We start from the raw sequence: 266,659 nt of genomic DNA on the forward strand, positions 1-266,659 counted from the left end.
GGACAAAGCCTCTCATGTCGTCCACCTTGGATGCTGAACTCGTCCTTAAAATGACGGTTTGTTTAGTCAGTTCCTCTTTTTGTGCAGTGACTGATCTGCAGCCTCTGCACAGCCCCCGTTTCCTGAGATAATATTCATGATTATTATCAAAGTTACCCGCCTACGTCTTATCCTCTTGCTCCATTGTTTCCTCTCTGTGCATGAGTTTTAGTATATCACAGTATTAATTCTATGAATACATGTTTATTGATGTTTAAAAGGAGCTTTTGCACAAACTAGCCACTCTGTCTCACCATCAGTGATGAAATGAGTAGCTCTAAAGAGTGTGAATAAAATGAGCATTTTAATCAGCCTCATTTTGTTACAGGAAGCAACTTATAAGCAACACTATCAGCTATCTCCAGCTCTGTGTTTAGGAAATGAAGTCACCACATGTTTGTGTTATTTCCGTCTGTAGAGAACTTTTTAGATGTGAGATACAAACAATCAGATTTTGTTAAATCAAGTAAAGGATGATGACAAACTCGCTGCAAAGGTGAAACTTCTTTAATGTCACCACAGAACAAATTTATTTATCTCATACTTTATAGAAAAGGACTTAAAAAGAGACTAAATGTACAAGTGCATTGTTTATTTTTCAACATGCAAGAAACATAAAATTAAAACAGTTGCATGCTGTATAAAGCCTGATAAATAACATCATCAGTCTGAGGCTGATCTTAACAATTTAGAGTAAGAATCTTCTTAAACCCAGCTGCAACTTGTTGAAAAATGCACAGAGCAAACGCTGCAGTTCCTCTCGTGTCCACTGGAGGCTGTCTCCAAAAGAGAGTCAGCCTCCATAGCGCCTCATACTGAGAGTGCAAACTTTACTGCAGAAATAAACATGTTTACAGACTGGGACCAAACAACTTTTTTGGTTTCTGTTGCTCATTTCTCTATGCATGTCAACTGCACAGGGATAAATCATTATGTAGCTCACCTGCTGTAATTATATTAAGCCTTAAGTTATGTGGGCGTGGCCTCATGAGTCTCGGTGGGAACATGCACAGGAGAGGTCGTCGCCCTGATCGTGCTTTACCCTCATACCAAATTAGTATCCAGTTAAAAGTTTGAAGTTTACAGTTAACTCCCAGAAAACAGAGAGTTAGACTCACAGCCTACGGAAGAGGATAAGGTCAGATGAAAAAAAAACTTCTCTGGTGGGTGGGTGAGAATTTTTTTTTATTTTTTATTTTTCGGGCATTATCACCTTTATTGACAGGACAGGTGAAGAGTGGGGGATAGAGGGATAGTGGGGAGAATAGAGAATGGGGGAAGACATGCAGTCGAACCGCTGTACATGGGGCGTACACTGTGTATATATATTTATACAAGGATGTGTCCTGAGCCCCCTGCTGTACATGCTCCTCACATATGATTGCTCTGCAAGGTACCCGAACAATCCCATAGTGAAGTTTGCAGATGACACGGCTGTGGTTGGACTGATCTCCAACAACAACCCGTCTTTGTACAGGCAGGAGGTGAAAGATCTTAAGGACTGGTGCAAATTTAACAATCTCTGCATCAATGTGGAGAAGACTAAGGAGATGGTGGTGGATTTTAGGAAGAGAGGCCGCACCCCTCGTCATCCCCTCTACATGGGAGGTGCAGCTGTGGAGATGGTGTCCACCTTCAAATACCTGGGCCTGCACATCTCCAATGACCTAACGTGGTCCACCGACACAGCCATCACCATAAAGAAGGCCCACCAACGCCTGTACTTTCTGAGGAGGCTGAAGTGGGCTGGCCTCAGCTCAACTGCAGGTCATCGAGTGTCCACTAGAGGCTGGCTCCGGAAGTACCGGAATCGGCATACACACAAATAAAAAAAAGCCTACCTTTACGGCAGAAATAAACATGTTTACAGCCTGAAACAAAAAAATGAGTGTAATCTGGATAGCTAATATCTATTAAGAAAAAAAGATATTAAGATTACGAGTTTTCCATTATGAGAGGCACAGCTGACTTGATTGACAGGTGGGAACACTGTAGCTGTTGGCGAGGAGGCTCAAAGCCCGCCTCTTTACCTCACACTAGCTCGACAGAAGTTAGGTTGACTTCAGCATTTCCAATATGGCTCCAACCGACGATTGGCTTCAAAACAGCGCTTCAGAAACAGATGAGTGACGTCACGGATACTACGTCCATTATTTATAGTCTATGATATATATATATATATATATATATATATATATATATATATATATAGGTTTTTCTTTTTTTAGTCTGAGCTTAAAGTCATAATTCTTTTTTTCTCCACCCTTCGCATCAGGGTCTTGTCTCACCCTGCCGAGATTTATTTCCCATAAGCACCCGCTAACCATACATCATCCCTTACATAAAACACATTTTCTCGCAGACTACCTTGTTAATAATCCAAACACATAACTTTATTCACAAACTCCATGCGCAACATCACTTAAGCCACACATTAAACTACATCTGTGACGAGGTGAGATCCTCCAGAAAAATATCTCTCAAAGAATTTTAAAGCTTTTAGACAAAGTAAATACAATAAAATCCACATGTGCATTTTTAAACATTCTAAAGAACTTTCATAAACTTAATATTTACAATATTTTATAATAAAATCTGTATTTCATACACTTTCAAAACCTTTGTTGAACTATATCTATTGATCAATCATTTTAATATATTCACATTTGTCACTGGGCTACATACAGTGACAGTTTAACATGTTTTATATGTAAGGATGATTTTAATGTTAAAGCAGATTTGATGAGTGAAGATAAACAGCTGTTCACTCCTGTGTGTGTGTGTGTGTGTGTGTGTGTGTGTGTGTGTGTGTGTGTGTGTGTGTGTGTGTGTGTGTGTGTGTGTGTGTGCACAAAATGTCATGCCACCCCTGCATAAGTCAGCGGTTTTCATTTTGTCACGTTAGCACAGAGTTCATGGCTGTAGCAGTCGTGCGTTCCTCTCTTGAATAAACCAGTGACGATACTTTAAAACTGAATCTCACATTAAACAAAGTGAAAGAGGACTGAACTGAGAACTGTCTGAACTTCCCTCACTGCTGCTGTGGGCTGCTGAGAGTCGAATATAAAGGATCCTTAGATGGTCCGGATGTTTGATGGAGAGTTAGGTAGGAGAGAGATTGGTCGGTGTCTCTCACGGTAGAATACGTGTCACCGTTAATGTCGCCGGAGCTGTTTGTAAAGCTGCTGTTGGAGTACTCCTGTGGGGATTGTGGGAAGGTTGGCAGTGGCATAGACGGTACGAAGAGCACTTCCTGGGTCTGGATTCTGGGGGCGCTCCTGGATCTCATCGTAGGCTCGATCCTTCCGAACACAATAAAAACAAAGGATGCAGAGTTTGTATGTACCTTAACACAAGCACTAAAAGTTACGGTCACAAAGAGGTATTTGTCTACCTCTTTGGGGTTTTCTGCTTCCTCATTAGTTGTTTGTTTTGAACGCCCAAACCCTGGTGGAAAAAAGAAGAGAAAGAAGAAGTTAACCCGCACAGAGAGAGAGAGAGAGAGAGAGAGAGAGAGAGAGAGAGAGAGAGAGAGAGAGAGAGAGAGAGAGAGAGAGAGAGAGAGAGAGAGAGAGAGAGAGAGACAAACCCCACAAACATAACAAATATAACATTAAAGCTGAACAAACCTGAACTTTCTAGTATGGAAAATCAGTGCACACGCTTTTGTTGTGTGCCTTCATGTTTGTGTGTTATAGTTTGTTAAAGTGTGTTCATGTTGTGCAAACTTCTGCAGAAATCTCTTACATTTGTAGAAGAGAACCAAAAGAAGCAAGAGCAACACCGCGGCTGCACAGACGACCACAGGAATGATTACTGGTGACTGAGAGACATCTGCAGGACACACACACACACACACACACACACACACACACACACACACACACACACACACACACACACACACACACACACACACACACAGAACATGAACAAATGTATTTTACGAAGGTGAAGGACAACTCACATTTGTCTCTTTGAGCGACACAACATTCACAAAAACATTGATTAAAAGATTAATTAGTGGATTTACAGTTTTAAAAAATAGTCCCAGTGATTGCAAATAAACCGAATAAACGAGGCAAATGTCACAACTTTGAACCCTGCTGCTGTCATCACCACCGAGCATGGTTTAAGTTTCTTTGTAGAGACTGGTAAATTCAAGTTTCACTCACCTGCTCCACTGCTGTTACTAATATTGCTGGACAGGATCCAATATATGAAAATGTCCGTAGCCTGCTGATTTAGCATGCTAACTGAAACTAACGTTCCAGCCACATTGTTTACCAATATGATGCTAACAGAAGCTAACGGTTTTACCTCACCTTACGGTCTATGGTGTCAACAAGCAGAAACTAAACGTGTGGGGACTCTTTTCCGCGGATTGTTTTGACATGATGTGTGATCAGTTTGCCTCAGGCGTTGCTCATGTTAGTGAATGTTAATAACTGTCGTCAAGGGGTTTTGACCAATCAGAATCAAGCATCTCACACAGCCAGATGACTGATGTTTTTACTTTAACTAAACAAATAAATGTAATTTAGAGCTAGGGTTGGTAGTCACAGAAACTCTCATATGCACGAGTGCCGCTGCTTCGTGACCATATGGTGGTGACTGATTCAAAACCGGTCCTCAGCACATCGTTTGTGTTTTGCACTACTCATGTCTCGCTTGGTGTTTTCCCAGGTTTACTCCGGCTGTAGATAGCAGCTTTTTTTTTGCTCTTTTTTAAAGAACACATTATGTATTGATTGCCATCGGGACATAAAGATCATTTTAACCAGTATAACAAAAAGTGTATCTAAATCTGATTACCAACCCCAACTTTAAGTCAGTGTTTAGGTTTTTTGAGTGAGGGCTGTAAAACGACCAACTCACTGAGTGTGGGTTTCCTTTGGTTCGACAAAGAAAGCAGAAAAAAATCTAATTTAAAATCATCACATCTGAAAGACTCAACTTCAACAGTCAGATGAATTAAACTTTTCGCACATGTAAAGTAAAATGTTTCAGTGCTTACTAATGGAACTGATTGATTTGGTTTTTTTTGGTATAACTATTTCTTCTTTTTTACTTGTATGTTTTTTTTTTCTATTTTAATTTTACATGTTTGGAATAAAGACATCAAATCAAATAAAAAATCACATCAGAAAGGCTCACTTTCCACAATCAGATTGATTTTTCTGACTCCAGCTCGATAATCTCCTCTGTCAGATTTCAGTCCGCACCAGTAGACGCCTTTATGCTGTGAGGACACGTTACTGATGGACACGCTGAACCCTCTGTCGGTCTCTGTGAGAGTGAACGTCTCGTTTGACCTCACGGAGGATCCTGTAGATAAAATATCCTCACAGAAAGGACCGATCTCTTTGCAGAAGAACTTGACATCCGAGTCGTCTTCATGGTTTGGGTATTCACATGTGATGTTGGTTTCAGCTGTTCTGTGTGCTGTTTGACTGAAAGGTTCCTGACACAATTCTTTATCTGCAAACAAACAGGAGAAAGTCAAACTTGTAATCTCTCTGACCGTTACAGCATGTATCACCTCACTTTACATTTCTTCATGAGTTTATGTTCTTAACCTAAGATTTGTCTTCTTCAACACAGCATGATGCTCTTTAGTAATGTCTGTTTTCTTTTAGAGTCAAATAGACCAAAGAGCAAGAAAATCTATGAACCAAGGCCACCTGTGACTAAGAGGAGAGAGTTAACCAGTGCTCACACACTCTGCCATTAAATAATCAATCACTGTTGGTTTCAAAGGAAGATACTAAACCCAAAGCTTTAGAAGATAATCTATCAACTGAATGGTGACCTCACGTTGGCCATCATCTCTGCATCTCGACTTACACTGATAATGCACTCCATCCAACGAGGTCTCTACGTTCCTGTACAGTCAATATTAGGGATGGGACATGATTTACGAATGCTCGAATATTCGTTCACTTAATAAAAATCAAAGAGTTAATGTGAATATTATCTTATTTTAAAAGTACAATTTCTCATAGTTTTCACAGCCTGGTGCCTGGTTGTAATACGGTATTCCTGCCAGATGGTGGCTATAGAGTGTCTTAAAGCTGTTGACTAACTACGGAGAAGAAACATGCTAACTGCATTAGAACAGCAAAAGAAGAAGAAAACATTTGCTACAGTCTCTGATTATGAGAGTGTAGGGGTGTGAGGTTCAGACACGGAGCACACTGCAGAGACTGAGCATGGCTGTAAAATGTAAACGTACATGCCACGCTGCTGAGTCACAGAAACACCAACATAAAGGTTGAGACAGAGGCTGATAGTCGGCGCTACTAGCAGGCCAATTACCATTAATTGCCAAATAGATGCCAGTGATTGTGGAATAGTATTTTGGCTTGAAGTGCCCATCCCTAGTATATGTGTTTGTCTCTCATACCTTCTTTGACTGTACTGTACAAAAGAACGACGACATGACAGCAAAGACTGAAACATTCTGAGCTCCCTCGACTGGCAGGTCACAGTGTAGATCAGAAAGCTTGTCCATGTTAACCATAGACTGTATAAATAATGGATGTATTATCTATGACATCATCAATCTGTTTCTGAAGCGCTGTTTTGAAGCTGATCGTCGGCGGGAGCCATATTGGAAATGCTGAAGTCAACCTAACTTCTGAGGTAAAGAGGCGGGCTTTGAGCCTCCTTGCCAACAGCTACACTGTTCCCTCCTGACAGTCAAGTCAGTCATGTCCTTAAATGGGCAAAACTCGTATAGTGTACTGTATAGTGTGTGCAGATAGAAAAGTTAGCTATTCAGACTGAAGCCGTTTTTTAACCAGGCTGTGAACATGTTTATTAATGCTGCAAAGATCGTCTTTTTTTGATTGGTGCATATGCGGTTTCTAGTGTTTGTGCAGCCAGCCTCAAGCAGATGCTTGATGAATTGCAGTTTATAACACTTCCACATAGGCTTCATATGTTGAGACCGGAGGTTGCCGCTTGAACACAACATGTCAGCGTCTGTTGGAGGTATTTTGGCTTCACTTTTATACAACAGGAGGAGGTGGAGACGCTCCTCACATCTTTATACAGTTGATAATTAGATGATCGCATTCCTGTTTAGCGCAGCTACATAGTACTCATACAAGTGATGTGTGGGAAAAGAATGAAAGAAACGTTTCTTACCAAGAGTCAAATTCACGCTCTGTTCGTGTTTGACAGAGTTTTGTTGTTGATGAAATCTACACTCATTCAGCCCATTTTCTTCCTATTGAAGGCCTCTGATGATCACCCTGAGACTCTTACCTGTCACATTGTGGTACAGAGAAACTCTTTCCTCGTTTACCCAATCATTTTTCAGGTTGCTTTTTTATAACTTTATATAACGAGGATTAAATCTACAGCTTGATAACTTTTCCTTGGTTTTGGGTATGTGCAGATGAAGTCAACCCATCCGCCACTACAACCCCTCACTCCAAGCTCTTTAGGGGAAGCCTTGCAGCCTGTGGATCAGAGAGAAAAGATCAAATTAGAGACTAAAAGAAGTCAGAGCTGTGTCCTGAAAATAATCTGATTATCATCACATTGAGGAAAATAATGTGAGTACAGGTCGTTGTGGTTGTTTGACTTACTTTTGAGGCAAAGATGTTTAAAAGGTAGTAAACTCAACAGATGATAACAGGGCAGGTGGAATATATATTCAGCCACTCAGGTATACTGTCTGAACACTTAACATTATGAAATATGAATATAGGGTAATGTATCTTTGTATTATAATTAGGGTTTTAAATGTTGTGTTGTGTTAATCGAGGTGCAATTAAGGTCCAAAATTAACACTATGATTTTTTAACCCCCGTTAAGTCATGGCTCTCCCTGCTCCTGCTGCTTCCGTAGTGGAAAAACGACACTGCAGTGCTTTTGAACGACACATTTCATGTAAAAATTGCAAGAGAAGTCAAAAGTAATATTCACTTTGTGTCAAACAGATTTAGAATACCACCACTGTACTTGAAGTCTAAGCTAACACCTACAGATGAGCTAAGCAAACAGATGCAGCTAATCAGTATGATGTCGGCGGGTAACTGTGTCACAATAATCAACAGAGCACTACTTTGGAGTTTGAGAATCACTACAGACCTGAGGATGCGACTAAATCAAAGACGTTCTCTTAAACTTTAATGCAGGTCAGTCAACATTGTGTAAGATGTTTGGTCGAAGGGATGTCCTCAAGTTGGCATGCTGTGATACGTCTTCAGCCTGGTCTGTGCAGCTGTGTCAACACGGTTGATGGTTGTAACCACTACATACTTGTGCATCGTTGTGTCTGAATCACTCTGAGGTACACCACCTAAACACTTGTAGGCAGTGTGATTTCTATACTGGTCAGATCGCCTGTTTCCAGTCCCGCTACATTTTCTGCTTGCTTGCCACAATGAACTATAGAGACTTTGAGTAGAGCTGGGCCATATTGAAAAAGATGTCATCACAATAAAATTTTTCAATCAGTCGATATAGATAATTTTCACAATAAATATCAAATCATTATTTAATGTAAATGTAAAGGCAGATTTTTGGTCCCGAGTGAAAGTTGAAGAAACCAGACAGTTTGTTAGCTTGTAACTGGATTTAGTTTTCTGATAAACTTCTTGAATCAATCATTTTTAACAGTGCTAACAGGAAGCAGGTCTTCTATGTAAGATGAGATTTTTGCAGTGAATGCATTATGTTTACTCATTGTTCAGTTGTTCTACGCTCGTGGTGGACATTAAATGTGTTTGAAATGCACAGCAGAAGTTGTCTCTGTGCTCTTCCTTTACCCACATCCATAGGCAGCACCAGGGAGGGGCTTGCGTGTGCTGAAGCTCCCCTAAAATGGTCATAGCACCCTCACAGCACCCCCTAGAAATTTCAGAGGTTTCATAAAAAAAAAATTTTATTATGATTTTCTTCAAATTTGAGTCCTGTATATTTCAATTAAAGTAAGGACATCAAATAAAACTTTTTTTCAGATAAATAAAAAGCTGTATCAGACGATTCTTTTCAGCCAATGACGCAGCACACATTAAACCATTGACCTTACATACACCTAGCGTTAGTGCGGTTAGAGCGGGTTAGAGCGCCAGTTTTCAAAATTTTACATCACAGACGGGGTTCCATGATAGATCGTTTTGTGTTTCATAAACGTCCACGTCTCGAAACAGAGAAAAAAGCAGCACAGGAGGACGATATAGTCAGCCAAGCAAGGCTCATTCAAGTGCTGTCTGTGGGGCCGAAGGAGGTCCAGAAAGGTCAAACCGAGACCAAGAAATGTCCGAGGATGGGGAGGCGGAAGGGGACCTGCCCGCGTTTTCTGCTGAAGATTTGGACACCGTGGAAGACATTAGCGGTCACCCCTGTGAGGGGCCAAGGCAGCCTATTCTTCACAAATATCCCCAAAAGTCATTCGGTAACCAGCAAAGAAGCTTTCACAAAAGCTGGATGGATCAGTATGTATGCCTGGAATACAGTGTGTCCAAAGATTTCGCGTTTTGCTTGGGATGTCGGCATTTTTTGAAACCTTGACAAGGATTTCATCTGGAGCCAGCTTTCACCAGCAAAGGCTTTAACAACAGGCAAAAAGTATCTACATCACTTAAGAATCAACACGAAAGTGCAGGACATAAATTTGCAATGGAGACATGGAGCGAGTTTAAGGAAACACAGACAAGTGGCTCCAAAATAGCTAACATGTTAGACAAGGGACATTCAGCATTGGTTTTGGAGAACCGACAATACATGAAGGCTGTGGTGGAAAGCCTTCGCTTTACAGCTTGCCAGGGGATCGTACAGTGAGGTCACAGTGAAGGTGAGGAGTCAACTAATAGGGGAAATTTTCGCAAGCTTCTGGACGTCATTGGATTATTTGATCCTGTAGTCAAAAAGAAATTAGCCAGCAATCCATTAAATGCCAAGTACATTCACCATGACATTCAAAATGAGATATTTTCTGTGATGGCTGATATGATACGGAAAGACATTAGCGATGGTAGTGAGGGAGGCTGAGCACTTTGCCGTTTTGGTGGATGAAAGTAAAGATATTAGTAAAAAAGAACAAATTTCAGTGATCGTGTGGTATTTGAAGCCGGACACTAAGAAAGTGGAGGAATTTTTGCATTTCACCGCAGCTGATGGATTAGACGCAGACCCATTACTCGCCAGCATCAAAGCCACACTCAGCCATTGTAATATCAACCCGCAATTTTGTGTAGGCCAGTGCTACAACGGAGTATCTGTAATGTCGGGATGTAACAATGGAGTGCAAGAAAAGTTGAGAAAGGAGGTACCGCAGGCAATTTATATCCATTGCTACGGACACAAGCTCAACTTGGTTTTAGTTGACTGTGTGCATAACGTCTGCGCTGCAGCAGAGTTTTTTGACACACTTCAAATGCTATACAAGTTTTTCTCAAGCTCGGTGGTGCACGATCTCTTTATTAAAAAACAAAAAGAGCTTGAGCCAACAGCGCAGCGCATAGAGCTAAAGAGACTATGTGACACTAGATGGGCATGTCGGTATAATGCTATCTGGGCTGTCAAAAAAACTCTTCCAGCAATCCAGGCAACCTTGCGCGACATTGTTGCCCAGTCAAACCCGCAAAGACGGACAGAGACAAGAGCATTGAATGCAATCATAGATGAGCAGTTTGTTTTGCATCTCATTCTTTTTGAGGATGTTTTTAGGACAACCAAGTTCATGTGGGATCAGCTACAGTGCCCACATTTTGACCTTGTAGCAGCTGATGATCTGGCACAGTCTGTAATTGCTGCCATTTCACGAAAACGCACAGAGGAGAAATGGAAAGAAATACACAAACAAGCGGACAGCCTGTGTGGAAATACAGGAATTTCTCCTCGGACTTCACGTTAGAGAAGGCCAACCCAAACAGCGCGACACCTGGAGGGGTTTGTTGTGGATGCCCCGCTAGAAAGAGCGCGGGTGGACAGTTTGGACGACCTGAAAACACAGTCTTTCTATCCTGTTTTAGACAGGTTGTTGATGGAGATGAAAAGGCGCTTCTCCACAGAGACAAATAATGTTCTGAGAGGCGCACCAGCCCTGAGCCCTAAACACTCATCTTTTCTTAACAAAGAACGCATATTACCCATGGCCCGTCATTATGGAGTCGGGGAGGAAAATCTGCGTGCAGAACTTTATCAAGTTCGCCGGCTACTTCAAAGGAAAGCAGAACAAGGACACTGTATCAACACCACACAGGAGTTCTTATCCCTCATGAGGCCATACAAGGATGCTTTTATGGATCTTGTTTAAACTCATATGTATATCTCTGACACTTCCTGTCACATCGGTGAGTTGTGAGCGCAGTTTTTCTTGCCTGCGTCGTCTGAAGACATACTTGAGGAACAGCAGCGGGGACTGTCGAACCAGTAACCTGGCACTGTTGGCGATCAACACAGACAGAACAAGGGCCCTTGACAGGGAAAACATCATCAATGCCTTTGCCCTTATCCATAAAAACAGGCGGATCGTTTTGTTATGAAGACATCACATGGTAAGTGCGTGTGTTTTCCTGGCTGCTGAGCATATATTTTGAATTCCTGTACTTATTCCTATTGCTCATGTATATAATTAATGTGGCATGGAATACAGTTGATTTTGTGTGATCACAGTCTCTGAACAAAAAAAAGGATATATAGCTTGCTGCGTGTGTGCAGACCACGTTTCTGGCTCAGTTGCACAGGATGTAATTTCATGTTCAGAGTTGTCTTTTTAGGCAGGCTTGTGCGTTCACCTTCCGCTGAAAAATTCCACCCTTTGTTTTTGCTTAAAATAAAACATTTGATTTGAAGGACATGTGTTTACTATCTATGTCCACATAGGTGCTTGTGTGTTGATAGGTGCGTGCGCATGAGGTGTTTAAAGCACATTTATGAAATATCTTTTTTTGAGAGCACCATCACTGTTAAGATGAGCACCCCATAGCACCAGCAAAAATATCTCTGTCCACATCCTGAAAGTTTATTTAATGAAATGTATTAAGTTAATAATTAACGCAGAGTCAACACAGTGTCAGACTAACGATTCTGCTTTGAAATGGTAGGTTTTGAGTTTGAGTTGGTTTGAGCTGTGTTTACATTCCACTCCAAACGTCTTTAAGCCCTGCCTACCTCTCGCCCTGCGACATGATTGGCTGTTCAATGCTGTCTTCTTCTTCTGTTAACATTGGGTGGCAACCAGTATTTAAGGCCCATTAGCGCCCCCCCTTTCCAGGGGTTGGGTGTGTAACTACAGGCGTAAATATATTAAAAATGTTATCGCACATTTGTTATAGTTATATCGACAAAAATCATATCACGATAATTATTGTTTTCGAATTATCGCCAAGCCCTGACACTGAGCGTGTTATGTTAAACTAGAGCTCATAAACGTTGCTAAAGATTGCTAAATGATTATACAGCAATCATTGCAAAGATAAATAGAAAGGAGACGTTGGAGGAGATGGACTATATGGCTGATTTACGATGAATCCAGAAATGTAAATGCATGAAAAACGATACTGCCCAGCGGACCAATCACAGGGCTTGTGGTCTCCTTCGTTTCAAAGAGTATTTACAATTTGAAGGGGGTGCATGTCAGGCTACGTTTGTAGGTGACTGCTTTGTATCAGGGCTACGGCGTAGGCTATGTTATTGCTTCAACGCAAAAGTATAAACCAGGCTTTACTGTCATACACACATAGTTAAATTCATATCAGACATGTATGGAACAGAGAAAGGAACCAAACTGGAACTCCTGAAAAGTGCAGAAGCTGTCACATTAACCAGGGATCCCTGGACATCAGTAAGAAATCAGAGTTATCTCAGAGTAACCACATACCATACTGACACTCTACATATTTCTTATTGTGAAACAGTGTTATCCTTTAATTATGATAAAAAGAAACACTGTAATTCACAGAATAAGCTCCCTGAAGCTGTCTCCTCCCTCTTAGTCATGGTTTCAGACCTTACTGATTCAGCAGAGAAGCATTTATTTAATAATAAATCCAAAAGTCAAGGTCATAAACCTCATTTTATTCATTTATTAGGTTCCCAAATCCAGACTCTGTTAAGAATTGCTTTACATTGTAAATATAAAATCAATAAACTCCTCTGAAGTACAAATAATGGAATTTTAAACACGTGATTAATCATGATTTTAAAAATGTATCTTTTAACCGCCCAAATTTATCACAAATCAGAAAAAAAGCTTGTAAAAGTTTGATTTCAAAACATTAATCAAATACATTTCAGCTATCTTTACATTAACTGGGTTTCTTAAGTTTTCAGAAAAATATAAGAAGTCTGAAAAATATTTCATTTTGAAAAACGAGAAATGTGCAGGACCCTGATTAAATGTTAATAAATGTTAAAAATATAATTTTTAAACAAATCAGCTTTTCTGAACTATTACTAAACATACACATACATAAATGAGTACATACACCTGTAAAAGTAGCAGACACTTGGTTTAGCCTTTGTTTCTCAGAGTTTGTGAACCTGAGTTTATATTTGCTGCAGCTGCTGGAATATTAAAGTTTGTCGAACATTTCTGCAGCAACGTGTTCTGCTTGTTTTACACAAACTGACAGCTGAAGTATCGCACTTTGACTCAACTCAATAGGTTTTAAATATGCTGTTTTTAAATTGGTTCATAATGAAATGTTCAATGAATAGCTTTACCTGTCATCAGTGTGAGGATGAGGAGGAGAAAGGTCTTCGTCATGTTGGTTTTGGACGCTCTTTTACTTCAGCCCTCTCAACAGTTGTTGTTGTTGTCTCTTGATTGTCTGTTGAATGTCCCCTAAAAAGTTTTCACCGCACTCTTATGAAGCCTACCCCTTTTGTTCTGCAACCATGACTTCTTCCTCACATTTTAAGGAAATAAAGAATTAGGACATTTACTGTCTGAAAAAACCCACCAAAGTCTTACAGGAAGGAGAGGACGACCACAACAAGTCAGAGAGAGCAGACAAGCTGGAAGAGTTTGATCAAAGAGGGGACACAGAGCTTCATCACTGTGGATTATCAGTCTTTGATAAAGTTATCAAATAATGTTTTAATGTCTAAATATTCACAGGCTGTACATATAGGAACAACACAAACTGAGGAACAACACATGAAAAACGGTAGCTTTGGTGTCAATGGTCCGTGAAGTTCCATGTTCGCTGGAGGAAGTTTCAAATCACAGATAAAGTCTCAACACTTTGACGAGACAAAACAGGAAATTACACCGACAGTGGTGACTGTGGAAATGCCTGTGACGAAAATACAGCATGAACCCACCTTCTGATGAAAAGTCCACACGTTATAATAGTTGCAATATGTCTACAAACATGGAACAGTATAAAGGCTGCAGCCCACATGAGGCTTGGTGCACACTTATATTCTTAAAAACAGATACTGATCTTAAAATACAAACACATTGGTAGAAAACATTGATTAAAAGATTAATTTATTGATTTAAATGGATTTATGTATCAATTTTTTTTTTTATTCTTATCTGCCTGTTGCGGCCAATTTAACATTAAACTGTCCTCATGAGGCGCTGGAGGCCTAGTGGTATATAGCACCGTTTCCACCAAGCGGTTCAGTTCGTCTCGGTACAGCACACATTTTGTGGCATTTCCATTGACTAAAACTGGGACAGGTCCCCAAATTACCGAGCCATACCGTCCCACTTTTTGGTACCCTTCTGTTGGGGTGCCAGACATACCGATCTGACCCCAGAAGGTGGAGCTAGAAACACTGAAGTCCGTTGATTGGTCAAAAGAATCGTCACTTCCCGTGCGACGGCGTTAATAAAGAACAACACACAACCCCACCATGTTTAAATCTCCAGTGGACTTCGGGAAGATAATTTTTTTGTTTGGAAAATGGCGTCAAGAAACAGCGTTCCATGGTTGACCATGGAGGTGCCGTCTTTCCTCGCAATTTTTCTTCTTCGTTACATTTATTAGTGGGGTACACTGAGTTGCGCTGCCATGATGTCACGCTATTACGCAGCTGACGCACCTATCGGCATCTGGCTTACACGCCACCCACCAAGTAGGGCACTGTTGGCTGTGGAAACGCAAACAGGATCAGGACTGATCGTACCTGTACGAAACTGTACTGATCCATACTAGACTGCTTGGTGGAAACAAGCCATAAGCGTCCCACGTATAGAGGCTACAGTCCTTGTTGCAGAGGTTGCCGGTTCAATTCCCAGCCGGACGACCATTGACTGCATGTCTTCCCCCACTCTCTACTCCCCACTATTCCTGTCTCTCTCCAGCTGTCCTATTCAATAAAGGCAAAAAAGCCCAAAAATATAACTTTAAAAATGAAAAACTGTCCTCATCGAGCTGTCCTTCTTCTCTGAGCTCTGCGGTTCACAAAACTTTAAAAATAATTGAGGCAAATGTCTAAACTTTGAACCATGCTGCTATCAGCACCACCGCTCATGGTTTAAATTTCTTTGTAGCGACTGGCAACCTAAAGTTTCTCTCACCTGCTCTGCTGCTTTTACTGTTATGTATTATGTACTATTATACTTTTACAGGATCCGATATGTAAATGTCCGTAGCCTGCCGATTTAGCATGCAAACAGAAGCTCACGTTTAATCCACATTGTTTGAAGCTAACAGTTTTACCTCACCTTACGGTCTATGGTGTCTACAAGCAGAAGCAAAATGTGCTGGAACTCCATCCTTCGGATTGATTTGACATGACGTGTGATCAGTTTGCCTCTGGCGTTGCTCATGTTAGTGAAAGTTAATAACTGTCATCAAGAGGTTTTGACCAATCAGAATCAAGCATCCTACACAACCGGAAGATCAGTAAGAGAGCTGGGAAATAAAAACAATTACGTAGCTGTTCTCCTTTTGATGCCTGTCCCAAATAGAGGCCGGTTGAGTTTACAGATTGAATCAAATAAAAGACCAGGCTACTAATTAAAGTTCATGGTACATTAAACACCTGCAGTGATCCCACTGCAACATGAAAAATGTCAGGATCAGTCAGATACTAACATTAATCTAGTCTAAGGTTTTCCACACATCCAAAAAGTCCCATGCCGTCAGACAGGGTCCATACTGTCAACAGTTTGGAGTGAGACAGCGCTCCTCCTCAGAAATCCTCAGTTAATGGGGACATGACTTTGATTTGGACCCAGATTATGGGTCCTCGACTCAGCTAACTTTTTCCCTATGAGTTTATGTACTTAGTCTGTAGTTTCACGTCTTCTTCAATACAGCATGATGTTCGTTTTGGAAGTGATGGTCCCATTTAGAGTCGAATAAAGCAGAGTTTGCTTTCTGCCATGGCCCCCCTTGTGCTTGAGAAGTCACTACCATGGGAACCTGTCAGCTAGAGTGGAGATGTAACAACACGAGGCCACTGGATCCTCAAACTAAGGTCACTTCTGGCTCCGAAAAGATGCGACGATGATGGGGAAAAAGCAGACTGTGTCAGGCAGAGATTCCAAAAATAACACTTAGGACCCAGTGTGTGAATCATGATATCTCTGTTCACCTGCAGAGCGAGTGAATGTGTGAAGTAGGGCGTCACTGGAGGAGAACAAGTGTATGATAATCAAAACATGATGTTAAAAGTTGCAGGAGAAACCATCAGATTGTGTTGATTGTGTTGAAACACACAGTTTAAAGCCATCTCTCGCAGCTAATAGCACAGATCATTTCCCTGACAGCCCTCTGTGGGTATGTTGGCCGTGTGCACTGGGAGGGACACCCACATTATTTCACTCAGCTCTGATGGTTTTTGGCCCTGATGTGGGCTTGGACTCTGATAACGTTTGTGGTCTGCTCCAAGTGAAACATGAAACAATGGCCGAGTGTGTGTTTGTGATTGGGACTGCCAGCCAATCAGGAAAGAAAACACAGATAAGATAGAGATTTTTATACTGGCAGGGGTCTGCAGAGCACAAACACGCATGCAGAGCTGATTGGTGTGTGTAAAGACCCTGGCTGTGATTTGTTGTGATTTATTGGTTATTTACGACGTTCTGGTGGGAACAACATTTACAAGAAGGATTGTGTAAAGGCTGCAGATCGAGTGATGGACTGCAGAGTCTCTCAAGGAAAATAAACTGGTACGTGCAGAAATGTTTGTTTTTGTTGAATTTAGTCAGTTTTTAAAAGTGTTTGTGGCCATGAAGATATCTTATAACCTGTTATCAGTGCCTGGAGGTTAAAACCGTCTAATCAGGGTAAGAATAATTTGGAAAACCACTTTTTTATCTGTCCAGGATCAGGTCATTCAGCTTACCTTTGTCCCACTTTTAAAAGGAAATCTGGATCTGATTAACCTAATTTAAATATTGTCAACAAGTCCATATTTTCAGAGCTGTAAACAAACAAAAAAAAGTGTCCACAGGGGGCGCCAAAATCCTTGCAACCTGAAAGATCCTCACAGCTGTTTTTACTTTAATAATTTACCTGTGATATGGATGATATTTGGGGAAATACTTTATGGGAACATAATTCGCTGGTTTTCACAACCTTAATGTCATCTTTAGGTGCTTTTCGAGGGAAGTAAATAACTTCTGTGTCCGATTATTGTCTGTATTTCCAACGAGGCCTGAAATCCTGTGGCGATTATGCTAGTCTTCTTGCTTTAAGTCGAGCCTTTCAGATGTTTTGAATCCTCTTTGTCTCTAGAGCTCGTCTCCTTCAGAGTGTTGATTCAGGGAATCCATCTGTAATGAAGCACGATCAAAAACAGCACAAGAGGAATCTCCTCCATGCTAACAGGCTTACTGTGGTGTCACACATGACGATGCCGGCCTGTTTGTCTCCCTCTATGCCATCATCTTTGTTGTATGGCCTTTGTCTCTTTCTTACTGCCCTCAACTGGTCTGGTGGTGTAGTGCAATTACTTTTATTGTTTCTCTGTATGTCACTGGCCTGATTTACATAATCTTCATGGGACATCCGGTTGCAGTGGGACCACAGATAACAATGAAACCATTTAGTTCCTTGAAGAGAAGTTCCTGGACCTAGAAGTTCCTGTAGCCTGTTGCACCAGCTCTGCACAAGTCATGTCCTAAGTCAGGGTGTAAAGTCCTTACTAAACAATACATAGTTAGTGTGTAGTGTAGTGTAGTGTAGTGTAGTGTAGTGTGTAACTTAAGTTGTGTCACTGTTTGGTTTCACCACAGGGACGTAAGCTTCATCTTAACTAGTAGACCGTAACGTCAAAACTAATCAAAATATTGTCGCAGATATGACGTTTTCACTCGGTTTGGCTAATCAGTGAACAGCTATTTTCGCCTTATGTCAATATAGAGATACAGCAGCAATTCAAGAGTAATTCAAGCCCACCACATTGTTGTTTAGCTCATCAAATATAGCTTTATTAATCGTTGTGGTGTTCCCTGCTGATAGTGAGCATGATTGTTTATTTTGGTTCATCACAGGCATACCTGAGGAAGCGACTAAAGCGTTGTTCGCTCCCAATAAAGTAAAGTAATTTTAGTGTGCTGCTGTCAATTTATTATTTTCTATATGTTTGCTCCTACAACCGACCTACCCGACAGTTTATCAAAATGTGATTTTATTTCTTCTTCCTCATTATGAGATCAAGTTTTTGCTTCATGCCTCTGTGATGACCCTACTGGTGGCTGGTTTGCTGGTTGTTGTTGTTGTGTGTGTGCTTTGTTTGCAGGAGCCGGTGGGTGTGGTCTGGCAGGCGCTAGGATCAGCGTGCGGATTGGGAACACCTGGGCCCGGTGTTCTCATGATGATAAAATCAGGCTCATCAGTGTCTTCGGGGGGAAGTGAGGAAGGAGAGGCTGAGGGATCCTGCTCACCATTGACCCCGCTTTGCCATCTTAATTATTCTCTTTTGTTAGGTTGCTTTGACAACGCTGGGTTTTTGTTTAATGTAATCATCCTATTTAATTATTAGCTGTAATAAATGTACGTTTGGTGTTCAACCTACTCCGTCCTTTCTCCGTTTCTTGTCAACGGCTAAGAGCCGGCCGTGACACCTCATCCAAAGTGACTCATGAAAAAAGAGTTTGTGGTGTGTAGTTTCAGGAGAATCTGACTGTGTGGATGTGAACCTGTTGTGTCAGAGTGTGTGGGTGTTACTGAGAAGTTTGATGGATGAGGGTTAATGTTTCCCCGCAGCCCGAGGAGCTGAATGTGTTTATTTAAGGATTAAAAAGCCTGTCAGGGTTTCTCCTCCTCCTCCTAAACCAAGCCGCTGATTCCCCCTCAACACCGCCTGACAAAGTGTCGATGCGATCTATCTTTTTTAAAAAGATGATCCTGTAATGTGATACTTCACGTCTGTAACGCCTCTAAAGTAGGTGGATAAACCTGCTCTGAGGTTTTAACAGTGTGATGTATTGTTTACTCTCGTAGTGACCTTGTTAATCTTCATAGTTTCTCTTATCAAGTTTTAAATGACTTCAGTGATACAGTCAGAGCCAAGCAGATAATAAAATATAAACATCGTCGTCACTAATGGTGGGAAACCTCCTTCCTCTTATGCTGAGCTTCTATGTGAAGATACGACTAAAGAAAATTCCCTTTTTTAAAGTAATGACATATTTTGACTCCCTTCCTGAAAGCATTCCTGTCTCCTTCTCTTTGTCCGGGACAGAAACACTTGATAAGACGATGACTTAAAATGCTACTGTGTGTAAACTATCAGACTGTTTGATTAATGAAGACATAAGAAAATCTTAATGCTGCAGAAGAAAGTCTAATTTCATGATATCATGCACTAAAAGAGTTTTTCACAAGGCACCACAGTGCTTAATGGATAAAATCACCATTAACCATTAGCTATTTTCTGACAGCCCCTGAGAACAATGGCCACCTTCAGGCTGTGCAGCCAGGGGTTAGCAGGAAACAACCTCCAGCCAAGCTTTTACTTGTCAGTGAGCAACTGGAGAAGCTACCATGTTTGGATCAGCTCGAACAGCCGTTGTTGAAAAATGAAGGCATTGCTGAAGTGCAAAAAAACCTGTAGTTCCTGGAGTGTCCAATTGAGGCCGGGGACCGGGAATCACCTTTAAAACCCATGTTAAAATATACAAGCAAAAAACATGTTTGAAGCCTGGAACGAAAACAGGTTTTAGTCTGAATGGCTAATTTCTTTGTCCATACACGCTCGACAGGGCCTAAACATTTGTATAATTTATCTGTTTTGATAATATTAAGGCTAAGAGTTATACATTAATTTGTGTGGCTTAAGCCTGGTTTATAGTTCTGCGTCGACCCTAGGCAGCAGTGGTTGAAGCAGACGTGAGCACTACATACTGTAATTGTGCGGCGATGGGTCCGTGACACGCAGAAATACTCTGCCGAAACACTTGAGGGCAGTGTGGTCTCTCTGATAGTCAGGTCATCTGTGTCTTGCCCCGCTACGATCTCTGTTTACTTTTTCACAGCAATTCAGAGCGTATTTTGTTAATTTACAGCTGATACATGTTGCTGTTTATCATACAGCAATTATAACAGGGAAGAATAGAGAAGACACGTTGAAGGAGATTAAGTACACGGCCAATGTTCAGGGATCCCAGAAGAGCGGTAAATGCAGGAAATAAAATGACGCAGAGCGGACCAATCACAGGGCTTGCAGTCCATGTTGTTTTGACACGTAGTTACATTTTGGAGGAGGCGCATGTCGGTTATAGGCCTGTAGGCCTCTGCATAGGTAAGGGAGCTACGCATAGCTAGGGCGTAGGTTACGCCGTCGATTCGACGCAGAAGTATAAATCAGGCTTTAGTGTTGCTGTTTTGGCTGACAGGCCAGTAGGTGTGTTTTTTGCCTGTTTCTAGGTTGATAGAAAGTTAGTTGTCGTCAGAATTCCCATCATGGATGGCACCATCGTTGGGCTTCATGACGCCAAAAACCAAATGACATCACAAGACATCATCCATGTTTTATACATGCCATGGTTCAGATCAAAAGACAAGTAAGAAATAGGACACCCAGCTACAATTTCTTGGTTCAATGCTCATTCATCAGTTTGTGTTAAGTGTTGAGTCTCAGCTTCACTGTAAACAGTAAGTTTCACTATGGCTTCACTATGGCTTCTTTCAGCGGTATGAACCTGAAACAGAAACTGATGTTCTTGTGATGTTTTGTAATTAATGGGTCTTAAGTTTGCTGAAATAACAACATCATGATGCAGATTAGTCAAAAGTCAAAAGTCAAGCTTTGTCAGGTCTGTCCTCAAGAGGAGAAGAAAACTACTTTTACAATGTTTGTTTGTTGAATGGAGGTCTGTGAAAGAGGATTAGAGACACTGATGATTTTAGGTCTGACCTTCTTTACGGAATGTTCAGTTTATTTCTCAGAGTTCTAGAACACCTGCTGTTGCTCTCCATACAGACTGTCACACACTCGTCTGTCCGCTCTTCCATATGTGTGAGCCCCTCCCTCTGTTTTTATGAATGAGAGCAGCTCCTCAGGTTACTCTCCTTCATGTTTGTGCAGGTGTTGAGAATTACAAAGTGAGAGGAGGGCCGAGACCTTGTCCGTCACTCTGAGCTACACTATCAGGTTCAGACATTATTTCACTTCCTGGAGGAGACGTGTGCCGCACAGTGACCATGTTTACATATGCAACAGAAAATGAAGAGGGAGAAGCTTCAGAACAGAAAACCATGAGTTGATGAGTTTTTAGAAATCAGATAAATGTATAGTGAAGGGGTGGTTATGCTGATTTCTAACATGAAGCATCATGTTGGCGAACATTAACCCCCATTAATAAAAGCCTCTTTTATCTCTTGGTCTTACACACACACACACACACACACACACACACACACGCACACACACACACACACACACACACACACACACACACACACACACACACACACACACACACACAGATACACAGAGCTTTGTACCAGCAGCCCTGATGAGAAAAACACAGTTTATTGTTACAGCAAAGCAAACATGAAATATAATAAAATGTTTGTGGTCCTCTTTGTTGTGTAATGATTGATTCTGCAGATTGAGTCAGACTTTTATGAGAGTCAAGTCAGCTGTTTTCTCGTAGGGACTTGGAGCTGAAACACGAGGACAGGAAATCTCTGTCCCTCAAAATCTCTTTGTCTTCTTCAGAGCCTCTAACTTTTATGTCCATGTCTTGTCACTCAATTTGAAGTCATATTTTGCACACATTATCACATAATATTTTTTGGTATTTAAGGACATTACATCATAGAGACAGCAAAGTAAAATCAAAGCACAGACTCAGTTTTTGGTCATGTTTTGTGTGATACCAACTAGATTTTGTGTACAGAGACCGTTAAAACAAAAGTATGACTGCATCATTTTCAGGTAAGATTTCTTTCAACCATCCATATTACAAAACACTGCTTCATGTAACCTAACTCTTTTAATGCCAAAATGTTAACGTTAAAACAAATGAACAGAAGTTAAAGGTTTGATAAATGATTTTCAAATGAATGTCCTCTATTAAAACTAATTTTAAAAAGTAACAGTAAAGTAAAAGCAATTAACAGTTCATGTATTGTTGAACGTGTGACAATGGCTATTTTCGGACTGCTCTATACTAGCAGTAAGTACTGATTTGGCCAAAATTCAGTATGTAGTGTGTGAACAAGTTCAAAATCTGCAGTATGCCAAAACTACCCGGATGTTGTACTGATACTACTCAGGAACATTTCTCAGTATGCATCGGACCAGTCTCCCTCGTGCACTGTTTCCCATAATGCACAGTGCTAACATTCTCGTTCTTTTTTTACCTATAGGACGGTAAGCACTCAGTTTTTAGGTGCTGTGAAAATGATTACATTTCATATAAACTACTTCTTAACTTTTTTAATCATTAATGATGCTAAAGAAGCAGTTTCGCTATCAACCTGGCCGTTGTTCACTTCCACCCTCCTAAACCGGAAATCCAGCGACCCATGACCCAGCATCCTGCAGAACAGATCCAACAGAACAGTCACACTACATATTACCTTCAAACGCAGTAGATAGTATGCAGTACGTATTGCATACTTCATTCATTGGTAGCATGTAGCAGGCAGTTTCGAAAGCAGCCCGAGTCTGGTTATTGGCTCACGTAATGCTAAATGCCTCCAGAGCAGGGGTCCAATCAGGGCCCCCTGCTGGTCTGGAGTACTCCTCGATCTGAAGCGTTTCTTCCTCATGTGTTTTCTGGGTTTGTGTTGTTGACTCAGCATGGTTCATGATGTGTTTTTACTTTTTGCAACATGCTATTTTAAGTTTTACCAAGTTTCCATCGTATTTGTTTCAGACTTTTGCATGTGTTTTTAAATTTCTATCACTTCTTAATTTGCAGCACGGTTCTCCTAAGGTGAGTTGTTTGTGCCTTTGTAGCATGTTTGAACTTGTCACCATATTTCTTCCTTCAACATAGACAAACTGCACTGAACTCTTCTTAGACACCACCGCTCAGTCTCTACTCAAGCTGACACTTGTAGCAAAAGAATCAGTGGTTTTTGACCAGATGGCCAAACTTCTGAATCCTGAAGTGGTTAATGTCCAAAGAAAAGATGGGAAAAACCAGAGACACAAAAAGAGAGGGGCATGGGATTTAGAAAGGGATAAGAAAAGACAGGAGCAGAAATAGCTGAAATCAAATCCTGGAATAAATAAAACACATCCTCATCCGTCCGTCCACCCGTCGTTCCCACAGAGGGAAGGTGAAAGGACTGGATCATGACTCATGTGCCTTCTGTTATTCCTGATATCAGTCTGGATATAAGAGAGGTCAGACGTGACGGGAAAAGCACAGAAATACCTTACAGCATGTGTTCCTTTTTTCTCTGGCATCCTGTGGGCGCAGTACGGATTGCGTTAGGCACCAAAGAGGGCGTTTCTTTGGCATACTGAGACTCAAAGATGGGACAGGGTCTGATACCAACCGGTTCAACCAGTCAAAAAGTAACACAAGTTTGGTCTTGGTTCGGACATATTTGGATACGTATGCACAGAGCTTTAAATGGGTTGATGGGCTCTGGTACGTGGTATCGACACTTTTAAATTTAAACCCTTGACATACAGGGACTTTTTGGCGTGCTGGGACTTCTTACCAGCTGCCAGTACCCTTTCCTCTCATAATAGCATCCAAAATACATTACCCATGGTGCACTATGAGACACTTGTCTGTTTTCACCGAAAATTCACGTCAAATCAATGCAAACTCAGAAGTCTTCTCTTCACAGTGCTGGATCAATGAGAAAAATCTGTGAAGGCCTCCAGTCCACACACTAAAGCTGCTGTATACAGTTAGAGCGTCTGATGGACAACTGGATAGGAGGCAGATATGCAACGGGTTCTTTATCTGTGTAAACAACACACAACATCAGCTGATTTTTACATCCCACCTCCACTTCAGCTCCTCCTTTCTGCTGGTCTGATTTTACCAGTGTCGTATGTATTGTCACTGATGCTCGCTCTGTTCTGTACCCTGGGGGTGTTTGCTGCTGCTCTCCCTGCCTTGGTTTTTCATGTATGCACATGAAGGAGAGGGGAGGTGTGCTCCTCCCACCTTAGGCTTCGGAATTCCATGTAAGCACATGGAAGGGCAGGGAGCTCCCAGAACAGAGCCTTACCACCAAATATATCTTACTGCATGAAAAAATTGATTATTTTGACGAGAGTGGTCCTGACTGAAGTGTATCTTTCAGAGCAGTAAAGAACAAAATACTGTTGGGACCAGAGGCAGGGCAACTAATGCCTTTTATAATACAGGAGCTCAGTCACTGTCAGTTTTTGATAGTAGTAAGTAGTGACTGTCACTTATTACTAATTTTCAGTAACTTTCCCAACAATAATTGGAAGATGTAATTTGAGCAACTTTAAAGTTTGTACACATTTCACTAACTTGTAACTTGGATTGCGCTTTTCTGCTACACTTGTATTGTAGCTTGTAATATTCTAAAGTCAAACAGGTACAAACATCTAGTTACAAACTAAATCATGTCAGACTAGAAGGGTATGCACACATTTTCACTCCAGACTTCTCAAATAAATGTTGCATGCTTGCTTTACAATTCAAAGTTACATGATGTCGGTACCGTATTAGCGTCAATCCTGCACGAGCAGTAATGGAAGGTATGCAACATCTGATTGGACTTAGAAATAAGACTTAGGAAGAAACATTTTCTGAATTTAAGAAGTGAAACAATAATAAGCTCAGAGTAAATGCTGCAGAACAATGTGGTAAGGTTTAAATAAGAATTCAAATACTCAAACTAGTTAAATAACAAATGCATTATATTTAAAGTAACAAAGAGTTCCTAAGTAAACTTGAGAGCTGTCACTTTTTGAAATACAATTAAAAATGTATTTTTGTTTCTCTTGGTATTAAATCCAGAATCTGTTTACCCCGTCTATTACTCTCTGAAGACCTTCAAAGAGGATGTCAGTGCTGAGCAAATTGCGTCACCTGACATTAACGACACATTAAAGCAATAAACCAGAGGACAGCGTGCTCTGATGCATTTTCAGAGTTACGACTACAAAATGATGTGGTTTGAAATTCAAAGGAACAATAGTTTGAATTTACTCCAAACCTCTTTATTTCATTGCCTTAATCACTGTTACACAATTTAGCATGGTTGCCATATATTTTAAAACGTGCCTAATCATGCTTAGTAACATTTTTCCCATCAGCTGTTGGAGTTTTGTGTGGTGCTGTGTGGGCCAGAAATTATTAAGACATCATCACTGACGCATAAATGAAAGCAGGTCGTAGATAGATGAGAAGATAATCAAAAGCTGCTGCTCTCTCTGGTTAAAGAAATAAAATCTCCATTAAAAATCACATATTTTGGCTCATGTATCTGTCAGAGCGGGGATGAAGAAATGAGCATCAGATGTAAAACAACTTTTAAATAACTTTTCTGATGCAAGAAGAGGAATTCAAGCAGTGGCAGCAGCTCTATGTTCCACAGATCTATGTCCGTCCAACCCTGTTCCCATGAGAATGATCTCTGTTTGGGGCAGAAGCCACTCGCTGTGTGACCCCCTGCCCTCCCCCAGAGGAGCAACTGGCCAACATTAAGCAACCCGCCAAAATAAAGATGTGCTGAAGCAAGGCAGTGACTTCAGACCGAGGTCAAACTGGGATGAAAATAATAAATAAATATGTCAGAATGAGAAGTGAGTGGTGGTGAGCCAGAGCGAGAGAGCAGCTTTTTATCTCTATGTGATCAACAGAAGATGGTGCATCATCACATACTTTTATTCCTCTCTGCATTCATCTTTAACATTTCATTTTCAAACACATTTGTTAGAGATTTTACAAACTTTTCCTCTCTTTAAACAATCCCAAAAACTACATATTAATGTAATTTGTAGTGAAACCAAGCATCCACCTCCAGGACTAATAAAACTGAGCGTGATCAAAAAGAGCAGTTCCTCAAATGGCCACAAGAGGCTGGCACCTAAAGTGAGTCAATCCCCTTTGGGCCCCACATTAAAACGCCAAAGCTTAATGCAGAATGAAAAGTGTTGGCTTATTTCTGTGTTCATGATAACTAAAGTGTAAATTTGCTATCTGTTAAAATCATATTTAGGTTTAATGTTTTACAAATGACCAGTGTGGCCTCTTTGAGCGACGGGGGGAGCTGCTAAGTGTCCTCTGCTAACAGCTAACAGAAACAGAACCAAGTCAAGCAAACAGAAGCAGAACCAAACTCAAGCAAACAGAACCAGAATCAAACTCAAGCAAAGAGAAGCAGAACCAAACTCAAGCTAACAGAACCAGAACCAAACTCAAGTTAACAGAACCAGAACCAAACTCAAGCAAACAGAACCAGAACCAAACTCTAGCCAACAGAACCAGAACCAAACTCAAGAAAACAGAACCAACTCAAGTTAACAGAACCAGAATCAAACTCAAGCAAACAGAACCAACTCAAGCTAACACAACCAGAACCAAGTCAAGCAAACAGAACCAGAACCAAACTCAAGCAAACAGAAACAAGAACCAAACTCAAGCAAACAGAACCAGATCCAACTCAAGCAAACAGAAACAAGAACCAAACTCAAGCAAACAGAACTAGAACCAAACTCAAGTAAACTGAAACAAGAACAAACTCAAGCAAACAGAACCAGAACCAAACTGGAGCAAACATTATTAATGACCTCAGTGCAGGTTGGCATTGAGAAAAATCAGATGCCTCAGTTTGGATGGGCTGATCCAATTTCTCCTCTCAGTAAATATTTGCCCTGTCTTCGAGAAGACTCTCAGAAGGAACAGGTGTAGCCACGATACACAGCCTCCCCTCCATCACCTGTATCCTATCCTCACATGTGATTGGCCTTATGGCCGCCATACTGACCAATCAAAACAAAGTTCTGCTGTGAGCAGAGCTGGGGCTGAGCACTGTGAGAGCTAAGCAGCGAAAGGAAAAAACTGGGAGCTGGCTCTCTCGATGCGAGCCGGCTCTTCTGATTCACTATAAAGCATCGGCTCTCAGGGCCGCAGCTTTTGATCATGACACATCACTAGTTTACAGTGTACGTCTCTAGCTGTGTAGTGGTCGCTTCTGTTGCATTTCATCACAACTAGCTAACAAAACTAACATCGCATAGCTTAACCTTTTCATTGAATGTTTCGTCTTTCGTTTTTAACTTTTGTTTCCCTCCGTTGCATAGGGGTTAAACCATACGAGCATCTAAAGCATTTGGCCACAAAAGATGCACTGGGCCCATTTGAAGGATCCTCAGAATATGATGCCCTACGATGCATTATCGTGTCCCAATCAGTCTTACGGCCAAATTCCACTGGATCCATGGTCGGTCCATCTCCGATCCATCACAGCACCGGATCTGATAGGTTTCTATTCTAGTCAATGTGTTAACTTCCACTAAATCCGCTCAGTTGCATTCTGGCTGCGGATCTGATCAGGCAGGTCAGAGCCCTCCGGATCAGATACACAAGATTTAAAATTTGCCGGATGCCAGAGCACGACGCATCAATCTCAACAGAGCAGATGGAGAGGGACAGGAAGTCAAGCACCAAAACAAAATGAAAACATCTGGTTGATTTTCAGAATAAAACACACTGCGTTATCACCAGATCGTATTTCACTTAACTACAACAACAAACCGTCATGATGAGCGGAGCCAGGCGTTTTCAGAGGACAATAGAGACAACATGGATGAGGAGAAGAGGAGGAGAATCCTTGATTCAGTAATTACCGCGGGAAAACCTCGGTCACATGACTCCAACTGTCTGGCAGTCCTGCTCCGTGCTGCATTCTGAAAACTAAGCAGGTGAGTGTTAACTGATGAAAGAGCATAGACCTGGACTGGGCATGGGTCTAGTGGAAGTCCCGGGTTAAAATGCGCCCTTCGAAGGATGCAGCCTCTCATTGTTTACTTACTTGAATCTTGTCAAGCGCCAGTGCCGATCCTGAAACGATCACCAGAAAACCAAGATGGTGCAAGAGCCAAAACTGGTGCTTCCAAATGACAGTCCTTAAACCCGTGATAGACTTTAGGATAGTGGTGTGCATCATTTATAATGTATGACTGAAACAACCTGATTTTATGTGATCTGATTTTTTGCATGTTTGCACTCAGTACCATACTTGAGGCTTCATCTCTGTAACTAAAAACTTCAGCTACGTCTATAATCACTCTGCTTTTATCAGAGAACTCTATCTGCATTCATATCTGTCAACTTCTGCAGAACAGTTTATCACTGTGCAAATAAACTCAGTAACTGTTAACTCACATTGTCCCCCCACATGTAGAGCTTATGTTTCATAAGCCTGGGACCAAGCCATCTGTCTGGAACTAATCTCTGTGTTTCCATGTGGAGCGAAGAGCAGCAGGACGACAAGAGCAGGAGAGGAGGCACATCCTGTGACAGAGGGCAGACTGAATGTTCTAGAGCTGTGTGGTTTGCCCTCACGCCCTCTGGACTCCCATGATGCCCCAGAGCACGGCTGTGTTTGGAGGACTCACTCAAACTTGCTGATTCAGTCTGAGTGACCAAACAAGGCATCTGGATTCACTGCAGAGAGAGGAGATTACAGCAGCCTGCAGACTCAGATATCTCCCTTCTCTCTCTCTCTCTCTCTCTCTCTCTCTCTCTCTCTCTCTCTCTTAATCTTCTGCTTTTTCAGGCTGCTTCTCATTCTTCCTCCCTCCTTTCTTTCCCTCTCAGCCCTCAAATAGAGAGGGCACTCTCCTAGACCTCCCTCAGGTCTCCTGTCCCTCAATTCCTCCCTCTCCTCCACTCCCCTCCCTCCTCTTTTTCTCAGCTAGTCCCAGATAAGAAGGGGGCCGAAGTATTTCTCTCTGGCCACTTCTAGAAGTGGAGCCAACAGAGGAGGAGGATGGTTTACATGCAACTTTAAATCCTTCCTTTTTCTGACCTTTCTCTCGAATCATACTATCCTCTGTCATTTGTAAAGTCACAATCCGTCATCTTTGTTTCACTGTGGATTAAATCTCTCTGCATTTGCATCTCCGCTTCTTCTGTATATATTTTTCTTGGAGCCAACCTCCAGGAATCATGATGGGCTTGTCCAGGATGAAGATGATGGACCCATCCTGAAAGATCTTCAGCTAAAACACAGAGAAGGCAGATATTTAAAGAAACGAGAGAAGGAGAAGAAGAAGAAGAAGAAGAAGAAGAAGAAGAAGAAGAAGAAGAAGAAGAAGAAGAAGAAGAAGAAGAAGAAGAAGAAGAAGAAGAAGAAGAAGAAGAAGAAGAAGAAGAAGAAGAAGAAGGAAAGATGATGGATCAGACGTGTTCATCTGATGTTGACTTTTCCTGCAGGTGAGGAGGAACAGGAGACGATTCAGGGTGATTCAACAGATCAGGTGTTTTCCTCCAGAAGAGTTCAACAAAGAAGCTTGTGGACTGACCGTTAGGTGCAGAATCACCTGCACTCACATGTTTTCATAAAGTGAATCAGAGTCACGAGTGTCTCTTGACCCTCTTCAAACTGAGAGAAACACTTGAACTCATCTGAAGAGAGCGTCATGAAAGTCTTAAACCTCAGTCGGGGGTTTCTGCTGCTCCTGCTGCTCTGGACCTTCTCAGCCGTCCTGGAAGCTGCGGGTGTTTCCACCACAGAGCGAGAAAGAACAGGAAGGAGCCAGAGGAGAGGAGGAAGAGGCGGTGGCGCTGGTGGTGCAGAAAGGAGAAGGAAGTATCACCGCATCCAACACGGTCAGTGCAGCTACACCTTCATCCTGCCAGAGCTGGAGGGATGTCAGGGCGGAGGATCGCCAGCTCAGAGTGAGCAGTATGGAAGCTCTCGCAGCGGGGGGAGCGTGGTGCAGAGAGACTCCCCACCGATAGATGGAGAACTGTCGACTCAGAAACTGCAGCAGCTGGAGAGCACGATGGAGAACAACACGCAGTGGCTGCAGAAGGTAAGAACCAAACTAGAAGTCCTTTTTCTGACAGGAAGCGTTGGAGTATGAATAAGAATAAGTGCGCTTTCACCTGCTGCTGATGGATGCTCTGTCCTGCACCATTTAACCCCTTGATCCACATAGAGAAACCAAACAGTTGTTCCGTATCTGGACTCAGGATCCCTCCTGCACAAACGTCCTTTCTCCCGGCAGCTGTGTCCTTGGTGAAGTCGTGATAAGTTATTTCAGGCTGTGAAAACATAAAGGTTTTCCTGCTCCGTGATTTGCAGGAGAGGGATCAAAGTTTCAGGTTGTGACTCTGGATGAGTGGCAGCTGGTTTCAATCAGGAGCGAACAGAGAGCTTTCGCTGCTGTTGTCTTAACAAACTGTAATTCTTCCATCTGGGGAGAGAAGAGTGGAGCTCTGGCTGCATGGTGCACCATGAAAACCATCTCTCGTTGTCCCATCACTGCTGCCTTTATTATACTTCTGTAAAACCTATAGACTCAGGACATGAAGCTTGAGACTTGATCCATTAAAACTTGATATATTAGTGTCTGGTGAAGGTCTGAGTTACAGTTTGTAGTTGCAGAGTCTTCCTCAAAGAGTTCACTCTCTATCTGGTTGTTTGACTTTTCATTCATTCTTCATCCTTTTTTTAGGGTGCTTAACCCATCCCAACTTCTATACCCCGTTAATTTCATGTTGGCTGTGGTGCACGTGGCGTCGTTTGCTTCACTTCTGCAAGAGTACAGATCAACCAGTCATTTCTTAAGTGCAGGTTAAAGTGTGTGAGGCGAAGAGCTGGTGTGCTCAACTAAAAAAAGATCAAGGTGCTGACCAAGGAACGCGATGTAAACAAACTATTAACAAAAAGTCTTCACAATAGATTTATCCTGAATACATTTTGTTATTAATTATATCTTTGTCACATGGCTTGTCGGTGAAATGCTTATAAAAACAGGGTTAAAGCATGTTTGTTTCTTTAAGCTGCTTCCTGTTATTAAAATGTATGAATTTATGATAAGTGCTAACGTCTTTTGCTCATATTTACATGTGAACCTTGAGAAATACACTTCCTCAAAGTCAATGCACTATTTATGCACTTTTTGGGCGAGGTGCATTGAATCACAGCAGCTTCTCCCTCGAACATCATTAAGAATAACGGAAAGTCAACTTGACTGTATTTGAAGATCCTTTCTGTGCAATTCATAACTAGTTTTACATTCTCCCATAAAAACGCAAATTGTGGACATGTCATTGCGACATTATTGTATCTTCAGATAAATCCATCGTATCAAACTGTACGTTCCATTATCTCTATCCCTCTTTCCAACCCCAACTTGATCTCAGCAGATGTGTCTAACATGATTCTGGTCCTGCTGGAGGTTTCTACCTGTTAAAGGAAGTTTGTCCTTGTCACTGTAACTTGCTAAATACTTCAAAGTGCTCTGCTCATGGTGGATTAAGATGAGATCAGACTGAGTCCTGTCTGTAAGATGGGACTGGATCTTATCCTGTCTTGATGTTGGGTCTTTGTTAATAATAGAACATAGAGTACGGTCTAGACCTGCTCTGTTTGTAAAGAGTCTACAGATAACATTTGTTGTGATTTGGCGATATATAAATAAAGATTGATTTCTTGCTTATGATTTACAGTAAATGCATATTAGGACAACAGTAGCTTAATCACACTGTATTCAGACCACACAGTCTCCCTCAGTTCTCTGCTGAGCAGCCACTCCGTCTCCTCCCGACAGGTTGTCAGACTCCTGCAGATGTGCAGGCTGAAGTGATTTAAGTGCAGCAGGTGATGTTGATCCACAGAATCAGATTAGTGAGGGCAAACAGTTTGGAGAGTGTGTGTGTATGCGGGGAGTCTCCATTCATCATCGTTAGAGTCATTTAGATGAGAGAAGAATGAGGACCGCCCCAGCATGAATGATGCTCTAGTGTCTGGGCTCAGGGTTCCTATGAATCATGACTCTAACAGGAGGAATGCAGATTTACGGCAGAGTTATTTAGCTTTCTAAATATTGTTCGGATCCATCATGGCCTTCTGAAACTTGTAATGTGGAGGGTATTTGGAAAAGACAAAACTACAGGGTGGTATTTCAAAGCTCAAAAATATTCAAAAAGCTCTTTTTTTTTGTCAAACTGTAGAACCAGAGGACTTTAAAGAACCGAGGCACTGAGATTAGAAAAATCAAACCCACGGAGGATTGAAGAACGCTTTGCACGTGTTAACTGTGGCCTGTTCAGTTTCATGAGTTTAATTCAATACATTTTCAAAAATGAGGCTTTGATTCAACATGTCCTAAACTCTGTCCTCTATTATTTACAGGTTTACTTTCATGGTTCCCTTAAAGGTTCTTGGTTCTCCAAGAAAGTTCCCTCATGGTAACAGGTGGTCTCTTTCTTTAAACATTGATCTTTACGGTTAAGTGTAACTACAAGCATATATAACAAATACAATTCACAAGTGTGATTTGATTAGTGTATAATCCAAGGAAAAAACTGCACTGACGCAGTTTGGTGAATGTATTCCTCCAGAAAGATCCCTGTATAAATATAAATCTTTAGTTACTTCCCTGGCTGATTTTAGCCTTTATTTGATAGCACATCTAAGGAGAGACAGAAAACTTTCAGAAAATAGGGAATGAAGTACAGCAGAGTAAAACACACGGCTGCTGCAGCAAGTACAGCTCTGTATATGGGGCACCTGCTACACTAGAGCCCAGAAACAAATCTTTTTGCACAAACATTGTGCAAACACACTGTGTGTGTGAAGAAAGATGTTTTCACGCCCTTCTAATTTCTAAAACTCAACCAAAGCCTTCTTACATATTGTGCTTTAATTTTACAAAGTAGGAACTTTGGAGGCAAAAAAAAAGAGCGGGGTGGTGACATTGCCTTCCAAACAACATTATTACCAGGTTGTGTTAAATACTCTATTCTGATTGGTCCAAAGTTAATAATCACAATGCTTAGTCCAGGACAGCAAAAGTGACGCCAGGGACAACCTGATCACGTCATATCAAATCACTCCACAGAAAGTAGTCCATCATATTCCCCCTCTGCCTGTTGACACTGTGGTAAAATGTTAATGTGGTCTCAGGCTGTGGGGACATAATGACAGTTAGCGGGCACAGATGTGAGAGCAGCCTGAGGAGCTACTGGACCCCAACCATCTCTGAGAGGGAAAAGAGGAGCAACATCCTGTCCTGTGATCCGGGTAACAGCAGCAGAGCTCGAGAGAAGAGCATCTCTAAGCTGCTGATCTCTACAAAGTCACTGAAACCAGGAGAGGTAGAGATAACAGACACAATGTTCAAAGATATGATATTTGACTCATCTATGTTTAAAGGTGAGTCAATGTCAAAGAGAGGAAGGAGAGCTGAATGAGGACAGACATGTCAACTTCAATATTCCTGCAGAAGTCCTGTTCACCTCATCTAAAGTTACCTTCGAGTGAATTCCTTCTCCTGCCCTCCAGAGCTTCTGTCTTTTGTCTGCTGTTTCTGGAGGAGGATTGAGTTTCTTTACGACAAAGATTTTAATCTGCAGAGTTTACATTCAGAGTGGAGCTCTACTGGATTAATCCTCAGGGGTTTCCGGGGGTTTTCAACAAGCTAACGTGTGTTTGTGGGTGAGTGTGTGTGTGAGATTAATGCATATCTTATATAAGCGCCTGCATGTACGTGTGTATGTTCTTACCACCCAGACTGTTAAACCTCAGAGGAGATGTGGGTCAAGGCCAGAGCTGAGATATACTGCACCCTGACAGGAGTCAGACAGCTGACCTTTGACCTTCAGGGTTCAGACAGGGTCAGCTGTCAGTACCTTATCCCTGTCTGAAACATCAGCCCGCTGGTTCGTCAGCGTCCTCTCATCACAGCTTTGATTCAGTTCAGATGGACGATAACTGCATTTCCGCTGTCTCTCCTCTCAGTCTCTCTTACACCTCAGTCCCTCTGAGAGTTTCATTCACAAAGCTTCAGAGACGTTAAAGCTCTTTCAGTCTTCATTCAATAAAATAACTCGTCAAATCATCTCAGTGCAGTGAAATATCTGATCTCAGATCTTTTCAGCTGCGCTTCACGAAATGTCAACTCATTTTTTTTTTCCTTTTTCGTAGCCTTTGTATTCTTTAGAGAGGATGGAGGATAGACCAGAAATATGGGAGAAAGACTAGAGATGATGCCACATCGAGGACTGAGTGTCTCTGAATGAGGCATGTACTTAGACAAAGTTATACCTCTAAATCCCTTAACGTCAATAAAGTTATTACTAAACAAGAATAAAAGGCCTACATTTACAAGAATATAGATGTAAATTAAGACAAAGTCATGGATTAAAAATAATAGTCACAAATGAACAAGAATAAAGCTCTTAATCAACAATTTCTAAGAAATAAATTACAAGAAAAGGGATCAATATTACAAGAATAAAGTAATTTATGAGAATATAGTCCCAAATAACGAAATTAAAGTCATTTGTTTTCAAGAATAAAGTAAAAACTTCAAAGAAAATTGTCATAAATATACAAGAAAGTTGTAAATTTACAGGAGTAGAGTCTAAATGAAAACAAGGATGTCTTAAATTAAGTAGAAAGCTGTTATACAATTTACAAGAATAATCTCAGTATTACAAGAATATTGTTATAAATGAATAAGGACGAAGTCATGAACTGACAAGAGTAAACTTGTTAATTCAAACAAATAAAATCGGAAACTAACAATTCAAATCTTTAATTGACGACAAGGTTATGTTTTTTTAAGATAAAGTCATCAATTAACAAGAATAAAATATATAGTTTACAACAATACGGTAGTCAAGTTATTTAAAAATGAGGTCAATAATTTACAAGAATAAAGTAGTTATTATTGAAAAGTAGAGTTATAAATATAAAAAATTATTAGGAAATTAAGAAAAGAGTCTGAATTCAAGAATAATGTGCCAAAACATTTATTATTAAAAACATGAACTGCATTAACTGTCTTACATAATAATAACAGCTTCTTAAGCATTTGATTCAAGATTAACTATTTACAGTAAGAATGGCATCTCTTCATTCTCAGTGCTGCCTCAAAGTTTATTATCACTGTTAATAAACTGTGCAGTCATTACAGAATCTGTTTTCTCTCTCACATAATCACACTTCAAAGTGTCAGGATGTTTAGCTGAACTCAAAGTCACAGTTTGGTTTCGATGGGCGGAGCAGCTTTGAAGTCGTTTGGAGCGAGTGTGTCCGTAAACAGCAGAGTGAGGTAGTTAACAGGAGGCTTGTTTAGTTTTCTGCCAAATGACTGACTTCAAATGGAGAGAGAGAGAGGGAGAGAGAGAGAGAGAGAGGGGGGGGGGGGGGGGGGGGGGGGGGGGGGGGAGCTGTGGTCAGCTATCAACCACTGCTGCAGTTTCATCCTTTGATGTCTTTAAAGGTTATTTCCATGATAATGTTCTGCAGAGAGACAAAGATAAGTCAGAGCAGTCTGATGAGACAGAGAAGATCTCAGTTTTAAAGAGGAGGAAGCTTTGAATACATGTTTTAATATCTGAAGGATGTTAGGGGGGGAGATAATATTTAATTATGGTAATATATCACAGTCCTGACTCGTGTAAATACTCCGCCCATCACAGTTTGTACAGTAATACATGATTCTGCTCTCAGTGTGTGGAAACGCCTGGTTTGGTCTCAGCTCTGTGCTCCATCATCCTCTGCAGCCTCACATCAAACAGCTCAGACCGAGCTCCCTAAAAGCGCTAATAACAGGCTAATGACGACCATTACCTGACTCATGCAGTCCAAACATGACTGCAGACCACTCAGCTCTTAATCCTCTGCAACTGGTCCTTAAATGTAACGTTAAAGTACAACAAAGAGCAAACACCAGGAGAACTGAATCTGTCTGAGCTGAAGAGACTTTGTAGAGATCAGCAGCTTAGAGATGCTCTCTCCAGCTCTGCTGCTGTTGTCTGGATCACAGGACAGGATGTTGCACCTCTTTTCTCTATCAGAGATTGTTGGGGTCCAGTAGCTCCTCAGGCTGCTCTCACATCTGTGCCCACTGACTGTCATTATTTCCCCACTCTGAAGACCAGCCTGAGACCACACCAACGTTTTTACCACAGTGTCAATAGGCAGAGGGGGAATGAAATCTGATGGACTACTTTCTGTGCAGTTGCTTCTACATTCAACCAGCAGCCGGTACCCTTCCCTGTCCTCTCCATATCACAGTTTCTCTTGATGATTTATGGAAGCACTTAAAATACATTATCCATGGTGCACTACGTGAAGCTTACGTTCTCTTGAGGGTATTACATGACGCTCACTTGTCTATAACGCGGCAATTTTGAAGATATTAAGATTACGAGTTTTCCTTACTGAGAGGCACAGCTGAATAGATTGACAAGCGGGAACACTGTAGCTGTTGGCTAGGAGGCTCAAAGACGCCTCTTCGTCTCACACTAGCTCGACAGTAGTTAGGCTGAGCTCAGCATTTCAAATATGGCGCCAGCTGATGATTGGCCTCAAAAAAGTGCTTCAGAAACAGATGGGTGACGTCACGGATACTACGTCCATTATTTATGCAGTCTATGGACAAACCATCCCAATAGCCAATCAAAACTAGCCCTAAAACCAGCCCAACGCCAAAATAATTATAGTTTAAATGGAAAATAACCCTCAAAATGGCAGCCACACCATATATACTGCTAGTGAAGCACAAAATAACAGCACAAATGTTCAGTATAAAAGCAGATTTCCCAACTCAGCTTTTTAATCTACTTCCAAAATTGCTTAAATTATTAAAAGCTCTGTGTAGCATCGCACATGCTAAGAATTTATTTGATTCTTTGTGCTTTCTTTTACCTTTTCCTCCTTACTGAAACACCTTACAATGTTGCAACACTACATTTTTAAACTTGTACATAAAATGCTTCCACTAGCTCTGCTGCATCGCGTTTCTGCTCCGTCTCAGCTCCGGCAATCCGCTGCCCTCCACGGCAGACCACAACACTTCTATTGTTGCAGGATGCCAGATCACAACGAATCATTCAACGCATAGAAGATCGAGCAGGACAGGACATGCTGCGCTCTGAAAACTCTGGAGATGGACCGAACACAGATCTGGTGAGAGTTGGGCATCACACAGTCTACGGATTAAAACTAACACTGTGGCCTCGCTTAAACGTTAGCAGGGATTGCCATTTCTGACTTATTTCTTCTATTCTGAGAAATATTTACCACTGCATATTCACTGTTCCCTAAAGTATGAATTAACGGTTAATAGGTTTTCATTGTCGGGTCCATTGCACTTTGAGTTTCTCTCTCTGCTGGGAATGTTTGCGGATGGTTTTAGAGGATTGGAGGCAGTGCTGGGAATGCTGGGGAATGGTTTTACAGCAGCAGACAGTTTTATTGTGTTTCATGGAGATCTGCAGTGGAGGGTTTGGAGTGTATACGGCTGTTTTACATGTCTCATAAAAAGCTCTGACCGTTGTGTGTTGGCTGAGGAGCTGCTGGTTAATGATCTGATAAAATAAAGCTCAGAGGCTCTGTTACATACGGCAGTGTGGCCAAACGTGTCAAAACCAAAACCTTCAAAACAAAAGACGTCATACGAGTATTTAGCACTTCATTATTGTTGTTCTGTGGCTTCATTAAACTGGATCTTATAAAATAAAACTAAAAACGACACACAGAGCTTCTCGGATTAACAGCAGAGCCGTAAAATGACGATGAAGCTGTAAAAGTAGATATTAAAAACACAAAAAGCAGCACTGCAGCAGGAAATGGACTCACAGGGGAAGTGTCTGTGGTCATGAGTGGGAGAGTGTGTGTTTCTGAGTGTGTGTTTTGGGTTTTTCTATTCGTGTCTGTGGTTACTGAAAATAAATGTGACTAATACCGACATTATGAGAAAATCATACACATCTGCAGCCTGATTGTTTTTATCTGGTATCCTCAAAGACACATCAAGGAACGGACTGAAGTGAATATGAAACTTTTGGGAAAGCAAATTTTTAAAGGTGCAGTGTGTAGTACTTTGAAATAGTAGTGTTTAATATTAAAGATTCAGTGTGTGGTATTTAAAGGTACAGTGTGTAGTAAATAAAGTTACAGGGTATACTATTTAAGGTAGTGTATAGCATTTAAAGGAACAGTGTGTAGTATTATAGGTGCAGTGTGTAGTGTTTAAATGTTCAATGTCTTGTGTTAAAAGGTATAGTGTGTGGTATTTAAAGCTACAGTGCGTGTATTTAAAGGTGCAGTATGTAGTGTTTAAATGTACAGGGTCTTGTGTTAAAAGGTACAGTGCGTAGCATTTAAAGGCACAGTGTGTAGCATGTAAAGGTACAGTATGTAGTATTTAAAGGTACAATGTGTAGCATTTAAAGTTACAGTATGTAGTGTTTAAAGGTATAGTGTGTAGCATTTAAAGGTACAGTGAATAGTATTTAAAACCTCTTAATTTAAAAAGCATTGTTCACTAAGTAAGTCCTCAGATTTGGGTGCAGCTCTCATGTGAGTCTGTTTGCTGCTGTACTCTCCTCCTGCTGTGATATCACAGCAGCTGCTCTCTAGCCACATGTGGCTCTGTTTCAGGCCCAGTTACTGAATGATTGAGCCCTCCTGTAGAGAGGAAAAGGATTTAAAAGAAAGAGTTTACGGGAGTTTCTTTTTAGTGAAAGCCAGGTTAGCTCTCTGTATCTCTGCAGCTGATAACTGAACTGATATCAACCCTGAGAGTCAGACAGAGACCCACTTCAAACAGGCTGACAGAGAGTCAGAGGGAAGAAAGGAAGACAGAAAGAAAGCTTTAAATCTCTGAGCAGAAAGAGTCCCATTCTGTTCAGAAGATCGTTCTAATACAAGTTTTTAAATCAACAAGAGACACACAAAGAAACATCTTCAACAATCTATTCCTGTAGCTCCATACCTGCAACTTTTCCACTCCTCTTTGTCTTCATTTAAAACAACAACCAGAGATCTGTGTAAAGTTACATGTGGTCACCAGACGGTGAGCTGTCTGTGTAAACACTATGGATGAGACCTCGCAGGAGAGCGTGCTTCCTCTGACACACTGTGTTTTGTTTCTCATACATTTTTTCATAAACTGGTCTTCTGTTTTTACTCTTGAAGCATTAAGACGCTTATGTAATGTGTATTTCAGTAGCCAGTTCAGTAAAATGCCTCCATGGAGAACCTTCACCTTCATTGTTTCCCCATATCCTGGCTCTGCTGCCTGCTCTGTTCAGCCTGTTCAGCCTTCTTCGTCTTTACGCTGTAACATGAGCTGTAGTTCCACGTGACCTGACGTGGTCCCTGTGATGTCACCCATCTGTTTCTGAAGCCCTGTTTTGAAGCCAATCGTTGACGGGTGCCACATCGGAAATAATGAACTCAACCACACTTTGTCCGAGCTAGTGTGAGGCGGGCCTTTAGCCTTTTCGCTAGCAGCTACAGTGTTCCCGCTTGTCAATCAAGTCAGAGACGCCCTTATTTAGGCAAAACTTGTACGTTTAATATCTTCAAACATAACGACTTGTAAAAAAAATCACCCTCCATTCAGTGTGCGCTGATAGAGCAATCAGCTACTCAGCCATCAACCATTTTTTGAACCAGGCTGTAAACATGTTTATTTCTGCTGTAAAGATCGTCTTTTTTGAATATTTGTGCTAGAAATGACGTGTCAAAGTGGTGCTGTCCATAGAGAGAGAGAGAGAGAGAGAGAGAGAGAGAGAGAGAGAGAGAGAGAGAGAGAGAGAGAGAGAGCACCATAAACAGATTCTGATTCTAGGCGTTTCTCTTCAGTTAATTTTGAGCTATTGCTGCTCTTTGAAAAGAAGAAGCAGATGTTGAAAGACACAGACACTCTTTCAACTTTTGGCTTTGCTTTAAAATCAACCAACATGTTGAGGGTGACGGAAAATCAACATTTTTACAAATACAGCAAAAAAAGGAGGAACCGGACGATGATGATGATGATTATATAGAAGAGGACGTAAGAGAACCTGCAGAATACAATGAAGCTGTATAAAATCTCTTTAGTAAAGTTTCTCTTCTTAGACGTCATGTCACAGTCTACCTTTAGTTCAGACTTTAATGAGATTGAATGCAACAGTGAGAGTAAGGAGAGAGAGTGTGAGAGAAACAGAAACAAAGAGGAGTGCAGTGTGTGAGGATGGAGGGACAGGCCACAAAGAGGAGGATGGGATGAGACAGAGAGGAAGACAAAGTTCAGACTCGTCGCCTGGTAACCCATAAATCAGAGAGAGAGAGACGGAGAGGAACAAAGAGGACGAGAGAGATAAAGTGAGTGCAGATCAAAAAGAGGGGAGGAGGTGAGAGGACATATGAGACAGAAACAAAGAGAGGCTGAGAATAAAGAGCTAGATCTATGTGTTTTTGATACCATAAAAAGAGTTCACAGCACGAGTATAAATACTGAAAACTGGATGAAAAAGATGACAGGAAAAACCTGAAGAGCTTTGAAGTTCTGAATCGTTGATGCTTTGAAACTCAGCAACTCTGTCCCTTAAAAGTTCCACATTAAGATGTTAACTAACTTCTTCTCACAGCAAGTCAGGAAACAATCATTAAATAATGCATATACTAGTTATGATACATTGGATTGTAAAAATTGAATTTGAATCATCAGTATATTTCTTACCTGCAGTCACTGACTATACTGACACCTATACTGACACTGGTGCCTGGTTGTAATACGGCGCAGATGGTGGCTAAAGAGCGTCTTACAGCTGTTAGCTAACCACATTAAGTAACAGGAGAAGAAGAATGCTAACTGCAGTCTGGCTGTAAAATGTTAACATATACGGCACGCTGCTGCGTCACAGAAACATAGACATAAAGGTGGAGTCAGATGCTGCCAGATGATGCCTGCTACTAGCAGCACCTCATCCCGGTGCTGTTTAACGCGACTGCCACACAAACAGCCGTTAAAGGGACAGTTGCACCTTCAGTGCAACAAGTGTGTTAGTCGCTGTTGTCTCAATTTAACCTTTCAAACCTGCTGTCTGAGGGCTGGACTCAACAAAAACTCGATAACGAATAATCGCCAAATAGATCCCAGTGATTATCGAATAGTATTTTGGCTTGAAATGCCCATCCCTAGTGAATTATGTCGATATCTCAGAGCTGCTGTTTTATCATAGTGTATTAGTATTTCAACCAACAGCAAAACCATATTTGCTTTTATTCAAGTGTCTCCAACGTAGCTGCAGTTTAAAACATCTCAGAAATAAAACATAATTACTTAATCCTCATGTCTTGAGTGCTGCAGGTCTTTCCTTACATTGTTATGCACCCTGTGAGCACATTATCCCTCTATAATCCAGCTGCTCTGGATGTCTAGATTCACTGGGCTCATGTGTCCATTATCCTTTCCCAGAGAAACGCTGCTGTCAGCAGAACAGCTGGAACAGAAACAAACCCACAGTCAGCCACTTTCCCATTGCTGTCCTGAGAGCTGGCTCTGCTCTGTGAGTGTGTGTGGAGTGTTTGTGTTTGTGTGTGTACATGAGGGAATGTTTGAATGGATAAATAAGAGTTATGTGGTTTAGAAGAGAACAAATGTAAGAAGTATAGAAAAGAGAAGACAGTATGTTTGTTTAGAACATATACGAGTGTATCATCTGTAAATGAGAGATTACAGCCATGAAGAAAATAGAGATTATTCTGAGTAAACAACAATTATTACACCAACAACTAATGAGACTATGAGACTTTTTATTTGATTCTTGACCCTTTTTGATTCTTGACATAATTTTAAAAGACAGTAAGACTAAAGGCTGATTTAAACTTCCGCGTCGAATCGACGGCATAGCCTACTGCGGGGGTCCGGGTAGCTCCCGTACCTACGCAGAGGCCTACGCACGTAGCTGACGCGCACCTCCTCTAAATTGTAACTACGCGTAGAGCCGTCGCAGACCGCAAGCCCTGTGATTGGTCCGCTCGGCGGCATTGTGTTTCCCGCATTTATATCACTTCTGGGATCCCAGACATCGGCCGTGTATTTCATCTACTCCTCTCTATTCTTTACGTAATCATGTCTGTATGATAAACAGCAACTTGTATCAGCTGTAGATTAACATAACACGCTCTGAATCACTGTGGAAAAGTAAACAGAGATCATAGCGGGGCCGGAAGGAGGCAACCGGCCATCAGAGAGACCACACTGCCCTCAAGCATTTCGGCAGAGAATCGCTGCGCCTCACGGATGCCTCAACGCACAAGTATGTGGTGCTCATGTCCGCATCAGCCCCTGCTGCGTAGGGGAGACGCAGAAGTATAAATCAGCCTTAAGCGTTACAAATATGTAACTGTCAATTGATTTAGGGCTCAAAGAAGGCCTTGTGACTTGTCCAGTTTACAGTATTAAACAAAAAGCTACATTTGTCCCTTTTCCAAAATAACTGCTTGTTTTTTCTGCATTTTCCCACTTCCTGTGTTCCAACTTCAGTCCAAAAACTACGAATACATAATTGTGTTGACAACTGTTTACATGGTGCAGTTACTGAGATATGGCTCAGCCACTTATTAAACTTGCACTAAGCAGGACCTTTCCATGATGAAAAACTTTGAAACAAGCCAACATGGAAATACCAAAGGCTGCAGTACCTCCAGTGTCCACTAGATGCTAATTTTTAAAGGCGATATCAGCATTATTAAAAATGGTTAATATCAATACCGGTTGTGATAGCCCTTGTGTTAGTTGCTTGGCTCAATTTGTAAATAACACTATTAAAAAATATCTATCAAGGCTCAAAGTTCTGTTTAATGAGGGGCGTGGCCTCTTTGAGCGACAGGTGAGAGCTGGTAGCTGTTTTTAGATGTTTCGTATGCATAACTGCATTGGGGCGACTGTGGCTCAGTGGGTCGAGTTGGTCGTCTATCAATCGGAAGGTTGGCGGTTTGATCCCAGCTCTATCAGTCACATGCAGAAGTGTCCTTGAGCAAGACACAGCAGTGTGTGAATGTGTATGAACTATATAGCACTATACGCTCCCTCACTATATAGCACTATACGCTCCCTCACTATATAGCACTATACGCTCCCTCACTATATAGCAGCCCCTACTTCCAGTGAGTGAATGTGGTGTGAATGGGTGAATGTGACGAGTCGTGTAAAAGCGCTTTGAGTGGTCAGAAAGACTAGAAAAGAGATATAGAAGTCCATTTACCAGTTACCATTTACCATAACATGCGCAGTGGGACATTTTTCTTCTGGTTCTTCTTCAAGATCAATATCATGATCTTATCGTGTCATTCCCTGTGAGTTTTTTAGAAGTAGTCTGATTTAAATGTGGATGTGGAGACTTTCTGCAGTTTGAGCCAAGGTTCTCTATACAAAGCCCCTGCAGTCCTCGATGTCAAAGTTTCATATTTCTTTTCTTTTCTGTAAAGACGAACGGCCAAGGACTGAAACAGATCACACTCAGCATCATAATATGATAAGAACAGCTCTTAGCAAAACCCTGCAGAACCCCCCTCCACATTTAACTGTGACCAATTTGATCTGATTTAAATTGTTCAATTTGTTACAAACTCAGCTCAGCTCTGTTTCTGACGAGGAGTCTTTCTGCTGCCAAGACAGGTGGCCAAGCCAAACAAGTGTTATGTTCGTTAACAATCAGTGAGGGCAGTGCGAAGGTCCAGAGTGAGTTTATGTGAGACCGCAGGCCAAATATGTTCTTAACTTGTGACAATTAATCACAACTTGTTACAGAAAAAAATAAAGGACACACTATCAAACACACCCATGTACAAACAGAAACACACACACACACACACACACACACACACACACACACACACACACACACACACACACACACACACACACACGCTGCCAGCTCCTCAGATGGACGCTGATACTTCGTCCCTGACGTGTTTTGCAGAGAGCTTGTGTTCTGGTTGTAATACAGTACGTGCTCTTTGTGTTTATAATGATCATTCAGTCTGTCAGCGAGCACTTTGGACCGCTGCTATCACTCAGTCCACTTAGTGCTACGTGCTATATCACAGCAGCAGCAGAAGCAGCAATAATTAGTTTTGATTAGGCTCAATCATGTGAAATGTAGATAATGATATAAATAAAAACCCCATAAAACTAATTTTCATCTTTCCCAAGAGGAAAACTGGGAGATGACAGCAAAGTGAAGGCTGGTGAATTAAGAGAAACACTTATTACTGGTCATTAGATCTAATAAAAATAAAAGAAAACATGTAGTAGAGCTGGCTTCATAACCACAGACATAAATACATTTTTCTTCAAGAAAATATTTTCCCAGTAAACCTTAGAGAGAGACAGAGCGGTGAACCACGCCGAGCCAGATATAATACTGACAGATTTTAAGAGACTGTAACGCTTCAAAGTCCAAAGTTTGAAATATGAACTGATCCTGGTCTTTATTTGGATATAAAGATTCAAATACACTTATTTGAAATATGGGAAGACATTTTGCATTTGCACAAATGTTCTCAAACATGTTGGATTTTATAGAGTTAGATTATGGATTGTCTGATTGACTTCTCATGTCTGATATCAAACAAAATAAACCATACACTTTGTGGCACATGTGTAAACAAACAATACGTGTTTAATATTTAACGAACAAAAGATCAAAGAGCTGACGTCTAATAAAAGTCCAAGAAAAATAAATCCAAGATGGAAACACAAGAGAAACACAGAGAACACAAGAACACAGAAGGCACAAAAGACTCAATGATCCAAAGACACAAGAGACGAAACACAGAGATTTACTCCCAATTAATACAGGGACTGTGTGCACCACAGGTTTGCGCCATCTTAAGGGGCGCGCCCTGCTACAAAGGACGCGTGTGTGCCTATCGAGATTCAGACCAAACTTTTGTACCAGGCTGTAAACATGTTTTTTTCTGCTGTAAAGATTGGCTTTTTTCAATTTGTGTGTTTGTGGTTTCTGGTAGTTTTGGAACCAGCCTCAAGCGGACACTCAAGAAACAGCAGTTTTTAACACTTCTGCATTGGCTTCAATTCCTGCAGTCGGAACTTGCCGCATGGTTTTTACCTGGCTATCTTAAAGACTTGAATCTGATTGGTCCATACCCTGTAGAAGCGATGAATTATTCTCAATAAAAAAAGTAACACCAGAGACAACCTGATGACACACGTCATATCAAATCAATCCACAGAAAGTAGTCCATCACATTCCCCTTCTGCCTGGTGACACTGTGGTAAAAACTTTAGTGTGGTCTCAGGCTGGTCTTGAGAGTGGGGAAATAATGATAGTTTGTGGGCACAGATGTGAGAGCAGCCGGAGGAGCTACTGGACCCCAACCATCTCTGATAGGGAAAAGTGGAGCAACATCCTGTCCTGCAATCCAGGTAACATCTCTAAGCTGCTGATCTCTACAAAACCAGAAGAGGTAGAGATAACAGCAACAATGTTCAAAGCTGAGACATGTTTCAACGTCAAAGCACTTGCAGAGGTGAAATGTGACAGACTCCCTCCTGTGACATTGATTTGAAATTACGTGTGTGATCAGGTGTCCCTGGCATTGCTTTGTTAACCGACCTTTCTCATGGGATTTTGACCAATCAAACTCAAGTATCTGAAAACAAGCACCGGACAGGATTAGTGATTTATTTTCTCTCCGATATCAAACATTATCACAGACCAGGATCAGTTACGTGTTGCAGGATTATTGTCCTAAACTTGTCTGAGACTTCTTGGCTGAACATGTCGGATCCTGTTACTGTCATGGTTGAACAAGCCAAATTGTCACTTTGGCCCACTTTAAGGTGTAAATTATATTAAGATAAAACAAGGTCTGGCTGTGTTAGCTTTAGCTGCTAAATAAAGCAGGGGAAGACAAAGAATTCCAGCTAAGAAGTAGTGAGTCAAAATTATCACTAGTTTATCACAAGTTTATATTTGAACTGCAAAGATAGACTTTGAGCAAAAGTAGCTAGATTGTCTTAGGGTTGTTTTCTTGTTGTCAAAATTCAAACTAAAGGCCTGTACTTGTTGGGCAGGCTGTTTTCTTTATGAATTAATCCATGGAAGGTAAGGATCTCCTGTTAATGTACAGGTTAAAAGTGTCTCCTGTCTAGTTGCGGGTGGCTGTTGATTATAAAGCAGTTGTTCTTGTGTCTGAAAAACAGCTGATAGCCGAGTACAGCACAGTTGAAATCAGCACAGACTGCACATCGTCAGCTCTCACATGTTTGTTTTTACAGTTTAACACACTCAGACCTTTTTCAGCATCATAAATAAACTCTGTGACACCCAACAACTGAGCAGAGCCCAGGATCACACTGAGTCCACTGTTTCTGTTCAGGCTATGATCACACAGCTGATCCACACTCACGTAACTTTTTATCAAAAGAAATAAATAAGAAACTTACTGGGATTTATGGCACATTTTTTAAATCATGTTCAACTGTAAGAAACTCTATTATCAAAGTCTGTTTTGTCTCTGTGAACAGATTGTTTAAGCTCAGGCGTTTAGTTAAACAGACAGACTTTTACCCAGGAGACCAGAAGCCTGAGAAGCAGGCTCAGCATAGCTCAGGTATCGTTTGGTTATCTGGCTTCAAACTGATATCAACCCAGGGTTTCTGTGAACACGTAACATGAACAAGGAGTTGGTAATTAAGGGAAAATGAAAAAACCCTGGATATCAATAGCCAAAATAAGGCATACTTTTGCAACAGTCATGCAGTTAAATCTGACTATAATAATTATGATTTATTCCCTTCAACTGATTCTGCTGATTTATCCTTATGGCATGTATGGCGATGGCGAATTATCAGCAGTCCTGACGGTATCAAACAGAGCGATATGGATTTATCTGATTGACGTCTCATGTTTGATATCACACAAATAAACCATAAACTTTGTGGCACCGTGTGTAAACAATGGAGGAGGACTTAGGTGATTAATATTTAATGAACAAAAGAAATTGTCTGTAGGTGTGAGTGTGTGCATGAATGGTTGTGTGTGTCCGTGTGTCAGGACCAAGCGTCAACCTCCGGTCTTAAAATATGAAGCCCATGCAGAAGTTCTACAAACTGCTGTTCATCAAGTCTCCGCTTGAGGCTGGCTGCAGAAACACCAGAAACCACAAACACACTCATTCAAAAAAGATTTTGAAGATATTAAACTTTCAAGTTTTGCCTAAATAAGGGCATGGCTGAGTTGATTGACACACGTGCAACCTGTAGCTGTGAGCGAAAAGGCTAATGGCCCACCCCTTTACTCTCACTAGCTGACAGAAGTTAGGTTGTGTTCAGCATTTCCAAAATGGCAGCCACTACCAATCAGCTTTAAAACAGCGTTTAAGGAACAGATAGGTGACGTCAGGGATATTACATCCGTTTTTTACACAGTCTCTGGTCAGGACTGGTGACTTGTCCTCGCCTCTCAATGACAGCAGGGATAGGCTCCAGTTCTTCGCGACCTAAATAGGACAAGGGGAATAAATTATGGATGGATCAAAACTTTCATCTATCACATCATACTCAAAGTGTCCTGCCCTCACTCTATCCTCTCACAGAGCTCAAGCAGATCTGATTGGTCAGTAGTTCAAATCCTGCTCTGTAACAGAGTTTATTGTGTTAATCCAACTTATAGAAAATTACTTACTATATTTTACATACATGACTGAAGAACCTACATGTAATTTCACCCACATCTAACTGAATCATTATCTTTTCCTGAACACAACTAAGTTATTTTAGTGCGTAAACCTAAACCATGTTTGATTTATTTAATCCAAGTGTTTATACTATTGTTACTGCTTCAACAAAGGCCATTTGAATATTGCTACCACGACTACAAAGGTCACCAGACTTTTGTCCGTTAGACATCCAATCCTCATACAGTGTGGCAGAATTGCAGAAACCTTACAATGCAACTCCCTGACAGGGATAATGTCCCTCTGAGTTGCACTCTATTTATACCCCACCCCCTGAGATCTCTTTGTACTCCTCACTTCAGAGTATTTTCAGTCCGTCGCTCCTCTCTATGTTTGTTTATTTGAGCCTGAGAGAGGAATCTCTCCTTTTGGCCCGGCGCTGCTCCTTCCCTCTGAGCAGCCGGGTCAAAGCTCTCAGGCACAGTTTGGGGGAAGCCAGCACCATCTGAACTGCAAAGAAAACACTAAATCCACTCCAGGCTCCGTCCGAACTTTATGATAACACCGAATTAATCGGCTGGAATCTGCTGGCGCAATCAAATGTAGCCTTAACCCTGCACCTCCGTGTAATTGCACGTTGAGGACAGAGAATATGAAGTGTGTTTGGGGGAAATTGTTGCTCCACATGAACAAACAACAGAGAGGAAGTGTTTACAGCACGTCTGGGCAGAAAGTGCTGACATGTTTTGTGTGTTGGATTTTTGTCGCGTTTGGCAGGATGCAGAGTTTGTTGCTTTGCTTGTGGCACTGTCTGTAATGAAAGAGTTTGTGTGGAGGGCAAACAAACGCTGAGCAGAGGTTTGGTGTCTGAGGTTGTCTCTCAGGGGAGGTCGAGTCTGGACAGTAAGTGTCAGCATCAGGTGGAAGTTCAGCCTGCAGTTCAGCCTCCTGAAAACACTGAAGTACATATCTTCTCTTTAACCTCGTCATGAAAAACAGACAGCTTGACTTACGCCAGGGCACACTGGCCATGAGGACAAAGTCCAGTCAAGGTGATGTTGAAGTGGGAAAAAAATCATAAACGTAACGTCACCCGTTTTGCAACATTTTCAAATTTTGATGTTCATGAATTCAGAGTCTGTATCAGTGATCAGCTGGTCGAACTGGAGTATTGCGGCCCCGCCCCTTCCTCCACCTAAAACACACATTAAACAGTACGATAAGGCATCATGGCTCCCTCAGGTAGGTCCAGTCCACAGCGTCACAGATTTTTGTGTGGGTTTGAAGCAGACTCTCGGGATTATGGAAAGTTCAATGATTTTTGTGTTAGTTTTTGTTACGTCTACTCTGATAATCTGGTTCACACAGCGCTGCAGGAGCCTCATTGGTCAACAGAGCTGTCAACCAGTGTAAGAAAATCCTGCCTCTGAGATCAAAGACAGAATTCAAAGATAAAAGGCAGAGTTCTAGAGTTCTGGTTCTGATAAAAGTCAAAATTCTGAAGAAAAGTTGGATCAAACCAGGAATTAAATTTTCCCATACCCTCTTTCCAACTTTATACCTCTTTTTATAACATCAAATAAGTAATACAAACTAAAATTCTCAGTTAAATGAACACTGACATAAATCAGCATAAGAACTAACTGTAATGACAGAAACCATGTTTGACAAACATTTATTTGACCCATTCATTCATTTATAGTCTGACCAATATCCCATCTATTAATATGGAGGAGGCAAGGTTTCCGACCTATACTGCAGCCAGTCTGTAGCAAGGTTATTATAGTTAACGAAAACTAACGAAATAACGAAAACGAGAGGTGAAAAAACATTTTCGTTAACTGAAATAAAAATAAAAACGAGGCTTCACAAAAAAACGAAAACTAACTGAAACTGTATTGTGAGTTTACAAAACTAACTAAAATAAACTAAAATGATAGAGAACATTTCTTTAGTTTTCGTCTTAAACTCAGTATTTTGAGTGGATATGTAATAAAGTCAGAGATTGATCGGATGGACGTCTCTGCTTTCTGCTCTCGGCATCTGCGCGGGAGCGCGCCAAACGGAGCCTGCAGCTGACGGCCGCGCGCACTCACAGCGAGGCAGAACTGCAGGAGGATTAGAGACGAACTCTCTCGCTCCGACTACCTGCCCTGTTTATAACCGTTCCTGTGTGAATGCCCAACAAGTAAGTATAATGAGACGGAGAACTGACTTTTCCTGTCCATAGGCATTCACGTGTGTTAAAACTCCCAAAAGAGAAAATAGACGCCATGAGGGCATGCGTCATCTCATATTATGAATCACCCATATGATCCTGTTCTGTTCATTTATCATTATAAGTGTTAATGGTTCATTGGTGGCAGTGGTATTAGAATGATATGATTATTAGTATACTTGTAGTGGTAGCATCTGAATAATTATCTCTGTATCAATGATTATTGTTTATTGCTGATTTTATTGTTAAGGATGTATCAGTGAGTCACCATATTATTTAACACTATAGAGGGTCAGTAATGCTAGCTTAAGTGTCCATATTGTGACCATCACCCTTATGTTTGTGTATTTATTTGATGTGTTTCCGACCACACTCATACCTATTCCTCTGTGGCCTCATTGGGTCTGCTGTACTGTTGTGCTGTAAGGAGAATATTCACTAAACGGTTAAAGCTCCCTCCTGTCTCCTGTCCAGTGTGTTCTGACCGACACCCCAGGGAGAGTACTATCTTTCAGAGTATCTACCAGTATTCCCTATTTTTTAGGATATGAATTTTTTGTTTGTTTTCTGCCAGTTTCACTTCAGTTGGCTCATTCGCACAAGCAGGCACACGTCCACACTTTGCCTGCAGAGCGTTAATGGCAGCAAAAGTCAGGAGAAAGCGGCAGAGCCCTATTTGGGATTACTTTGAATATGACTGTCTCTGATAGGAGTAAGTGCCTTGCAATGGAAGGTGATAAAATATGTGGACCATTTCTCAAGGGGGAAAATCCCACTAATCTTAAAGTCCATTTGAAAAGCTCACACAAGACGGCTAACCTAGCATACCTTGTCAAGGCAAGAGAGAGCGCCCAGCCCCCTCCCCCTAAAACAGAAGCTAACCCCCGGCCAGGCACACAGGCAAAAAAGACTAAAACTAATACTGAAACTAATAAAAACTAAACTAAAACTAAGCATTTTCAAAAAATAGAAACTAAACTAAACTAGCAAACCCGCTTCAAAAACTAATTAAAACTAAACTGAAATTGAAAACAAAAAGTCAAAACGAAATAAAAATAAAAACTAATGAAAAATGCAAAACTATAATAACCTTGGTCTGTAGGGGGAGCTCTGACATGGGAACAGTCTGCTGCAGTTTGATTTGATTGAGATTTGATGAAATAATTGAATAAAATGCGCTCATATTACCCACAAGGCCAGTCTGTTATGACTCTCGTATGAGGACCAAAGAGAGAGACGAGTGATTAGATCAGACTTTTCTGGACTCCGCTACACTCTCTGCTGCTCAGGAACGTTAAGATTAAATTTTGATTTTATTAGTAATATTTTCCCGGGGTTAAAAGATGTGTTCTAAGCTGACTCTGGCGATCAACTTTGTAGAATCAGGTGTACTTCCCGCAAGTCTCTCTTCCTGCAGATTTAATGAAGTTTAAGAAATGTAAGAGTGCTCAGATCTCATGTTTCACTTGTTGTTTGATGTTATCAGCATCCTCAGACCGGGAGAGGGTTCAGGAGTGCCGTTCATTCATTGGTCATGGTCCTAACTCAGAGTTTTCTCTGTGACCAACGGACCACCAACAAGGAACAAGGAGGTAAACAAGGAACAAACAAGAGGCTTCAGAATAAACAACAACACAGTGATAAGAGCCACAAAGGAGTGCACAGTTATTAAGATGTTAAACTGAAACCTTCATCTAACAGAGCATGTTTTTATTCTTCTACACATGGCTTTGAGAGACTTGTTACTACTTCTGAATCACGGAGCCATTTTCATAACAATACTTGTACTGGGTTTGAACAAAGTTAGAGTTCCAGAGTTGTGAGTTTTGTAAATATAGTCACTTAAATCTATAAATATTGTTGATGAGCATGAAGTTATATTAATTAATCTGCTCATTGTTATGAACCAATCAGGAATCAGACAGTGTAAATAATATGGTCTCCCTCTTTAAACCAGGAATACACATTTAGAAATTCGAGATTTAAAGGGATTTTTAAGTGTGGTGGCATGAGGTACTTGTCAATTGTAAGTGTTTAACCCACAGGGGATCTCAGCCAGCTTGGCCCCTTTATTCAGAAACCAGGCGGAGAACCAGAACAGAAGCTAGACTCTCAACCTCTGCAGACAAGGTCAGCTTTACCACATAATCCAGATCATCAAAGCAAGTCTGGCTCTGTGAGTGGATTCAACTCAGACGTGTTCATCCACAAGGCAGCGCATTGAGGTTCAGGTCTATAATGTACCAGTCAACATGACTTCTGCCCAGTTCAGTGATAAATTGGGAATTTTTATACTTATGCGTCTCAGTTTGGCATTATTTGAAGCACCGAAGTCTGAACACGAATGTGCCATCACAGTAATGTGTGTAGAGTTTGTTACCTCAGCTCAGTCTTCCCCGTCAGCAGCTAACACAGTGTGTTTTGATAAGGTTAACACAGCGTGGGGACCATGGGTTGTGTCATTATTTAATAAAAAACAGTGAGAACTGAAAACTTTCTCTGAAGACGCACTGACATTCAGCTTTTCTGATTTCACTTCTAAAAATTGAAGAAAGTGGGTAAAACAGTGACGCTCAGTGAGGCAGGAACTCTGGATGGTGAGTGATGCAGACTGCAGCCGTATGTGAGCCGCTGGTGTCCTCTGATTCTGAAAGGCCCTGAAGTACTATTGTTACCAAGTCCCACTCCTGACAGCAGCAGCTGTCTGGGTTGATCTGTGATCTAAACTCCTGCATCATCATCTTCAGCTGTGAATCCCAAAACAAGCATTTCTGTTTCACATCCAAAGAGGATCAGCATGTGTCCGAAAGAATGTAAGCATTTCCAAACAAACAGCAGCTCCCTCGCTGTGTGTAAATCTACTGCTATTTCACAACCTTTTAATGTCCATCAGTCTCACTCAGCTGACAGCTCACATTAAACAAATATTTAACTTACACACATTAAACTCTGAGGAATGTAGATCGAAGGCCACGATGTCGGACCTCACATGATCACATGTACAGAGATCATTAAGATCAGGACATAAATATGAAATGTAGAGCAATCTCTCACACAACATGAAGATGAGGATCCTTTCTGATACCTGAGGATCAGAGTTTCTGTGATTCTCCCCTGATGGTTTAGTTTGGCAGCTTACATGCAAAAATAAAGAGTCAGGGATGATTTTTCAGAAGGTAGTTTAAAGTTCTGTTTTTATCAGGAGGAGAGTTGGTAAAGTGAGCAGATGGTTATCTGAAATAGAATGTTGAGAATGTGAGCAGCACCTCATCATGAAACAGGAAGATCTTACTGCTGCAAGTTCTTGTGCTTCCCTAAGCTCTGTGACTCTACCTGCTTTTATATGATCAGGAATAAACAGGAGGTCACTGTGAGGAAAGTGAGTGAGGAGGTCGGATTATCTGGTAAATTGTGAAAACCTTGATTCTAGCGATCGGTTGTACTAGCAAGTTAGCACTGCCCCTATAAAGCCTCTGGTAACCCAAATAACACTAGGTTAAAGTGGGCGGGGATATTTATTACAATATAAATATCTAGCCAATTATAAAGAAGACACCATTTCACGCCCACACATGTTTAACAAAACTACTCCTCTCCTACCCAGACTGTCTCCTGAAGTCAGAGTGAACTCCTCTCTGCATCACCTTTGCTGTGTTAGCTTTTTTGCGTGTACTGCCTGTAATCTGTCTGTATAGCTGTCTCTCTGCTCTTTGCATCACTGTGATAGTGTGTGCCGTCCCTGGCTGCATATCCACCGGTGAAGATGACAGCTCGTTGTTATTCTTCTATTTTCCTAACTGCGGTGGATTTGAGTAAACCGTGGCCGACTGGCTAGAGCAGTCCCACATATGCTCCGCTCATTTCCCCAGGACGAGTTTACTAATGTATGCATGCAAATTATGAGACCGTTCTGATTGGTGTGAATGACATAAGGCTCTTCATTGACCCTCTCCTTGTGACATACCAGACCTCTTGGTCAGTTATCACTTGACAACACTTCACTGAACCCAGATCCGATCTAACAAACAGTGACACCTTTCATCCAATCAGAGCCCCCCTCACATGCATCAGAGTTACTGACAGCATCAAAATCGCTATATCCTGCTGAAATAAATTTTGTTCATGGACAGGGTTTATTGGTACGCTAGTTGTGCACAAGTGTGGATAAAAACATGGATTAACTGGCAAAAATAAAAGTCTTTAAAGCTACAACAACCTGTCAGCAGTGACTCAGCAACTTTATGTGCATCATGCTGTCAGTTGTGTTTTTCAATTGGCCGTGACGGTGAGCAGGACATGACACAGCATGCTGCTGGAGAGATGCACAAGAAGGCCACGCTAGGAAACAGTGAAGCTATCATGGTGCAGCTTTTGTCACAAAGACTGACGGAAGGTGTTCAGAGCAGTGAGAAATATCTATGGGGAAAGTGAACTGGGTGTGTCTCGCCTCTCTTTTGGATTTTAAATCTCAGTTTTTATGTTATTTCATCATTTATGTTTGTCTAAAACTTGTAAGAGAGGTTCTCAAAGTGGAGTCCAGAGACTGTCAGAGTTTAGCTACCTGTCAGAAGACAGCTGCACACTCATGTCACAACTCAAGGTTTGACCTTTTTTCCAAATGCGTCATCGGTTAAAGTTGACGTCCCTGTTCAGTTTATCTACGAGCCACTTTTGGGGCCTCCAGATAGAGTTTGAGTCCCGACACAACAGACGACAAATATCTGAAAAGAGGTCAGAGACAGCGAGAGCGATTTATCCTCTGTTCAAAAGGCCACTGGATTAGTCAGCAGAGCAGACGGGCTGTTATCAGCTGAATGAAAGCCTCCCCCTCAGTGTTTGTGAGTGTGTGTGTGATTGGAGGTTCATTTTGATTTCAGATCCCAGGTTAGAGAGACGTTCATCCCTCTGCAGCGTTGAGGTAGCTTGGTTAGATTGTAAGAGTTAAATAGATGAGGACAGACTGAAGGGGGGGGGGAGAAGAAGATGAAGGGAGACAAGAGGAGGAAGAGAAGAAGAAGGAGAAGGACTTTAAAGAGCATGGGTGGAAAAAAGTAGAAGACATTAGACTGAGATAAAAAAGATGGGAGGAAAGATATAAATGAGTAACAGAGGAAAGTGAGGAGAGGAAGAAGGGATGGGGGAGGAGGAGAGGGAGAGATTCCCAGTGAGTCGTGGCCAAGAGCCAAACTGAGCACAACCACGCAGAGCTTCTTGGAAACCCTCTTTTTATCTGTATTTCTGTTCTCCACTTATGTTTAGCAAACACACACACACACACACACACACACACACACACACACACACACACAAACACACACACACACACACACACACACACACACACACACACAAGTGACTCACACACACTGGCCATGCACCACAGCCTCTAAGGAGCTCAAACATTCCCTTTTTAAACCTCTCTCTCTCAGCTCTCGTCTGTCCTCTGAGCCGCTCTGAGGAGACGACAGGTGTTCACGACCAAACCACCTGATCACAACCCGACATGTGAGAGTAGCTCTTTAAGAATAGTTTAAATAGAAGGAGAAAGGATAGAAAAAGAGAGGCCCTCAGATTCATATCCGTGCTGTAAACTTACTCTGAAGACCCTTTTCTGATTTAACTTCTGAAAATTGAAGAAAGTGAGTGAATCAGCTGCATTCCGGGAGGCAGAAGTTTCTCCCCTCTCTTCTTCGGTCTGATGAGTCTCATCTTCTTCTGTAAACTCTGGTTCATAAAGCTGTTCTCTTGTTTCTTATTTGTGTCTCTTTTAAAGAAAGCAGTTCCAAACAGCTGATCAGTAAACGGAAGGCGCAAGAACCAAGCAGCAACCTCCGGCTGCGAGAATTGAAACCTATGCACAAGTGTGTTTCTCGAGTGTCCACTTGAGGCTGGCTCCAGAAGTACAGGAAACCACATACACACCAATTCAAAAAAACAGATCTTTAAAGCAGAAATAAACATGTTTACAGCCTGGTACAAAAAACGAGTGTAGTCTGGATAGCTCATTTCTCTATCGGTACACACTGTAAGGGGGTGAATTTTTCATAACGTCGTAGTTTCAAAGGTGTTCAAAAGATTACGAGTTTTCCATTATGAGCGGCACAGCTGAGCTTTCATTTTGGTTCTCCGTACGGTTTTTCGACAAAGGGGCCTAGCTGACCGGGATCCCTGTCGGTGAAACACTATGACAGGAACCTCATTCAACCAACATAACATAAGTAACATAAGTAAATAAGTTTTAGTAGTTCAGAGTGTGCTCATAAAACCCTGAGAACCAAGTTTATGTTTCACAAGAAATGTGAAATATTCAGCTATGCTCTTTTTTTCCTAAAACTACGAACATTATGGTTGAGCAGTGAAAGCAGCAGCATTACAATGATGTACATACACCAGTCCACTCACACTGTAGAACACACACTCAAACACACACTACCATGTTGACTTAGTCCATCTGGTTCTGATTGTGGTGAGATGATTGAGATGTTTGTCGCAGCTGAAGTGGTGACCCAGAAGTCTGACACACACACACTTACAAACACACACACTTTGACACATAAACATTGTATATATCACCGTTTACCGACACTCACTTGCTCCTTCACTGACACAGAGCTGTGACCCAGACTGTGGGCGTTAAACAGACGGCTGGAGGGTCGTTAGACGGAGAGAGGAAAACATTTGAAGATGAAGATGTATGAGCAGAATCAGGAACTGTTCTACTTTTCTTCTCTCATTATTTATGTTCAATGTGTGTGTTTATTTTGAGGCCGGTGATCCTGCTTAAATTCGACAGTTGTCCTGGTTTTGATTTGATTTTCAAAAAGAGCAGCTCAGTGTGACTCATGGTATTACAAAAAAGGTCCTAGGACATGAAAAGTTTACATGTTCTTAGAAAAGGTTTGAAAGTTTGGAAACAGCTGGGTTTATTTAAACTGAATAACTACACGGACCTTGTTTAAGTGGTCTGATTTCAACAAAACACAACGGGAAACAGGATGACATCTCAAAACTCTAAACAACACTTCACTCAAAATCAGCAAAAACAGATGACATTTCAGAAAAGACTTTTCAACAAATTCAGAGGAAATTTCACCGAACACATCTACAGAAATCAGATTATATTTCACAAAAACTCAACAGAAACATGTTTCACGACACAAATGTGACTGAAGATCTGTTTGAGGGGAGAGCAGCAGCTTCATACGAATCAGATGGACTAATGTGAAAGGTAGTCATTTGGTCAAGCTTAGCCTCAAAACAACTTTGTTAGATTTAGCAATAATATGTGTAGAATAAGTAACAAAGAGGTTGAGCCATACTAAGAGAGGCACTCTTTAAACGCATTCATGAAACCTAAAAAGCAGGCTGCAGCCGGTGAACCAGTTTAAAATGCAGCCGGAGAAAGATGGGTGTGCTGCTAAAGTAATGCACATGCATCACCATCACGTGATTACATGACTGAAAATGAGCCCCAATTCTTTGTGATTGCAAGTGACTGCTTCACTTTGCAAAGCATTCTGGGATTGTGATGAACAGTGAGATGGACCAGCTTTTCAACTAAATAATAATAATCTCCTAATTTATTCCAATGAATAATGATTTTTGTGATGTCTTTATTGCAAAAGCTCATGCCAGGATATCGATATATTTGCAATTTAAGGTGCAGCCCTGCAGCCCACTCACTACACATTATCATCTACATATAACACAAATTTATCATTATGCATTCTGCAAACAGCTCTTTCAAACAGGGTATAAAAGAAGACAAGTCATTTTTTTGCACTTGTTTACAAGACTTATGTATACTGAAGCCAAACAAGATCTTAACAACACCAGATGTACCTCTTTTGTCCACAGGGGGTGCCAAATAAACACAAAGTATTAACTTCTAAAAGGTGATCTGAGTATAACTAATGGTCACTTAAGATAATTGGCTGAAGAACCTATTAGAGATTACAAATACAAATGTGTTGATGGACTCAGTTTAATCTGTCTGGGAACCAAAGCAGGTCCAACTTTTGCTTTCACAACAGTCACATGCTCAGTGTGAGTCAATCCTCCTCTCTGCTGACAGTAAATAAAGGAACACACAGTAACAGAGAAAGATTTGATTTAAAAACTTTAATTGGATGAATTTTATTTGAGTTTGGCCCGTTTCTGAAGCAGAGCCCTCAAGCTGCCGTCCTGTGGGAACAAGATTCAGTGTAATTCCACTAACTAGATTCTTGAGCAATGACGTGTTAGGGCCTGTCTCCACTAACAACGTTTTTTAAACTGGCATTGCCTGTGTCCACTGTAGAGTGCTTAGCGTCCTCAACGTGAAAACACGTCAGCTTTTTGGTTTTGCTGTGCTCTAAAATTAAAATAGTTCAACTTTTGGAACAACAGTGCACTTGTCAGTGTCACTTTGAGTCTTTAAGCCTGAAATAAGACTTGAGATGGGCGTCATGAAGACAAGACTCCCGCACTTAACGGTGGTATACTCCTCCCGGTAGCAGCCTAATAGTCGCTACCAGGGGAAACTGGAGTATAGTGGAATACATTTTGTACCATAGCAAGAGTAGCTGAAGGTGAGGAAGCCTCTGAAATTGTGGGCATGGATGCTACCAGCTCAAAAAACGCTGTTAGTGGAGACAGGCCCTTATGTGTTATGTAATGTCAAGTAGTACAAAGTCATTCCCACTTCAGTGCAAATGAAGGGTGACACTGATGAATCAAATTCAATATGGGAATATATTCAGAAGCTTTTAGTAATCTCAGCATGTACTGTACATAACTCCACTCATATCAAACATATTCATAGACTTGTTGCTCAGACACACGTCCTCTATGTGGGCTTTGAAGACGTGCCAGTTTTTGCAGGCAACCAAACGTAAACACATTTAGTTGTTTTTTTTAAAGAGGACCAAAATGTACGTTGTGCAGATTTTTCCACTGAACTCCTCAAAACAAGATACTGTTCTAGAACCCTAGAACTGACTGACACCGCTGCAGAGTGAGTCCTCTACCCAGCCCCCTCATCACCTAACCTGCTTCACTGAGTTGCCAAATGTTAAAGTCACATGTAGGCATATTAGCGCTGAAACGTAAAAGTCGGCTTTAAACTGTCAGCCTTGTTGAAAGTGTCCAGATGAGGATCATGTCTAGTGTCTCAAATATAGATTGTATAATAAATGGACGTGGGCGGCAGTTGCTCAGTCCATAGGGACTTGGCTTGGGAATCAAAGGGTCCCTGGTTCTAGTCCCAGAGACAGAGTGGACAAAGTTTAGAAAATGGACTGGTGGCTGGAGAGGTGCTGGTCCATTTGGGTTTGGTGCCCTTGAGCACCAAAACCGAACCACCAACTGCTCGGGTGGTGTTGGTTGATGGCAGCCTCCACACTCTAACATCTCTCGTAAGTGCATGTCCATAGCATGTTTGTGCATTATTGTATGTATTTCAAACTATGTGTGTATGTAGCATGATCAAAAAAGAACACGAGTGAAAATTTGAATTTCCCCGATGGGGAATTGGCTTCAATTCTTGATTCTCTATCAGGGATTCAAAGACACAATTTGTGCTATATTTCTACAAGAGAAACTTATTTTCAAAATGTTTTCTTGTCTTCTGACATCAGTTATAATCTGACTTACTTGACTCTCTCTCCTGACCTAAATATAAAGCATATACAGTGGGTATGGAAAGGATTCAGACCCCTTCACTTTTTCTACATTTTGTTATGTTACAGCCTTATTCCAAAATGGATTAAATTCATTTTTTCCCCCAACATTCTCCACACAATACCCCATAATGACAAAGTGAAAAATGTTTTGTAGAAATTTTTGCAAATTAATTAAAAATAAAACACTCAAATATCGCATGTGCATAAGTATTCAGACCCTTTACTAAATACTCTGTTGAAGCACCTTTGGGGTTAGAGCCTCCAGTCTTTTCAGGAATGATGCTACAAGCTTAGCACACCTGGATGAGGGGAGTTTCTCCCATTCTTCCTTGCACATCCTCTCAAGCTTGATGAGGTTGGATGGGGAGCGTCAGTGCACAGCTATTCTCAGGGCTTTCCAGAGATGTTCAATCAGGTTCAAGTCCGGGCCATTGCTGAGTCACTCTGGGACATTCAGAGACTTGTCCTGAGGCCCCTCCTTTATTATCTTGGATGTGTGCTGAGGATCGTTGACTTGTTGGAAGGTGAACCTTCACTGCAGTCTGAGGTCCAGAGCGCCCTGGAGCAGGTTTTTGTCAAGAATCTCTCTGTACTTTGCTGCGTTCATCCTTCCCTTGATCCTGACTAGTCTCCCAGTTCCTCCCGCTGAAAAACATCCCTACAGCATGATGCTGTCACCACCATGCTTCACTGTGGGGATGGTATTGTCCGGATGATGAGCGGTGCCTGGTTTCCTCCAGACGTAACACTTGGCATTCAGGCCAAAGAGTTCAATTTGGGTTTCATCAGACCAGAAAATGTGGTTTCTCATGGTCTGAGAGTCCTTTAGGTTCCTATTGGCAAACTTTTATGTGCTTGGTACTGAGGAGTGGTTCCCGTCTGGCCATTCTACCATAAAGACCTGATCTGAGGAGTGCTCCAGAGATGGTTGTCCTTCTGGAAGGTTCTCCCATCTCCACAGAGGAACGCAGGAGCTCTGTCAGAGTGACCGTTGGGTTCTTGGTCACCTCCCTGAACAAGGCCATTCTCCCCCAATCGTTCATTTTGGCCAGGCGGCCAGCTCTAGGGAGACTCCTGGTGATTTCAACTTCTTTCATTTACGTATGATTGACACCACTGTGCTCTTTGGGACCTTCAATGCAGCAGAAATTTTGTCTGTGCCATTCCCAAATCTGTGCCTCGATACAATCCTGTCTCGGAGGTCTACAGACAGTTCCTTTGACCTCATGGCTTGGTTTGTGATCTGACATGCACTGTCAACTGTGGGATCTTATATAGACAGGCGTGTGCCTTTCCAAATCACATCCAATCAATTTCATTTACCACAGGTTGACTCCAATCAAGTTGTAGAAACATTTCAAGGATGGTCAGAGGAAACAGGATGCATCTGAGCTCAATTTTGAGTTTCAAAGCAAAGGGTCTGAATACTTATTCACATGCAATATTTGAGTGTTTTATTTTTAATTAATTTGCAAAAAAATTTCACTTTGTCATTATGGAGTATTGTGTGGAGAATATTGAATGAAAAAATGATTTCAATCGATTTTGGAATAAGGCTGTAACGTAACAAATTGTAGAAAAAGTGAAGGGGTCTGAATCCTTTCCATACCCACTGTATATGTTTTTTGTTTTTTTTTCTGGTCTCTGGTGTATCATTTCTTATCCTGATGAACCGGATCTCTTCAAGGAAGCACAAACCACAGTTTAATCAGCAGTGGATATTAATGAGGAAATGAAAATGTTGTAATATCCCTTTTTTCACGTTAGAACACCTTTAGGGAGTCAGGTCCATGTCAGGAATGCAAAAGTTCAACAGGTGTCAAACTTCAGCCTCAGAGTTCATGATGCTCGGGGACTTTTTACTGCTGTATAGACCGTTCTAGCAGCTCATCATATGTAGAAATAGTCCTGCAGTACACGCCCACTTCCTTCTGCAGAGTATTATTATAGCTGGAAAAATATGAGTGTAACTAAGAGGAAGAAAAGCAGCATCTAAAGAGAGCTCCACAGACGAGGAACAGGTTCAGAAAAAAGCAATAAAAATATCTGACGTGATCAGCAGCTCACCGAAACTTCTTTTAAACCTAAAGCTGCTTCGTTCTGTGTTTTTACTGGTTATAATTACTGAGTCTGTTTGCTCAGGAGAGCAACAGATCTCTTTGGAGGATGTGTGTTCTTTAAAAAACGTAACCTAACACATTTCAGTCAAGAGACGCAACTACGAGAGAACAATCATTTATTTCAGCAGATTTAAAAAAGGATGTTAAATGATGCTGCTCTGACAGGCAAAACAACAAAACACAGCTGAATAAAGGAGTGAATTTAATAGATAAGAGACAAAAGATAGAAATATACAGAAGATAACGGAGGTAAAAGCAGCTTAACCTCAAAATGAGTTATTGCATAAGAGACACAGAAAGAGAGTGGGAACGAGTGTGACAGAGAGGACAGAGAGAGTAAAGTTCGGACACCGTGCAGAGTAATATTCCCCTGCAGTTTTTAATGGGAGCACTTGTTCAGGGTGGAAGCCCGAGGCTGTTTTCTTGTTCTGCTGCTTTATAAAACTCTGAGACTCAGCCAAAACATCTGGACAGTCTGACACTAGGAGACATGCTGCAAGAACAGAACAAGCTCTACAAGTATGCTCCAGCGTTTTTTATAACGTCAGCTTCCATCAGTGTTTGAGCTCACGGCTTTGAACAGATGTTAGAGAGGGACGTGAATGTAAGAGAAGTGATCGTAGCTCAGGTCCGTGTGTTGAACCTGCTGCCTTTGCCTTTCAGTCAACTTAATGTAAGATGAGTTGGAGTTCATTCTTTTGTTGTGTCATGTCAGTAGGTTTGCTTTTTCTGCTTTCTGCTGGGGAAGGGAAGCCATGACAGGCAAGGTCTGCCTCTCTTGCCTTAGCTCGACAGCCACCAGCTTTCTTCTCCTTTTGTTACGGTACGGGCAGAAAACACCTGGGTGCCCTAGACCAGTGGTCTTCAAAGTGGGGGCTGCAGCCCCCTGGGGGGCCTCAGAAAATAGGAGGGAAGGGGAAAAAATTGTATCTAATTATTATTTTTTGTATTATTTTTTTTTTTTTACAACACGTTTGTTAATAATTTCCTATGCTAAACAAGTGTAATAATAATAGAAAGTAAATAAAAGTAAGAAAATACATTCTAAAAGTTGATGTTTCTTTACATATTTGGAAGCATTGTCTGTTGGTTTGCAAAAGGGGTCCCCGGCCAGTAGCTAATGCTATTTGGGGGACCTTTGCATGGTAAAGTTTGGGAACTCCTGCCCTAGATGACATTTGTGCAAGGGTTGTGTTGCCGTGACACAATCAACTAGTCGACATACTTTCTAATCCTCACCTACGGTCACAATCAGAAAGAATGGCGACTCCATTTCAACAGAAGGACACAGTTTAGGTGGTTTGGGCATATGATTCGGGCGCTTTGCTTCCTTAGAGGTTTTCATCCAACTGGGAGGAGAGTCAGTGCTCGCTGGGGAGAGGGATGTCTGGGGCGACTTGCTTAGCCTGCTGCCACAGAGACTGGGTGGAAGGATGATTCACCTTGGAATTCCACCAGTTCCGTGTCCGGTCCGTCTCCGATCCGCTGCGGTCCAGCTCCGTGCTGCTTTCTGAAAACACAACCTGTTGACGGAGCAGGACCGCCGGACAGCTAGAGTCATGTGACTGAGGTTTTCCCGCTGTAATTACTGAATCAAGGATTCTCCTCCTCCTCTCCTCATCCATGTTGTCTTTCTGGTCCTCTGAAAACCTCTGACCTGTTGACTCTAGGCCTGGCTCCGCTCATCATGACAGTTTGTTGTTGTAGTTTAGTGAAATACGATCTGGTGATAAGGTGACAGTGTGTTAACCGGATGTTTTCATTTTGTTGTGGTGCCTGACTTCCTGTCCTGCTCCACCTGCTCTGTAGAGATTGGGGCATCATGAAGTCTTGCGTATCTGATCCGAAGGGCTCCAGTGTGCCAGTTTGGAGATGCAGCCTGGTGCCGTGACCAGTGTTGGGGGTTACGTGGTACAAAGTGACAGTGGAGTCACCAACTTTTCCCAACATACTGGGCAAAATACAGGTTACCGGGAGCGGACGGCCCCCCGTCAGACAGAAAAACTTTTGCAAGTTACCTCGACCAGTGTTATGTCAAGATGGAGACTGAGCTAAAGAAAAGGTTTGAGAGTTTAGAGTATGTGTCAACTACTGCTGATATTTGGACTTGCCACAATAAAAGCTTTTTAGGTATGACAGCCCACTGGATTAACCCAAGCAATTTACAGAGCCAGAAAGCTGCTATTGCCTGCAGGATAATTAAAGGACGACACACACATGACGTTGTGGCTAGTGAAATTGAACAGGTTCACTCAACATATGGGCTTTCACACAAGGTATTTAAAGACACCATGTTTGAAGTTGCTTGTCTCATGTTCTTAAACAAGAAACAGACATTTAATGGTGACAAGAGTTTCCAAGTTTTAGAATAATATTGTTTTGAGACAAGCCTACAGTGCCTGTAGCCTTTATTTTGACCCATTTTTCTGTCCAGTGATGTTTGGACTGACAACTCTGATGTTGCCTTGATTATATTAAAGAGCATAAGAGGTAGATCTTGTGTACTTCCTTCTTTAACTAGTATCTGTGCTGATGATGACATATGTAAGATTTAAGTTCATATGCATCTAAGGTAATTTTATGGAGTATTGCAAAAGTAATGTAACTAGTAGTGTAACTAGTTACTTTTCAGCAGAGAGTAACTAAGTAAAGTAATATATTACTTTTCTAAAAAGTAACTAGTAATAGGTAATGCATTACTTTTTCTGAGTAACCACCCCAACACTGACGTGACCGATCGGAGACGGACCAGACATGGATCTGGTGGAATTTGGTTGTGAGTGATAAACTCCACAGCCCACCTGTAACTACAAGGTGTGGTGTCACTGTGTGGAGCCCTGCTGCAGACGAGTGCTGCAGAGAGACCATCAAACTCTCAGAGAGGAAACATGAGCCCTGAAGTAAAAGCCGTCCATTAAACTGACGTCTACATCTTCACATCACTTTCCCTCTCAGCGTAGCATCTCCACTCTGTTTGGCGCCGCACACAAACATGCTCAGATCATTTTTAACTCCCTCTCCCCTCTCTTCTCTCTTCATTGCCCCCTTTGGATCCCGACACACTCCACCGACCCACGGTGCACTTGTTACCCCAGATCTCTATCGGTGCTACTTGCTTGTGCGTCACTCTTGTTATCAGGGCTGTTTGGTGACCCCTGCCCTCCCTCTGTGAAGTCACCCAGAGGGCCAGATCACAGCGCAGCCAACATGTGGTTTGAGTTAGCATCTCTGAAACAACCCCCCATACGTGGGGGTGTCTGCGCCTCCTCAGAGCTCGCCGCGCGGCCTGTTTTCTGGGTGTGCAGAGGAGAGGCTTCACGGTTTGTGTGTTTTAAAGCTACAGCAGGCAGCACATTGTGTCTCCAGAGGCTCTGCAAAGAAAAAGGAACTGGCTGAACCTTAATGTCTGTGATTTTCTTCCTCCTCTCTGTTTCAGTTCATGCTGTATCTTGAGAGCACATATGCTGCGAATCTAATCCGTTGGTCAGTGCAGCAGCCAGGTGGAGGTTTGGCTTTCGTCAAAATTAATCTGCACAGCATCTCAGGAAGTCGAGCAGTAGGGGGAAACAGAGCAGCTCGTTCCAGCTCTTTTCTCCTCCGTTGATTATTTGATTAAGTTCTCGATGCGTCACCACATTTGATTTCCTTCCTTCTGGATCCAGGTTTGCCCAATTTACTCAGAAACCCCCTCCGTTTGGATCAGCAGCCTCAGTGATTCCTATCTAAAATGATTTTCTGACTTAACAGAGCGAGCGTTGTTTAAACTGAAGCCGAAGGGAAGCAGACTAAACATAATAACACTTCAATAAGGTATTAAAAATGAGTAATAGATCCGTCAGGGATGATGAATTCGATAAAGTCGAGGATAAGATCGGCAGCTGAAAGGAGAAATTTATGAAAACCATGAGGATGGTGATACAGGGTGAGTCAGCACTTGTGAAAATGAGTCAGCTGCCGGTCCAGAGCAGAGCCAAAAGTCTTCAATAGCCTCACTGAAGAGTCAGAATATTTTATGTGATGCAGCTGTAAACATTCACTGGTACTCCAGCATAATTAAGATGCATGTTTTCCTTTTTTTCACTCCACTTCCTTTTTCTCAGAGCCGAAAAACCCCATCAAATTATGATTTTGCATCTCTTTCCTGTGCAGTGAATGCTGGCAGCTCCCACCTGTCATTCAAAGAGGCCACGCCCCCATTACCAAAAATAAACCAATGATGTTGATCCATATTCAACTGTACAGAAATACCGAAACTGACTCTTAATTCAGTTACAAGCTTTTTTCTTTCTTTTTATAAATCTGCAAACTTTTATCATCGGGTTCTACAGGGAATGACTCACTTTTGGAGCCAGCCTCAAGTGGACACATGAGGAACTATGTTTTTTAAAAGGTGCCTAAAGTTGACCGTGTCCATGTTGGCTACATTTTTGGCTACATTTCTACTTAGTAGACAGAAAAGGAACAAAGTTGTAACCTGTTTGCTTTAGGGGTGACCCCGACTAAGGATTTGCTTCGTCAAATCTGATTCGTCAGTTCTTGCCATAGTCGACGAATCATCAAATGTATGTTTTTTTTCTTCACTGACCCAGAGTCTGCATTATGGTGACCGTATGACGATAATACACATAACCATTTAAAATTAAGAGGATCATAGCTTAAAGTGAAAGAGACACTAGAGTAGATAGATAGAGGTGATGAACGAGAAAAAACTCATGAGGCCACCGTCCATTAAACATCAAATAATTTGACATTATAGAATAAACATGTATAAACAGACATAATGAGCTCAGAGCACTGCACATGATTTATCTGAACAATGTTTCAGTGTCTGCAAATCAAATTAATAACGACTGAAAATACAACAGTCGTAACACCTGCACGCACATAATAATGTTTAAACTTGATTCATCCATGAAAATAAACAAAACGTATCATTATATTAGAAAGGAAAAAATGTCCTGAATATGTTAATCATGGCTTAAACATAAAAAAGGTAGGACATCAGGAGATATTTAAATATTGTTCACTCTGCAGAGACCAGCTCTGCGGAGGGTAGTTTGTCTAACTTGAGGCTTAACATTTCTATAATGTTCAAAATCAAACCTGAACCAGCTAAAGGGTTTTTAAATCCCTTAACAGTACCTTTCAAAAGAGTCTGTCACTGCATCTTTGTCTGCTCGAGTCTTTACAAGAAAGAAACAACGTGTTTATGGACAGAAGTGCGCTCCTCGTTCTTTTGGCACCGTTCCAGCAGCCCAGTCCAGTTTTTGTGTGGTCCGGTAATCCCTGATCTCACAGCCCTTTTCATGAAGCTGCTCCTCATCTTCATCACTTTTTTCAGGATCATCTGAAGTTTATTTTGTCTGACATTTTAAAGCTGCTATGAACCTAAAAAGATTTAAAGACCAGCTGAGGTATCGCTGCTCCACATGTCCCACTAAATGGGAGAGTCTACCTTTAATTACCACCTTAAGGAGATTTAACACTTCAAAAGCTTTTTCCAGAATTACATTAAGTATTTATAAGTTTATATTTATATCAAAATAGGATATATAAGACATGGTTTATACTGAAAACAGGAAATGATTTAAAATTAGACATTGAGCGCCCCCATAGTTTGAATGGAATGATCCTTGTTTGCTTACTTAAATTCATTTCTTATTTGATTTGGAGTGATGTCACAGCCGTAGTCAGTTTTTATCACTGTTGTACGGTTGGCCTCAGTGCTGCGTCAGGCTGGAAGCACTGAGGTCCCGGCTCCTGGGCTGCCTGAGTTAAGTTTTACCCAAATGAAGGCAATCAATTTTCTACATTTCTTGGCTTTAAATGTCACAAAGATCAGCTCTATACAGAAAGTCCTTTTAAAACAATGAAAAAAGACTATGCTGTAATGTGCATGCTTATTTATTGTATACGTCAACCAATCAGTCTGAATTGATTAATTATGGCAGCATTTAAACACACCTGATGCGCCTGACTCTGTAGCCTATTATTTACAAGATTGGCAAACAGGTCTTTTAACAGCTCAAACACAAACAGCCTGAGGTCGCTTAATGTTTAAAGACGTAGTCAGTGACATCAGCACCATGGACAGTTACTCCACAACGTTACACAATCACTGAATAACTCAAAATAATTTCACCATCTGTGGACCCGAAAGCCACCCAACGAGCATAAGAATATGCACCACCAAATAATTTAATTTATACATGACGACAAAATGAAACATATCCAATGATAACAATCACACACATTTCTCCATGAGAGGCCAAAGTCTCTGAATTACCAGCTAAAGCTCCAGTGAGGAGTTTTTAACTGGTTAGGAAACAGACAGAAAGTAAAGCTGATGCCTCTCAATGAGCTACAAAAAAAAAAGAGACCATCAACGACAATACGGATCATTTCTACATCATGATTTTAAATCCTGTAACCACTGAGAGGGGGGAGGTGTCAGACCGGAGTGTTTACGGCTCACTGAAGGGAACGGCCTCTTGAACTTTTCCAACAAACACTCACAGTGAGTGATTAATGTTTCTGTTAAAAGAAAGCAGGAGAACACCTCTTACTTACCTTCATGACAAAACTAGTAAATATGTAAGAGATAGAGCTTTGAACCCAGGGGGCGCCAAATCAACACAAACAGGAAGTTACCCACAGGGGCTTTAAATGACCTGAAGACTGGTTTACACTTTAGAAAGGATCTTATGAATGTACAGAGCTTTGTGAAGTCTGAATTGACCAGCAGTGATCCTCAGTAGACCCCCCCTGTGATCTGGACTTTCCTCCCCCTGACTCATCAAACAGCCTCTCTGGTAGCTGGCGGTCTCTCCGGGATCAGTGTGTTTGTTGGTGCAGTGGTATATTTATCAACTCCCTGTGCTTCTCAGTGGCACTGATATCCTGAAGACATAGAGTCTGACGGATGAAGACATGGATTATTTATTTATCAGGAGTCCAAGGTCACAGTGTGGCAGTGCGAGCTGGCATGGGTTGATATTCCCAGAGATGGAGGGACCTGCTGCTTTATATACCCGACCTCTGATACATTTGATCTGATGAACTTGTAACTAAATAATCGTCACTTTTTAAAAATGTGTTACTTTTCAGGATGAAATGACATGTTTTTATTTGTGGGCTTCTGTGTTGTGTTGTGATTGGGAATAATGATGCTGTGTCACTGGGATCCGTGTCAATATTGCAGCCCGCTCCACCTACACACAGATGAAGTTGCAGCAGCTAAGTTAGCATAACCTGCTGTGTATAGATAGTTAGATTTTAAACTATCACAACAGTTTTCACTTGACATATGAATCAAATAAATGTTTTAGCAGTTAGTTGTGTATATACCTGCTAATCATACATTATCCTTCTTATTACCCGGCAACTAACTGAGGATACAAACACGTTGGGGGTGCTGTTGGCCTAGTTTGAAACATGCATGACCATATTCAGAGGCTATAGCCCTTGTTGCAGAGGTCGCAGGTTTGATTCATGTCTCGACCATTTACTGCATGTCCTCCCCCACTCGCTTCTCCCCACTTTTCCTGTCTCTCTTCAGCGGTCCTATCAAATATCAAACCAAAATATAAATACAAATATTTAAAAATATACAAACACGTTAGCCGAAAACATTGTAAAAGATGATTTTATTGATTCAAAATGATTTATGAATCCAGTTTTTAAAAATAGTCCCAGTGATTCCACATTAGTTAGCGTTCCATGGTGATGTATTCTTATCCGCCTGTTGCGGTCGAATTAACATGAACCTGTCCTCATTCAGCTCTTCTTCTTCTCTGAGCTCTGCGGTTCACACACCTTTAAAAATAAACGAGGCAAATGTCACAACTTTGAACCCTGCTGCTATCATCACCACCGCTCATGGTTTAAGTTAGCGACTGGCAACCTAAAGTTTCTCTCACCTGCTCTGCTTGTTGCTAGGATTGCTGGTCAGGATCCAATATGAAAATGTCCATAGCCTGCTGATTTAGCATGCTAACAGAAACTAACACTTTAGCCACATTGGTCAGCTCAGGCCCTTCTTGTCATATCTTTGATATGACGTGATCAGGTTGTCCTTGGTGTCGCTTTTTGCTGTTGAGAATTAATTATTTACCACAGCTTGGTAATCATTTGTGCTCACAAATCAGTAAAGAATTTCACTTGTCCTCTCACTGTCTAACACAGGTCATTATGGGGCTTGACTCACTTTTGGGATCAGTCTCTAGTGGTCATTTGGGGAATTTGACACTTCTATTTTTATATAACACTGGAGTTTGCAGCTCGGTGACTCAGTCTTAGCAGCAGCAGCTGCAGAAAAACAAACAAACCAATCTGATAAACACATCACCACTAAATGATAACCAAAATATGTTTATCCAGAGAAGAAAAATTGAGTCATAATATGATCCAGAATAAACATGACGAACTACAACTGAATTTGGTGATTTGTTTGTTTGTTCAAAGGCTGAAGTTGCACAGAAGAAAAAAATAGACCTCACAGTCACTCTGCCTCTTTTTCTTATATCTGTGTTGTGTTTTCTTTTTTTAATTCCTGTTTTTAATGTTTGTGTCCACAGTTGGAGAGCGTCATTCAGAGGAACATAAAGCCGGGTGTCCCCAACATACCTCCACACATCGTTCACAACCAAACAGCCACCATGCTGGAGATCGGGACTAACCTCCTCACACACACGGCAGAGCAGACCCGCAAACTCAACGTGGTGGAGGCGAAGGTATTGAGATCACTAACGTTTACCCTCTGAAGCATGTTACCGGGTGTTAATGTTGAGTCTCTCATCAGGTGCTGAACCAGACGTCCCGGATAGAGATCCAGCTGCTGGAGAATTCTCTGTCCACCAACAAGCTGGAGAAGGAGCTGCTGCTGCAGACGTCTGAGCTTGACCGGCTACGAGACAAGAACAGGTAGGAGGAAAAGTTTTACATCATTGTTTCAAGTGTTGGATCTGAAACACTATCAGTACAGAGGATGGAGACTGAAATCTGGTTCTGCTTCATTCATAAACTGCATTATTCAGGTAATTCAAGTCAAATCAGTGCTGCACAAACAAACATTGATGGTCTCACAAAGTTTCTGAATCAAATCTGATTCCTGGCCAACCGATATTTAACAACTTAAAGAAGGCCTCTGGATGTAGGCTCACAGACACTCATGGTTATGAAAGCTCAATGACACTTGACACTTGAGAATGGCATAATTTGCGATTCGTTCAATGCTCTACTCACTTCATACGCTTATTTGCAAGAGTATAAAATCTGAAATCGAGCAGATCATATTCTCACCATGATAGCCAATCACCATGCAGATCCTCAGGTGATGTATGATGTGATGAATAGACCAGCGAAGGTTCATTCATCTAGAAAACATAGGACTTGTATCCCCAAACTTTGTGACTCTATACCTGTCTTTAAGGGATCAGGAATAAACAGGAGCTCACTGTGAGGAAAGAGAGTGGGGAGGTAGGATTATCTGGTCAGTTGTTTGTGACTTTCAATGCAGTCAAGCTCAACCTTGTTTATGACGACAGACTTCAGTGGCGTTTGAAGGGAACATCTCTGAATATCCAGTGCACACAGTGCTGCAGGAGCCCCATTGGTCAACAGAGCTTTCAATCAATCATCTTTTCAACATTAAATAACTAATTCAAAGTAAACGTATCAGAAACATGGACACTGTGACATAAAATCAGCATGATAAGGACTAACTATAATGACAGAAACAATCCTTGACAAACATTTATTTGACCTGCGTTTAAATGTTCTATTTTAACCCATGTCCCATCTGATACCATGAGAGAGGCGGGCTTTACAACCTATACTGCAGTCAGCAGGAGGAGCTTTAAAGTTGTGGCTTCATTCTGGATTAATGTTGTTCTGTCCATGTTCTTTACTGTGGAAATGATCTGAAAACGTCTTATTTCTTTGTTCCATCGCATTGCTTTCATTAACAGCGCTTGCTCTCTGACCTTCAGCTGTCTGAGAAGCATCAAACTCAGCTGTGGCCTTTAAATGTGGTTTGTACTCAAAATAGTCTAAATGCATTGTTAACGGTCGTCATCACCCTGCTTTCTTACTAATCTTCCGGTTGTGTAAGATGTTTGATTCTGATTGGTCAAAAACCCCTTGACAATGGTTATTGACTTTCACTAATATGAGCAACACCAGAGGCAAACTGATCACACGTCATGTCAAATCAATCCGTGATAAAGAGTTCTGGCACGTTTTGTTCCTGCTTGTTGACACCGTAGACCGTAAGGTGAGGTAAAACCGTTGGGATCAAAACAATGTGGCTTAAACGCTAGTCTGGGTTAGCATGCTACTGCAGCTGGCTAAACACCATGGATATTTACATATTGGATCCTGTCCAGCATTCCTAACAACAAGCAAAGCAGGTGAGAGCATCTTTGAGCAATGGCTCGCTTCAAAGAAACTTAAATCATGAGCGTTGGTGATGACAACAGCAGGATTAAAAGTTATGATATTTGCCTTGTTTATTTTTAATCCACAGAAATCAGAGAGAGAGAGATTAATGTTAAATCGACCGCAACAGGCAGATAAGAATCCATCGCCATGGATTGCTAACTTTAAAAACTGTGTGCATTATAGTTTTAAATCAATAGAATGACCTTTTAATCAATGTTTTTTGCCACCGTGTTTGTATTTTAAGTTAGTATCCAGGTAATAAGTGGGATAATGTATGATTAGCAGTTAGTTATGGGAAATAGAACCCTAAGAGGATGGACAAGACCCTGATGTGAAGCCATACATTACCTTTACTTAAAACCCCGTCTCCTCCCGTCCCTCCGTTCCCTTGGCCTAGATTTGGGAGTAAAAAAAGACACAAGCCTTATCAGCTGTTTCACAACCAAACAGAGAGAGTATTAGAAACAGGCAGGTCGTTAGAGACGATGGAAACACGTCCACACTGCTGTTTCTGAGATACGCCAATATTTATACTCACAATATTTTCTCTTTGGACTGGGACGATGTTCTCTGGTAAAAACATGTAGAGTCATTATCAGGCGTGTTCTCTGTTTACAGACATGTTTATTAAACTGTTACTCATCTTTTGCTGCCTTATTGCAGATGTAATTCAGCTTTCATTTGAATTAAAAGATAAATCTAAATTTTAATGTGACAGCAATTTCACTTGGGGCTTGATGGTATCAATGTATTAATATGGCAGTTTACTTTAATGCAAATAGCTTCACGTGCACTCCTATTTTATGTCTTTAATAAAGTGTAGAGCTGGGCAACATAAAAACTAAAGAGGGCACTAGCTGCCTGTATTTAATCACCAAAATTAAGAATATGACAGGATGCATTTTTGGGGAAACAGTTAAATAAAATATTTTCATTATGTGATTTAATTTTGAATTTTGAATCTTTTAAGCATGAGTAAATATACAGCTTTAGCACAACCTATAGGGCATTATATCATGTTTTTCCACTCTTCTGATACACAAAATATCAGTGATTACATTGATTTCTTAAATCCAAATATTCCTGTGGATAAGAGCAGCTTTGAACTCTTCTTAACGATAATGACCCAGTTTAAAATCAGAGAATGTAAGTGAAGGTAGCAGATGTAGCAATAATGTCTGAAGAACTGTAACATCACATTAATCAATGAAAACTCATTTAAATCATTGCAGTAGGCTGCTGTCTGGGCAGCAGCTTGTCTGAGTAGAAAAAGTGCTGTTAATAAAGTGCAAACACTTAAAGGTGAAATGAATTAAATCAGTAAGTAGAAAATGCTGACATCATTCAATGGATAAAGTCAAACAATAAGCATGCTAAGGCAGAAACAGCTTGCACACAGCAGGGCTCCGATAATCAAGACAATATAACTCACCAAGGTGGGGAAATTTTGTGGTCTGGAATATTGGAGCCCTGCAGTGTGTAAGCCCTTTTTACCTTTGTGAGCTCACTGTGATATTCTTACTCGACTCAGCACCTGCCCTCTTTGGTTTGGATGAGAGTTACTCCATTTTGGTACCTAAGTCAAACAATGCAAAGAGAAATGTAAGATAAGTCACATTTGTGAAAAAGGAATATGCTGTTTCTTTATCAATTTTTGTTTTAATATGTCAACATAAGTTTCAGCACTTCCTGTTCCCATGATGTCACCGCATTGAGTCTGCTACCAGAGTATGATTTGAAAATACAGCTTTAAGTTGAAATGTCTTTAGAGAGTTGCTATTTGTCTGTGGCCTATCATGTGATACAACATTTATTGAATAAATGTGCTGCTGCTGTGTTTATACAGTATATAGAACTCCAAACTTAAACAATGATTACATGTTTTGAGAATGCAAATAATTTTCACAGCCTTTTGCATGAATTTATTTCTGGTGTTGGATAAAGATTATTTATATTTGATGAATGGTGTCGTATTCTGAATTTCTAGATCTAGAAATTTGCCTATGTAAAAAATGTGTATTTGAGGACACTAATAATTGTGTTCACAATGTTGCTTCATATATTAACTTGTGATGCTATCAACTGTATATATATGAAGACAGATGAGTCCATAAAATAACTTTGATGTGCAGAGAGCAACACAAGACACCCGTAACTAAAACTTCAAAATAATAATGCAAAACAGATTTTAATTCAGATTTCTACACACAGAAAACCTTACAGTTTAACTCCACTTCACATCTTGAGGAATAGTGCAGGTTGATTTTTACTGCTGCAACAAACAAACACAATTATACAAGTGTTAGACCAAACAGACATGTTATACCTTAGTTCACACACATGTAATCACATGGTAATATGTAGGCTGAGTTAATACTTTGTGGAAGTGTGAGTTTTCACCTTTGGGTTTTGATTCTGGACATGCCGGTAGAGTGTAAACTCTGGTGGGAGCTCATCCTCAGAGTAAAGTCTGTCTGAGAAATACACTCTCCGTATCCGACAGTTAGCATGGATCTGGAAGGAAAACAGAAATGCAGTCATAGCTTTAGAGATTATTCAGACATCACCTTTATAGTTCTTAGCCCTTCCCTGTCCACTAACCTGCACACGCAGCGTCTCTATGTAATTGGTTCCATAGGCTCTCTTGGTGAAGTCCGACAGGTTGAACTGGATCTGGTTCCAGCCAATATCCAGTCTTATAGGCATGGTGCAGATAAACGGCTTCACTCTCGTCGTGCTGTGATAGTTACTCGCTCGAAACCGTCGACGAACATTTTGATCATCTAACACCTGAAAGTTATAAAGACGTGGAGAAACCATAAGAAACCATTAAACTTGAACAAACCCAAACTGTAATTTCTGTTATGTCCCAATATAAGAGAGAGGTCTGTTTTTTAGGACTACCTGGACTTCAAAGGTGAAATACTCCTTTAGGTTCTTTATGACCAACACCAGAAAAGGCAGCTTGATGCCCAGTGTCTCTTTGGGGTCTGCAGGGCATGTTATATAGGTGGTGCTGAAGGGAATAGAGAAAATCAAACAACAGATAAGGTGGGTGAATGAGATTCTCAGTACATCAATAAGTTGACCTGAGGTAAAGACTCTCACTCACCTGACATTTCTCCCCTCAACTTCCAACACCAGCGAGTGGATGTCATTGTCTGTAACTTTCTAGATGTGACCGTTCCTCGTCTGTGATCACAAAATACGTCAGATGTATTATTAACAATAAATATAATAATATACATATATATACATAGTATTTCCAGAAGAATCCCTGACAACGGTCAGCTACATCACTATAATCAGAGATTAGGTGGAATTGATATGTATGAATGCATAGCACTTTTTTTTTTTGGCACTAAAGCATCAGCCAAAATAATAGCAGGAAATTGGAGTTGAGAAACTCATAAATGATGCATCAGTCAAGCTGTAATAAATGCTGATGTAAAGCAGTAAATCAGACATTTAAACATTTGGAGTGACAAATCTTAAACAACTTAGCAACTGCACATGTACACCTTTGATCCTGCTGTTCTTGGATTTAAGAATAATAGATACCAGGGGGTTATATGAATACAAAAATGGTGTTTAGACTTGTAGCATCAATTAGTATTTTCGTATTTGCTTATTTAATCAGTGACACAAGTCCACAGCCTATCTATTGCTTAAGTCAAAGCATCATACATGGGATGAAAACTGACATTATCCACATGAGAAGAACTTTTGAACGTCAGTGAATGTTGTAACTAAATCATAAAGTTAAAACACTAACGTTGTGTCCTCTACTAAGGCAGATAAGTCGCCCTCCTAATGACATTATGGGCGTCAAACGGACTTAATATGAGCTAACTCAACATTGAATGGTGCATCCAAACCGAACTGCGACATGGTTTCATATAACTGACATAGGTTTCATATAACTGAGCCGAATTAAGACACTGAAGCTAGTTCGATGCAGGACGGCTAGCTAAGGAAGCTGAAACAAGTGTAGTTTGAATCTTACCGTTTGATCCCATATCTGCAGAGGTGTACTGCCGATACTGTATAAGATGGACAAGAATCCGCTATGGAATGTGTTTTTAAACATTCTCCTTGTGTGTCGCTGGTCCAAAGTGGATTTGCAGATGTGTTTTGGTCTATGAAAACTGTTGCTAACAAACTGTTTGTTTACAGAGCTGATTTCCGTCCCCACGCTTCTGAGTCCGAGGTGCACAAAATAACTAGTTCCGCTCATAGACTGTATAAAGGTTCCGCTCCGTGAATTTAAACGTTTCAGTCGGTTAGAACATAAAACATGTCGTGTCTTTTCCTGTATTCACAAGTCTCTCCTTGGGACGTGTATAAAATAAAATTAACTCTCTCTCTCCTTGTTTTGTTTGTATTTTGATGTTGATAAGGTGCGGAACCTTCGGACGTTGTTCACGTCGGTACTTAAACGGGGACGCATACTGGTTGCCATGGGCAACAAAAGCCACAACTTTAGTTATTACCACAGACTGTATAAATGTTATGTTATAACCAGGCTTATTTTTTTTTTTAAACTTTATTTTAGATGTAAATAGCAAACAATGGGTACATTTAGAAGGAGTATCATACATAAACAATCATTAAGGACACAGAAACAATACAGCTTCAGTTGGTAATTTAAGGCAAATGAGAAAATTATGCATACATAGAAAATAAATAATAAAATAAGTTGAGTAAGGAGAGGGAATAATTTTACAGTTCAGTGGGGAATTATTTTAGGGAATCATATATTTTAAGTGCTTTTGGTCCTTTCATTATTTTCAATGATTTTAGGTATATTTGGAATTCATTTAGAAAAACAACAAATTTTGGGGGGGATTTTATAGTTCTTTTTTTATGAATGAAGAATTTTGAGAGGCACAGGATTATGTTACAGCAGATTTCATTACTTTTATTTTTTAATATCAAACCGAAAGTTATGTCATTTATTGAAAAGGAAATTGGATTGGATTTAATGTTAACTTTTAACCATTCATGGCTATCAGTCCAGAAGGTTTTCACAGTTTGGCATGAAAAGAAAAATGGTTCGTCCACTCAACTTCATTTTCACAAAGGGGGCATAAATTGTCTTCAAATTTAAAGCGTGCGCAGAGTAATTCTTTAGATGTATAAATATTGTTCATAATTTTAAACCACTTTAGTTATTAGTCATTATGATTTGTCAAAACCCCTTGACAACCCCTTGACAGCGGTTATTAACATTCATTAACATGAGCAACACCAGAGTCAAACTGATCGCATGCATTCATGTCAAAACAATCCACTGAAAAGATGTCCATCACATTTAACAGGCAGATAAGAATCCATCACCATGGAACGCTAACTGACGTGAAATCACTGGGATTATTTTTTTAAAACTGTAAACATAAACGATTTCAAATCAATAACATAATATTTTAATCAATGTTTTCGACAATTGCTTCGCTTCGGTGTCTTGTCTCACCCTGTCGGGATTCTTTTTCCCATAACAATCTGCGAACCATACATTATCCCTTGCATATTTAAGATGGAAGGGAGCATCTTTCTTCATATACAGTCTGTGCATCAGCAGCTGCAGTGGATTATGGGACGTTTTAATCTCACATTTTTCACACATACTTTGCAGTCAGTGTTTTCTCTGCACAGCGTCAGCTCTGACTGAACAGATGTTTGCTGTCATGTGTGTGGAGGGAGTCAGAGCTGTATTTGGATTCCTTTATGAATTAATCTTCAAAAGCCCAACCTTTTCTTCTCATCTCTCTGTCTTCATTAAACCGGAGCTTTTTTTCTTATCATGCACTTTTGGAGAAATAGAAGAAGTCTACAAGAAAAAAAGCGTCGGAAAAAAACTCCTGAACTCCACTAAATAACTCGACTAAGAAGATAACATAAAGGATTCAAAGGGGAAAATTTTTTCCATCCATTTTGACCTCCTTACAGTCGACTCTTCATCTAACACGAACACGTTTCGATGGAGATAAGTTTATCTAAAACACCAGGGGTCTCATTTATGAAAGAGTTCGTAGAATCACAACTAAAAGTATAAGTACTCCGAAAACCCAGAAATGTGCACGCCACTTATATATTTCACATTAGAGAGTGTTCACTTCAATCAGCGAACTCCTCTCTCTGATATTATCTGACAGGAGTTTGAATCTCTGAGTATAAGTTTTAATGTGTAGGTAGCTTGGCCTGGGCTGTGATGATTACAAGGGTGTGTAGGATAATTACTGTGAGAGGGCCGGTCATGGTTTTACTCAAGCGTGCCGGATACGGCCCCGGTGGTGAGGCTTTCAGCAGTGTGACTGCCCCCTGGTGGCTGGCTGCAGTATAGGTCAAAAAATCTAGAGCAGTCAAACTTTAAAAAATAGATACACGTTGTACGAATGTTTCTCACATCCGTATGCTGTGGTGATATGTAGTTAGTGTTTGACTGTTTTGTGTCCAAGGCCTCTTTTTTCTGAAAAGTTTCTTTTTCGTTAGTTATTAAAGTTTAAAAAACAGGGTTTTACTTCCGGGTTTCCTTTGATTCACAGCCGCCGTAGAACGAAACTTCAAAGGACACACAGCGTCTTTACAAAGGCTTCACAGGCTCTGGCTGCACAATGGCTGCGCCCAGGAGAGGGATTTTTTGGCTTCAGAACTGTACAACGGGAAGAGGCGGAGCAATGCTGTCCATTTTTATTTACAGTCTATGGTTTTACTCCACACTTTTCTCATTAACACAGTAAACGTGCAGGTGGTGAAGATGTGACGAGAGTGTGTCTCTGCACTCTCTGCGCGCCGTACATCAGTCTTTATTAAAAGTATAACTACACGTATTGACTCTGCATAGTGTTAGAAACATCGAAAATATGACTGTCGCTTTGCTCCGCGGCTGTTTCACGTCTTCTGATGTTACTTTGGTTTTTACCTCCCGATGAACACGTTAGGATACGGCCCGTTTTTTCCTCTACTCTTTGGAGAAATGTGACGTTAAGACAAAGCTGATTCAATATTTGGTGAACTTTAAGACACACTTTTATATTTTAATGACACATTAACGACAGAAACATATTCTAATATGCAGATTTTTCTGATTATGGTGACGCGGGTCTGTTAATATGTTTTTATGCAATTAAATTAAATGTGTGAAAGGCAGTTCTCCCTCTCACCGCCTGCGTTGCCAATTTCCCCTACCTCTAAAATGAGCGTACGAATGGGTCAGAGTTTGCAGAGTGTGTGCACATTTTGTGCAAATCACAAACTTGTCGTAGTGACATAGTTACCTTGCTAAATGTTGTGGCACCCCAGCTAACCTAGCTTCCAACTCTCAAATCAAACCTCTCTTATTTAGCAGCATGTAGAGACTTCACCGGAGAGACAGGGTTTATTTCTTAGTCTCTCTTATACCAAGCTTCTCTGATCAGTGACACGGCTGAAGCTGGGCTTGAATAGGTAGAGACCAATCATGTCATCAACACCTTCAGGGTAGCAGCAGAAGAAAGTGAGGCTCAGGATTTAGCTCTGGCTTTCTGACTGACAACTATATCACGTCGTACAGTCTTAGTATTTTTTGTTTACAAATTTTATATGCAACCAGAAAAATAGGAAAACACCCAGCATCTGCATGTAGTTAGGATCATGTGCATACTCATTAATCTACACACACACACACGCACACGCACGCACACGCACACACACACACACACACACACACAGAGAGAGAGAGAGAGAGACCACAGCAGCCATCAGTGACTCCTCATCAGTCGTCCTCTCTGTAAGTGACGTTTCCTCGTTCATGTGCAGGTCAGCATGTTGAAGTGATCAGGAGCTGTTAACGTGTTTCAGCTCCAAGTGTGACTACAGTGCACTGGAAAAAATGTCCCTCCAAAAACAAGAAAAAAAAACTTATTTCAAGGTTCAACGTTACTTTTACCTTGAAAAAGGCAATAGAGCAAGTGAAAATTTGGTTGGTGAGATTTCTTAAAATAAGACGTAATGTTTAGAAAACTGTGCTAACAATTAGTATTTTATCACTCCAAAAAAGATTTTTGCACTAATACATTTCATGTCAACTTCTTCATTTGAGATATATTCACCCTAATTTGAGTTGTATTATAGATGGACTTCTCTAGATTTAAGACCATCTTGTACTTGAAATAAGATTACAAAGTTTGATTTGAGCATTTTGAGATATAATGTCTTCTCATAGTGAGCTGGATATAATAATATTCAGTCATTTTGTTTTTTAAGGATAAGCCAGCTCTGCTCAAAAGTAGGTGTTTCATTGTGTGCATGTAGTTTAAGGATGTATATTTTTTATCTGATTTAGAAGAAACAGTGCCCGAAAACTGTAACCCACCCTTAAAAAAACAACATTTCTTTCTTTCTTTCTTTTATCAATGGAGCTGTTTTCTGATAGATTCTCCAGTCAAATGCATTTACTTAAATCAAGTAAAGTGTTTGTCTTAAATCAAGATTATCAGTCTTCTATAAATAAGGCTGTATGAAATGTAAAATAAACCTTGTTTCTTCTAAATTACAACTCAAAACAAGATCATTTCAAGATTGTTTGACTTAACAGGATATTTAAGATGCATTGTCTTAAAAGAAGTCCCTCTATCTTGCTCAAATGTTACTTGTTAAGTAAATGTATCTTAAATCAAGTGGGATAAGACATTTTGATTAAAAATGAGACAATTTCACTTGGCAAGATTTTGAGGTTTTGCAGTGTGAGACCTCTCAGAGTGTGAGACTGTCACCTGATCGACCGCCCGTCACAGAGTGATGGAGACTCCTGTCTGACTCTCATCAGCTACACTTCAACACTCCAGGTGGACAGTTTGGTTATATATGTGTGTATGTGTGTGTGTGTGTGTGTGTGTGTGTGTGTGTGTGTGTGTGTGTGTGTGTGTGTGTGTGTGTATGTGTGTGTGTGTATGTGTGTGTGTGTGTGTGTGTGTGTGTGTGTGTGTGTGTGTGTGTGTGTGTGTGTGTGTGTGTGTGTGTGTGGGCGGGGGGGATCTCAGGAGGCGACTTGGCCTAAAAAGAGCTGCGGTAGTCACAGAATGATGGTACTTCTCTTCTGTGCACTGATCTTGTTCATAGTTCAAGTAGTAATAAAAATCCAGTTGAGTTCTTTAAACGTCAAATGTATCCTCACTGTAGATCTTTGTGGTTTATAATAAAGGCACCGCTGGCATTTGTGCTGTTAAAAGCTGTCAAAACTGTAGTAGCCTGCAGAAAAACATATCCTCCTGACAATGACCACCAAAGTTAGAGTATCTAATGCATTAAAAGTAATACAAACAGGCATAATTATCATGATTTAGGAAAAGACTAAATGTTCCTCTGACTCCTGCAGAGCCTCCTCCACTCTCTTCTCTCTGCATCGGCAGCCAGAGAGTGAGAGTAAACTAGACATTGAGCCTGATGTCAGTGTCCCACATTTCCCCCGTGAAGCTGCTGCCACTCCTTCATCAGGTTTCATTCATTTGGCTCGTAGGTTGTTGATCTAACCGTGGGCCGGGTCTATTTTCAGCAGCTGCTCTGCTGGTTCAGCTGCAGAGATAACGAGAGCTAAAGTCAGCTCTGCAGAAAGAATGATGGTCGGGTTATTAATCTTCACTTCTCTTCTTTACGGCTGCTCCAGCATGAGGGAGGGACTCAGGAGTTACAGCCTCTGCTCCATTACTGATAGATTTGTGGTATGAGTAGTTTGGATTAGTGTCCTCCCTCGTACACACAACCTTCCTGTTAAACACTCTGAATTTAATATGACACATTCCAGGAGTTATTGTGTAAAACACGATAAAAAAACACCCCTAACCTGCCTCCTACAGATCCCAGAATTCCTCTCTACAGCTAATAAAAGTGTCTTTGCATGTGGGGAAATCAATGTTTTTATCTGTGAGAGAAGAAGAGGGGGACATATTTTGGAACCTCAGTGAAGAAACAAGCAACTTTGATTCTTCTGGTGTGAACTTTCACCTAAGTAATCGTTGAACACCAAACTTTAAAGTCACAGTCAGGAGTTTTCATGTTGCGTTGATTCTGGTGCCCCCTCTGGAGGAAATCAGTGGGTTTTTCTGAATGAGTGAATACAGATCTTAATCCTACTCTTCTCTAATCATCTTTTATCGGGATGCAGAGTGATGAGGTCATGTGTTGATCTGTAGCTATGTCAAATTATAGACTTTAACGTAACAATGACTAAACTTTGTAAACTCTGATGTATTACCGTTAAAGCTGGTTTATACTTCTGTGTTGACCCTCATAGCAGTGGCCAACGTAGATGTGCATACTACATACTTGTGCATCGATGTGCAGCGCAGTGCTGCAATACTCCGCCGAAACACTTGAGGGCAGTGTGATCTCTCTGGCCTCCCTACGTTTTCTGTTTACTTTTTCACAGTGATTTAAAATGTATTATGTTAATTTACAGCTGATACATGTTGCTGTTTATCATACAGCAATGTCTACAGGGAAGAATAGAGAGGAGACTTCAGAGGAGTAGAAATGCACGGCTGATGTAAGGCTATCCTGGAAGTGCTGTAAATGCAAGAAATACACGACCATCGAGCAGACCAATCACAGGGCTTGTGATCCATGTTGTTACATTTTGGAGGAGGTGCACGTCAGGTTACGTGTGTTGACTCCTGAGTCATAAAAGAGCTACGCAGACCTATGGCATAGGCTACGGCGACTATTCGACGTAGAAGTATAAACCAGGCTTTAGTTAGCTTACAAAAGGTGAACAGACGTACTGGTTTAAGGTTACCCGTCACAGCCCCCCGTCATGATGTGAGCTCTGGTGTCCCTATAAATGTCTGAATAACGTAAATATGCACATGGTTGAACTCTTTAGACCTCAAAGAGCAGTGAAGCATTCACATGCCAACAGAAAACGTATGTCTGTTTGATAATCGTGCTCCAGTACCAGACATTACGACAAAACATTACGTCAAAAGAAAATAATATAAGGTAAAAAGCTCTTACTTATTGATAACTTATTTCTCAACAACAAACTTTACCAGCAGAGCGCTAGGCAGAGACTCTTCAGGGTGAGGGATTAATATCCTCTCTGAATCTGACCTGAACACATGCGCTGAAATTTAACATAAAGATATTAACAGTGTCATCACTGATAATCTTGATATGTAGGTCGTGAAGTCGTCAGTTTAAGAGTGAGGCTATTTCAGCATCAGTTAAAAACTCCTCACTGTCACTTTAAGGTCTAAAACAAACACCAACACTCGACTTATCTCTGTATTTGTAAGAAAACTGTAGCACACATTATTACAGCAAGACTCTCAGTGGTGTTTTTGACTCTTAACCAATAACTGTTTCAAAATAACAAAGCTCCTATCACAATAACAAATTTATGATTTGAAGCCAAACCACATTTTCCCCCTAAACCTGAGTCATTTTTGAGACTTGACCTGACCCAGCTGTGCCAGTTTGTTGCTTCATCGCGTACGGATTACTTTTTAATCCTGATTTGGACCGTTCTTAAGGACACAAACAAAAGATGTGAAGTTCATAGAGGCACAAATAATCATGTGTTTCGTATAAGATGTCAGAGAAAAGACGACTCATGTATTTCATGTGAATCTGCTGAAGATTGATGCTGACAGGTTCTGCTCTTTGTGTCTTTCAGTCGTCTGGAGAGTAAAGTTCAGATGTTGGAGTCTCTGCAGAAAGGAGAGCTGGAGGACATGAGAGAGGAGAAAACCCGACTGCAGGTACACTCAGTGAAAGTAATTTGTGTTTGTTGTTCATTATGAGCAGGTGTCTGTTTGAACTGGTGCAAAGGATTTATTAACTTTGTTACTTAAGAAACATTTTAAACAAATAAATCAGCCTGTGAGCAGTGCACAGCGATCATAACCGTGAGCCTTGCTTCATAAATATACATTTTACAGATCAGAGTATGCAGAAGATTATTTTAATGGTTCTCATTGGATCTACTTTGCTCTATGAAATCATTATATACAACAAAAACAAGCAAAATGTTGAAAAATGTTAAAACTTCTGTCAGTCTGTGGTCAGGACTCAGATGGCAGCCATCGACTCTTTGGAGAGGCAGCTGAGAGTCGCCAGCAGCAACAACACGGCTCTGCAGAGGCAGCAGGCTCAGCTCATGGAGTCTGTCCACACACTCATCAACATGGTGGTGACTACAGGTACACACAAGTACACACACATGCACACTCACAATATATATGTCCATGATTGGCAAGTTAACTCAAACAGCTCTCAGATTTTGCGAATTTTTAGCATTTGTTTTGTAATATTCTTTTGGGTGTGTGTATCTGTGTGTTTGTTTATCTATCTTGATGGGGTCCATACACTGATACAGCTGGTATACCTGGTGGCCTTTTATTCAAGTTCTAAACTTGGTAACTAACTTGTGTGTGCCCTAGTGGTCATTGATGGCATTGCAGCATGTGAATTTGAATCAGACAGGTCAACACATTGAGAATCGTGTATGTTTTTATATGTGTGTTCAGGGTCACCTCCTAGGAGCCAGATGTGGAAGGACTGTGCCGATGCCTACAAAGGCGGTCACTCCGTCAGTGGTCTGTATCACATTTACATCGGCAACAGGACAGAACCTGTGCAGGTACGATGAACAACAAAGCTGAAGTCTTTTTTCCACAGCACTGCTTTTTGCAGTAAACTTATCATCATACTGACACTCAGGCTGTTAAGAGACGTGGCTAAGCTTTATGAACTTTACTAAACACAACTTGGATTTTTTGTTGTTAAATTGAGCAATCATTAAAAGTAATAAAAATATATATACTATATAGATATTATTGGAAAATGTGTTTGTAATAGCTGTTTCTGATCATTTCCAACAAAAAACTGTTCAACGAAATAACAATATGTTTTGCTTTCAGCTTCTCTGATTGCAAAATGTGTTACTTTTTTCTTGTCAGAAATCAAATAAACTGAGTATCATGAAGTTTTGATATAGGACAAAGTGAGAATTGATTTCCAAGAACAGTAGCATCAAACTATAAATTGTTTAAATCTATACCCATGATGTTCACAAACCAATGGATGACATTGCTACATCCACCTCTTATCTAGAGCCATTCGTATATTCATTCACCATAAGCAAATGCTTCGATTTTACAAAAGGTGTTCTGTGACATGGAGACGGCTGGTGGAGGCTGGACAGTCTTCCAGCGGAGGTTCAATGGCAGTGTGGACTTCCAGAGGAGCTGGAGGGAGTACAAAATGGTCAGTTTGTCTGCTCAGGGCGATAAACAGAAAAGTATTACAATAACAAACATCATTAAAATCACTTCCTTCTTCTCTCTGCAGGGTTTTGGGGACGTGCTGGGGGAGCACTGGTTGGGTAATGAAGCATTGTACCTGATGAGCAGTCAGGGTCAGTACTCTCTGAGGGTGGAGCTCAGAGACTGGGACGGACACCCGGCTTACTCCCAGTATGACCGGTTCACACTGACTGGTGAGAGACAGCAGTACAGGTAAATATCATCATCTCCATTTTACTTGCCGTACCCTGTACACAATGATTACATAGACTCTTAAATGCTTCCTGTACAACCCAGTGTTTTTCTGTTTTTTTGTACCACCACCTTAAAAGGCCCATAATCAGCAAAGTGTATTAAGAATGCAATTCATGAACAACAGTTTCCTTCTTACTATCTATATGCGGTAATTCAGAGGTTGTTGAGGGAAACTTGTAGTTCATAGCCAAGTAGTTTGGGCGGAAAAATAAATTGATATCTGCTCTATGAGCACTGAAAATATATGATTTTGTTGAGGCAAACACAATGTCCTCCAGCTGTCCAAGGCTGTAAGCTGCTCAGTTTATTTATCACATAAAATAAATGTTGGAGTAAATCTTCACAGTTAAGAAAATGCCATAACAGAATACTTTGCATTTTGGTGGAAAGTTTACTTGAATAATAGATTGTCATCAATTTTGTGGATTCACTTCTTCTCTGTTGACAAATCAGTTGATTCACTCATGATAGCAGCTCTGTTGACCTTGATACTTTAACATGTGAAGGTGTACAAGGTGTAAGGAATACAATAAAGAGAGGGTAAATATATCACTAGGGAAGAGGATTAGGGGCACTAATTTTTATCAGATACCAATCTCCTGTCCCCTATCACCAAGACCAAGCACCGCACCTTGGGGGACAGAGCCTTTGCCATCGCTGCCATACTCTCTGGAACTCTCTCCCTCCACACATCCTCAACTCTGACTCTATTCACTTATTTAAAAACCACCTCAAGAACTTCCTGTTCAAAAAACCTGCAACACATAACCTCTACTTCCTCCCCACCTCTGTCTTTGTTTTATTTGTCTGCTTTATTTTTCACACATTCTGTAAAGCAACCTTGAGTACCCAGAAATGCGCTATATAAGTCCTATCAATTGTTATTACCATTATTTTCTGAGGTTAGGCACGTTATTTATTTATTCTTATTTTATTTATTGCACATATAAAAGAAAAACAAAACATTGCATGTTCAATAACACGAGCCAAGATATAACAGATAAAATTCAATAATAAAATTAACCACTAGCATGTTATGTGCAGGAGGAGCCAAAAAAACCCTAACAGGCTTGTCGAGTGGCCCTCCATAGAAAATAATCAACACAAAAACAAAGTATCAATGTAGAAACAGAATATCTACATACAAAACAAAAAAAGATTAATAAGAGGGATTAATATTTAAAACAATGATGAAAAGAAAAGAAGGGAAAGTTAAAAAACAAACAAAACAAATAAGAACAGAATATTTATTTATAAGTTAGGAAAGTGGGAAGAATATGTGTTTGTAAATATGCATTAACAATTGCATCATGTTGTATTACTTAACTCACCTAATAGAAATGTTATGGTTTGTTTCTTGAATGAGCTGAAATTTGTGTAACTTGTTAAAGTTAAGGTAATAACAATAATAATTATAATTTGGATTTTCTTTTAAATTCTGACTTTTTCACTCAGAATTCTGAAATTAAAGTTAGTATTCGGAGAAATAAAGTAAATATTCTGACTTTAATTTCAGAACTTTATAGTTAAAAGCACAATTTTGTCTTTAATCTAAGAGTTCTGATTAAATTCAGACCCACACAGCTTTCTACACACATATGGAAATATAGGTGACACACACGCTTAAACATCATTTGTTCACATCTACTTGTGACAGGGTTTTGTGTTAGATAAGACTAATCAACACTGATTTATTTCTCCCTCATGATATAGCGTTACCTTTTGTTATATATACTGTATATATTGTAATTCTCTGTTGTGAATGCACTCTAGTATTTGTTATGAAGGTTACACAGTCAGTGATAAGAGGTTAGGAGCACAGATTGTTCTTTAGATCCTTGTATGAGTACTTTGATTGCTCTGTGATGTGTTGGTAATGCCTCTGGGATCCAGTAGGGGGATCGCGCACTGCTTCTTCACTCGCAGACGAGTGAAAGCAAGAAGGACGAGTGAGGTTTCCCATTCGCTTATCACTACTGTTTCCCCTATTTAAGGGTAGAGCATATTATGAGCAGTCTACCTGGACATGTGTTTACTCTCTCATGCACATTATTTAAATGCATCTATCTTTATCCTCTTGCTAAGGTTGTATCTAAGAGGTTACAGTGGAACAACAGGTAGACAGAGCAGCCTGGCTACTCATGGGATGAGCTTCAGCACCCGAGACCAAGACAATGATAACTGTGACCACTGCAAGTGTGCCCTCATGCTCTCTGGAGGTAACTCCTTTCTCCATTTTTCTCATCTGTTCTACTCGTCCTTCTCCATATTTACAGCTTTATTTTGCCCAAAGCATCAAAATAATCATGCCATTTTTGCCATGAAAATTTTCCCCAAGTTTACTTGTTTGCCAAAACACCACCTGCCTCATCTTCTCATTTGTGTTCATCCATCTCACACCCTCATCCATCCTTCATGCACCTCTCGCTCTCTCTCTCTCCTCCTCTCCATCAGGTTGGTGGTTTGATGCCTGTGGTTTCTCCAACCTAAATGGTATGTACTACTCTATGGGCCACAACATCAGGAAGTTGAACGGCATAAAGTGGCACCACTTCAGAGGCCCCAGCTACTCCCTGCGCTCCACCTCCATGATGATTCGACCCTATGACTTCTAACAGCAGTTAAACCGTTGAGCCTGAGGACTGTACAGCATCAGGATTGGTACGGTGCCCAGCCTTGGGCCCTTAAATATGATGATCGTGCAACACTCTGAGCTAGGACCATCGAGTATCATGATAATAAGATTGTCTGTCATCCCAGCATCCTGTATCATGACGGTGTAAACTTCAGTGTTGGGATTGCTACCCTCAGGTGCAGGACCTTTCAGTATTGAGCAAGCCTCAGCCAAAGGACCGACCAGTATCCTAATGGAACAACCCCCTGGCATTTGCTTGCTCTGTACAATAATGGCAGGATTTTGCTATGGGTCCTACCACCGAAATGATGGTGTGATCCTCTAACGTATGACTCTCCTGCATCACAATGGTGCCACCCCAGGCTCTATGATCATCAAGTATCTTAATGTTAAAGCTTCCTGCCTAAGGACTGTACAACATCCAGATGCTTAATTTAGACCATCCAGTATCATGATGGTGTGGTTCCCTGCCTTGGGTTCATACTGTAAACATTTGGCATGAACCTCTAACTTATGTCTCCTTAGTACCATGATGTACCCACCTTCAGCCCAAGGACCATCAAACATCATGGTGATAGGACCTTCTACCATAAGACAACCCAGTATCTTAACAAAATGACCCTATGGCCCAGTACCATCCAGTATCATAATGGAAGAAAACGATTGACTAGTGTCATAATGCCATGACCCTTTAGTCTGGGATCGTCAAACACCATAAAGGAACGACCCTCATCGTGAGAGTCTGACATTCATCTTTAGGACAGACCCTCAGGCGAGGACTGTGCAGTATCGCGATGGTGCTAAACTCTTCCTCAGGACCATAGAGTATCATGGTGGTATAGCCCCCTGCCTTGGGACTGTCCTGTATCACCTTACAGCCTTACAATCATCTACTATCATGATGGTATGACTTCAGCCTTTGACCCAGTTTTGTATGGATAAACTCTTCTGCCCAAGGACCATCCAACATGATGTTGGTATGACACTCTACCACTGGACAACTCAGTGTTGTAAGGGGGTGACCTATCCCCTTAGATCATTGTGACACATATAATGGCACAAAACTTTTGCCTAAGGATAATCCATTACCACAATGGTACAAATAAACTTTAGGGCCATTTAGTGTCTTGATGCGTTTGCCTCCTGCCTATGGACTTGCTACTATAAAAAGATGGTAAGACCCTCATCCTTTGACTGCTCAGCATCATGAGGTTATGACGGTCAGCCTTTGACTGTTCAGTATCACAAGGTTATGAATTTCAGCCTTGGGGAGGATGCATTATCAAAACTGTAAACCCTCTGCCCAAGGATCATCCAGCATTATGATTGTACAGCTCTCTACCAAAGGACAGTCCAGTATCATAATCCAATGACTTTTTATTTTGGGACCATGCAGCATCACACCGGTAGATAACTTTTGCTTTCAGGTCATACAGTGGGACTGTAGGACTGTCTTGTCACATGATGTCATGAACCTCTGCTCTCTCAGATATACTTAAATATGACTTTACAAAGAAGCCAGTGGACAGACTTCTGGACTTCACAAGTATTAAAGACTTAAAAGAAGTCGAAAGAAATGGGTAATCATTACATTGATGGACATTTGTCATTAGCTGAACTGTTTTGTTTTTGTTGTTGTTTTTTCATTTTGGTGGTCAGGACAAATACCAGCTTATGCATCATTACAAGTGAAGGTTAATGGTTCCACAGTGAATAACTAGACAGGGTATGTTTGAATGTGAGTGAATGTGACTTTGAATAAAAGTTTTCTGTCTGCTTCAGAAAAATGTTTTCTCACAATGAAATAAAAGACTAAATCCTGCAGTACATTACTGTCTTTTAAAGCCAACAGCAATCAATAGGCATGAATAACATTATGCCTTTGTGTTCACCAACCTTCCAATAGTATGCTTTAATTTGCCTCAGACTGCTAATACTGTGAGAATGATTTGTGTCAGTGACCGCAGTGTTGACACATGCTTTTAATTGACACATGCTTTTAATTGACAGTTTTGTTCTGTTGTGTTATGGTCGGCAATAAACGCTTCTACAAAATCAAACTCTACAGTTATGCTAGCTGTTATGGCTTCTTTCTAAACCGCCTCTCAGCCATATTTCTTTCACCAAGCATCTTGCACAACAATATTTTGCTCTTTAAGATTCAGCGCGTTACTGAAGGCATGATGTCCTCTTTGGTTCCATACAGCTTGAAGGATGGGGTGCTCATAATTATGTTTGTGCGCATGTTACATTTGCAACACTGTTTAAATTTAAAGGATGTGCTGCGGCAACCCAAAGAAAAGAAACAAACTGGTGTAGGTTGAGAGAGCTAGCAGTTTTAGCAGTTAGCAGTCAACACACGATAGCAAGGTAGCATCAGAGAGTTTGCAGACGACAGAGTGAGGTCTCCATAGCACTATATTCACTAATCATACATGAGAAATAGAGCATAGACATAGCTTAAACAACCTGTCACTAATGAGAGTCCTCCCTCAGTCGGAATGAAACAACAACTACGGTCTCAGAAGGGAGCAACTTTTCTGTACCATGAAACCAAAAAGGAAGGTGACACCACCTTGTGGCGCTACCTTGTGGTGTAGCAGTATAGCAACAAGTAGACTCTGGCTGTTACAGTGTCCTGAAACACTTCCAGTTGCTCACATAATAATCAACAGGCTCACTGAAAACAGAGCGACGGTCAAAAACTGTTTGCTTTCCCTGGTAGGCAGCACACCTGCCACTAATTGTTTCTTCTTCTTCTGCTTGTACCCCCCCATAACACCCGCCACCCACTGTGTCAACAAGGAATTGTAACAACTGTAAACAAACTTTCCGCACACAATACACAGATACAAATATGGCTCTAACAGTGTCTAGAAACCGTCACAAGGAGTTTAATATGTCTTAAAATCTGGCTCGCTAGTTTAAACTAATTGCTAACAACAGCCTGCTTGCAAAACCAAAATGAGAGTGATTCATTGATAAAAGATATGTTCAAATTTTTGTTAAGAGTCATACAAAAGTTGTTAAGATTGTTGGACCAAAGTGGTGGGTTGTTTATCCCACCAACAACTTCGTCATGCTAGCTCGGCAGCTTGCATAGCTTCTACACTGCCCAGTCATGCACACAATCTGTGCCTGGCTTTCAGAAAATCTGCTTACATACAGAGTAATTTAAAAGCCCTCTTTCTCTGTCAAATCAGGTGTTCAGTGGGGTTGCTTTTTAGTGGAGCACAAGAACCACACAAAATTACACATTTCCTTTTCTAGGTCAGAGAGAACCTTATTTTTATTATGCTAAAAAGACTGAATACTTTTATACATGAACATGGTTTAAGTGTAAAAATCTGCCCTTATGAGTTACTGTAATGCTGACTTTCTTTCTTCATCTTGTAGCTTCTATTTACAATAACTGTGGAAAATATATACATCTGTTGTTTTCACCTTATTGAAATGCACTTTATGGAAAAGAAGTTGGTGAGAATGCAAAACTGCATGCAATTTGATTTTTGCAGTTTTAAACTAAACGTGTAGTTTTGTACTTACTGCATATGTGTAGCAAAGCTTTTCTACTCAACTGTCTAAAGTGTTCAGTGTAATAAAATATTTTAGTAAGAGCAGTCTGAACGGTGGTTTCTTCCTCTATAAGCTGTTAAAGAATAAAAACAGAATGCTTACCAGTTGTTCCAGTCCACTACAGCACATATCTTTTTGAATGTACATCAACTATATTTGTGATTTTATTTGAACATATAAATCCAAGTATTAGTAATCTGCATGATGGTATCACTGATTCTTACTGAGCTCATCACAGACAGATAGTATTACTTTTACTCCACTACATTTGAAAGACAAATATCATACTTTTTACTTTACTACATTTCTATCAGTGCTCTAGTTACTCACTACTTTTGCTTTGAAGTCAGCTGATTAATTTTCTTTTCTGGAATCTGATCCCAAAGAGCGTAAACTGTTCGTGTACTTGTGTTTGGTTTGTCTCAATGGTGTAGCCGTACCTTGGTTGAGCGTAAAGCAAATGCAGATCAAGCATTATTCAGATCAGTCCGTTCGTTTAGTCGTGGTGATGATGGCTATGGCCGAGAAGGATGATGATTCTCTACCTGAGCAGCACAGACATATTTTAAACCCACGTTTGAGGTTTTGAAATAAAGTATGATTGGTATTGTTGTAAATCTCTGATCTGTTTACCACACAAACTTCATCACAGCTGACAAAACATCACCATCTAACCTGAGAAAGCATGTGGAGGTCTGTAGCTAACACACAAGTTTTATTCCAGATGAACATTTGAAACTTGTCTGTGCTTGTAGAAACTTAGTTTATATTTCATGGTTTACTTTTTAGATATGAAATCATGTTTTCTAAATAAACAGAACGTAGCAGAATGTTCACCCATGCATTCTTGACTGCACTCATGCTTTGTGAAAAAATATTTTGAGATATTTTAAGAAGTACTTTGAATACTGAAGTATTTTTAAAAGCAAGTACTTCAGGACTTTAACTCAAGTCATAATCTGACTGAACAACTTTCACTTGCATTGGAGTAATGTCTGACCAGGAGGATTTATACTTTGACTTTAGTAATAAAGACTTGTACTTTGTCCACCCCTGCATTTAAGGCTTTCATTAAGTGTCTGAAACAACCTCTGTGCAACATCCCTGGGACACTAAATAGCTTTCATTCATACAACAGGTGCATTAGATAACCTGCCATACCTGACAAAGCCCTTTAAAATGTATATTTACATTTAAACTTTCAGAGACAGGATCGACCTGATTTTCACTTTGGTAGCATCAAATATTGATAAGAGTAATCATCTGAATCTGCAAGCTCAAATATGAGATCAGTATTACTTTGCCTCCCTCTTGTGGTTGAACTGTGGCACTACAGCAGTTATAGTTTACCTTAAAACTGCCGGTCAGTGGTGTAATTTTACATAATGTGAATTAATAGATAATTTAAGTAGTCAGTGTGTTTGAGAAAGTGTCGGTACAGCTCACCAAACCAAAGGAAATCAGTTTTATTCTCATTTCCAGTGACCCATTTACTATTATAAGCCCAATCTCAAAGTCCTCCCTGAACCCTAAGCCCTGAGCTCTTCTTGACTTAATTGACATGACCTGGAAAGTGATTGAGAGCAGGAGGCTGTGAGGACTCAAACTGTAAAACTGGGAATGGGACAGCACTTTGTGCCTCTTCAGGTAACCTGCAAGACGTCATGTAGCTCACCTTAGAGGTATTTTTACTTTCCTCAAATTCAAGGTTCTTAAGGGATGGACTGACTGCCATGTGATCCAACAGCATAATTTGTTGTACCTTCCCTGCTTCTTGTTTACCATCTCTCTTTTTTAAATTTCATGTTACAGCGTTCGTACTCATAAATAGTTCAAAAGTGTATTGATGTCTTCATCTTTCTTTAATTACACAGATGAATGCTGGCTGGACTTCTTTCTCTGCTTCATGCACACTGGAAGTAGATACAGTTTTGTCAGACTGCCATACCAAGCTTCTATATCAAACTTTAGTTTTCACTAAGTAATCAGAACAAAAGACATTCTCACAGTGAACTGAGAGAGCATATTTATTATGACTGCTTTCAACGTGTGTGAACATGTTTCCTGGTATCTAGTTGTTATATTATTTCTTCTCTTTTTCTGTATTTCAGGGTTGTTTCTGTGATGGTTAGTATCATATTTCTGTTTTGCTTCTCTAAACTCTTCCTTGGATGATCTCTGGCTTGAGTAAGTTTTTTTCTTAATACGTTTCATCTACAGCATACTTTCCTCTCTCTTCCCTCTTTTGATTCTCCTTTATTCGTGATATGTTTTCGGACTGCAGTCTCCTCTTAAGTTTTGTGCTTTGCTCTTTTGTCAGTTTTGACAGTTTACTGGAGATATCACTGGCACCAGTATTTATCAATGGAGCAGTTAAGAGTAAGTATTGTAGCTGCTCTCTTCCTTTTAATTTTCTTCTTGTTGATGCTCCTATTTTGTTTTGTTTTGTAGTGTCTTGTAAGTCCATGCCGGCTGGGCACCTTTTCAGTGCATGACACAATGAATAATAAACTAAACTAAACTAAACTAAACTAAACTAAACTAAACTAAACTAAACTACGTAACTCACTTGGGGGACAGTCTTGTGATTTGTCAGAATGTAATCTGAATCCATTTGCTGGTTCTGGTTCAGTTTTGTGTGTGTTAGGAAATACTTCATGTACCTCTGGTTGATTCACAATAGATGGAGAAGTGATGTTGGGGGAGATTCTCTGTGATGTGTGGTCAGAAACATCAGCTTCTATGTATGTATCATCATTCAGGTTGTCTGGAACAGAGCTGAGTGGTTCAGGGTCAGTCTCCACCTCTGATAACACTGTGTTTTCAGAGACATCAGTGTTCATCATACTCCAGAATAATCACCGGACATGTCCCCCACTGAGCATGTTTGGGATGCTATGGATCGGCGTATATGACAGCGTGTTCCAGTTCCTGCCAATATCCAGCAACTTGGCACAGCCATTGAAGAGGAGTGTACCAACATTCGACAGGCCACAATCAACAACCTGATCAACTCTATGCGAAGGAGATGTGTCGCACTGCATGAGGCATCACACCAGATACTGACTCGTTTTCTGTACAATATCCAAATGGTGGAATGTAAAGACTTCCAGAAGAAGCCCTGTGGTGTCCAAGATAGGAAACATGCTGTTGTGTTTTCTGAAATGTCGTTGTGTTTTCTGAAATGTTGTTGTTTTGCCCTTCAGGGCCACCGTAATATCCACTGATTGGTCTCTGTTAATCATCACAAAACATATTTCTCATATCAGGTTATATAAGGTGGAGCGACCCAGAATCTATGCGGACAGGTCCCCATCTCCTGAAGTTGTTGTGGAGACTTCAGGGGCAGGATCAATTATTTTCGTCCTGGATGATCAGTCACTTCTGACACCAAGTTTGGAATACCAAGTGAGTTGTTTCATCAAGAAAGACTCTCAGAGCAATTTAACTGTCTTTGTGAGTTTTTTTCCTGCAGGAAGGAGCAAACTATGCAGAGTATCACAGTAGTCTGCAAAAACACACACTGATGTTTTGTGTTTTATTCCTAAAATGAATACAGTAAGGACTCAGCAGCATCTTTGTATCATCTAAAGATTCCACATGTGGTGTCAAACTGTGAAGGCAAAGATCTGTCAAACAGGAGACAGAAGCCCTGAGGTTACGTCGTGTATTATTTATCATCACGTGTGTAAAATGACCCGAGTCTGTACAAAGTTACATGTGTGAGTTAGACCAGGCGGGAGAATCAGGACATAAATGAGTGTCGATCAGTCCTGGCCTCCTCTAATATGACTTTGGTCAGTGCTACACGGATTAAAGATGAGAATAGTTTTCTGTTTAACACAAAGGAAAAGTAAAGGGAGGACTAACTTTTCTTAGATTTATTTACAGACACACAACCACTTAAAGTCACTGAAGGATTAAGGTCCATCTCATGAAACTACTGTATCAGCTTTGGTCAGATTCAGTGACCAGAACAATTATTTCTTCTTCTATAATCTTTATTTTTTAGCTTTCATAACCTTCATTTATTGATTTATTTCTACCTGACTTTTTTATGACACCTAACAGCTCTAAAATTAAAAATCAAACATTCTGTGACAGAAATATTTCTGCAAATTATAATCTTGTCACTGAATCTGTTGGGTGTTCTTAACATAACTCTGAGCACAATATGTGGCTAAATATGGTTGTCACAGAATAGCTTCTCTATCTTTTATACATTAATTTGCAATTTTTCACTTTTTGCAAACCATGTAAAATAAGATTCTGATCACCTCTTAGACATCTTGTGCAGCAGAAATGTTAGAATATAAAAGTACTAGCTTCTTCGTGTATTCTAGTTTTTTTGTGAGGAAGAGAAGGTGAGTGTAATTATAAGGACTTGAGGAAATTCAACTTTTCAAAATAAAATATATCAGGCAGAATTATTTTCAAAGTATAAGTATCTTATGTAGATTTCAAAGCATTTCTTGAACAGATCTCTAAGCAATGCAAATTATGTAATAACATCCTGAGGTGGCCAAGTCTGACCATTTATCACAAAAACTGTACTGATAGAAAACTATATTCAAGCAGGTAGAAATACAAAAGAGCAATCAACACATTGCTACATGGTGGGTTCATAATATATGAGTATAAACGCAGTGAATTTTCACCCTAAAAGAACAGTGGAAAAGAAGAGAATATAAAGTATAGTATATAGATTGAAAAACGACGAAAAATAAATAATATAAAAAATATTTGGTTAACTTAAGACATGCAAAGGTGTGGTCTTCATTTATTGAATTTGTAAAGGAGTTTACTCTGATGCCTGCTGATTGATGCCCACTTGGTTGGCCTGTTTGCTGCTGTTAACGATGCTTATGTGTTCGATCTATATTTATTTATTTGTTTATCTTTTTTTAAAATTTATTTTCTTAATTAATATATCTGGGTAATGTCTTACTTGTGATTCATCAATAGATGTCAATTTCTATATTTCACTTAATGTCAGATTATCTCTCCTTTTTTAAAAGTTTATTTTATTATTTCTTATCACCATCTGTTGGCTTGTCATTTTGTTTATTCTGTTCATTCCTCTTCCTGAATCTCCTTCATTGCTCTGTATTTAATATAATATAATAGTACATTTATGCATATAGCACCTTTCAAAACACAGTTACAAAGTGCTTCACACCAAGGGTACAAATAGACAGGGAGATTAAAATGGCATTAAAAGCAAGGAAAAACATTAGGTGTAAGACCTGAGCTGTTAAAAGTGCGTGAAAAATACAGTGTGGTTGTGCTGAAATTACAGTGAATAAAACAATTGAGCCACTAAAACAGTAAAACTGGAAACAGAATAAAACAAATTAAAAACAAATTAAAAACAAAACAAATATCAAAATCAGCTAATTTTTTCTAAAAATGCCTTTCTATAAAAGTAAGTTTTTAAGAGCGATTTAAAAGCAGGTACTGTTTCAGAGCCGACCTCACTTCCTCAATTAGGGTGTGCTCTTGGTCAGGTGGGGTGGGTGGTATTAATGTGGAGTATTGTCTGTACAAGATCGGTATGTCGGTATGTGTGTGTTTATGTTTATATGTTGTTTAAGCTCAAAACTTCATAAATATAGTAAAAAAAAACAAAAACAAAACTCAAGGCATGTCCCTGACGGACTGTATAGTAAATTGTCTAACTAGAATCCTTTAGTAAGAATATTCCTTAAACCGCCATGTTCTAAAGTGTCTATGTATGTAGGAAAGCTAAATAAATATTGTTTCATACTAAACAGATGAATATGTTTACTTGTCTTCTTTTCCCTTGACCTTATTTGCCCTGACTCCGCTTTTCCGTGACACTGTATAGTTTGTCCCTCCGCGGCTTCGGTAGAATCACTTCCGGTAGATCAACTCAGCAGAACAGTGTAAGCGGTTTCTGTGAAGGTCGTGAGTCCAAACTGTGAGTATCAGTTATGACTAAACCATTTAAAGCTATGTTTTGGATTGAATTTATATATCAAATGGAGTTTTAGATGCTCAGCGACGCTGCAATGTTTCACCACTAGATTTAAAGATCCCTCTTTCCTCTCATGTATTAGCAGTTAGCTGTGTTAACCTCTCATGCTGCCGCTATCAGACGTTAGCTCGATGCTAACCTGAAGCTTATATTTTCATTAGAGATGAAAAAACAAACTACATGCTCTGAAAACATCATTGAGTTATTTCGCTAATATCTTTGAGTAGTAATGTTACTTAAAGGTCACAATAAGTCACTCTAACTCAACTAGATAAAGCCTTTTATCGTGATTGTGTTGATGACATTGTGCTTCTTTAACCTAAACTGTCATCTACACTGATTCTCCTTCCTGGTAATCCTCTTAGTGTCTTCTTAAAGAGGTCAGATAATATTTATATCAATGTTATAATAAGCTAGTGTAATAAAGAGCACATTTCTGGAGGTGTAGGGCTGATGACATGAAGAGGTCACAGGATATCCTCGGTGTTGTGCTGACCTGACTTGGCAGCGGTGTTTAATGGCGACCTGCCTGCAATCAGCTGATCATACAGGACATTATCGATCATTTTCAAACTCACAAGAAACTTATTTACACATTCAGCTAACTTAAAACAAAGTAGGAGGTATGAAATGAAGTGTTTCAGAAATATAACAGGTTTTACGTAGAGGTTAGTGAAGTAAAGTGTCCTATTATCTCAGTCTGAGAATGTGTCTGCTATTTAATTTTAATTTTTCTGCTGTATACAACCCCACATCTCTAAACATGAGTCAGCTTTACCTCGCTTACCCGTCCCTACTACTAATACTACTACTACTAATAATAATACTAATAATAATAATGTAATGATAAGATAAGATAATCCTGCATTGATCTCAGGGGGGAATTCGGTTGTTGCAGCAGCACTGACATGGTAGCAGGTGATAATACAAGAATAAGTGTAGAAAAAAAAGAGTACAAATAAAATTGAATGACATAAAAATAGAAATTAAAGAAACATACAAATGTTACACATGTAAGAAATGGTTATTATTATTATAAAGGCAGTTGGACATGTGCAGGAGTCACAGTTTGATATGGTTTGTTTATGACAGATGGCGTCAGGGTCCCTCCAGGTGATATAAAAAGATCATATAACGTGCACTGTGGGACAGTTGAGGTGCAATATGTAATAAATATATATATATATAGATATAGATATATATAGATATAGATATGTTTGTATAAAGAGATAGCAAATAGTAAAAAAAAAAAGTCCAATGTAAGAATAACAGCAGTTGTAATGAATATCAACATGCAATATAAGAGAGTATATTTATTATGTATACTAGGGATGCAAAATTTTACATATTTTCCATGATTGATCTTTGGAAATGTTAAACGATCAATTAACGATTAATCATTAAAAAAACGTAAACATTTTCATGTCAAAAATAATGCCATATGTGTGTTTTCCCCTGAATAAAATTTTCCTTCACAACACAATGTTTATATCTGACAGTATTGAATAGTTACGGATCGTATTGAGGTGTTCAAAACGTTCAACACGCTGAATATCAACGTGTGGAGTAGGGTCATAATCTCTGTGGACATATAGTCATAAAAGTGAAGGCTCAGACTTCAACGAGAGAACTGAACAGGAACATATTTTAGACTCAGTGTCCAGTTTTTCTGTTTACTCGTTCTTATTGGGAAAAATAAACATGTGAACGTGGTCAGGTGTCAGCCGGTCCTAATCTGTCCGGCAGCACACCTTGTGTTTTTTCCACGTGAGATAGATAGATAGATAGATAGATAGATAGATAGATAGATAGATAGATAGATAGATCTTTATTTGTCCTTAATAAGGACATTTGTTGTCACTGCCTGTACAAGAATACATACATAAAACATAGGCAAGGCAAGGCAAGGCAAGGCAGCTTTATTTGTATAGCGCATTTCATACACGAGGGCAACTCAATGTGCTTTACATTAACACATTAAAAGCATTGGAGACATTCAGACAAGCATAAAAGAACATAATTAAAATGACAAATATGATAAAACAGAAAAGAAAAGGAAAATTAGAAATATATTAAAAATTACATTAAAATTTTAATTTAAAGTGGGTTAAAATAATCTAAGATAGGAAGGCAGAGGTAAATAAAAAAGTCTTAATCTTTGATTTAAAAGAGGTGAGAGTTTGAGCAGACCTACAGCTTTCAGGGAGTGTGTTCCAGATATGTGGTGCATAATGACTAAACGCTGCTTCACCATGTTTCGTTCTGACTCTAGGAACTGAAAGCAGACCAGTACCTGATGACCTCAGAGGTCGAGGTGGTTCATAAAGTAGTAGCAGATCAGCAATGTATTTTGGGCCTAAACCATTCAGTGCTTTATAAACCATCAGCAGGATTTTAAAGTCTATTCTCTGACAGACAGGAAGCCAGTGTAGAGATCTAAGAACTGGAGTAATGTGGTCTACTTTTTTGGTCCTTGTTAGGACTCGAGCAGCAGCATTCTGTATGAGCTGCAGTCGTCTGATGGACTTTTTAGGGAGTCCTGTAAAGACCCCGTTACAGTAGTCTAGTCTGCTAAAGATAAATGCATGGACAAGTTTTTCTGCATCCTGCTGAGACATAAGTCCTTTAATCCTTGATATATTCTTAAGATGATAGTAGGCGGACTTTGTAATTGTCTTAATGTGGCTGCTGAAATTAAGGTCTGAGTCTATGACTACACCAAGGTTTCTGGCTTGGTTTGAACATTTCATCTGTGCAGATTGGAGCTGAGCAGTAACCTTTAACCTTTCTTCCTTGGCTCCAAAAACAATCATTTCAGTTTTTTCTTTGTTTAACTGAAGAAAGTTCTGGCTCATCCAGTCATTGATTTGTTCAATGCATTTACTCAGTGTTTGTATGGGACTATAATCCCCTGGTGATATGGTGATGTAAATGTGTGTGTCATCTGCATAGCTATGGTATTTTATTTGGTTGTTTCTTATTATCTGACCTAAGGGGAGCATGTAGATGTTGAATAGTAGAGGCCCCAGAATGGATCCTTGAGGTACTCCACATACGATTTTCATCCGCTCAGATGTGTATTTACCTATAGACACAAAATAGTCCCGGTCATTTAAATAGGACTTAAGCCAATTTAGTACTGCACCAGAGATTCCCACCCAGTTTTCAAGTCTGTCCAGTAGTATCTTGTGGTCAACTGTGTCAAAAGCAGCACTGAGATCAAGTGATACCAAAACTGAGATTTTGCCGTTGTCTGTGTTTAAATGAATATCATTGAGGACCTTGACTAGAGCGGTCTCTGTGCTGTGATGTGATCGGAATCCTGATTGGAAGACATCAAAACAGTCATTTATCATTAGATAATTGTTCAGTTGTTGAAAACAGCTTTTTCAATAATTTTACTTAAAAAAGGGAGGTTTGATATCGGCCTATAGTTGTTCATTTCTGATGCATCTAAATTGTTCTTCTTCAGGAGGGGTTTAATTACTGCTGTTTTCATGGCCTGGGGGAAGACACCTGTAAGAAGAGACATGTTGACAATTTGAAGCAGATCCGAGGTCATGCAGTCTGAAACCTTTTTGAAAAATGGTGATGGTAGAATGTCAAGGCAGCAGGATGAGGATTTCAAATGCTGTATTATATCTTGTAGGTTTTTGTAATTTATTGGATTAAATTGTGTCATAGTGATTGAGTTGTTTTTTGGTGGACACACAGATAACACATTCCCAGTACCTCGTACAGTAGTGCTGACTGCTTGTCTGATTTTCTGAATTTTGGCAGTGAAGAAGAATGCAAATTCATTGCAGGCCTTGGTAGATAAGTGTTCAGAGGCCACTGGCACAGGGGGGTTTGTTAGCCTGTCGACTGTAGCAAACAGGGCGCGTGCATTATCTTTGTTTTTGGAGATAATGTCTGAGAAGAAGGTCTGCCTTGACTTTTTCAGTTCTAGATTAAACATGTGAAGTCTTTCTTTATAAATGTCATAATGAACCTGAAGCTTTGTTTTACGCCACCTGCGCTCAGCTTTTCGACATTCCTTTTTTTCATGTTTGACCTGCATGGTATTCCTCCAAGGCGATTTTTTCTTATTGGAGACCACTTTTAATTTAGTTGGTGCAATGGAATCAATAATGTTTGTAATTTTTAAAGTGAAATCTTCTACAAGTTCATTTGCAGAGAACCTAGAGAGGGGGGTTATGGAAGAGAAAGCCTGAATAAATATATCACTGGTACTTTCAGTAATGTAACGTTTTGAGATAACCTCAGTTTGAACATTAGTGTTCACAGATAAATCACTTTCAAAGAAAACACAGCAGTGATCAGAGAGAGCAACATCAGATACCAGAACCTTGGAAATGTTTAGACCCTTGGAGATAACCAAGTCTAGGATGTGGCCCCTGTTGTGTGTGGGCTGCGTCACATGCTGAGTGAGTCCAAAGTTGTCAAGGACATAACACAGTTCTTCAGTCACTCTGTCCTCAGGTTTGTCAACATGGATGTTAAAATCACCAACAATTAAAACAGAATCAAAGTCAGTGCAGATAAGAGACAGTAGTTCAACAAGGTTATCAAAGAAATCAGTACAGTATTTAGGTGGTCTGTAAATATTAAGAAATATAGACCGAGAGGATGTATTTAACTGAAGAGCCACATATTCAAAAGAAGTGAAATTTCCATAAAACACCTGCTTGCATTTGAATAACTCATTAAAAATTATACTAACACCTCCTCCTTTTTTATGCGTTCTAGTCTCACTCACAAAAGAGAAGTTTGGAGGGCATGATTCAATGTGTACAGCTGCACTGTTATCTTGGTCTAACCAAGTCTCTGTTAAAAACATAAAATTAAGATTGTGTTTAATAATAAAATCATTTATTAAAAAAGATTTGCCTCCCAGAGACCTGATATTTAATAAAGCTAAGTTTAGTGAGTTAAAACCAGTTGTGTTATTTTTTACAGCTGTTTGTGGCTGACGAGGAAGTGGAGCTAAATTTAATAAGTTGGCAGATTTAGTCGAGTATCTTCTGTTTCTTAGCAGATTTACCCTTTTTCTATTTCCTGCCAACAGAGGAATTGAGGAGGCTACCTGAATTCCACAGGGCCCCGGCTTTTCCTGGTTGAAAACATTAATGATATCAGCTTTGAAGCCTGGACCCGGCCCATATCAGTTAGAATTGTTATGATGATGATGATTCTGAGGAGGTGAAGGGGCTTTGTGAAGTTTCTGTGATGGTGGTTTCGGGCACGGTGGTGGGCTGGGGGCTGGGCGATGGGGTAGATTTAGGGGAGAGAATATGGGATTTGGACGGGGTGTAAGCTTGATTCCAACATTGACAAGCTTTTTCATCTCATCCGTAAAATCCAGGAGGGGGGAGGAGGGAGAGAGAGTGACTGGAGAGGGCGGGGAGTTGGCTGGTGTTTGGGGTGGTGAAGAATAGAAATCTCCTCCTGTTGGGAGTGGAGGCCACTCCTCTTGTTGGGGGGTGGAAGATGGCCGCAGTGGAGGCCACTCCTCTTGTTGGGGGGTGAAGATGGCCGCAGTGGAGGCCACTCCTCTTGTTGGGGGGTGGAAGATGGCCGCAGTGGAGGCCACTCCTCTTGTTGGGGGGGTGAAGATGGCCGCAATCTAGGACGCTCCTCTCGTTGGGGGGTTGAAGTTGGCGGCACTGGAGGACGCTCCTCTTGGGGGGGTGAAGGTGGCGGCGATGAAGACTCCTCCTGGCTCAGCGATCTCAGTCGTTTTCCTCCAGAATGTGGTCTTATCTTCTGTTTTGTTTTGTCTTGTCTCTTGTCCTTGGCCAGGGAAGCTGGTGTGTGATACACAGAGTAAAATAGGTTGGAAGTGAACAATCTTACTCCTGACTTGTTGAGGCAAAATCCATCTGCCTTAAAAAGGTGTCTGCGTTCCCAGAAAATATTAAAATTGTCAATAAAGTTCACTGATTGAGCAGCACATGTAGCTTTGAGCCATTTGTTCAAAATCAACAGCCTGCTGAATCTCTCGTCCCCTCTTCGGACAGTCGGTAGAGGGCCACTGATAAACACCACAGTATCAACAGATCTGACTTTGCGCAGCAGATCAGTAAAATCTTGTTTCAATACCTCAGATTGTTGCTTCACAACATCCAAGGCCCCAGTGTGAAGAATGAGTGATTTCACCGTTGTGTGGTCAGCAACAATGTCCAGAATTTTGTCTGAAATGTCAGAGACCGAATCGTTGGTGAAGCAGAGGACTTTGGTGTTTCTCTTGCCACAGAGGCTACTGACCTCTTTCACGACACCATCGCCCACGATCAGTGTTTCAGGCCCAGTCGTCAGCTCCCTCTGCGGCCTTTTGCTTATAGATTTGGTCTCGTACCTTCCCTTGGTCTTCGAGGACACAGGGTTTCTCAGGTCCTGGGATGGAGAGTCAGGATCTTGTGAAAGTGGTGCAAATCTGTTCTCTAAATGTATCTTTGTTTCTTCTACAGGTTTGCTCTTACTAGTAGTTTTTACTGCTGTCCATGGCTGTTTCCTCCTTGGTAGGGGGGTTGAGGCGGCACTCCTTCTGGATGAGAGTGCAGGCCAGCCAGTCGCATCAGAAATCTCAGGGCGCTTGGCTCTGCCTGTTATCCGTTCTCTCATGTCCGTGGGAAACGTTTTATCTTTAGGCCTAGCGCCAAGAGTGTTCCAGCTGGTCCCAACTGCACAGTCCTCCTGTTTTGGAGTGTCATTGTTTGGGCTAACTAGCCGTGTGTTAGCAGGTACATGTCTGCTGCTCTGACCCCATGGAAGAGTGGTGTCATTCCCGCATAGTCCATTCACTTCCACATTCACTTCTATCCGATGCATCTTTGTTTCCAGCACAGCAATTTTCTGAAGGATCTTCTGAAAATCGTCCACAGTGAAAGGAGGCATTTTGGTTCCAGTTAGCTTAGCTGCTAACAGGCTTTTGCCGATCAGTAGGCCACGTTTGCAGTTTCGATAAAATGTCGAGATAAGGCAGTTGTTTACTTTGTCGACAGTAAATTATAGTCCCAGTGGTTTCTAAGTATCCTGGAGTGACTGCTTGTAGTCTCTCAGCGAAGAAAAAAGAGTTAAAATGAAAAGAATGCAAGCATAAGCAAGAGCAAGCAAAAAAGCGTCTGCACTCCTCAAGAGCAGGAAGAGATCATACACAATAAACACCCACCCAGCCTCACAACAATGGTGCACATCAACCCACACATATACACACCAGACACGTATAACACACCGGACGCAACAGAAAATTGTGTTTGAGTAAGTTCTTAACAATCAATTAATCAATACTCAATTAATTGTTGACATCCCATCCATGTATACATTTTATCCATTTAAAGTGCATCTTTCAAATCCAGAGTTACAAGGTGTCAGACAGCATACATTAAAAAACAGGCTGATGAAACATTTACACCAAGAAGTTAAAATGACCAGAAAAAATAGGACACCGATACCAAGGAGGTAAAAAAGTGAATACACCGTCTGGCTTCTTCAACTTTCACTAAGAAATAGAAATTGGCCTTTGAACTAAATGAAATAATGATTTTACATTTATCGTGATAAGAAACATTTTGTTGTGATAACAGCTTTTTCAGTATCGCCCAGCTCAAAGCAGCGTGGTGATCACATCCAAACTTTGTAGCTAGTCCTGTTAGTTATAATGACTAACTCAGTGTTGAAACACAGGTTGAAATCAGCAGGTTAAAAACTAGTGAGCGAACTAAACAAGGTGACATAAGTTATGATGCGTTCAAGGTTGCGTCTGTAAAATGACGTTAGGTGAAGGGTAGATCAAACATCATCACCCGTACTGTTTCTAGTTTTATGTCGTGTTGAAGGGGTTCCTGTCACATCAGCTGAGTTTATTGAAGGATGCAAGCTTTCCTTCTGTTTGGAAACTTTAGAGAAATGCCAAACTTCGTGTCCCCTTGTCTTTCTGACCAATAACAGCAAGGACTTGAGAAGGACTCAGATCTAAGGAGGCTCAATAATAGTGTCAACAAAAATAAAAGATCCCATCCTTGTTGAGGACTCTGTTGTTGTATCAGATTGTTATAACATGATATTAAGAAGATCGTTAGAGAGATATCTATGATGACCAAAAATATGAATGTGCATTTATGATGTTTTCTCCTGTAATATGAAGATTTATGTATCTAAAGGGAGTTGTATGCTGACATCTACACCACTGTCACTCCTACCATGTCAAAGTAGTTACATCTCCTGTTATCACATTCTCTGTAGGAAACAACCTCAGACTGGAGTCATGTGTATGATACAGTTTGGGTCACATTGTCTCAGAGAGGTCTGGATTGAAATGAAAGATCTCTTTAATCCAAAATGAATCACCTGACAGGATAAACTGGTGTTTCTGTTTGTTACTCAGATTTGAAACCTTAAAGGAGTAAACCATGTTCTGTGTATTTAAAGGGGCATGAGTGATATATCACACAAAGAACTCTCACAGATATATCTGTATCTACTGGAGTTAATTTTACAATTTAAGTTTACAAATCTGAGCTTTAAACACTCTGATCAAAGTGTTTCTGGGCACCTAAAAAACATCTCCCTCATGGTCTGATTTTTTTTTTTATCAGTGGGAGCACGTTAACAATCCTCAGCTGAACATCAAACTGTTTAAATGGAAAGTATTCACTGAGAGCAGCAGGAGCGCAGTGACAGGAAACAGATTTCACTCCTCTCATGATGACAGTGAGGAGAGTTGATGTAAAGCCCTGTAAACAGCTGAGCGCTGGAGGAGGATCGAGCAAGAAGACATGAACATGATTACATAATACAAATACTTCTGCGTCGACCCAGTCGCTGAGCGGACCAATCACAAGGCTTGCGGTCCACGTCGATTCTATGCGTAGTTACATTTTGGAGGAGGTACACGTCAGCTATGTGCAGAGGCCTGCGGCAATTTCTCGACGTTTTCACCGATGCCTGCTTATTCTACCAGATGGTTGCTGTATAGAGCGTCTTAAAGCTGTTTGCTAACCACATTAAGTGGTCAGTGGTCAGTGTAGCATCCCTGTGCCAGCCTGAACAGCCCTGGATCAATAACACTATTAGTAGCTCTCCTCCTCCTCTGTGCACAATAACATATTACAGGAAGTATCTCAGTCGCACAGTATCTTGTAGCATCTTGACATCACACAGATCTCCTCAGGTGTAACATGTAGTCTTCTCCCTCTGCAGGTTATCCACCATGTCTCTGCCAAAGCCTGTGATGAGGGGGCTCCTGGGGAAGCGTCTGAGGTTTCACCTGCCCATTGCTTTCACTCTGTCCCTCATATCTGCGGTGGCTTTCAAGGTGAGAGGAGGACACACCGGCGCATGACTTCACCCTCACTGCTGTGATAAAAAAAGACACCGTCAGTCTGTAGTTTTGTTTTTGTTCATTAATAGAGACTGTGGTATGAGTCCTTCAGGCATCCAAACACAATATTTTATGAGCACATATATCCTTCAATTATCCCTGCAATAGTGATGAGATGGATAGTGGTAGTAGTAGATGTTGCCGCTGGAGTTTGGAACGTCCACAGCAGCAGGATGTCTACGGCAGCAAAAAAAAAAAAATTTTTCTTCTTTTTATTATTTACCAACATCTATCGAACATGGTTTGAGTCTGATTGGCTTCTATCTCTCTCTCCTCCTCAGTACGGAGTGACAGAGCCCAGGAAACAGGCCTACGCTGACTTCTACAAGCAGTACGACTCTGTCAAAGAGTTCAACACCATGAGGGATGCTGGCATCTTCGAGAGCGTGCGGCCGTCTGGGGAGTAAACCAGCAGTGAGTCTTTACATCAATGGGCTTTCATTACCAGACGGTAACACCTCATATGCAGGATACAGTGTAGACGGACTGAAGTTGAACCAAAAGCCCCGACTGAATCTGTTTCTTTTTGTCTCCTCCTCTAGCTCTTCTTCTTATGATTCATTCCTGCTCTGAGGATGAAACTCCCTCTCGCCCCCTGGATGTACTTCACATCACTATGCTGTTTTGTTCCTCTAAATAAAATATTCTATTAATGTTATTCTCAGTGTTGTGTGTTTCTTAAGGTATCAATGTGTTATCTGATCACCCTAAAGATCTCTTGTGTTCTACTTGTTGATTCTGCACGGTCATCAAGTACCTGGTTTCACTAGAGCTGTGACGGCCAAATTCCACCGGATCTGTGTCTGGTCTGTCTCCGATCTGTCACAGCACCGGGTTTATATTCTAGTGTTAACTTCCACTGGATCCGCTCTGTTGCGTTCCGGCTGCATCTCTGATCCAGCAGGTCAGAGCTCTCCAAATCAGAAACGCAAGACTTCTATTTTTGCCAGATGCAGGAGCACGACGCACCAATCTCAACAAAGCAGAAGGAGCAGGACAGGAAGTCGGGCACCAAAACAAAATGAAAACATCTGGTTAATTTTCAGAATAAAACACTGTGTTATCACCAGGTCGTATTTCACTTAACTACAACAACAAACTGTCATGCTGAGCGGAGCCAGGCCTGGAGTCAACAGGTCAGAGGTTTTCAGAGGACCATAAAGATAACATGAATGAGGAGAGGAGGCGAATCCTTGATTCAGTAATTACAGCGGGAAACCCTTGGTCACTTGACTCCAGCTGTCCGGCACTCCTGCTCCGTGCTGAGTTCTGAAAACGCAACCAGTGGGTGTTGACAAATGAGAGAACGCGGAGCTGGACCAGACATGGATCTGGTGGAAGTCCCAGGTGAGTCTCACCTGCTTTAATGCCCTGTAATCAGCCAAGACCTCTCAGCCTGACAGTTACCCCTCTGAACTGCTCAGTTGTTATGTTCTAACTAAAAGATGTGCAATGTAGAGAAAGAAAGAGAGGTGATTACAAACATTATTTAATACACAAAGTAGTACATGTTATCTTGCAATCTTTGTTCTGTATTTTGCAAAATCTTCACATTTTTATAAAATATATTTAAGATTACATCAGTTTCTGGGCGCTGGTGGCCTAGTTGTCTAAGCACCTCACATACAGAGGCTACAGTCCTCGTCGCAGGGGTCACCGGTTCGATTCCCGGCTGGTTGACCATTTCCTGCATGTCTTCCCCCACTCTACTCCCCATACTTCCTGTCTCTCTTCAGCTGTCGTATCAAATAAAGGCAAAAAGGCCAAAAATATAACTTAAAAAAAAAAAAAAAAAAAAGGATTACATCAGTTTCTTTTTATTTAAGTACCAAGCTGTTAATCCACTGGGGTTCGCTAGTCTTCCCTGCTAATCACAGACGCTTGCTTTGACCTGTGAGCTGATAACAAGCCGAGTGGTCCCTCTCCTCTTAAAAGCAGAGGACACAGCGCCCATGATTTCCAAAAAGAGTGTCAAATTTTCTATTTGTTAGCTAAAGGTACTGTCACACAGGGATTGCAGGTCTGAAGTAAGTAGTTGTGTCTCACAAGGAAAACTGATACATTTTTTGTCGTGCAAGATCCCCAAAAAATGCAGAATTCCCTTTTTCTTGGACCACAGGACAGCCCAGGTCCACAGAAGTCTCCGGTGTTTCTGGATCATGGTTATATACGGTTTCCTCTTTGCATGGTTCAGTTTTAACCTACATAATTTAGTGATGAACTGTGCTTTTTACCCATTCATGAACGCCACAGGAAATCATCCCTGTCAACAACTGATCACACTGTACATAACTCTGTGCAATATCCTTACCGCCTTTAACATCGTTGTATATATGACCTTACCCCCTGATACCTGACCGACCTCCTTAAACGCCATTCCCCATCTTGCCGCCTCATATCATCAGATGCCAATCTCCTGTCCCCTATCACCAAGACCAAGCACCCCACCTTGGGGGACAGAGCCTTTGCCATCGCTGCCCCAACTCTCTGGAACCCCCTCCCTCCAAACATCCTCAACTCTGACTCACTCATCTCATTTTAAAACCCCCTCAAGACCTTCCTGTTCAAAAAAGCATACAACACAATCTCTACTCCCTCCCCACCTGTCTGTGTTTTGTTTTATTTATCTTCTTTTTTTTTTTGCACTTTATGTAAAGCGTCTTTGACTACCCAGAAAAGCTAATATAAGTCCTGTCAATTATCATTATTATCATTATTATTATTATTATTATTATTATTATTATTATTATTGTTGTTGTTGTTGTTGTTGTTGTTGTTTTTGTTGTTATTATTATTATTATTATTATTATTATTATTATTATATCACATTCAGATCACTTTTTGTTCTCAGCCCTTTGTACATAAATGATTCCAAACTATTCTGCTCCTCTGTACTTATTATCATTTTTTAGTATTTACTTCTTATTTTATTCCTTCTTTCTAATAATACTCTGATATTCTTACTTTATTGTGTATTAGAGCAACTGTAACGACTCAATTCTACTCCCTGGATAAACACAGTATTTCTTATTCTGATTCTGATGTTACTAATATGTTGCAAATTAACTTAATACATTTGGAGATCAGCATGCAGGTATTTATATTTTTTGCATCACACAACTTTTCATTGTTTGGTGTCCCTGTCTCAACATTTGTGACACGTGTTGCTGGCATCAAATTTAAAATGAGCATCAAGTTTCCATAAAACAGTCAATTTCAACGTTTCATATGTTGTCTTTGTGCTATTTTTATTTTTATTTTATTTCTCTGCTACTTATTTGATTTTATAAATTAAATTGATTGATTTTATTTTAATTTATTTCATTTTATTTTTATTCACATTCCTCTATCTTCTTATAGTCTTGTTTGTTTCATTTTATCTATTGTTGATGTCTTCTGTCTCTGTTTTGTGAAGCACTATGGGCTGCATGCATGAATGTATGAAATGTGCTATATAAATAAAAATGAGTTCAGTTATTTTCATTACAATATAGGTTTTAAAATTATTTTTAAACCATCAAATTCTATTTTTATCAACATTTTAGGCTGTATTAAAGGAAATAGGATAGAAACATGAATGAATCAAAATGTGTAAAATATTTTTCATTGATTTAGCCTTTTTTAACTTTGGATTAATTTGCCGTCTTTCATTATTTATTCATATTTATTCAATCTGGCTTTAATGTAGGGTTCAACAATTTTATTAATTTACTTTTTACTTTTATATAGATATTGATTTTGTAATATTATTTTATAAATTGTAACTATTTGTTTTTATATTTATCTACTCAGTTTTATCAATATTTTTAGCCTTGATTTTATTTTAAACTTTTATCCTTACCCTTTTTTTATTTATTTATTTCAACTATTCATATTCTTAAAGCTGATGTTGGTAGGAATGGTGTAAAAAACATTGCTTTTTTTCTGCTGGGTGTGGAGAAAAGGTCATAATACCCATCAGTACTCATCGGTAAGTGAAGTAATTTGAGACTATTGCGAAATCTCTGCGTTGTCCAATGACTTTGTATCAAGCATTGTTATTATTCGGACCAATCATAGCTAATCTCCATTGGTTATGAGTCCGGCACTATCATGACTGCACACGCCGATATGTGTTGGGGGCTAAGAGGAAATCTGGTTGGGAGCAATAGTGTTGACATCCGTAGTCCCTCTCTCTGAACAGATGTTTACTCTGTGACTACCAACAGCAGCTTTAATATTAATGGATGCTTTTACTTATTTTAATTACACATATTTTATTGTTGTCGGTGTGCATTAGTCTCTATGTTAAAATCCATTTCTGTGTTTTAATAATATGTCTTGCCATTATTTTATTTCTGCTTCTTTCTGGTTTTCAATCTCTGTAATGCACTTTGGGTTGCATTTGGTTTGTATTAAAGGTGCTATATAAATAAAGCTAGATTGATTGAATGATTGATTCATTTGCAGTAGTGGAAAGTAACAAAGTAAATTTACTTGAGTACTGTACTTAAGTATTTGTTTTGAGTATCTGTAATTTCCTTGAGTATTATTTTTTGAGGAAACGTATTACTTTTACTCCATTACATTCAGAAGACAATTATTGTACTTTTTACTCCACTATATTTCTATCAATGCTCTAGTTACTCACTATTTTTGCTTTGAAGTCAGCTCATGAATTTGCTTCTCTTTTCTGAAATCTGATCCCAAAGACAGTAAACGGTTTGTGTAGCTCAGTTTGGTTGTTTAGCCATACCTGTATATCGTGCGTCTCCACAGTTGAACGTGGAGCAAACACAGAGCACGTTTCACTCAGATCAGGCAGTTCATTTACAGGTGGTAATAATGGCTATAATTCTCTACCTGAGCACCCATGGCCATATCTTCAGCCCGTGTTAGAGGTTTTTGAAATAAAGAATATGTGTCGTAGAAATGTTCATCCTGTTTCCCACTCTGCCCAAACATACAAACATTCACTGTCCAACCTGAGAAAGCGTGTTGAGCTCTTCAGCTACGTAACATTTGTTTCATTCCAGATGAACATTTCAAACTACAGTGTCTGTGCTTGGAGTAACTTAGTTGCTGTTTTTATTCCATGGTATAGTCTTTTAGAGATTTCAAGTAATGGTTTCTAGATAAACATAATGTAACAGAATGTACTTCTATGTATTCTTGACTGCATTCATGTTTTGTGAAAATACAACGTTTTGAGATTTTTTAAGAAGTACTTTGAATACTTAAAGCTTCTGTGAGGAACTTTTGATTTATATCAATGCTGGCGCCCCATTGTGGATGAAGTGATACCTCTTATCTCTTGTTCTGTACATGCAAAAATAGTGTTTTCAACAAAAACCTCACCCAGCTATCATTTAACAGTCAGATTTATTACTCAATGTGATTATTTGCCATGAAAAAGGGTGTTTCTAAAGCCAAATGTCAATCATGTGGTCTGACACCTACCCCCTCAGAGTGGTTTAAGGCATTACAAATGACAACAGAGAAGGTATCAGTGTTGCTGTTTATGGTTTTGTTTGCTTTTGAAGGTCATACAGAGGCATCAGTGTTGGTTTCAGTCTGTTTCTCAGCTGGTGAAAAACTCCTCATAGTGCCTTTAAGTATTTTTAAAAGGGAGTACTTCAGTACTTTAACTCAAGTAATAATCTGACAGAGCAACTTTCACTTGTATTGGAGTAATATTTGACCAGGAGGATCTATACTTTGACTTAAGTAATGAAGCTGTGTACTTTGTCCACCACTGTATATAACTTGTATGTCTCTCCTCCACATAAGCGTTATATTGGATGTAAGCAGCGCCCCCTGCTGCTGATCAGCGGTACTGCATCCTTTGTTCGGCCCGCCTTCCTGCTCTCTCTCTCTCTTCACTCTTCCTGGTTTTACAGCCTGATGTCAGACACTGCCAGGCGGTTTATCAAACAAGTCCAAAGTTGTCGAGACACGGGAGGAGGATGATCCCAGCGGTGGATGAACGTCAGCTGGGAGAAGTTTGTTCACATTTTAAACCTTGTTTCTGTAAATGATAACCGGACGGTCTGTTCTGCAGTGACGGACGCTGCTGTGACTGAACCGCAGCTAGCTCCCCCCGCTAGCTGCTGCTGCTGCTGCTGGCCTATTAGCTCGGAGCTCACGGTGCTCTGAGTCGGTTTTTAGTTTGGAGTGAGCTCTTTGAAACGCTGACAAGCGCGGTCAAGTTTCACAGAACACGGCTGGGAGGACTGGGAGGGTTTCAAGGAGGAGGACATCATGGAGAACAAGGACAAAGTGCAGATGAGGAATCACCCTCGCAGGTAAGCTACAGATGAAGAAGGTGAAGATGTGAGACATCCTCATTGATTGTATCTGTCTGGTGTTTGGGTGAAGTTAGCCGGCTAAAAAACAAGTCCAACAACAACATGGTAGCTCCTCAGTAAACAACATTTCTCACAGAACTGACTCTTAAAGAAGTGTATGAAAACAACACGTCTTTAAAGCTGGTTTTATCTGCACTGATACTTGAATTTAACAGGAACTATTCAGACAACTTTTCTACATTCTGCATGAGCCCTGCTGCTCTTTCATTGGAATAATAATAGTAAGAATAACAACAGTAATTTATTTATATATTACTCTTATCAAAGCAAAAGAAGCCCAATAACATGTCAAGAACTAGCATTATGAAAGTACAGTTAACATGACTCCAGACCACTATGGATCTAATGTGGTTGTGTAATCCTGTATTAAAGTACAGCACAGGATTACATGAGTCCATCTCTTATTGAGTCAACATTGTGCATCTGTTGTCTTCCTGTGTTGCGCTTTGTCTCTATCAAAGCCAGCTGATCCAGTCTAAAGCCCTAAATCTGTGTGTAAATCTGGGTTTAGCTGCTGTAATCTGTGTGTAGGTTTAACTAGATCTACTAAGTAGAGGTGGTCTAAGTCATGTTTAAATACAAAGAGGTCACAGATGAATGTAAAAAAAATACAAGAAACATTGACATTAGTGCTCTATTCTTCAAATAATGTTTCATTTGTTGTATTGATGGTCGTGTGAGCAGCCTAACGTCGGCCAGATTCTCCTCTTGGTTTTCAGCTGGTCACCAAGCGGCAACCTCCGGTCTTAAAATATGAAGCCTATGTGGAAGTGTTAAAAACTGCAGTTCATTAAGCGTCAACTTGAGGCTGACTGCAGAAACACGGGAAACAACACCTATTCAAAAAAGAGGATCTTTTCAGCAATAATAAACATCTTTACAGCCTGGTACAAAAAATGAGTTTAGTCTGAATAGCTAATTTCTCCATCGGCACACACTGTTTTTTTTATAACGCAACAGTTCAGAAGATATTAAGATTATGAGTTTTGCCCATTTAAGGACATGACTGACTTGACTGACACGTGGGTACACTGTAGCTGTTGGCGAGGAGGCTCAAACTCCGCCTCTTTACCTCACACTAGGTTTGGATGAGCTCAGCATTACCAATATGGCTGCCACCGACAACTGGCTTCAGAACATCGCTTCAGAAACAGATGGGTGACGTCACGGATACTACGTCCTCTTTTTATACAGTCTTTGCTGGTTACCTGTAGGGCTCGGCGATAATTCAATAACGATTATCGTTATCTCGATCACCAAGGCGACTCGACCGAGAGCGATCAGTTCTCGGCCTGTGTCCAAGAAGCATTGGACCCCGGATTATCCCTCGTGATCCACAGCCATCTCGATACCTTTTCAGCAGCCTCAGAGGGCCTGCCGATGGCTTGTCTCTTACGTGCCCCAGTGATGCCCAGGAGTCTACGCTTTGCACAATAATCTTCCTGCAAAGCTCCTCCCTCCTACTTTGATGGGCATGCACCGAGCACCCCACCCCTTTCTTTTTTTAAGGATCAAGATAAGTAAATGGGAGTTTGTAGAAAGACTATATATATGGATTTGAGATACAACTTAAGCTGTGTCAGCGATGTGGGATTCAATAAACACGTCAAAGTTGTTATGTGTTTGTTCTTGCAGACGAGCCATTTTCAAATCTGCAGCATGACGTAGTTTTCTCAGCATCATTTCTACCCCTTTAGAAAATAAACTCCCAGCATTTCATGTTGGATTCTTAGCGCTGTAGGGAGTCAGGGTTCAGTTTGAGGTACTGATTGGCTACTTACAGTGAAACTGAGACTCAGCAGAGACAGATAGACAGTTGCGGCAGAATGCTAGTAGCTGATACAAGCTATCAGGGCATCAAACTGGACTCTGGTCAGCCTCAGGGAGCTGGAAGCAGCCGGAGAGTTCATCCAGACACAGTCCATGGAGGAGGAGGAGGAGGAGGAGGAGGAGGAGGAGGAGTGAGTAGAGCGCTGATTTGTTGTGAATTTGCACGTATAACTCGCTCCATTTGCCCAGTGTTTTCCATTGATTCAGTATTTGTCTGCCTGTGTTGAGTTTGATGTTTTGGTCTGTAGGATGGGTTTCCATGGCGACAGGCGTGTAAAACCACAGCAGGTTTAGTGTCTGAACATTTAGGCCAAAGATTCAAGAAACTCCTGATTTACACAGTATTAATTATTAATATCAGTGAGGTTATTAGTCATGTCTGTGCCCCAACTGTCCCTGTAAAGTTATGATAGGCGTCATTCTGAAGCTAAATATATACGGGATGATTAATAAGCACATTTATATAACTTGTATCTGTGCAGACGTCAGGATTTGGTTTAGCAAAGCTTCAAAGTTGAGATTGAAAGACAGCACTGGTGCAGCTGGTGATATCGATCAGAGTAAGTTTGAGACAGGGAACAGTTTGTGTCAGTGTGTTTGACAGAACAGGAAGTAAAGAGTTCCCATTCTGTGAACTCATCTGCAGCATGCCGGTAAAACAAGCTTCTCTCTCTCTCTCTCTCTCTCTCTCTCTCCCTCTCTCTCTCTCTCTCTCTCTCTCTCTCTCTCTCTCTCTCTCTCTCCCCCCCTCCCTCTCGTGTTATCATGTCGGCTCACTCCTCCACAGTTTCCTCATCCAGAGTTCACGTCAGAGCGAAGCGTTTAGAGAAATGTGCAGGGAGGTTTTTAAAAACTATTCAAACATTTCAAGACGTGTGTGAAGATGACAGTCAGCATCTTTAATCCAAAGTAAAGTTCTCAGACTGGGATTATTTTTAATACTGACAGTGGCTCAGCCCAGTCTCTGACATCTTTGTGTTTTAACTCTCAGTGCGGTCTTTACGCAGACTTTGTTAAGACGGAAGCTGAGCCAGGTATCATGGAAAACATTGAAGGCATCAGTGAGTCCTAAATCTGAAGGACCGCACGCCCTGATTGGTCGGCTTGGCGGCATTGTATTTCTTGCATTTCCCCGCACATCAGCCGTGTATTTAATCTTGTTTGCCGTTTCCTCTCTTTTCTTCCCTTAATCATGTCTGTATGATAAACAGCAACATGTATTAGCTCTAAATTAATATAACACGCTCTGAATCGCTGTGAAAGAGTAAACAGATCGTAGTGAGGGCCGGAAAACAGGCGACCAACTATCAGACAGACTACACTGCCCTCAAGCGTTTCGGCAGAGTATTGCTGCACAACACGAACACAGCGACGCACAAGTATGTGGTGCTCATGTCCACGTCGACCACTGCTGCGTAGGGTCGATGCAGAGGGATAAACCAGGCTTAAGTTGTTGGTGGTAGAGTCTGTATCTGAAGGGGATCTGCCCTCTCTCTCTGTGTTGTCAGATTTTCTCATCACATGATGTGTTTGGAACTTTTTTGTTAGTCATTGTGTGACACTCACAGGCAACATCCCACGGGTTGGGGCATCCCCATCTCTCTCTGCTCTCCAGTTGCACCTGTATGAGACGCCTAAAGGACTTTACAAAATGTTGTTTTTTGCCGACACGGAGACACACACCTCGCCACACGTTTGTGCAGCTGTAGTTTGTGTTGTAGAGCATTAACCGCTGTGAAACGATCAGAAGAAAACGTCTTATATCTGTTTCTCTGCTGTTTCTTCATCGGCGGCGCTCACTTGTCGTCTGCTGCTCTCTCTTTTGGAGTGACAGCGAGATCGAAACACGGCAGATGGCATGCAACGTCTATGTTGTGGCATATGCTGGGGTTGGCGGCCTGCCAGAGGTCATTACAGTCAACTACTGTCAATAAAGATATATTTCTTTTTTTAATATTTATATATTTATATTTTTGGGGTGTTTCTGTCTTTATTGATAGGACAGCTGTAGATAGACAGGAAATGTGGGGAGTAGAGAGTGGGGGAAGACATGCAGCGAATGCTCGCACCCGGGAATCGAACCGGTGATCGCTGCAACGAGGACTATAGCCTCTATATGTGGGGCGCTTAGACTGTTAAGCCACCAGCACTCCATAAAGATATATTTCTTCTACACATATAGTTGCGGTAGTAAGTGACGTGAAGCAAAACCTCTGGTTAATATTCATCATGGGGGTGGAGCATGGGTGGTTACTGTATTACAGTCACTGGCCTTTCCCTTTTGAGACACCTAGACGACTGGTGGGCCACTGAGCACCGGCATGTGATGGCAGCTACCCCTATGGCATGCAGCAAGCCCTGGCATATGCTGCAACATAGGCATGGCATGCCACTCTGTAGCTAGTGGCATTAATCTGGCGTGTTTCAATCTCGGTGGAGTCCTCTTTTGGATGCTCTTTTGCACGCTGCAGGGTTCTGGACTTTTGTTGTACGTAGACAGGGTTTCCGCGGGGCATTCAAAAGCGTTAATAGTCAATATATTGATTTTGCAAAAGTTAAGGCCTTAAATGGCATTAAAAATCATTAAAATCTGATTCTCAGTGGCGTTACAAATTATTTCTGTAGTTTTCACCAAAAATATTTAATAATATATAATAATAATAATAATATTAATAATAATAACAACAACAACAACAACAACAACAACAATAATAATAATAATAATAACAATAATATATAATTATAAACTGATTCGCCAGATATGTACATCCGCGTAAACATGTGGAACCATTGCGATGATTGTTTGTTTCCCGTCGGGTACAATTGCCGTCAAACTGGATGTTTGAAAAGTGGCCGGCAGGCTGGACCAGGTGGAGGAAGAGAAGGGGCATGAGATAATGCAAATTCCAGCAAAAATGGCTAGAAAACGTGGAATTAAGAGAATTCCACGAACGAACTAAGGTACATGCCTGAAAGGGGAACTAGCGGTCACCCTCCAGTGTAATATAAGTTATCTCTCAGCTCCATAAGTTCTTATATGTTTAAGATGAGATATCTGCAGTGACCGTTTTCATATAAAAATCATCTTTTACAAAAACAAACCTGTATATTTTTTCTTGAGTTCACGGTCATGGCATTAAAAATGTTACAGTATAGCATTAAAATGGAATTAAAATACATTACATTTGACTGGCTGATTTTTGCAGGAACCCTGGTATAAATGACAGAGATTGAATCAGTTTAAAACGACCTTAAAACCAAAGTGGTTCTTTAAAAAGCAACACCGGTGTTTCAAACATGAGCTGAAAAGTAAGAGCATAAGACAGACGGTTAAATCAGTCCTGATAAAAGTCATTTTGCATGAAGACTAATAGAAGAATGCAAATTAGTCCTCCAGAGAGAGTCCTTAAAAAAGGAGGGAAAGAGTTGGTTATTTAAATGTAGCTCTGTAAACATTCGGTGCATCCAGTATTTTGAGCCACATCAGATCCTCACAAGTTCCCAGAGTCCGTTTGAAATGAAGATTATGGGCTGCTCCGGCACTTTCGCATTTCAGTGCTACGCTCTCTGTTCTTCTGTGGCTTGTGGCTCAGAACGCTGCACGGTGCTGCCTGGAGTCTGGACGTGGGAATAAAGTCAGCCTGGAGGCTTTAGAGAAGGCGATGTGGACATGGATCTGTTAGTGACAGACACATAGACACAGAGGGAAACAGTCGGTGAAGCCCTGAGCTGTCTTTTCTTGTCATGATTCAGCAGTAAATACATCATTGTTTATTTACCCAGAGGGAAGTGCCACTCCTGTTTTCATGCTACTGTAGTTCAATCCAGACTCACATCTGATCTGACACAAACTTGAACCTCATATTTATCTGTTACTCACAGAAGATCGATGTGTTACTGACATGTGGGCTCTGAACTGAAGATCATTTTTGGTTGTTCCGTCATTTGGTAGATAAAATGTGACAAATGCCCGTCCTAGTTTCCTCCAACTAGTGTGCTTCAGAGGGCTTCCTTTCTTCAACCAACAACCCAAATCAATCAATCAGTATACCAGATCACAGCAAATGTTAGCTGAAGACTCTTCACGGACAGAGAAGGTCTAGACCGTACTCTATGACAAGATCCAGTCCCATCTTACAGACAGGACTCAGTCTGATCTCATCTTAATCCACCATGAGTAGAGCACTTTGCAGTATTTAGCAAGTTACAGTGGCAAGGACAAACTTCCTTTAACAGGCAGAAACCTCCAGCAGGACCAGAGTCATGTTAGACAGACATCTGCTGAGACCGAGCTGGAGAGAGGCATAGAGGGAGATGAAGAGAGAGAGAGAGATGATAGTGGTGAGACTGATAGTAGTGGTTGTAGCAGCTGGAGTCTGGCACGTCAACAGCAAACTAGTCACATTATTAAAGCTTTGCTGTCATTATTTCCTTACTCCCAAAACCAGTCAACAAACTCCTTCCCACTGATTTGATTTGACATGAAGTGTGTGATCAGGTTTTCTCCCAGACTGATTCTATGCATGAGAAACATTCATCATCCTTATTAATGTCACACACTCACCTAAGACAACACATTTTAAAACACACCAGTGAATGAGCCTCACACGTCTTAATAAAACAGATACTAGACAGTTGATAGAACCTTGATGTGAGTTTACAGCAGTTTGACTTCTTATCCTGTCATCCTAAAAATGTCTGGTCACGAGCTTCATCTAGGACGAGTTTGGATCTATTTTTGTTTTCACACTGAGACTATTTCTGTCTTGTCTCTTAAGTTTTGTAATAAAGGGGGGCAGCTGCACCCAGAACAAGGATTAAATTAAGATCCCACCTGGTTTTTAGTTATTCAGCAACACATCCTGCCTCGACACTTGAAGAGAGGAGTGCAGCCTCTGCTGATGATGTTCACTTCTGCCTCAATTTTTGGTTTCCTTATAATTGAATCTTATTTATTTGTGTCTAAAATTAAGAAACGATGTAACTAAGAGTTTGGGCTTTAGACGAAGTAACTTGGCTGAACAGAATTATAAAGATTGTTATGCAAAAATGATTAATCCCACGACTTTTTAATCAAACTCCAACGTGTTTCTATCAATAAAGTATCGATATGATTTTCAGACAGCTATAGAAGGCTAGTTTATCTTTGTTATTCTTCTGTCCTTTGCATGAAGATGTTCAGTGTATCAAATCTCTCCACCGTTTATTAATTAATATAAAATTATGTTGAGTGAATAGCTGGGTATAAAAAACACTGTTTCTGCAACTAACACACAGGAGAGTGGTAATTTGAGGCGTCCCAAACTAAACTATGACTAGTTTTTAATGAACTTTCGAAAGAGAACTGTCACCTGCAACTATTTCTAGGGATGTCTCGATTCCTGATCTCAACTATCGGATTGGAGCCAATCTGGACGTTTTTTCAATTCCTCTGTGATCAGCATTTGAGCCGATCATCTCATCCGCTGTCACTGAACACAATTTGCAGTTGAAGACGCGAGTGTAATTGAGTGTTCCGAGTTTGCTTCACTGTGTATACATAATGAGGAAATGATAAGTGGGACATTGATGTAGAACTCAAGCCATGATTTAAATTTTATTGTAGAACTCACATGTGTACCGCCAGACACGGCACAGAAAAAACTGCTGCTCTATGCACCCTACGGTAACTCTCCAGGGACATATGGTTCAAAAAGGTGAAAAACTAAACCAAACTTGGGACAGTCTGTTACATTAGCATACTAAGCAACTTTGTGGCTAGCGGCAACTGCCGTTCTCTGTACCGGCATGGCACTCCGTAGCTACTGGCATGTAACCGGGCGTGTTTCGATCCCGCTCTCACTCCCAATATTTACATTCTTCGTCTCACAGCCGGATGCTGCAATCGTGAATCACACTCTGTCTTGTGAGTGTTACGTTCAGGGCAGCCTCGGATTTAAGCGTGCTGTAATATGTGTTTCATGGGTCTCATACAGCAGAGCTTATAAAACAGATTATGAGTTTTACAACAATGCTAGATGGATTAAGTTAAATGGAATAAACATAAGACATATTTAAGTTACTTATTTTGATAAGTGTGTCAGTGTGCACCTCAACTCTCCCCTAGTGCAACTATTATCTAGGCAAATACAAGTATCAGATCAGGACTCTGTATTGGAAAATACTCCTATATACTACTTATTTCAATGAATTAAATTGAAATGTAATTAATTATATACCTGATTCAGAACTTTAGAAATCACCTCATAAAGAAGCTGAATTTATTTTCAGTCATTAAAAGAAGTTTCTTTAGGTTTTCGTTGTTTTTCTTTGCCCTACTTGTTTCACAGCCTCACAGCTTAATTCAGAGACCTTCTGAGCAGGATTGTTAACTCTGTTCCAAGCAGCAACCTCCGGTCTTTAACTATGAAGCCAATGTGGAAGTGTTAAAAACTATTCCTTAAGTGTCCACTTGAGGCTGACTCCAAAAGCGCCGTAAACCCCATACACACCCATTCACAAAGAGACGATCTTTACAGCAGAAATAAACATGTTTACAGCCTGGAACAAAAAATTAGTTTAGTCTGAATATCTTATTTCTCTATCAGGGAGTGGATTTCCTTTTCACTCGTAAGTATTGAAGGTATTAAGGTTATGAGTTTTGCGTAATTAGGGGCGTGGCTGACTTGATCCGTAGGTGGGAACACTGTAGCTCTTAGTAAGGAGGAGCCTCTTCGCCTCTTGTTAGGTCGACAGAAAGCTGCCGTTTGAAGGCCTCAAAACAGAACTCCAGAGAGAAACGGGTGACGTCACGGAGACTACGACCACGTTTTATACAGTCTGTGGTAAGGATGGGTATTTCAAGCCAAAAATACTATTCGATAATCATTGACATCTATTCGACGATTATTCCAATAAACACCCGCCCCTCGAAATCCATGTGTAGTAGAGTGAGATTCAGGAAAGGTGTCTGTCTTAAATGTTTTCTTCTTCTTTTGCTATTTATTGCTGTTAGCATTCTTCTTCTTTTGTTTGCTAATGCGGTCAGCAAACAGCTTTTAGACGCTCTGTAGCCACCGTCTGCCGGGAATGCCATATTACAACCAGGCACCGGTAAAAATTTGTACTTTTAAAATGAGAAAATATTCAAAGTTACTCTTCGAATTTAAATAATTGCCTATCCCTAGTCTGTGGTCTGTTTTAAGAGGTGTTAAGAGGTGTGTAACCTGCCCGACACAGTCTTTAGAACAGGGGTGTCAAACTCAAATACACAGAGGGCCAAAATAAAAAAAATTGGTGCAAGTCAAGGGCCGGACTGGTTTAATGTTTATTACAAAACTTATTGAAATGAACTTATTGCACATATTGAACATTGAACTAGCAAAGCTTAAGTTATTGCCTATAAACATTAAATAAATGAAAAATATGTTGTATTAATTTCTTATTGCTCAATCTGCAGCTTATCTAATGAATGAGCTTTACTAATTTCTTATGAAAATATTTTTCCACAGGCCAACAACATTAGCAAAAAAAATTCTGCAAAAAAAACCCCAAAAATGCCCAGTGGTAGCAAGAAAAAGTGCAAAAAGGCAACATATTAAAGCTCAGTCTGCTGCTCTGTGATGCACACTAGTCTAAGCCAGGTACTCAGCATCTCATCTTGGATGCAAGTTCATCAATGTTTGGGGTCAGGCTCTGAGCTGAGAAGGTGTTCATCAGTAAGACGACTCCTGTGAGATGTTTTGTTTAACTTCATCAAAGAGAACAGTTGTTCACACAGGTAGTCTGGCAGCACGGAAAATGGCTCAAGTTTTCTTGCAGCATCTGCGTCTCCCACAGGCGCAGCTTGGTTTTAAAAGCCCTCACTGCAGCGTACATGTCTGTGATCACACGGCCCCGCCCCTGAAGCTACAGGTTGAGCGCGTTGAGATGGCTCGTAATGTCACACAGAAACGCCACTTCACACAGATCTCCTCACGCAACTCGAAACACCTTTACAGCCCTTTTCCTTGGCTTAGCCATCGCACCTCTGTGTCATGGGGCAAGTCACCATATTCTGAACCCAACTCCTCCAGAACTGGCGCTGATTTAAACCTGTGGCTCTTATGAAGTTAACTGCTCGTGTTATGGTGCTCATCACATGGTCCATTTTCAAGGCTTTGCCACACAGTGATTCCTGATGTATGATGCAGTTTGTGAGTTTGACACATATGCTTTAGAATAAGTCATCCCCTCAGCAGCTAGCTTACTGAATGCTCCACAAGTTTTAAAGCTTCCTTACATACTTTTTATCTGTTTATTAGGAGTGATAGAAAAAATGTGCACAAAAATCCTCAAAACTCCAAAACTTTGAGGGTAGCCTACATGTGCGAACTCAATCCACCATAAAACTCCTCCAGTCTTTATCCAGGATTTATCCTAACAACACGTCTGCAGTAAATCCTCCTCAGCTGCAATCTCACCCTGATACACTTTGTTATCGATGTGTTACATGTTCCTCTCTCATTCCTCCGTCTCTCTGTTCCTCTCCCCCTCTCTGTGATTTCAGACAGCTGAAGAAGCTGAGCGAGGACAGCCTCACCAAGCAGCCGGAGGAAGTGTTTGACGTCCTGGAGAAGCTGGGTGAAGGGTGAGTGTGTGACTCAGTGAGACGATGGGTGACAGTCCTGAGAGATGAACCGCCTCTCAACATTTCTCACTGTATTTACATGATGTTTATTTAAATCCACTTTCACTCTGCTCTTTCTCTCTCTCTCTCTCTCTCTCTCTCTCTCTCTCTCTCTCTCTCTCTCTCTCTCTCTCTCTCTCTCTCTCTCTCTCTCTCTCTCTCTCTCTCTCTCTCTCTCTCTCTCTCTCTTTATCTCTTTATCTCTCTCATTCTCTGCTTCGTTTCTTCCCTCTCTTTGTGTGGCTCCTCCCTCCTCTGGTGCCAATCAACATAAAAATGCCTCTTTACATCCTGTTTCTCAACGCTCTTCCTGTTCTGAGCGGCTGATCGACGCTGCGTCGGTCTGTGTGTCAGCTCTGGTTTCCCTCCAGTGAATGTAGCTCAGACTGTGTGTGTGTGGTGTCTTTATGCAGCATGAAACATCAGCCACAGACGTTTAAACGGGACTGATATTTATTGGGTTATCATCTAAGTGTCCTTTAAAAGCTTTTAGCTGATTATGCAACAGACTGAAATGAATCCTGCTTCATCTTTATGAACTGCAAAAGCAAACATGACCATCAGCAACATGATTTATAACTTCCTTACTTGAAGTTTTAATAACTCTAACCACTTCCACCGCCTTGTTAACATCCTTCACGGCTTAATTTGTAAAGTGAGTGATTTATTCTTAGTAAGGCAACACTGCACTGGTATAAATGTTGCAGTGGCTTCTCAGCTCACAACCAAAGCTCTCTGCTCTCACTCTCAGTAGTGCTTGGCAGTATGTTGAGTTTTTAAGAAGCATTGATATATTTTTAAATGATATCTACAGTTGCTAGAAAAGTATGCAAACCCTTTAGAGTTACCTGGATTTCTGCATAAAATGGGCATAAAATGTTTTCTGATCTTCTTTTAAGTCCTAAAAATAGACAAACACAGTCTGCTTAAAGTAATACCACAAAAAATTATATGTTTTTATGTTTTTATTGACCACACCATGTAAACATTCACAGTGCAGGGTGGAAAAAGTATGTGAACACTTGGGTTTAATGGTTGACCCTTCTTTGGCAGCAAAAACCTCAACCAAACATTTCCTGTAGATTCAGATCAGACCTGCACAATGCTCATGAGAAGAAACTTTTCAGTTCAGCAATATTCTTTGGATGTCTGGTGTGAATCGCTCTCTTGAGGTCACGCCACAGCATCTCAATCGGGTTGAGGTCAAGACTTTGTCAGAGCCACTCCAGAAGATGTATTTTCATCTGTTCATACATTCTGATTTTGGTTTACTTCTATGCTTTGGGTCATTGTCCTGTTGCATCCCTCATCATCTGTTGAGCATCAATTGATGGATCGATGGCCTTAAGTTCTCCTGCAAAATGTCTTGATAAACTTGGGAATTTATTGTCCGACGATGATAGCAATCTGTCCAGGCCCTGAGGCAGCAAAGCAGCCCCAAACCATGATGCCTACTCCACCATCCTTCGCAGTTGGGATGGAGTTTTGACATTGGTGTGCTGTGCCTTTATTCCTCCACACATAGTGTGGTGTGTTCCTTCCAAACTATTCAACTTTGTATCAAGTGTCCACAAAATATTTTGCCAGTAGTGCTGTGGAACATCCAGATGCTCTTTTGCAAACTTCAAACATGTAGCAATATATTTTTTTAATGACCAATTTAAGCAAAAATCCAGGTAATTCCAAAGGGTTCAAATACTTTATCTTGTTTATAAAAACATAGTTATGTTAGGTTAAAGCTCCTGTGAGGAGTTTTTAAGTGGTCATGAAATGGACTGAAACTAACAATGGTGGCTTTTTATGACCTAGAAAAGCAAACAAGATTGTTAGAAAAGGAATTGATCATTTCTGTTTTGTTATTTTTAAGCCTGAAATCGCTGTGAGGGGGTAGGTGTCAGATGAGGTGATTGACAGCGCATCAAAGCAAAACCCTTTTTCTGCAGTAAATATTCTGAATGAGTGAAATAGTTGACTGTTGGTTGAAAGTGGGAGGAGATAACATAATTTACACATGTACAGACAAAATAAGCAAGATCACTTTGTCCACAAGGGGACGCCAAAGTCAACACAAACAGAAAGTTCCTCACAGGAGCTTTAATATCATGTTAAATATTTATGCATTTTTTTATTTTTTTATTTATCCTTTATTTTAGCAGGAAGGACTCACTGAGACCAAGGTCTCTTTTTCAGGTGTGCCCCGCAGCAATACAATTAATACCATTAACAAAACACGAACACAATGAAAAATAGTCACAGATACATCAGTCAATCAATCTTTATTCATACACCGCCAACTCACAACAAATTTTATCTGTAGACTCTTTACAAACAGAGCAGGTCTAGACTGTACTCTATGATAAATTATTAACATAGACCCAACATCAAGACAGGATAAGATCCAGTCCCATCTTACAGACAGGACTCTGTCTGATCTCATCTTAATCCACCATGAGCAGAGCACTTTGCAGTACAATCAGAATCAAGCATCTTACACAACCGGAACAGTAAGAGAGCTGGGTAATATTTGTTTTTTAAATGCACATTTTGTACCATAGAGACAGTAAGAGAGTAAGACAGCAGGGTAATAAACCAGGATGGAGCATCTACAGTTGTCAATGAGTTTCTTTGGAGAACTCCCACAGACGGAAGTTAAAGTCAGAGAATATGACTTGGATAACTTTTTATCACATTTCTGACAAGACAACTACAACTGAAAGTGTAGAAGCTTCATTTGAAGTAGAATTCACGGTAGAGAAGGATTACGCTGTCAGCCAATCGAACTTTCGGACATGATAGGAATTCAATGGGAGCAGCTGATAAGGCCATGATTGACCCTCGTGCCCCCCTGTACCCTGCCATGGCAGAGTCCGTTTCATTTCTCAAGGAGATTAAAACATATCTGACGTGTGTCCTGAGAGCTTTGATTGATCATGTATTTATTTGCTGGAAAGTCATTCAGAGCTGCTCTTGCTGCAGATATCTGTGTCTCATCTTAACTCAGGTTTCTGAATGAAGCACCTTTAATCAGCCGTTACATTGACTCATGCATGAAAGAGAAAATTAGAAGTTTGAAACACTGCTGCATCCTGTTGCTACTTGTGAAGGTTGCTAATAGTCTGACGTGTGACCAACGTTTTGTTGGCCGTAACCTCGTGCACAGGTTTCACAAAGAGTTACCACATCCTGTCAAAGCTGCGTCTGTGTCTCTGCAGGTCGTACGGCTGCGTGTTCAAAGCTCATTACAAAGAGACGGGGGAGATCGTGGCCATCAAACAGGTTCCTGTGGAGTCTGATCTGCAGGAGATCATCAAGGAAATCTCCATCATGCAGCAGTGTAACAGGTGTGTGTGTGTTCAATGTAGAAAACATGAGTTGATGTGTTCAGGGTTCTGCCACTCTTCTTCTACAGTGATCGGATGTTTGCTATGTTTCATGTAAAAGCACAATTCACTCATCATTGTTTGTGATCAAAAAAGCTACAAATAACTTTTATTCCAAGAAGTGCAAATAAAGTTCCGTCATATCATCCTGAGTGTAATCTGTGTTCAGTCCACATGTGGTGCGGTACTACGGCAGCTACTTCAAAAACAGCGACCTGTGGATCGTCATGGAGTACTGTGGAGCAGGATCAGTGATTGACATCATCCGAATACGCAATAAGACGGTGAGTCGGACTCAAACTATCATACATGAATTTCAAATAGTTCAGACCGTGGGCCTCACTCACCGACATCTTTTTCAGATGTTTCTTAAATTTACTCTTCAGGAGGTTCCCTAAGTGAAGTCTACATCTGATTCATGAACGGTTTTAAATAGTGGTGCAACGGATCATCGTTGATCCATGATCTGTACGGATGCCTCTCCACGGTTCGGCACAGACGTGGTCTGCAGATTGGTTGATGAAAAAAAAAAAAAAAGTTGCGCGTGTTCACGTGATGACCACATGTTCAATCCACACTCACTCGTCAAGCACAGCGGTAGTCTTGGCAAGTGGAGGAGCAAAGGAAACCTCCTGCATCTTTTCAGTCACATGTATGGGAGCATTTTGGTTTCCCTGTGAAATACAGTGAATGCTGAATGTGCTTGAGTCACGTTATGAAATTCCGTCGCGCACCCACTTCAGCGAGATGATTGTACCAAGTCTGTATGAGCAGGAGAATACAAAATTGTGGAGGAATTATCCCGGGTATCGTCTGTTGTGCTCACCACAGACAGGGGGACTTCCAGGGCAACGGAAAGCTACATTACTATGGCTGCTCATTTCATCACATCGGAGTGGGAGATGAGGAGCACCGTGCTGCAGACACACCCCCTCTATGAGAGTCATACAAGCACAAATCTGGCGCAGGTATACTGACTGAAGCAGTGGCTGAGTGGAAGCTAGAGAGACCCAATAATAATATCCCAGTCACAACAGATAATGCAAAAAACCAAACAAATGCAGTGAATGAGGCAGGACTGGGCCCACAGATAGGGTGCTTTGCACATGCAGTAAACTTTGTTAAATTAAAAGTTGTTTTTATTTAATGGGCAAAAGTTTACAAGTGTTTTACAAAATAAATGGAGGACAAAGTTATATTTGTCTTTTTTTCTTTTTTTTTTTCTTTTTTTTTTTTGCTCATCCGAAAAGTGATCCGATCCGTGACTCAAAACCGATATACGATCCGAACCGCGTGTTTTTTGATCCGTTGCACCCCTAGTTTTAAATGAAGGAAAACGCTATTTCACTCTGACATGTTCGGAGGAGTGCTCTGTAGTGTTCTTGGATTTTGTTCTTAGCTACGAACAAATCCCAGATAAGAAAACTTTGGTGAAAGTCAGAATCTTCTTAAAATCGTTTTCAGAAAAAATGTGTTTTCTAAGAATGGTTTCTGAGTGAGGCCTAGTGAGTGAACAGTTTGTGTATGTTTATGATACTAAAGCCCTTTTCATCGTTTCTCTCTGTATCTCAGCTAACAGAAGAGGAGATTGCCACCATCCTGCAGTCCACTCTGAAGGGTCTGGAGTATCTGCACTTCATGAGAAAGATCCACAGAGACATCAAAGCAGGAAACATCCTGCTGAACTCTGAGGGTCAGGCCAAACTGGCAGACTTTGGAGTTGCTGGACAACTCACAGTGAGTTTAATGATGTGTTTTCTTTTGGCTTGTTGTTTTCACTGGATGACTTTAGTTCTGTTTGTGCACTTGAAAGAAAATGCAGGTTTACACATAATTCAGAATGTTAGTAACACATTTTTAGATGGGTGCTGAGGGCCATATAAAAATGGACCTCAGGCCACATCTGGTACCTTGGTCGGACTTTGGTCATGTGTGAGTTAGAGAGTCAAACACAACAGACAGCTGCAGTGAGGGTTGTACCACTGTCTGGTTCGAAAGCTGGCTTAGACAGCTCGACTTTAAGTCATTTGAAGAGCTGAGAGTGTCGAAGCAGCCTATAGACTGGGGTTTTTTAGTTCTGCCTCATAATGCTTTGACTTTACTCTGCTTTTACAAAAATAGTCTTTTTTGGGGTTGTTGTCATTTTGCACCTCATTCTGTCGCTCCTTCACTGATCTGTGTCAGTGACTAAGCTTTAACACGATCAGAGCAGCACTCTGAATCTCACAGTAACAAGCTCCTACCTGATCTGTACTTCTGCGATCACCGTTACAGCCTCGGTGTGCACACTTCGCCCTGATAGCAGGTTATTTTTAACTATTGTGGAGAAAAATAAAAAGACTTTCATCGACTTTTGTTTTACAGTGTGAATGCACAAAGCCTAAATGAAATGTTTAAGGGATAATGAATGGAGATCAGGTGGATATACAAATTAGAATCCTGACAGGGTGAGCAGGACCCCGACACAAAGCACAAAATATTCATTAAAAAATGACGTAAAAACAAATGAGGTATCCAGCTAAAAATAAATATTCCTCCTATTTCAGGAGTAACGCTGGTCAAACCTGATCCTGCTGATTTGTTCTAATTCACATTAAAGTGAACGGTTCCATTGAAGGTAACGTTAAACGGGGTGAACGGGACTTCTGCAGGAATACTGATGTTGACATGTCTGTCCTCATTCAGCTGTCCTTCTTCTCTTTGACGTTGACTCACCTTTAAACATAAATGAGTCAAATGTCTCATCTTTGAACATTGTTGCTGTTATCTCTACCTCTCCTGGTTTCAGTGACTTTGTAAAGATCAGCACTTTAGAGCTGCTCTCTCCAGCTCTGTTGCTGTTGTCTGGATCACAGGACAGGATGTTGCTCCTCTTTTCCCTCTCAGAGATGGTTGGGGTCCAGTAGCTCCTCAGGCTGCTCTCACATCTGTGCCCACTAACTGTCATTATTTCCCCACTCTCAAGACCAGCCTGACACCACACTAACGTTTTTACCACAGTGTCAACAGGCAGATGGACTATTTTCTGTGGAGTGATATAATTAATCAGAGCTGTTATTTGGCTTTGATACATTTAAAAACATTTTATTCTCCCTTTATTCAGATCCCCATTAGCTGCCACTAACGCAGCAGCAGCTACTCTTCCTGTGGTCCACATTAAACAAACATAACATACAAAATATACATGAAATACAAAAACAGAAAATACCACAACCATTTCAAAGAGTACACATAATGGGTGTAATGTACACGTTCCCATGAATTAATATTAGGAAACATTACACAGCATCACATCAAATTAAGATCAATCAAAGTGTTTACTGAAATTCATTAATGTTAAAGTGTTCCTTTCAGAGTTTTTAAAAACTGGCCTTACTGGGTGCTTCAGTTGTTATAACTGGTAAATGAATCCACATTGTGATGGCTCTATACATTACAGATCTGCACACCGCATCAGGTCTGGGTTTTGGCTTAACTAAATGTTAGGGACCAAGCAGCAAAACACAGGACTCGGTGTAATTTTTTAAAGAAAAGTGGGTTTTTATTTTACCCATAATTAGGCAAACCAAATTCACAAGCCAAAATTATTAGAACTAGGCCTTTAAGAGAGGTCAACGTAACATAACTCAATTTAACACAACAAAATGAAAGGTGTGATGTAAACAAACAGACCTGAAACAATGAGACAAAAATGAACTTATATTGTGGTTGAGCCAAACCAAGTTTAACTCAAAGAAAAGGTAAAGAAAATGTAGACTTAATTAAACTGAATTCAACATAATACTAACTAAGCCTAACCCCCCCATGACATCAGAGCCCATGGTCTGCTCCACTCAGCTGGCTTCAGTATAAAAGTCCTTTTCACCCTTGGCCATGCCTTTTGTTCATTCAAGGAAGTGCCATGCCTCCACAGCCAGGTAACTCACAGTTTGGCTCCAGCTATCACACTAAATAACCCTGAACAGCCTGCCAGATACTGTGACTTTGTTGGTCTCTCACATACCTTATATGTGAATCCCTCTGTGGATTGATTTGATATGAAGTCTGTGATCAGGTCTTCCCTGATATTACTTTTGCTTTTGAGATTTGATCACAGTTGTTGACTTTCTTGCAGTGCAACAATATGTTGTGTTGTAAAAACTGTCTTGATACTTAAAAATAGATTTGTCTGAACATCTGAATCTGAAAGAATGACTCAGAAGTGAAAAAAATATCTGTGTTCTAGCTTCTCAATCTCTCTCCTCCATTATTTCCTCCTCCTCCTCCTCCTTCTCCACCTTCCTCAGGATACCATGGCGAAACGTAACACCGTCATCGGCACGCCGTTCTGGATGGCTCCAGAGGTCATACAGGAGATCGGCTACAACTGTGTGGCCGATATTTGGTCTCTAGGAATAACGGCTATAGAGATGGCTGAGGGGAAGCCGCCGTACGCTGACATACATCCCATGAGGGTGAGCCTGTCTGTGTTGTGGTTTTAAAGTAAAGTACTCGCTGTGGTTTTAAAGGTGACTCAGATGTGTTTCTTCTTCCAGGCTATCTTCATGATTCCCACCAATCCTCCACCAACGTTCAGAAATCCAGACCAGTGGTCTGAGGATTTTAAAAATTTTGTCAGCGAGTGTTTGGTGAAAAACCCAGAAAAAAGAGCGACTGCGACACAATCATTACAGGTAGAACTCTTTGATCTCTCTTTTATTCCAGGTTGCAAGAGCATGACCATAATATGTCAATTCAGATTTTGGTTTCCGTTCTCAGCCGTTGGATTCAGCTTGTAGTTTGTGTTCCCGTAAGAAAGAAACAAGACGTGTTTGCTCTTTTCTCTCCTCATCAGTCTGACCTTTCTCTCTCCTCCTATCTCTCTGCCCTCCAGCATCCATTCATCAAGTCAGCCAAACCCAATTCCATCCTCAGAGCCCTTATCACAGACGCCATGGAGATTAAGCTGAAGAGACAAGAGGAAGAGGAGCAGAGGGACCAGGATGCAGATGATGATGACAACTCGGTACGAGTGCTAAACGGGGATAAGCACAAAACCCAGAAAACACTGTCAGATGTTGAAGTTGACAGCTGCTGTCGTCAGAGCTTAAAGCTGAGTCGGATGCAAATCCTTCTTAAAGTCACTGAAAACTGTTCTGCACTGATCCTTGAATGTCAGCATAAGAACTCCGCTGTCTGGGCTGTATCCTTTTACAGGCTCGAACTTCTACCAAACATGCAGCTGAGGAAATTCTGACCAGTAACAACATGCTTTCTGTAGTATTCATAGTGCGGTTTGAGCTTTTGCTGGATGCATGAAAACGGCTCCAGAAGTCATCAGTGGTGATCTAAAGACGATACAGCTTTCATTGATACCTTTACACAGATATATGTGTGCAGCTGCAGCTAACGCTTCAGTCTAAAATATTTAAATACTCTTTTAAATATTTATTTTCAAGTTGTCAGACTGCAGACAAAGGCAGCTCACAGAAACTGAAGTGGTGGTTTGATATTGGAGGCTGGAGAGTAAAAGTTTGCCTCATGGGAGTTGTTCTTACCACCATGCCTGGTTCAGGTGTACTTACTCAGACTTCACCTTCTGCTGCTGCGTTTCAGGACGAGGACGAGGTCGACCAGGGGACGATGGTGCGAGCAGGAATGGGCGACTCAGGAACGATCCGGGCTGCTGGCTCATTAGCTGGTTCACTCAGCGGCACAGCACGGACCATGATCGAACACGAGGACACGGGGACCATGCAGTCACAGCTGGGCACCATGGTCATCAACTCAGATGATGAGGACGAGGAAGAGGCCGGCACTATGAAAAGTAAGGCCAGCGAGGCACACGTTCACATGTTGGTGATGAAGTTTTGCACAATCCTAGGTCGTCTTGTTTGATATAGGGGTGACCCCAACTTTGTTGAAACTGATTCGTCAGTTCTTGCCATAGTCGACAAATCGTCGAATGTTTGGTTTTTTCTTCACTGACCCAAAGTCTGCATTATGGTGACTTTGTGACAATAATACACATAACCATTTACAATTAAAAGGATCATAGCTTAAGGTGAAAGAGACACTAGAGTAGATAGATATGAAACTTTTATTTTTTTAATCCCTTGAACGCAGAAACAAAGAGGTGATGAACGAGAAAAAACTCCTGAGGCCACCGTCCGTTAAACATCAAACAATGAAGCATTATAAAATAAACATTTATAAACAGACATAATGAGCTCAGAGCACTGCACATGATTTATCTGAACAAGGTTTCAGTGTCTGAAAATCAAATTAATAACGACTGAAATTACAACACATTCCGACCACAGTCCTAACACCTGTACGCACATCATAACGTTTCAATTCTATTCATCGATGTAAATAAACAAAATCATATCATTATATTAGAAAGGAAAAAAAATCCTTCAAAAATGAATCACGCTGTAAGCGTTAAAAACAAACAGGTACAGGTTACATCAGGAGATATTTAAATATATTCACTCTGCAGAGACCAGCACTGCTGAGGGTAGTTTGTCTAACTTGAGACTTAACATTTCTATAATGTTCAAAATCAAACCTGAACCAGCTAAAGGGTTTTTAAATCCCTTAACAGTACCTTTTAAAAGAGTCTGTCACTGCGTCTTTGTCTGCTTGAGTCTTTTCAAGAAATAAACAACGTGTTTTCGGGCAGAAGTGCGCTCCTTGCTTTGTTGACAATAAGTCCGGCCTTGGAGAGAATCCTCTCAGCTTTGGGTATCCATCCTCGTTCTCTTGGCACCGTTCCAGCAGCCCAGTGCTGTCTTTGATGTGGTCCGGTAATCCTTGATCTCACCGCCCTCTTCATGAAGCTGCTCCTCATCTTCATCACTTTTTTCAGGATCACCTGAAGTTTTTTTTGTCTGACATTTTAAGGCTGCTATGAACCTAGAGAGATTTAAAGACCAGCTGAGGTATCGCTGCTCCACATGTCCCACTAAATGGGAGAGTCCACCTTTAATTACCACCTTAAGGAGCTAGATTTTATATCTAAAGCTATTTCCAGAATTACATTAAGTATTTAAGTAGTTTATATTTATATCAAAATAGGATATATAAGACATGGTTTATACTGAAAACAGGAAAATTATATAGAATTAGACATTGATCCTTGTTTCATATGCAGATGTGTGACTATGAATTTGGCAGTCGACTAAGGCTCTTCAGAAAGAATCGCCAAATATTCGACTACTTGGGGTCACCCCTAGTTTGATAGAGAGGATGCAGACTTTGCTCCCATGTTACTAAAGCGAGTCTTAGAAGAACCAACAGATGAGGAACATGCTGCCCTGTTTCAAACAGTCATTGACCGTCACTTCACCCGGCTCCTTTAATGAACTCAAAACTGAGTGTTAGATTAAAGTTTGATATTCTTTGTGCAGCTGGAGATTTTTGTATCCACCAGAGGGCACCATGACACCATCGCTCTGTTCCCTGACTGTCTTGAGGATCTCTGTGGTGTGTGTGTGTGTGTGTGTGTGTGTGTGTGTGTGTGTGTGTGTGTGTGTGTGTGTGTGTGTGTGTGTGTGTGTGTGTGTGTGTGTGTGTGTGTGTGTGTGTGTGTGTGTGTGTGTGTGTGTGTGTGTGTGTGTGTGTGTGTGTGTGTGTGTACTAATCTGTCTTCATGCTGATTGCTTCATTTACTAAAGGAGCGCTAACATCCGATAAAGTAGTTTGTATTTGTTGTTAAATTTACAGTGAGAGTTGAAGAGCTGGAGCAGCCTTTTCTGTCTTCTGACATTAACCCGTTGAATGCAGGGAGGAGGATTGCCTAACTTAGTCAATCAATCAATCAATCAATCTTTATTTACATAGTACCAAATCACAACAAATGTTATCTGAAGACTCTTAACAAACAGAGCAGGTCTACACCGTACTCTGTTATATTATTAACAAAGACCCAACATCAAGACAGGATAAGATCCAGTCCCATCTTACAGGCAGGACTCAGTTCAATCTCATCTTAATCCACCATGAGCAGAGCACTTTGCAAACTGGGATCTTATTGGCTCCCTGTGTTAAATAATGTAGCTTGTTTTGTTGTACATCATCAGAAGAGGTCTGGTTGTTGTAGGTGCTGCCTGGATAAATCATGAACAAGCAATCTTCTGGATCCCGAGGAGCAAAGTGAGGTCAAAGTCCTGTTAAGATTTAGGTATCCAGCAGACTCCACTCTCCTAATCCAGTGAACACATTCCCTCCTGCTGGATTGAGTGTGTGTGTGTGTGGTTTTCAGAGATATGTCGGTGCTTCTTCGGTCGGTTGGAGTCTTTTTGTCGGTGTGGGAGTTGGAAGCGTTGGATGCATTGGGTGCTTTTGCAAGAGTTGGACTGTGTTCATCAGCGCTGACAGTCTGTGGGTGTGTTTTATGTTTGTTTTTATACGCTGAGAATTAACCCCAATGAGGCACTACAGCACGCTGACTTTAAAAGTGTGTGTGTGTGTGAGTGTGTGTGTGCTCTGTGCTCAGCTTGTGGAGCTTGTTTTACTTTAATGATGAAAACAAAGCAACTGTGGAAGTTTTGGCCACAATATTGAAACTCCCACATCACTCAGGACAGTGAGACTGATGTTTGTGATGTTGGGGTCTTTATGCAGGAATACAAGATAAAACAGCAGCACTGGGATGGGGACTGTGGAGGTTTTACAGCCTGTAGTTCTGCAGGAAAAACTGTTAAGGGGGCAGGGATTGGGCAGCAGCTGTCTTAAAGATGGATTCAACATTCAGCTGATTAATTATGTTTTTAGAAAATGTAAAACATTGTAGAATAAAAAATAAAACACAGAGGAGATTGCGTTTTCAGAGCGCAACATGGAGCAGCACAGCCGGACAGCTGGAGTCCCGAGACCGAGGATTTCCTGGGTTAATTGATGAATCAACGGTTGTCTTGTTCTCTCTCATAGACTCAATGAAACATGGTCGTAGTCTCTGTGACGTCACCCATCTGTTTCTGAAGCAGAGTCGTTGGGTGCCATATCGAAATGCTGACTCAACCTATCTTCTGTTGAGCTAGTGTGAGTCAAAGAGGTGGAGATAAGGCGGGCTTTTAGCCTCTTTGCTAACAGATACAAGGTTCCTGCCTATCAGTCATGTCAGCCATGCCCTTATTCTGCAAAACTTGTAACTTAAATATCTTAAAGAATAATTAATTATAAAAGATTGGCTCCTGTACAGTGTGTGTTGATTATAGACTGTATAAATAATAGACGTAGTATGCGTAGGGTTGTAAACTTTCCATGAGAATGAACAGGAATTTATGGGAATAAACCAGGAATTTACTAAATTGAAGGTTGGCTCTTAATAGGGAACCTAAATGTAGTTGGGGAAAATATATGTTAGCATAATCCTGACTAAAACAACCAGATTTCATGTAAGCACAGTTGAATATCTTTGCTATTCCTCAATCACATGCACATAGCACACTGCTCACACCAGGGCTATTGAGACCATGCCCCCTACATGCACTGTGCACTTCTGCATCACATGCACAGATGATTTCTAGAATTCTGGACCACACTTTTGAGCCCAGAGCACAAGACTATTGAAGCCATACATTTGAGCCTGTTGACTACACAAAGTGAAGTAAGTTTTGATGATATCATGTGGTAATATATTTAACAAATATGATGTATGGTACTAATGTTTAACTTAGCGAAATCACATATAAATGTATTCATACAAATGTATTTCCATTAAATTACCCTCAATTCCCATAAATTCCCATAATTCCCATGGAAAGTTTCCATTTTGGAATATTTCCAAAATTCCCCAACATAACTTCCCATGGAAATTTACCGGAAATGTTCCACCCCTTTGCAACCCTAACAGGGTTCCCACGCGTCCTGGAAAACCTGGAAAACAGTTGACCAGTTTTCCAGTACTGGAAAACACCTGGAAAATGGGAGAAAAAGTAAAATGTCCTGGAAAATCACATATAGTCCTGGAAAATTATTCCAACATGGCTGCGTTTGACCTGACCCTATTAACAAAACACATCCCCGTTCATTGAAAGTTGAGTGCACGCTGTCCTGGAAAAGACAGCGACACTGTGCAACTTTTTTCTCATCTTTTCTCCTTCACTTCATCATCATGCATTCACAGAAAACGGGGGTATATTTGTTTATGTTTTATAGTACACTTGGCTCAATTACCGTACTCTAGCTCAGTTGTTCTGTTAGGGTTTTGATTTGGGTTAGGGTTATGATTAGGGTTAGGGTTGTGATTAGGGTTAGGGTTAGGGTTAGGGTTAGGGTTGTGGTTAGGGTTAGGGTTAGGGTTATGTTTGTGATTAGGGTTAGGGTTGTGTTTAGGGTTCGGGTTAGGGTTGTGGTTAGGGTTGTGATTAGGGTTAGGGTTGGGGTAAGGGTTAGGGTTGGGGTTAGGGTTAGGGTTGGGGTTAGGGTTAGGGTTGGGGTTAGGGTTGTGTTTAGGGTTAGGGTTAGGGTTGTGACTAGGGTTAGGGTTGGGGTTAGGGCTAGGGTTGGGGTTAGGGCTAGGGTTGGGGTTAGGGTTAGGGTTGGGGTTAGGGTTAGGGTTGTGGTTAGGGTTAGGGTTGTGATTAGGGTTAGGGTTGGGGTTAGGGTTAGGGTTGGGGTTAGGGTTGGGGTTGGGGTTAGGGTTGTGATTAGGGTTAGGGTTGTGGTTAGGGTTGGGGTTGTGATTAGGGTTAGGGTTGGGGTTAGGGTTAACGTTGTGGTTAGGGTTAGGGTTGTGATTAGGGTTGGGGTTAGGGTTAGGGTTGTGATTAGGGTTAGGGTTGTGGTTAGGGTTAGGGTTGTGGTTAGGGTTAGGGTTAGGGTTGTGTTTAGGGTTAGGGTAAGGGTTGTGATTAGGGTTAGGGTTGTGGTTAGGGTTGGGGTTGTGATTAGGGTTAGGGTTGGGGTTAGGGTTAACGTTGTGGTTAGGGTTAGGGTTGTGATTAGGGTTGGGGTTAGGGTTAGGGTTGTGATTAGGGTTAGGGTTGTGGTTAGGGTTAGGGTTGTGGTTAGGGTTAGGGTTAGGGTTGTGTTTAGGGTTAGGGTAAGGGTTGTGATTAGGGTTAGGGTTAGGGTTGTGATTAGGGTTAGGGTTGTGTTTAGGGTTAGGGTCAGGGTTGTGATTAGGGTTAGGGTCAGGGTTGTGTTTAGGGTTAGGGTTGTGATTAGGGTTAGGGATAGGGTTAGGGTTAGGGTTGTGATTAGGGTTAGGGTTGTGATTAGGGTTAGGGTTAAGGTTAGGATTAGGGTTAGAATTAGGGTTAGGGTTGTGATTAGGGTTAGGGTTGTGATTAGGGTTAGGGTTAGGGTTAGGGTTGTGATTAGGGTTAGGGTTAGGGTTAGGGTTGTGGTTAGGGTTAGGGTTGTGATTAGGGTTAGGGTTGTGTTTAGGGTTAGGGTTAGGGTTAGAATTAGGATTAGGGTTAGGTTTATGATTAGGGTTAGGGTCAGGATAAGGGTTAGGTTAAGAACCAGAACCAAACTAATGCAAACAGAACCAGAATCAAACCCAACCAGAATCAAACTCAACCAGAATCAAACCAAAACCGAACCAGAACTGAACTAGACACGGACCAGAACCGAACCAGAACCCTATCAGAACTGAACCAGAACCAAACAGAACCGAACAGAACCTAACCAGACCCGAACCAGAACCGTACCAGAACTGAACCGGAACGGAACCAGAACCGAACCAGAACCGAACCGGAACCAGAACCGAACCGGAACCAAACCAGAACCGAACCGAACCAGAACCGTACCAGAACCATACCAGAACCGAACCAGAGTTGAACCAGAACCGTACCAGACCCGAACAGAACCGAACAGAACCGTACCAGAACTGAACCAGAACCGAACCGGAACCGAACCGAACCAGAACCAGAACCGAATCAGAACCGAAAGAGAGCCGTACCAGAACCGTACCAGAACCAAACCAGAACCGAACCAGATGTGAACCAGAATCGAACCAGAACCAAACCTGAACCGTACCAGAACCGAACCAGAACCGAACCAGATGTGAACCAGAACAGAACCAGAACCAAACTCAAGCAAACAGAACCAGAACCAAACTCAAGCAAACAGAACCAGAACCAGAACCAAACACAACATCATTAATTTCCTCAGGTTGGCATTGAGTAAAATCAGATGCCTCAGCTTGGATGGTCTGATCCGATTTCTCCTCTCAGTGAGTATTTGCCTGGTCTTTTAGAAGACTCTCTCTGAAGGAACAGATGAAGCCAGGATACACAGCCTCCCCTCCATCACCTGTATCCTATATCCTCACATGTGATTGGCCGCATGGCCGCCATGCTGACCAATCAAAACAAAGTTCTGCTGTGAGCAGAGCTGGGGCTGAGCACTGAGAGAGCTAAGCAGCGAAAGGAAAAAACTGGGAGCTGGCTCTCTCTTGATGCGAGCCGGCTCTTCTGATTCACTATAAAGCATCGACTCTCAGAGCCGCAGCTTTTGATCATGACACATCACTAATGTGCTTATTCTGTGTTACAATTATGAGGGGGCCATGGACAATTTTCTCACCTGTAAGGGGTCCCTGGCTCCAAAAAGTGTCAGAACCCCTCCTCTAGCTAGCAGGAGTGCAAACTGCTGATAGTGAAAACAAAGGGAACAAAAAGAGCGGGAACCCTGCCTAAGTATGCGTGACCCATTCATCACCCATTGGTTTCTGAAGCGCTGTTTTGAAGCCAATTGTCGGGGTGAGCCATATTGGAAATTTGGAACTCAACCTAACTGCTGTTGAGCTAGTGTGAGGTGAAGAGGCGGGCTTTGAGCCTCCTAGCCAACAGCTACAGTGTTCCTGCCTGCCAATCAAGTCAGCTGTGCCTCTCATTGGAAAACTCGTAATCTTAATATCTTCGAAATTGACGCTTTATGTAAAAATTCACCCCCCGTACAGTGTGTGCTGATCGAGAAATGAGCTATCCAGACTACACTTGTTTTTTGAACCAGGCTGTTAACATGTTTATTATTTCCGCATTGGCTTCAATTCTCACGGCCGGAGGTTGCCGCTTGGTCTCATACAGCAGAGCTTATAAAACAGATTATGAGTTTTACAAAAATGCTAGCTGGATTAAGTTGCATGGAATAAACATAAGACATATTTAGTTATTTTTTTAATTACTTATTTTTGTTGAATGAAAAAAAGCAGTGTGCAGCTCAACTCTCTTATCTCTTGTGCAATTATTATCTAGGCAAACACAAATATCGGATCAGGACTCAGTATCGGCGAATATTCAATATTAAAAAATTGGACCTGGATTGGGGTCCACAAAAGCTGATCGACACATCCCTAACTTTATTAGTTTTAACTAGCTAATAACAAGTTATAAAAAAAATCTGCTCCTGTACAGTGTGTGTCGATAGAGAAATGAGCTCTTCAGACTAAACTCATTTTTTAATCTTTGTTGAATGGGGGTGTATGTGGTCTCTGGTACTTCTGGAGCCAGCCTCAAGCAGAAACTTAAGGATGAGCCGGAGGTTCCCTTTTGGCTTTCTTCATCATGTTGTCTCTCTGAAAATCTCTGACCTGTTGACTCCAGACCTGGATCCACTTGTTATGATGGTTTGTTGTTATAAGATGAGATAAGATAAGTTAAGATAGTCCTATACTCGTCCCACAACAGGGAAATTCAAGTGTCACAGTAACAAAGTAGACAGTGCAAAAAAATATATAAAGCAAACAAGAGCCTATAAAGTAACAATTATTAAAAAGTTATTAGCAATTAAAATTGAAATTAAAATGAAAGAGGTAAAAAATAAGCATATCTTACTATATATATATATATATATATATATATATATATTATTGGTTATAGAGTCTGACCACTGCAGGAAGAAAAGACCTGCGGTATCTCTCCGTGAGACACTGCGGGTGAAGAAGTCATTTAAACACGATCTGCCGTCAACAGGGCGTGCTTTCTGTTTCTGTGCCTGACTTCTTGTCCTGATTGATGCGCCTCGTATCCGTCAACAATAGAAGCCTTGTGTATCTGCTGTAGAGGGCTGTGGATTGCCGGAGCTGAGACGGAGAAGAACCGCAGATCAGCTGCTGTGGCAGATCAGAGGCAGACTGCTCCACCATCAGATCACTGTCGGGATAAAGAGTGGATTAGCACACCGACTACTCAAATCGACTTGAGGGATTTCCTGCTAACATCTTCGTAAGGACCACAGGACACCTTGTGGTCATGCGGGGGACTGACACAGTATCAGGTTTAGTATCAGACAGTTAGCTTCACACTGCTAACTGTCTGATACTAAACACAGAACTTTGAATCTACACTAACATGAAAACCTCTGCTTCTGCTTGTCATACAAACACACTAACTTCATATACATCTGTTACACACTTGAACACACACACACACACACACACACACACACACACACACACACACACACACACACACTGTCTCCTGTCTGATGTCCTACGATTGAGTTAGCATTGATCTCCTCTGCTGGCAGTTCAAACCGCATTAACACAGGAACATCTAGAGTTCATAATTACATTAGTACCCTGCTATCCTTCAGCTGTGTGTCTGTCTGAGTGTGTGTGTCTCTTTGTGTCCTTCAATGCCCGTGTGTTTGTTGTGTGTCTGTCTCAGCCTGTGTGTGTGTGTGTGTCACTAATGACTGCAGTCTGATGCTGAAGGAGCCTCGAGGGTTTAGATAAGATGTTACGTCAGATATCGATCCTCCCTAATGGTCCTGAATAATAAAAAGCCTTTTAATTTACACTGATTAGCCACTGACCCTCCATCACTGGAGTCCATGTTAGGATCCTCTCTGTCGCTCTCTCACCGTCTGCTCTGAGACTGTTCCACCATCAGGAGGGATTTATTTATTACAATGTTTTAATGTGCCTGATAAAACATCAAACTCAAAACTCACTTTGAATAACTTAAGAACAATTTCTCAAACTGATAATCCAGATGTAGAGAACATGGCAGTTCATTGGTGTGTTTTTCACCTGGCTGGATTTGATGTTTAGATGTTGAGGATGTTTAGAAGCTAAACTAAGTTTTTAGTCATTTAAACAGAAGTTTAAGTTCACACTAACTGCCTAGCCCAAAGTCTCTCAGTGCCTCTCATACATACCCACATTTCGTGTCCCTCTACAGCTGTCCCATCAATAAAGGCAAAAATGCCCAAAATATTAAAAATAAATAAATAGATACATTGAGCAATGAAATGACGACACTTTACATCCATAAGTTTGAACATAACCTGCTCCTTACTCACTCTCTGATCTCGCTCCGTAGTATTGAAGGAGGTGTAGGAAACGGGTGTTGAAATATTGTAGAAAAAGCAATCCCAGAACCCATGGACTCACACATGACGACAGTAAATATTACTGGGAGCTATGGACAACTTTTCAGTCATTCAGGTGTAGCCAGTAGTGAGGGATAAATAATTTATTGACATGACTTCCTCTTCTGTGCGCTGCTTTGGTTACAGTCCAATCAGATACTTGTGAAGTGATCGTGTGTCTTCACTTTTAAGTGGAATCTGAAATAAAGATTATTGAAGAAGTACAGGCAAAGATGTTTACATCAGGATTCACTACCAGGATCTATAACTTTCTATGACAGGCTGGCGACATGTCCTGGATGTGCCCCGCCTCTCACCCAATGACTGCTGGGATATGCTCCAGCCCCCCGTGTAACCAAACAGGAAAAAAGCAGAATAAATGATGAGCTAAACTACAGGTTTATAAAACTCTGATGCTACTCTGAAACAGATATTTATGTGACTGTTGAAGTTGTTGTGACAGATCTTGAACAGAGACGACGTCTCATGCTGAGTCACAGACGTCGTACTGTGATTCTGACAGCAGCTGTTTTCTTTTTATTCCTCTCAGCCTCTGATTTGATGCCAAAAAACAGAGCAAAATAAAATAGTGATCTCTTTGAAGTCTGGTAATGTGGGCTGTGTCACGCTGTTCTAAATTGTCAATTCATATACTCCTGTTCACACCACATAAGCTCCTGATTTATTTTCAGGGTTTATTTCTTAAAGTAGTTTGTTGTTCAGGTCTCTCACTACACAATAACATTCCTCACCCTGCGACCAGACTGAGGTTCATCCTCCATGATGAAGGTGTGACCAGCAGGGTTATGGTTTAAGACCTGTTAACTGGTAACAGTAGGGCCAGTGTTTATTCAGACGATCTGGAATCAGTTATTTCCATTGTAATGAAGCTCCACTCCTGTGGGGGCACTGTGGGTGCTGCTGAGCTGTGATTTGCACTGAACAGAGACCTCTCTTTGACTAAAAAACTGAGGGTGGTAACATAAAGTCACAAAGTCACATAAAGTCAAAAAACTGTTTTGGTCTAAATAGTTAATTCTATATTGACACACACTGTACGGGTGAATTTTTTTTAACTTGTTATTTTTTAAGCTATTAAAGTTATGAGTTTCGCATAATTAGGGGTGTGGCTGACTTGACTGACAGGCGGGAACACTGTTGCTGTTAGCAAAGAAGCTAAAGGCTTCTACTCTACCTCTTTGCCTCATGTTAGATCGACTAAAGGTAGGTTGAGTCAATCAGTTAATCAATCTATCAATCTTTATTTATATAGCACCAAATCACAACAAATGTTATCTCAAGACTAATTACAAACAGCAGGTCTAGACCATACTCTGTTATGTTATTAACAAAGACCCAACATCAAGATAGGATAAGATCCAGTCCCATCTTACAGACAGGACTCAGTCTGATCTCATCTTAATCCACCGTGAGCAGAGCACCTTGCAGTATTTAGCTATTTAGCAAACTTCCTTTTAACAGGCAGAAACCTCCAGCAGAACCAGACTCATGTTAGACACACATCTGCTGAGTCCGAGTCGGAGAGTGGGATAGAGAGAGATGATACTGATGAGGCAGTTAGTAGTAGTTGTAGCAGCTGGAGTCTGGCACGTCCAAGGCAGCGACTCAGAGGAATCTACGAGACAAGGGAGCTCAGGGACTCCAGAAAGGTCTATGGTTAGTAACTCTAATGGGACAGGGAGAGTTAAAGTAAATGATGGGGGGGAGGGGGATGAGATAGGATCCCAGTGAGTGCTGAGTTCAGCATTTCAATATGGCAACTGCTGACGATTGGCTTCAGAAACAAATGGGTGTCATAACAGAGACTACGTCCTTTTATTATTATGTCTCTGTAAGTAGTAATTAAATGTGGCGCAAGATTTTTCCAATACAGAAGAGTGTTTCCCATCTCTCATTGATGTGCATAGCTTTAAGGGTGTGTTGCTTCTCTTGTTGCATGATGCACAATAACCCTGTGTACCTGAACTGAGGTAGAGCTAAATCAGTTTGGTGTAACTCTAGCTGTGTTGGTTTTAAATGAAGGGACTTGGCCTGATAAGCATTGAATCAATATTCTTTCTTTCACAGTTTAAACACATTTGTCTTAAGTTTGAGTTTAAACTGAAAAATACTTTGTAAAGTTGTAGTTCATGTCCAACTTGGTTTAGAGGCTGCAGATCAAGTCATTACCACAGCTCTAGAGGCTTGTCCTGAGGTAGGGTTTGTTAGCTCGGGTACTCTGCAGCTCTCTGGTGTCAGCGACCTGTTTCTCTGTATACCAGCATCATTAACAGAGTTAGAGCCATCTGATTCACTTTGGATGCATCCATAATTAAATCTGTGTATTATAAATTCAAACATTTGTTCTTTATAACTCAAAGTCAACACGATCATATCTGCTGCACTCAGAGATGGGACTCCTGTGAGGAGACGTCTGATCTGATGGACAGAGTGGGAGCAGAGAGAACAAAATAATGGGCTCATCAGTGAGCGACAAACTGACATGATCCAAATACTTCCTCCTTTTTCTTTCTGTTCATTCATCCAGCTTTGAAACTGCCCGTCACACAGGCTTTCAGACCCTCTCACTGTGCACTGATACAGCTTTAAACCATGACTAACACTCCGCTGCAGTAACATATTTTGGGTTCCAGTAAAAAGACTCTTCTTTTCCATCCCCTCATCATGCAGTCTTAACTATCTGCTGTCAGATTGTGGAAAAGAGATGTAGACGCGTTCTGTCAAAATGATGATTTCATTATGAAAGGTCGATTGGGTGCAGCACTGTGCTGAATCTGGACCTAACAGATTTAAATTAACCTCCTGACCTTTGAAGCATCATTCAGCTCTCCTCATTGCCCGTGTGTCTCCGCTGCTCACTGAGTCACACACACAATGCAGCGAAGACGTGCAGTTCTTACTCGCAGGGTTGGTAAAGGTTATGTTAAAGTTTCTGATCGAACTTCTCCTCTGGGGAAGTTTGTGTCAGGCGTGTCACCGGATGTTTAATTTGTTGATCAACATTCAGCAGAAAGCATGTGTCGGCTGGTCTGGCAGTTCTGGACCTTAGACAAAAGGAGGAGGAGGAGTGTATGCAGAAGATCCATAACTCTGCATGCTTTTTAATGCCCAGCAGGGGGCGACCACACCACCAAATGAAGACATCTGATTGTAACAAGGCTTTAAGAAGGCAGATCTGCTTCTCGGTTAATGTGCGACCTGAGAAGTTAGTACCACTACGTTTATCGCTCTACATGTAGCCCTCTCACTCTTCCTCGTGTCTCTTGGCCTCTCTATGTGGGAGTCAGAGCTGCTGTCAGAGGGCTGGACACAGTGAGGTCAAAGTAAGAGGGAGGTTTGATTTGAAAGCAGAAAACAGACTTAAGTTCAGATCCAAATATTACAATTTTTTATTGTACGATTGAAATGTTAGTTATTCATAGGTGCATAAAAACACACTGCATTTATGCATAATAGATTCCTGTATTTGCATATAAAACATGAAAATATAAATATGTTTATCACAGTAAAGCCTGGTTTATACTTCTGCGTTGATTTGACGGAGTACCCTACGCCGCAGGTCAGTGTGGTCTCTCTGACAGTCCGGTCATCTGTTTCCGTCCCTTTTTACTTTTTTATAGTGATTCTGAGTGTATAAATGTTAATTTAGAGCTGATACATGTTGCTGTTTATCAAACAGCAATGCTTATAGGGAAGAATAGAGAGGAGACGTCAGAGGAGATGAAATACACGGCCGATGTGCAGGGATCCTGGAAGTGCTTTAAAAGCGGGAAATACAGTGCCGCCGAGCAGACCAGTCACAGGGCTTGCGGTTCCGTCGATTTGACGCATAGTCACATTTTGGAGGAGATGCGCGTCAGCTATGTACGTAGGCCTCTGTGTATGTACGAGAGCTACGCAGACCAACTTCGTAGGCTATGCCGTCGATTCGAAGCAGAAGTATAAATCAGGATTTACTGTCAATGATTTTAACTTCAGTGGCTTAGATGTAACTTTTTAACCTTCTAAACGTACTTATGCATTTTTAACAGGTATTTATTAACTTATGTCATTTTTAAGCGGACTAAACCAAACTTGAGGCTCTAATACTGCTTATTTCTCTATCAGCACACACTGTACGGGGGTGAATTTTTTTATAACGCAACAGTTCAGAAGATATTAAGATTACGAGTTTGCCCAAATAAGGACATGACTGACTTGACTGTCAGGCGAGAACGCTGTAGCTGTTGGCGAGGAGGCTCAAAGCCCGCCTCTTTATGTCACACTAGCTCGACAGCAGTTAGGGTGAGTTCCGCATTTCCAACATGGCTCAACGCTGACGATTGGCTTCAAAACAGCGCTTCAGAAACAGATGAGTGACATCACGGATACTACGTCCATTATTTATACAGTCCATGGTCAGAAGTGACCAAAATTAGTAGAATCAAAAGATACGGGAAAAAGTCTGTTTTAGCTCTGACAGCACGTCCTTTCCCCCTGTGCCGAACACATTGTCTTAAACAAAGATAGAAACTTAACCAGCTTTGTTTCAGTAAGGTGAAGAGGATCTGCATGTTTTTACCTCATAGATCTCACTCTAACGACTGTGTGGGCTTTCTCTAAACTTTCCCCCTTGAAGATGCAGACATTCACCGTGTTATACATCCCAGTAATGAGCACAGTAATGCAGCAGATGACACAACATATATATTATGGGTAAACATGCAGGAGTGTAAAAACAGAGGCACCACGAGCTGCACTGCCTCCACATTAGTTTGTTTGGCACAGCAGCCAGCGAGCTCAGCAGGTCACAGTTTAGAGGAATATGAAGCACAGTTGGAGAGAGTCTCTGACCAGCCGGGTAATTGCACCAACAGCAGATACCAAACCAGAATCAAAGACACGTTACATCATGTGTTTGTACGGCTCTGACCTTCTTTTATCTGATCATGTTGAATAAAGTCCTTATTAAGAAATCTGCAGAAGGTTTCCTTAAACACGGACTCTGATGAGCTCCATGGACTTGGCAGTGTAACCCGTTGAGGAGGCACCTGGCAGCAGGAACAGAGGATAAACAGACGTTTGTTCTCTTACAGTGAGGAGGATACTCGCCTTTAAAAAAGAAAAACACAAGGAGTCACCGCAGAGATGAGCAGAGGAGATAATGGGAGGCAGCAACTCTGCGTCTCCTCATTTATCATCATTATCGAGCTGAGCGTACACAAATCTGACAAACTGTGACAAACGTAAGAGATGAATAGTTTCTTTGGAAGAGTTTGAGATCCATTAAGCAGCTTTAGTACGCAGACTGACTGATGAACCCAGCACACTGATTTACTGCCAGCTTAATGTGGTGGTTAACACGTTACAGAGGCGTCTCATTAATGTCCTCTTTAAGCTGCTGGGATGTTGGGACTAATGTTAGCTTTTCATGATGCCAGAGTTTTGAACTTTGCATCTACACAGAATCGTTCCTCTTCATGCACATTTGTGGAGAGCTGTTGGTGTGTTTGTAACTTCTTTGACGCGTTAAGCCCGGTTCATACTTCTGCGGTCGTGAGCACTACATACTTGTGCGTTGTTGTATCCGAGTCGCTCTCCAATGCTCCACTGAAACGTTTGTAGGCAGTCTGATTTCTATGCTCGCCAGATCTCCTGTTTCTGGTCCCACTATGTTTTCTGATTGCTTGTCCACAGGGACCTATGTAGCCTCCAAGCGTATTAGGATAAATTGGATTCTGAAAAACGATGTTTATCATATTACAGTTATTACAAAGAGGAATAGAGAGGAGATATCGGAGGAGATGCAAAGTATGGCCAATAGGGACCAATCACAGGGCTTGCAGTTGGTGTTGTTTCAGTGCATAGTAACAACTTTGAGATGCATGTCATGATTTGATTTCATAATGTTCATGAAACATGCAGATTGAAGTATCAGATGAAGTGAGTCCTGCTGTTTCTATCCACATTAACTTTAATAATTGGTATGTCCACCTTTTGCAGCAATTACAGCAGCACATCTCTCTGGCATAGTGTCAATATATTCCCTGAGAACTTCAACACTAATGTTATTCCATATATTCTACAACTCTAGCCATTTTCCTTTTGGAATTAGAAGAGTCCCTACTCGTACTCATTGAATTGGTGGTATCATGGCGGTCTAAAGTGTACTTTACGGTGCTTGGGCTGCATCTCAAGCCCTTGGCTATGGGGGGTAACTCCAGCCAGAAAGAATCACACCACTGTGTTCTAAGACTCTTGCATCACCATCAATTTAAACATGATCACACCAGACAATGATTACACAAGTCATATGGCTTCTTCTGTGAAGGAACATGATTGTGTGACATTGACAGTGAAATAGGCCAAGCTTTTTTTTTGTAGGAAAATGACCAAAATCTCCTTATGATGGCTCTATTCTATGGTTTTTAGAGCATGATGATGGCTTTGTAGATATTTCATTCGTTCCATGGGTATTTTAAAAGCTAATTCAACCAAACATCTGATATCTCTTTAATATACCAAGTGTTCTAATCATTTTGTCCATCACTGTATAAACCAGGCTTTACAGCTGTGACACAATCACGTCCCTTTTCTTAATTTCACTGGTTTGTTTTCAGTAGCTGCACTCGCTCCCTTCATTTCCTCTCTATATCACTTGACCATCACTGCTCTTTTTTGTTGTAGCTTCAGGTTAAAAATGTAACTGAACATCTGTAGATCTTCAAACCTTTGGTGTTTTTTTTTGCTACTATTGAGTGTTAAAGAAAGAAAATGAGAGCGTTAAGTTTTAAAACTGTAAGGTTCCAAGATGTCTTCCTCCTGGAGTTCATCTCTGTTCACAGACTACGCAGAAAATGTAGGATTTTGTAGTGAGGGATACAATAGGCTGAGAGACTTTCTGTTGCACTATTTGTATGTCGACCAATTTTAACAAGGTCTCAAAACTGCACCGATACATTGATTTCATTTTTTCATGCAGCCATTTAAGTAAATAAGAGATGATAGTAAGGATGTTCCCAGCGGACCAGGCACTGTCAAAAATGATGGATTCAAGAAGCCCATCAGAAAACTAAATCCAGATACAAGCTAACAAACCATCTGGTTTCTTCAACTTTCACTCAGGGGCAAAAAACTGCCTTTAATTTAAGTGAAATGATGATTTGATATTTATTGATATCGACTGATCTGAAAAATGTTATCGTGATAACATCTTTTTATATATCGCCCAGCTCTACACCAAATCACAACAAATGTTATCTGAAGACTCTTTCCAAACAGAGCAGGTCTAGACCGTACTCTATGTTCTATTATTTACAAAGGCCCAACATCAAGACAGGATAAGATCCTGTCCCATCTTACAGACAGGACTCAGTCTGATCTCATCTTAATCCACCATGAGCAGAGCACTTTAGCAAGTTACAGCAGCAAGGACAAACTTCCTTTAACAGGCAGAAACCTCAAACAGGCCCAGACTCATGTTAGACACACATCTACTGAGACCGTGTTTGAGAGAGGGATAGAGGATTAGGATATAGAGGATTAGAGGTATGAGTTGTTGTGCATTGCTCTCCCAAAAGTATTTTTTGACACTCTGGGGTTATCATATTTTAAAGCATAGACCCAACTGCAGTTGTTTAAGAGCAGGGTGTTTAAATGAGCTGCGAGGAGCTTGTAGCTGCCTGACTGTCACCTTGTTTGTGTGTCTGTTTAATGTTTTAATACAAACACACTTTGCTTACACAACCACACAGAAACTTCTCGTACCTCTGTTCTCACAAGTTAAGTGTTGCTCTTTTGTCTCGCAGGGAGGGATGAGACGATGCAGCCGGCCAAGCCGTCGTTCCTGGAGTACTTTGAGCAGAAGGAGAGGGAGGCAAACAGCCACAATGACGGAGGAGGAAGAGAAAACAATGCAGACAACCGCAAACCTCCTGCTGAAGGAGATCTGGAAGTGGTGAGTTAGACTCACAGTGTGAATGTGTCAGACAGCAAACTATTGAGTATCAGAGCTGTGAACATTTCAGGAAAAGTAGAGCAAAGCTTTCAGTTTACTGCACTTTGTTTAGAGATAGAAAGAACGTGAATAGTTCCTGTTACTGCTGGAACTACGGTCACAGGGTTCCTGTCCTCATTACTGGTTTAGTAGAAAAAAAGTTAACTTCAGCAGGGACAACATGAGCCTCCTTTTTTAGACTGCTGGCTGTGCTGACATTATTTAGTCAACCCTCAGAGTGCGAGGTGCTGAGTTATAACCTCGAGCATAATGAGGAGCTTATTTTTCGTGTGACTAATAAGAAGAATACAAAGCGAGGTAACTCAAAGTATCGCCAGTCAGATCACACTGAGCAGCCGTAAAGCTCCGGTTTATTTCATGTACGACTGATCACACTGGGTTTAATCAGTGAGAAGTCCCCTGCAGATCCTTCATGTGGTAATAACCCTGTGAACGATGAGCACTGAAGAGTCTTTTGGGTGTGTGTTTGGTAAAGTTTATCGCCTGCTGTGCTGCTGATGTGCAGATTCAAACGTAGAAATTAAATTCAAAAGATCTTCTGGACTGATGATCCCAAAGTTAGATTTTTGGAGTCAGTCCTAATTACCCAGGTGGTGCAAAGGAGCATGATCCAAATCTTCTGCATTGTTAAAGTAGTTTTATTCATCAACCCTCAGATGAACTAGATCATGCGTGAGAACACGAGTGGATGTTTCAAACCAAGAGGTACGCATTGTGCCATTTTTGAAGAAGTCTGCAGCCGATAGTTCTAAATGTTGCAGTGTTTTTTAAGTGGGGTTGTATGAAGTATTTGTTGTCTCGGTGATGTCACCAGTTTGTGTCTGAAGCAGAGTTTGAAGGCTATCAACGCTGGCCGCTACGGATGGGCAATTTATTTTCGAATGTTCAAATATTAGTTCACTTTGTAAAAATCTGAGAGTTACTTCGAATATTTTCTCTTTTAAAAGTACAAGTTTTCATCGCTTTTACTGGTGCCTGGTTGTAATACGGTATTCCCGCCAGACAATGGCTATAGAGCGACTTTAAACTGTTTGCTAACCACAATAGCAAACAGAAGAAGAATGCTAACTGCATTAAATAGGAAAAGAAGAAGAAAACATTAGCGACAGTCGCGTTGATTTTCTCCGTTTCTGAATCTCACACTATTACACACGTATTTCCAGAGACTGCATGGCTGTAAAATGTAAACATACACGCCACGCTGCGTCACAGAAACACCAACATAAAGATCAAGACAGACGCTGACCGTGCCCGCTACTAGCAGCACCTCATCCTGCTGCTGGTCAACACGACTGCCACAGAAACGGGCCGTTAATTTCAAAGTGTCGGAGGGGAGTTGAGGCGGGGCCTCGCTAATAGCTGCAGGGTGCCAGCCTGTCAGTCAAGTCAGCCACACCACTAATTATGTAGAACTTGTTATCTTAATATCTTCAAAACTGATATATTATAGAAAAATTTACCTCGCCTACAGTGTAGAGAAATGAGCTATTCAGACCAAAATATTATTTTGAACCAGGCTGTAAACATGTTTATTTATGCTGTGATGATCAGCTTTTTAGAATGGGTGTGTATGTGGCTTCAGGTGTTTTTGGAGCCAGCCTCTAGTGGACACTACAGGAATTGCAGTTTTCTTTTTTTAGAGACATATTTTGGGGAGCATTTTGCCTTTATTTGATCGGACAGCTGAAGAGAGACAGGAAGTGTGGGGAACCGAGAGTGGGGGAAGACATGCAGCAAATGGTCGAGACCGGGAGCCGAACCCTCGACTGCTGCGATGAGGACTATAGCCCCTGTACATGGGACACACGCTTAAACCACTAGGCCAACAGCGCCCCAGGACTACAGTTTTTAACACTCCTGCATCGGTTTCATTTCTCCATCCAGAGGTTCCAGGATGTGTTTTAAACACAGGGGGTCGCAGTCAGCTCCGCCCCTTTATTGAGAAACAGGGCAGGAAACAGAAATGGAAGCGAGGCTATCAGCCATTACAGACGGGGTCAGCTCTACCACATCATTTAGCTAATTCCAATAAAGTCCGACCCAAACAGTATTAGCAGTTATGTGTAAGACGCATTCAGACATTTTGCAGTGCCATCAGAGATCCCCTTAGTTTAAGCTCTATTTTTAGTTTCAACAAATATGTGCTCGGGTCAGTGATGTTCAAACTATTTCACTTTGCGCAGAACACAGATATATTGTGAAGCTTTATTTTATGCAGATTGAGATGATTTGAAGCACCACAGTCTGATCATGAAAGTGATGACTCAGTAATGTGTGTAGAGTTTTTTATCTCAACTTAGTCTTCCCCGTCAGCAGCTCACACAGTGTATGTTGATAAGTAAACATGGTGTGGACCATAAGTTGTGTCATTATGCAATACAAAGACAGTGAGAGCTGAAAGATGCTCTGATTCAACTTCTAAAAACCGAAGAAAGTGGGTCAAACAGCGGCATCCAGTGAGGCAGGGAACTCTGAACTCTGCAGCTGTGTGTGAGCCGCTGGTCTTTGTCACTGATACCCAATCGAGCTTTTTGAGTCCGTATCGAATGATACCCGACACCATGACCGGATCAATGCATGTTGCAAATGAATTGAGCTCTGATCTGGGGCTCTGGTGTGGCCAGGTCAACACAGTAGTCTAATATGGGGTCATATTGCGTACATGTCATGTCTTTTCATGAGTAGATTCTGCATCAGTAGAAATCTGCACAGACTTCTCTTTGCTCCTGTAATTCATGTGAACTGTGTAAAGCCTGTTTGTCTCAACAGCAGACTGGAGAAAGGTAAATATCCTCAGTTATGCTAGGATTGTTTCTCAGGAGAGGTGATGTGGTTTTTAAATGCAGCAAAATGTTGAATTGTTGGATGCATTTGGTCATCTGAGTAAAGAAAAATAGCGAGTGTGACTGAGTGCACGCATGTTAGTATGTGTGAGTCAGGGTTTATGTTAGCCGGTTTCAAGTGCAGTTGTCCGGCATATAGAGATATCATTGGCCAAAATGTCCAGCGGAAAAAATACCAAATATAAATAACCATATTTCTCATAATTTAAGCTGGGGTTTTTCCCCTTTAAACTGCATGTGAAAAAGTGGACTAGTTCTATATGCGGAGTCTACACTTTAACATACCAACATGCGCTCATGACCGTGACCGTGTCACCCGAACGCCACATGTCACGTTTACTGAATGACAGCGGCATGGAGTAAACACTCGGACCAGAATGCTCAAAAACATCAGGAAAACGCTTCAACACTGATGGTGGACGCGTGAAAAAATTGTGTTACCCCAGCTCCTACTTTGACAAGTTTACAGAACGTGATGATCATCTGCTTTATGAATAGTTTAGTCAAGTTGAGCCTCACAGCATGAGGAGATATGAATATCAAAACATATTTGGTGATAGCCACCCTCCAAAACACTTCAATGGGGACAGATAAAGTGTACATGGATTAATCCCTTCAGCGCAGTGTGCAGAGGACACTACCAAACATTCACCCGTTACTTGTAAGCGGAATTCAGGGCTGAGTTGGGTGCAGAGGCGCACGGAGGACACCGGAGACCGGACAGACATGGCAGCTCACGCCTGTTGGCCCCGGACCAGAGGATGCTCAGGTTAGAGTAAAAGTGTGAGCTCACAGGATGACAGACAGAGGATGCTCTGCTGCCTTTCATATTACTACAGAAGTTAGACTAAAATAAATAAATTCACCATGCTGCTGTCATACGGCCCTATCTGACAGCTGCCGGACATTTTAAGGAGGAGCGTTTTCTTATTACTCAGTGCATGATTTCACGTTGTGAATCAATCAAACCACCTTAAAGGTCAAAAGGATTTCTGACAAGTGTTCGTTTGAATCGTCTTTCTTGCATGACATAAACTTTAGTGCTTATTAGATCATGAAGTGCTCTATAATGTCCACGGGAATGTAAACCGGATTATGCAAACTGCACTTTGAGAAAAAAAGGTCTAGGCGTGCTGGTCCGTTGTGCTACGGTGGCACTACACATAAAGTATCTCTCCCTCCCTCAATGCAGCAGGTTGGCATCAACACTCTGACTCCCGTTGCTTGATCATATTATTTATTATTTATCAATTGATTGATTTCAAATTTTAAATATGATTTTCTGAGTTACCATGTCAGTGTTTTTAGTGTTGTATTGCTGGTAAATGTAAGTTATTAAGCAGATCAGGATTTCAGAGTGTATGTCCGACAGTTGTTCTATATGGCCAGAATTCTGGAATATCACCGGCCAAACTGGCTGACAAAAAAACCCCAAAAAAATGTAAACTCTGGTGTTAGTATGTGGTCTAACTCCTGCACTGACGAGAGGAGGACCAACAGTCAGCTGGAGCATATTCGGTGGGCAGAACACAGTCTGCAGTAAAATCCATTTAAACAATTTGCCTTGATGCTTTTTAAAAATCGATTCACTCAAATAGTTCAATTTATTGTTTCAGCCCTGTTGAGGAGTGAGACATCTCTGCTGGACAAAACAGCAACAGGGTGTGCAGTGAACAGGGAAAGTGAAGAAGTTTAGGCCACAAACCAATCGGTGACATCACTTTGGATACGTCCTTTCTTATTTACAGTCTTTGGCCTGACTGAGGTGACGCTTGGTGATGCAGTCAGCCGTTCTCATCTCTGTTTCATTGATATCTGTTCCTTGTTCCTGCTGCAGACAGTTTTTACATCACCCATAAGGTGTTTGACCTCACAGCTTAAACAGACAGAAATAAGACAAACATCAGTGTGTGTGCTTTACTGCAGCATTTACAGTTTTAGGCAGTTACTCTAAATAGACTTCAAAATGAAACGGTTTCACTTGATGACATAAATCCCACTCGGCGGGATTTATTGTTCCATTAGACTTGCAAATGTGAGGATAAAAAGCTAATTTCATCTGGATCTTCAACACTTTGAGGCGGTTTGCTGACAGCTTCACGCTGACGGTGTTTAAATTTAGATCTGTCTGCTGTGCTATTTTGGTGTTTAGCTACCAGATGTTTTTCATCATGAAGTATTTAGGACATGGAAACGTTGGACAATCAGAAACAGTTTGTGATCTATACAGAGAAACTGTATCTCTGCACTTCTTCTGGTCAGAGTCAAGGCTGTAGGAATCTAACACTAAGTTTGAACACCTCTCATAACACCATCAGGTTTGATTGTTGGCTTTCATTTAGCTGCCTTGTCTAATATTAACTATTTAATCTGGGGTTTATCCTTGTTGTGTGACAAAGCAGCAGAGAACATGTGGTAGGAAAGCACTAACCTCCATTATTCATGAGGAGGAGATGGAGAACAACCAATCTCCATCAATCGCTCCATTCTGTCTCCACTTTTCTGTTTTCCTCTATTATCTATTTTTATTCTCCCTTTATTGGTTTTCCTTTTTCCACATCTCCCATCGTCTACGAGTCTGTTTCCATCTCACTCTCTCACATCTCAATGAGAGTGTAGTTTTATCTAACAGATCCTGGCAGAAGGTTAAATCCCATCATCCTTCACACGTGATTCAAACTGTCCTCCAGACGCTCTGCTCGGTGTCCTGAGAGTTGTTTCCCCTCCATAACACCCAGTCGACTCCTCTTTCTCACAGCACTGTGTGATCCTGGAGCAGAACGTGAACTACAGCTGACTCTGGTTTGGTTCTTGGTTTAATGGACATGAGTTCATGTGTGATCTGAGGCCTTTAATGAATCATGTATGAGACAGATGTTCAAACTTTAATATAAAGGCAGGTGTACAGAGGGTTGAGACATGTTGAGTTTGATTGGAGGGATTTTGAGCTTGTGATGTTGACTAAAAACTGATCTCTATTAGTTATTATAAATGTAGAATCTGTTGGCGTGGGTTGAGATTTTGGTTTGATTGTTAGTGTTCAAGTATTCCTACAGATATTTGCTACACATAAGAAAACAGTCTGTAAGGAGAGCAAAAACACAGACCACAATCCACTGTAGTGCAACCCAAATGTACCTATCAGCAATCATGTAACAGCAGGTTAGCTTTTATTCATGTTAATGTTTCATGAAGGTCTGACATCAGCCCCTTCATATAAACTGAGAACTAGGTCCAGCCCTCAGCATAATGTTAACTTAGAAATTAAGTGGATACATTTGCTTTAAGTCATACAGGTGTAAAATTCAGCATAGATAGTCTCCTGAAACAAAGTGGGAAGTAGTGAAATAAAATGCTGGTGCTCGCTGCCAATACTTTGAAGTATCATGAACACATTTGGGGAAAAAAAAAACCACTGTGCACTTGGCAAAAACTCAAGATAAATATTGAGCATAGCCTTAGTTCAGGCAGGCCACGAATCAAGCTTGGCCTACAGAACATCAGCTGCTCTTAACACCAGCCCCTATCAGCTGACAGTTCAACTGATTACATTAAACTTCTTCAGCCGGCCTTCTCCTGCTGCTTCCTCTGCAAACCTCTTTTCATCACACCTCCACCCAAGCTCCTCCTTTCTGCTGTGTCTGATTTTACAGTTGTATGTATTGTCACTGATTTTCGCTCTGTTCTGTACCCCGGGGGTCTTTGATGATGCTCTCCCTGTCTTGGTTTTTCCAATTATTCACATGAAAGATGGGAGGCTTGCTCTCCCTGCCTTGGCTCTTCATGTATGCTTAATGAAAGAGAGGGGAGATGTGCTCCTCCTGCCTTGACTTTACATGTATGCACATTAAAGAGAGGCGAGGCATGCTCTCCCTGCCATGTCGTGTCATATATGCACATGATATAGAGGGGAGATGTGCACTCCCTGCCTTGGCTTTTCATGCATTCTTAATGAAAGAGAGGCGAGGCATGCTCTCCCTGCCATGTCATGTCATATATGCACATGATATAGAGGGGAGATGTGCACTCCCTGCCTTGGCTTTTCATGCATTCTTAATGAAAGAGAGGGGAGGTGTGCTCTCCCTGCCTTGACTTTTCATGTATGCTTAGTGAAAGAGAGGGAAGGTAAAAGTTTAAAGGCAGCAGGAATCAGAAGCTTTTTTTTCTTGTCAGTCATACTGATGCCTCTTCATATCCTGCAGAGTCAAATAAAATTAGCAGCAACAAGCTTGTTTTTTTTTAACTTTATTACTTGTATTACCAAGCTGTGAACACCACCGGGACATCTGGCTTCCTCGACTTTCACACTCAAGCTGTCACCTGATCCATCATCAAATCATAATAACGTCATAAATCTGTAATAAAACAGATCTGAGTCATTAAACTACCAATTCCACCAAACATTTTACAAGATTAGATGTTTGAAGATGACTTTTACCAGCTTTATATTTGTTTTCCTGCTGTATCTGCCTCTCTGAGTTTCCAGAGATATTTTTGAAGCTCCATACTCTGTTTGTATACGTGTGTGTTTGTGTGTGAAAGAGAGGGAGCAGAAGGGCATGTCAGATGTAAGGTCAGTGTTAATATTTAATGAAGAAGTGTTTTTCTGTATACGTTCCTCTGTAAATAAAACATTGCAGCTCTCGCACCTTTAGAGAAGAATGCACCACGGCATTAAAAGTAAGAAATAATGCATCGGGAGGATTAGCACATTTATTTGTTGGATTTCTATCCTTCATTTTATTTTACCGGTTTGGCGACCTTACTTCAGGCTTAATCTGAAACCTGAAACTGTCCACATGGACAAACTAAAACAAAGTCGTAGTGATAAAGTGTTGAAGGGTGTGACTTTGTAAAGAGATATAAGCATCTACAGTTAGATGACCGTACTTGTTGCACTCATTTTTCAAACCCTGAAAAGTTTGTGTTCCTCCTTTGTCAATGCCTTTCTTTCAGAGGTGTTCAGAAACAGAAAATAAAAGAAGTAACACTTCAGTTTCCCCGAAACCAAAAGAGACGTCTTAGATTTCTGTTTCCTCTTTAACTCATTTAATAAAATAGATCTTTATTGTCACTAGTGTGAAACAATGAAAGGCAGTGGAGATACTGCAACCGCAGAATTGTGGGGCGTTTTGAAAACTGAAATAGTTGCTGATAAATGTTCTGTCTCATCACTAATAATTTCAGCTTTATCCCAAAGTAATTCTCAACTCCCTATTTTCCCACATATAAGGATGTTAACGTCTAATTTCTGCTAACCTGTGGTGATAAAGACCAAGATGTAGTGAGCAATGATTTTTTTTAAAGTATTGTGGGGCACTGGTTTGGCCTTTTGGTTAAGTGAAGCGCCATATGTATAGAGGCAATGAGTCCTGAGGCAGGCGGCCCAACCTCTGGCTTTTTTCCTGCATGCCACTCCTCTCACTGCTCCTGTTTCCTGCTCCGTCCACCGTCCTATCCGCTCCAAATAAAAGCATGAAAGCCAGAAAAAAATAACTTGTAGTGCATGTGTTGAAAACTGCCATCATGTTGTTTCCATTAGAGTCTGCAGCCAAAACCACATACAGTCAGTGTCATTTACAAAAAGGGTAGGCCATCCTCTACGTTACAATTATCAATCAATCAATCTTTGTTTATAAAGTGCCAAATCACAACAAATGTTATCTGAAGACTCTTTCCAAACAGAGCAGGTCCGTATTCTATGTTCTATTATTAACAAAGACCCAACATCAAGACAGGATAAGATCCAGTCCCATCTTACAGACAGGAGTCTGATCTCATCTTAATCCACCATGAGCAGAGCACTTTGCAGCATTTAGCAAGTTACAGCGGCAAGGACAAACTTCCTTTAACAGGCAGAAACCTCCAGCAGGACCAGACTCATGATAGACACATCTGCTGAGACTGAGTTGGAGAAAGGGATAGAGGGAGATGAAGAGAGAGAGAGATGATAGTGGTGAGACAGATAGTAGTAGTTGTACCAGCTGGAGTCTGGCACGTCCACAGCAGCAGGCCATTTAGGGCAGAGATCCAGAGGAACCTACGAGACAAGGGAGCTCAGGGACTCCAGAAAGGTGTATGGTTATTATCCATGTCTTTTTTCTTCAAGTATCTTTTCTGGATCAGGTCTTCATATTGGTGCATGAAACCTGTGATTGTTCCTTAATTTATTGGTCCTGATGTCCGCTCTAAAAAGATTTTGTGAAACTTCTCTGTAAACCAGTTCACCTCTTTGTAGAGCAACAGACAGTTAATGAGCAACTTTTTTAAAAGCTTGTGTTTCATAATGATGTCTTTATTTCAAAATCACTTTACATTCATTGATTTTAGCTTCTCAAGCGTAAAGATAAACAAATTATGTTCATATGATTAGATTTTTACCTAGACAGATGTGTGTTCATTGAAAGAATTGAAACATTAGATTTGTTTGTTGTATACACATTTATTTGTTCTAGTAGTTAGGAAAATAATCACCACTCCAACAGTATGAATAGAAGTAACCTGCAGACTTCCTCACTTTCATCCTAAAGTTAAGCCAGTGTACAATTTTCCTTTTAGTAAATTTAGTGCTTGGAACATATTAAACATTTATATCAGAGGTGGATAAGATGATTACCCCAAGTGTCTCCAAATATTGTCGTTCTTTAAAGTGGTGTGTATATGCCTCTAAACAATGAGTAGAAGCTAATGACTGGGAGTTTATTGAATTAATATAATCTCAGACTTGCGTTAAATAATCTTGAGGTTTGAAACTGACTTCCTCTTCCTGCCCTCTGCATCTGTTTGACTTTGACCCTGCTGGAGTCCAGCTGTAGGACTTTCCGCCCTCCTCCCGATTATCTGTGTTAGTGGACTTGCTCGTCAGTGTTATTTTAGTGTCATTGATTGAGGGTAATAAATAGCTGGAGAGCAGAGTGCTGCTGGTAAAAGCCGAGAGGGGGAATCCCTCGGGGGTAGAGAGATAAAGCAGGCATCAGGTCTCCAACTGAGGCCTCCAACAGAGAGGGGAGAGATTCAATAAATGTCAATAGATAAAACCTTTCAGAGCTTCTAAAATAGATCCTCTTATCAGGCACCTTGATCACTGTGTCAGGCTGCTGATATTTTTAGGTCATGGTAAAGATTTTTCTAAGCGTTCGTTAATGGACTGTGCACTGCTGGATCTTTAGGGCTGAAGTCATTAAATTATCCTCCAGCACAGGATTATGATAAGAGAAAGAGAAATTAAAGCTGAAGATAAGTTGCTTTATATTGAGTTCTACTAACCAAGGGCTGAAAGATGAAGCCACCATAGTTGTTAGAATGTAATAGATATTTGTACTGCCTTGAGTGTCCACTTGAGGCTTGCCCCAAAGAGAGCCAATTCCTATAGAGCCCCATGTTAAATCTCCAACCTTGTGTTAACATGTTTTACGCCCTGTCCAAAATCATGGCTAAGATTGGTTTTGTTTTTTCTTCAATAAAAAAGTTCTTAGGATAGTAATCAGTAGAGCATTTCAGTAAGTCACCTGATTGATGTTAAGCATATACCGCTCACTTTCCAACCCAAGATGTGATCATGCAAGAGGCTAGTTGGCGACATTTCCCAGCTCTCGCTGCCATTTTGGTCGAAAGTACTCAAACTCTGATCAGTTACCACCAACAGCTGAAACTTATTTTGTGGGAAAGACTGATATTACTCAGCAAATTAACAACCTATTGAATTAACTCATACATTGTGAAAGCCAAAGGCCGAAGTCAAGCCTCAAAACATTAGTCAAAAACCAAAGGGGGGCTTCATCCATCCGTTTTAGCCAGATAATGGAACATGACTCTTATTTTTAGGTCACTTAGACTTCTAAAGGTCCCCAAACAAAAATATGTGTTTCCTTGCGCATACATATTATACTTCATCCATCATCCAGCCAAACTACACCAAATACCCTGCATTATTTCAGTGACTCAGCAACTGGGAAAACAAAGCTTCTACGACATTCCATTGGCTCTTGCTGTGACGACAAATTCTGCTTCCTCCTACATCATCGTTGTTTTGCTTTGGCGGTCCACAATCAAGAAGTCAAAGGTTGCTCTGTTGGTGGTTGCAAAACCCAACACCAAAGTCGATATTCTGTCCCAGCACCAGAGGACCAAAGGAAACAGTGGTTAGCTTTTATTTTTAACATCAACATTCCCACTACTGTTAGAGCTAATTTGATTGTTTGTGCTAACCACTTCATCTCAGACTGCTTCGGCAACAAGCAACCACAAAAAGTTCCACATGAAAGGCAGGAAAGTAGGAATAACACTACAAAGCTTGATCCGAAAAGGCAACTGGACTTGGTAGAAATTCTTGTGGACATTTCACCTCGCCTCCGAAAGGCTTCTTCAGTTCTAAAATGAATAGAGGTGAAACGTCTTCAAGAATTTCTACCAAGTCCAGTCGCCTTTTCGGAGCAAGTGTTGAATTACCATGACCTGGATGACAGAGAACCTTCACAGACAAAGGAATGACACTCAAATTTTAACGTCCCACTCAGAAACATGCTGTTGTAACTGCAGCTGTAACTCTTCAAAAGTTTCTTCTTCCTGTTAAGGGTCAGAATTTGGATTATATGTGTAGTATGCTGTCACTGGTTCTTATGGAGCGCTCGCCAAGTGTTCTTTTGGTGTTTTTCTGCCTCTGCATCTGCATGATAATGTTATTTTATTTTAGTGAATGGCATCTGAGGGGAGAGAGTGCAGACTGCCTGCACTCTCTCCCCTCAGACGCCATTCAGGCAGCCAATCAGCACAGCCTCTCATTATCATAGCATCCTTATCACCGATCATGTTTGTCTGCAGGCATTGTTTTGTTTTCTTCTCAAAGCTTTGAAATCAGGAAGATACAAATTTCAAGGAACCAAGTTTCTGGACCTGTTGATGTCTTTAGATCGTCGTTTGTTTTTTTTAACTCCTGAGAGGTCATGTTCTGGTGGAAAATTGACATCAGTGCATATCCTCTTTTATATTACACAAGTCAGATTAATATCCTGTGTGTTTGCTCAGGTGACTACGTGGACGGTAGAGGATCTCCGCCTGCGTCTGGCCTCCCTGGACCCTCAGATGGAGCAGGAGATCGAGGAGATCCGTCAGCGCTACCAGGCCAAGAGAAAGCCCATCCTGGACGCCATCGAGGCCAAAAAACGACGGCAGCAGAACTTCTGAGGAGGACTGAACTCCTCACAGAAAACAGGAGGGTGTTTTCTCTGTGGAGGTGTGTAATGTCAGAGACAGCTGAGTTTTCACACATAAAAAAAAAGGTCGCACATTTCTTCTAGATTAACCGCTCTGGAGACGACACAGCTGGAGGTGACGTCTGGAAACTGCTGAAGAAGAACTTCTCGGACAGGGAATGATTGACATTTAATTTCAATCCTGAGGAACTTCTCTGGTTTTAACAGTTTGAGGAATGACACAGGTTTCTTTGTCTTAACTGATGATTGTCGTGAAGCCGCTCAGATGGTTTGGTATTTTATGTAATCGTGTGGTACTATGTGGCTTCACTGCTGAATGTTCTCCTAAAGGTACCAATAATGCGTAAACTGCTGCCAGTCGTTGTTGGTAAAGCTGCTGATCATTTAAGTCCAGGCACAATACGGATCAGTCCCATGCCGTGAAGAGTTAGTTCAAACAAAAGGCAGATATGCGAACGTTGAAGCACATGGCCGCTTCTTTTCAAGCTCAAATTTAGAAACAGGTCAGAGATTATGTAAACAAACCGGTTCTGTCGGATTTTGGTAAACAGTTCAAATTCAGGAGATGATAGGAAAATAGTTTCTACGTTCAGGGCTCATTTTTCGCTCTCTCTTTTCATAACTCATTATGTTTTTTTCTATAAGTAAGCATTCAGTGTTGCAGTGAAGAATCATGCATCGATCAGCCGTAACATTAAGACCACCTGACTCTCTGTGGCCTGACCTGATGAGATCTGGACTCCTCTAGACCTCTCAAGGTGTGCTGTGGTATCTAGAACCAACATGTCAGCAGCAGATCCTCCAAGTCCTGGAAGCCTTCAAGGATCAGACTTGGTTGTCCACCTCATCCCACAGATGCTGATTGGATTGAGATCTGGGGAATTTGGAGACCAAGTCAACACCCAGGCCTCCTTCCTCCATGGCTCTGTGGTCCAGATCTAATGCTCTTGGTGGGTGCTTTCGACGCAGCCTTCCATGTTTCTGCAGGCTGTTACTCCACATGTGCATCATTGAGCCTTGACCACCCATGACCCTGTCTCTGGTTCTCCAGTTCTTCCTTCCTGGTAGATTCTGACACCTGCAGACCGGGAACACCCCACGAAAGCTGCAGTTTTTGGTCCTTCTCAGAGTCGCTCACACCTCACTATCTCCCGTTTTTCCTGCCTCCACTCATCAGCTTGAAGGATGTTCACCTACTGCCTCACTGATCCGCCCACACAAGTGACACTGCAAAGAGACGACCATCGTTCTCCTCTTCCCCGGTCTGTGGTCATATTGTTACGGCTGACGAGTGCATCATCACATTACCTTAAACTTCCCATCGTCTCTTGCTTGTAAAGTAAGCGACGATATTCAGATCACGCTTCATATGTTACGTCTCAAAATCTCAATTCTTCATCTAAGGTCTGATTAAATCAGCAGCTGGAGGTTAGCTCTCTAAGAGTTAAACTGAGCATGAAGCCGAATGTTCGGAGGAGGAGATATTTGACTTTGCCTTCGTCCAACCTTCAGTGCCCTTCTGTCTTAATTTGGGTTTTATTTCATTGTCTAGCATCTGTTTTTTCTTCCTCGGCGAGCTATAAACAGAGCGGGAGCAGGACAGATTTATGGAAGAGATTCAACAAAGCTTTTATCTGCTGGATTTATTGAGTCTGATCTGGCACACTGGACCCGGCCAAACTGAGCCAGGGAGCTTGGCGTCGACCAGCGACTGATTTACTCCTGACATTCCTCGGGCACTCAGATCGGCCTGCAGAAAACACAAACGGGAGGATTCTATTTTTATACGTAGGTTTAGAGGAAAACACGGTCGCACAGGTTTGATCACAGGAGAATGAAAAGCAGCGTCTCAGGTCTTAAACTCCTCAGGGCTGTAAAGTATCTTCTGCAGAGTCACAGAGACGTCTCTCATATATCTGTATATTCTGATTCATCTGATGAGTTAAAGAGTTTAACTTCTTTAAATTATTACTCTGAGTTCAAAACACAGTCTGGTGTTTTTGTGGAGAGACCCTGCAGAGCGATGTCAAATAACATCTGAGCGTCATCGCCTCACGAGCACAACGTCTCTTTCGTCTCCTGCTGCACGTGACAAGAAAAGACAAAGGGACTTTTTCTTTCCGCCCTTATCGTGGAGTTGTGCTGCTTGTTTTTGAGTTGTTGTTTTGAACAGGGACTTCATATAAAAACTGTTTCTGCTGGATTGATTTTGTTGGAGTGATGTCACTGAAAAAGGGAATATTTTAAATAATGGAGATGATTTTTGTAAAATATGCTGCCTGAGCTGTCGGTGCTGTATCAGATATTTAGTCATAATCACTGGAGAAGATTTTATAACGGGAATCAAACTCTTCTGATGTTTGTCTTCTTTTTCAACAGCTCTTTTCTTTTTTGTCTGACGTCTTTTAACAGCTGGAAGTTTGAAAGAAGGGATGCACGATTTCTGATTAGTTTGTTTTTCCTGCTCTTATTTTGAAGGGCAGATTCACATGTGAGTTCATGCTTTATATCAAAGTACAGAGCACAAAAACTAAGCTCACAACACTTCCAATAATATTTTTTATTCTTAGAGAGAAAAGCCCCTGCAGAATCGAAGAACTCAAAAAGCACAAAGCAAAGAAAGAAAAACCTGATGCTGAATCAGACGACGATGTGATGATGATGATGATGATCCTGCATCCCTATTTTAAAACTTTCTGTAGCTGTCTTTGTTCTGTAACAGCTTCTTCTGTATACACTGATGTCTATCGGTCCAAAATAAAACACAGCAGGCGTCTGAAGGTTTGTTTCAGTCTGTAGTGATCTCTGAACTCCTGCTGCATGAAGAGAGTGACGGGATAGATACACAAAACTTCTCACTGATATGTGCATGAAAAACTCGGGCAAACGAGGGCTGAGCTTGCTATTACTTATTTAATGAATGTCCAAACGTTGAGCGTTAGAATCCGACTTTAATCAACCAGCTCTGCAGGACTTCATCCTGTCACCGGTAACGTTAATGAGAGGTCATGTTTGTTTATATTGAGGCTGCAGATGGGCACCTCTAGGAGAAGTTGCATGACTCTGCTCTTCAGTTCTGTTCATGTCCGAGGAGGACAGTTTGACACATCCTCGTGCTCATTTATAAGTTCTCCGTAACGTCCTGTGATCTCAAAAAGTTCTGTTTTAGCTTGAGTAAACCAGACCAGTTTGAATTGCTGTGTTCTCTTTTCTCCTGCTCTGCTCGCTCCCTGTATGAAGCCCTGATTGGTTGAGTTTCTGAAGTGTACATTCTGCCTTAAAGTCTGCAGTGAAAGTCGTTTCATATGACTGAGCTTTCTGATGTTGGTTTGTTTATGTTATTGTTTTTTGTCTGCTTGTCTTTTAAAGAAAGAATAACTACTGAAAATAAGACACCTGTTTTTTAAAAATGTCTCTGTTTTGATTTCTGATAAGAGCTTTAAGAATACATACGAACAAAAGTCTTGAATTTAAAGCTCCTGTGAAGAACTTTCAGTTTGTGTGAGTTTGGCGCCTCTTATTTCTTTGCTGATTTTAAGCTGTACCAACTAAATATCTCACCCTGGATTAAAATGTATCACTCAGGAGAAATCTCTGCCATGCTAAGTGCTCAAAAAAAAATTAGGTTATTACTAAACTGTAAATTTTAAAGAGGTCAGAGCCACAAAGCTCGCCTTCTTCTCAACTTTCTCAGATCCCCGTTCAAATAACCTCAAACATTTTAAGCTCATTTCTTTTTTTTAGATCCTCGATGGGGAGATTTTCTTTCTTTTTCTTTGTTCCAGAATAGCAGAGATGAATTTTTAATCAGCTGACCATGAATCTGATCTCTGTCCTTCACTGTGACTGCATGTGTGCTCTCTCTCTCTCTCTCTCTCTCTCTCTCTCTCTCTCTCTCTGGTTTCTCTCTCTCTCTCGTTCCTCTCTCTCTCTCTCTTTTCTCTCTGTCTCTCTCTCTCGATCATCTCTCACTCTCTCTCTATCTCTAATATCTCTCTCTCTCTCTCTCTCTCTAGTGGTAGTGGTTCTTTACGCTTGTTGCCACTCGCTGTAAAACAGTAGAACAGGAAGATGAGGCAGCAGCAGAAGAAGACTTAGTAACCAGCTACCAGCTAGTCAGCCTTTACGGAGGAGACGACAGATGAAAGCAAGATAATCTACCTGCACCCAAAAAAACAATAACCTGAAAGTCAGTTTAATTTATCCGTTAATTTATGAAGGCCTTCCTGAAAAGATTGTCACATCTATGAAAAATGTTGAAAAAGTTTTTTCTTTTTCTGCTGCTGTATTCCTCCTCTTTGTAACGGACACAAACAGATGTGTTTTTGATTTGTTTAAAGGTTTAGAGCTTGGGTAAACAACAGTCCCATACTTTAAGACAACATACTTTAAGAAAATAAGTATAGCGTGTTTTTGTAAATCTGATTTTGGTGAACTGTCCCTTTAACGCTCTCACAGACGAGCAGCAGGGTGAAGAATCTTCAGGTGTTCATGCAGCAGGTTGTGTTTCACATAATGGGCTGAGACCTCTGCAGGGTTTTTCCTCACAGCTGATGATGATGATAATGATGCTAACAGAGTTTGAAGCTCCGTCAGGACGAATCAGAGCTCTGAGATGATCTCTGTCAGAAAAGGTGAAGAAGAAGAAACTGGACCCTGTGATGGTTCTATTGTGATTGTTAAACCTGACAGTGCTCTTCAGACCAACCTTTAAAAGATCAGATGTCTGAAGATGAGGCGAGAAAATCCAACGTGCAAATAAACTCAGGCTCTGACAGAAACAGGAAGTCAGATCAGGTCACAGCCAGTCTGCTCAGGATACCTGAATAAACCAGGTGTCGCTGGTTACACTGGACTGAAGGTGATGTAAACTGAAATCGCAGACGTGACTTCAGTCATCTGTGTGTGTTTAGATGCAGAGCGCTCACAGGACACGACGTCCACAGTTGGAGGACTCACACTGATGTTGGATGACAGTTTGACAGGTGTGATCCATTATCCCGTAAACACAGCGGACGTCTGACAAAGTCACTCTGGAAATGAACCCAATGGCTCCGCGCCACCGAAGATGATTCTCCAGACTGATCTGTGCCAGCCTCGTCTTCCTCATGAGAGAGACTGTGGAGGGAAACACTGAAGATTACAGCTCTGATTAGTGATGCTTTAACAGATTTCAGTGAGTTTGAACTCCTGTTTTTGATTCTTCTGTCTCAAACACGGTTTAAGAGACAAGGACAGTAGTATAAACCTACTAACTGTTTAGGATTTTATGTGGCTAATCAGATTTCAGATTTACTTAAACTCTCCCTGACCCGTTAAAGTTACTAACCATAGACCTTTCTGGAATCCCTGAGCTCCCTTGTCTCGTAGGTTCCTCTGGATCTCTGCCCTAAATGGCCTGCTGCTGTGGACGTGCCAGACTCCAGCTGCTACAACTACTACTATCCGTCTGACCCTGATACAGGATGTGATGAGGGGACATCTGAAGAACTAAACACTGACGAGAAGGAGAGCAGGATCCACAGCAAACAAAATGTCTTTCTACATCGTCCACAAAAAGTCGTCTTCACAGTGTTTCACGATATCATTTATTTGGCTATTTCACTTAATGTGCATGCTGTCAGTCACATCATTCATACAGTGCTTCAGTTATAGTGTCCGGTTTGTCTTTCTGTGAGTCTGTACGCTCGTTCAACAGAGAAACACATCAGGAGAAGAAAGCTTGAACATAACCACCATGCAGGAATTAACGAGACCGAACCCCGCCAGAGCAGTCCGTCCTGGAAGACCTGAAGTTTAATCCCACCTCCGGGCTCAGAGTCAGAGTTTTTACTTTAAAGCTTTAAATCAGAGCTGCTTTTTCCTGTTTGTGCGCTCCAATCACGATGGCCAAACCCTGTATGTGTCAGGCTCAGAATCATTTGGATCTAGTTTAAACAGTTTAAGTTTGATGCTAGAGTGTCTTTAGTATCTCTGCGTCACAGCTGGTTGAGCTCCTTCATCCTCAGAACCGACGAGTAAGACGGATGCTCCACGTAGCTGTAGTTGATCACTCCTCCATCATCCTCATAATCTACATCCTCCTCCATATCATCCGTTTCATCATCCTCCCGACACCTACTGTCTGTATCTGACCCCTCCTCTTCTTCGTCCTCCTCCTCGTCTTCCTCCTCCTCCTCCGGCTCCTCCTCGCAGCTCATCCTCAGCGTCCTGCGGTTGTTGTTCCTCACCGAAGCTTCCAGAGCTTTCTGCCGTCTGTAGAAGTGGGAGAACTTGTTGAAGATGATGGTGATGGGCAGCGCCACCACCAGGGTGCCGCCCAGAATGCAGCCGCCCGCTGCCAGCTTCCCGGCCACCGTGACCGGCACCACGTCTCCATACCCCACCGTGGTCATGCTGACCGTCCCCCACCACCAGCAGGCGGGGATGGTGTCCATTCCCTCATCCTGGATCAGAGACAGAGGAGAGGATTATGTTATTTGTTGTGATTTTTTTTTAAATAATCTTACTACCTTGCTGTGTTCAATACTTGACTCTGATTGGTTGAAACCCCCATGACAACTCTACACTACAGGTGTGTCAACGTCAAAGCTCTGAGAAGGAGAGCTGATTGATCTGTTTGAGGTGCATCTTACATCCATCATGTTTCCCACAGAATGAGAGTGTAACTGTAGCAGGAACAGGCCATATAAATCTATTTATCCAAAATATCCTCATGGCATTAGTAGGCGTGCATTAAACAGTGGAAGTTGCATCAAAAGTTAATTATAGAACAGCCATAAGACCAGAGAACATCTATCTTCAACCACACTAATCTAATCACTGACTGTGAGTCTGCATGAACTAATGTGCTGAATGAGAAGAAGTTTCCTCCTGGAGTTTCTGAGACAGGGCCTGTTTGTTCTTCTCTTTGAGCTGGCAGCTCCTCTTTTCTCTACAAAACCAATGCAGTTCAGCGTTCTCAACATTCAGCATCCTCAAAACACCTCAGCTGGTTGTGCGCAGCATGAAACAGCAAGATGAGCCTCTCCTCATCCATGTTGTCTTTATGGTCCTCTGAAAACCTCTGACCTGTTGACTCTAGGCCTGGCTCCGCTCATCATGACGGTTTGTTGTTGTAGTTAAATGAAATACGATCTGGTGACAACACAGAGTGTTTTATTCTGAAAATTAACCGGATGTTTTAATTTTGTTTCAGTACCTGGCTTCCTGTCTTGCTCAATCTGCTCTGTGCTGATGGACGCATCGTGCTCCAGCATCCAGCATAAACATTAAGTCTTGTGTATCTGCTGTAGAGGGTTACGGATCGACGGAGCAGATACACAAGTGAGCAGAGCCAGTGGAACCTCCACCAAACACGGATCATGTAGAAGTTCCCCTTAGAGCGTCAGTGTTTTTTTGGTTGTTGATCACAGCGTTCTCAGCTGAGAATAGTTCAACTTTTGTAACGCCCATGTGGTTGTTAATATCACTCCTCTTTCAAAATCTAGAAGGGGCAGAGTTCCTATGTCACATGTCCACAAGTTTAAAGAAAAACAAACTTCTAGCTAGCTGATGGTTGCCCAACATTGGTCTGCGTTCTTACGATGGATGGGCTGATAATTTCTAAAGTACCTTAAATCAGAGTCGGCTGAGTCTGAAATGAGCCTTGAGAAGGTGCAGCATTCAGCTTTTCCTTTGAGACTGACCTCACATGAAGCTAATATTGAATACAGAGCGATTTAAGACAGACTTATTACCTGGCTCTCTTACTGATCCTCCGGTTGTGTATGATGCTTGATTCTGATTGGTCAAAAACCCCTGACAACCTCTTGACGACGGTTATTAACTTTCACTAACATGAGCAACACCAGAGGCAAACTGATCACACGTCATGTCAAATCAATCCGCAGAAAATAGTTCCGGCACATTTGGCTTTTGCTTGTTGACACCATAGATTGTAAGGTGAGGTAAAACCATTAGCTTCCGTTAGCATCAAAACAAGGTTCAGGTTACTTTATTTGTACCCATAGGTAAACTTGTTTTGCAGCCAGTGAGATGTTAGGTCATTACAGAGTTACAAGACAGATGTCAGACAGAACAAACTACTTGCTAAACACACTAAAATATCCTAAAACTAATAGAAGAATAAAACAATGTGGCTAAAATGTTAGTTTTGGTTAGCAAGCAACATTACAGCAAAGCAGGCAAGAGAAACTTTAGGTTACCGATCTCTACAAAGAAACTTAAACCATGAGCGTTGGTGATGATAGCAGCAGGGTTCAAAGTTGTGACATTTGCCTCGTTTATTTTCAAAGGTTTGTGAACCGCAGAGCTCAGAGAAGAAGGAGAGCTGAATGAGGACAGTTTATGTTAAATCGACCACAACAGGCAGATAAGAATCCATCACCATAACTGACGAATCACTGCGACTACTTTTTTAAACTGTAAATATAAATCCTATTAGATAAATACAATAATCTTTTAATCAATGTTTTTTTACCAAACTGTTTGTATTTTAAGTTGGTAGCCGGGTAATAAGTGGGATAATGTATGGTTAGCAGGTAGTTAAGGGAATCGAATCCCCACAGAGTAAACAAAACCCCTCAGCAGCACAAAAAATGATGTTAGTGGACACAGGCCCTTATTGTGTTACATGGAAATCATGACCATTGATACATAAATCAAAGCTGTCACCATGACATTTGACCCTAGGCATATCACTTCATCACCTGATCATTTTATCCTCTGAGAGATTTGGTTGCAATGTGTTAAATCAAAGAATCTGTTCTCGAGTTTTGACTTTTGATAACCACATTTGATCCGTTCATGTTCCCGTTCGTCACACTTTGCAGACGGGACAGATCCTCACTCTCTGAAATAAAAACTTTGTATGAAAGAGAATCTGAAATAAAAATTAACACAGGATGTGAAAGTACAAAGTTAGAGTATGAGACATTTCACCTCTTCATATTCAGCGGTGTAAGCGATCACAGCGAAGACGGACACTCCCACAGCAAGGTAGAGCAGCAGGATGCCGACCTCACGGTAACTGTGCTGCAAAAGCAAGACGCAGAAAAAGAGGGTAGAGGATTCAGATTCCTCCTCATCAGAAACAGAGAGGACATAAATAAAGATCACTCTCAACTTTAAAGATTCAAACAGCTGGATCTATAACCGTCCTCTGTGTTCCTCTCTCAGTTTGTTGTGAGAGTTTTCGGATGAATTGTCCTGAAATCCAGACGCTCTCTGGGGACTCTGCAGAAACCAGAGGAGCTGGAATAAGCTGTTCAGATCAGTCTCCACTAAAAATAAAGGACAGGCCGTTGTTTTCACTTAATGCAATAACAACACAACCCGCAGTTCTAAATAACTCATACTTCATGACGTTTTCTTCTTCTTCTTTTAAAAGAAAGGAAAAAAGTTAACTTAGTTTAATGTTTTTAAGAAGCACAGAGAGGAAAGACAACGTCACATTCAAAATGTTAAGTGTGTCCTAGTATTATATTATGCTGAGGCCTGCTAGGTTAAGCTTCTGGAGCAGAGTAAGCTTCCTTCTGTTTAGGGATACATTCATTATCCATGTCATCAATGTTACTTTGGTAATCAATGCCCTTCTTCCAGCTTCCAGCTTCTGTTCAGACTTTTGAATTCCATAACCCAATTACACAGTTTCTTTTAGATCTTGTCGGGCACAGACATGGCAATAGCAAATACAAGTTTGCACTTACCATTCTTTGTCGTAAAGATCCTGTTTGTGACGCCAATTTGTGGTGGAATTCATGTAGACTTAATCATGGAGAAATGACATAAAGATACAAAGGCAGGAGAGTGCAGTCTAATGTCAAGTCAGTTCTATCAGACCAACCCTCTGGCGTGGTATTTATCCCCGCAGATGACACTAAAGTAAAATACTCACACTTGGACAATAAGTAACACAACAGTTAGAAGAAGGACGGTGTTCTAGCCTGGAGACACTAAGTCTGTCAAAACTTACAGATATAAACAGAAGCTGGAAGAAGGACCATGATAACCAAAGTAACCCTGTCTCGCTTATCACCCAGCTGATGACATGGCGAATGAATGTTCCCCAAACAGAAGGACGCTTACTCTGCCCCTGAACAGCATGCAACCCTGAAACTTAACCTAGCAGGCCTCAGAATAATTTAATACTAGGAGACACTTACTCTGAAAAGATAGAAGTGTGAAACATGCTTACATCTATGAGACATGGAAAAATCCCCAACAGGAGATGTGTAGTTTCTAGCCATGGTTGCACTGGTAAAATGCTGCTCTACTCACTTTATCCCTGCTCATGCATGGACTAATTTATAAAAGTTAATTGGTTGTTTCTGCAGCGAGGATGATTTACAACTTTTCAAAAAATGTGAAACAATTCCTCTAAATGTCTGAAATGATTATCAATACCAATGATAAATAAACACATGATCCACTCTGATCTGAAAGAATCAGATTCAAAACATCCTTCATGTTGTAAAATGATCTCAGTTTATCTATGCAACTAAAAAAAGGTAGACAAATAAGATAACCCTGTCTTGTTTTTCTCTGAGTGAGTTTTCCTCGTATAAGAAGGTAACTGTATAAAGTATTCTGAACGCCCCAGGGTTTAAATGTGCTGTAAAGTTCTCTCTCTCAGTAAGTCCGGGCCTGCAGCTCCTCATAGTCCACCGAAGTTTATCTGATACACAGAGGTCAGCGGACAAAACGTCCCCAAGAAAATACAAATCAATAAGAAGTTTCAAATATCCGGAGAAGTTTCTCTGTTCAGTTTCTCTGTTCGGTTCAGGTCATCCAGAGTCTGTCAAGCGTCAGGAAGTAAAGTGTTACACAACCCAGACTCACCCGGAGCGTCGCTCCCAGAGACCGCAGACCGGTCGAGTGACGGGCCAGCTTCAAGACCCGGAAGATCCTCATTAACCTGAACACCTGAGAGGGAAAGAGAGAGAGAGAGAGAGAGAGAGAGAGAGAGAGAGAGAGAGAGAGAGAGAGAGAAAGAGAGAGAGAGAGAGAGAGATTTCTCCATAAGTTTTAGGAGCTGTCATTTTACATGTTATTTTTTTGTGGTAACAGCGAACCACAACATCGATATCAGGACGCTTCTCTCCAGCATGTACTTTTTCAAGGTAACAAAAATTGTCCCACGACACTTCTGCTTCCCTCAGTAGTGACTGTTATGTCTGTTTTCATATGCTTCCTATGCTTCTTATTTGCTTTCATTCAACAGCATTTGACAAGATAAATCCTAAAAACAAGTGATAGAGATTGTGTCGTAGCGTCAGCAGCAGCTCTACATGCAGAAGCTGGACCATGAAAGAAGGAGTGGGTTAGTTTCTCCTCTGTACGAACCTGCCACAGTACTTTTTTTCAGTATGAATTGTATATCAAGGAGCTACATTGAAATATAAAAACTGGATTTTTTTTTCATTAAAACAAGACAGAAAAAGGATCCCATATTTAACATGAAGGCTCCCTCTGAGGGCTGGAGAGACTTTAAGTGACTCTCCTCTGTCTGTCTGTCTCTTACTTTAACTCTCCCTGTCCCTTTAAAGTCACTAACCATAGACCTTTCTGGAGTCCCTGAGCTCCCTTGTCTCCTAAGTTCCTCTGGATCTCTGCTACTGTTGACGTGCCAGACTCCAGCTGCTACAACTACTACTGTCTGTCTCACACTATCATCTCTCTCTCTCTTCATCTCCCTCTATCCCTCTCTCCAACACTGTCTCAGCAGATGTGTGTCTAACATAAGTCTGGTTCTGCTGGAGGTTTCTGCCTGTTAAAGGAAGTTTGTCCTTGCCACTGTAACTTGCTAAATGCTGCAAAGTGCTCTGCTCATGGTGGATTAAGATGAGATCAGACTGAGTCCTGTCTGTAAAATGAGACTGGATCTTATCCTGTCTTGATGTTGGGTCTTTGTTAATAATAGAACATAGAGTACGGCCTAGACCTGCTCTATTTGTAAAGAGTCTTCAGATAACATTTGTTGTGATTTGGCGCTATATACATAAAGATTGATTGATTGATTGATTGATTGATTGATTGATTGATTGATTGATTGATTGGTTGATTGATTGATTGATTGATTGATCGATTGATTGATCGATTGATTGATCGATTGACATACATCTTTTGAATCTATTTATAGTTAAATGTTGACACCTGCATGAGTCGTCCTAGGTCTCCCAGCTCAGACTCTGACCCCACGGTGAGGTCAAAGAGCAGTGTGATGTAGATCGGAGCCACAGACACCATGTCGATGATGTTCAGAGGATGGCGGAAGAACTTCTTTTTGTTGGGTGCCAGCAGCAGCCGTGTCACCACCTAGACAACACAACAGATACCGTTTATCCACTGTTTCATACATTTCACCTCTACACAAGTATATGAGAGGATATTGTTTTACCCGCTCACCTCGAAGGTGAACCAGCAGATGCAGAACACCTCCAGAGCCTGCATGGTGGGGTCCTCTATCAGCTTCCCCTCGGTGTCAAACGTCTGAGAGAGAAGAGAAGACAAGAGATCACGTCTGATTTCGTGAAAACATGAAGTTTATCTTTCACTGACAACTTAACATTCATGAAGTCTGCTCACAGCTGGACTTAAAACGTCTGAGCTGTAATCAGATGGAGCAATCAGACCGTCACATCATTTCTTAGAGGATGAAATAAATATCGTGCTCAGCCTTTATTGATCAAAAAGATGCCTGAGTTAGTGTCTGAACTGGGCTGGAATAAAGAGAAGTTAACTCTGACGTGGTGAGATGGAGTCAAACAGGGTGAGGATGCAACAGATGTGCAATCAGCACTAAAGTGAACACTGCTGTGTGAGAGCAGAGCGTTCTTATGAGCTCTTCTTTTTTTCCCTCCTCTTCTTCTAAAGTCAGTTCCATCACGAGGCACAGCTGGATGTGCTTTTGTTTTGCACAGTTAGCGGTGCAACAGTTGAGACTTCAACAGGAACTCTTTCTGCATCTGATTTCACTGAAGCACGTCGGGACTGTTAGTGGTTTTTAGCTTGAGTTTCATGCTGGATTATTCTGGCAGGGGCTCAGCTTTATTCTCCAGTTTTTGATTAAATAGTTGTTGAGATGTTTGCAGAGTTTGAGAGATAATAAGAGATCACTCTCTCTTCTAAGTTCTGTACCTGAGGAGGGGATTTATTCAATAATTTCAGAGCAGATTTTTTGACTCTGGACATCAACAGACTTCAAGACAAAGGTGTCCAAAGACAGTATAGACAGTTATGATGAAAAGAAGTAAAATCGTAGAGCACTTCAATCTTATTGAAGGATTTTAAACTTCCTGAGCCCAAACTGTGGAAGCCGAGAGCAGTTCACACATTATAACTAGTTTATTTCAGTTATTTTCTGAAGTCTCTACCTCGTCAGACGGTCAAAACTTTTATCTCCAGAGTTGCGAAAGCACAAAACACACTGCAGTTTTTAACACTTCCACATTGGCTTCATATTTTAAGACCCAAGGTTGCCGCCTGGTCACACACTTCATATCAAATCACTCCATAGAAAGTTGTCCGTCACTTTCCCCCTCTGCCTGTTGACTCTTTGGTAAAAACTTTACCTCCCAGAAGCATCGGTCGACAACATAGAGGATATATTTAATACTATTCATAATTTATTTGGCGAGCACCAAATTCCATGGAGATGTGGTAATGAAATTAAACCCGTAAGTTGGTTGATAAAAACATTGTTGCTATGGAAGTGCTATCACCTGTCGAATCTGAGGGATTACATGTTTTTACTGTTTAAATAAATACTACTTAAATCAATATAATCATCTTTGTTTTTCTACCACCAACTGATGATCCCTTTACCAGAAAAAAATCGAGTCACGATCTGGAGAGAACATGAAGAGTTAACGAGTTATCACTTAAAGCTTCTATGAGGTATCTGAGTTTCTTTATGTTGCATTTAGAATATAGCATCCATCCCACTTTATTCAATATCCTGAGAATCATTCCAGCCTAATGTAATGTGTATGCACTTGTGTTCATCTCTCTGCACCAACCTGGTACTCTGGAAGGCTGTTGATGCACATTGTGGAGATGGACGTGAGCACCACCCCGATGGAGACCAAGCTGAAGAGTTTGCTGGGGATGGAGTACCCGGGGTTCTCCAGAGTCAGCCACAGACACTTCCTGATGTTCCCGTAACGGACTTCCTGGAAGTGCTGCATGTCTCTGCAGGGACGGGGAAAGAGAGGGAGTTATTGAGGGTTTGGCTGACATGTCACATGTAGGGTTATACGATCGATTCGTACATGTCATTCCCCCCTCTCTCTCCCTACGTTTATGTCTCTCTCAACAGTTAGCTATCAAAATAAAGCCCAAAAAGAGAGTCAAGAGTTATGGACTCTCACAGAAAGAAGAAGAAAGAAGAAGAGGAACTGTTGCAATCATCCTGTGACGTACCTTTTTAAGTCTGATATCTCGTCCACAGAGGTGTCTATGCTGCTGGCGTCGCTCTCGTCATCCCAGCTGCGATGGCGGCTGCTCTCCAGCTTCCGGTCGTGGTAACGGTAACTACAACAACTGTCCAGGAAGAACTCATTGATGCCCCAGTACTCGATCTCCTGACTGTAAAATAAACACAAGAAAAACAAGCTACAGTTTAGTGAATGTAGAGGGGTCCAGCTACAGACCTCTACAGCCAGGCCCCTGCCTTTGCACACCTCCGCATTGATGCACCTCCACAGTCAGGTCCGGAAGTGGTACAATTTGTTGAAGTGCTTGCTTGGTTAAAAAGTTCTGTAAAGAGGTTTTTCAGATCAGGTTGTTTTTGGTCTAAAAAGGTTTAAAGTTTGTAATAAAGATAAAAAATTGTACTGATGATCTGGCCATAAGGAGAAAATGTTAACTGAAGAAGCAAAAATAGACTTTGCTGTGCTGCTTGACTGAATCTTATTCAATCAGAACTTTGTTTATGATTTATTACATGTTTTTGATGATCTCTGTACCTGAATCTGTTCATCTGTTTCTTCCCCCTTAGGGACAAAAACTATGAAGTTAAACTTCTGTAGCTTTAAAGGACTAAATGGAAATAATTTGCAGCATACTTTATTTGCATGTAGCTTGTTGTCTTTGGCTTGTTGGTTTCTTCAGGGAAAAATCCTTTGACTTGATTCTATAAGCGGATGTGCATGGATGCACAAGATTGCAAAGTGTGCTTCAGCTGCATTCAAGCTTAATTCAACAATAAAATCCTGCATGTCTGAAACTGACTCAAGTTTAAGGATCATAGCGTCGTGTGAAGTGTGACTAAAAATAATCTAAAGTGTATTTTTTCTGTGATGCAGGAGGAGAGTGTGAAACATGAGACGGACCTGAAGGAGAAAACACACAGCTCCTCCATCACGTGAAGTTTACCCGTCTGGTAGAAATGGAGGACGTAAGGAAACAGGCCAGGGTTCCTATCAAAATAAAACTCCTTCTGCTGCACGTCATAGTCATCACACACCTACAGGAGGGAGGCAAAGAGGAGAGGAGGAAGAGGAGGAAGAGGAGGACATTATTTATAACTGAGGTGAACTGAGGACACTGATGAGGACGTAGAGACACGAGGAAGACGAGGGTTGAAGTTGTTAAGGTATCAGAGAACAATTATAAAGTCAAATGAAGTGAAAGATAAAAACCTGATACCTGCAGGATGTCCTCCTCAGAGTCACAGGCTAACAGTTTTCCCAGTCTGGTGTCGGGGAACTTCTTCAGTGTGCTGGAGCAGAGACTCCTCTTTAGACCACCGACATTCACATGGACCAGACCGTCCTCACGGTCCTGCTGGACCCACTTAGGGAGACTCTCCTTCACCATGGTTACCTAGAGGATGTAGATAAGAAGCAAAGACAGGTTCATACTCTAAAGAGTGATGTTTTAACTTTAAGCTTTACAGACTTAATCGACCTTGGTTGCTGTTTTTGGTTTAATATTCTGAAGTCATTGAAGAAGAAAACATATTGAGGTGTTGTGAGCACTGAATGTGGATTTATCTGCTGTGGAAAAGAATCCCAAACACGTTCTTTATTTTCCTGTACCTAAGAGACTTTCATCAAAGTTGCAGCTCTCACACACAAACAGGCTGAGGTTTGTGTGCTGTGGACAGGAGCAGAGAAAATGTAAGACCATGCGGCAACCTCCGGTCTCTGGGGGTTTCTAACGTAGTTAGTTAGTTGTGACCATTTAAGGACCTGACTGACCTGACTGACAGGCGGGAACGCTGTATCTGTTGGCTAGGAGGCTCAAAGCCAGCCTCTTTACCTCACACTAAGTTTGGTTGAGTTAAGCATTACCAATATTGCTCCAGCCGTCGATTGGCTTCAAAACAGCGCTCAGAAACAGATGGGTGACGTCACGGATACTACGTCCATTAGTTATAGAGTCTATGAGTAAGACTCTGTCCTCATCCCTCTCCATCAGATCAGAGTACTTGACCTGAACTCGCAGCTTTCTTTGGATTCAAGACTTTTTAGACTTAATTTCCTCTCATGTTCTCTTTTCTGCTGTCCTGGCCTCATTCTGAGTCAGCAATCACCTAAAAGCTCCAGAAAAAAAGACATCAATCAATCAGAAGACGTCCAAATATTTGAGTTTTTTTAAAGTGATGAGGTCGTCATAACTTCATCCACTCTGCTGACTGCACTTAAAGAGCAGACGGACTCTAATCTAATGTTCCAGACGTTTTAATGTGAGTGTTCATTGGGTCCAAGCCAAAATGCTTTCACTGGATTTAAAATTTTTGCAGACTGAATACAAAAAGGTCTGAAAGTTTTCTCTGTGTGTGAGAGAGACTAAGAGACACTCTGAATCCCCTCAGGGTGGACGAGACTCTTTTGTCTCGCTCTATTGAGATTCTATTTCACATCACGACCCGCTCACCACACATTAACCTGCTTATTGCCCAACTACCTGATAGAACTATGAACAAGTTGATTGTAAGTATTGATTTATAAATGATTTTATGATTTAAAAAGGGGCTCAGATTGGACAGCTGGAATCACTTCTATGACACCAGATTCTTATCAGCCGACATGCGTGTTGAAATCACATCAAACTGAACTTTTTCATTCACTTTAAAGTCTACACATGAGCATTTGTCTGTTGTCAGATGGACAAAATATCAGCAGCACCTGTATGAGGTCTTCTTTCTGCCTGCTGTCATTTTCTTCTCCCTCCTTTCTTTTCTTTCTTTTCTTTATTTCAGTACTTATTTATTTGGTGCCTTGGTCCATGGTGTCCTCTGCCTCCCTCCACCTCCTTCCACCACAGCTGAGATCCATCCATGGATAGAAAAGGGCAAAGCCCTAAGCTATTCCACCAGGCACATGAACCACCTTGACCTTCTTCCTCCACCAGTCCTGTAACTCTGCAGCAACTCTCCTGGTTTGTGTTGGACATCTCTTTCTCTCAGCTTCTGTCTGTTCCTGCACAGTTTTCCTCCTCTTGTCTTCTTCTTTTCTCTGCTGGTGACTGTTCAGTCATTAACCTCCAATCTCTCTCAAATTAAAGCGAGATTGACATTAAAGACGTCCTCTGACAGAAACTAAAATTTTTGCCACAGTGTCAACAGGCAGAGGTGAAATGTGATGGACTACATTCTGCAGTTGAATTAACGTGTGTGACCAGGTTGTCTCTTGCAGTGTAGTGCTTGAACGCGCTCATATTTTGGTGAACCGGTAACGTGCGTGTAGTTGACTCCAGAGTAGGGATGTTGACAATTAATCGAGTATTGATTAATTGATTGTTAAGAACTTACTCGAATGCTTTTTTTTGTTTACATTTTCTATCACATGGAACAAACATCATGTGGTCTTGTATTTCGTTCAGCTATCAGGGAGGTGTTTTAAGTTTAAAGCATGTTTCGATGTGAATCAGCTGACTAAAGGTGTTGCGCACAGTGGAGACACTCAGCTGGGGGCTGCGGCTGAGTGACAGGTCTCCACGAGCGCTTTTTTTTCTCCGCTGTCGGACTGATTCTGACCCGGTTGCGCTCCCAGCTCACACCTGACCGCGTTCACATGCTTATTTTTCTCAATAAGATCGAGTAGGCAGAAAAACTGGATGCTGTTAGTCTGAAATATGTTTCTGTTCAGTTCCCTTGTTGAAGTAAATCCACATGTTGTAGTCTGAGCCTTCACTTCATATGACTATGCGCCCATGGACATTATTTTTAGAAGCCTGCTCTACACGTTGATATTCAGCGTGTTTAATATTTTTTACGCCTTTATATGATCTGTAGCTATTCAATACAGTACGTACATTATATACATTGTTTTGCGAGGGAAAATTTGATTTGGGGGAAAAAACGCATTTGGCATTGTTTTTGACTCGAAAAGAAAAGAGTGTAGTCTATGTTTTTTCAAATGATTAATCGATAATTGATCATTAACATTTCCAAAGATCGATCACAGAGGTTACTTATAATTTGACATCCCTACTCCAGAGCCAGAAAACGAGCGCTCACACTCTGGGAGGATCCGACAGATATCTAGAGTTACCGAATATAGCCAACGTCAGATTTACAGCATCTAACAGGCATTCGGCATGGCTAATGCGTCTAACAATCCGGATTTACTAACGCCACTTTGAAGCCAGCTGTTGTTAACATTTGGAGGAGTTTTATGAACGAATCAGGACAGATCAAAACGGGCTAAAGACTGGTACAGTTTTAGAGAGGTGTAGCTACTTGAGAATGTGTGTTTGTTTGTTTGTTCAGTGTTTCTTCACCCTTAGACATTTCATTTGAGGAGATTGTCCCCGAGTATTGGGCCGTTAATGTCAGGTCTTTTAGCCAGGTATTCAACTGATAGATTGTTGAGTTAAATGTGTCTGTCTAAGCTTTCAAAGCTGTAGATCGTCTTGGCTTTGACACTTTATACTTGTCTATGATTCTGTAGCTGAATACAGTAATTCATGTAGGTTAGGTTGAGCTAACAGAACTAGTCGCTAGCGTTGCTCTTGCTTTTCAGAATGTAATGTACGTTGTTGTGGCTTTCTGACCAATCAGGATCAATTATTTAACAGCCGGGTAATAGCTCACCATAATTTAGATTTCAACAGCATTGATCAGAGTTCTCCTTTTAGCCCTTATTCCTCATCAATATTAATCATGCTTGCACGAAATGTATCCTCATGTGATCCAGTTAATAAATAAAAACACAAAGGTGCAGCCAAAACAGAAACCAACTCCCACAGAGGCTCACTGACTGTCCTCTCATACAAACACCCACACACTTTAAAATAAAATCACTCCACAGATGAATAAATAAATAACCGTGGACAGATTATTAAACTCTGAAAGTTTCATGAGAAGTTCTCACTTGCTCTCTTTCACCTGAAATGTTCCCTCTGCTGCTTAAAATATCATATTGTTGTACAGTGCAATGTTCACGTCTCTGCCAGGAAACGTAATCACCCTGTTCAGATGGCGAGCTTTAATATTGCTTAGCAACAAGTGAGGCTTCAGGGAGGGAGAGGATATCTAGAGATATTATTCCACATTATTTGGGTTTTTCATTTTTTGATCAGAGTGACGTGTCCCGAGCAAAGATATGCCAAAAGTTTCATCTGGATCAGAATGTAATGTTCCTTAAATCACTTTTTTATGGGTGCCAGTTTAGCCTGGTGGTTTGGCAAAAGTCCTATTTTTAGAGGAAAAAAAACACAATCACCCCCTAAACACACTGTAGATTAAGACAAAACAAAGGCCATGCCACACATATGTTTGCGTACATATGTTTGCGTACACATTCAGTGTGTCCCACAGAATGACACTGAAGATACCGTAAGGGGCAGAGGGCCACGAGAGATCGTCCAGATGATAGAGAACGATAGTTTTACACAAATAAAAAAAGAAAACTGTTAAATTGGTCTGAAAATATACCCGCCCAAGAATCTTCTATGTGTGGGAAACACTGTGCAGCATGTGTCTCCAGACCCTGACATCAGACTTCCACTAGATCTGTGTCTGGCTCCGTGCTCTCTTGATTGTCAGCACCCACTGGCTGCGTTTTTGGGATGGAGCAAGGAGCAGGACCGCCGTACAGCTTGAGTCATGTGACCAAGGTTTTCCCACAGTAATTACTGAATCAACAAATATCCTTCTCCTCTCCTCATCCATGTTGTCTCTATCGTCCTCTGAAAACCTCTGACCTGTTGACTCCATGCCTGGCTCCGCTCATCATGACAGTTTGTTGTTGTAGTTAAGTGAAATACGATCTGGTGATAACACAGAGTGTTTTATTCTGAAAATTAACCGGATGTTTTCATTTTGTTTTAGTGCCTGACTTCCTGTCCCACTCGATCTGCTCTGTAGAGATTCATGTGTCGTGCTCAGGCATACAGAGAAAAAGAAAAGTCTTGTGTATCTGATCCAAAGGGCTCTGACCTGCCGGATCAGAGACGCAGCCGGAACACAATGAAGTGGATCCAGTGGAAGTTAACACATTGACTAGAATAGAAACAGATCTGTTGCTGTGACGTATCGGAGATGGACCTGACACAGATCTGGTGGAATTTGGTGGTTAGAGATGAAGGAGGAGAAGGTGGACGAAAGTCACCGTGCAGGGACAAGATGTGAGGTGAAGTAATGATGCCTCTCTGCACATGATGAGTCACCAGCTTTTAGGTTTGCAGAATGCATTATTGTTTTATATTCTCGTGTGTTTTTGTGTAACCATAAAATTAGAGCCATACTGTACCTCTGGCAGCAGTTTCCTGCAATAAAATAAGTCAATAACAATAATCAGTCTTCATCTGACGGTCTACTTTTCTTCAGTGGGTCAGAAAGAGGCATCAGAATTGATTTCAGTTGGTTTCATAATCAGATAAAAACTCCTCACAGGAGCTTTAAGTGATCTGATCCAATTAAAGAATCATTTTTTAGCATCTAACATCACCTCATCACGATCCGATCCCCTCTAACATTAAATACATCACATCAGTGGCTTCTGAAGAACATGTTCTTCACTCAGAGCTCTGTGAGAACACATGTGAGGGTTTCAGTCCATCACAGTTATTAGTAAGTGCCCAGGCTCAGGTAACGTGCTATGATATTGTTACATATAGTCTCTAATTGCAGAGTGAAGATAATGGCCGGAGGAATCTCAGTCAGGAGTTCAGTAATGTGGAGATAATGTGTTTAAAGCCCAGCATCTAAATCTTCCTATCTCTTCTTCCTGCAGAGATTGAATCTGCGTTCTCTACTCACATCGCTGATTTATGGACACACAGAGAGCAAACAGCCAACTCTGCATACAATCTGTCTACATGGGGGAGAGCAGTGGGTGTGCATGTGGGAAGCATGTTAGCATTTATAATACCAGGTTTGGTAGTTCTCTGGATCAGCTGACAGCAGAAGACAAACACTCTTTAGAAGCAATTTTGAGATAATAATCGGCACAAAGGAGAGTGTAGACCTAAAGACAGCAAGGCGGCACGAGACTGTTAGAGACATGTACTTTAACATGTTAGCTATCAGTGAGCTGCACTGCTCTCACTCTAGTTAAGTAGTCCACAGGCAGGGGCAGCCGGTATGGTGACAAAGGGTGGCACAGGCCCTCCTTAAATCAAATGAACCAACCCATGTGCAGTGCAGGAAACTAAACAGATACTTTGGGGCAACTTTAACCCCTAGCTTCTGATCTAGAAACTGGGTCTTTTTCAAAATCTGGGGGACACTTGAGCTCTCATTGGTGCATAAAGTTGCTGTTTTCAGTGTGAAATGAGCCCAGATTAAAATCATAGACTGTATGAATAATGGACGTAGTATCCATGACGTCACCCATCTGTTTCTGAGCACTGTTTTGAAGCCAATCGTCGGCAGGAGCCATATTGGAAATGATGAACTAAACCTAACTGCTGTTGAGTTAGTGTGAGGTAAAGTCAGATAGCTGAAGCAGGCAGTACGCTAACACACCAGTGAGGCAAGTTGCACATGACCACGAGACTCTCACGTTAATGTTACTTTGCATAACCGAATCAATGATGCTTGCTTTTTTGATGACAGTGCAGCATACTTTTCCACCTGTTTGCTTTCTTTAACAAAGTTGTTGTTAGCTTCTAGCTGTCTAGAGCTATATTCTGGCAGATTAGCTATGCATACTTTACAGCAGTGGACAGTTGTCTTGATGTCTTTATTGACACAAAGTCTATTTTCCATTTTTCAATGGTGACAACTTTCCATGCAGTCTTATTTGCTGTTGGCGAGGGTGATGGCAGTACTCCTAATATCATCCAAACAGATGAAGACAGGAAAAAAAAGGAATTAACTATTCAGACCAAAGCTGTTTTTGTACCAGGCTGCAAAATGTTTAATTCAGGTGTGAGCTTTGAACATTAACGTGAATGTTAATAAAGATCTATTGGCTCATGAAGACAGCCAAGTGGACACTTAAGGAATTGCAGTTTTTTCTACAACCACATCGGCTTCAGGTCTTAAAGCTGGAAGTCGCTGTTTGGTTGCAACAGAACGCCAGCAGCTTTCTTTGCATTTAAACGCAGCACTTTTTTTTGTCATACATCTTAAAGAGTTAAGCTCATAAGACTTACACGATGGCCCCTGTTAGAGTATATGTTCATTTCTAGTTGTACATGAGTCAGAACTGGAGCACCCATACCATTGCTCCACCAGGAAACAAAGCCGGCTCCCTGCAGACTCTCTCTCTGCGCCAGACCAGCGTCTGCAGTTTGTTTCACGATTCAACACCTACAACATTTTCACACACCCACTGATACTAAAAACTTCTCACGCGTATTCATTGTTATTGTGATATTAACCTGATTGCATAATAAATTATTCATTCACTTTGGCAACTCTTGACTCTTCCATCTATTTTCATAGCTCACGAGCAAGGTTACGACACTCACATCTTACCACTTATTTCACCAAAGACCTGTGCACAGAACTACAACACCTTTAAGATACCCTGATGGTAAGAATTAGACACAATCAATGTGAAAATATAAGCTACGTGTTGTTCTGAATGTTTGGACACATCAGGCTGGACTAGAACACTTTTAGATCTTAACCGATTTTAAAACTGTGGGAGACCACACACGAGGACAGACGATTTTTAACATCACAATTCTTTGAACCCACACACTAGACGATTCCTGAAGACTACCTGACCACATACTTTATGTTTGTGGTAATGATTCCACTGACGTGAGATCTCAGAAACTTGCTTGATCAAACATGACTTCAGAAGATGAACATGGAGGACGATGGATGCTGTCAGCTGGCTGTCCTTGACCTTGTGTCGTGTATCGCGTTGAAAACAAAATAAGGATAAGAATAAGAGCAAATTATTACACAAGCTGGTCTTCCTTTTTCAACATCCTACTTGGCTCAGGGTACAGTGTGTTTACGTTCACTGTCATGTCAGCTGAAAGAGTACACGACTTTCCAGTCTCCTCTCATTGGTTATTGCAGGTACTCTGTCGAAGGCAGACTGACCAGGAAGTCCAACAAGGTCAGGGAGGCTCTGAAGCGGTCGAAAGCAGTAAAAGAGGTGTGTTGGCACCACACACTTGAGGATTGTTTGCACATATAATCAATTACGACAAACCTTGAATCAGGTCAAGCATCCGAGATCATTGGGGGTCAGAATTGGGACATAAATCATGTAATATGGGTCCAGCCTTAGGTAGAAGCAGCAATGCAGCAACACAAAACTACTTTATTTAACATTCTTCATTTAAAATTGTACCTGTTTTGAGTATTTAAGTACCTGTTTTCTGGTGATTCAGGGTCTCTCTTTAGGTGTCATTCAACCAGAAGTTCCTGGAACCACTTTTCAAGGAACTAAAGGGTTCCTGTGGCCCATTGTTGTCTGCTTTTCCACCAATGTGCAAATCAGACCAGTGACATTTGGAGAAGGAATTAACAAATTACACTACACAACCCGACCAGGAGAAGGCAGTAAGAAAGAGATGAAGGCTGTTTAACAAAGATGACACCATGGAAGGAGAAGGACAGGCCGACATCATCTGCAAATCTACAGTTAGTCTGTTAGCATGAAGGAGATTCCTCTTGTGCTGTTTTGGATCGTGCTTTAGTACAGATGGATTCACTGAATCAACACTTGGAAGGAGACGAGCTCTAGAGACAAAGAGGATTCAGAATGCCTGAAATGCTCAACTTAAAGCAAGAAGACATATTTTAAAAGCCATGGCAAAGATTGACCGGTGTCTCAGTTTAAAGAGCGACCCTGTTAACTGGAGACTTTCAGACGGATGCATCCCTCACAAACGTCTTCAGATGATCATTAAATATCTGATGAGGATATTTTGATATTTGAATAAAAACTAAACTAGGATGCATTCCCGAGGACTCCTTCTGTGTTTCAACAGCTGCTGTAAACTCCACAAACACTGACACGTTCAGCTGAAGGTCTCCAGTTTACAGGGTCACTCTTCAGACTGTAACACCGGGAGCTGACAGAGACGCATTCACACTTTCAGGCTCAGAGAAGACCAATGTTCAGGAGTTTTAAACCAAGTGAATCTCAGGTTTGTGTGATGTTATTGTGGACTGAGAGTGAAATAAAACACTGCAGGTTCTCTACCAATTAGAAATGCTCATGATGGCAGAACCTGCCCCCCAAAGTTCCTGGACCTTTGGAAAGTATACCCCCCAAGCAGGAACTTTTCAGGGGGAGAGTAACTACCCAGGAATTAAATTTAGACCCTGGTTCTATGTCCAAATGTGCATAGTTCCTCTAAGGTCCCTAGTTCTTGGGGAAAGTTCCTGCAGTCAAAAAGCACCTTTTGTCTCTTTCTGATTTTATGTCTCTGTGTTGATTTAACATCATCTGTAGGTATTTTGTGTCCCCCTTAATGTATCTGTTATAAGTCCCTTCATACAGGTGCTGTGGTGCAGCCCACTTCAGTCATTCTTCCCTGATGCTGATGATGAAGCTGCCTACCTTCTGACTTCAGTATGGGGGGCTAAAGGGATTAGTGTGATTCACAGCAGGGTGCATCGTCACTCAGAGATCATAGATTATTTACATGATGCAGGTTTAGTCCAGAGCTCCTGGAGAGCTGTATACTATATGTAATTAATGAGTTCCTGATCGATACAGTGTCTGTAGAGCAACACGATGAGTCCGTCTGCTGTTGCTTTTACACATGCACTCCCCTCAACTCCGGAGCCGGTTATTCACACACGTAAGGAGGTGCAGTGGCCAGGACATGACGTGTATAAGATGCTACAGAAATTCTGCCTTTCTATCAATATTGTGTGTAAACAGATGTATTCACAGTATGAACACGTGCTGCAGAAAGAGCATGAAGCAGCTTCAGTACATGCACAAAGGTCACACCGCAACAGGATACAAAGGGCATTGAGAGCTCAAATTGAAACCTAAAACTTTAGAATATTTAGAAGTATAAATAATGTGATTTTGATCTTGAAATGCTTAAAATGAACCACTTCTCAAGAGATGAGACGAGGCAGCAAGCACCAAAATCTTATATCCTTATTTTTCTGAAGATTCAGGGTGCTCAATGCTGGATTTCATACTGGGACGACTTGATTTCTGGATGTATATCATCCTGCCGGGCACATGTTTCAAAAAAGGAACCCTAAAGGACGAACGAGTGCTCGTTATCGTCTTGTGACGGCTCAGGTTGTGTACCAACTATAAACTATGGGGGAAAACAAAGGTAGCAGAAAACATCCTCATTCCTGTGGGTTGGTCTCCTGGCTTCTGGTCTATATACATGTTGTAGTCTCATAATGCACATGCATTACATCAGCATTTGGATGATGCAGTGAGAATTCAAACCATACAATGGAGACCACAGAAACACTTAAAAAAAAGAAACCTTTATCTAGTGGCAGAATCGCATCGATAAGAGCTGATGTAAACATTGCAAGTTAAAATCACCTTTTCTAAAGAAGCTCACAAATATTTAATGGAGCATGAATATATTCATAAAGTCTCTTTGCCATAAGCACACAGAGTGGCCTCTAGTGAGACAATATAAACAACGTTTATGGAAGAACATTACGAGCTTCGAACCACTGCCCATGCTCTGAGATGATCTCAGAGGACTGGGATCATCTCTGAGTTGAAATCGTTGTGCTCATTTGTTCAACAAACATAATTTCTTTGCCGATGATTTACAGATTTATCTGGCTATTGAAATCCACTTCCTCCTAACGAATGTGAGAAGTCCAGGGACAGGTTTCTCGCTTGTATTACTGTAGTTCTTTGTATTTTGGTGTCGATCAGTTGTCTCTGTGTTGCTTACAGCTTGTTCAGAATGCAGCTGCTGACTGGGAAGAGACGTCAAGATCACTACAGTACACGCCAGTACTGATTTTCGGCTTCTTGTCACTTTCAGGATCCAGTTTAAGTTTGAGTTACTGGTTTTCAAAACTTTACACGGGCTGGCACCATCGTACCTGTCAGAGTTATTGCACATACATGCTACAGGCAGCGCGCTGAGGTCAACACACCAGATGATTTTGGATGTCCTGAGATCCAAACCCAAAACCTGAGGTGACCAGACTTTTTCTCATACCCTGTGGATCAGTCTTAAATATCAGAACTGCTCAGACCCTGAGAGTTTAAAATCATGGCTCAAATCACATCTCTTTGTTTTGGCTTTCATCACCAGTTGAGTGTGACATCTTGACATTATATTTGCTCTTGTTTGGTATCTTGGTTGTCATTTCCTGTGTTATTTTGTAGTCTCTGCCTTCTATGTCATGTCTTGTGTTCTTGTATTCCTTGTGTGTGTATTTTCATCCATAATCTTGAGTACCTCTATATTGTTTCCTGTTTTATTTTCTTCCCCAGTGTGTGAAGCCTAGTTTTACTTCCTTAGCTTTGCCCTCCTCTGTGATTGTGTGCCCCACCCTGGTTAGTGTCTCGTGTTACATCTATGTCTGATCACCTCTTGTGTATTGATCTCAGTTTGTTGAGTCTTTTTTAAGTTGGACCTTGATGATTTTTTCTTTGGATTTTGTGTTTTGAAAGATTGAAAGTAACTTTTATTAGTTTACTTTTTTGATCTTTTGTTTAATAAATATGACTTTCTGTCTGCACGTGGGCCCTTCTCTTTAGTTTACTCACCACATGTGAAAGTTTATTGTGTTTTTATGTTTTTAAACTCATATTTACTTTTTTGAATGGCCATTATGACCTAGGCTTGTACAGTACTTTGGTCATCTGCAGTTGTTTTAAACATGCTTCATAAATAAACTGACTTGACTTCACAAATATTCCCAAAACGACGGTGACTAGTTGACCTGATTTGTTCCAGGATTTCGCTTGGCCTTGAAAAGGTTAGCACTTTTCAAAAACTGGGTTAGAAAGTGCTTTACATGGGCAGCAAAATAAAACAAGCAGGTCATAAAATCACATGAGGCAAGATAAAGAAATTAAACATATTTAAAATGATATACAATTACTTTAAAATAACTCTAAAGGAATACAATTATTTTAATATCTTTTCTATTCTATTTTTTAAACAGTTAAAATCAGATAAAAGAAAATAAAGTTCAGGTAAAATCAGGAAAGGCTCTGCAATAAAATTTAAAAAAGATCACTGACACAGCAGACCTGATCTCCTCGGGCAGATCGTCCAGAGTTTCGAACCCTCACTGCAAACACTCTGTCCCCTTTTGTTTTCACTTTGGCATTTGGAACAAACAGTAGACGTCTGCCCGAGGATCTCGATGTGCGCGTAGGCTCGAACTGTATTAAAATGTCCGCTATGTAGCTTGGAGAAAGTCTGTGGAGAGCTTTAAAAAGCAATCAGTAAATTCTCGAAATCAGTTCTAAAACATACGGGGAGCCAATGTAATGATGCTATATCGGAGAAATATGGTTGTCTTTTTAGGTTCCGGTTATCCGCTTATATTTTTAATCCTCATTTCATTCGAATGCTCACTCGTGCTTTGCAGAGACCAATCCACCCTGAGTGAGTGCCTCGCAGTAAAGGGGAAACGACTTTCTGTTAATGGGCAGAAACCTTGAGCAGAACCAAACTCATTTGTAAGCAGCTTCTTCCTTTGGCTGGCTGGGCCGAGAAAGAGAGAGATAAAAAGTGTGTGTGGAATTTACCCTACTTCTGAGTTGATTTATTCCCCCAGGGAAGAGTTTATGGTCTTGTTCTCTAGTTTCAACATTAACACTAGGGTCACCTTTTATGGGTATGAAACAATTTTCATGGATAAACTTTTGCTCCAATCCATGTTTTTGGCATAAAAACTCCAAAACAGCTGGTCTGAATTTTCTGAGTGTTGTTTGAAGAGACTTTCAGACTGTTTTTAGGTTCTTTGTGTCTGACATATTGTCCAGTTTTTGGAACCTCTTTTTACAGATTCTTCTTAAAAATGTCGACTCTTTGGCGACGGGAACATACTTTAGCATGGTAAATGTTCTTTTGTCTGCAGTATGTTTGTAGTCTGAGTAGTATTGACTAATCAGGTGTCAGAAAGCTTTGGTGTCTACAGGAAAAACAGTCCATATGGAGAGCAAAAGCAGGAGGAACACAATCCAGCATAATGACACCCCAGCTCCCATGGTTATTAATCTGAGGAGGATTTCTTTCTCTCTATAAACAGATATTTGTATGAAGAGCAGCTAACAATCTGTTCTAGAACAAACATTTACTGTGAGACACAAATCTGCTTGATGCTGTGTCACTAAAGACAATCAGCTTTTAGATTTCCTGACTTCCTGGAATGCATCAGAAATGATGGATCCCAACTCCATTTAATTAACAAACACTTTAAAACAGTGCTCACATGCATGTGTTTAACAGAGAGTACATCTCCGGCTTAAGGCTGACACTGAATCAACAACAAACATCACAAATACCAAAACAAAGATATTAAGACGAGTCATATCCTGCCCTTTTCTTCTCCTGACTCACACATTAAAAGTTGCAGGGTCACTTTTTAGTTCTACCTTTAAAGCTCCTCTGCAGAGTTTTAACCTTTTTATGACAAAGACTGAAATAAACTTTGATTCCTCTTTATCACCCACAAAACCAAACAAGACCATTTGCAACAAGATTAGCAATTTCAATATTAAAATTTAGAATGCCTGAAACCGCTGCGAGGGGGTATAGGGGTTAAACCATGTAGAAGAAACAGCTGTTACTTATCTACAGTATGCAACTAAATAATTACAATGTGTGACACATAACTGAATAAAGAAAGCAGGACAATGTTTGTGTTGGAAATCTTAGCATGTTCAGCACGGTGAGAATATCTTTGCCCACAGAGGGCGCCAAAATAAACGAGGACCTAAAGTTCCTTACAGCAGCTTTAAGTTTCTGTGACAGCAGCTTGCTGATTTTAAGGTCAGACACTGACATTGGAATTTTACATTTTTTTATGTACAAAAAAAATCAAATTTATTCTAAAATCAGACATCTTCTGCAAAGGTTGTGTCTGATAGTGAGTTTTAGTGTATATGAATATGTTTATGTCATGATGTTTATGCGCATGGAAAGGGGGCTCTGCAGAAGCCGAGATCACACAATCATCACGACCACAATTGACACTACACACATCTGTATAACTTTTCCTCATGTTTTCCTTTACTTGAATAGCAGTGTTTGTCTCTGTGTGTGTCTATACAAGAGTGTAGGAGCCTGCTGAGTTCTCAGGGGAGCTGCCATGCTGCACACAGAAAGAAAGTTGATCCATAATTCAGACCATGAAGATCTGAGGCTTCAATCACAGTCGTAAATAAATAAATACACACCTCCAATAAAAGACTACAAGTTCATAGACACACAATACTAACCTGAAAATAAGCGACACTCGAAATGGGTGTAAATTTATGAAAAAATTAACTTGAAGTTGACTCATTAACATTATATCTTTAAATTGAGATTTACCTGCAAGTTTGATCACGATACTCCTTCATCACCGGATCAGCATCCTCTCCAGCCGCCAGATTCACCCCATGATGGGTCTCAAACTTCAAACTTCGACCTCTGAAAAATCATAAAGCCGTCCTTTGATCATCTTAGCTCCCTGAAGAAACTAAAGGAAGAGCTTTTTCTGGAAAAAGTAACCTCAACACAACCTCTCCTCTGCCGGGAACAGCAAACCGATGAGAGGAGGAGACAGAGTCCGCTGTGGACTCGGAGGTTTCCTCCATCTGATTCCTCTCGCGGTCCGTCTGCTCCCGGAGGACGTCTTCGGCTCTTTCCGGCAAATTCCGGAGAACAGGAACGGGAGTGCCGTTTAATACTCTTTTACAGCTTTAACAGGTTTTTGTGACGAGTTTGCGTCCCCCAGTGATCAGTTCGTGACAATTATATTATATGAACAAGTCCTCATTATTATATGTCCATGAGGACTCAGTCTGCTGTAATAATGCTGCTATCTCACTGCTGGGATTTTAGGTGTGTTTTGTTTTAATGAAGTTCAGTGAGATGTCTTGTGTTATTTAATGAGCTCATGTTTCTTTTATTGTTATTTTTATTACTGTAATATTCCTCTAACTTCCACAGAGACATTTCATCCAAATCCCCTGAACAAACGACTTCAAGCTACTGAATATGTATTAATTATAAACTCTTTGCAATCAGAATAACATATTATTGTGTATATTGACTAATTCATGACTCATGGTTAGGGATGCACTGATGGAGAAGATCTGAGCTGGTAGCTGATTCAGATGTTTTTCTTTATTTTATTATTGTTGTTACTAATCTGTGCAGGACTGTGTCCAGACTTTTTGAATGGTTGGCCCAACTGGAGCACTGACTCATATACGGGTGGCATGAAGTGTGATAAACTTGAAATAGTAACACAACAGAGTGACCATACATTAAGTACCTGAGCTTGAGTCTTGAAGGACTAAAAATTAAGATGTTTGTCTAAAGTTAAATATTAAAGCAGCCTTTGTGAAAAGTGAAGAAAACACCCACACATTAACCAGCAACATGCCAGGACCAAAGTGTTGTCATGTAAAACTTAGTGTGCCACGAACAGGCTTTAAAAGAGAGATCAGATACGCTCAAAGATCGATATCTGTGGCCAGTTTTTAAATTCTTCTAACTCACATAAAAACCAAACATGTTTATTTCATGTGTGGAGGCTGCAGCCCATGAGGTGCAGCACATCTATGACAATGGCTCTATCTAGTGGTCAAAGTCTGGCTTTGCATTCCAGAAATAAAACACATATCCTCTCCCTATTCATATATCTTCATTAGATTCACAATGCATTACACCAGGGTTTGGCACTTTAACACTTTTACCTTCAATTCATCCTATTGGTTATGCAAACGAGTCATTCAATCAATTAATCAATCAATCAATCAATCAATCAATCAATCAATCAATCAATCAATCTTTATTTATAGAGCACCTTTCATACAAATCAAATGCAATTCAAAGTGCTTTGTGATTGAAAAAATAAAAATCCAATATATAATGACTAAACATAAAACAGAAATTGAATTATAAGTAAAGAATAAGGTGGCATGTCCACTTTTTGTTGCAGCGCGCCAGGTTGAAAAAAGTTTGACTTTTAGAACTCCACCAAGCTTCTCAACGTCCCTTCTTTCTCACCCACCAATCAGAATCAAGATGAGGCATACTTCTGAAATCAACTTTGTCAATATTAATAGCGGAGGTCTGTACGGAGGAGAAAAGTTATCACATTTGTTTCTTTGAGGTACAATTTCAAAGTTTAGAGGTGCTAATAATAGTGTGACATGATTTCTATCAATAGTGTCTATAGTTTCTTGATAAAATGTCATTGAATGAAAGCAAGTATGAGGCATACAGATTAGGGAAGTGGAATCGTGCAGGAATACTTTCGTAATCTAGCAACAGAAAACGCTGGTGAGAAGCACTCTGAAGTTGAGGTTGTGGGCGCTCCCAGTGGACACTGCACCTAATGCACCCCAATTGCAATAAAATGTATATAAATAAGCAAAAAAGGGAAGTGTTTAGGAAATAAGTAAATAAAAGATGAAACATTACATAATGAAAGAGGTGAAGATAAAAATGAAAGCAATAAAAATGAGACCTTTAGATCATAAAAATTGCAGAGTTGAGAAATTATAAATTATATGAAGGTGCAAACACATGCCCTCTTGGTCCCTTTGGCATATCATAGTTAAGCTGCTACTCCCACTGCAGCTATGAAAGAAAATAATGACACCACTGCACTCTGGGTCAGAAGTAATCTGCACTTCGTGTCAAACTGAAGTCCTTTGAGTTCACAACCTACGAGCTCAGCATACAGGTGCAGCCAATCAGACTGCTGCACTCAATCAGACTGCTGCACTAAAGCCAACAGAGCACTATAACGGAGTGAGAGAATCATCACAGACCTGAAGATCTAAGAGACTGAAAGAGGAGTGCTTTATAACCTATACTGCAGCCAGTCACCAGGGGGAACTCTAAGTGTTTTGGCTTCACTTTCAGGTAGCTGTCACGTCGCCCATCTTTTTATTGAGTCTATCTAAAGAAACGGTTTGCCCTGTGGTTGACATGCTGCAACCATGACAACTTGTAAATCAGAAAAAAAAATTGCTACGTCTATTTTAGGGATGTGAACGTTTAGTGGACTAAACATTAAAGTGTTATGCTAGTGCGTTAGACAAATGATTCATATCTTTATTACTTAGGCCTGAAATGCTGTTCATGTGTTGTGACTTAGCTAAGCGCAGCCACACACCCCTATCAGGGCGGTAACTCTGGTTAATGTCTGCTGCCATAACGCTCTAAAGCTCTACTACCTGGATGTAAACAAGCACAGATGACAGATGGTGCATGGTAGCACAGTGTGGTTTGTCAGTTTTTTGATCTAGTAAATGGAAATAAAGTTGTATGTAGGCTGTGTCTGGTTAAACTGACACATACTTCTCCACCAGAGCAATGAGGAACCAGCACAGGCATGTGGACTTCAATCTGCAAGGGGAAATAAAGGCTGGTGGTGCTAGCTCTGCTAACTTTAGCCACATTCTGCAAATTTGACATTGTTTACCTGCAGAATCTGTGATCTGTGTTCAGCCATGTAAAATAAATTGTCCTCAGTTTTGACTGTTTTCTGACCTTTAGACGAGCCAGTTAATCTGAATTTGAATTTCTGTTTAAATGCCTAAATAATGAGTCTCCTCAGAAAATCCCTGTTTTATCCACGCTCACATAAAAACAGATCACCTCTGGCTCCAATAAGGTGGCTACAGTCTAAATGTCAAACAAGCGTCTACAGCTGTAGTCCACAAACCAAAGGTGCAGTATTTTATTTGTACTACTGACAGAATCCTACAACCAGGCAAAGCCATATTTAGTTTCTTCAGTGTAAAATATTTTTGGGCCTTCTCTGCAGCTCAGTCATGTTGTTGACATTCTTTCCTGCAGTGTTGCAGCATTTACTGCAAAAGTGCAGCCTGATGTGGCTGCTGAACTTCTTGTCTCGGACGCCGTAGATGAGCGGGCTGAGCAGGCGTGGGAGCACGTTAGTTAACAAATAGCTGTTGAACAGGATTGTGGTCCTCTTCTTCGGCCAGAGAGTGACCAAATGGAGGTTCACGAAGGGAGAGATGAATGAGAGCATGCAGATGAGCAGCTGAACTCCGTGCAGGAGGATGGTGTTGCGGGCGTTTCTGGTCGAGTCTCGGTTAGACCCGGAAACTGCCTGAGCTGCACAGAAGACCTTCAGGTAGGTGATGACCAAAGTCAGGAAGACGAAGGAAAAACCAAAAACCTGAGGGAAAGAGATCAAGTCGTCTTAATCCAATACTTGATACGAGTAAAGTCAATAAAGCAAGGCAGTAAAATAAGACAGAAATGATTTCTGTACCTGGACAAACAGTCTGTGAACCTTGTGGTGCTGTGTGTTGAACAGGAAGGATGGGTAACAGGGGACGGGCTGTAAGATGGCGGAGAGTGGCTTCGTGTTGAAGAGGATGATGATGTTAGTGAAGGAGGGGATTAAGGATATGCCCCAGATCAAAGCAATGAGAACATGAGCCCGCTGCACGGTGCAGATCTGAACGTGATGAAGAGGATGGCAGACGGCTATGTAACGCTCTACAGCCATGCCAGCCAGGTTCATGGGGCTGTTCCTGAAATATATGAAACAAATAACAACTTCTAAAGATTTAGCTTTTTAAATTTTATTTTAAATTCCCATCCAGACTCGTTCTAAACTTTGTGAAAATACTCGTACAATCAAAATCCACTCTTCCATGACTCTCCCACAGAACAAAAAACCTCTAAAAGGGGGTTAAGAAACCACACGGATGGACAACGATGGACAACAGGGCTGCTTAAATGATCTTCATAAGCAGACACGTGGTGCAAGTTCAGAAACAATGCAAACACATAAACATAAGTTAATGTCTCAAACAAACATGACGACAGAAACGTTCGGCAAATTAAACAATCAGGATACAAATGAAACAAGCAAACGTCCTGCAAATACATAAACGATGTAAACACAGAAAACACATGCAAAAGAAAAAATCTGCAGATCGAGACGTAACAGCAGAAGTGTTCAAGGCCTGAAGAGGGCCCACTAGCTGCAGGGCAAACTTAAGCCACACTTAGAAGCGATAACTTTAACAGGGCAAGCTCTACGTTAGACACCAAGATACACTTAAGTTGTGTGGGTTTTTTGTGCGTGTTGTAAAGTTGTGTTTTTGCACAGCACTCAGTAAGACCCGGCCCTCAGCGACACTCCACTTTGGTGGTGTCTGTGTCGATATGTGCACCAGATGAGATAGTTCTAATGTTAGCATGAGTAACATCTTAAATTTTACACCTCGTCTCAGTAGAACACATTCTCCAGGATAAATGACATGAATCAAAAACATATAATGACTCTGATCTTAACTTACACTTTTGTTTCCCATGAGTGGAGATAATTACCGTACATCTGCATAACATTAGAGCACAGTTATATTAACGTTCCGTGTGTTGCAGTACATTGTAACAATTTCCCCCCTCGATGTGACCGTTCTTATTTTACATCATGAATTATCGCCGTAGTGATATGATTGATCACATTTCACCTTTATGATGCCATTTGTCGATTAACAGGAGTTACGGCACTTATGGTTAGCCGTTGGCTTGTTTAGAGGCAATGTGGCTAACAGGAGTTAGCACTTAAACACTCCAATGAGAGAAAAAAGCTGTTCACTGATTGGCCAAATTGAATGAAAATGTTATATCTGGAATAATGTTTTGGTTAGTTTGGATGTCACGTAACGGTCGACTAGTTAGGAAGGATCTTGTCTCTGTGGTGTAACCAAACGATGACACAACTTAAGTTACAACTTAGTTTGAATATAAGGTATAGTGAGGATGTTATACCCTAACTCAGGACGCAACTTGTGCACAGCTGCTGCAACAGGCCACAGAAGTACTTCTGTTGTCATGTTCCAATACACAGCATTTACCTTGCATATGTTTTCTGTGTTTCTGGATTTGTGTTGTTTATGTTTTTGCAGCATGTTTCCAGTAATGCAGCTGTTTTGTATTTTTTTTTGTAACTTGTTAAGACATTTGATTCCTGGATTTTTAGCACATCGATCATGATGAAGATTGTTTGGTGCATTGCAGATTGGTTAGGGTTAAGGCTGGTTTATACTTCTGCATTTATCGACCCTACTCAGCAGTGGTCGACATTGATGTGGGCACTACATACTTGTGTGTCAATTTGTAAGTGTCGGCTACGTGCATAGGCCTCTGTGAGACCTACAGCCTAGGCTATGGCGTTGATCCTACAAAGTATAAACCAGGCTTTAGGGTGATGGATCAGGACTTGCCCCTCCCATTTCACCAGCATGACCCTTTCATGAGCAGAAAGGGGAAATCACAAAGAATGAACTGCTGCTGCTAAAAGCACTAAAATTACACATCATTGCCCCCCTTCCTCCCCCACCTGCTCTGCCTCAAGTTTCAATTCACAAAACATATAGCCCCCTTATAATATTTGAGGGCAGACAGGCCCCCAAAGTTCTGCAGCTTTGTGCAGTTTGCTCTTGTTTAGCGTCTGAGAGTGGAGATGAGCTGTCAGCATCTCCACTCTCAGCTGCACAGAGCTGAGCCGTGCTCTCATATCCTCAACGCTTCCTCTCAGTTTACACAAGTTTCATCATTTGTTAAACTGATGCATGCATGCGTACCCGTTGGTGGTGTTTAAGATGATAATGATGATGCTGCAGGGGATGAAGCCCAGAGCTCTGATGGTGTAGGTCAAGACATGCAGCACTACAGAAAAGGTCAACATGATCATGTCATTGATCACCAAGTGGATGAACAGAATGTACCTGCAGGAGGAGAGGAGAGGAGAGGAGAGGAGAGGAGAGGAGAGGAGAGGAGAGGAGAGGAGAGGAGAGGAGAGGAGAGGAAAAGAGAGGAGAAGAGAGGAGAGGAGAGGAGAGAAGAGGAGAGGAGACAAGTACGTAATTTAAGCAGCGTTGTAGTTGATCTCGATTCTGAGTTCAGTCTCCAGTTTTCAGGTTTCAGTGGAGTTCGAGTCCAAGCTCCCACTGCCTGAGGATTCATAAGTGCTGTTTGACTCCAAACTCTTCTGTCTGAGCCTGGACTGACTGTGTGAGATCTTTTAGATGTGTGGAAAACACATTTCATGTATTAACATTAGATTCTAACTGATCCTGTCGGCCTGTCATGAGATTTAAATCATGTAAGGGATAATTTACAGTTATGAAATGTTGCATAACCACTGCTTACTGTACATTAACCCTCTTATTGAATAAAATTAGTGTTAAATATAAAGGCTTAATGTAAATCTTATATATCACCCTGGAATGACCCTGTTGCCATCTGTCGTAATCACACCAAACCATGTCAACCTGTCACATCTGCATAACATGTCCTTACTGCCTGTATAATTTCAACTATTCATACCATGTGTAACATTTGTATATACATTTTAATCTTATTTAATTAATTAATTTTTATTTTTAATTTATTTAACCTTTTTCTCTATTTGTGCTCTATAATTCTTGCTACTGTATGTGTTGCTGCAGAAATCCAATTTCCCCCAGGGGATCAATAAAGTATTGCCTTATCTTATCCTAAATGTAAATCTAATTGTTAAATGTTAAATCTAAATATTAAATCTAAATATTAAATCTAAATACTACGGAGCCTCTAAAGTGACATGTGCAGAATTTTTTTTTTGAAAAAGTATCACATGCGCACGTGAAAGTATCTGGTGCGAATGTGATACTTTACTTTCATCCAAAAGTCACGATCAGTGTATTCACGGCTATACAGTCTATGATTCACGGACACAAACACGTCACAAGAGCGGCAGGGAGTGGGTGTTCAGTAAAACACTAAAATATAAAGATATTAAATATCATGTTATACTTCTGCAGCCACTTATGTTATCTGTCCCCCCTTATTCAGGTAGTTGAGACATTTGGCTTGCTAGATAACTTTAACTTATTATGTAGCATCTTGTTTAATGTTGACAGTTGGAGCTCAGACCTGCATGTATCTTCTGATAGTGAGAGAGTGGGCTGACATTTCACAACCAAAATGATGAAACCCTCATGATGTAGAGGAAAAACCCAGAGGTTTAAAAAAATCAAAAGGTTATTTTAGGAGAGAAACAGATAGCAGATTAGTTTTTAAATGGTGGGAAAAGGACCCAGATAATTTAACAAATCCAGAATTATTATAATATAGTTACTGTATTACATAACTGATGCAATGGACCCCCTTGAAAATGAGATGCTGCATCTCAAGGGGCTGACCTTTAATAAATTCAATTTCAAATGTATTTTTTTTAACCAGTGTTGATTCTCCACAACATCTTCTTACCTGTACAATTAATTATCATACCTGTGATAATTATATTACTAATACAAATTCAATACCTTTGCAAAAACAGCACAATCCCTCTTTCATTTTCGTGAATATTTTATGGTGCAGAACACAATTTATCTGTAAATATATATCTCATATGTAGGAAAATAAATGTTGTTCGTTGAATGAGTTTATAAATAAGTTGGAACTCTCCGTATCACAATCTCTCTGAGGGCTGAGCAGCCCCAAAAGTCTGATCCTGAAATCACCCCCGCCTGAAGTCATCATTGAAATCATTAATTGTAAAGTCTTCATGTGAAAATATAACAATAGTTCACGGCTGTACTGAGTTAACATTAGATATAAAGTGTCTGTCTATCACCTGGGGTCTCTCTGGAACACCTGGCTCTCGAAGTAGATGTAGACGAACACTCCGTTAATGCAGTTAATGGTGACGCCGAGGGTGAAGGTGATGGCGTTTTTTATGAAAGCATCTCTGAGGCTGTCCAGACGTCCAGAGGAGTTCATGCTGAATCTCATGGAGCCCGGCCTCTGATGGGTCAGGACGAGAGATGACACATAAAGAGCAGAGAGACGCAGAAACTTTGAAGCCACAAAATAATAAAGAGACGAAATCAAGTCGAATATAAAATGTTTTACGAAGACTGAATTTATCACAGAACAATTAAAAAACGTACATAATCACAAAATGAACTGAAAATGAAAACAAAAAACAGCTGTGATAGTTTCATTTTTTAAAGTACAGACTGATTTAGAAGAGATGTTGCGATAATTATTTAACCCAAGAGTGTTTGTCTGCAGACAAGAAACGATCTGGGCTTGATTTATTTCATCCTAATATATCCCTTCATTTAAAAATATACAATTACATTTTTAAATATGAAGATTATAAAAGAAATGCCATTGTTTTTTCATCATGAGTGGTGTGATTAATATTAAGAAAATAAAGAAATAAAAAATAAAGAGCATTTTTCTAAAACGCTGAAACTTCTGAATACATTTTTGCAAAATGATTACATGTTTTGTAATTCAAAATATTTGTTTACTTTTATTCTTAATCTTTATCAGCATGTCACCTGTAAAAAAAAGCATCATTCATATTTCTCTGCAAAACATTTCTCTGTGATAACTTTAAAAGTATGATTTTAAAAGACAGAAATGAGTAAAAGCACATTATATTTGACTGCAAAAAGTGATGATTCGGGTGTCTAAATGTCAAGATTTACTTTAAAATCAAAATATAAAGCAAACACGAATGAGACTTACTGTGAGAGCACGGTGGTCGGGTTAACGCTCAGGTGTGTGAGTCATGAGACAAACAACAGGAGATGCAGTTTTATAGATTTGTAGAGCAGCAAAGAAGGAGCATGACCCTGATGTCACTGTGAGGTCAACATGCTGTACGTGAATTATCTAAAGTCCAAGTTTTATTAGGTGTGAATAAAACAAACTTCTTACTGTTATTGTTAACAAACAGTACACTTGTATTACACACTGTAAGCAGGGTTCATTAAAGGGACAGTTAGCTCTTTAATCATTCAGAGTATGAGGTTATAAGGTTTTATTTAGAAGATTAAGAAAAGACATCAGTGTGTGATTAATAATTAGAGTTTTAACAACAGTGTTTGTGAATGTTTGGACCTTCTCCGACCTGAGACCAATAATCATATGTGTGTCTGACATAAGTCTGGTCCTGCAAGGTTTCTGCCTGTTAAATGAAGTTTGTCCTTGCCGCTGTAACTTGGATTAACTGGTGGATTAAGATTAGATCAGACTGAGTCCTGTCTGTAAAATGGGACTGGATCTGATCCTGTCTTGATGTTGGGTCTTTGTTAATAATATAACAGAGTACAGTATAAACCTGCTCTGTTTGGAAAAGCATCTTGAGATAACATTTGTTGTGATTTGGCGCTAGACAAATAAAGATTGATTGATTGATTAATAATGATGGTAAGCAAACACATGGGCGTATTGGAAATGCTTTCTCAACTTCCAGACGACCTAACATGAGGCAAAGAGGTGGAGTTGAGTTGGCCTTTAGCCTCCTTGCTAACAGCTACAGTGTACCTGTCAGTCAAGTCAGCCACGCCTTTATTCTATCTAATTATGCAAATCTTCAATGTGAAAAAGTTGTTACACAATACAGTGTGAACAAAATGCAGAAATTAGCCATTCATTTTTACTGAGCTGTAAAAATGTTTAATCATGCAGTAAAAACTGACATGCCAACACGGGTGTTGATTGAGATTCCTTTGCTTTTGGAGAAAGCCTTCAGTGGACACTCAAGGAACTGCATTTAAAGCAATTCTACATCAAGCAGTAACCTCTGGTCTTGGGAAATTAAGCCGATGCGGAAGTGCTAAAAACTGCAGTTCCTTGAGTGTCCGCTTGAGGCTGACTGCAGAAGTGCCAGAAGCCACATACACACCCATTGTAAAGAGCTCAAAAATCGGTTTGGGTCTAATGACTTATAACTTTTGAAGATATTTAAGTTAAGACTTTTGCATAATAGGGAGCACGGCTGACGGTGAGCACGCTGTAGCTGTTAGCTAAGAGGCTAAAGGTACGCCTCAGGTCAACCTCTTTGCCTCATGTTAGGTCATCTGAAAGTTAGGTTGTGTCAGCATTTTCAATATGGTGTTTGCCATCGATGTGGTTTCAAACTCCGCTCCAGAAACCAATGGGTGATGTCACTGAGACTGCGTCCATGTTTTATACAGTTAGTAATTTACTGCACAGATTATTGGACTGGAGGTGCCAGGGATGAGTGTGATCCCAAATCCTGCAGCTCTCTGTGTGAAAACAAAGGGGCTGGTAAGTTTAGCTTGTCATCTTATTGGTATATACTCCTCACAAGGACAATGCGCCCTCTAGTGACCTGTTTTAGTATTGCACTTACATGGTAGTAATTACAATTCAATGAAATTTGTCTTTCATTGCTGTTTTGTTTTGGAAAAAATATATAATTGGCTCTATTTTATTACATTTAACATTTTCTTTTATCAATAAACTGTCCAAAAATTAACCATAATAAGTACCCAGTGACTTTAAACCTCTCTATGCTCACTTTTTGAATCTCTGTGTCCCTTTTTAACATTTATATAACCTTTACTTTAACTATACAACATGCTTATTTATAGCTTTTATGCACACATGCAACACATGCATGCAAACATGCAGCTTGTTACAGTTGTGTGCATCCTTAAAGCTGCAGTCGCAGTTATTCTGTTCAGTTTTGGTGGCCTGTGATTTCTCATTTCCTTCTGTTTCCATGTCAGTAAAAGTCTGTTTCTTTACTCCTCATCCACCTGCTGCCTTCTTTCACCCTTGTGATAATATTCCTTGTGTTTTTTTCAATAGAAAGCTTATTATAAGGGAGGGGAGTTATTGTAAGCATGCCGCTGGCTTTATGTATTGTAGTACAGAGATAACACTGGCTTCTCTGTGCAGGTTAGTGCAATAAAACTCATGCTTGGAAATGCACACACCTTGAAAACTTCACTGAATTTATATCTGGAGTACATGAAGACTTGGCTGCAAAATGATATCACAGTGCAAATCATGCCGTATTCTAGGTGCTTTATAAACAAATTTTACATTATTCATACATGATTCAATAGTAAACCAGTCCGTTTACTTGAAACCTGAACCATAAACTAAAGTCATGTACGTGTGTGTGTGAATAGTCTTTTTTGTCTGTAAAATTTCAGTTCCAACCAAGCGGCAACCTCCGGTTTAAAAATATGAGTCCAATGCTAAAGTGCTAAAAAATGCAGTTCATCTAGGATCCGCTTGAGGCTGGCTCCGGAAGTACCGGAAACCACAAACACACCAATTCAAAAAAGACGATCTTTACAGCAGAAATAAACATGTTTACAGCCTGGTACAAAAGACGAGTGAAGTCTGGATAGCTCATTTCTCGATCGCCACACACTGTAGGGGGGGTGAATTATTTTCTAACGCGGCAATTTCGAAGATATTGAGATTACGAGTCTTCCAATGAGAGGCACAGCTGACTTGATTGATAGGCGGGAACACTGTAGCTGTTGGCTAGGAGGCTCAAAGTCCACCTCTTTACGTCACAATCGCTTGACAGCAGCAATATGACTGCCACCAACGATTGGCTTCAAAACAGTGCTTCAGAAACAGATGGGTGATGTCACGGATACTACGTCCATATTTTATACAGTCTAGGGTTCCAACACATGTCAGCATGGATCATCAGTCAGTGCTCACCATGCAGAAGTCAGCTCATGCAGATCAGATCAACACACCAGACTTAAACTGAGTCTGGAGCTCAGGTGTTGATCCACCTAGAGGTTGACTTTCAATAACACCGGTCGGACCCTGTTGATCCACCTACTCCCACAGAGCAGGTACCGGGTCCAGTACTTCCTGAAAAGCTTGTCCCTGAAACCATAAATGACTGGGCTCAGGAAGCGAGGGATGATGTAGACGACCAGGAAGAAGATGTAACGGATCTCCAGGCTGTAGCGAGGGAAGAGAGAGATGAGGGCGGCCTGCAGGGAGGGAACCACAAAGGCCAGCATACATAGCAGCAACTGGGGAAAACAAACAGATCTTAATGCTGCTGAAAGTGGAGACATCAGATACTGAATATATTTTCAACAAGCACTGTGTGAAAAAAACAGATGTGATGTTTCTCTCAGAATGATTTGATGTGCTTTAAGAAAGAAAGGTTTTGCAAGTAAGGAAAAAACATCTGTGTTCCTTTTACAGCCCGGCCCCTTTATTGAGACCACCAGAGTCAGCAGTTCCAGGAAGTAAACAGTTCCTGTGGTTCATTGTTGTCTGCATTTCCATCGAGGCCTGAAGTCTGGTGGAGATTATGCAAATCAAGCCAGTGATGTATCGAGAAGCAATAAAAGTAATTGCACTCCACTCCACTAGACCAGTACAAAGCAGTAAGAAGGGGTAAAGAAAGAGACGAAGACCATTCTATAGAGATGACTCCATAGAAGGAGACAGACAGGCCAGCATCCTCATGTGCAACACAACACTGTTAGTATGGAGGAGATTCCTCTTGTGCATGTGCTGTTTTTGATCATGCTTTATTGCAGATGGATTCACTGAATCAACACTTTGAAGGAGACGAGCTCGAGAGACAAAGAGGATTCAGAACGTCTGAAACGCTCAACTTAAAACAAGAAGACAGATTTTAAAATGCCATGACAGACCGACCGGTGTTCCAGTTTAAAGAGTGACCCTGTTAACTGGAGACTTTCAGCCTCAAAAATATTAAATACTTATCTGATGAGGATATTTTGATATTCGAATAAAAACAAAACTAGGATGCATTCCCGAGGACTCCTTCTGTGTTTCAGCAGCTGTTGTAAACTCCACAAACACTGACATGTTCAGCTGAAGGTCTCCAGTTTACAGGGTCACTCTTCAGACTGTAACACCGGGAGCTGGCAGAGACACATTTCCACTGTCAGGCTCAGAGATGACCAATGTTCAGGAGTTAGTAAACCAAGTGAATCACAGGTGTGTGTGATGTTATTGTGTTGGAGGGTTAAAAAAAACACTACGGGTACTCTACCAATCAGAAACTTTCAGCACTTCAGGCCCCACCCCTAAAGTTCCTGGGCCTCTGGAAAGTACTAACAGCAGGAACTTTTCAGAGGGAGATTATCTATCCAGGAACTAAATTTAGACCCTGGTTCTCAAAAGGTCCCTTTTTCCTGGGGAAAGTTCCTGCGGTAGAAAAGCACCTATAATAAAGAAGTACACACACCCACCTGCGCCCCATGCAGCAGCACAGTGTTTCTGGCTCTGTTGACGGAGGCCAGCCCGTTGGAGGCGGCCCGTGCGGTCAGCATGATCTTGCAGTAGGTGTAGAGCAGAGTGAGGGCGACAAAGGACAGGTACACGCCGTCAAACACGCAGTTCTTGTAGTAGATGGAGCGATGGCGGAACAGGAGGGGGTGGTCACAGAAGATGGTGCTGTGGAAGAAGCTGAGGGGCTCGTAGACGATGGTGATGAGGAGGTCAGTGAGGGGAGGGGCGAAGGTGAGGATGAAGATGATTCCAATGAGGAGGAGGGTGAGGGGGACGGTGCACATCTGGCTGTAGTGCAGGGGGAAGCAGATGGCGAGGTAACGCTCCACTGCCATGCCAGCCAGGATGAGAGGGGTGGAGCGGGTGGTGAGGACGGCGGTCATGATCTGAAGGACAATGGTGGAGGTGATGTGAATCAGGGGAGAAGAGGGTTATGGTGGGAGGAGTTTGAAGATGACAAGTAAAGAAAATGTACCATAATGAATTATTTTGAAGATTCTTCCTATCGCTGCTGAAGTTTGAAATGTGATGTTTGTGAGGCACCTGATCCAAACTTGTGTTGCACAAAGCCTCCTTATACAAGCATGCACACATCAGAACTTAATCATTCTCCTGTTTCATCAGTGTCTAACCTTGTTTAGTCAAGTAACTATCTCACTATCTCACCTTGATTAAATGCAGCCCACAGAAGTGTTATATGTCCTTTGTTCAACCAGGTGAAGACTCAAAGATAAACTATAATTCCACTCCTCCTACAATTCTTTTTTTAGTCATATCTTTCAGCTGCTTTATCCCATCATTTCATCTCTTCATGACTTTCTCCATCACATTTCTTCTTGATGAATTCATGCCATCATGTTTGAGTTCTGTTATCTTAAAAAGGATCTACCTGAAACTCAGCCAACACAGCTTAGTTTATCACATGAAGGCGTTGTTGCATGATCAAAAAGTGAAAATGACATGCAAACTATATTAAAGAGTTTTCCTGTGACAGTCCTTTATGCATTTTCACCAGGACGCAAACTTGCACCTGAAACCAGTGGTGTAGTCTACCTCAGTGGTCTTCAAAAGTGGGGCCAGGACCCCCTGGGGGCAAGCGTGACATGATGGGGGGATGTCTTCCAGAATGTTGATGTTTTTTTAAAAGTAATTTAAAATTGCATATTTCAAATAAGAAATGTTTCATTAGTTTTCTGCCTTTCTTTGTTGCCAGATGACTCCTGAGGTCTGGGCTAGTTAACAGGTGATTAACAGAAGCATCAGTAGCAGCTTGTTAATTCACAGCAGCACAGGAAACGCAGCTACATGGCTAATGTTCTGCGGACCAACTAGATGAAGTAAGAAGCAACCTTTAGTCACTTCGTGGCACAGCAGGGGTCAAGAGTCTTTGGCACTTTTATTGTTGGGTTGCAGGCTGAAAAGGTTAGGAATTCCTGGTCTACGTGATACCCTGGTATACAATATATACCTGCTAGGAAAGGTCCCAGATTTCCATGTACCCACTTGAAAATGTGCAAGGAGCCATAACAACACACTTTCTTTCATAAAATACATTCAATGTGTGCTCACTGTGTTACAAAGTGTAGATGCATGGTAGTCATTCCTCTGGCTCAACAGTATCTATGCAGCATTGAAAGCTTAAAATGATCTAACATTAGTAGGTAGAATCACCGAAGGAGATATGTGCCAGACTCCAGCTGTTACAACTACTACTATCTCACCACTGTCCACTGTATCTCTTTATCTCCCTCTTTCCTTCTCTTCAACACGGTCTCAGCAGATGTGTGTCTAACATGTGTCTGGTCCTGCTGGAGGTTTCTGACTGTTAAAGGAAGTTTGTCCTTGCCACTGTAACTTGCTAAATGCTGCAAAGTGCTCTGCTCATGGTGGATTAAGATGAGATCAGACTGAGTCCTGTCTGTAAGATGGGACTGGATCTTATCCTGTCTTGATGTTCTGTCTTTGTCAATAATAGAACATAGAGTACAGTCACATGGATTCTGGTCTTACCAGGAAGCAGCAGACAGAGGCGTGGATCTTCCTGAAGATGTAGCTGACCACGTAGAGAGCCGTCACCAAGCTGAGCTGCAGAGCGTCGTTGATCACCATGCAGATGAACATGATGTATCGAGGGTTCTCGTAGAACAGACTGAAGTCAGAGAGAAGCAGAAGGAACGATGGATACATGACGATCTTAAAAGGCTTTTTTGTGTGTTTTCAGGAACATTTAACTTCTCTGGTCAAACTTTAAATGTGTGTAACAGTGAGTGCGTGTGTGTGTGTGTGTGTTTGCACCTGTGTCTGAGGAAGGTGTGCACCATGCTGCCGTTGATGATGCTGAGCGCCAGCCACACCAGCATGGCCACAATGTTTTTAGTGAGAGCATTAGAGAAGCTGTCTTTACCCCCAGCCACAGCTCCCCCTGTCAGCGTTGAGCTGCTGTTACTGATCAGCAGTTCCAGAGGGATGGAGGCCGTCAAGTTCAACGTCAACGACATCTCCTCTGAAGTATCTGAAGAAAGATGTGAATGAAATCTGATATTTTAACAACACACATTATTTAAAATCTTAATTTAACATCCAAACCCTAAACTATGACGAGATGCACCACAAAGCTGTTATTACAGAATCAGATCAGTAAAGCTGTTTCAGACGTGTTTAAAAAAGATATCAAAGCAACTTGCATATTTTTGAAAGTGACATAAGGACATTAGGAAAATACATTCAGGCTAAAAATGACTTTAATGTTCAGTCAGAAAAAAAAACAACAGCAACGAATATTCATCATAAATAAACACAATGGAGTCCACTAAAAAACATAGAAAAATATACATCACAGTACAAAATCACATGACAGTCTTTCTTAATAAAAAGCACAAGAACCAAAACAACAGGAACAAAAACAGCACAACGTCCAGGATGCAACACACACACAAAAAAAACAAAGTTCCGATCAAAAAACATCTATGATCCAGGCGGCCTCATCAACTAAACACACTGCACTAACTTATAACTAAGAGAGTTATTTTGTCTTATATCGAGTAAGAAATTAGACTTGATATAAGACACATTCACCGGACAAGTCTAGAGAAATGTACCATTTTGAGATATCTTAAGCAAAGAACATGGCCTGAGGTGTATATATTCCAAAGTTTCTTTATTGGCTTTTTTTATGCACAGACAGACAAACAATAGGTTTTGTGACATGTAATAGCTGGAACAGAGTTCTGTGGATGATGTTATAAAACACAATAACACAAACACCCTTAAGATCCCTGAGGTGTTTATAAGTTTAAAAAAAAAAAATGCCAACAGATTGATAAAAATAAGAATAATGTCTTGATTTTCAAACAATTCAGACCTTATTTTTGTCTTGAGATATCTTAAAATGAGAGATTTTTCTTGACTTTTGCAGTGAATATGTTTTATAGTAATAAGACATGCCCTGGCAGTGTTTTCTTTGTAAACATGGCTCTGTGCACAACAGTACTTTTTAACATAATTTAACAAGTGACTCTGCCTTCAGTGGCAATTCTGGTGCTAGAATCATGTTCAGCAGGAGTGAAGCAGACACGTTTATAATTGTTTTAGTATTATAATAATCATAATAATAATAATAGTAATCATAATTAGGATTATTATTATTACACAATACAATAATAATAATACAAATAATATGAATTATAGATGCAATAATAATAATAATAATAATAATAATAATAATAATAATAATAATAATAATAATAATACATTTTATTTTCATATCAGAGGAAATCTAAACCATGAAAACATTTATGAGCAACTAAGACTCTTTGAGCAGCAGGTACTTTGCTTCATTCAGTGAGCTTTTTTAAAATTTTGAACTATTCAGTCAGATTCTGCAGTTTTGCAACAAATGTTGACATCTTTGTTTTTGATTTAATGGTTCAAAAGCTATTTAAAGAGTGTGATGATGGACTGCATTTTGTATTCATTATAGTCACAGTGATTCTTACCTGTGCACTCCTATAACCACAGATATCTGAGTCCCACTTTGTCAGGGCATATCGCTGAGGTGAGTCAAAGATGAAGCTTTGAAATCTGAAAAAAGATTTAAAAAAAAAAAAAAACACTTCAAGAGTAAAGAACAAAACGTTTTTAAAGATTAATTAAAGGTATGTTTTTTTATGATCACTCTTTGATAAAGTTAGATGCACAGAGTTGAAATCTGTTTGCACGTATTGTCACAATCATGCAGGACTTTTATGAAACACACTCATCATGGAAAAGTTTTTTTTCTGAATATCCGGCTGCATTATTTCTGCAATTTAAAAAAAAAAAAACATGTGATCAAAGTAACACTTTAAGATTTAAATTTAAACTTAAATTTATACAGAGGTCTCTGTTAAGAAAACTTCAGTTATGAATGTGTTTCAGCATATTTTCTACAAACTTTAAGAGTTACTTGATGCAGCAGATCAGAAATTGTTCAGTGTGGTCTGTGAGGAAAGAGAAATTTGCATTAAAGGAAAATAAAACAATTCTTTGTTGACATTTCAACATGATAATTATGTAGTTTTGACAATCAGACACTACACTTAAAAATGCACAAATTCAGAAGTTTGCACAACATGAAATCCTCAGTGTTAGCTCTTGTTGTTGGTAAATGTTGAAGTATATGAAAAAAAGGTAAATAAACATTGATTTATCATGCAAACATCACATACATAGTCATAATAATAACACACTGAATAATGGCAGAGCTCATCTCACCTACTGATAGTCACTGACAGAGTCAGCGACCTCCTGTAGCAGTCTGCAGCCTTATATATGAGTACAGTACGGATATCCATGTGTCTGCGTGTGTGTGTGTGTGTGTGTGTGTGTGTGTGTGTGTGTGTGTGTGTGTGTGTGTGTGTGTGTGTGTGTGTGTGTGTGTGTGTGTATTGATCAGGTCGTCATAGTGATAGGCTAAAGGTCATGATGTCGTAGGTTATGTCACGGAAACACTAATGAGCGTGAGGAGACTGAGAATCCCAATCTGGGGAGGAAGATAACAAGCTGTGCAACTTTAGGAGATGAAGACAGTACTTGGAGTTATTACTGATTAAACCGATCATATAATGATGTGGAGGTTTAGATTAATGCAGGCAAACATACTTCTACCAATACAAATGTCAACAATGCATGGGAAGCTCAAGTTTGCAGCCATATTGAAGCCACCACCCAAGACCAGACTCTGTGTTTTAGTCCAACAGTCCCCTGAGAAGACGAGGCCTCTGAAAGGAAGCTCTCGAAGTACAAGATCTGCAGCCCGCTCTCTGCCCACATCAGCTCGGGCACTGAGGGACAGAGGAAGAGGAGAGCCGTCCGCAGTGCAAATAATGCAGTTGGGAAGGCCTGAAGAGGAGGGCCATGGAGTCAGAGTCAGCTGATGTGGACACAAGCTGCAGGGAGGGTCACCTGGAGGACAGTGTGGGATGTTAAAAGACCTTAAACACCAGATAAATCCAGGAACATCACTGAGTCCAGAAGAACCTGTTGATGTTTGCTCACAGGGGCCTGAGATCTGACAATAAATACAAGGAGTACAAGGTAACAGATGACAGTGTATCAAATGAAAAACATAATGGTTTATTTAGAAAGATCTAAAATGAGGCTCTGGACGTCAGTTTGGCTAAGCGGTTAAAATGTGCACCCTATGTTCAGAGGCTGTCGTCCTCTTTGAAGTGGTCACAGGCTTGACTCCCAGCTTCTCTTTCCCGCTCTCTGCTCTCCATAATTCTCTCTCTCAAATACAGAAAAGAAAGGCAAATTTAAATCTGTTCTGCTTTAAAACCCTCCTCCACTGCAGTCACCTCCAAATCCTCCAGCTCCTCAGCTCATCCTGCTTCCTTGCATCACAATCAGGGTGTAGACTCCATGTGGGGGTATCCTATCCTGCTCTAACAGCTGTCAATCTTTTGTCAATTAACTTGCTTACCTTTCTGAAGGCAAAATCGAAAAAGCATATGATTATTTTCAGCTAGAGTGGGAGGAGGATTTTTTTTTAATGTTAGCTCAAATCTGAAGTCCACCTTTCTTACCTGCGATGCAAGTGTGGCTGTGTCGAAGAAGGGCTAAAAAGCTGTTCTTATTAGGCCTGTCTCTGGTTTACTTCTATGTGCTGTGTTTGTATCAAATGCTGAGGTGCAGAATGGCACTGTGTTTGTGAATGTCAGTGTGCACATGTGTATGTTTGCATTGTTGAAGCTTTGAAAGTAGATCTTGGTTCAAAAACGGTTGGGCTCCCCTGACATAGAAACTTCCACAGCTGGAGTGTACGGGACAAAAGAAACAAAGGTGTCTACATCGATCATGTTTGTGGATGGTGGCCTGGAAGAGGTGGGTGGGGTTGATGATATTTTCTCCCTCTTTTTCGTTATTATAAGGTCTCATTTTCTTTACGTGTTCATGTTGATGCTGTTTGTTTTGACGCATTCATGTGTTTGCAAATATCATTAAAGTAAAGTTCAGAGTTTGTCTGTCCCCACAGTCGTGTATCGACTTGTAGATTCTGTAAAATATTTATAATAAGACAGTGAGCGGTGTCTTGAAGGTACATGCTTCATGTTACATAAGCAAATACTTTATTGAAATGGTGATTATATTTTCTTCACAGAGATAAATCATAAGGTTAGCTTTAACCTAGAGTAAATACATTTAATCAAACGTGTTCCCTGAATCAGGCGTCACATGCTATCTTTGTCCAGTGGTGTCACTGCCTTCCGTTTGATCCTGCACCTGTTGTTCAGCAGGTACATTTTGAGGTACCTCCTGAACTGCTTGTCTCTGACTCCATAGATGATGGGGCTCAGGAAGCGTGGCAGGATGTATACGATGAGGTAGTTTGCATATCGGATCTCTAAGATTCTCCCGTGGAAGATGAGGTGGAGGACGATCTCCACGCTCGGGGAGATGTAGGAGAGCATGCACATGGCCAGCTGGGCCCCATGCAGCAGGATGGTGTTCCTGGCTCTCTTGGCTGAAATCTTCTCTGTGGAGAGAGCCCGGGCTGCGAACAGGATCCTCAGGTAGGTGTAGACCAGGATGAGGACCACACATGAGAAGTACATGATATCAAAGACCTGCCTCTTGTAGGCCAGGATGGGATCTTTGAAGACATTCTGACGCAGACAGAACACAGACTGATGGAAGAAGCTCAGGGACTCGGTTGCAAGAGTCACAAACAGATCAGTGATATCTGGAGCCACAGAAATGAACCAAATACACCCGATGACCATGTAGGTCCTCCTCACAGTGCAGATCTGAGGGTGGCGTAAAGGATCACAGATAGCGATGTAGCGCTCTATGGCCATGCTCGCTAAGCTGACTGGTGTGTTTCTAGTGGTGAAGACGGCCACCAGGATGAAGAAGCAGCAGAAGGAGACGTTGATCCTGTAGAAGATGTAGCTGAGGACAAAGAGCGTGATGGTGACGGTGAGCTGGATACAATCGTTGATCACCATGTGGATGAAGAGGATGTAACGAGGGTCTTCATAAAACACCTAGAGGAGAAAAAAAGAGGGAGATAAAGTGAGTTATCAACATGACAACAGTTTTTAGTTTAAAGAAGGGAAAACAGACAAGAGCTAAAAGAAGGAGAACGCTTTGTGATGGCTTCATAAACCTTCTGTTGATCAAGGGTTGCTTGCTTTAAACTGTGAGCTGATTACAAGCCGGGTGGTTGCCATGTATGTTTTTAATGCAGTGATCTCCACTACAGAGTCATGTCTGTTTTTAATGCATGGATCTCCACTACAGAGTCATGTCTGTTTTTAATGCATGGATCTCCACTACAGAGTCATGTCTGTTTTTAATGCAGTGATTTCCACTACAGAGTCATCTATGTTTTTAACTCAGTGTTGCCTGGGGGCCTGAAGATCAGGTCCATCCAGTCTCGGTTCTGGTCCTTGTACCTCTTGTACAAAGCTGTCTCCAGACTCTCTGAATCTCTTATCGATATTATGTACTGTAGACGATGAAATCCAATCATTCTTTGTCATTTTACTCTGAGGAACATTATTCTGAAACTGTTGAACTAATTGCTCACGCAGTCTCTCACAGAGTGGTGAACCTCTTCCTACCTTTACCCCTGAGAGACTCAGCCTCTCTGGAGTGTCCTGTTTATATCCAGTCATGTGACTAACCTGTTGATCATTAACCTGATTAGTTGGGAGATGTTCCTCTAGGTGTTAATTTAGCACAACACAACTTTTTACCTTGTTTGTTGTCAGTCCTAACTTTTTTGAAATTTGTTGCTGGAATCATAATTAAAATGATCAGATTTTTTTTTATAAAACAATAACATTTTCAGTTTCATCATTTGGTATTTATCTTCAATAAAATATAGATTTTAATCGATTTTCAAACCATCAAATTCTGTTTCGGTAAGCATTTTACACAATGTGCAAACATTTTAAACCAAGAAGGTTTTTAAGTGTTATGGTAATTTGTTTAAAGTCATTATAACTGTGTTTTTGTTCCTCCACTTGTGTTTCAACATAATGAGAATAAGCTGAGGGTTTGTACCGGAGGGTTGAAATCATGTTTAATGTAATTTAATTCAGATGCTGTCGTTTTTATTTCATGATGAATCTATTTTCTGGGATTTAATTCTTTAATGAGAATTGACCGTCAGATTTTCCAAGTGTGATGGAGGGCTAGGACCACACTGAGAAAATAAATAAACCTACTCATAAATTTACAAGAATAAAACTGAAAACGTATGAAAAGTCATAATCTTAGGACATTAAAGTTCTAGTCTTATGAGAAAGAAGTGGTAATTACAGGCTACTGTTCATCTTTCCAAAAGATCTGAGTTATTTGTGAAACCTTTACTGAAGTTAAATTTCACAAGATTCTCAACATTCCCTATCTAAGTTTGGGCGGCTGCAGGCTGCTCCCATGATCTGTCCGTTCAAAATAAGATTACGATTTTAGACATGTATGACTTTAATCTTGAAATTGTTCATGTTTATTCTTTTAAAATTTACACCCTCAATCTCAAAATCTCGTTTTTTTTTTCCTGTGAAGTCTCCCTTATACTCTGTCGTATCTGAGAGCTCATTCTGACACTTTGAAGTTGCTTTTTTCTGTTAGTAGTAAAGGATATATAAACCAATATGAGACATTCAATTTACAAATATATAAAAACTGAGTAAAGCATTAAATCCTGAAATATGTGAATTGGAGAAAGCAAACATTTGGGTTTTATTCATGACTGAAATTATTTGTTATGTCTTATCAGGCTTTAAGCTCAGCTCAGATTTGCTCATGGATGGTGTGTGTGTGTGTGTGTGTGTGTGTGTGTGTGTGTGTGTGTGTGTGTGTGTGTGTGTGTGTGTGTGTGTGTGTGTGTGTGTGTGTGTGTGTGTGTGTGTGTTTGTGTGTGTGTGTTACCTGATGTTTAAAGAAGGTGATAACCAAGGTGCTGTTGATGTAACTGAGTATGAGCCAGACTAAAACCACGATCAGGTTCTTCACAAAGGCTGTGGTGAAAGTGTCTCTGACCAGCAGGAACTGTTTCCACCAACAGAGGGAGCCAGAGAGAAACAAACAAAGCACACGCAGATATAAGCAGTCAGTATTTACCTTCGTAACATCAAAACTCACACCTGAGGCCTCGTTTGGAGTTAATACTTCAAGAGCTGAAAAGTGTTTTATTTAATGTGGACTGACAGAGTTTCTTAGAAGTCAAGACTGTCCTTAAAATCCCACCACTGGCACGAGATTGTAGAACCTGTCTTAAACAGAACAGGAGACACCCCATACCTAAATATTCAGCCTCACAGAAAACATACTTTAACATGATAAAATATGAAACACACTGTTAAAAAAAGTTGTTCTTAACATTTAGAGTTGACTGAATTTGAGATCATGAGATTCATTCATTCAACAACTTCTCTGGTAAAATTAATTTACTTTCAATGTTTAAAAGTTCATTTCGTTCAGTGCAGTTCAGTGCAGGGTCGTGAACCAGTCATGAAGCGACAGCAGCATCCAACACTTTATTATCACTTTATATAATGACATCCTAAGGATATCAAAATATTTAATCTAACTTTATCACAAGTTTTATCCTTTATACTCACACTCCTCATTTCAATCCCTGAATTCCTTTTTAAGTTGGAAAGCTTTGCATCAGTTGGTGAATTATGAGTTACCGTGACTTATTTATTTACAGTATGGTGAAAAGCCTTTATGCAAGGTGTGAGAACACACTGTGCAGCCATTAGACAGACAGACAGACAGACAGACAGACAGACAGACAGACAGACAGACAGACAGAGCAGCAGCTGAGATATACTGAAAGATGATTATCAGTGCATGAACAGGTACTCAATATATGAACTGAGATGAAAAGAGTTACCATGCAGGATGCGTTTGCACGTTAGAATATGTACAGTAGGTAAAGTGAGGATTAATGTGGTGAACAGGAAATCTTGAGACAAGCTGATAAACTGTAAAACACTAACCCGAGTTTTCAGAGAATTTTGTTTCAATAAGTCTCGTTAATGACTTAAAGAAAGTTTAAGGAGAGAGAAATCGTGTCAGACACAAACACTTTTCATATAAGAGTTTTTTTTTACACGTCTGAGGTTAAGGAGAGGATTAGGAGCTCCTTATTCTGGTTGTAAAGAAAGGTTTAATGAAGAAAAAAGATATAATGACAGAGGAAGTTAACAAAATTAGAGTTACTTTTCATTAATGTAAAGATTCAATACGAGACCTTCACTTCAACAAACCTGATTAACCGTTGTGTTGCCTGCAGGAAACGCTGATGAGTTCATATTTCACTGAGAGAGAAGGGTGCAGACAGACAGAGAGAAAATGAGGTGATAAACAAAATAAAATCATTATGATACACCTGATTATAACCTTGATAATACTGAGTTGAAATACCAGAAAAATCACAGACATAAACGTTACATTGCATCCATTACTGCAGACCTTCTGCACACGTGCTGCTGATTATGTAGTGTTCATCATTCAAGTTTATTTATGGAACACCATTTATACAAAGATCAATTCAAAGTGCTTTACAGAGTTAAAGAAACAACAAACAAAAACACACAACAAACATTTCAAACATTTTATAAGCAATTACATTTCATCCTCTCATTCAGTTCAGACGATATTTGTTTTGTCATCATCTCTCTCTCTCTCTCTCTCTCTCTCTCTCTCTCTCTCTCTCTCTCTCTCTCTCTCTCTCTCTCTCTCTCTCTCTCTCTCTTATATAACCTAACATATGTATTAAGTAGTGTTGGGTCTGTTTTTTGAATTAGGAAGGATTATTATAAATAATCAACTCCCCTCACTGTTCTGAAGTCCATAACTTGCAGAGTCTTCCTGTCTTACTGATCTTGTCTTAACTGAAATTAACTCTTTAAGTAATCAATTAATCTCAGAACGTCTTCCCAAGGATTAAGAGTCACACATTGAATATTTTCTGTGTCGAGTCACAGCCCAAAGCTGGCTCAGACATCTTGACACCAACGCAGGGTGCCCGACAGCTCAACATCTGATTGTAAAATTACAATTAAATTGAAAAATATGTAATTTAAAAAATGACGTTAAATTGTAAAACACAGCAGAGACCAGCTGCAGCAGACACAAAGTCGGAATCTGACTCTTTAGTCCACTATGACTGTTAGAAAACAGATTTAACAACATGCAGCTCTCCTTAACTCTTCACACCTTCTCTCCATCAGCCTGACTCTTCCTCGTCTCAACCTGTCTGAGCTGTCCATCCATACGTACTGCCAAAACATGCACTAATACTCATTATTATATTTACATTAACATAAACTGGACATAAACTTAAAGGCTTTAAAATCCAAACTTACAGCTTTCACACAGCACATCTGATCATAAGGCTTTGATTTAACACATCTAAGTTTTGCAAGCTGAAGTTATTGTCTCTTTAAAACACATTTAAATGATCCTCAAAGTATCACATTGTTCCTCAATTTGTAAGACAGGCAGCACATGATGAGTTAACACACACTGAAAAAAACACAGACATCATTACCATCACATTTGACTCCATTCACTATCACTACCAGGAGTTTCAGTCACGTTATATCATATATCATATTTCCATTTCAGTCACTTCTAAATGTTTGTCATAAAGTGTGAAATCATAAAGGTTAAGATGAAGAGTGATCTCACCTCAGTCTCTGTCTGCTGCATCCACCTGAGTCCAGGTCAGACAGGTGAGTCTTTATGAATCCTCTTAAGGGGGACATCATGGGTGTGTAAGGAGAGAGGAAGATGATGAAGATGATGAAGATGGTGATGTTAACAAGGATGATGGTTCAGACATGTTTCATTAGTGAGAGATGATTTGATTTCTTCTCTAGGTTATAGTTCAGTGTGTAAAATAATTGACTATAATTATATTTTTCAAGTACTCATGATATTTCAGCTACAGGGTGCCCAACTGTAGGTCAAGTCAGTCATGTCCTTAAATGGGCAAAACTTGTAATCTTAAAATCTTCTGAACTTCCATGTTATAAAAAGATTAATCCCGTACAGAATGTGCTGGTAAAGAAATGAGCTACTCAGACCTAAACTGACTTTTGAACCAGGCTGTAAATGTGTTTATTTCTGCTGCTAAGATCAGTTCTTTTGAATGGGTGTGTATGTGGTTTCCGGTGTTTCAGGAGCCAGTCTCAAGACGATGCGCTAAATTCCCCTCTCGGATTAGAAAAAACATTACAAATTGCCTTCCTTGGTGCCCTTTCATTGGAAAATGCATGAGAAAGTGCCCTCTGAGTGCCCCTCAAATGTATTAAAATGTAAAAAAGTGCCCTCTAGATGCCTTTTAAATTGCTAGCCTTGTGGCATAACTGCCTAAGTCATATTTTAAGGTTTTAAGAAAAAAATATTTTTTTGGCAAACTCTTACGTTTTTTTTCCTTTCTACTGTAACGGTAAGTCAGACCAGATGTGTGAACAAGTTTCTTAAAAAAGAAAAGACACAGCAAGGACTGCATAACAAATAAAAGCGACACTGGCAAATCTTGCAGAAAATATGCCATGACTCAGGCACTTTTACTCTTACATACATCTACATTACATTACTTATATTTTCCCTTACATTTCTCTTGCTAACCTTAACCAGGCTATTAAGTCCCACTCAGGAGCTCTGTGCATTTTCACAATGTCTTTTGATGAGGGAGGTTGTCATAGTACTGATGGGCCACTCGTAGTAGTACTGGCTTCATTGCACATACCTCATTGAATTCACTGACAGTAATTGGTACTTTACTGAACTTACTGAATTTTCCCCCAGGATAATTAAAGTATTTCTGATTCGGCCATCTTGTATTTTACGCCAAAAATGCCTAAGTCAAATAAATAACTTAGGTAGAGAGTAATTATAATGAGTGTAACAAGCTTGGCTGAGGATATAGCCACTAAGGCACAGTGAATCAGCAGCGTTAGGAGAGTAGTCAGGCAGCTATAACCCTATGGATGCACCTCTATTGATCTTAATGTTGAGAAATACTCCTGGATGCCTTAAAGTCAATAAATTGTTAAAAAGTGCCCTCTGGATTCCTCTTCGTTGCATTAAATGCACATAAAAGCCCTTTGGATGCCCCTCCAGGGAATCAAATGTAAAAAAAAGTGCCCTCTTGTTGCCCATGTAGTTTATTATGTTATGCTAATTATGTAATGTAATCAATAATATATCATTAGTTTTGTGTTTTCCTTTTTGATAATTCAATTTCCACCACAATTGGTCACAAAAATGTTCACCATGATGCAGGAAATTAAGTTTTAGATGCTGAAAATTTTCTGGGGGAGGACCCCAAGAAAAGGTAAAAAGAAATCAATATTCTTGCTGAAGTCCTGTTCACCTTGTTTTTGAAAAAGAAGGATTGTTACCTGTAGCTATTGTAGCGCTACCAACCGGGAATCGGAGGGGCCATTATTGTTACCTGTACATATATAATTTTTAAATCAATAAAAACATCTTTAAATCAACATTTGATGTCAATACATTAATGACTTTAGTCAGTAGCAGGGTAACAAGCGGGATAATGTAATGGGGTAGTTTTGTAAATAAGAATCCCTTCAGGGTGAATAAAGCCCGTTTTCAGTTCATGTTTTAGGATATAATATTTTCTGTCTCTTCGTTTTACTCGATTCATTTGTTTGTGTTGGTGTGTTTAGTGTTTTTGTCAGCACACACTGTCATGTTGCCTTTCCAGTGTGTGATTTCACAGAAGTGGTATGCTGCTGGTATTTCAAGTGCAAACGATGCATGAGATGTGAATGAATGCACCAGCATCACACCCCAATCATTACCTCTTTAACAGCATTATTTTCAGCCACTTAAAGTTTTCTACAGAAGTGTATCGTTTTCACATGAGAAAAAAAAATCTGCTCTGTTTTTCTGAATTAACAAGATATCCGGCACCTCTGTTGCACTCCGTGAGGACCAGTATTTTCAGCAGTTGTCTCTTGAGTAACTACGTAGCCAGCGTGAATGCATTTTCATTTCATTTCTTCTTGGTTTGTCTGGATTTTTCAAGTGAATGTGGCTTCAATTCAGTTTAATGGGGTTTATTTTTTATTGGAAATAAGACAACAACTTACATTTTAAGTTTTTGCAGTGTAAACCCATGACCAGGAGAACAGAGGAAACTGTGCAGTGGTCTCTTGAGTATCTCTGAAAATGTCAGTAAAAAACAAAGATGGTGATCATGCATGTTGTCGTGCAGATGAAGGCTTCCTCTGCTCTGTAGATGTTGGATTATATAACAGAGGTTTTTTACCAGAACGAGGAGAATGAGATACTGTCACTGCAGCTTCGTCGTCAGTCTCACGTTGGAGACGACAGACACTAGGTTGTTTCTGCTGCTCACTTTACAGAGCAGGTTCCTCTTCACGTACGTCCTGAAAGTCTGGTCTCGTAGTCCGTACACAATAGGGCTGACGAAGCGTGGAATGATCTGCACAATGACATAGCAGGCAAAGCGCACATCTAGGATCTGCTGCGGCAGCATGGCGAGCAGACTTTGTTCAAACATGGGTCTGACGTACGTGAGCATGCACAGCAGTAACTGAAAACCATGCAGGAGGATTGTGTTTCGTGTTTTTTTGATGTCTAGAGTTGCTCCTTTGGCAGCAAACAGGATCCTGAAGTAAGTGTAGAAGAGTGTGAGCCAAACCACAGCGAGACAAACAATGTGAGAAATGTCTCTCTTCTTCAGACTGTACATGCTTCTGAACACATAATCACGGGCACAAAACTGCCGGGAGAGAAAGAAGTACGGCTGCTCTGTGGCCAGCAGGATGAAGAGGTCGGGCAGGATGGCTAAGGAGCTAGCCACCCAGATCAGACCGATCAGGATGTAGGTTTTCTTCACGGTGCAGATCTGTCTGTAGCGGAGGGGGATGCAGACAGCGATGTAGCACTCCACCGCCATGCTGGCCAGGTTGAGCGGGGTGTTGAGAGTGGTGAGGACGGTGAGGATGAGCAGGATGATGCAGAGGGACACGTTGATGGTGTACAGAGCGTAGCTGATGATGTGGAGGAGAGTACTCAGGATCAGCTGTGTCATGTCGTTTATCACCAGGTGGATGAACAGGATGTAACGAGGGTTAGAGTAAAATATCTACAGGAGAACATTCAGAGAGAAGGATTTGTCATGGTCACGTCTTTTCAAACTGCGGCTTTTGTAAAGAGAAAAAAAGAGAGGATTGCACTACGAGGTAATCAGAGCTAATGTATATTTGCACTTTAAGGAAGTCATGCATCAAATTAAATCCATATCAGACCAATATTTTAACCTGTGGTGCAAGATCATGTGGCACCTCAATTTGCAAACATTTATACACAACCTGCTGACGTCACATGTTCAAACAAGCAAAATCCTTTACAGCAGTCAAGACTCTCATTATTTGATGAGAGATGCACAAGTAGGAGAGAAATCTTGTAGCGATGCAGAGTTAGTTTGTCTTATCTATCGACTCCCAGTTTGCTTTTTTCGACTTTCACGTAAGAAAACAGCCTAACTCAGTGAACACCTGAATAACAGACACATTTCATACCTGGTGCTTCCTGAACGTGTGTATCAGAGTCCCGTTGATGTAGTTGATGGAGATGCAGAGGGCTGTGATGATCACATTCTTGGTCAAAGCTGTGGTGAAGGTGTCCCGCTGGTTCACGGTCACGAATGAAGAGCCGTTCAGGGATGAAAGGTTCATGTTTGAAGGTTTTGCAGAGTCCGTGCGTTCTGAAATAAGATAAGATAAGATAAGATAAGATAAGATAAGATAAGATATTACTTTATTGATCCGGGGGGGGGGAATTCAGTTGTTACAGCAACCCAGACATAAGCACAATCAAGAAAGAAGAAGCACAGGTTATTGTGCATGTTATGATTAAAAAGAGGAAATCTGAAAGCCTGCAAAATCCTGCAGAGAGACTTTGAGTCTTCTGACCTGATGTTTCTTTAAAACACAGTTTACAAAGTGCACAACAACAGAGCCACGATCTGTGAAGCTCTTCTTTTTTCTTTTATATATCATTTTGTCTGAATGTTTGAACAAGTAACCCGACACCTGGAAAAGCTCTATAATAATAATAATAATTATAATAATAATAATAATAATAATAATAATATCAACATTGGTAATATTATCAACATTGGTAATATTATCAACATTAATAGTAATGATAATAACAATAAAACAATAATAATAATAATAATAATAATAATAATAATAATGAGAAATTAGAAATCTGTAAATCAAATTTAATAAATAAAATAAAAGAAGTAAATAACAGGAGTGTGTGAAGCTCTTCTTAAGCTACAGTCGGCTTTGTCCAAGCTAACACTTCAGCTGCATCCCTTAAGAGAACCCCTGCCAACCCTCTCATAAAATTCTGAATGTTATAAATATTCATCCAATAACACTCCACTTGTACTTAACAGAAGCAGCAGAGCAACAACATCTTTCAATAAATAACCATAATCATAGATTAACATTATTCGTGATGCGTAAAGTACATAAACACATCAGGTAATGGTTCAACATCAGGATAAACAGAAGTGAAAACATCAAGCATTGAACATGAGTGTAGGCATACCTGCAGGATCACACACCTATGCTGCAGCTGCTGATGCAGAGACTTGATATATAGCATGCTGAGGGATTACATCAGCCTGTTTCATGTGTGTGAGTGTTTATAGGAATTTGTCATTATTTCTATCAGGCCTGCACCAGAGGCTGCTCAACGGAGGGCATGGTTTGAAATATTAAAAACATAAAGTTAAATATTTAAGTGATTAAAACGTATTTAAACATTTTCTCTGGGTTTCAAGTGACTAATCAGTGACGGATGTCCAGTCTGGAGCACGTTTATTTGTGGTATCAGGCCCCAATTTACTGTCATGTTAAATTGCACATTTGCTCCTTTACAATACAAGAGACTTGGGCTGTTGAGTACACAACTTCAGCCAGCAGGTGGCAGCCAAAGAGCTGCGTCCCTTTGATTAAGAGAGCAATGCATGTAGCGATGTAATTGCTGCAGCCTGGGTTGTTATTATCAATCATTTAAAAGGACTTAAGTTTTTAGTTTTTGAATACTTACTGTTTATCATTTTGAGATCTCGAAGGACAACTGTAAGCACCATTTAGCAATGATAGGTTTGTTTTTATTATTTAAATGCCATAGTTTGTTAGATCAAAGAGAGAAAAACATTCTGTTTATATTTGGAGACTATTGTGGAATATTTGTCGGTTTATTTCCTGTATTTGATACCTGTTGGTTTTGCTGTCCTATGCAGCTCCAGTAGTCATGTGACTAAGAGACAGGAAGTGACGTGTATAACCCGGGACTTCCACCATCCGTGTCCAGTCCATCTCCGATAAGCTGCGGTACGGCTCCGTGCCGGACCGCTGGAGTCATTTGAACAAGGTTTTCCCACTGTAATTACTGAATCAAGGATTCTCCTCCTCCTCTCCTCATCCATGTTGTCTTTATGGTCCTCTGAAAACCTCTGATCTGTTGACTCCAGGCCTGGCTCCGCTCATCATGATGGTTTGTTGTTGTCGTAGTCAAGTGAAAAACGATCTGGTGATAACACAGAGTGTTTTACTCTGAAAATTAACCAGATGTTTTAATTTTGTTTGGGTGCCTGACTTCCTCTCCCGCTCCATCTGCTCTGTTGAGATTGATGCGTCATGCTCCGGCATCCAGCAAAAATAGAAGTCTTGTGTATCTGATCCGGAGGGCTCTATGCTGCCGGATCAGAAACGCACCCGGGACACAACAGAGCAGATCCAGTGGAAGTTAACACATTGACTAGAATAGAATCCTATCAGAACCAGTGCTGTGACGGATCCCATGGAATTTTAGCCGTCAGAAGTAATCTGCTGTTCTCAGTAAGAGAGTGTGGCAGAGCATCACAGTTGTTTTAGAGTGTGCAAGGTCACCAAGCCAACTCAATGCGTAAAACATTGTCTTTACTCAAGAATGGTTATGAAAATAAGTGCAGATAGATCACAGCAATGAAGAAGACAACAGATAGCCATTAGATCAATCCTTGTTTTTGTCGTCACTCACCTTTTTGTCCTTAGAGTGTCTCTTCATGACTTTGTTAGACTTATGCTCATTTCAAAATAAATGTAAGCTGTAGTTTTGATCGAATTGTTTGATGGTCTACATTGTAGACCCTACAAGATCAAGCATGTGCCTCAATATTGCATTTATTGAATTCAGGTCAGTTGAAGACAATCGCCTCATGTTGACGCAACCAGTCTTTATTTTTTCAAGTGAGCTGAAGCTATTTAGGCTGACATAAAGTTGAAAAAGACAAACAACCTCAAACGTTATCAAAAATCAAAGATCATCAGCACAATGTGGGGGTTATTATTTATTTATTTGTTGGTTAATTCATTATTAAGCACAGAAGCCCAGTTTTACCTGTAACAACAAAAGCAAAGCCACAGAGGAGGACCCTAACAAACCTACTCACCGTTTCAATCACACTCTCGATCTTGTTCTGGCTTAAGGTCTTGAAATTGAGGACTTATTAGTCTTCCCACAAAATCCGCTTTTATCAGATCACTGTTTAGTAACGTTTGATTTCCTCCTAGTAGGTTCTACTCAAGGTAATAAAAATGTAATAACCAGGAATTTGTCTGATAGTGCCGTAGCTAAGTTCAAAGAGTCTATCCCTGCTGCGTTAAACTCAGTATTTAGTCCAACCTTAGCTCAAAGCTTGTATACTAGCTCCAGTTCCTCACAGCTAGATCAGTTTGTAGATAATACTACAGGTTCTCTGCAGGTTACCCTAGACCTAATCGCTCCTCTTAAACAGAAGACTATTAGACGACAGAGGCTAGCTCCGTGGTATAATGCTCAAACCCGTGAACTAAAACAAAACTCTAGAAAACTAGAAAGATTATGGCGCTCCAATAAAACAACTGAAACCTGCTCACTTTGGAAGGATAGTCTTAATAAATATAGGAAGGCCCTGCAGCATGCTCGACCTGCCTATTACTCCTCTCTAATAGAAGAGAATAAAAACAACCCTAGGTTCCTCTTCAGCACTGTAGCCAGGCTGACAGTCATAGCTCCACTGAGCCATGTATTCCTTTAGCCCTCAGCAGCGATGACTTTATGAGCTTCTTTAAAGATAAAATCTTAAAGATTAGAGATCAAATTTGTAACCTCTTACCTTTAACTAATGTAGGACCCTTTACCAACAGCGGGATCATTGAAACAGTGTAAAAGCCAGATGTATACCTAGACTGTTTTTCACCCATTGACCTTCCTGAACTGGTTTCAACAGTTTCTTCAGCTAAACCATCGACCTGTCTTTTAGACCCAATCCCAACTAAGCTGCTAAAAGAAGTAATTCCACTAGTTAGCAGTTCCTTACTAAGTATGATTAATATGTCTTTACTGACAGGCTATGTACCTGTACTGTACTGTAATTAAACCTCTCCTTAAAAAGCCCACTGTTGATTCAGGCTCCTTATCTAACTATAGACCGATATCTAACCTCCCCTTTATCTCTAAAATCCTGGAGAAAGTGGTGTCAGTTCAGCTCTGGGACTTTCTTAGGAGCAACAGTTTGTTTGAGGACTTTCAGTCGGGGTTTAGAGCCCACCATAGCACAGAGACTGCACTGTTAAAAGTAACCAATGATCTATAATGGCCTCAGACAGTGGTCTTCTTTCCGTACTTGTTTTATTAGATCTTAGCGCTGCATTTGATACGATTGACCATCAAATCCTGTTACAGAGATTAGAGCAACTAATTGGCATTACAGGAACTGCGTTAGCTTGGTTTAAATCGTACCTAACAGATCGATCTCAATTTGTTCACGTTAATGAAAAGTCCTCAGTGCAGACCAGGGTTAGTCAGGGAGTTCCACAAGGATCAGTGCTAGGACCAATTCTTTTCACCTTATATATGCTTCCTCTGGGTAACATCATGAGGAAGCACTCTATTAATTTTCATTGTTATGCTGATGACACTCAGCTCTATCTATCAGTGAAGCCAGAAGAAACCAATCAGTTATCTAAATTAGTTGCTTGTCTAAAAGACATAAAGACCTGGATGACCAGAAATTTCTTACTGCTAAACTCAGAAAAAACTGAAGTGATTGTTATTGGCCCCAAACACCTCAGAGAGACTTTTTCTAATAATATAAGTACCTTAGACGGCACTAGTCTGGCATCCAGCACCTCGGCTAGGAATCTAGGAGTCCTATTTGATCAAGATTTATCCTTCAACTCCCAAATTCAGCAAATCTCAAGGTCAGCCTATTTTCACTTGCGCAATATTTCTAAAATTAGACACATCAGAGCAACGCAGAAAAACTAGTCCATGCATTTGTTACCTCCAGGTTAGATTACTGTAACTCCCTCTTATCAGGCTGCCCCAATAAGTCTCTAAAGACTCTTCAGCTAGTTCAAAACACCGCAGCTCGAGTATTGACTAAAACTAGGAAGAGGGAGCACATCTCTCTCCAGTGTTAGCTTCTCTACACTGGCTCCCAATAAAATGTAGAATAGAATTTAAAATCCTTCTTTTAACCTACAAAGCCCTTAAAAATCAGGCACCCTCGTATCTTAAAGAGCTCATAGTGCCCTATTACCCCTCTAGAACTCTACGCTCCCAACATGCAGGCTTGCTAGTTGTACCTAAAATCTCTAAAAGTAGTATGGGAGGTAGAACCTTCAGTTATCAGGCCCCTCTCCTTTGGAATCATCTACTAGTCAGGGTCCGGGAGGCAGACACCCTCTCCACTTTTAAGAGTAGCCTTAAAACTTTCCCTTTTGATAAAGCTTATAGTTAGAGCTGGCTCAGGCTTGGACCAGCTTTTGTCATGCTGCTATAGGCCTAGACTGCCGGGGGAACTGGCACACTGACACACTGGGATCCTAGCTCACTCCCTTCCCCCCCAACCCCTTCATCACTTACTTTAACTCTGCCTGTCCCATTAAAGTTACTAACCATAGACCTTTCTGGAGTCCCTGAGCTCCATTGTCTCGTAGATTCCTCTGAGCTGCCGTCGAAATCCTCCTACTGCGGACGATCTGGACTCCAGCTGGTACAGACGTGCTGGACTCCAGCGGCAACAGCTTCTACTACTCGTCTCATCACTATCACCTCTCTCTCTTACTCCCCTCTATCTATCTTTCCAGACCCAACTCGGTCGAGGCATGATGGCTGTCTAACATGAGTCTGGTTCTGCCTGAGGTTTCTGCCTGTTAAAAGGAAGTTTTTCCTCACCACTGTAACTAGCTAAATACTGCGATGTGCAATGCTCATGATGGATTAAGGTGGGGTCAGACTGAGTCTCACCCTGTCTTGAAGTTGGGTCTCTGTTCATAATTTGACATAGAGTGGTCTAGACCTCCTATGTTTGTAAAAGCATCTTGAGATAACGTTTGTTGTGATTTGGCGCTATACAAATAAAGATTGAGATTGATTGATTGATAAAACATGCTACCAATGAAAGCAGACTTCAGATTGTCTGATCGGGTTAAATGAACAAAGTGAATAACATTTATTTACCTCTCAGGTGAATCTATGCAGCTTTTCCAAAAAAGCAGCTGGGTTTGTCGCTCATGGTGTACACTTTCTTTAAGTGGTGTCTGAATGTCTTATCTCGTAGCCCGTACACGATCGGAGTGAGCAGCCGGGGTAGGATCTGGATGAAGATGTAGGAAACAAAGATCACATTAATGTGATGTTTGGGGAACCAGCTAACCAGCGCCTTTTTTATCGCATAAGCCACATAGGTTACCATAGCCAACAGCAGCTGGAAGCCATGGAGCAAGACTGTGTTCCTGGCTTTCTTTGCGGCTCCATCAGCTGATTTAGCGACCGTGAAAATCATAACGTAGGAGTAAAACAGTGTGAGCCAAACACCGATCAGGTAAATGATGGGGACATCCTTCCTATTCACATGAAACTGGTGTCTGAACAGGTTTTCCTTGCTACAAAAAATAGCAGAATTAAAATAACTGCAGAGGCTCTGTGGCTAAAAAGATGAACAAATCAGAGAGCGCAGAGAGAGCACTCATGAACCAGATCCCACCGACGAGAATGTACGTTCTTTTTATCGTACATAACTCAGCGTGTCTCAGTGGTAAACACACAGAGATGTAGCAGTCCACCGCCATGACAGCTAAGTTTAACGGGGTGTTGAGCGTGGTTAAGATGGCGAGGGTTATAATAAAGCAGCACAGAGAGACGTTTATTTTGTAGAAGATGTAACTGGTGATGAACAGGATAGGATGATGGTTGTGGTGAGCTGGATCATGTCGTTCACTACCAGGTGGATGAAGAGGATGTAACGAGGATTCAAATAAAAGATCTGAAGGAGAGAAGAAGAGAAGCGTCAGCAGGTTAGAATGTCTCATTTTTTTCTAGATTATTGTTTCAATGTCCCGTCGGCCCGATTGCGTTCCCACGCATGAAACACAGCAGCTCGACCTGGTGTGCTGCCTGGGTTCTGTCCTCGGGAATAGTTTCTATTTTCAGCGTCCAAATCAGCTGACTCACTAACATTTCACATAGACTGTGTGTTCAACATGTGGGGGCGAGGTGTGTGAAACTCCTCTTTAGCTATCATATCACAGTAAATCAGATAGTCAGTTTTCAGTTCATCATAAACTTAATCAAAATTGTATCAAAATTATAAAATTATTGAATTATTATAATATTATTAATACAATATATTATATTTAAAATTATATATTATGTATATTATATTATATTTATTATATATCATGATATATAATATATCATAATACATTTATATGTTATATTATATCATATTAATGAATATATTATTATCTAATTATATTGTTTAATTATATCAAAATTGCAGAATGAAAATCATGTGTAGTTTGTGTGAAACGCAATCACAACCTTCGAGTGTGTCCTAATGCAGTAGCATGCACACAGAAGATGCCATAAATAATCAATCTTTATTTTCATAGCGCCAAATCTCAACAAATGTTATCTGAAGACTCTTTCCAAACAGAGCAGGTCTAGACCGTACTCTGTGTTCTATTATTAACAAAGACCCAACATCAAGACAGGATAAGATCCAGTCCCATCTTACAGACAGGACTCAGTCTGATCTCATCTTAATCCACAATGAGCAGAGCACTTTGCGGCATTTAGCAAGTTACAGCAGCAAGGACAAACTTCCTTTAACAGGCAGAAACCTCGAGCAGAACCAGACTCATGTTAAACAGACATCTGCTGAGGCCGAGACTGCGAAAAACTTCAAATATTGTGTTTGTTTTTGCAGTATGTGTCAATAAAATGGTGTGTCTTATCTCTTTTCTTTCTTTTCCTTTTCTTTCTCTTTTTTTGTTTTTTTTTTGTTTCACAACAATCATCACGTATTAATGATTGTCTAACGCTCAAATAATGAGGAAGTGAGGTTTTCTGAAGAGATAATCAGAAGTTGATTTGTATTTTCTCTAACTTGACCTGGAACGACTTTCTAAAGTCGAGGGCCGCTGAGTTTCTGAGAGTTTCTCCTCCTTACCAGAAAAGAAAAGTACCCAGCTGTGCGTGCAAACGACAAATCACATATTCAGTTCCACAAAATCAAAACATCTAACCTGATAGTAGAAATGTTCTTAGATCGTAGTTTTGTATCTATTTGCAAAGTAGAAACAGTTGTCATACACATGGTCTGTCACTGTCAGACTAACAGAATACATCTTTAACTGTTTTTTATAGAGTAAAGGTCCTTTTAAAATCCTTACACTACAAAAACACAATTTCATTCAGATAGTCTCAACATATGGTATGCTTGTCTCAGTTCCCCCAGCAGGACATCAGCTCTCAACTTAACCCTAACCCTAACCTTTCAACTCACAACACCACCTGAAACCTGCATAAAGTGATCCTGACAGTACCAGCAGTAACAGAGCATCTGACCTGGTGTTTTCTGAAGGTGTGGATCAGGGTGCCGTTGATGTAGGTGATCGTCAGACCAAACGCCAGAACAATGACATTTTTGGACACAGCTGTAGAGAAAGAGTCCCGAAAACTCCCACCGCCGGACACATTAAAGGCCAAGGATGAGGAATTCATGAGTTAATCTGAGGATCCTGCAGGTCTGTGTTAAAGAGGGACATGGAAAGATGACATGAAAAGTATCACACAGAGGATGCATGAACACCTTTGTTAATGACACAAAAAGGAAAATGGAAAGAAAATCCATCTTGTAATGTTTCTATCCTTTGAAACAGTTGTTGCATGCCCCATAATGTTAAGGCAGTCTTCTTCTTCTTTTTTTTTTTTTACCCCTGAAGCCTTCAAAATGAGAAAAATAAAAGCTGCACATATAAACATGAATGTAAAGGTAGGTTTAATCCTGATTTGTACATCTGAAAGTTAAAAAAAACACTGTGCACTAATGTCTAACTGGTGAACTGTGTGAGACATAAGCTGAATTTAACAGTCATCAAAAGCTGTGTTGATCCATACATGCAGATATAATTCACTTGGAGTGCATTACGTAATTAAAGCATTAAATAAAATATAACATTGATGTGAAAGAGTGAACACTTTCCTTTTACCTGAGACACTTCAGCATCCGCTGTCAGCATTCACTAAATGAGTCTCAAAGTGTTCATTGGCTTTATATAAAGCTCAGTGTTTGAGGTGATGTCACTGTGTTATCCAGATATCGTGCAGGATGCATCATCGGTCATTCATTAATCTCAAGTCTTAAAACTCATTTTTACTCCTTGGCTTTTAATACAGCAGGAGAGTTTATGTTGGTCTTTGTTTGTCTTTTATTTTACTGTATTTTAAATTTTACTACTATTTATTTCTACTGTTTGTATTTGTTGTGCAGCACTTTGGTAGCCTTGTTGTTTTTAAAATGTGCTATATAAATAAATTGGATTGGATTTGATTAATATGGAAAAATTAGACATGAACTCTGAAAACGTTAGATTTTCTGAGCTCAGATGTTGTTTTCCTGCACTAAAAAAATAAACCACATCCCTTCAGGGGTGGTGTGTTTATATAGTTAATCTGAGTCATATCTAACGTTTGAGGTGCACAACCATTAATACATCCAAAACTTTGCAGAAATGTTAAAGCTTTGGGAGTTTAAAGTAGCTGAGTCAAATACAGAGGCTGAGTGACACGGCTAATGCTCCAGGACAGGAAATCAAACTAGTCCCTGACTTAAACCTGGTTTAAACTTCTGCGTTGACTCTACGCTGTAGCTACGTCAAAAAGGCCGACGCCATCATGAGCACTACATACATGTGCGTTGGAATGTCTGTGTTGCCCTGCCAGCCTAATCACTAGATGGCAGTGTGATATCTATTCTAGCCATATCAAAGCATAGACAAAGTGTCCATCACCTGTCTGTTTCTGATGAAGGGTTTTGAAGCAGATCGTCGGCGGGTGCCATACTGGAAATGCTGAGGTCAACCTAACTTCCGCCGAGCTAGTGTGAGGTAAAGAGGCGGGCTTTGATCCTCCTCGCTAACAGCTACAGTATTCCCGCCTGTCAATCAAGTCAGCTGTGCCTCTCATAATTGAAAACTTGAAATCTTATTATCTTCTACACTTCTGAGTTATGAAAAAATTCACCCTGTACACTGTGTGCCAATCAAGAAATTAACTATTAATACTAGCCGTTTTGTGAACCAGGCTGTAAACGTGTTTATTTCTGCTGTAAAGATCGTCTTTTTTAAATTGGTGTGTATGTGGTTTCCGGTACTTCTGCAGCCAGCCTCAAGTGGACACTCGATGAATTGCAGTAGTAAGCACTTCTGCATTGGCTTAATTCCTTGTTTGTGCACAGGACACCATGGGGACTTAAAACAAGTGTATTATGTTGGAGTTGAGCTGATTAATGTTAAGCAGCAGTTGATCATACTGCAGTTATTGCAAACAAGAAAAGAGAGGAGAAGTAGGAGTAGACAGAAGAAAAGGCTGTTGGATAACTGCAGATAGAGGACAGGGGACAGCAAGACACCAAGTGGAACAATTACAGGGCTTGTTGTCCATGCTGAGGCTTCTGAGTAGAGCCTGGTTTATACTTCTGTGTTGAATCGATGCCATAGCCTGATCTGTCTACTGTCGCGTTCCAAAACAGGAGCCTACACACGTAGCGTGACGTGCACCTCCTCCAAAATGTAACAACAGGAGATAAAAGGAGATACAGTTTTCTCTCACTTTTGTTTTTGTCCACGGTTGACATTATTTCTCCTCATTCATCTCTACCTGCTGAATATGAAATGCGTGTGTTGGAGAGCACCTGCTCTGAAGCATCTTTTACAAGGTTTACTTTGGTTGGCTTACATCAGAGTTAGATGAAAGAGTGATGCATCTCACGAAGAGGGTAGAAAGTACTTGTGTGTATACAAGAAATGCAGAGGATTAGAGCCCGGAATTCGAAAGTAATCTGATGTGTTTAAGGCTGTCAGATTGGATCAAAACTTGAAAACATTTTGTTCAAAAGACAAATAAAGGATATGAAGGCAGATTAAATCAAGATAACCCATCAAGCGTTTTTAATAGAAAGTTGTTCTAACAGAAATGGAAATCCTGACAAACCGACTGAAGGTCTGAAGTTAGGACAGATTATTTAACAGAATTATTTCTCAGACAAAGGAACACAGAGTCTGCAGGTCAATTATGTGGAATTAGTTTGCAGAGTGGGTAACACTAGCAGAGCTGGCTCCAGCAGCCTTCAGTCCTCCTTCAGGTTAACGTCCGCATGTCTGTGCTGGTTCTTTGTTGCTCTGGTGGAGTAGTTATATGTCAGTTTAACCAGACAAACTGTCTACATACAACTTTATCTCCATTTACTAGATCAACATACTGACAAACCACGCAGCGCTACAAGGTGACATCTGTCCCCTGTGCTTGTTTACATCCAGGTAGTACAGCTTTATGGCTTAATGGCAGCAGGGATTAACTACTGTAGAGCCACAATCTGGCTGGTGGTGAGTGGTTTTGTTACAGCTTGGACACATATGAATGGCCTATGATGATAAAACTATTAATGACTTATTTAGACGACAACAATTCCAGTGCGAGGAGGACTTTAAACCAGTGAGGGCGAGGATGTTTAACCGTTAAGTTGACTAAATGCGCACACCTCTTAAACGGATAAAACTTTTAGGTTGATCTAAACTGAAAAATAGGAGAACTTTGATCCCAAAAAGTGATATTGACATTAAGCTAGATAACAGGAAGTTAGTGTAATAAAAGTTTTAGTTTGAGATTAATCGGAAGGTTTTAGGGTTTAAAAAAATATTAAATATTATTTATGTATTATTGAATATTTTCCTGAAGAGTAGTTGATATCCTACAATAAATTAGGTGTAAAGCATCTGTTAGGATGTTACTCTTTGCATGGGTTTTGGCGCCCCCTGTGGACTAAGTAGGTAGTCTCATGTAAAGCGCTGTTAATCTGAATTTGGTCATCTTTAAAAGTCTGTTTTACATTACAGCTTTTAGGACGCATCTTTACTCTAGGTATGACATAAGTGAGACAGAACGAAGATAGGTTTATCTCAGAAGGGACCCGTGGGTGAAATCTTTGGATGGCTGTTCACTGAACACAGATATCTTTTAAAGTACTTCCTGAATGTCTTGTCTCGTAATCCGTACACGACAGGACTGATGCAGCGGGGGAGGATTTGGTTTAAGATAAATGAAAAAAATTTTAAAACTGCAAACTGACCAGGGAACAACTTTATTAAGACTGCGACTAACATTGGATCCACGTAGACCATCATGCACATGAGCACCTGGAAACCGTGAATGAGGAGCGTGTTTCTAGCCTTCTTGGCTTCTGCATCTGCGGCCTTGACGACTAACAAGATTCTGAAGTATGTGTAGAAAATAGTGAGCCAAACCACAACCAGGAACACTTTATGGGACACATCTTGCTTCTTTAGGATGTACGCGCTCCGAAACACTCCGTCCCTGAGGCAGACGACTCTTGAATTCATGAACTCCTGGGACTCTGTGACCAAAAAGATGATGACATCGGGCAGCACGGTGAGGGAACCCATTGTCCAGATCATGCCGATTACAATGTATGCTTTTTTGGCTGTACAGATTTGGTTGTAGTGGAGGGGGAAGCAGACAGCTATGTAGCACTCCACTGCCATGAAGGTGATATTCAGCGGAGTGTTTTGTGTGGTAACTACAGCCGGGATGATGAGGAGGCAGCAGAGAGGGACATGGGTGGTATAGAGGGTGTAAGCTAAGATGAGGAGGCTGATGCTGGTGATCAGCTGGATCATGTCGTTCACAACCAGATGGATGAAAAGGATAAAACGAGGGTTCATCTTGAAGATCTGAAACAGAAGAAACGCAGTTAAGCTTTTTATTCGCACTGTCTCTTCTGTGTTTTATCAACTTCAGGCTCTGCTGTATGTTCAGTTTTTGTTTTGTAACACTGCAGTAAACCTTTCAGGCATTTTAGCCAGTTAGAAATTGACTACTTTGCATGCATGCCATTTCCTGTACATGCACTGTATTGTTTACAGTATAGTTTGCAGCTTTGGTCAGATAATACACAAAGTGGAACCCCCAGACCAAAATGTCTGCAGGATAACTCCTGTCGTTTCAGTTTCAGTTTCACTGTAATTAGAAAGAGACGCATAGACTCTAACACCTAGAAACATCTTGAGTTTTGATTCATGCTCACCTGTGATCTGTTTTTACAGCAGCTGGGTTTTAAAACCCCTTTTATCAAAGAAGGTTGTGTAATTTTCAATACTACCGTAACCTTTTGATGTCACTTTAACATGTGACATCAAAAGGTAACCCTCTGGAAATGTAGCGTTAATATTTATCTGTTCAAATTTACAAAGGACGAAACAATTTTACAGAGTGTTGCATATTATTTACACGGCTTTTCAAAAAGATCCAATAAACTTGGTAACTTTACCAGATTACATCCAGTGAAACAGATGCACTGAAGTCTCTACTGGAATCATCTACCAGTCAGGTTCCGGGAGGCAGACACCCTCTCTACTTTTAAGAGCAGGCTTAAAAATTAAGTTTTTTAGTTGTATATTCAGTGATATGTGATGTCTTGAGCTCTGTTATGAGGAAGTGAGGCTGTGTACGCTTCTTTTATCACTTTTTTCCCTCACATCCTCTTAAATCTTTTAGGGAGATGATTTGTCCAGTGGTTTCTCGCTTCGCTCATATTCCCCTACACATAGGTCACCACAGTCTGCCTGTGTCTGCGTATTGTTTCTTGTTTGTCACCTTTTCTCCTTTTGGATTTCTCGACAATAGGAAACTGAAAGTCCTCCACACATCAGATTTAAAAGCTGCTGGAACGTTTATTTAAAAATCATCTCTCTCTTCTCCGTACTAACACCAGCGGCTGATCTGAGGCAGCGTGCAGAACGCTGTTATGTCCCTGGTAAATATTAAGCCTTTTGCAGTCCATGTAAAAAATAAAAGGACCAACTTTAAAAGTTGTGATTCATATTTTTCCAGATGACCTTCTGCTATCAAAAAAGCATCATGCTTTGTTCTTTGTATAATTTTCTTTAATAATTTATCATATTTTTTATCATATATATTTTATTTATTATCTAGATGTATTTCTTATTTTTTAATTTATATTTCTAATTTTTTTATTGTTTTAATCTTTTATATATATATTTTTTTATTCTTCCAACATTCGTTTATTTCCTTTAATTGTCTTCTTCACATTTCTCTTTTATTGTCTTTTAATTTCTTTTTTATTTGTGAAGCACTTTGTAACTCAATTTTAGAAAGTGCTATATAAATCAAGTTTATTGTCATTATTATTTTCAAGAACAGCTACATATATGTTCACTCGAAGCATCCTTACATTATGTTTCATCAAACTCGAACATTATGGGTATTTTAAGCTCTTTGGATTCAGTTAAGAAAGTCAAAGCAGCAGACAGTAACAGTAGTTTAGACACGAGCGTGAACTATAGTTTACTAAACATTATTGAGAACTAACTGTTTGGAAGAGCTGCAGAAATGAAAGGAACGCTTTTACACACATGATGGCTGAAAAAGGTGTGGATCATCGTGGCGTTGATGTAGTTGATGGCAATGCCGAGGAAGACGACAGTCATAATCTTGCCCACAACCATGAACAGATGGATCCGTTGCACACTATCGGTCCCATTGTTGACTCCTGCTGTGAAATTCATATCAGCATCCAGTGAGCTCTGAAACAACACACAGTTTTTACACACTGCCTTTGTGTTTAGTGTTAGTCAAATATAAATCATGAGCACATCAAAAACCTTTTTATTGGTTACAAAATCAGACTCTTGTTTTGCACTTGACATCGGTCGACACTGTACATCTTTTTTTTCAAACTCCAACAGCTGAAATCAACATTTTCTCGATACAACCTCCCTATTGGTTGAACTATATAGGATTCAGCTTGATACTTGCACATTTAGGTGAAACATACGGTGGCTGGGAAGTGCAATGCAAATTTACGAAGGAAAAAACACTTACAAAGATGACAAATTTACATTTTGGAAAACATTTTTTAAAACAAAATCACATTAGCAAAACATTTTACCAATGCCAAAACAAACTTACAAAATCAGAAATACTTTTACTAGTGACAGAACTTTTTTGCCAGTCCCGTAACAAAATTACAAAGAGCAGTTTTTACTGGAAAAGGAATGTACCAAATACACAGAGTTTATACGCCAAAGCAAACAAAATGGCCGCTCTCTCGATCACTTCCGGTATTTGGTGCATTCCTTTTCCGTCAGAATCAGACATTTGTAAATTTGTTTCAGGACTGGTAAAAATATTCCGTCACTTGTAATTTGTTTTCTTAAATATACATTTGTCTCCAACTTTGTTAAAGTGTTTCATCCTTTGTAAATTTGCATTGCACTTCCCAGCCACTGTAAAAACCAGATGAATATTAGCGCTGCATTTGCACGTGGTCTTGCATTACCAAAGTGACATCAAAAGGTTATGGTAGTATCAAAAATGACACGACTTTCTTTGATAAAACTTTTTTAAAACACAGCTACAGTAAAAGTTCTCAGTAAACTTCTTCACAAGGTTAAATATATATATATATTTTAAAGCTCCTGTGAGTTTTCCATGACTTTAAAATAATAGTGATGCTTCTCTCTGACCTACAAGGTCAAACTCAGCCATCAACAACAACACTAATCTTTTCTATATCAAAGCTTTTCATGCTGATAACTGCTGCGAGTCACAAGATGACATGATAATGGCATCATTTCCTTTTCCCACATCAAAAATTCACAGTGAGTGACACACTGATGAAAGCACTACTTATACAAGAAGAGGATGAAATCAGTAAAGATGTAAGAGGCCAGTTTGTTCACTAGGTGGTCGATTTACGTTTGGGCAACGTCAAACATCTTAAGTTTAATTTATTCTACTTTAGAGCCACGTTTCACATTTTACAGCAAAGAAAATGCAAAAAATGTTTGTAATCAAATACTGGGACACTGTTGTTTGTTAACCAGAAATGCACAGGATCAATAAACACAGAGTAAATACACGTTATAGCTAGAATAGAGAAGTATCAACATAAAAACAAGGTCACTGAATGAAAGAGAAGACACAGGGATAAAAACATGAGTGGAAGAAATCAGATCATCCTGATGAAATAATGTGAAAATAAGTATTTAAAATGCAGTGATGTAATAATCTACTTGAATTTAAAATGATTTTTAATGAAATTACAAGAGAATCAAACAGTTCATCACTAACCTCAGACTGTGGATCGTTCTCTGGAGATGGACCAGTGATAATAACGCGTGTAACAATAAGACCGACCTGCTGCTACAGCTGAGTTTATACACAGAAGTTTTATACAGTGAGTGACTCTGTTCCTTACCACACCTTTATGCAGCTCCACCAGGGGGGTTCAAGTTCGGACACTGAGCCTCCACTGAAAGGAACAACAAAGGAACTGCAGGTTCATCTTTGTCTCACCTTTTCAAATTCCACACACCCATGTCCTCATTTACTAAATGTCGTTTGAACACAGTTTGTGTCTTTATAACATCTACTGTACGAATCACTGTAAAATCTGGTGTGTTATAAACTCTTTTACCAGCTATACATTTCATTTTAAATGCGGCTGCATTGGTAACACCAAGCTTTCCAGACTTTATAGCCAGCGACCCCTAAAATAAAGGTGCCAGAGACTCTGAGACTAACTGAAGACATTTCGTGATCCCTGTCTCACGACCCCCCAGGGTTTCTTGACCCACACTTTGGGAACCCCTGCCGTACACCAATCAGACCAAAATGTCAGTTTAAAATGCAGAGAGGTATTTTTTGTCTTGTGGTATCTTACCAAGCAGCCAACTCTGACCTAGAGAATTGAAGCAAATCTGGAAGTGTTAAAAACTGCAGTTCATGGAGTGTCCACTTGAGGCTGGCTCTGGAAGTAGGGTGGATTTTTTCATAGGATTTTTTCAATATCATAAGATATTGAGTTTTGCATATTGAGAGGAACAGCTGACCTGATTGACAGGCAGGAACACTTTAGCTGTTGGCGAGAAGGCTCAAAGCCCGCCTCCCATCCTCGCCTTTACCTCACACTAGCTTGACAGAAGTTAGTTTGAGTTCAGCATTTCCAATATGGCTCCCGCCGATGATCGGCTTCAAAACAGATGGGTGACGTCAAGGACACTACTTTAAGCTTTAACAGCAAAGTCAGTTTGAAATTTGAGTTACAGTTAAAATATGTTTATATTATTTATGCAGTTAACTATCTACATTCAAGTTTGCTAAAGTTATTATTTGTGTATGTATGATGTTAGAATTATTCCTACAGCATCTTGTAGTTGGGACCAAAACATGTTGAATGTACTTATGTGTTTCTCATTACATTTACCTGGAGCTTGGTCATCCTAGCCTCTGATTGGTTGGTTCTGTGACATGTTATTGAGTGACAAGGAAGTGTTTTTGTTATGCCGATCCAGTGTGGTTACAGTAAAGTGCTCTTGAGAAAGTTATCTGTCTCCATCCTGCTGTTTCCTATTGATAAAGTGATCCAACCAACACACATCAAACCCTACACTACGTCCATTAATTATACAGTCTATGTATCTTACCCAGGAGATGGAGCTCCAAGAAGCAAGACTGCTGCAAAAAGCATGTTGGGATACACAGCTGTGTGGACCAGGCTGAAGGTGCTTCTCTCCCTCATTAGGAATAACTATGTAGTATGGATTACTGCTGCCACAGAAGTGACAGATTATATCCAGAAATTATTATTCTAAAGATCAAGCTCAGTGTTTCTTTTCAGAGTACCACCACTAAAGGTGTCGCTCAGGGTACTGTTTTGTTTCATCCTTTTTTTAATAAATGACGTGGGAATGAGCAGCAGAGCAAAAAGACACTTCTACGCTGATGACACTGTCCTCCACACTCATGCCCCCTCCAGAGTGAACACAGCCTACGAGCTTCTGTCCTTCCAAACAGCTTTACCAAGTTTATTTTAAAAGCCCCAAAACTAAGTTCACAGTTTTCTCAGCCAAATGTTTTCTTTTTTTTTTTTTTTGCCTCTGTATGTGGGGCGCTTAGACGGCTGGGCCACCAGCGCCCCGCCTAATGTTTTTATCAACATTTTTACTTCTTCAAACTGTAAACTGTAAACCTGTTAAAGGGGTGACCAAAAGGTGCATACAGATAATGGCCAGGTGCTTGTGATTATTTGTATTTGTGCATTGTGGGAGCTGCTTGTTACAAAGGTCAGCGTGATTCCAGACAATTACCTAAGAATGTGTTTTTTTATTTTTGATTAAAAAGCCCTGATTTCAATTTCATAATTTCTAATGTTCATGATTGGACAAAGACTATAGATTAGCTTTTCTACAAACTGTTCTGATGTATATTTATGTTTTTCCATAAAATAATTCTTGCATGAGTGCTTTTCCTCCAGGAGTGATGTGCTAAATGTATTAAGATCTCAATCAATCTTTATTTATATAGCGCCAAATCATAACAAATGTTATCTGAAGACACTTTACAAACAGAGCAGGTCTAGACTCCATGTTCTATTATTAATAAAGATCCAACAACAAGACATGGTAATATCCAGTCCCATCTTACAGACAGGACTCAGTCTGATCTCATCTTAATCCACCATGAGCAGAGTACTTTGCAGCATTTAGCAAGTTACAGTGGCAAGGACAAACTTTCTTGACAGGCAGAAACCTCCAGCAGAACCAGACTCATGATAGACACGCATCTGCTGAGACCGTGTTGGAGAGAGGGATAAAAGGAGATCTGAGTTTCAGACGTTCCTCATTTACAGCTGCATCATGTTTTAAATATTACACTGTCAGCATGTTACTAGGCAGAAATAGCTTCAGAGAGAGGCAAGAGTTGTTCAAAGTTTTTTTATTGACAAGCTTTTCTTTGAAAGGTGTCTGAGGATCAGGTGACTTTACTAAACAGATACCTCTTCAGGTAGCTCCTGAATGTGTTGTCTCGTATGCCATAGATAATTGGACTGAGGGATCTGGGAAGGATCTGCACAGTAATATAAAACACAAAGAGATTGGCCTTATAATCCTGAGGAGACCACTTCCTTAGAAGATGTAATAATGGGGGCCTACGTACGTGCCCATGCACAGCAGCAGCTGGAAGCCGTGCAGCAGGATGGTGTTTCTGGCCCTTTTAGCATCTTTGCTCACTGCTTTTGCAGTGCAGAGGATCTTAAAGTAAGTGTAGAAGATTGTACTCCAAACTGTGATGAGAAACAGTGAATACATGACCTCTTCTTTCTTCACGATGACAGGACTTGGGAAGGCTATTTCCCTTAAGCAGTACACCCGGGAGCTGAAGAAGTCCAGCGGCTCTATGGCCAAAGTGATGAAGAGATCAGGAAGAACAGAAAAAATGCTCGTAATCCAGATTAAAATGATCAACATCAACGTTCTCCTGATGGTGCAGATCTGCATGTGGCGGAGCGGCATGCAGATGGCGATGTAGCACTCCACCGCCATGCATGCCAGGATCAGAGGGGTGTTCTCAGTGGTGATGAGAGTCAGCAGCATGAGGACCCAGCAGACGGGGACGGGAATTGTGTAGACAGCGTAGCTGATGACAAAGAGGCTGATTGTGAGTGTCAACTGGATCATGTCATTGACCACCAGGTGAATGAACAGGATGTATCGAGGGTTCTTGTAGAAGACCTGTGGAGTGTAATCAAAAATCATTGGTTACTCAAATTTGATTTAGGAGGCAGCTGGAATCGGTTCAAACTGACTCGGTCTCAGCAGATGTGTGTCTAACATGAGTCTGGTTCTGCTCGATGCTTCTGCCTGTTAAAGGAAATTTGTCCTTGCCACTGTAACTTGCTAAATGCTGCAAAGTGCTCTGCTCATGGTGGATTAAGATGAGATCAGACTGAGTCCTGTCTGTAAGATGGGACTGGATCTTATCCTGTCTTGATGTTGGGTCTTTGTTAATAATAAAACATTGAGTACAGTCTAGACCTGCTCTGTTTGGAAAGAGTCTTCTAACATTTGTTGTGATTTGGCGCTATATAAACAAAGATTGAATGATTGATTGACTAAATTCTCATTCGAAAACCAGAAAAGCAAAAAGATTTTTCATATTCAGGTGATTTTAAAGTAATTTAAACATACTTATTAATATTATATTCAATTTCTAGTCTGTTCAGCATCAATGCATCTATTCCCTACACACTGCCCGTTTAAGTCTCTATTAATGCACAAGGTTAAGTTAAACAACCCTTTAATGCCCATCTTAAGGAACCTGTTTTACTTCTTCCACTGTCACAAACATGACATTGGTACGAGTACACACACTGAAGATAAGAACAGCTGGTATGATGATTTATTAAGTCTTACCTGGTGTCTTCTGAAGGTGTGAAAGAGGCTGGCATTGATGTAGTTGATGGAGATTCCCAGACAGATGATGATCACATTTTTAGTCACGGCTTCAGTCAAGAAGCTCTGAGTCCAAACAAACACTGTCACGTTGGCAGATGACACATTCATCTCTCACAAGACGAAGAGTTTCTGCAGGAAAACATGAAACATGAAGAAATCTGTGATTATTATGAAGGTCGAGTATAAAGAATTTAGCTTACCTGACAAAAATGAGAGGAGAGAAAAGTGTTTCTGAAGAAGAGTAGATTAAAGAAGAATTCAAACCTACACATTAAGGAGGATGGTTTCATATCAAACTGTGCACTTCAGAATATAATGCATAAAATGAAAAAAGTAATTTAGCATTTTATGTCATTATTATATCCATAGATTTGAAAAACATCAAGCATCTGCTGTTTAAGAATATTATGGCATGAATTTTTTTTCCAACACAAACATCCAGAGAAACTACAGAGACAGCTTTAAAAACAAAACACTTCAACTGCTGTGATGAGTTAAATCTTTAAAAACTGATTTGGTATGCAAATATTCAGGGAAAAGCATGTGAAGAGGAAAAACAGAGTAACAATGAATCAATCTGGACAGAAAATCTCGTTTTTACTCACTGAAGTCCATAAATGCATTCAGATGTGTGTTGGAAATAAGACAAACATCCAGAGGGAATATCTGAAAAAGTTGTGCAGCATCCAAAGTCTCTTTTGACATTGTTTACTTATAACTGATTTATCTAAAACAGTCAGTAAATGTTTGAAAAATGTAAATAATCTGTCCAAACATCATTAAAAACAACAATCACTCCAGAAAACTCAACATAAAGAGTCATGTTTGCTTTCTTTGCCCTTTAAGGAGAGAATCAGATGTAAAGTTTGGCGCTAGGATTAATAAACAGAACTTAGTTTGTTTAACTATCTGTGACATTTTTGGATCTATACAAGCAGACTGTACTCACCTCAGGTTACGCAGTGAAACAGAAAGCTTCAGTCTGATCGGACTTTATATGTTCTGTGTTAAACACACACTGCACATTTCAGGGGAGTGTGTTCAAGTGTTCATGTGGTGCACGTGTCAAGGTCAGGGGTGTCACAGTTTGGATTTGGCCTGCATGATACGATGAAAATAAGTGCAATTACATTATTTAGTTATGATATGAAGGGTGTAAAAAATACGTCTATCTGGCTCCTCAAATTCAAAATAGATCACAAAGCATTTCTTCATCTGGGCGGAGCGGATAGATAGCTTGAGCTTCATACGACTACAAAAATATTGTGTAAGCATGATGGCTAAACTCCGGCCTCCATTGAAGAGATTAAATGCTGCTGCAGCTCTTTAACAGAATATAATCTATTATAGTAATCATTCTAGAAATGTATTGTGTATACTCACATTACGATTGATTGTGAAATACACACACACATCTTAACTTTGTATGTGACATTTTTCTCCCCATCCACACAAGTTATCGAGCTTTAGGCAGTGAAATGAAACTGGTAGCAGCATCATGATGTCTGGTGGTTGTGTGGTCTGCAGTCAGATATTAAAACAGTGGACTCATGTTTCATAGATTTCTGACAGCATCACGGCCGCATCAGAGCAACAAGCCGTGACTGTGGCTGTAAGCTGTTACACATTTTGACGTGTGTTCATCAAACCTCACCTCAATTAATAAATATTACTAATGCCCAGCTGTGGTAATTTCTTTTGATTGGTCTAAACGTGGGCTGCACGGTGGTGCAGTGGGTAGCACTGCTGCCTCACAGCAAGAAGGTTCCTTGTTTGAATCCCAGGTCGGGCAGGTGCCTTTCTGTGTTGAGTTTGCATGTTCTACTCATGCATGCGTGGGTTCTCTCCGGGTACTCCAGCTGCCTCCCACAGTTCAAAAACAGGCTCTTCAGGATAATTGATCATCTGGGATAGGCACCAGCCCCAAACTGGATTAGCGGGGCAAGATAATGGATGGATGGGATGGTCTAAACGTCATAACAATAATTATTCCTGGATAGCAAGAGTGATGCTAAGGTTAACCAGATCCCACTCATCATATCGAATTAATCCATAGGAAGATTTCAGGCTCATTTCAGCTCTGCCTGTTGACACTGTGGCTACAACATTAGATTCTGTTAGTGTTCTAAATTGGAAAACATGGTGGTGAAACGTTTTTGGGGGATTGGGGTTTCAGCAAGTATGTCAGTGTGTCGTTACTTTGGACATCATGTATATTTGTAAGTACGTTTGCACGTGCATTTACAAGGGATGTTCCAAAGCGACTAATTTCTAAGTTGTTTCAAAATAATTTTAAATTCTGTAAAGCGGATGAGGGAAAAGCAAGAAAACACTCAGAAACCAGTCAAATTAAGCAGTTTATTTAACATGCTTAAACGCAGGATCACAATCTGTTGGTAAACCAAATAGGTTTGTTAAGTGTGGCTAAAGTTAGCAGAGCTAGCACCACCAGCCATCCATTGAGTGGTTGTTTACCAAAATAGTGATTGTGGTGGGGACTAATGAGAGTGACAACTTGGTTTGGTCAACTAAACCCACACATCCCTGGCATTTGATTTGATGCTTAGTTTTGCATGCACAAAAATCAATTTGTAATTTGCACAATCATACAACTAAACATGAACCTAAAGCAGACCCCTCAAAGTCTAAACATAGCTGTAACATGATGAAGCTTTTCAAATGTTGATAAATCTGTGAACTGATGCTCATTGAGTGCTCACTTTACAGAGCAGATATCTCTTCAGGTACTTTCTGAAAGTTTTGTCTCGTACGCCATAAATGATTGCGCTTACGGAGCGTGGCAGGATGTGTATGGTGATATAACAAGCAAACAGGGAGTCTGAACGGTTCTTAGGGAACCACTGCAGGAGAGCACCTTTTAACAGAGGATCTGCGTACATCGCCATACACAGCAGCACCTGAAAACCATGTAGCACGATAGTGTTTCGTGCTTTCCTAGCATTTTTGCACGCAGTTTTTGCAGTGAACAGAATTCTGAAATAAGTGTAAAAGATAATAAGCCAAACTATGACCAGATATATGATGTAGGTGACGTCCCTTTTCTTGAGGATGTGGGGGTTTCTGAAGACCCTTTGTCTGAGGCAGAACACTCTGGTGCTGAAGAAGTCCTGTTGCTCTGTGGCCAAAGTGATGAAGAGGTCAGGAAAAGTAGACAATATGCTTGTCATCCAGATTAAACCTATCAGCAGCAAGGTTCTCCTGATGGTGCAGATCTGCACGTGGCGGAGTGGCATGCAGACGGCGATGTAGCACTCCACCGCCATGCAGGCCAGGTTCAGAGGGGTGTTCTCGGTGACAATAAGAGCCAGCAACATGAAGAAAGAACATAGGGAGACATTTATTTCGTAAAAGATGTAGCTGATGATGAACAGGGACACCGTGACTGTCACCTGGATCATGTCGTTGACAACCAGGTGGAAAAATAGGATGTACCGAGGGTTCGTGTAGAAGATCTGATGGATGGAAAAGAGAAGTGCAGCGTTAAATAAATGTAAACGAAATGAAGTCTTTTGAGTGAACAACTCATAAACTACTTTAAAGACAGGATAAAAAGAGGACCCCCACTCTTTTTGCTATTTATGTTTTGATTTGAATGTTTTCAAAGTTTTATGGAGCAACACCTTTATAGATGATATTGGTTATAACATTTTTCTCGATGCTCCTTCTTCACAGAAACATGGATGAGTTTCTATAATATCATTGTAAGATTCAGATAATTTGGAGACATCTCTGGACACAAGGGACAAGGACAAAAACCAAGACTGGATGGACCTGTATTTCAGGCCCTCAAGCAGTACAGCATTAAAAACAGACATGACTCTGTAGTGGAAATCACTGTAATTAAAAACAGACATGACTGTAGTGGAAATCACTGCATTAAAAACAGACATGACTCTGTAGTGGAAATCACTGTAATTAAAAACAGACATGACTGTAGTGGAAATCACTGCATTAAAAACAGACATGACTCTGTAGTGGAAATCACTGTAATTAAAAACGGACATGACTTTAGTGGAAATCACTGAAATTAAAAACAGACATGACTCTGTAGTGGAAATCACTGCATTAAAAACAGATATTACTCTGTAGTGGAAATCACTGCATTAAAAACAGACATGACTCTGTAGTGGAAATCACTGCATTAAAAACAGATATTACTCTGTAGTGGAAGTCACTGCATTAAAAACAGACATGACTCTGTAGTGGAAATCACTGCATTAAAAACAGACATGACTGTAGTGGAAGTCACTGCATTAAAAACAGACATGACTCTGTAGTGGAAATCACTGCATTAAAAACAGATATTACTCTGTAGTGGAAGTCACTGCATTAAAAACAGACATGACTCTGTAGTGGAAATCACTGCATTAAAAACAGACATGACTCTGTAGTGGAAATCACTGCATTAAAAATAGGAATGACTCTGTAGTGGAAATCACTGCATTAAAAACAGACATGACTCTGTAGTGGAAATCACTGCATTAAAAACAGATATTACTCTGTAGTGGAAGTCACTGCATTAAAAACAGACATGACTCTGTAGTGGAAATCACCGCATTAAAAACAGACATGACTGTAGTGGAAATCACTGCATTAAAAACAGACATGACTGTAGTGGAAGTCACTGCATTAAAAACAGACATGACTGTAGTGGAAATCACTGCATTAAAAACAGACATGACTGTAGTGGAAGTCACTGCATTAAAAACAGACATGACTCTGTGGTGGAAATCACTGTAATTAAAAACAGACATGACTCTGTAGTGGAAATCACTGCATTAAAAACAGATATTACTCTGTAGTGGAAATAACTGCATTAAAAACAGATATTACTCTGTAGTGGAAGTCACTGCATTAAAAACAGACATGACTCTGTAGTGGAAATCACTGCATTAAAAACAGATATTACTCTGTAGTGGAAGTCACTGCATTAAAAACAGACATGACTCTGTAGTGGAAATCACTGCATTAAAAACAGACATGACTCTGTAGTGGAAATCACTGCATTAAAAACAGAAATGACTCTGTAGTGGAAATCACTGCATTAAAAACAGACATGACTCTGTAGTGGAAATCACTGCATTAAAAACAGATATTACTCTGTAGTGGAAGTCACTGCATTAAAAACAGACATGACTCTGTAGTGGAAATCACCGCATTAAAAACAGACATGACTGTAGTGGAAATCACTGCATTAAAAACAGACATGACTGTAGTGGAAGTCACTGCATTAAAAACAGACATGACTGTAGTGGAAATCACTGCATTAAAAACAGACATGACTGTAGTGGAAGTCACTGCATTAAAAACAGACATGACTCTGTGGTGGAAATCACTGTAATTAAAAACAGACATGACTCTGTAGTGGAAATCACTGCATTAAAAACAGATATTACTCTGTAGTGGAAATAACTGCATTAAAAACAGATATTACTCTGTAGTGGAAGTCACTGCATTAAAAACAGACATGACTGTAGTGGAAGTCACTGCATTAAAAACAGACATGACTCTGTAGTGGAAATCACTGTAATTGAAAACAGAAATGACTCTGTAGTGGAAATCACTGCATTAAAAACAGACATGACTGTAGTGGAAATCACTGCATTAAAAACAGATATTACTCTGTAGTGGAAGTCACTGCATTAAAAACAGACATGACTCTGTAGTGGAAATCACCGCATTAAAAACAGACATGACTGTAGTGGAAATCACTGCATTAAAAACAGACATGACTGTAGTGGAAGTCACTGCATTAAAAACAGACATGACTGTAGTGGAAATCACTGCATTAAAAACAGACATGACTGTAGTGGAAGTCACTGCATTAAAAACAGACATGACTCTGTGGTGGAAATCACTGTAATTAAAAACAGACATGACTCTGTAGTGGAAATCACTGCATTAAAAACAGATATTACTCTGTAGTGGAAATAACTGCATTAAAAACAGATATTACTCTGTAGTGGAAGTCACTGCATTAAAAACAGACATGACTGTAGTGGAAGTCACTGCATTAAAAACAGACATGACTCTGTAGTGGAAATCACTGTAATTGAAAACAGACAAGACTCTGTAGTGGAAATCACTGCATTAAAAACAGACAAGACTCTGTAGTGGAAATCACTGTAATAAAAAACAGACATGACTCTTTAGTGGAGACCACTGCATTAAAAACAGATATTACTCTGTAGTGGAAATCACTGCATTAATCACAGACATGACTGAAGTGGAAATCACTGCATTAAAAACAGACATGACCCTGTAATGGAAATCACTGCATTAATCACAGACATGACTGAAGTGGAAATCACTGCATTAAAAACAGACATGACTCTGTAGTGGAAATCACTGTAATTAAAAACAGACATGACTGTAGTGGAAATCACTGCATTAAAAACAGACATGACTCTGTAGTGGAAATCACTGTAATTAAAAACGGACATGACTTTAGTGGAAATCACTGAAATTAAAAACAGACATGACTCTGTAGTGGAAATCACTGCATTAAAAACAGATATTACTCTGTAGTGGAAGTCACTGCATTAAAAACAGACATGACTCTGTAGTGGAAATCACTGCATTAAAAACAGATATTACTCTGTAGTGGAAGTCACTGCATTAAAAACAGACATGACTCTGTAGTGGAAATCACTGCATTAAAAACAGACATGACTGTAGTGGAAGTCACTGCATTAAAAACAGACATGACTCTGTAGTGGAAATCACTGCATTAAAAACAGACATGACACTGTAGTGGAAATCACTGCATTAAAAACAGACATGACTCTGTAGTGGAAATCACTGCATTAAAAACAGACATGACTGTAGTGGAAGTCACTGCATTAAAAACAGACATGACTCTGTAGTGGAAATCACTGCATTAAAAACAGATATTACTCTGTAGTGGAAGTCACTGCATTAAAAACAGACATGACTCTGTAGTGGAAATCACTGCATTAAAAACAGACATGACTCTGTAGTGGAAATCACTGCATTAAAAACAGAAATGACTCTGTAGTGGAAATCACTGCATTAAAAACAGACATGACTCTGTAGTGGAAATCACTGCATTAAAAACAGATATTACTCTGTAGTGGAAGTCACTGCATTAAAAACAGACATGACTCTGTAGTGGAAATCACCGCATTAAAAACAGACATGACTGTAGTGGAAGTCACTGCATTAAAACAGACATGACTCTGTAGTGGAAATCACTGCATTAAAAACAGACATGACTCTGTAGTGGAAATCACTGCATTAAAAACAGACATGACTCTGTAGTGGAAATCACTGCATTAAAAACAGACATGACTGTAGTGGAAGTCACTGCATTAAAAACAGACATGACTCTGTAGTGGAAATCACTGCATTAAAAACAGATATTACTCTGTAGTGGAAGTCACTGCATTAAAAACAGACATGACTCTGTAGTGGAAATCACTGCATTAAAAACAGACATGACTCTGTAGTGGAAATCACTGCATTAAAAACAGAAATGACTCTGTAGTGGAAATCACTGCATTAAAAACAGACATGACTCTGTAGTGGAAATCACTGCATTAAAAACAGATATTACTCTGTAGTGGAAGTCACTGCATTAAAAACAGACATGACTCTGTAGTGGATATCACCGCATTAAAAACAGACATGACTGTAGTGGAAATCACTGCATTAAAACAGACATGACTGTAGTGGAAGTCACTGCATTAAAAACAGACATGACTGTAGTGGAAATCACTGCATTAAAAACAGACATGACTGTAGTGGAAGTCACTGCATTAAAAACAGACATGACTCTGTGGTGGAAATCACTGTAATTAAAAACAGACATGACTCTGTAGTGGAAATCACTGCATTAAAACAGATATTACTCTGTAGTGGAAATAACTGCATTAAAAACAGATATTACTCTGTAGTGGAAGTCACTGCATTAAAAACAGACATGACTGTAGTGGAAGTCACTGCATTAAAAACAGACATGACTCTGTAGTGGAAATCACTGTAATTTAAAACAGACAAGACTCTGTAGTGGAAATCACTGCATTAAAAACAGACAAGACTCTGTAGTGGAAATCACTGTAATAAAAAACAGACATGACTCTTTAGTGGAGACCACTGCATTAAAAACAGATATTACTCTGTAGTGGAAATCACTGCATTAATCACAGACATGACTGAAGTGGAAATCACTGCATTAAAAACAGACATGACCCTGTAATGGAAATCACTGCATTAATCACAGACATGACTGAAGTGGAAATCACTGCATTAAAAACAGACATGACTCTGTAGTGGAAATCACTGTAATTAAAAACAGACATGACTGTAGTGGAAATCACTGCATTAAAAACAGACATGACTCTGTAGTGGAAATCACTGTAATTAAAAACGGACATGACTTTAGTGGAAATCACTGAAATTAAAAACAGACATGACTCTGTAGTGGAAATCACTGCATTAAAAACAGATATTACTCTGTAGTGGAAATCACTGCATTAAAAACAGACATGACTCTGTAGTGGAAATCACTGCATTAAAAACAGATATTACTCTGTAGTGGAAGTCACTGCATTAAAAACAGACATGACTCTGTAGTGGAAATCACTGCATTAAAAACAGACATGACTGTAGTGGAAGTCACTGCATTAAAAACAGACATGACTCTGTAGTGGAAATCACTGCATTAAAAACAGACATGACTCTGTAGTGGAAATCACTGCATTAAAAACAGACATGACTCTGTAGTGGAAATCACTGCATTAAAAACAGACATGACTGTAGTGGAAGTCACTGCATTAAAAACAGACATGACTCTGTAGTGGAAATCACTGCATTAAAAACAGATATTACTCTGTAGTGGAAGTCACTGCATTAAAAACAGACATGACTCTGTAGTGGAAATCACTGCATTAAAAACAGACATGACTCTGTAGTGGAAATCACTGCATTAAAAACAGAAATGACTCTGTAGTGGAAATCACTGCATTAAAAACAGACATGACTCTGTAGTGGAAATCACTGCATTAAAAACAGATATTACTCTGTAGTGGAAGTCACTGCATTAAAAACAGACATGACTCTGTAGTGGAAATCACCGCATTAAAAACAGACATGACTGTAGTGGAAGTCACTGCATTAAAAACAGACATGACTCTGTAGTGGAAATCACTGCATTAAAAACAGACATGACTCTGTAGTGGAAATCACTGCATTAAAAACAGACATGACTCTGTAGTGGAAATCACTGCATTAAAAACAGACATGACTATGTAGTGGAAATCACTGCATTAAACAAAGACATGACTGTAGTGGAAGTCACTGCATTAAAACAGACATGACTCTGTAGTGGAAGTCACTGCATTAAAAACAGACATGACTCTGTAGTGGAAGTCACTGCATTAAAAACAGACATGACTCTGTAGTGGAAATCACTGCATTAAAAACAGACATGACTATGTAGTGGAAATCACTGCATTAAAAACAGAAATGACTCTGTAGTGGAAATCACTGCATTAAAAACAGACATGACTCTGTAGTGGAAATCACTGCATTAAAAACAGATATTACTCTGTAGTGGAAGTCACTGCATTAAAAACAGACATGACTCTGTAGTGGAAATCACTGTAATTGAAAACAGACAAGACTCTGTAGTGGAAATCACTGCATTAAAAACAGACAAGACTCTGTAGTGGAAATCACTGTAATAAAAAACAGACATGACTCTTTAGTGGAGACCACTGCATTAAAAACAGATATTACTCTGTAGTGGAAATCACTGCATTAATCACAGACATGACTGAAGTGGAAATCACTGCATTAAAAACAGACATGACCCTGTAATGGAAATCACTGCATTAATCACAGACATGACTGAAGTGGAAATCACTGCATTAAAAACAGACATGACTCTGTAGTGGAAATCACTGCATTAAAAAATATTTTTATTTGTTAATTTTTACATTTGGGTTGGATTTTCTTATTTTCCTTAATTGTGTTATTGTTGTATGTATTCTGTATTGTTTACATATTATTATTTGAAGTACAAGTGGGTTGGGTTTGTGGGATGGAAAAAAGAGGGAAAAATTGGGAAGAATGGAAGTTCTCTGTACCGCATTGTACTTTTCCTTTGTTACAACTGAAACTGCTTCCAATAAACAAAGTTATAAAAAAAATAAAAAATCAGACAGGACTCTGTAGTGGAAATCACTGCATTAAAAACAGACATGACTCTGTAGTGGAAATCACTGGATTAAACACAGACATGACTCTGTAGTGGAAATCACTGCATTAAACACAGACATAACTAAAGTGGAAATCACTGCATTAAAAACAGACATGACTGTAGTGGAAATCACTGCATTAAAAACAGACATGACTCTGTAGTGGAAATCACTGCATTAAACACAGACATGACTCTGTAGTGGAAATCACTGGATTAAACACAGACATGACTCTGTAGTGGAAATCACTTCATTAAACACAGACATGACTAAAGTGGAAATCACTGCATTAAAAACAGACATGACTCTGTAGTGGAAATCACTGCATTAAAAACAGACATGACTCTGTAGTGGAAATCACTGCATTAAAAACAGACATGACTCTGTAGTGGAAATCACTGCATTAAAAACAGACATGAATCTGTAGTGGAAATCACTTCATTAAAAACAGACATGACTCTGTAGTGGAAATCACTGCATTAAAAACAGACATGACTCTGTAGTGGAAATCACTGCATTAAACACAGACATGACTCTGTAGTGGAAATCACTGGATTAAACACAGACATGACTGTAGTGGAAATCACTGCATTAAAAACAGACATGACTCTGTAGTGGAAATCACTGAAAACATTTAAGTTTTTCAGTTTCAATATTTTCAAGTTAATATAGGATTTGTGTTATTACAGATTTTATTTTGTAATGAGACTGAAATCCTACCTGGTGTTTGCAAAAGGTCTGTATGAGTCCTGCGTTGATGTAGTTGAGGGAAATGCTGAGAGCGATAACCACCACATTCTTGGTCACAGCTTTAGTGAAGGAGTCTCTATACTCGACTATCACAGACACATTAGCGGACGACACGTTCATCTCTTAGAGACCTCACGAAGGAGAAAAACATGAAAAGTAATAGCGGCAGTGATTGTAAAAAGATGTGCAATCCTCAAAGTAAATGGGATTACATACAATTAACATCATCAAAATTATCATGTTTAACAAAAATACACCAAACATCCATCCAGCTGATAAAAACACTTGATCATTATATGCAAAAAGAAGCATTGTGACAAGAAAGTGTTCACACCGAGTCTGAGATATTACCGTTTAAACAGAGTCAAAGTATTTTTAAAAATAAACCATCATGATTCCAGATTCAACTTTTTAAACAAGCTTTAATTTGACTCACAAACTCTTGGAGGAGCAGTTTGATAGTGTAGTTGTCTACCCTGAATTATCTCCAACAGTGAGAAAAAGAAGAGCTCACCTCAGGTTCAGCATTCACGCATTCCTGAAGAGTTAAACTTCAATGAGTTTGGATCTAAAATTGAAGGAAATTTATCAAAAATGTACAATGACATGTAAAACTAAGAATATGATGTGATCTCCTTCAGGCTGAAAGCACAAGCACATGTAGAATGATAAAATAAAGTAAAATCAGTTGCATGCATGACTTTGTAGAAATAAAAAGTTAACTTATATTTTAAAACATGGAGGCATTGCTGTCACATTTTCAGCAGCTAGGAGTTCAAAAGCATAAACTCTTTTCCTGCAGCAGACAAAAAAAAAAGTTTTAAATCACGTGCAAAGAAAACACATGCAGTAAACACACAAAGGAAACACGGATAACAAACATGCAACAGGGTTATAGTCATGTGTGAACAATTAAACTACATGACTGCACAGGTCTTACCTGAGTCGATGCATTCAGACCGCAGAGACTGAGTGCAGGTCTTATATGGGGCGAGAGAGGAGGGGTAAATGACTTGCACTAAATCATGTCAGGACTGGTTTCGGATCCTAAGACTGGTCTGACAAGGAATGTAGACTCTGCACATGGGGCGCCTGCTCTGCCAACTGAGCCGAACCAGCGCTCCATGTGCATTTATTTTAAACCAAAGTGTACAAACTTCAGAAAACGAAACCTACAAGTATTCCTGGCCTCAACTCTTTGTTGCACGCCAGCAGCAACCTCCAGTCTAAAATATGAGGCCAATGTGGAAGTACTAAAAACTGCAGTTCATCAAGGATCCACTTGAGGCTTGCTCCGGAAGTACCGGAAACCACATACGCACCAATTCAAAAATTACGATCCATACAGCAGAAATAAACATGTTTACAGCCTGGTACAAAAAACGTGTGTAGTCTGGATAGCTCAGCTTCTCGATCTGCACACACTGTACAGGGGTTGATTTTTTTTCTAACGCAGCCATTTCAAAGATACTTAGATTACGAGTTTTCCATTACGAGAGGCACAGCTGACTTGATTGACAGATGGGAACACTGTAGCTGTTGGCAAGGAGGCTCAAACTCCGCCTCTTCACCTCATACTAGCTCGACAGCAGTTAGGTTGAGTTCAACATTTCCAATATGGCTGCCGCCGACGATTGGCCTCAAAACAGCGCTTCAGAAACAGATGGGTGACGTCATGGATGCTACGTCCATTATTTATACAGTCTATGGTTGCATGCCTTCCCCTGTTCTCTACTCCCCACTTTTCCTGTCTCTCTTCAAGCTTACTAGTAAAGGTGAAAATGGCTGGAAAAATAACTGAGAAAATAAACACTAGAACTGAAAATAAGGGGTAATGAATAGTTATCAGGTGGTTATGCAAAATAGAACCCAGACAGGGTGAGAAAAGACAACTTCGAGCACCTTACTGTGTGAGAGGAAAAGCGTTGTGAAATATTCTGATATGAAATCATTTTGAGCACTTCTCCCTGAAACTTTACTTTCCAAAAACAGAAACTAAGACCTCCTCTGTGCAGTGCCTGATGCTTCAGACAACATGAAGAGCTTGCTCATGAAGGACTTTTGGGACCTCCTGACATTTGAAATGATCCTCTGTGTATCCAGTGAGCAACTGATGCTGCAGGACACAGAGCAAGCATGTTTCCCATCAGCCCTCATTAGGCACCGTGGGTAAAGGTCATACACACACAGCAGGGTGGCTTGTTATGAAGAACACACACACGCAGCATCAGAGGGATTTATTACTCATGTCTGCTGAGAGAGTTTCTCATCTTTGTCAGTAAAATTAGCTGCAATAACAAACCTTGATCCTATGAGCTGTTATGTTTAAGATCATTTGCTTTGTAGGTAAATTAAAAACAAGTTGCAGGATACTCAGAGGAGTTTGTGTAGGAAGAGTCAGTGACATTAGGAAGGTTGAAGCCACAACGATATTATCGGAGGATGTATTGCCTCAGTGCCCCTGAGGAGAGACGTTTTGTTCCACTCATGTTGAATTGAACTCAAAGTTTCCTCGAGAGCGACTCAAAGTTTGTGATGACAAACTTTACTGTTGAACAGTTTCATCATCTCACTGTGACAACTCCAGTTCTCTGCCTCCATCTGAAATGTATCAAAGTTTTGTTGTTGCGTTAATGTGTTCATCCTGTAGACTTTTCATTTAGGAGTGATGGCACTTTAAGAAAAAAGGGATAAAGAAATGATGTAAGGTGACCCTGATGAGGTTTCTTATCTGATCCTGACTAGGGATTCGGTACTTTTATAGGTACCGACCGAATTCCGTCAGTACTACCGAGTACCGACTCACGTAAAATCAAATGGTACCATGTTCGGTACCTAAACGCATCCTTGTGACTGAGAGGGAGTGGAAGAGTAGGTGAGTTTTCATACTTTCGCCCTGTAATAAAGTTTGAGACTGATCGGGTGGACGTCTCTTCTCTCTGCATCTGCGCGGGAGCGCGCCAAACGGAGCCTGCAGTTGACGGGCTCGCGCACTCACTGTGAGGCAGAGCTGCAGGAGGATTAAGTTGAGACGGACTCTCTCGCTCCGACGACCTGCCCTGTTTATAACCGTTCCTGTGTGCGTGAATACCCAACAAGTAAGTTGTGTGTCCTGTTATTATAAGGGACCGAGATCTGACTTTTTCCCGTCCGCAGGCATTCACGTGTGTTCATTGATAAACTCCCGAAAGAGCAATTAGAAGCCACGAGCACGTCTCAGCTAATATATCTAATCACCTATATAATCCTGTTTCTGTCATGTCATGTTAAATGAAATAAATATGGGCTGCACGGTGGTGCAGTGGGTAGCACTGGTGCCTCACAGCTAGAAGGTTCCTGGTTTGAACCCCCGGCCGGGCAGGTGCCGGCCAGTCCAAAAACCTGCTCAGGTTGATTGATCACTCTAAATTGCCTGTAGGTGTGAGTGTGCGCGTGAATTGTTGTCTGTCTCTATGTGTGTTAGCCCTGTGATAGGTTGGCGACCTGTCTAGGGTGTACCCTGCCTTCTGCCCGAAGCCCGCTGGGATAAGCTGGAGGCCCCCGTGACCCCTAACGGGATAAGCAGTCAAGATAATGGATGGATGGATGAAATAAATATGTTAAATTTAAAATATTTGAGATTTTATTATTAAACAAATGAACATTTATTACCACATAAACACACAAAAGTACCAAAAATTGGTACCGTTGAGTACCAGTACCGATTCCCAGGTACCGGGTATCAGTACCGTATCGGTTCAAATGTGAAAGGTACCCATCCCTAATCCTGACATTAGAAAAAATCTACACAGTGATCAAATAAACTCAGCATCAAAATAAGACATGTTAAATAACCTGACTGCAAAATACTTTAAACTAAGTAAACTAAAACAACTAAGCTGAGCGTTTTTGTCCTATCTTTAGTTTAAAAAAGTCACAGTAGACTGAATATAAGCCTAATTTTCCAGACTAGTCTGGAAAACGTCTTAATTTAAGATATTAAAAGCCTAAAGTAAGACCTCGTTTTGAACGAAATACAAGTTTACACATCAAGTTACTTGAAATAAGGATAACGTTTTTATTATCATTATCACTTTATCGTGTCAGCCTTGACCGTGGAATGGAGAGAAGAGCCTTGGCTGAAGACCTCAGGTAACGACCGGCCACATATGGGTTAAGGTAAAAGACCAGAGCGTGCTGTATGAGGCTGGCTGCAGAAACACCAGAAACAACATTCACACCCATTCACAAAAGGCGATATTTGCAGCAGAAATAGACATGTTTACTGCCTGGTTCAAAACACGAGTTTAGGTCTGAATAGCTAATTTCTCTTTCGGCACACATTGGGTCTCATTCTTGAAACTTGAGCAGCACGAATCTGTGTGTAAACTGTGTGCAGCGAAAATTTTCGCGTATTTCTGCATTCATCAATCTTTTAGTAGCGCTGATCTGTGATTAACTACTCACAAACTCTACACCTGCTTCTGACTGTGTGTAGCACTTGTGTAAATGTAGGAATACACATAATTCTGCTTGTCACTGTCGGAAATTACAATTTTAATACGTACTGCTCTTGTTATGTGCACAATACGCAGATGCCTTTGAGACACGTAATTTAAACATGAAAAAATATTAAAAATAAGTAACATATTTTTACAAAAATAAGATGGCAATTAAAGCTTGAGATCTTGATTAGGTTATTTAGATTGTGAACAATTGTTTAAAAGCACACAGACTAACTGGAGCCTAATCTGACGAGGCCAACTAAAAGAAGCCACACCATACCCGCACATTTGCAGGTGCTCTCCGTGCTGGGTTTCTTAGCCACAGGGACCTATCAGTGGGAGATAGATCTGGAATCTCCCAGCCATCAATGCGCTGCATTTTACCGGCAGTACTTGCCCGCAGTATTGAATTAAGGCCGGAGTACATTCAATTCCCCTATGGCGCACAACGGCAAATCGAGGTAAAGCAGGGGTTTAGCGCGCTGGCCAACACGCAAAATGTCATCAGTGCCATAGACTGCACACACATACGCATTAAGCTCCATCTGATTAGGGATGGGAATTTACCGTAATCCTTGTAATCGATTACTCGAGTACTCGCAATTATTTATTTATTTTAACCATAAACAAAATAGATAAATAAAAGTCCGTCGGACACGGACCTACCAGACCAGAATTGTAGTAAGTCCTGCTGCCTTTTCTTCAGACATCTTTTCCACTCTCGTAGTTGTGTTCTCTGTGATGGTAGCTTGCACTCCGGCTCGACTAACGCGATCAGCTCTTTGAAGCCTTCTCCTTCCACAAACTTAATGGGAGCATATCTCCAGTTACCATTTTGTTATTATCAGGCTAATCTCTCCACTCTGGTTTCATCACATACGACGTGTGCTAACAGGGCCAGCAAAAGACGTGATGTGAGACTGCCTGTTATCCGTCTCTGCTGTTTTCTCCTTGTGCTTTAAGCGCATGTGGTTAAGCATCAAACTAGTATTTCTATGGTATGTACGTTTAACGCCACATATCTTGCACTGCTCATTAAATTCATAGTTTTTTCGAAGCACTTCCAAACATTACTTTTTATAACTGACATGCCGCAAACATCACATTTTTTAACTGACATGTCAGGTGTCGCAGACGGTTCTGTTTGTTGTGCTTTTGCTTTCGGTTGAATAATGGTGGAGCTGAGGAGCTGGCTATTGTGGGAAAAGGGGGAACAGAAGCCATGTGCTGTGAGTGGCTGAAGGAAGGGTAGAGGAAGGGATGAAAGGATGCATGTGCATGGGGAGTTTGTGCAGCCTGTGGTCACAGGGATGAGAGGAAGCACATGGTCACACATGTAACGCTGCCTGAGTTCAAGTTATCTTGCCAGGTGCGCGAGTAACAAAATGCTATTTGAATAATGGGGTCAAGGCGAGTACTTGAGTACTCGAGTAATCGTACCCACCCCTACATCTGAAGATGCATTTGCATACATAAACGGAAAAACTTTCATTCCATGAATGTGCAGCTGATATGTGATGCAAACTGTGTGTTGCTCAACGTTGTGGCACGGTGGCTCGGTGGGACGCACAGCTTACTGCTGGCACCCGTTTGGAGAATGGAGCTGTGAGAGACAGCTGGCTTGTCGGTAAGAATGTAGTCTTCCATACAAATGGATGTGTTTTATATGTATAGACTTACCATATCCATGGAAAATAAAATGTGCTTCCAACATTCCACTTCACCCAAAATAATTTCAATCTCTGCCTCGGAGAAGTTATTTTTTATCTCTCTACCTTCTTTCCTTGCGCCATGATTGCAGGATTGCTGGATTTATGCTAATTGATGATCACCGGGAGCACGCTGTCAAGGTTGGCATTCATGATCTTACACACGTGTTTACGTTCAAATCTGAGTTTTCCGCGCCGTTCATGAATCCGGAGTAGAGTTTTATTTACGGAGCCCCTAAAGTGACATGTGCAGAAATTTTTTTTTTGGAAAGTATCTCGTGCGCACCAGATACTTTGCTCGTGCTCACGAGAAAGTATCTGGTGCTCACCAGAAAGTATCTGGTGCTCACGAGATACTTTCCAAAAAAAAATTTCTGCACATGTCACTTTAGGGGCTCCATAGTTTCCAGACTTCATGTTGGAACATTTTTTCAGCCGTTTCCATCTAAAACAAACCAAGTTTATCAGAGGAGGCGAGATCACGTAAACACCTGAACCTATCAGCATCAGCATTTAGCTCCATTTGAACATAAAGAGCATTCATACAGTTTGTAATATGTGTCCTAATAATGATCACTGTGATCAATATTTAAACATCAGCCTCCATCACACAGGTGACGTCATCAAACTACAGCCTCCTTCTGCTTCATTCCAGACGGTTAACAGACATGCGCAGTGTGAGGATGTTGATCATAGTTCAGGGAGTGAATGTGCGGGGCGTCGCCTCCATCCTGCAGACACTAAACTGCAGCATCACTCTGATATGGACCATGAGAAATAACAGAGGAGATGGGTGTGTGCTGCTGTGTGAGGGGGAAAGAGTTTAGATGAGTTTTTAATAAATGAAGTTAAGGTGTTAACTTAGGTTCGGGAGCAGGACCACGCCTAAACCACACCCTCAATCACCTGACAAGCCTTCTTAAACGTAGCCAGCCTACTCCAACTGCTTGTCCGTGATTCTTCAAAGACGGACGGACCGTGCTTCAGGCATCACCGCTCAGATTTCGGGGCAAAGGAAAAAGCAACAAACTCACCATGGAGCTTCCTCTGTACGGCTCCGGCGTTGATCTTTACGGTTAACCTTCCATGCAGAGTATCCCTCTCTCGGAGACGGGCAGTCACACCACAGCCGGTAGTCGCAGCGGAGCCGCCTGCGCTCCGGTTCAGCATGCCGCGGCCACGTCGTACCCATTCATGCTTCCCGAACGAGGTGTCGCCTTCTCCAAGAGGTGCACAGGCTTCGTCCTCATCGCCAGGGAGAGCCGCGGACCGGAGGCGCCCCAGGCTCCGCCGAAGCAGACCGTACCTGTCCTCTCCACGTCCTTCCCACTGCTCCGTCACCGGTAATCCATCACGGGGCGATGCGCCCCCTTCCTCGCGACCGGCTCCACGTTCTCCACAGGAGTCCGACCGCTGGAACTGGACCGTCGCTTGCTTGCGACGCTTCCGCAACCTCGAAAGGCGTTCTCCTCCACGGCAATGACAACATGGTCGGATCGTTCCATTCGTACTCTTCATTCATTGACGCCACAGCGTCAAAAACCGAACTTCCCGCGCTTCCTGCTTCCTCACCTGGGCCTACTACCGCCAGCGACGTCAGGCGTGACGTCAGGCGTGACGTCAGGCCTCAGCCGCTCCCACAGCCTCTACCGGCATCATCGGCTCCCCCTGGTGGGGATCAGGTTGTATCTCCCCCTGTGCCTGCTCCCTCTGTGTCTGACTTCTCTCAGGCTATCACAGCCTTCTTTACATCCCGTGTCCGCAGGCTTCACAAACTCCCCTTGCACATGCATCCTTTCATCCCAGCATCCCTTCCTCGACCCTTCCTTCAGCCACCCACAGCAATACGGCTTCTGTTCCCCCTCTTCCCACCATAGCCAGCTCCTCAGCTCCATCAGGAGCCCCTTCACAGTTAAATGGAACTGGCTATCCTCGACCCCCTCTTTTCCTACTGACCTCTCCTTTCACCCCTCCCTCCCCATCCCCACCCCCTCCCTTCCCCAATACCCAAATGTTTTCTTGCACTCTGTCGACGCCTTCGCTCTCGCCACGGCGGCACTACCCATCCGGCCAGCTTCTGCTGTTGACTGCATCTCACCTGTCTCACCTACATTACGCCATCTGGAGTGAGATCGGGTTGTGTCGCTCCTGTGCCTGCTCCCTCTGTGTCCGACTTTTCTTGGACTATCACCGTTTCTCTACATTCCTGTGTCCGCAGGCTGCACACAATCTCCTTGTGCATACGTCCCCTCATCCCCTCATCCCTTCATCCCCTCATCCCTTCATCCCCTCATCCCTTCATCCCTTCATCCCCTCATCCCTTCATCCCCTCATCCCCTCACCCCTTCATCCCCTCATCCCCTCATCCCTTCATCCCCTCACCCCCTCATCCCTTCATCCCCTCACCCCTTCATCCCCTCATCCCCTCATCCCTTCATCCCCTCATCCCTTCATCCCGTCCTCTTCCCCTCTTTCCGCCGCTCATGGCGATACGGCTTCCGTTTCCCCTCCACTACGCAATCTGCATCGTTCCTGGGGCTCAATCTTCCTCTCCAACCCCCTCACGCAATCTGGGGCCGTTCCCATATCACGCAAACTTAGCTTCGGCGGTTGTTTCAGGGGACGTTGGTTCGCTGCCACCTGGCCTCCAGGGCTCATGTCCTCCGATTCCGCATCCCAGTCTCCTTCATCCGCTTTAATGACCTGTTTCTCATCACCATTGCGTCCATATTTTGGGGTCCCGAATGGTTAAGAAAGTCAATACTCATACACTCTGATAACACGGCAGTCGTCGAAATCATCAGCCAGGGCCGTCACACTCCCCAGTCATTATGCCGTTTCTGCGCAGGAACGCATTAATCTCAGCCCACCATCAGTTCATTCTCAGAGCAGCTCAGAATCCTGGTTATCTCAACACCATCGCTTATGCACTCTCGTTCTCTTTTCAGAAATTCAGACTTTGGCCCCAGAATCCGATCCGCATCCCATACCAGTCCCATTGTTTTCAGCAACAATATTCAGCTATCTCCACAGCTAGTGAACCTCTCTCATCTCACATGAAGCTTCCTCAACAGCCTCGCTCCGAGCACATTGGGTCCACCTGCAACTTCATATCTCATGCTCACTCCATTCAGATAATCCGGTCAACGACCATCCAAACCTACCTCGCTGGCATCAACTTCTTCATTAAACTAGTCACCAACCTTCACTGCACTTCCATCTCCCATTCTCACGTAATGATGTTGATTAAAGGTTAAGAAAACAGGACCCTGCAGTCACTTTGAAGCACCTTCCACTCACCTCTGACCTCCTTAGTCTCTGCATTCAGACTCTCCGTTCAGGCTACCTAAACTCTATAATCGACTCTACCCCAGATTCCATGTTTTCACTGGCATATTTTGGTCTCCTCCAATGCTCAGGATTTGCCCCTACCTCGTCTGTCCTTAATCATTACCATCATCCCAGGTTATCTGACATCACCGTACACACCTCCAGATTCTCTAATATTCACACTCAGACGCAGTAACACTGATCAACTCGGGATCTCCTTTCCCATCTACCGAACATCTTTCGTTTCAACTAGAGATGACCACAATTAATCGATAATCGATTAATTGATTGTTAAGAAATTACTCGAAACACACATTTTGTTATCAATTTTCCGTTACGTGGAACAAACATCATGTGGTCTCATATTACGCTCATCTATCAGGGAGGTGTTTTAAGTTTAAAGCATGTTTTGATGTGAATCAGCTGTTACAGGTGTTGCGCACAGCGGAGACGTTCAGCTGGCGGCTGCGGCTGTGCGTCAGGTCTCCACGTGCGCTTTTTAAAAGAGGATCAATACAAAACTGCTGCCAACAACGACACGGACACAAAGGTTGGCAGCTTTAAACAGGATAATTTAACCTTTGGATACAAAGGCAACAGACAGGTGGGAAATTCAGGTACGCTATGTTTACAGACCAGCAACATCAGAGCCGTCTGGGTTTTTCTCCAGCGGGACTGATTATGACCGGTTAGGCTCCTGGCTGACACCTGATCGAATACACATGTATCTTTTTCTCAATAAGAACGAGTAGACAGAAAACTGGACACTGAGTCTGAAGTACTTTTCTGTTAGTATTATGAACCTTCACTTTATAAGACTATGTCCGCGGAGAATATTTTTATGAGCCTGATCGTTGATATTCTGCGTGTCAAACATGTGCCAGTATTCAATTCCGTCAGTTATATGCATTTTGTTGCCGTAGAAAATACAATTTAGGGGAAAACAACCTATTTGGCATCGTTTTTGACGTAAGAATAATAATGTTTTATCAATTCATCGATAATTGGTCGTTAACATTTCCAAAAATCGATCACGGAAAATACTTAAAATGTACATCCCTAGTTTCAACTCTAATCTTAGCCCGTACGAACCACTTACTAAATACATCAGCTCTCGGTATGCCGCTATTGCATCTCCTCACGACCCACTCTTCATCACTGAAACCTGAACAAAAATGGCATAACCTCCAAGCACTGTCCTGCCCTTTCATTCCGCATTGCTGCAGTGTCCACAGCAGCTAGGTCAGGCAACTCAGACATAGCCATACAGATCCTAGGGCTTTGGTCATCTCAAACATATCACTCATACATCCGCAACAGTCTCAATGATCGTGTCAAGCTCACGCTCAACTGAGCTCCATCTAATTCAACTCTTTTGGGGGTCAAGATCAGCTCCGGCAGGATAACGCTGAGACGGAACCCCCATCCTGAGTCTCCTTCTGCTGGGCACACCACGCACAACTAATTCATTAAATGTTCAACTTATATCCTTGTGTGGCGTGGTCCTTGCTAGTGAAATGAAGTTAAGGTGTTAACTTAGGTTCGGGAGCAGGACCACGCCTAAACCACACCCTCAATCACCTGACAAGCCTTCTTAAACGTAGCCAGCCTACTCCAACTGCTTGTCCGTGATTCTTCAACCCACCCTCCCTCACCTTACTCTACTGCACTTAACCTATTTCCTTGTCCTCTCCTACTCAACTCGTGCTCGCTCCTTCTATGCCCTGTCTACTTCCAGGTACAACCTGGGTCAAGATCAGCTCCGGCAGGATAACGCTGAGACGGAACCCCCATCCTGAGTCTCCTTCTGCTGGGCACACCACGCACAACTAATTCATTAAATGTTCAACTTATATCCTTGTGTGGCGTGGTCCTTGCTAGTGAACTAGGAAATAAAAGTCAGACTGAAAGTGAATGAAATAATGACCAGAGAAAGAAGTTTCCTCTTGCTCTCTGAAATCTCAAACACATTACACTGGATGATTCAGAGAGGTTTTCCAAAACACCTCATGAATATTGATATGATTATTTGGCTGATTTATTTTGTTTGAATGAATGTTTCCAGTTTGGTTGTATTTCTTATTTCCTCCTATGAAGAGCCAGAGTTTTTACTTGATGCTCATTATTTTTAGAATACCTATTTTTGTTTTGATTCTGTGTATTTCATTTTCCTCTGACTGATGAATTTCACTCTTTGAATAATAAAGTTAAAATGTTAAGATGTTAAAAAAGTATTTATCTTTAATGTTTCTGCATGAGTCTCTGAACCTGACCAGAGTGCTGAACTGGTGTTTCAGTCTCTCTGAGGTGACTGATGTAAATGTTTATTTGATTTCATGTTTTCTCCTCCAGGTCAGAGAGTTGTCATCGTGTCTGTGGAAGAAGGAGGAGATGCTGTGTTACCATGTTCCCTCAGCACCAAGGAGAACATCGAGAACATGGTGTTTGACTGGAAGAAAGACGATCAGAAGGAGGTGTTCTTTTACGATAAAGGCAAGCATTACAACAAGGGCCGAACAGGTCAAGATGAGCACTTCAAAGGACGAGTTTTTCATTTTGAAGATGAGCTGAAACATGGAAACGCCTCCATAAAAGTCACCAAAACAAAGATGGCCGACAATGGGAGCTACACCTGCATCTTCCCAAATAAACAAATCTCCTATATCCAGCTGTTAGTAGGTGAGTATTTATAGATAACACAGACTGAAGGGACAATACAAGTGCTAATATAATAACTTATTCATTTTAAATGTTTTTAAGTTTCTTTTACAAAATATCTTTAGACTGCTGAAGTTTTTCTGTCCTTTATTATTTAAAGAAATTTAAAGTTACTTTTGTTTAATAATTTGTCTTTTATTTTCTATAATTTGTTTCTTTTTTACTG

General features: G+C 40.7%; 14 protein-coding genes and 1 long non-coding RNA gene across 22 annotated transcripts in view; 4 read left to right on the forward strand and 11 right to left on the reverse strand.

Moving 5' to 3' along the window:
* The window catches only part of LOC117811518 (polymeric immunoglobulin receptor-like), an 11,221-nt gene extending 11,154 nt beyond the window's left edge, over positions 1-67 (reverse strand). Inside the window, exon 1 of the mRNA XM_034681854.1 lies at positions 1-67. This exon is cut by the window's left edge and continues 24 nt beyond it. Coding sequence (XP_034537745.1) covers positions 1-16 — 16 coding nt within the window. The 5' untranslated portion in view covers positions 17-67.
* Positions 68-3,242: 3,175 nt separating this feature from the next.
* On the reverse strand, positions 3,243-5,943 carry LOC117817165. 2 transcript variants are annotated; one of them, XR_004632099.1, is made up of 4 exons: positions 5,197-5,943; positions 3,787-3,873; positions 3,434-3,486; positions 3,243-3,341 (listed from the first exon to the last, which is right to left on the reverse strand). It is a non-coding gene; the product is annotated as an uncharacterized LOC117817165 (long non-coding RNA). The 2 variants fall into 2 exon arrangements; XR_004632100.1 differs by lacking the exon at positions 5,197-5,943 and adding an exon at positions 4,215-4,251.
* Positions 5,944-9,312: 3,369 nt separating this feature from the next.
* Positions 9,313-18,983, forward strand: LOC117818868 (zinc finger MYM-type protein 1-like). The gene is made up of 4 exons (XM_034691985.1): positions 9,313-9,400; positions 10,254-10,385; positions 11,281-11,555; positions 18,709-18,983. Exons 1-3 carry the CDS (start codon positions 9,313-9,315, stop codon positions 11,541-11,543), a joined length of 483 nt encoding a protein of 160 aa, XP_034547876.1. The 3' UTR covers positions 11,544-11,555; positions 18,709-18,983.
* An 11,032-nt stretch (positions 18,984-30,015) lies between these two features.
* angpt4 (angiopoietin 4) lies at positions 30,016-90,619 on the forward strand. The gene is made up of 10 exons (XM_034692011.1): positions 30,016-30,411; positions 70,618-70,773; positions 70,842-70,963; positions 84,132-84,216; positions 84,513-84,657; positions 84,985-85,097; positions 85,622-85,723; positions 85,808-85,974; positions 88,102-88,235; positions 88,471-90,619. Exons 1-10 carry the CDS (start codon positions 30,016-30,018, stop codon positions 88,629-88,631), a joined length of 1,581 nt encoding a protein of 526 aa, XP_034547902.1. The 3' UTR covers positions 88,632-90,619.
* On the reverse strand, positions 74,644-76,893 carry LOC117819541 (cilia- and flagella-associated protein 20-like). The gene is given in 6 exon segments (XM_034692969.1): positions 74,644-74,753; positions 74,882-74,995; positions 75,083-75,271; positions 75,386-75,497; positions 75,594-75,673; positions 76,488-76,893. Coding segments are annotated over 6 exon segments (732 nt in total). The 5' UTR covers positions 76,719-76,893; the 3' UTR covers positions 74,644-74,747.
* A 7,456-nt stretch (positions 90,620-98,075) lies between the features above and the next one.
* LOC117817923 (cytochrome c oxidase subunit 6C-1) lies at positions 98,076-108,265 on the forward strand. 2 transcript variants are annotated; one of them, XM_034691807.1, is made up of 4 exons: positions 98,076-98,168; positions 107,427-107,541; positions 107,889-108,058; positions 108,150-108,265. In XM_034691807.1, the coding sequence occupies exons 2-3, from the start codon at positions 107,437-107,439 to the stop codon at positions 108,012-108,014; spliced, it is 231 nt and encodes a 76-aa protein (XP_034547698.1). In that variant the 5' UTR covers positions 98,076-98,168; positions 107,427-107,436; the 3' UTR covers positions 108,015-108,058; positions 108,150-108,265. The 2 variants fall into 2 exon arrangements, with proteins under 2 accessions (XP_034547698.1, XP_034546924.1); XM_034691033.1 differs by having other exon boundaries at positions 107,889-108,021.
* A 5,158-nt stretch (positions 108,266-113,423) lies between these two features.
* On the forward strand, positions 113,424-166,588 carry LOC117816306 (serine/threonine-protein kinase 4-like). Its single transcript, XM_034688891.1, has 11 exons — positions 113,424-113,891; positions 124,312-124,392; positions 127,644-127,772; positions 127,981-128,095; positions 129,384-129,548; positions 132,098-132,265; positions 132,347-132,484; positions 132,685-132,816; positions 133,407-133,617; positions 150,932-151,080; positions 163,008-166,588. Exons 1-11 carry the CDS (start codon positions 113,848-113,850, stop codon positions 163,164-163,166), a joined length of 1,491 nt encoding a protein of 496 aa, XP_034544782.1. The 5' UTR covers positions 113,424-113,847; the 3' UTR covers positions 163,167-166,588.
* Positions 166,589-168,760: 2,172 nt separating this feature from the next.
* si:dkey-43k4.5 (potassium voltage-gated channel subfamily S member 2) lies at positions 168,761-193,339 on the reverse strand. The gene is made up of 10 exons (XM_034704674.1): positions 193,070-193,339; positions 178,847-179,023; positions 178,531-178,664; positions 177,620-177,784; positions 177,217-177,388; positions 175,604-175,687; positions 175,352-175,513; positions 174,038-174,121; positions 172,139-172,231; positions 168,761-169,641 (listed from the first exon to the last, which is right to left on the reverse strand). The coding sequence occupies exons 2-10, from the start codon at positions 179,015-179,017 to the stop codon at positions 169,174-169,176; spliced, it is 1,533 nt and encodes a 510-aa protein (XP_034560565.1). The 5' UTR covers positions 179,018-179,023; positions 193,070-193,339; the 3' UTR covers positions 168,761-169,173.
* Positions 193,340-196,410: 3,071 nt separating this feature from the next.
* Positions 196,411-201,528, reverse strand: LOC117817452 (odorant receptor 131-2-like). The gene is made up of 4 exons (XM_034690179.1): positions 201,366-201,528; positions 199,330-199,473; positions 197,001-197,265; positions 196,411-196,904 (listed from the first exon to the last, which is right to left on the reverse strand). Exons 1-4 carry the CDS (start codon positions 201,521-201,523, stop codon positions 196,494-196,496), a joined length of 978 nt encoding a protein of 325 aa, XP_034546070.1. The 5' UTR covers positions 201,524-201,528; the 3' UTR covers positions 196,411-196,493.
* Positions 201,529-205,317: 3,789 nt separating this feature from the next.
* LOC117818891 (odorant receptor 131-2-like) lies at positions 205,318-209,202 on the reverse strand. Its single transcript, XM_034692023.1, has 4 exons — positions 209,102-209,202; positions 208,817-208,955; positions 206,767-207,192; positions 205,318-205,566 (listed from the first exon to the last, which is right to left on the reverse strand). The coding sequence occupies exons 1-4, from the start codon at positions 209,164-209,166 to the stop codon at positions 205,318-205,320; spliced, it is 879 nt and encodes a 292-aa protein (XP_034547914.1). The 5' UTR covers positions 209,167-209,202.
* A 4,175-nt stretch (positions 209,203-213,377) lies between these two features.
* LOC117817996 (odorant receptor 131-2-like) lies at positions 213,378-218,550 on the reverse strand. 2 transcript variants are annotated; one of them, XM_034690835.1, is made up of 4 exons: positions 218,525-218,550; positions 217,573-217,623; positions 216,227-216,346; positions 213,378-214,332 (listed from the first exon to the last, which is right to left on the reverse strand). In XM_034690835.1, exons 2-4 carry the CDS (start codon positions 217,615-217,617, stop codon positions 213,517-213,519), a joined length of 981 nt encoding a protein of 326 aa, XP_034546726.1. In that variant the 5' UTR covers positions 217,618-217,623; positions 218,525-218,550; the 3' UTR covers positions 213,378-213,516. The 2 variants fall into 2 exon arrangements, with proteins under 2 accessions (XP_034546726.1, XP_034546735.1); XM_034690844.1 differs by lacking the exons at positions 216,227-216,346; positions 217,573-217,623; positions 218,525-218,550 and adding an exon at positions 214,744-214,900.
* A 2,853-nt stretch (positions 218,551-221,403) lies between these two features.
* On the reverse strand, positions 221,404-224,787 carry LOC117816644 (odorant receptor 131-2-like). Its single transcript, XM_034689009.1, has 3 exons — positions 224,609-224,787; positions 222,892-223,076; positions 221,404-222,455 (listed from the first exon to the last, which is right to left on the reverse strand). Exons 2-3 carry the CDS (start codon positions 223,045-223,047, stop codon positions 221,637-221,639), a joined length of 975 nt encoding a protein of 324 aa, XP_034544900.1. The 5' UTR covers positions 223,048-223,076; positions 224,609-224,787; the 3' UTR covers positions 221,404-221,636.
* Positions 224,788-234,721: 9,934 nt separating this feature from the next.
* On the reverse strand, positions 234,722-240,590 carry LOC117830476 (odorant receptor 131-2-like). 4 transcript variants are annotated; one of them, XM_034708648.1, is made up of 4 exons: positions 240,451-240,590; positions 239,228-239,276; positions 237,376-237,546; positions 234,722-235,674 (listed from the first exon to the last, which is right to left on the reverse strand). In XM_034708648.1, exons 1-4 carry the CDS (start codon positions 240,543-240,545, stop codon positions 234,883-234,885), a joined length of 1,107 nt encoding a protein of 368 aa, XP_034564539.1. In that variant the 5' UTR covers positions 240,546-240,590; the 3' UTR covers positions 234,722-234,882. The 4 variants fall into 4 exon arrangements, with proteins under 4 accessions (XP_034564539.1, XP_034564622.1, XP_034564762.1 ...); XM_034708731.1 differs by lacking the exon at positions 240,451-240,590 and adding an exon at positions 239,688-239,704; XM_034708871.1 differs by lacking the exon at positions 237,376-237,546.
* Positions 240,591-241,725: 1,135 nt separating this feature from the next.
* Positions 241,726-243,573, reverse strand: LOC117830704 (odorant receptor 131-2-like). The gene is given in 4 exon segments (XM_034708982.1): positions 241,726-241,950; positions 241,953-242,538; positions 243,220-243,390; positions 243,462-243,573. Coding segments are annotated over 3 exon segments (909 nt in total). The 5' UTR covers positions 243,370-243,390; positions 243,462-243,573; the 3' UTR covers positions 241,726-241,777.
* Positions 243,574-245,605: 2,032 nt separating this feature from the next.
* On the reverse strand, positions 245,606-255,641 carry LOC117817172 (odorant receptor 131-2-like). Of its 2 annotated transcripts, none has more exons than XM_034689686.1 (4): positions 255,193-255,641; positions 254,767-255,048; positions 254,223-254,383; positions 245,606-246,734 (listed from the first exon to the last, which is right to left on the reverse strand). In XM_034689686.1, the coding sequence occupies exons 3-4, from the start codon at positions 254,370-254,372 to the stop codon at positions 245,967-245,969; spliced, it is 918 nt and encodes a 305-aa protein (XP_034545577.1). In that variant the 5' UTR covers positions 254,373-254,383; positions 254,767-255,048; positions 255,193-255,641; the 3' UTR covers positions 245,606-245,966. The 2 variants fall into 2 exon arrangements, with proteins under 2 accessions (XP_034545577.1, XP_034545585.1); XM_034689694.1 differs by having other exon boundaries at positions 254,689-255,048.
* Positions 255,642-266,659: the final 11,018 nt, after the last annotated feature.

The sequence above is a fragment of the Notolabrus celidotus genome, chromosome 1, assembly GCF_009762535.1.
Source record: "Notolabrus celidotus isolate fNotCel1 chromosome 1, fNotCel1.pri, whole genome shotgun sequence".
In the NCBI taxonomy this organism is placed as follows: domain Eukaryota; kingdom Metazoa; phylum Chordata; class Actinopteri; order Labriformes; family Labridae; genus Notolabrus; species Notolabrus celidotus.

Coding starts and splice junctions, on each gene's coding strand:
- LOC117818868 (XM_034691985.1), top strand. CDS start 9,313: ATGTCCGAGGATGGGGAGGCGGAAGGGGACCTGCCCGCGTTTTCTGCT. Junction 9,401..10,253: donor AGACATTAGCGGTCACCCCT/GTGAGGGGCCAA, acceptor AATTTTGTGTAG/GCCAGTGCTACAACGGAGTA. Junction 10,386..11,280: donor CAACTTGGTTTTAGTTGACT/GTGTGCATAACG, acceptor ATCCCTCATGAG/GCCATACAAGGATGCTTTTA.
- angpt4 (XM_034692011.1), top strand. CDS start 30,016: ATGAAAGTCTTAAACCTCAGTCGGGGGTTTCTGCTGCTCCTGCTGCTC. Junction 70,774..70,841: donor TCAACGTGGTGGAGGCGAAG/GTATTGAGATCA, acceptor GTCTCTCATCAG/GTGCTGAACCAGACGTCCCG. Junction 85,724..85,807: donor GCTGGAGGGAGTACAAAATG/GTCAGTTTGTCT, acceptor TTCTCTCTGCAG/GGTTTTGGGGACGTGCTGGG.
- LOC117817923 (XM_034691807.1), top strand. CDS start 107,437: ATGTCTCTGCCAAAGCCTGTGATGAGGGGGCTCCTGGGGAAGCGTCTG. Junction 107,542..107,888: donor TATCTGCGGTGGCTTTCAAG/GTGAGAGGAGGA, acceptor TCTCCTCCTCAG/TACGGAGTGACAGAGCCCAG.
- LOC117816306 (XM_034688891.1), top strand. CDS start 113,848: ATGGAGAACAAGGACAAAGTGCAGATGAGGAATCACCCTCGCAG. Junction 132,485..132,684: donor CTGCGACACAATCATTACAG/GTAGAACTCTTT, acceptor TCTGCCCTCCAG/CATCCATTCATCAAGTCAGC. Junction 133,618..150,931: donor AGAGGCCGGCACTATGAAAA/GTAAGGCCAGCG, acceptor TTTGTCTCGCAG/GGAGGGATGAGACGATGCAG.
- si:dkey-43k4.5 (XM_034704674.1), bottom strand. CDS start 179,017: ATGGTGAAGGAGAGTCTCCCTAAGTGGGTCCAGCAGGACCGTGAGGAC. Junction 177,785..178,530: donor CTGTGTGTTTTCTCCTTCAG/GTCCGTCTCATG, acceptor TTTATTTTACAG/TCAGGAGATCGAGTACTGGG. Junction 175,688..177,216: donor ACAGCCTTCCAGAGTACCAG/GTTGGTGCAGAG, acceptor CTTCTCTCTCAG/ACGTTTGACACCGAGGGGAA.
- LOC117817452 (XM_034690179.1), bottom strand. CDS start 201,523: ATGAGATTCAGCATGAACTCCTCTGGACGTCTGGACAGCCTCAGAGAT. Junction 199,474..201,365: donor GTGTTCCAGAGAGACCCCAG/GTGATAGACAGA, acceptor CTCCTCCTGCAG/GTACATTCTGTTCATCCACT. Junction 197,266..199,329: donor ATCTTAAACACCACCAACGG/GTACGCATGCAT, acceptor CATATATTTCAG/GAACAGCCCCATGAACCTGG.
- LOC117818891 (XM_034692023.1), bottom strand. CDS start 209,166: ATGCTGGTGTGGCTGGCGCTCAGCATCATCAACGGCAGCATGGTGCAC. Junction 207,193..208,816: donor CCTCTGTCTGCTGCTTCCTG/GTAAGACCAGAA, acceptor ATTGTCCTTCAG/ATCATGACCGCCGTCCTCAC. Junction 205,567..206,766: donor TGCTGCTGCATGGGGCGCAG/GTGGGTGTGTGT, acceptor TGTTTTCCCCAG/TTGCTGCTATGTATGCTGGC.
- LOC117817996 (XM_034690835.1), bottom strand. CDS start 217,617: ATGAACTCATCAGCGTTTCCTGCAGGCAACACAACGGTTAATCAG. Junction 216,347..217,572: donor GCAACACAACGGTTAATCAG/GTTTGTTGAAGT, acceptor TGGTGGAAACAG/TTCCTGCTGGTCAGAGACAC. Junction 214,333..216,226: donor TCACCTTCTTTAAACATCAG/GTAACACACACA, acceptor TTTCTCCTCTAG/GTGTTTTATGAAGACCCTCG.
- LOC117816644 (XM_034689009.1), bottom strand. CDS start 223,047: ATGAACCTTTCATCCCTGAACGGCTCTTCATTCGTGACCGTGAACCAG. Junction 222,456..222,891: donor ACACGTTCAGGAAGCACCAG/GTATGAAATGTG, acceptor GTTCTCCTGTAG/ATATTTTACTCTAACCCTCG.
- LOC117830476 (XM_034708648.1), bottom strand. CDS start 240,545: ATGAGGGAGAGAAGCACCTTCAGCCTGGTCCACACAGCTGTGTATCCC. Junction 239,277..240,450: donor CTTGGAGCTCCATCTCCTGG/GTAAGATACATA, acceptor TGTTCCTTTCAG/TGGAGGCTCAGTGTCCGAAC. Junction 237,547..239,227: donor CCTGGTGGAGCTGCATAAAG/GTGTGGTAAGGA, acceptor GTGTTGTTTCAG/AGCTCACTGGATGCTGATAT.
- LOC117817172 (XM_034689686.1), bottom strand. CDS start 254,372: ATGAACGTGTCGTCCGCTAATGTGTCTGTGATAGTCGAGTATAGAGAC. Junction 246,735..254,222: donor AGACCTTTTGCAAACACCAG/GTAGGATTTCAG, acceptor TCCATCCATCAG/ATCTTCTACACGAACCCTCG.